The sequence below is a fragment of the Gopherus flavomarginatus genome, chromosome 9, assembly GCF_025201925.1.
Source record: "Gopherus flavomarginatus isolate rGopFla2 chromosome 9, rGopFla2.mat.asm, whole genome shotgun sequence".
In the NCBI taxonomy this organism is placed as follows: Eukaryota; Metazoa; Chordata; order Testudines; family Testudinidae; genus Gopherus; species Gopherus flavomarginatus.
The window spans coordinates 81,178,074-81,466,431 of record NC_066625.1 but is presented as its reverse complement, the minus strand read 5'-3'; the positions used below and the strand labels follow the sequence as shown (position 1 = coordinate 81,466,431).

General features: G+C 41.7%; 1 protein-coding gene and 1 long non-coding RNA gene across 2 annotated transcripts; both read right to left on the bottom strand.

Moving 5' to 3' along the window:
* Positions 1–45,447: 45,447 nt before the first annotated feature.
* LOC127057926 (uncharacterized) lies at positions 45,448–53,240 on the bottom strand. The gene is made up of 4 exons (XR_007776238.1): positions 53,195–53,240; positions 52,317–52,424; positions 50,933–51,066; positions 45,448–45,553 (listed from the first exon to the last, which is right to left on the bottom strand). It is a non-coding gene; the product is annotated as an uncharacterized LOC127057926 (long non-coding RNA).
* A 12,200-nt stretch (positions 53,241–65,440) lies between these two features.
* On the bottom strand, positions 65,441–259,501 carry MCTP2 (multiple C2 and transmembrane domain containing 2). The gene is made up of 23 exons (XM_050967171.1): positions 259,422–259,501; positions 198,865–199,406; positions 186,070–186,132; positions 183,686–183,794; positions 168,664–168,806; positions 167,951–168,027; positions 167,065–167,176; positions 164,228–164,263; positions 157,393–157,557; positions 155,217–155,347; positions 146,188–146,374; positions 144,859–144,952; positions 139,060–139,162; positions 136,249–136,351; positions 123,763–123,864; positions 122,149–122,223; positions 121,188–121,307; positions 95,074–95,196; positions 92,238–92,279; positions 77,249–77,358; positions 75,040–75,149; positions 70,524–70,621; positions 65,441–68,255 (listed from the first exon to the last, which is right to left on the bottom strand). The coding sequence occupies exons 2-23, from the start codon at positions 199,333–199,335 to the stop codon at positions 68,187–68,189; spliced, it is 2,643 nt and encodes an 880-aa protein (XP_050823128.1). The 5' UTR covers positions 199,336–199,406; positions 259,422–259,501; the 3' UTR covers positions 65,441–68,186.
* Between the last annotated feature and the right edge of the window lie 28,857 nt (positions 259,502–288,358).

The following is a 288,358-nucleotide window of genomic DNA, read 5'->3' as shown; positions in this document are numbered from 1 at the left end:
TCAGAAAGAACATAGCTGAGTATAGAGTTGCCAAAGGGAGTTTGAAATTCCCAATCATTAGAGTTAAAAATCATAATCTTTTGACTTAGAAACTGAGCCTGCTTGCCACGGAAGCTGCTGGAAGACAGAATGTGGGGAACCTCACGCTGTCATTTCTTGCAGTCATTTTTCTGGCTATACCTGCTGCAGGCTACTTTTGTAGGAAACCTTGTATAATAGGATTATTATAATTGAGGCAGAAATTGTACATGGGTACAGTATATTTGTTGTATTGAACATAATATGGCTGGTATTACTAACAAAAGGAAAAGCAACAGAATAGAGGAATGTCCTTTATTCAGAAAAATGTGTCTGAACAGAGAGGGAGGCTGCTCAGAGGGACATGTTTGTGGCTTTAAGGGTTGGGAATTTTACAAAAATAAAGGTACCAAGGCCTGGCTGTTTAAGAGGGCTGTACAGATGAATCATTAAAGGTTTATTGGGTGCCTCATGCAATGCCTGAGAAGTCAGGTTAGGCACAGAGGGGCTCTGCAGAGCTGGTGAATGTGGGAGGAATTCCCTCCCCAGGCAACAGAGCTGTTTCGTGACCATACAGCCATTTCGCTGCACAGTCCCTGACAGCTCCTGCTCCTCCACTCCTCAGTGGGCTAAAGCAGACTGTTCCATCCAGCAGCAGATACTCTTATCTGTCTACTTCCCCTGGCCAGTCCTGTCCCGCAAACCTTGCTGTGTGGACACACACAAGGAACCCCACAATGCTCATCTCCATGACATTCTGTTAGGATGGGCCATCGCACAGGTCTTTCACTCTCCACTATACTGGAACTGCCCCAGTTCCATTTTACCTGGGCCCCTCCTAGGCTTAAGAGGGAGCTGCAGCATTTTCAGTTTAGGTCTAGTCTAAAGTAGGAGAAAAGGTGCATTATTTCTAATTCAGTTAGCTTAATCAAACTAGCTTAACTCAACTGAAAACCCCACATGCATAGTTAAACACCTTTAGCTTGATTTTAGCCAGTCAAATTATAGCTTAGTTTAGACAAGGCCACAGATTGCTCCCAGTAACCATTTGCGCTTTGTGCTAATATTGTCCTCTTCATTTAGGGCTCACTAGTCATCCCTTACTTAGGTTCAATGGTCCATTGCTCCCACACTCACACAAATAGTAGGGTACCACTCACTATGAGTGAGCATAGCAGATCTGGACTTAATGACTAGAGAGAATATATACACTGAGAGAGAGAGAGATTATATACACTGAAACTTCAAATCAAGCAGCCAGCAGCATGGTTTGCCTGCTGCTATGGCAGGGTACCACGGGCTCCCTATTTCAAGAGTATTGTTAAGTTATAAGAAAAAGGATTTGCTGCATAAGCAATGTAGTTTGGCACCAGAAAGGGGTCTCCTTACCCTCCCCTTTTCATGTTTTATACAAAATTCACTCTTCTTAACACTTCTGGATGCACCCTCAACCCCCGCCCCCGCTTTCTAATAATAAAAGAAGTGAATCTGATGTATCCCACCAATGGCTTTCTAACCTTCCAAAGCATGTGTTTATCATGAGTTTCGGCTATCCAAAATAGTTTTGACCCAAGGTTACCATGCAGGCTCAGGCTGTTTCAAAGCAGGTTAAATGGATGATAAGCAAACATTTCATTACAGAATCTTGGTTTGGTGGCAGGCTGTTTCAATCCCTGAGAAAGATTTTCAGCATATTCTCCAGAGCAGGGTGGGGCTTCAGACCTAAGGGGTTATAATAATCATATATGGAGATATACCTATCTCATAGAACTGGAAGGGACCTTAAAAGGCCATTGAGTCCAGCCCCCTGCTTTTACTAGCAGGACCAAGTCCTAATTTTGCCCCAGAACCTGAAGTGGCCTCCTCAAGAATTGAACTCACAACTGTGGGTTCAGCAGGCCAATGCTTAAACCACAGAGCTGTCCCTCCCCCATTCAATCAGAGCCTTGCTGTCAATTAATGAATATCTTCGCTGACTGCACCTTGCATCATCAGATTCTCAAGACTTTGGTGAGCTGGAGTCTATAGAACAGTGGGAGATTCCGTGCTAGGTGATGCTTCATCAGCACTGCGATTTTAAGCCTTAACTGAAAATGCTCACTTCTTGTTCAACACGCTGCCCTCCACCTCCTGTGGTAGAGGAGTGGGGACAGAAAAGGGCAGTGGGATTCAGTAATCGAGTTGGAAGTCCTTTGGAAAAAATGCCTCCTCTCTCCCCCACTCCTGTGGGTATTTCTGAGGTCACTGTCCCGCAGTGCTTCGAAGAGCAGCAGCAGTCTGAGTGAGAAACCCCAGTGTTTGTGTTGCTGGCAGGGAGGTAAACAGAGGGCAGGAAAATAATCGGATGGGATTTCTAATCTACTGACAGCTGAAGCCAGAAGCTGTTCAAAGGGCATCATGCCACACTAGTTGCATTGTTGCTGTATTCGGCTACCTGCTCGTCTTGTGGGGTCAGTAACCCATCTCAGCCAGGGAGCCAGACTCCCTCTCTCTCTCTCAAGAGACAGGGAACATTCTAATTGACATGAAAGGCGTTTTCATTTTAGATGTGGAGTACAGTGAAAGCAGGATATAACACAGTCCTAGCTGCGAAACACAGGTCGCATATCACACATGCACATGACTCTCCCTAGACAGCTTGCTTCTCTGCCTCCCAGCTCAGTGTCCCATTGCTAATTTAACCCTATAATACCAGCGTTTTCCACACTGCCAACCATATTAGTGGTTGGGAGGATAGAGGGATGCAGCTCTCTTACATTTGCTACCACTTATGACATGCCTCCACCCTCCCAGCCCCCTTCCACACCTATGCAGTAAGTGCTTTCAATAAAGGTGCTTATATACCACAGTGGCCAGAGATCAACAGATAACAGCAATGAAAGGCCTGGATTGCAACTTACATTATAACAGCAGATTTTTACATGCTCATAACTTTCAAAAAATCTCCGTTTGGGTAAAATTTTGCACACTGGGTCTGACAGGTAGCAAAGTTACGTTATTATCAGCAAAGCCCCTTTCATTACGTACCTTGGTCCGAAGCTACAATAGTATAAGAGCAAATATCCTCACAATTGCAGGCCTATGGTATTGACGTGCTGATGTCTGACAAACTTTTGACCTTCTGCCTCATTTCCATCCATGGTGATTATCCACTTGTAATCAATGCCTCTGATTCTTTGGCCCGAATTATGCATGGCTTCAGGGGTGCATACAGAAAGTGGTATGTATCGTACCTAATCCCGTCTACTATGACTGGTATTAGCCTAGACGTACTCATTCTTTTTTAAAGGATGTACAAAAATAAGTCTAATTATGTTTTGCTAAGTACGAAGTGTCCTTCTATTTAGCAGATGTTTGGGCCCTACTTTGACCTAACACTGAGTGTTTCAAGTAAACTGCCAGCAGCCCCGTCAAATTGTTGTGGGTAATTTGGAGTCTGAAATGTGTTAAATTATTCAAAGGGCTGAATAAGCATAAACAGGCAGTACAATGGGAGAGATATGCATACCAAGCGATGTGAGTGTGACATTTAATACATCATATTAGCACTCCAGTTAGTACAAAGAGCCCAGTGCTCAGCACAGCATCCTGCGTGTGCACAAACGGAACCCGATAAAGCAGCAATTTGCCACTGCCACTCCATGTTAACCATTTCCCTGTGAAAGAGTCAGGTCGGACTTGGTCTGTTTGCGACAGAAGCGTGAGTTCAAGATGAAGGTTGGGACACAAAGCTATGTTCTACAATGAGCCAGTTCCAATCTCACTTCCATTAGTTTTGCAACAGCCTTGCTCCTTTGACTTCAGCGGAGTTATTCCTCATTGTGATCAGCATTGCAAGCAGGATCAGAATTAGGCCCAAAGTGTTCATGTAGCTACACATGTGATTCCTTGATAACAGAAACAATGTTGGGCACAATACATGTCGAATGGTACGTGTCCATTTCAGAGGCACATATGTACAGCTATGTCCAAGTAAAAGCTAACATTAATACAAGGCAAAACCTGCTTTTTACCTATACACTGGAAATGGTCCATTATTTCTTGTCCTTAGGAACAAAGGGTATTTTTTGAAATCTAAAGGGATTACACTTCAGGGGATGAATGAGATGCTTCTTTGGTTAGGGCTTCATGATGGCTCATTGCAAGGAGGGGGAGGGTGACCCTTTCTTGTTTGAAAGCTTTTCCCCAGTCCAGGAAAATCTGCAATTTGGAGAAGTTTGGGCCTGGCAGACCAATCTTTGTTGCTTGGTTTGTCAATGAAAATAAAAATAATACTTAAAAAAATCCATAGCGTGAGCTCATAACGAATAAATGGAAAGATCTCTCCAGGGAGCTGATAGAAGCCCCATCGCTAGAGCTATTCGAAAGTAGACTGGACAAAGCACTCATGGATGTGAATATACTGTCAGAAACATGCCTGCATTGGCAAGGGATGGACTGGTTCACCTAAAAGGCCTTTCCCTTTTTTTTTTTCCCATGATTCTAAATAGCAGAGGTAGAATTATTTTTAACCGGTTCTGAAGTTAGCTTGCTGGCTGCTATATCCCCTTAAAATAGTATCACCATTTTCTTTAATAGTTTTTTTTTTAATCTATTGTTTATACTGCTCTCTTAGATGGCTGGAAGAAACATTGGTATATTTCATCCACTCCTTTGGGACAAATGTTTTTCAATGTATTTTTTGGCTTTCCTTTTCCTCGTCCCTGCACTAGATTTAATAATCTAGCATAGACACCTACAGCTCCATGCAGAGTGCTTGTAAGTTTTGTTGTCACTGATCATTAGTGATAATGTAAGAAGCAAAAAGAACCTAGCTAGGCTTTCAAATGTCTGTCTGTGCTTGCAATGCACGTGGTTAGAAAAATCTCCTGGAGCCAATTTTTGTTGCTTATAGATGTGACTGAAAAGTAAAACTATAGGGCCATTAACATAACTTCTCTGACCAAAAGTGATATGGGCAAATACAATGTTAATGGATATTTGTGCAGGAAGTATATTAGGGAATGGGTTTTCCCATGGAAATAGTTAAGCCTAGTCGATTGTTGGAGAATATTCATGGACAACCAAGTTTGAATTCATAATCAAGAATATTCATTCCAGAAACATCATTCTAAGCAATATATTTATCCAGTCTGGAAACAGAAACAAAACCATGTGACCTCCATGTCTGCTTTGATTGGACACATTTTGGAATATCTAGAAATATTTGCAAAAATAGAATAGTGAATCAATTTCCAGATGTCACAATCTGCTCACAAACATCTCACGAACAGAAAAAGAGGACCTATCCATTCCTCTCAATCTGTTCCTTTGCCCTTTTGTCATTTTTTATTTCCATTTTTCTTCCTGGTCTGGAGAGGATCTTACCTCTTACCTCTCTACACCTCTTAGATGGCAGCTAGGAAGAAAGAGAAGGACTAGCAGGTGTATTATAGATAGCAGGGCCCCATGTTGAGGAAGACCCTATCTCATGTCAACAGATAACAGAAGCTGTAATAGTCTGGGAGACAGAGTGAACAAGGACCATCCATGCCCTTCAGACTCAATTAAAAAAAAATTTATACCCACAGTAACTGAGTCTTTTTCTCTTCTCTGCCAATGCAGTCAAACCCTACCCCATAATGGGACAGTGGAATATACACTGATCCATACTCTAAATCTAACAGGACACTAGCTAATGCGTCTGGACAGCAGCAGAGCCAACACCAATGTTATATTCAAGAATTGCTTCAAAAATGGGAGAACACACTTACGAATCCAGCTCCCCATTCAGGTATAGGTTCTAGAGTCCATTTTACTCACTGACACAATATGTAGCAATTTTTTCCTACTTTTACATTAGATTTATATGTAATTGCAGATTAGATCATTTTAAACATTTTTAGCTATCAACTAAACCCTGTCAACTACTGAATTCTAAAGATGACAACCCTGCAAATGGCTTTAGTGGGGAAAATTAATTTAAAGTGAAGCACTGTTATGATTTTATGAAGTTTAAGAAGAAGTGGAGAGGGGGGGAGAGGAGAAATACTTCAAAGTGGTCTCATCCCCCAAAGGAATACAACTCAGATTTGGAACTGATGGGCTATATTTTCTTACTGCTGATAGTTTCTGGAGTCTTCTCACTAGCCCAAGGAAGTGAGAAGTCAGATGGAACTGGTTTGAGATGTTAAACACTGTACTGAACAAGCCTTGTGTCTCTGCTTGTCCATGTTGTGACTATGATCTTGTTGTGCCTTGTGGGTTTTTTCGCAACTGCCTCTGCAGGAACTTTGGGGCTTTCTTTTAAATAGGCTAAGGAGTTTTGTTACTGCAAAGGAAAAAAATAGAAAAGCAACGAAATACTTTTTGTAGGTCATTATTTGTCATAAAAATGAATCCATTTGTGGCATTTTTAGTCATGCTACATGAAATGGGAGTGAAGGAAAATAAGCCCCAAAGCTAATAAATTGAATAACTTTCCCTTTTCTTTCTTCCTGTTTTTACTGACATGGCAGATTTTGCATGGTTAGTTTTCTCTGCAGTAACGCAGCTGCAGTTATTTTAATTTTATTTTCCTTAAATTGCCATAGTAGCTATCATGGATTCCCATCCATCTGTCACATTGTAGCCTAGAACACTAAAGGAGTGATTTATAGAAATAACCAAAGTTGGGTCAAAAATGGGAGGAGGGGGGATTTATGAAAAGTTTTCAAAATTCTAAGTCATTTTCATCGCAGAGGTTTTGAAAAGGAATGGCTTTTTATTTCTTTGAAATTTTTCAAGTTTGAAAGTTTTCTTTTATGATTTTTTTTCCAGTTTCGCACCCCACCCCACACCCAGTAAGTGAATGAGAGCCAAAAGGCTGGATCATTGTATCTGTGCAGTAAGCAATAATTACCTTTAAAGATATGTACAGAATTAGGCAATGCAGTCTAAATAAACCCTTCCTTGAACACAATGCATTAGGTTTAATGGGTTGTCCCTGGGATTTTTCATAAGTGCGTACAAAATTACTACCGTATATTTTATTTCAGACCCATCGGTAGTTTACCACTATTAACCGCAGAGCCCTCATCTGAAACAAACCACTTTTTTTTTTCTTTGAATGTTGTCTACACGAGTAGAGGGGGTTGGGAAATTTTCAATTAAATATTTCTTGTCTGTTACAACCAAAACTTTTCCTGGGGAAGGGTTGGTTTTGATGAATTTTTCAACTCCAAAAAAAGTTAAAATATTCTGTTGACATTTTCTAATCAAAAAAATCTGGTTTTCTGGCTCAAAATGACATTTAATTTGGAAACTTAAACAAATTCAAGTTTTTTTTTAAATGGCAAATTCTAAATGAAATATTTTGAAATGGAAACATTTTGATTACCCTGAACTGATTTTTTTTCTTTTTTGGGGGGGGGCAGTGGTAGGTTCATGAAAATTTTTGAGATTTTGATTTTTCATCCTAAATTAAGATGTGAATGTTTTTTGTTTTTTTTTAATCTCAGATTTTCACAGGAGGGGAAAGCTGTTTCCCACCAGGTCTATACACAAGGGCTTATGGCTGAGGGTTAGCCTGCATCCACATAGCAAACTCTTAGATAGGCAAAGATCTGTGTGGGCACAAAAAGGGTCATGCCTGCCACTGCAGCACAACCCGCTTAATTTGCAACACTTTGCTAATCTGCTGCGAGTGATTTAAATGTGAAGTTCTCCAGTGCTTGGGGATGTTCATATCTTAGATGTGGTCTTAAACTAAGATCCATCTGTAACCACAACTTTAGGGGAAAAAAGTGTCACAAATGGCTTATTCCTAGGTGGAGCTGGTAAGAGGCAAACCACAGAATATCCAGGGTTTGAGTTAAATAAGCAGCCAAACATTTGGAAGCTCCAGCAAAGCTTATCTGAGTTTTCTTTGGGTATACCTGTATGGCAATCACGGGGTATGATGGCAGCTCATGTTGATATACCTGAGCTAGCTTTAATCTAGCTAGTTCAGGTCCTGGAGCAGTGAAGCTGTAGCAGCATGGACTTCACTGTGGGCTGTGCAAACCAGCCCAGAACCCGGGTAATTACTCACAGGACTACCCTGCACTGAAGCCCATTGTGCTGTTGCTTCACTGCTCCAGTACCTGAGCTAGCAGCTGAAAGCTAGTTGGGTATATCTACCATAGCTGGAAATGCACCCCAGGATTGGAGTATAGACATACGCTTTGTCTAGGGACAGGCATGATTGTCTTATGAGAACCTGTTTTGTTGCAAGATTCCCAGGGCTTGCTAGCACTTTCTGGGTCAGTAAAACCATAAGAATAGCTTTTCTGTAGTATTTTACGTATTTCTATTTTGGGTCTAAAAATAAAGTAAGTTTGAGGGTAAGTGGAAATCATCATTTGCATTTTCTGTTTAATATAGAATTTAACCAGGTTTTTTCTATTATAAAAATCATTTTGGGGCTAGTATAGGTAATTTTGTATTGTATCTAAACCTATCACATCCTCCATTTAATTTAAACCTAAGTCTCTGGGGATGAGAGGCTAATACAGGAATCAGCTCAGCCACTTAACATCTGAAAATATCAGTACCTCTGCCTGTTGTTACAGTTGACAACAAAGGGCAAAATTATTTACCCAGAGTTTGGATGTTCCATAGCGTCCTTCCCTGTGATGTCTAAGTAGTGAAGCCATCGCTCGCACTTCAGCCTACAAAGTGAGATCAGAAGCCCTGCAACACAGTTTGCAAATTTAATCCTTAAGTGTTATCTAAAAAGAGTATAAACAATATTACTACTTTTCATTAACATAGAGAATCTCAAAGTAGTTTACAAACATTAAGCAAGCAACATTCCTGTGAGGCAGGCAAGTGTGTATGTTGTATCATCATCCCCATTTCACAGATGGAGAAAGCGAGGCAGAAGTATATTAAGCAATTTATCAATATCATGCAGAAGGTCCATACCAGAGCAGGAACTAGCACTCAGAATTTCCGTGGTATGTTCTAGCCCCTAAACCACACTCCATCAACCTGAGTGACATCTTGAGGCCCTTACTCAGTAGTTCGTTGGCTTCAGTGAGACTTTTGCTCAAGTGAGAGCTGAATCAAGACTTGGGTCTATTATTTTAGAAGCATGGACTAACACCAGTCTGTGGGTACGTGCCCAATGTGAGTGTGCACATCAGGTTTGCCCCTGTCTGCAGATAGGTGCGTCCATACCCAAATGCCCTATTTGCACAGGTTCATTAAATGATGCACATGAAAAATCTACTGATGCTTTTGCAAATTGGGCCTGATCATGCAGGATTTGGAAATGAATGTCATAGGTTGAGGGATGAGTATGGACTTAGGAGGATTCAGGTGGTCCCAGGTTCTAATCCAGGATGCGTCACTGGCTCATTGTGTGGCCTTGTGCGACTCACTTCACTTCACTTCTCTAGATGTAAACTGCAGGTGCAGTTGGGTCAGAATTTCATTGTGGAAGAAAATCAGAGAAGAGGTCCTATATTGCCATTTTCTGAATGAAATGTTCCAATTTTTTGCTTTGAAATAGTATACATTATAACAAGACAAAAAATCTAAATGAAACATTTCAAATGACCCAAAATAATTTTATTTTCCAGAATTTTTCTTTGCAGAGAATTCAAAAATTCTCAGACTTCAGCCCTATTTGGAATGAAGCCAAAATCAAAATCTTTCATGACACAAAAATTCCATCTTCGGCATTACTGTAGTATTTTTATGTTTAGAAAATGAGTTACTGATCCAAAGCTAGATGGTCCTTATCCTGCACTTTAAATCAGGGTAATGTGTGTGTATGCATGCAAACACCAGGTGAGCAGAGAGGGATCTTGCCTTTGGGGATAGAAAGTGAAAATACTTTCCTGGTAAGGTATTTGGGGGTGGGTTTTTTTGGTTTGTTTTGCTTTGTTTCTTCTGTTCTTAAAATAAAGATAGTGGTCACTTGAAACTGTTCTAGGGCATGGAAAATTAGAATAAATCCCAATCAGGCAGGCAGGTGTTTCTCATAGGTATGGGACAAATTTATCACATGCCTTCCCAATTTATAACACTGAGATCATCGCCATACATAAGAGGGCATTTTGAACTGCACCGCATAACCTTTAGGATTTCAGTCATCTCCAAGGCTGTTCCCTGACTCTCTTTATTTTCTATTACATTTCTTCAGGGGAATGGGATTCATCAGAACACAAATAGCCTTTATTTCTAGCTGTTAAAAAAACTTGATGATGAGCAAGATTTCCAAGGAAGAAATAGAAGTCAATTTCCTAACCATGTGCAGAGTTAATGTCTACGGTAATTGCGACTAAGTATAGTAGAGCAGAGATGCATTGCCAGCTGGGGCCAGGGATTAAAAAGGAAACATCTGTGCTGAGATTATAGGAATAGAGGAAGTTTTAGGGAGGGAGGAAGCTAAAATGCCCATGCAGGTCTGCCTGCCTCATCTGAGATTCTCTTCCTCACAGAGCACTGGTTTCCTCTAGGTAATTCTATATATTAACCGCTCTGTGTATAAAGAAATGCCTTCTAAATTCCCATACTACCTGGCCATTTGCCTTGCTTAACTTTGTGCCCACACTGTTTTCACCAAAGCACCTGCTTAACTTTAAGCACGAGTAAATCCATCCCTATTCAGCAAAGCATTGATTTCAATGGGACTTGGAATCCATGAGATATTGGCACTGTCATCAATGGGACTATTCACATACTTAAAGCTAAGCACATGCTTAAGTACGTTACTGGATCGGGGCCCTAACAAACAGCTGGAAGGCTTTCAGATGATATGGTGATGGGCACAGCCTAAGAAACCCAATAGAATATTATGTAGCTTTATCTCCAAAAATCTATTCTTTATTCTCCACTGTGAGGGACAGACACAGAACATGCTGCAGCCATGAATTGCTTTACGCTCTAATGAAAATTTTATTCATTAAAGAAACAGTAACTGAAAATCTCTCCTCTCTATAGGCATTGATATGCTTTCTTTCTACTCGCACCCACTGAAATACTAGAAGAAAGATACAAAAGAACTTAATAATAAAATCAAATCCTTGATGGTGAACTAATATATTGAGTGGGATGTAGCAGTGTGCGAAATTAAAGGCATCCTTTAAAGAAAAGTCTCCTTCAAAACAGTAAGCCAGCACAAAAATAAAATAAGATAACAAAAATAAAATATATTAGATTTTTTCTTTTTAGCTTAAATTCTCCCAAAACATGTGTTGCTTTTATACTTCTCTTCCAGCTCTGAAGACTTCTACATTTGTGTTAGATTTGCAGAAATCTCCAGTCCTACAGGACAGGTCAGGAAGAGATTAGAGAGCTCTTTGCATTTGCAATATTTCCAATTTTTTTATTCCAGATTCCCTTTGAATGCTTGTTCTCAGGTGACTCCATGAAGTGAGAAAGCAAGGTTGGGTGTGCAGTGGGGGGGAAGAGGTGCACGAGAAGCTGGGAAGGGAATTACTTCCTTAAAAAAAAATAAATCAATAAAAAAGCACAAAGTATTACTTGGGGGCGGGGAGGGACAGAGAGAGCGCACACACTCCATTTCTGCTAATCGGATTGTGATGTGTTTGACTTTAATATGTGCAGCCAGCCCCTATGCCCTGCCTTGTGCACATGTCATGTCCTTTTAACATCAGCAGCCATTGGCCTGATTCTTAGTCTTTGATAACATGTTCCCAAGTAGTATCCTGTAACTGGCAAGGATGGGGGGATGGAATCATAGTCTTCTGCTGGCAAAAGCCAAATGGTGGCTTTGCTGAAACATTACAGACAATTCAGATATTATCTCCAGCCCTTCTCATTTGATTTCAATTCCTTATTTTTTGTTGATACATCAGACAGAGGCTATGTTGATCATAAAACAAAAGGATAATTCAAACCAGGATTTGCCCTTAATCCTCTCTCCTCCACTCCCCCTTTCGACAGATTTTCAATATCATTAGTTTCCCTGAGTAGGTGCAGTTTCTTTCTCGTTTGGAAAGGGAAGAGCTGTCAGGCTCAGGCAGCTGATACTGTGAAAACTTTAATGGGTTTCAGAATGGAGAGAGAATTCTGAAATATTTTAACGGAAAAGATCAAGTTATAATAAGGCACGCAGGAACCGACAAGCCAATAGTCAGCAACGAGAATGCACTGGCTTACTCAGTCCTTACTCAGATAAAGTTTGGCTGCAGGATTGGGCATTGTACTTTCAATTAGAATCAGCCTTTATTTTGGAAATAGGTAATAACAAAACAAAAGAGAGAGAAAATTAATTGTGAGAGAGCAAAGTGTGTTCAATTCTTCTCTAGGAACGGTCTGCATTGAACTGAACACAAAATGGCATGCTATCTCTGCTGACAGCAAAGTGCACTTTATGGATGATCACTGTATAGACCCAGCAAAGAGAGAACTGAAGGCATAACAATTGCATTGCAAAAGAGAGGCACAAGCTTCCTAAAAAGCAGAAAAACTAAATAGTTAAGCAAGTTCAGTGGTATTCCTTCTGCATGGTCTCTGAGGCCTGGCCTGCACTGGGGGGCGGGGTGTCACTCTAAGTTATGCAACTTCAGCTACGTGAATAACATAACTGCAGTTGATGTACTTAGATCTACTCGCCATGGTGTCTTCTGGTGGAGTACCGGAGTTGATGGGAGAGTGCTCGGCAGTTGATTTATCGAGTCGATCCAATGGGTAATATAGACAAGCCCTCAGTTATATAGTACCTTTCATCTAAAGGCAGCCCAAAAGGCTTAACAGTGACTGTACCAACTCTGGCCCCCAAGCTCCCCTACATATGTGGACACAGAGAGAAGCCTATACATACTAAGGACAGCTCAGGGGGCATGGAATTGCCCATTCTGTGACATGCCCCTTCACCTTCCTCAGGAGAACTCCATGGGCTCCAGGTGCATGTGTCATAAACAGATAGCTAAGGGTTAATGTCTCTTTCACCTGGAAAGGGGTAACAAAGAACACCTGACCAGAGGACCAATCAGGAAACAAGACTTTTTCAAATCTGGGTGGAGGGAAGTTTTGGGTGTAAGTTTTTTGTTCTTTGTCTTGGGTCTGTGCCCTCTCCGCTCTGAGAGGGATCTATCTATCTTCAAGCTTATAATCTTCTGTTTTCAAATGTAAGTACAAGGATAGTAAGACAATAGGTTTATATTGGTTTTTTTGTATTTACATGTGTGTAGTTGCTGGAATGTGTTAAATTGTATTCTTTTTGGATAAGGCTGTTTATTCATTTTTTTTTCCTTTAAGCAATTGACCCTGTATATTGTCACCTTGATACAGAGACCATTTTATGTCCTTTTTCTTTCTTTTTATATAAAGCTTTCTTTTTAAGACCTGTTTGAGTGTTTTTCACTGGTTAAGGCTAAGAAACGAAGGGAGGGGGAAAATCTCTTTGTGTTAGATTTACTAAGCCTGACTTTGCATACCCTCTGGGTGAGGGGGGAGAGAGGTTAGATCTTTCGGTACTTGTGTTTCAAGGACTTGAAGCAGGGAGGGTGGAATCCCTTTGTTTAGATTCACGGAGCTTGAATCTATATATCTCTCCAGGAACCCAGGGAGGGAACACCTGGAGGGGAAGAGGGAGAAGGGAAGTGGGTTATTTCCTCTTGTGGTGAGACTCAAGGAATCTGGGTCTTGGGGTCCCCTGGGAAGGTTTTGGGGAGACCACAGTGAGCTAGGCACTGTATAATTCCTGGCTGGCGGCACCAATAGCAGGTCCAAGCTGGTAACTAAGCGTGGAGGTTTTCATGCTAACACCCATATTTTGGACGCTAAGGTCCAGATCTGGGAAGGAATGTTATGACATGGTGGCAGAAGTGGGATAGATAGAATCCAGAAGCCAGTAGGAATATTATTTTCTTTTTCTCTGCTAGGGCTTTTATGCAGAGAGAAAAAGGTGGTTTTAAACAGAGCCAGAGAGAATTTTTTTTTCTGTTCTCTGGTTGCAGTGGCTTGCATATTAAGCAAGGAACATTTAAGGGTCTTTTGTTATACTATAGCACTCCGATTGAGAGTTAAGTACCCAGCACAACACACATGCAAATAAAGTGGTTTTTCTGGTTTACTTTACGTTTAAAAGATTAGCTAGAGAAAAAAAAAAAGGCACTGTTGCTAGGCAAACCCCAGGAGACAACAGAGCCAGCAGTTCCAACAATAAACACCGGAGGGCACCCCAACACAAGAAAACAAGAACCATGACTTCCAAAGCAAAAATGGAGGCGGAGAAGCAAATCAAAGAAGCAGACCACAGGCGACAAATGGAAAAAAGAGAAAAAGAGGTGGAGCTGAAAGAAAGAGAAGAACAGATCAAACAGGCAGCCCATAAAAGAGAACAAGATGCAAAAATGCAGCCCACCACAGAAAACTACAAGAAGAAGAGGTGGCCCACAAAATAAAACAAGCAGAAGAAGAGGCAGCCTACCGCCGAGAAATGGAAAAACAACAAAAAGAAAGTGAAGAGAGGGAAAAGCAGAGAAAACATGAACTGGAGTTAGCGCAGGCTGGGCAGCATGCTCCAGCCAATCCTAACAACCCTTCGCCAATTATGGTTCCACATCCCAAGAAATTTCCCACCTACAAGGCAGGTGATGACACTGAGGCCTTCTTAGAAAATTTTGAAAGAGCCTGTCTTGGGTACAGCACTCCTGAAGACCGGTACATGGTGGAGCTGAGGTCACAGCTCAGTGGACCCTTAGCAGAGGTGGCGGCTGAAATGCCAAAGGACCGAATGAACAATTATAAACTGTTTCAAAACAAGGCCAGATTAAGAATTGGGATAACCCCGGATCATGCCCGTCAGTGTTTCAGAACCCAAAAGTGGAAACCAGATGTGTCATTTCCCAAACACGCCTACTACATTGGAAAGAATTATGAGGCCTGGATATCAGGAACCAAGGTTAAATCCATAGACGAACTGCACCTCCTCATACAAATGGAACAGTTCTTGGATGGTGTTCCTGAGGACATAACACAGTACATACAAGATGGAAAACCCAAAAATCTCACCGAGGCGGGGGAGATTGGAGCCAGATGGATGGAAGTGGCAGAAAGCAAGAAAGCTACTGTCAAGGGGAACGAATACCCCAGAGGGCACACCGACTATAAACCCTACAACCGAGGGCAACCCAAGACCCCTCCTACAACCCAAGGAAAGCCACAGACACCCTATTCTTCCACCTCACCAGTCTCCAGTAACTCACCTCTACCCAGTGACCAGTCAGCTGGAAGATGCTTTAAGTGTAATGAACTGGGACATATAAAGGCCAACTGCCCAAAGAACCCCAACCGAGTGCAGTTCATTACACAACCATCACACCAAAGATCCCCAGGCCCAGATGCCTTTCAAATACCCTTGGAGCGAAGGGAAATTTTGAGAGTGGGCGGAAAGAAGGTTACTGCATGGAGAGACACGGGGGCACAAGTGTCAGCTATCCACCAATCCTTCGTCGACCCCAAATTCATCAACCCAAAGGACCAAGTGACAATTTACCCCTTCATGTCACAAGCTGTAGACTTGCCTACAGCAAAACTGCCTGTCCAGTACAAAGGCTGGTCAGGAATGTGGACTTTTGCAGTCTATGACAATTATTCCATCCCCATGCTACTGGGGGAACACTTGCCCAACCAGGTGAAGCGGGCCAAGAGAGTGGGAATGGTTACACGTTGCCAAACCAGGCAAGCTTCCAGACCCATTCCTGTTCCTGAGCCGTCCACAGACGTCCCGTCTGTTACCAGAGACCCAGACAGAGGTAGTGGACCCGGATTCCATGCCAACCACTGAAACAGCCACAGCACCTCCAGTCCCAGGCCCGGAACTGGAACAGCAACCAGCACCAGCAAGTGCAACCACATCTTCAAACTCAAAGCCAGAGGGCGCCAGCGAGCCAGAATTGGCAGAAGCAACAGACAGCCATACCCAAAAGGCTCAGCCAGAGCCTGAAATAACCTCAGGTGCACCAGCGGAGAGCGGTTCACCAGCAACGGAAACAACCCCATCACTTACATCGCTTCCAGAGGGACAAAGCCCAAGTCCACAGTCTGAGGAAGAACTGGTGTCCCCAGCCTCAAGGGAACAGTTCCAGACTGAGCAGGAAGCAGATGACAGCCTTCAGAAAGCTTGGGCGGCAGCATGGAGCACCCCACTGCCTCTCAGCTCTTCTCACCGATCCCGGTTTGTTATAGACCAAGGACTTTTATACAAGGAGATTCTTTCTGGTGGATACTGGGAAGAATGGCAGCCGCAAAAACAGTGGTGGTTCCAACTAAGTACCGGGGGAAGCTCTTAAGCTTAGCCCATGATCATTCCAGTGGCCATGCTGGGGTGAAGAGAACCAAAGACAGATTGGGGAAGTCCTTCCACTGGGAGGGGATGGGCAAGGACATTGCCAAGTATGTCCGGTCTTGTGAGGTATGCCAAAGAGTGGGAAAACCCCAAGACCAGGTCAAGGCCCCTCTCCAGCCACTCCCCATAATTGAGGACCCATTTCAGCAAGTAGCTGTGGATATTCTGGGTCCTTTCCCAAAAAAGACGCCCAGAGGAAAGCAGTACGTACTGACTTTCGTGGACTTTGCTACCCGATGGCCGGAAGCAGTAACTCTAGGCAACACCAGGGCTAACTCTGTGTGTCAGGCCCTAACAGACATTTTTGCCAGGGTAGGTTGGCCCTGTTATGATAGCATGGGCTTGGAGCATGAAGCACATGGAGTATGAAGAACTAAGGGTGGCAGGTCTCCACCAGACTATCCTCACAAAAACAAGACAAAATCACCACAGCCGGTTCAAATGACTTCAGTCTCCACAATGTGATACCTTGCAGAAGCCATGTTCTCCAGAGGAAGCAAGGAGCTGCGGTGGGGCAAGTTGAGTTAGAGGCAAGGGAATATGCCTCTAGAAGAGAACAAGGGATCCATCCATGGCTAAATCTCTGGGTGTTGGAACCTGCCACCTATTGCCCCAATGGAAGAATTGGAAAGAAATTTTATGAACGGACAGTCACAGCATTTTCACTTCCTGACACGGATTATTCCCATAAAAGAAAGCAGGTGGGCTTATATACTTGACCATCAGTGACATGCAGCCACCGCTTGTATGAAAAGGATTAGCTGCTTTAAAAAGAACATTATACAGCAAGTGATGATGATTATTTTAATAGACTAAAAAAATAGCAAATGTGAAGATTTTGAAAATGACTAATTTATTACATCAGCAGCAATTAAACACACCTGAATATTTACCTAATTTATTTTAGACAGATGTCTCTTAGCATGCTAATTACAAAAGAAAAATGACTTATTGAGCCAATATGGACAACAAGGGCATGAGTGGAGGACATTAGTGAAGATTCTACAAAACCTACTACCTGGGGGACATTTTCTAACTGTGCAGAATTCTGTTTGGATATTTGCATTTGATTTGTATAAAGGGTGTAGCAAAGTGTGATCAGGACTTCAAACTCCATTCAGAATATCCATTAGGTTTGGATATTTAGGTTTGACTTGATTGTTTTGGAATCTCTGATTCTCCAGAGCTGATCTGAACAAAGTGAACCTCTTGAGTTTGCCATACTGGACTAGAACCTTCATGCTAATCTGCTTTCTCACAAGATTCCTGGCCTTTCCCCTTCTCATCGGCGACACTGTAAAAGTGCCCTGTAGTTCTGGATGGAAACCAGAAGCAAAATAACTTTCCGTATCTAAAGATCTTAGAACCTCTGAAAAGGGCTTACTTCAACTTTGATATTAAAAATGAGCAAAGGTTCACACAAAATCTTGTGTATCCTATTCTGGAGTGGCTTTACTCAGATATCAGAGCCTTAGCAGAGGGACAATTTTCTTAGGGACCAATTTGGAACATGCTTATAAGTCCAGGTAAAGGAGCATTGTCCTATAGAGGAGGTCAAAGAGGAGACCCGATTCCTCACCCCTGAACTGGAAAATGGAGCCTGGACACCCCATAAGAGAAGAAGAGAAGAGAAGAAGTTATATATATCTCCCATCCAGAATGTCTGTGGCCATGCTGATCCACTCTGTGAGACAGTCCACACTCCACGGCCCCCCAAACACCCACATTAGCATCTCCCTATAGAGAGCCACCAAAGCTGTTTTCTTCAGTACCCTTGGGGAAGGGTCCCACTGATTGAGGTCATCACTGCTGTCTAGTCTCTTTCTCTAGGCACTCAGACACCAAAGAACCTAGATAGCTAGTCTAGGAAACAGGCAGACATGCAAATCTGTTTCTAGAGTCAGAAATCATGCTATCTATGAGAGTTCTGCCATTGGCTTCAGTGAGGCCAGCAGTTCATCCCATATATCTTTTACCATGCTGTGCTGAGGACCTCGAGGTTTTAAGCTGCTCCAAGGGTAGAGTAAGGTACCTCAAGACTTGAAGCTAGAAAACAGTTAAGACATAAAAGCAGCAAAGAGTCCTGTGGCACCTTATAGACTAACAGAAGTTTTGGAGCATGAGTTTTCACCCACGAAAGCTCATGCTCCAAAACTTCTGTTAGTCTATAAGGTGCCACAGGACTCTCTGCTGCTTTTACAGATCCAGACTAACATGGCTACCCTTCTGATAGTTAAGACATAATATATGTTGTATTCTTACAACCTATCTTTTTTTAGATGCAAGACTATAAGTATCACCTGCAAAAAAGAAAAATCAGAGCTCCTGTATAAGATTTCCAAGCACCATATTTGCTTTCTACGTAGAAGATAATAATAAAAATTTCAAACCAGTAGAGACAGTACAAAAAACTCTTTGAATCTTTAAAAGAGTGGGGATGAAGTCCAAGACTTCAATTAGATCCATCCCCAACCTGGGTTTGACTGGCAGATGTGCACATCCTGAACTCTTAAACTTTGTCTTGTAGTCATCATTGTGTGGCATTCACTGATACGTACAAGTTCTGCTACAGTAGATTTAAGAGGCTTCTTCACAAACCATTTATAATCACTGTACAGGCAAGTTCAGCCTGTGTGGTGCTGAGTACTAGTCAGAAGTGCAAGCTACCAGTGTGTAACTGCTAGCAAAGCCCTGTAGTGTAGCGAACTGGCAAGGGAATAGTTTCCCTTTTATCTCTTATTAAAAGAGATCAGGTGTTTGCCCATCAGAACTGTACTCTGAGCTATATGTATTTTTTTTTCTGGAATATGCCCATAAACTAGAAATGTGTCTGTTTAAATAAGCATAAAATTATTTGTATCCTGCAGCAAAATGAGACAGTGGAGTTCAGGAGTAATGCAGATGGAAAAGCTCGTTCCTTTCCCTTTCGTGACTAAACGGGTGAACTTTGGGCCTATCCATAATTTTCAAGGACACAGAATAGGGGACCCAGCAGTTGCCAGAGCTTTATTGGAGTCATCATGTAGGATTTTCAGGTCGCATTTTGCTAAAAAGGTACATAAAAAAGTGGAATTTATACAGAAACATGTTATATTTATATATACACACACACATATAATATATTAAACACACAAATATAATGAATGATTGCTGCTGGGTTGACATTACAGCAAAGTATCTGTGTCCAGACTTGTTTGTAACAATCTGTTCTGTACTTTTCCATAGGAGAATAGTATTTCTATGTTCTCCAAGCGGATACTGGATGGTATTATTAGTTGCACTGGCCACAGGATTCTTCTGTTCTTGAATTTACTTATTTTAAAGACTTTCATTTCCCTGGCAGCTGCAAGGTGTCCCTTCAAGGATTTTGCTTTTTTGATTTATACTTTTATACACTCGAATCTCAATTGAGATATCCCAGCTTCATTCTGTTTTTGACCTTACACTATCAAACTAGAGTGACCCTCTATCTCTTAGGACTGGGCTAGACTCCAACCCAGGTTATGCAAGTGCAAGGACAGAGTATCAAAGCAACCCATCAATTGAATCCCAAGGAAACACTTTACGTAAAGCCTTGGTGAAGGCCAGCCAATCACCAGACCTCATTTATAAGCTCATCTGAGTGTACTCAACTCCCCGCCCTTCGAACTTCTGACCGTACTTGTGTGTGTGTGCGTGCGCGCACGTGCGTATGCAGGTCCTGTTTACACAAAACACAAAAACCCTACAGATGGCATGGAAGCAGCTTCATGGAATGAGGTCTGCAATTTTTTTTTCCTGATGAGACTGAACTGCAGTGGCAATGAGCCAGAGTTCCTGACATATCTCCCAGAATGCAATGCACCTGTTTCTGGTCATTGTTCTCACCATGACACTCCTGTCATCACAATAAGGATATCCAGGTATCTGATACCCCCAAAACCCAGCCAAATGGTGACAATCACCAGCGAGGCAACACCCAAGCATGGACACCTTGTGCTAACTAATCTGGAAATGAAACATGCACAAATAAAATCATCATTGTTACCATCATCCCGGTTGAGAAAGCCGCTTTACTCGGCATTGCCTTACTGTCTAATCAGACAGAAAAATGCAGCTGTTATATAAACTTCCCAGCAAAAATCCTTTCATGGTCAGAAAACTCTTGTTCATATGCACACATGCTACTATGCAGACCTTTTGAAGAGACCATCTTCGAAGCGATTGGAAATAAGATAAAGGCGACTGCCATGGAGGGGGAGAGACTACAGCAATTTGAGACAATATAGGCTAGATTACCTGCAAGCTTTGAAGCAAGTTAAATAAACCCTAAACGATCCCTAGAAGTTGCTTAAATAAAAAAATCCAGTTTTTTAGACAGGTTCTCTCTAAAACTTCTATTCCTCTGCTATTCAAGTACCATCCTTTACCTGAAGCTGATGAGAGCAAAATTGGGAGCAAATAATGCTACCATCCTCTATCTTCAATAACACCTTTAAAACATATAAGTGCCAGCTGAATTAGCCTATTTATAAGGCCTCTTTTTGCCCCCTTACAGTAAACTCCTAATGACACTCCACTGCACAATGCAATTCAATATGACTCAAGCTTCCAGGGGTCTTGATCCCGTCTCGATAGTCCACCACAAGAGTGATTTATAAACTACAGCTCGAGAGAGTCACAGAGACTGAAGTGAATTGAGAAAATAGTTTGGGCTTCTAAGTGAATTCAACTGCTATGAATTCCAATGACACCAAAAAAAAAAAAAAAAATCCTAGCTTCATTTCCTACCACTGAAAAGAGGGGAAGGAGAAGATAGAACCTTACTATCTACCGTTCAATTCTCCTATCAGTAATAATGCTGGCACCAAATTAGCTTCTTTTCGACATTAAGGACTGTAATAGGAGCCTGTTTGCATTCCTGACTACATTTGCAAAACTGAACAATTTTTATTTTAATAAGCTGTATGATTGGAAGAGGTTGGGGGAAAAGGGTCGAGTTTGAATGATCACCAAAAACGGAATGCAAATCCCGTGGTACGTGTGGAGGAGAAGGATACAATTGTGCAACTTTTTTTTGATTCAATTTACAAGTGGTCGGTAAAGAAGAAATGTTATTAATGTGTCCCCCCTCCCACCCCTTTCAGAAAGGGCTCTACTTCTTGAAAGTTATTTCTGAGCCGAAAATAGACAAGAGCAAAACAGGGACTGGAAATGCATAATTACCCAAATTCCCTTTTTCAAAGATTTTCCCATGCAAATCTGAATATGGGGGTGAAGGGTTTACTTTTCCCTCCACCTCCTGTCTTTCACACTCAACTGTTCAGTCGAAAAGACAGCCAGGGAGCTAAAAATATATTAATTAGAACTCTTGAGGCTGGCATGAATGAGATATAGTTAGCCCAAACTGATGCTATTACAGCTCTGATAGCTTCATTTAAATTCCTGAATAAAACATGAAATATCTTTAATGAGAAATGAATATAGTTGTCAGGAGGGAGTAGTTGTGATATTGTTACTAGTTGAGATATAGAAGATGAAGACATAATATGAATACCTTCGATTTTATATAAAAATGATGGCTGTTAGGAAAGAAAGATCCCTCTTCAGAGACTTCTTTTAGACTGAATATCAAAAATTATATAAAATAACAGCATAATCTCCTGCAAAGAAACGCTTATAATTGAAGGCTGGCTCATGCTACAGGCTACATGCTGACTGTGTCTATTACAAAGTATAACGGTAGCATAAAAAAACACAATGAAGACAAAAGTAAACCAATCATGTTAACTGCCACACAAAATAGTTATTGTTTTGTTACTCAAAGATTGGTCAGGGGTTTCAGCTCTGAAAAGTACCCTGCCAACACCCACACCCATACCCCCTTTAAAGACAAATGTCAACAAGCAAAACAAACTTGGTTCTTTCTTTTTCAAGGCAACAGTGAGACACAAGGCCATACCAGAAATTAAACAGAAAGAACAACAATACTTTAAACATGGCAGCACCCTTTCATCCCTCCATGGAGCATTCATGAGCTGTGCTACCGAAACTAAGAATTTACTCTTGAGCTGGAGTGGAAGTCTCCTCACCTGTTCTTTTACCTGATTTAACCTGCTTGCCCTCTGTTCATATGACTCTTCCTTATTTATTTTTCTCTCCATTTACAATGATCTCTTACATTTATTTAAGCCTTTTTGTCCATTGGGATCCCAAAGCACTACACTCTACTGTCCTTCTACACCTAGAACTCCCATTGGATTCCATCTGTCTTTTGTATACAAGAGGGAAAGACAAGGCTCTGAAAAGACCTTCCCCCACTGAAACACAGCCAACTCGGATGTGGAGCTCAGCAGCTATTTAACAGTGTGCAGCATCACTTATACACCAGTTGAGAATAGGAAACGAAGATAAATATCATACCAATTGAAACTGTAAGAGGAATATTAGAGAAGTAGAATGTAACTATCCAAACCGGAAATTGCCAAATTGGAAATCCCATTTTTGCTTAATCTTTAGTGGCCACAAAGCTCTCAAGACCTTAACTGAACGTCATCAGAAGTTTATATCAAGTATTTTACATTACATCAATTTAAAACTAATATTCAGGACATAATCGTATGACACTCACAACGTAGCCACTTATTTTCTTTTACAATGTAGTGAAGAGCTGGTTTCTCTATACTCTTTATATTTTAAGAGATAGAACATTATCTCAGGGATACAGTTCCATTTCTCTTCATCAACACCTCTTTGCTTCATTGAGTAGCGTATACTTAATCCACTCTGACTGGGCAATCAATATTTTCCCACCACCCCCATTGGCCTGGGAAGGCAAACCACAGCCAGTGGGAGCCCAGTCAGCCAAACCTGCTGACATAGCAGGTAAGCCAACTGGCGCGGCCCACCAGGGTGCCTACTCTGGCGAGCCGTGTGCCAGACGTTGCCAACCTCTGGCTTAGAAGATGTACAATTCAGTTCTAAATAGGCCTCTTCACTTATAATGATTGATTTTAATTTTTGTAGAGCACAAAACTCTTCTATGGTGGGTCTCAGCCCAGGTCCCAACAACAAAAGTCCACAGCACAAAGCCAACCTTCATTTGCTCCTTATCGATAGAGGTGCTCAATTCCTTTTTCATGTTCAGATGCTGCTCCTCCAGAAATGGACTGAGACCCATTGGCAGGCATGTGTAGAAGAAAAACAGCATGGCAACGCCTGCATGGCCTTCGGTCTGCTCTACCTTTTATCTCTGGAGCCAGAAACAGTCTCACTCCAGTGCATTGAATATCATTCATTCACCAGGAAGCCCTCACAAACAAAAAGGAGCTTGAAGTTACTGGAGGATATAGAGTGAGCTGTTGACCCATTATTAAAGGTATTAGCATAGCACCTTGGAGCCTCAGTCATGGACCAAGACCTAATTGTGCTAGGTGCTGTACAAACTCAGAACAAAGAGACTGTCCCAGCCCTAAACAGCTTACAATCTCAGTGTAAGACAAGAGACAACAGATGGATAAGGATACTTGGAATGGAGACAAAATGGTCAGCATGGTAGACTGTGACCTAACAGTCTGGCCTGCTTTCACACTATCTTGAGAGGCCCCTTCATATCAACCTAGGTATTTATACTCTATGAACCTGATTAGTATCTGAATATCTGACAGCTGCTCCTGGCCTCAGCTGAACAGGGCTTGCAGACAACTCTGAAACCATAGCAAAAATGTAAAAAGTGTTGCACTAAAAGGCAACTGTTATAAAACAAATGACAATTTGGGGGTGCCCTGGAGACACCCTAAGCTGCTGATACAAACTGATTCTCCTCTACAGCACTATTCATCCCTATGCAAAAAAACACACCTACAAACCTGATACTGTAGACCTGAAGTGCAATTTACAGCCCTCATATCACTATAGCTGGAACTACATTCAATTATAGTCACTTTATTTCTATAGTTTATTTCCCCCCCTCCTCCTCCAAACAAATGTTATGCTCCTAACAATGTGCCAGATTAATAGCCCTGGAAACTGAAGACATCTATTTATTTCCACAAAAGGTACAGCATGAGCAGAAGCAGTGCACGCTTTTTCATCAACCCTCCTATCATAATGCTGCAAGGTGGAACTTGGAGAGATCTCCTCTGCTGAGACTGCCTATGTCTGGGGTGTCAATTGTCTGGGGACCAACCATCTATGGTGGTGGGGTTTCTGATGTGGACACACGTCCACTAGACAGAAGATGGAGACCACCCATTCATTTCATACAGACCACAGAATAAATAGCCATTGAATGGTGTCTGTTGTTTGTCACAAACAAAATGGGCTCCAATTAGAAAACAAATAATAAACTGGTAACAGAGATGAAAGTCTCCCTGTCCCTTTCCTTGGGTTAAAGTTTAGCACTGGTAAAGGTACCTTTAAATTTCAGGCGATTCCTCTCCCTTCACTAGGTTTGGCCCCATCTCCTTTCCCTCATCCCAGCTCTTACCTATGCCGGCATTTCCTTGTGGCAGCCTGCTTCCATTCCACCCGGAACCCAGCAGGGTTTATGCAGGTGCCAGTCCATCACTGCAGGGACAGCAATGAACTCTGGGACAGAGCTAGACCTGGAAATGACAGGAAAGGGAGGAGCTATGGTGGCCAGAAAGAGAATATAGTTGGAGCAGGGAATTGTGGGTAGGGAAGAAGTCATGGAAATATCGTTAGATAAGGCATAACCTGGGAGTGCCATGCAGACTGTGACAGACCTGAGTGTCTGCCTGAGTGTTTACCCACAGCCCACATCGGGCTTGGTGAAAAAACTGAGGAAATATATTTGCATAATTTGCATAACAACCAAAAGTGGATGCTCCGCTTTACAAATGCTCCAAACCCATCAGTCCACCCCTAGCTTCTCTCTTTTCCACCCATCCCCCAAATCCCTCCCCACCTGGCTCCAGTACCTCCTTTTCTCAGCAAATTGTATCTCTTACAACTCTATCAGTGGGTGAGTCTCAGGCTCAGCTTCCCTCTCCTGCTCCTTTTGTGACTCTCTCTGGAGGAAGGAAGAGGAGCTTAGGGCAAAGGAGACAATCTGGTTGGCTGGCACAGAAGACAGTCTTAGCCATCAACCCCACATACCTTGCAGCCAGCCAAGTGCCAGAGAGGCAGCTGGAGGCGAGAAAGACAGAGCTGGGGCCTGCAAGCTGAAGCCTGGAGCCAAAAGCTGCAGGCAAAGCCAGTCTGTCTAGCCACTATCCATCCCCTGAGCTACTTACACCCCCCTGCCCCAGATGCTATGTAATTAATGTGCTTTAAGTGCACAGATGTTTACCTGTGCTGCATTCAGCTATGAATCTGGGGGACCTTTTATGTCCTGAGTACTAAACATTGGCATTTCGAAGCACTCTCCCTGGCTGCCCAGTTAAGCAACCATTTTGTTCCCACAATTCCCTGCAAACTGTAAGATGTATGCACCTTGCCATCTCTCACAGACACTTTGCTTTTCTTCCTTCTTGTTTCATGGTTAAAATAAAGGCCATTTCTGACTGAAAGTATCTGTTTGCTCTTTGTGTCTGAAAATACCCGACAACAACAAAGATGGAGTCAACTAATTGTCATCTCTTTCGGGGACAGCACCACAGACATTTGCAGCACTATCTAAAAATGATTTCAATAATTAGTATTATTGTTCAAAATGCTTTACAAATATTAACTAATTGAGCCTCACAAGTAATATCCCTGTGAGTCAAGTTAGAACGAATTATGATCCCCATTTTTACATGAGAAAATTGAGGCAGAGAGGCTAAGCGTCTTGCCAGACCGGGGGTGAGGATTAGAACTCAGGCACTCCCGACTTCCAGTTTTATACATGAGCGACAACTCTAATTATCTGGCTGCAGGCCACATCCCCTTCTATTGTCAATTCAACTGCACTGAGACGACAAATTATTATTTTTTTTTAAAGAGCTGACAATCCCTAACACTTCTGGGACACTCTATTCTCCACAGTTTCACAATCTCCTTTGGCGGTTCCCTCTCCCAAACAGTGTCAATTCCTGAATTCCAAGCACTCACTTTTGGAGCATGCATCATATACATCTATATCTTTACAGGTGACAGCTTCTGTCTGTAAGAGCCATCTCCGAGGCCAGGAGAGAGGCATTAAAAATTAAAGAACTGCAGAGTAGATTGGTTCTCAGTCTGGAGTTTATAGACAGGGAAATGTTTGACAGGTGGTCTCTGCAAAAGAAGTGGCCTTGGAGACACATTCCTCTTGATTTTATTTTTAATTAACTTTTATTCTCACTATTTCATTCCCTTTTTTCCTCTTCCTCCTCCCTACCTGCCCCCACCGCCTCCCCCCAATATTTTTAAAACAGCATCCGTCTGTCACCATTCCTCTTGTGCAAGTGAAGGTGGCCTTAGCACTGTCCTCCGACAGAGAGTTTATAAAGAGCCATTGCTCTATCTCTGCACTCCATTGCCACCCAAACTGCATTTTCATAACAGGGCATCCGACTGTATCTGTCATCTCAAAGCTAACAAGAGTGGGTTCCTCATAGCTCAGTGCAGTGACATCTTTACAGTGCAGTCCATAACCCCTCAGAGATTCACCCTTCAAAATCAGTGCCTCTGCTGTTTTCTCCAAGGCATTTCAGTGAATCCAGTATATTTCAGTCGGTCTCTAGCTGACAAGCAGCAGCCTGTGGCTTGGGCTGAGTGTGTGTTTGTTAAGCCTTTCCACATGTGTCATTCAGGCCCTTCCTGTTTGGATTTCTTACACCAGTTTTACACCTCTTGCCTTACATAAAAACAAATGACCTTAGAGAGACCGGCTGGACTGTCTCAATTACAGTCTACAGGGAGAGACTTCATCTCCTGCCATAAAAGTGCTTCCTCACCTTCCCTCCCCTTCTCCCTGTGCATTCCCGCTTTAATGTTAATTGTAATAACACGGCTTCATCCAAACAACAGAAAAAGATACAGCCCATCCCCCGCAATGCCTACCCTGCACAGACCTTGCTTCAATGACTCCTCCAAAACCACCACAGTTAGAAGAGAGCACTTAACCTTCCATGGGATATTTTTATGCTCCATTTTCCATTCCATTTGGAAGGAGATGAAAGAAAGTGATGGGTGCTTTCGTATGGGTGCTGTCATCATCAGTAGATGTGCTCACTGCTCCCCCCTCCCCACTGCCCCCCAAAAGAGAGAGAACACAGAATTGAAGATGTGGGGAGGAGAAGGAGGGGGAACGAATGGTAAAATAAAGGAAGATTGAACAATGGTGGGTGTGGGGTTCACCAACCGAGTGCAATTTGTGTTTGTAGTGTCCACCAACTCACGGCGCTTGTGAAAGTAGAGGACGCCAACCTGCTGCATATGTGTGCCAGTAGAGTCTGCCAACCCATGGCCAATCTATGTAATCTTCCATTTGTTATATGGCATCTTACATGCTAATGCAGATAGCATTCAAACTGAGATTCATACTACCAGCTAAGCCTAAAGGAAGCCTCATAAGTTGGTTAAACTTCTGCGTGGTACTGGTTTTTAATGGAATACGTGGGCCAAATGTGTGTTTGCCAAGCTACTAAGCAGGCTAAAGTCTGTGTATACCAAACCCTAGACCTTGTTTAACAGTCAAACATGATTTCAACATAGAAAAAGACCACACTGATGTACTTCATGGCCTGTTAGGACTAATTTAGTCTCTCTGTCTGGTTCTCTTGCAACTGCTTATAACAGTCATTATTGAAAGCAACTTGACCTATTTTCCATCAATGCTTGTTATAAGTCAGGGAATCAGCAACCTTTGGCACGGAGCCTGTCAGGTTGTCTGGGACAGTTTGTTTACCTGCAGTGTCCGCAGGTTCAGACAATCGTTGTAGTTCACCATCCCAGGCCAATGGGGGCTGCAAGAAGAGGTGGCCCATGGGACACTTCACCTGCCCCCAGAATGCAGACACCTCTGGAGTGAAGCTGGCAGCATTTTGCATCAGCAGCAATATGCAGTAGTGACAGCAGGAGGAAATGAATAATTTCTCCAGCTGAAACTACAGGAGGAACTTTAGGGAGAAAGAATGTAAGTATCCAATTTGAAATATATCCAGTCACCCCCTTATTATTGCTTCTAAACTGTGGAAGGGTGTTAGCTCAGGACCTTAAACCTCTCCTTCTCCCAGATTCAATTTCCTGCTCTGACACAGACTTGCAATTTGACCTTGGGCAAGTCACTTAGGCCCAGATTTTTAAAGGTATTTAGTCATTGCTGTACTCAGCATTACAATGCCTAATGGATTTAGGACCATACATCATTGCCAAAAGGGATTTAGGTACTTAGGAGCCAATTTCCCATTGACAATCAGTGGGATTTAGACTCAAGTGTCTAAATCTCTTCTGAAAAATCAGATTTAGGCTCCTAAATCAGTTTGTCATTGCAGCGCTAAGCACAGCCATGCCTAAATACCTTTACAAATCTCAGCCTTCATCTCCCTGTGCCTCAGTTCCCCATCTATAAAACAGGGATGATAACACACCTGTGAAGTAGGGCAGTGCTGTGTGACTAAATATATTAAAGACTGTGAGGTGCTCAGATGCTAGGATATTAGGGAGCCAGCTACGTACCTGATGTAGATAGAATCAAAGAGTGGCATCTCGAACAGTAGCAGAGTAAACTGTATCAGTTTAATATGGACTCAGAGGAAAGAGTCAACTTATTGCGTTGTAGTGGTTTATGGCATCCACTGAGATAAAATCAAACATGCACTCAGAAATATTTTTAATTGCCACCAAACCAGGATGGGGGAGTTGGTGAAGATGGATTTCACTAATATTAACCAGTAAGCCTTTAAAGTTCATTTTTAAAAAGCTTTAAAAAGTTAAAATGGACCAGGAAATTACTGGAGGGGAGCATTTTTTATTCTTGGTTGTGTTCTGAAATAAAATTGCGCAAGCACAAGTCAGTAAGTGGCACTAAAGCAGCCATAACCTATTCAAGTACATTTAAGGGGGCACATTCCTTTTTAACCCTACAACCAAATGCCTCTCTGCACCATGTTAGCTGGGAATGCCAGGGAGGTCAGAGGGCGGGCATTTTCAGTGACAAACTCAATGTGCAAACAAACTGCTTTGGTCTTTTGCCCAGATATAAACAACAAAAACAACAACAATCAATCACTCTTCTACTTAGTGCCATCAGGATCAAATCAAAACTATATGCATCTGTTTCTTCCTGTCCTTTCCCTTATTATACCAGAGGCTCTAAGAGTCAGGCTTTGGCTTATCAGTCTCATTGTATTAGCTTGATAAACCACCAGCTTACCTATAATACAGCAGACTGAAAAAATCCTTCGGGCTACTGGATAATAAAGAACAAATAAATAATAATGTGCCCTAATATGTATCAGTTGAAAAACCCTGAGTGTGATGGCCCAAAGATAAACAGCATATTTACTTTCTCTGGAATGTAGGTGACTTAATCTCATTTCTTTGGCACATATGAATATACAGTCAATCAGAGACCCACAATAGGTAGTATATGAAATATATTCCCTTCTCCCCCCCCACCTCTTCTAACAAAGAGGGGCATGAAAGGAAAGGACATTAAAACATATTGTTGCTTTGTCTCCCTCTGATAGATTTAATGCCTTGGCATGCTGACAGATAACTGGCAGCTTTCCATTCCTTGGAACTAGGTTACTGGACTGCACAGCCCAGACAGCAGTTTAACCTGAGGGTCAAAGGGCAGTCAGGCGTTATCTACCAACTGGGCACATTTCCTCTGCATCTGTGACTTCAATATCCACATTCAGACACTGACAGGAGGACAAGACCTAATGGGATCTCCTTTGGTATTTAGAAATTTAAAGGGCCACATTCATTTTAAGGGCTTGTGAAATGCATTAACAAAAAAACTCATTTTGAATGAAAGATTAGATAGATAGATAGATAGATAGATAGATAGATAGATAGATACTCTTCTTTAAAATAATCTTTATCTAGCTTTCTGATTTTCCTGGGCTTGCTCATCTATTGACAAAAGGAAAAAATAAAAGCAGCAAAGAATCCTGTGGCACCTTATAGACTAACAGACGTTTTGGAGCATGAGCTTTCGTGGGTGAATACCCACTTCTTCAGATGCATCTGAAGAAGTGGGTATTCACCCACGAAAGCTCATGCTCCAAAACGTCTGTTAGTCTATAAGGTGCCACAGGATTCTTTGCTGCTTTTACAGATCCAGACTAACACGGCTACCCCTCTGACACAAGGAAAAAATAGTTATGCACTTTATTAATGAGAAAATAACTACACCCTCTAATGAGCTCACACGGGGGGGGGGGGGGGAGGAAAAGGACAAAAATGCCATATCACCCATGGCACAAACACTTTTCACAAAATGATCACTCCATATCTGACCTCTTAATCCTCATTCTCGAAGGAAATCTGCACAACACCTTCAAAAGACAAGCCTGGGAACTTAAATTCGTAATTTTGCTACATGCTAAAAAATCATGGATTCCATAAAGACATTGGATGTATGGCTCATTACAATCTGTAACCCAGAGACCCTCCTTTGTCCTCTGGCTGTAGAGGTGTTAACTGCCCACTTCACTTTGAAACATGTATTAACTCCTTATGCTTAACAATCCACCTTGTATTTAGCTGTGACACTCAGAGCACCATTCCCAGACCTGAAGAAGAGCTCTGTGTAAGCTCAAAAGCTTGTCTCTTCTATCAACAGCAGTTGGTCCAATAAAAGACATTACCTCATCCACCTTGTCTCTCTAAAATAAAATTTCCAATTTAATAACTTGATTGCAAAATGGATGTCTAGAATTTTGTGTAATACATTTTAAGGCACAGTTACATGACAGGAACAAATAGAGTTCCTATTTTATCAAGACCACCCTCCCCCATCACCTCATCCCCACACAGCCTGACAAAACATTATTATGGTAAGTGTAAGATGTGGGTCCAGATCCTGGGTGGTGCTTCAGGATGGCTTGGTGCAGTTCAGAAGATGGTGGTGTTGGGGAGCAAGGGTCTGTAACCACATTTGTGCTCCCACAGTCTTGGGACAGTTGAGGGATCACTTCAGTCCCAGGTGTATCTTGGAGCAGCCTGAAGGCTAATCACATTTATGTCAGCTGCCAAAAATTCCAGGGCGCTGTTCCAGGAGCTAGCAATCAACCAAGCATAAGGGATCCCTAGTCATGCCCTCTGTGCCAGCAGCCAGGAAGGAGGTGACAGCTCTACTCTTCCCAGAGATTCCTTCTCACTGCAGGGAATCCTGAGCTGTGAAGATAGCAAAGCAGCCTGAATGTACCAGAGAATCAGGCCTGTGCTCTGTAACAACAGGTAGAATAAAACAATGTAACCTTATGTTATTATATGAGCTCCTTTTATTGGTGACTCTGCTGCTCTAGTTGCTAAGTAACACACATGGCCCAATGAAGGGACTTCCCAACACAGCTGTGTCCCGAACATGGCAACCAAGTGTTTTAAATAGCCTTATAGGCCTAGTTTGTTTTCATTGCACCCTTAGAAGCTGGAAGGCAGAAATCATTAGAGTGCTGATCGACTCAGGATTAAGAGAGCATAGCACTTTTCGCCTTGCATTAACTGGTTCAAAGCCGTCCCAAATCAAAAGTAGTGCCCAAAAGACAGAGCCATCTGCTGCATGATTGCTGGCCTGTGTGAAATAAATTCATGGTCTCTGTCCACTTCCTAATCCACATCACAAAACCATAATCACGGTTAATATGTTTGCTGGCATTCACTGTAGAGGGGGTCTCAGATACTGGCCTCCTCTCTGAGCCATAGGGGTGGCTCCTCCAATTCAGGATAGAAACACATTGTTAAAGAAAGGTGGCCAAGATCAATGTCATATTTTCCATCCCCTATCCCCGTCTCCAAACAGGGTTGGTCCTTAAGAGAATATCCTCCTGGGTTTTTGTCTAGACTACTCCATAATTGACTCTAGCAACAGGACTGCCACTATTTCTCTTGGGAGATCATTCCACTGTCTAACAGACCTCACTATCAGGAAATGTTTCCTGATATTCCCCCTACATCATCCTTGCTCAATTTCACGCCCGGCACTGTGGTCAGACAGACAACTTTTGAGCTTGCAGGGCTGTGTATCTAGCTCCTCTTGCAAACACCACATGCACAGAAGCCAGCCCTCTCCTGGTTTTGCTCATTTCCATTTGGCAAGCGGTGACCTTTTTTTCCCATGAAGCCTGAAGTCAACTGTTATTTTCACTTATTTCCTGTCCATGCACAAGACTCCTCAACTCACTGAGAAGAATTTTACAGCTGCAGGAGAAGGAGCACAAAATGTTAGAAGGTTGTGAAAAAAAATGAGTGGCCTGTTTTCAATTTGGCAAGAGACAGTGGGAGAATTTTGGTTTGCTTTTTTTTCAAATACATCTGGACATTCAGAATCTGGAACAGTCTCTTCATCACATAATTGTTTCAAATGAAATAAATTCAGACACACTCTATATTAAGGGTATGTGTATAAATAGTTAATTTAGAGTTTAATAATGGCAAATCAAACGGTACTGTTAGACAGTCCCACAGGTGGCTTATAGCCATCTAATAATGTGCATCTAATCATCTAAAATCCATGTTCTTCATGTCTGTAACATGCTGGTAACATCTATTTGTAAGTTATTAACCCTTTATAAACTATTTATAAATGGACTCTTTTTATATAATTGTGATCTGTGATTCAAACATGGGGGATAACTTGGGACCAAACTCTCTGCTGGTGAAGCTGATTTACAGCTGGTGAGGATCTGAACTATGTTTTCCACCCAACTCCGCAGTTTTGTCTGAAACTTTGTTCAATCTTGTTTAAACGGTTTTGGGCATCTCAGTGACCTTTTCTGCAAACCTGACTCAATGGATATGTCACAAAAACACCACACAGTTCTGTGGTAGAAAATTCCTAGGACTCTAGCAAGTCCCTTCCCATCTCCAAATATGGTGCCAGATTGTAACCAGTCTGGATACACAAGTGGGCGGATAAGGCACAAGCATCCTTTCCCTCCTCCTCTTCCACATTATGGCCCCAAGTCAGGTCAAGCTGCAGTTAGAGCCCTTGTATTGCCCTAAGCACAAGGGAGGCTAGTGGCTTCTCTAGAAGGGCTGGAGATGCAAAGAAAAGGTGAAGTCATAACCCTGCACCAAACAGCAGAGGAGAGTGCACTCTGGATCCTCCTTCATGGTGGTTCAGCAGCTTTGCAGGAGGCACAATGCATTCTGGAGGTTCCCTTGAGACAGCACAGCCCCACACCAACCCATACACTACACTATGCCGTGTTGGCACAACTTGGTCCTTGGAAATCAGTTCACCCTGTGCATGCGAGCAGGAATCAGTGTAGGGGTTCGCATAACATTCCATTTACATACCACAGCTATTCAAATTAAATTGCAATTTAGCATGATAGATGCCGCTGCTGCTGACATTTCTGGGGCACACAGTGCCAGATCTGGAGGGTGAAGACTCTTGGTGTATTTAACTTAGGGCATGTCTATACTGGAGCCAGAAGGTATAATTTCCAGCTCAAGTAGACATACCCAAGCTAGCTCAGTGGTGCAAGCAGCACAAGGCTCTCGCCCCCAGAGTACAATCCCCTCGGTACCTACTCTGGTAGCTAGTCATTCCCACCATTGCAACTACCTTTTCATTTTTCACATGCTATCTCAATCAGTACGGCTACCTCCCAGCTCCAGTGAAGCCAGACCCTTAGCCATGGGACATAAGGAGGAGTTAGTTTCTAAGTCATGTTTCTGTAATTGTTGCTTGGCTCAGATACATCCTTATCCAGTGAGCAATTCACATTGCAGTGGTGCTTCCCTTCCCCATTAGCTGGGTTACAGGTGGTTATGGTTAGCGAGAGAGGCTGCGGGGAATGAAAATAAACAAAATGCTCTTTTAGGGTCATTACCAACTCCAGGGGAGGCAGGGGCTGCTGTATGGTGGCTGCCTTAAAGTTTGTGGGATATTTCATTCAGTCAATGTGGGCTTGCTTCATTGCTTGAGACACCCTTGATGCTACAGCATGCATTCAAAGTAGGTGATGAGGCAAAGGAGAGTGGAAAGGGGATTTCTTTCTTTGGGGATTTGTACTGGCCTGGTTTAGATTCTGAATCAATAATCTACATGCCTGCTCCAGACTTCGTCCATCTTAGCTTGCCTTGAATCATTGTGAGTACATTGTACTGTACCTGGAGAGATATGAATTAGAGTTGGGGTTGCAATTGCTCCCACTTAGGAAGAAAAATAACTGCAGAAAGGGTTAGCACAGATGAAGGATCTACTACAGTGCTGTAGATTGGGTGATTTATCCAGATCAGAAACAACATGACAAACCACTGTTTCCTATATTCCCAGGGCAAGGTTGAATATTGGGGGAAATTAGCAAAATTGGTTCGATAAAGTTTTTCCATAAATCAGTTTAGCCCCATCATTAAATTATGCTTGGAAAATTTACCTTCTTGACTGAAAAGCACTTTATAACCATACTTAATAATTTAACCAGAGGAGTGGCCCAACTAACCAGCTTGTTCTTCGGTTCGGTCTGCCCACACACCACTCAAATCTTCTTCCCTGTTCACTTAGGAATATCACAGTTCTATTCCTTTCTTCTGGGTTATACGTGGAGAGAGGAATTGACTTAAAGGGACACTGACAACTCGTTTTAAGCCTCAAGTTAATGTATTGCCATAGTTGGTTTTTAATATCAGTTGAGGGTTTCTTTGGAGTGTTGTCAGGATGAGGCATCTGTTAGGCAAAGGAGAATAATAATATTCTCATGCATTATTGAGAATCCAAATATAACAGTGTTGTGCTAGTGCATGAGAATCAGATAATGAAACTGACTAAAACAGTGGTTCTCAAACTAGGGCCACCACTTGTGCAGGGAAAGCCACTGGCGGGCCAGGCTAGTTTGTTTACCTGCCGCGTCCACAGGTTAGGCTGATCACAGCTCCCAGTGGTCGCAGTTCGCCTCTCCAGGCCAATGGGAGCTGCAGGAAGCAGTGTGGGCCAAGGGCCTTACTGGCCCCCACTTCCAGCAGTCCCCATTGGCCTGGAGCAGCAAACCGTGGCCACTGGGAGCTGCAATCTGCCAAACCTGTGGATGCGGCAGGTAAACAAACCGGCCTGCCCCAACAAGGGCTTTTCCTGAACAAGCAGCAGCCCTAGTTTGAGAACCACTGGTACAGAAGACAAAAATGAAACTGACCAATGTTGTTTAATTGCCCAGACTCACAGATATGGAGCCAAAGATTTCTCAAAATCAAACCTGCAGGGTTTGCTTCTTATTGAAATAGGATTAGGTATTAATCTGATCCTTTCTAGAAAGAACTGCAAGACACCCTCTTGGCCCAAACTTTCACAACTGATTAAATTTGGTTTCCTGACTGGGGAAATGGAAGGGGATGATGGTCTTTGGTTTTACTGAGCTGTGAATACCTCAGCTTCAACCTTGTAAAGCATCCATAATGATGGGTGCAAATTATATTAATATACTAAATATCATAAAATAATAAAACCATATACAGAAAATAAATTAAAAATAAATGTAGTTATTAAAATAAATTAATATTATGCTGGAATCTGTAAAATAGCTGTCAGCAACCATGTCTTTACTCTATAGGAAATCACAGACCTCATTAAAGCTGGTAGGCATGCTAGCTACCCTTCATTCAGGCTAAATGGCAGAAGCAGTAAAGCTCCTTTATGGTGTAAGGGTACGTCTAAACTATCTGCTGGATTGACGGGTAGTGTTCGATGTATCGGGGATCGATTTATCATGTCTCATCTGGATGTGATAAATTGATCTGCTAATCGACGTCCATACTCCACCTCGGCAGGAGGAGTAAGCAGAGTCGATGGCGGAGCCATGGAAGTTGACTTGCCACCGTGAGGATGGCCAGATAAGTCGAACTAAGATAATTCGACTTCAGTTACACAAATAGTGTAGCTGAAGTTGCGTATCTTAGTTCGAACCCCCCCGCTAGTGCAGCCCAGGCTTAAGATCACTGAAATAATAGAAGCCACCACCCAAGGCTCTGGGACAGTCACCTAAAAAAGTGGGAAAGGAGGCAGGAGAAATCAGCATTTTCCTCCAAAGAATTCAGCTGACAAATTGTAGGGGGCTGGGAAGGAGGGAAAATCCATACTATCCTCTTGTTTGCTTGCGGGGAGGAAAAAGTGTGTGTGTGTGTGTGTGTGTGTGTGTGTGTGTGTGAGTGAGAGAGAGAGAGAGACTATGAAGTGAAATTTCACTTTAGGGATAAAGGAGAGGTACAGCTGCAGAATTTTTCTATTTTCACTGTTATGAGATGGAGTGGAACCAGCCCAATTTTGCACACTGAACATTTTCACACGCTGCTTCTTTTCTCCCTCCCGCTGCTCATCCAAGATCTAATCCTGGTCCATTTAAGTTAATGGGAGCCTTGCCCTACTATTGCTGCCCTTATCTGCCCATGACACTTGGTGCTGGAACCTTCTTCTCTGCGGCTATTGCCATCAGCAACAGACCTTTCTTCACCTCTCCTACCTTTGTCTTCCCCCTTCTGCTAGTATACAGTTCCCCTTTTCAGGTAAAACATACAAGGAGTCGATTTTTATGAAAGCAGTGGTACTAAATCAATCTGCATAAAAAGAGGAAGCACTAAAAACAAGATAGGATTAGTGACAGAGGGGAGGGTGAGTCATGCTAACTGTAGAAAAGTTCTGAGCGTTAGCTCTGGAATCTAAATAATTAGTAACACATTTCAAACTCTATCTCACACCATCCCTAACATAGAAAGAACCGTACAGTGGAATATAATTAACTCTGCTTCAGCTGTTGGCTGATGATGCTTGTATCGCTGCATTAAGGATCATATGAAATTAATTTTATATTTAATCCATTAAGGTAGAAAAGATGAGAAATTAAAACCACTCCTGGTATCCATTTGCTTTCCCAAACATTTTCATTTAATCCTAGTGCCCTTGACCACTCAGAGGCAAACACTGCTCATTGGGACATCTGGTTGATCATCACTGTGAAGTGCAAACAGACCAGGTGGGGAAGTGGATGGAAGCAGAAACTGACACCCTATATTGGTGCAAAAAGCATCCCGAAAACTGGCTTAACCAGATACCAGAGAAATCTCCCAGCACAGCAGCTTTTATGCCACCCCTTTCAGATGAAAAATGGCTGGAGAAAAGAGGGTGTATTCCAGGACCTTCTATGAGCAATCCCCACCTACCAGAATGGTAGTCAGGGCAACAGAAATCTGGGGCTGCTCTAAACTGAGTCTTGGGACCACACCAGAATCTAGCCAGTCCCACAAGAAGAGGATGTGGAGGCAGCTTAAAACTACCTGTGCACCCAATTTCTGAGCTGCATCAGGCACAGAGGGGGCTAGATGTAAAGCACTTGTATGATATTTAGTAACAAGTAATGAAGGATGAGAAACACAGATAAAATATTGTGCACAAGCCAAAATGGTTCACTGTAGTTGGAATATTTTCAAACCCTTTTCCATGAGTCACCACCCAGCAGCTCTTTAAATATTGAACAGCAAAATCTGCTGGCTGCTGCACCAGTATTACAACTGGGAGGGAGAGTGGCTTTCCGGTCTCTGCCATTCGGGCTATAGTGTCAGTGTCATTTATCAGCAGAAATGTGGCTTCCAGTGAGAGGCTCAACAGATGTGAATTTTAATTAAAAAAAATTAATTTTCAGCTACACATTCCACTCTCTGTACTTGAGCATAATGGCTTCTGGTGCTCAGCATGGGAACCTTCACAATGCTGCTCTGAGGAAAACTGGAACAGCTTCTTCCCAATACAACAGCTCTGTTAAATGCCACTGCAGTTTTTGATTGCTGCTGTTGAACACAAAACAAAAGGAAGAAAAACATGTATTGCAAACCAGAATCTAGGCCAGTGGTTCTCAGCCACTCCCACACTGGGACCCCATTACATTTTCCACACCAAGATCCCTCTTCCCATGGTATGGGGACCTCCAACATTTGGCAATATGGGAAAGGCTGGGCGATTGCTGCCCCTATCCTCCAACACATGCTTGCAATCTCCCCTGGGGACTGCAGGTAGGTTATCACTATTAAAAGTTCTAAGAGCAAATTTAGGCTGCTACGTAAGAGATTAAAATCCCGAACCTCCAGGGTAGCATTCTCTGAAATGCTTCCAGTTATACAGGTGGGGCCAGTTAGACAGACAGAACTGTAGGGTCTCAATGTGTGGATGAGACAATGTATTCAGAGAAGGGATTTAGGTTTATTAGGAACTGGGGAACCCTCTGAGAAAGATGACCCTATACAGGAAGGATGAGCTCCACCTAAACCAAAATGGAACTGGATTGCTGGCATATAAAATTAAAAAGGTCGGAAAGCGGTTTTTAAACTAAAGGCTGGGGGGAAGCGGACAAGTGTGGAGGAGCACACATTTTGGACAGAGACATCCCTTAGGGGAGGATTTATTAAAGGAAATATTCTACAGCCTAGTAAAGAGGAGAGCATAGAAGTTGATAAAGTACAGATAGGAATTGAAGAGAAATCGTCAAATGAAAAACAAGTCCCATTCAATTACATCACATGAAGACAGACAACTAAATATTGACAAATTTTATAAGTGCTTGTATACACATGCAAGTAGTCTAAATACTAACATGGGTGAACCTGAGTGCCTGGTATTAATGAGAATATGGATATAATAGGCATCACAGAAACTTAGTGTAATGATGATAATCAATGAGACACAGTAATACCAGGATACAAAATATGTAGGAATGATAGAGTAAGTGTACTGGTGGGCGAAGGACAATATATGTGCAAGGAAGCAAATATAGCAAAAGTCTTAAATGAATCAAACTTCTCCATAGACTCACTCTGGATAGAAATGTTATTCTTGAATAATAAGAGTATAGCAGTAGGAATAAATTACCAACCACCTGACCAGGATGGCAACTGTGATTGTGAAATGCTTGGGTAGATTAGAAAGACTATAAAAACAGAAAATCCAACAATATAGGGGGATTTCAACTATCCCTATATTCACAGGGTACATGGCCCCTCAGGATGGGATATAGAGAGAGAATTTCTAGACGCCACTGATAACTGGTTCTTGGAGCAGCTAGTCCTGGAACCCACAGAAGGTGAGGCAATTCTTGATTTAGTCCTAAGTGTAGTACAACATCTGGTCCAAGAGGTGAATACAGCAGAACTGCTCAGTAATATCAGTCAATTATAATGTAATTAAATTTAACATCTTGGGCAGGGGGAGAACACTAAAGGAACCTGTCACAACAATATTTAACTTCAAAAAGTGAAAAATGAGAAAACTACCTAAGTGGAAATTAAGAGGAACAGTCACAAGAATGAAATGCCTGCAAGGTGCATGGAAACAATTTTAAAACACCATAATAGAGGCTTAAATTAAATGTGCACCCCAAATTAAAAAAAAAACAGTAAAAGGTCCAAAAGATGACACCATGGCTATGCCACCGAGTAGTAAGAGAGGTGGTTAGAGGGAAAAAAACATCTTTTAAAAACTGGAAATCAAATCATACTAAGGAAAATATAAAAGAGCATAAATGCTGGCAAGTTGAGTGTAAAAATGTAATTAGGCAGACCAAAAAAGAATTTGAAGAGCAACTAGAAAAAGACACACAAATTAACAACATTTTTTGTTAAGTACATCAGAAGCAGGAAGTCTGCCAAACAATCTGTGGGCCACTGGACAATTGGGGAGCTAGAGGAGCGCTCAAGGAAGACAAGGCCATTGATGAGAAGCTAAATGAGTGTTTTACCTCAGTCTTCACTGCAGAGGATATGAGGTAGATTCCCTCACCACAGCCACCTCTTTTAGGGGATGAATCTGAGGAACTGTTCCATACTGAGGTGTCAGTAGAGGAGATTTTGGAACAATCTGATAGAATAAACAGTAATAAATCACCAAGACCAGATAGTATTCACCCAAGCGTAGTGAAATAACTCAAATATGAAACTGCAGAACTATTAACTGTGGTATGTAACCTATTGCTTAAATCAGTCTCTGTACCATAGGACTGGAGGATAGTTAATGTATCACCCATTTTTTAAAAAGGCTCCAGATGTGATCCTAGCAATTGCAGATTGGTAAACCTAACTTCAGTACCGGGCATATTGGCTGAAACTATAGTAAAGAACAGAATTATCAGACACATAAAGGAGCACAATGTGTTAGATCAGGGGTCGGCAACCTCTGGCACGCGGCTCACCAGGGTAAGCACCCTGGTGGGCCAGGCCAGTTTGTTTACCTGCCGCGTCAGCTAGTTCGGCAGACCGCAGTTCCCATTGGCTGCGGTTTGCCATCCCAGGCCAATGGGGGCTATGGGAAGCGGTGTGGGCCGAGGGATGTGCTGGCTGTGGCTTCCCACCACCCACATTGGCTTGGGATGGCGAACCACAGCCAGTGGGAGCCACGGTCGGCCAAACCTGCCAATGCGGCAGGTAAACAAAGTGGCCCGGCCCGCCAGGGTGCTTACCCTGGCGAGCTGCATGCCAGAGGTTGCCGACCCATGTGTTAGATTGATGAGGCATGATTTCCCTTTGCAAAAGCTGCATTGACTCTCCCCTATTAGAATTCTTTGAAGCAGTCATGGTATAAGAGGGAAGGTCCTCTCTTGGATCAGTAACTGATGAAAAGACAGGAAACAAAGGACAGAAATAAATGGTCAGTTTTCACCTTAGAGACAGATAAATAGCAGGGTCCCTCAAGGATCTGTACTGTGACCAGTGCTATTCAATAGATTCATAAACGGTCTGGAAACAGGGGGAAAACAGCGAGATGGAAAAGGTTGCAGATGACACAAAATTACTCAAGATAGTTAAGTCCAAAGCTGAGTGCGAAGAGTTACAAAGGGATCTCACAAAGGATAAACATCATAAGGGCTAACTGTTGTTAATCATTATTGCTAACTTTGATTATTGTTTACGATGGGTTTTTAAATAATTCTTATTTATTATTTGTCTCATTGTAGTGCTTAGGAGCCCAGTCATGAGCCAGTATCCCATGATGCTAAGTGCTCTACAAACACGCAACAAAAAGACAGTCCCTGCCCCCAAAGACCTTACAATCTTGGGGGAAAAAATTAATCATTTGGCTCAGTTTTTAGGTCCAGAAGCCAATGCTTTATAAAGATAGGTAAATATTATTAACCCATTTTACTGACAAAGAAACTGAGGCACAGGGAGGTTCAGTGAATGACTCAGTGTCATACAGTGGAGCCCAGACCTCCTGACTCCCAGCCTACTTCAAGATCAGAACTACTTAATCCACAGTCTTACCTGCCAATCCTTATATTCCTGTTTTCCACTCGTGGATAGTGTTATATTGATGTTCATTGAAATAATACTGGGCAATTGCCTATGCCCTCATGGGAGCAAGCTGTGTAGCTCTACTGGTGAGAAGAGCATCTTAAAAATCAAATCCAATTACATAACTAAATGTTGCATTCTACTGGAATTCCTCTGGAAAGGGTCAGCGGACATTAGTGTGAAAACTAAATTACCATCCACATTGCCTTACAGTATAGGAAATGCTCATCATGAAGTGCACACCCTGCTCAATGCAAAAAGCATGCAGAGCCCATATTAACCACTGCATTGTTTTCTTTGATTCTGCCTTGGCAAGTCAGTTTTAAGTTCCTGAGACACTGAAGTTGGCTGCGTTGGGTTGGCAAAACTGATTAAGACACACTTTGCTGAACACTGGATAGCCTAATCATCTCAGCTTGGAAGAAATTCTAGGCCATGCACACATTCCTAGCAGGGTAAATTGCCTGAGTCGCTTATTTACTGGGCAGGCTTCAGCTAATCTAAACCTTGGTTTGGGGAGAGAGCAGGACAGAATGGTGCCAGATGTCCACAGACATACTGGAACTGGGAAGGTCCCATTCTCCTTCATCTCTTTCGACTCCCACCACATCCGATTGTTTGAACATCTCTCCCTGGACACTGAGCAAATGAGGGATTGGTGGGAAAAATACCCAGAAGGGCTGGAAAAGAGCAGCTGTAAATCACTTTCAGAGTGAGACAGTTTCTCCAGGCCCAGTCAGAACTGACAGGACTTTAATATGATAATAATTCGCATTAGCTAGTTCCCAAAACAAGGCCCAGTTTGTCACCCAACACAGTCATAAAAGACTCAAACTTTTCTATTTGACCCCTCAGATCACAATTCCTCCTTTCAAAAGGCAACAGCTTTGGAGTTGCAGTATGTTTTCCACAAAAATGGGGCCCCAGATTCCAACACTCTTTCGGTCTCTCAGATGAGAACAAGTCCAGCTCTCTGGAGCTCCTGTCCATTCCCCTCCCCATAGCAGCTTCTGCCTTTTGTAACTAAAAACCCGCCATCTTTTGGAAACTTCTCCGAACATTTGATGCCACTGTTTCTTTTTAGTTCATTCACACGAGGGAAACAAGAGGGCCCTCTGATGAATGTTGCGCATCGCCATGGTTACAGCTCAGAAATGCAGCAAAAAGCAGTTATGGTGGGACACAGTGGAAAAAAAGACATGCACCTCTTTGTCAGAATTTCAGAACAGCTGTAATAACACGCCAGCACCCGAACCCATGTAAAATAACTGAAATATTGTGGCATGTTAAATGCCAGCACATTAAAAAAAGGGGGGGGGATTTCAATGTCATATAATTTAAAAGGACAGGAAGCATTAATTTCCAGCTGCACTTCCAGCTTGTTAAGGAATCACGGGGGGAATAAAGGAAGGCAAACAAGCAACAGTTCAGAGACTTAAATATGAGGTGTGAAATAAAGCAGTATTCAGAGGCACCGGCCTGCACTGGTCACAGATTTAAGCTGACAGTTGCAATGGTTTCCCATCTTTATGCCATGCATGGTTTAATTTTTTCCCTTCAGTGATGGAGGTCCAGACAAGTGATGGCACTGACACCCTGACCCTCCCCACTCTGAGGATCTCCAGGTGCTTTACCAAACATCATTTGTTTTCACCTCCCCCAGAGGTAGGTTACATGATATTGTCCACAGTGGACATGAAGGGCCGTAGGGCTCACAAGAACCCAAATGAAGCTGGGAAGAGCAATGTCCAGGTAAATCTCGACAGCCTAGATTGGTGGTGTTAAGAGCATCCTAGACCAGGGGCTCTCAGGGTATGTCTACATAGCAATTCAACACCTGCAGCTGGACTGCATTCAGTCTTGGGCTGGACTCTGAGCTTTGGGACTCCTCGAGGGGGTAGGGTCCCAGCATCCAGGCTCCTGCTTGAGCCTGAATGTATACACAGCAATTTTTAGCCCCATAGCCTGAGCCCTGTGAACTTGAGTCAGCTGACCTAGGCCAGCTGCAACTGTGCCACAGATCTTTTATTCATGTGTAGATGTACCCTCAGACTCTGTGTCTTGGCTCCTCTGATGGGGCCTGGACACCATCTGGGATGGACCTGAAATGGCAGCCTAGGATCAACTCTGAGAGTCCTCTGTGTGCCTGTTCCAGCCCCAAATGCAGCCAGTCTCTCACACCTAGCAGGGATGAGCAAGGTTTCTCCTGAAGTGATCTCTTCTGGCTATCCAGGGCTGCTTGAGCTGACAAAGACAAAGACTGTTTCCTCTTCCTCTGCTTTTAGTGATCTTTCCCCTAAGGTGCCCAGTGGGCCAGCCTGGAACTCCTGGGAAGGGAGGCACGAGGAAAGGAAGAAGCAGTCGACTAGTTGCCTCATTCTCTTTCCAGCAGGTAGGAGAGAGGGTCAGAATGAGGGGACGGGGATGCATGGGGCAACAGGCTAATCAGAACAAGGTCCATGTTCCTCCTTGGACCTCTGGTGGGACTCACATGTCTCTCTCTCTCTCTGGTTTCAGTCTTTCCACATCTGCGTAAGCCCTTGCTATAGAAATAAGCTCCTCCATTTTGCTGAGAGACGTCAGAAAGTATGTGTCGCCTATTTCATTAATCATAGATCTCTATCACTCTCTAGCACATGGAACGCTGTGGACTAACTTTTGCTTTGCTTTGCTTTGATAGAAGTAGGACCTGATTTTGTAAAAAGTTTAAGAACAATTGTCATAATACGTCTGGTGAACAGTCTGGGCTTTTGTGCTCTTGGGCACAATTTTTAATTTTTTTTAAATTATGCCCAGATCAGGCAAAAACACAGGTCATTTACCAGACAAGAATGAAGGCCAGAAGCATATATGCTTGAGTAGGGAAATCAGAGGATGGTTTTGGAGGGACGTGCAATGCAGACAACTCTCATGATTTTATTACGAGTTTCAATATTTTGGGCTTTTCCTAAAGCCCGAGCTGCTGGAAGCAAGAAACTGGCTTAGAATCTCAAATTTCTTTAAAAAAATAAAGTTTGTCCCTCCTTGGTGCTGGGAAAAACTTGAAATGTGAAGAAAAATGCCTCACAGAGGCTCAAAACTAGAAGGCAAATTTTAAAAAAATCAAAACACATTTAAAAAAAAAACCCAACTCATGACTTTGGGAGGCCTGACTGGTGATTTTTGTACATTTGGTGTTGGCAATACTGGATATGCATTGGGGAAGGGACTAACTTTGGATTGGTAGGAGACTCTATAACACAGAGGAGACCTGTCCTCTGTGGGCTGAGATCATGATCTAGCATTCCCAAGCTGTTACCCAACTAGTACAAGACCTGACTCAATATAGGAAAGGAAACACCTATATAAATCCGACAGGTTGGTCACCAAAGCAAGGTCAAGGTGCATTGGCAGAGTGTGGTGTGTTGGAAACCTACACTACCGATGCTACTACTTGGCTTAATCTCTGGGTAAGTGGTATCAGGTCCAGTAGTGTAAAGCTGATCGTAAGTCCAATGAAGTCAAAGCATTTATTCCAGAATTTACACTGGTGTGAGATCAAAACCTGGCCTTCAGTCCTCAGAGATGATTCCATGGCACTTGACAACAGTCTAGATATTTATTTTAAAAATAAAAAGACCCGCAAAATTCTAACTGGAGATTTATTTTCCAATGTAATTTAAATTAATAACAAGAATAACTTCTTTTAACTCAGAAGGCAAGCCAAACAGAGATACCACTTCTCTTCTAAAATTCTCCACACCTCATGGCTTTGGAGCGAAATTGTGGTAATACTGGTTCCCTTTCTTTGTCTCCGCTGCTGACCAGTTCACAAAGCAAAGGGATTCCGCTTACTCAGGCAGGGTTATTTTCTTCTCCAACCTGGGGATTTGCCAAGAGACAGAAACTTGTATCACATCAGCAAGCACTTGAACTGGAAGTTACTAAAAGGTGCCAACTGAAGTAGATGGAGATGAAAGCAGCTTCACATCTACATAAAAAGCAGAGGCTATTTATAGAATGTTCCTAAATAATCAGACATGTTTGAATGGAGCGAACCTTAAAAACTGTAAGAAAGATTTCAACCCCGTTCATCTAAACAAAATAATAATGATTTGGAAATCTCTGCTCTACGTACCTAATATTTTTAACACAATGCAATGTCATGCAGGTTAGTCCAGTCCAGATATACTGTGGATGACTCCAGAATGAAAATACCATTCATCTGAGAGAACATCAAGTTGACAACATATGGCCGAGTCCTGTAAGGAGCTGAGCAGATCCTGCTGGGTGCTGGAATGCTCTCAAATCCTACTGAGGTCAATGGGATTTGCCAACATTCAGCGCCTATCCAGATCAAGCCCACAGTGACTGAATGGGTCATTCCTTAGAGAAGATTCTTCTCTTTCCTCAGCAGGATAGGCTGGAGACGAGAAGCAATGTGAACTGAAACTGCCACAAGCTTCTGCAGCAAAAGGATAGCATTGTCATGGAGTCCTTTGTGCTATAGGCACTTGGAGTTTAAATGAGGGAGAGATAAAAGAAGGGATTTTAAAATGAAGTTTCATTGCAGATTACCAGTTTCTCATTGCTTTATTTTGTGCTGTATGCATATGTCAGATAAGTGGACTTGCAAATAACCTTAATTAGAAATGGGTATTACTCTAGTCCAGAATACACTGGACACAGTTTCTCTCCAACAATCCTCCTGGGAACACACATGGCCAACCTGCGAAGGAACAGACTGACTTTCAAGTTAGCTTCATTCTCAGTCAGGCCATGTATCATACCCAGTTTGTAAAACCCATGTCTATGAATAATTCCTCATTCTTAATCAATTTAGTGGAGAAAATAACTGTATTTCCAGCAAAAAGACCAGCTATTACGGAAACCACACTTTTGAATTTGGTCTTGTTAGATCTCCACCCCACCCAGATAAAGAAGGGTCAGACATGGTCAGGCCGGATGGGACATCTACAGGACAAAGCCAAGATGGTGCCAGTGATTTCATGGGTGGCATTCTTACCTTGGAGTTTGGTATGTAACTCATGGTGAAAGAGGATGCTGTGGTGCATTGGTAGAAGGTGCAGTCTTTTGTAGGAAATGTAAATCTTAAGACTTTACTACGTCTGTTCATTTGAAATTCTATAGTATTCCTTTGCAAGAATGAAGCTAAGTTTATGGAGGGAATGGTATGATGGTATAGTGTAATTTTCGCAAGTAATTGATCTTTGACTATTAGCGGTAAATATGCCCAATGGCCTGTGATGGGATGTTAGATGAGAGGTGGGATCTGAGTTACTATAGAAAATTCTTTCCTGGGTGTCTGGCTGCTGAATCTTGCCCACATGCTCAGGGTTTAGCTGATTGTCATATTTGGGGTAGGGAAGGAATTTTCCTCCAGAGCAGATTGGCAGAGGCTCTGGGGGTTTTCGCTTTCCTCTGCAGCGTGGGGCATGAGTCACTTGCTGGAGGATTCTCTGCAACTTGAAGTCTTTAAACCATGATTTGAGGACTTCAATCGCTCAGATCTGGGTTAGGGCAGCGTTTCCCAAACTTGAGATGCTGCTTGTGTAGGGAAAGCCCCAGGCAGGCAGAGCCTGTTTGTTTACCTGCCCCGTCCGCAGGTCCGGCCAATCGCAGCTCCCACTGGCTGCAGTTCGCTGCTCCAGGCTGTACTGGCTGCTGCTTTCAGTAGCTCCCATTGTCCTGGAGCAGCGAACCGCGGCCAGTGGGAGCCACGATTGGCCAGACCTGCGGCAGGTAAACAAACCGGCTCGGCTCGCCAGGGGCTTTCCCTACACAAGCAGAGTCCCAAGTTTGGGAAACACTGGGTTAGGGGTTTGTTACAGGAGTGGGACGGTGAGGTTCTGTGGCTTGTGTTGTGCAGGAGGTCAGACTAGATGATCATAATGGTCCCTTCTGACATTGAAGTCTATGATTCTATGAAGCTATTGGCCCCAGCATCCTGTCTAAATTCTAGCTGTGTAATTACATTTGGCATGCTTAGACCTTCCTTTGCATTAGATTAGAACTCTTGGCTCCTCGGGCAAGGTTTGGACCACTATGTGGGGCTCCTCCTTTGCAATCACTGTTAAGACTGTGAAGTTAGTTTAAAGGGGGCACAGTGGGAGGGGGAAAAACTGGAAGGAATTATTCCCAGAACAAGATTTCTTGTTAATAAATAATTCCCTTTACTTAAACAAAACAACATAGGATGTTCATTCTCCCCTGAACTTCATAATATAGGATCCTCCCTTGGCTGAAAAGTAAAAATGGCTCATCCAAACTGTAATGGAATACCCACATCAGCCAATTTCAACAATGTTAACTGGCCAGGTTTTATAGTAAAAGAATGGGATCAATGTCACACGATGCTACTTAAAAAACAAAGTAATGCTTGTTTTCTAACCTTTGTTACTCTGACATTTAAAGATGGCTAAAAATGTACTTTGGTATTACAATTTATGCTTTTGTTTACATCATTGCCTTTCAACTCCGCTTATAAAACGGATCTAGACTAGTCAGTTTCACCGTTGATTCTAATTGGCTTCACTCTTGCATTCCCAGGCACTACCATGGCACGGCTGCAATTTGGGTTCACCGCACAACAGGGGAATATTTAGATCCCAGGCAATTCTGGCAGAAGCCTGAACAAAGAGGTTAAACTGGAGTTCTGCGTAAAACATAGGGCGTTTGGGAAGCCTGGCTGGGAATGTGCTTTTTTTTCCAAACTGTTTGCATCTTGTTGTGGCGTTGTGCTGTTGTTGCCACTTGTGGTAGCATGTTAATTCTTCATCTTCATGTTGTTAATGGTGTACGTTTGTTTAAATGCAAAGGTAACTAATGGATGAGAGTTTTAAATGAAAAAATTAAAACAACTTGAAAACAAATCTCAAGGATGGTCTTGCAGGATTAGATTCCTAGCTATCCTACAGACTTCCTGTAGGACTTTGGACAAGTCAATTAGTCTCTCTGTGCTTCATGTCCCCATCTAGAATATGGAAATGAAAACAAACACTTCCTTTGTATGTCTTGTCTATTTAGGTCATAAGCTCTTCATTACAGGGGCCATCTCTTGCTATGCATCTGTACAACAGAGGCCCGGATAGTAATATTGAGCTTCTAGGTGATACTGAAATTCAAATAATAACAAACATCATGGGCCAGATCATGATCTAATTCAGCAGTATTAATATTGGGTAACTTCAAATCATAGTCTAGGCTTTTAGCCAAGTCTAAATATTAGACCAAAACTTTAGTTGACAACTTCCCTTTAACCATCTAGCATAGAACAGCAATTGCTGACTTAGCTGCCAGGTATGCAGTGGTGGAGAAGTATCTCAGCAAATAGTTTGGAAAATGAAAATAAGCAAGAATCTAGTCACGCTAGAAATCAAAGCAGCTTCACTAGCTGTTGCAGTGGTTCCAGAAAGCAAGTCAAGAGTACCCACTTGAGAAGGCTCAATGAGCCAAAACATTCCCTGCACCACAATTTATATTTTCTTAAGTGTTTAAAGGAGATTTCTGACTTTATTTAGTTATTACATTCCCGGTCTAGAAAATACCTTTGAGATGCTACATATGGTTTCAAAGGGGTCTGAAATGAAAACAAAACACTACAGGAGTGGAATGCAGTGAGTGCTTGAAGTTTGTAGAGACATTACTGAAATTCTGACCTTCGACCAAAACAGCTCCTTACTCGTTCTTTGTGTTGTGTAAGGGGCATGGCTGTTACATATTGGTCTGTGCAGCTGTATCCTCCAAACAATTTCACTGCAACATCACAGTCTGTGCCAATTCTACCTGGGCATGAGGTTTTCACCCTGTTTCAAACAGTGGACCAGATCTCCAGCTAGTGTAAATCAGCACAGCTCCTTTGATTTATACCCGCTGCAGACTACTCTCTCAGATGCAGCTCAAAGGATGAAATTGAGGTTAATGGCAAAGTCCATTTGCTTTCAGTGGGATCAGGATTTCACCAAAATATTTTGTACTGAATCTTGTGCTTCGATGGAGGTTTCTTGGGTAAGAGGGTCAACTGGTGCAATGGTCTAGTCTGCAATGCATGATGCTGATTAATAGTATGAACTGTCCCATTGTCACCAACCAGCTTTAAAGGTGTGATAGTAAAACATAGCTGCACGTTTACAGCAGATAGCTTTCAAATTATGTCAGTTCCATTGTTGAAAATGTAAATAATATGTATGGAATGTGATTAGAACAAAGTTTACACTAATGGCTTGTCAATTTTCATTTTGCAAAAAGAAAGTTCTCATTCTTTGACTGTAGACAAACAATTAACACAGGGTCGTACATTGATTTGTTCCACTTCAATAACTTAATAGACGTATCTGAACATTTGAAATTGAAAAATACCAAAATCTTAGTCAACTGAGACGTCATAGAACAAGGATTAAGCTATTTTTCTGATGCAAATGTGGGTCCTATAGCTGCTGTCTATTGGAACCTACACTGATAACTGCTTGTGGCATAAAACTGCAAACCACTGTAACATCCCTGGTTATTGGGAGCTTCTTAAATTAAAGCACTGGGACTCAATGGTGAGATATCAACTTTCTTGATCATGTGTATGCTGCATTAGAATTCAAAGAACACTGATTGTTAGATCTGGGTTGCTATTTTGTTAATATTTGAATACAACCGAATGGCCTCACAAATGATGGTGCTGCTATGGTTCTTGTTTTGTGTGAGAATTTTAGGGAGAGAATATTCTGTAAGGAACCAAATTAAAGTGACTTTTAGAGAATATGTTGAGAAAGCAGGTGTTGAACTCTGGAAGGTGATTATCAGCACCAGAAACCTGACTCCGTAGTTGTACTATTCAAGTCAGGAAACAGAAATGTACCATGTGTCATAGTGGAATGGAAATGAATCGAGACAGCTTGGATATTGGCTATCTACTTCAATGGAGCTATACCCATTAAGAATCTGGTCCCACAAACTTTCAACTAATGGCTTAAGAACAATCTAGAGGTCCATAATTATTCATATAGAAGTTATCCATTGCATAAGGTTGAGAAAATACATTTGATAAATTTGCAAACTGCTATCACCAAATTTGTGAACAGAAAATGAAGGAACATTCAATAAATAAATCACGTGCTATGAATGACTTATCTCCACAGACTATTAAAGACATGTCACTAGAACCATGCTTGCCCTAGATAAGCACCAAAGCATTCACCTCTTTCAGCACCCAACGAGCCTCATGCCCTTCCACTATGCACACCTACTCACAGCATGGCCAATCCTCCTTCCCAGCCTGGAGCTGCTCAGGGCTCTCAGGTCCATCTCTACCAATGGCTTCCACGCCAGCACCTTCTCCATGAATTCCCAGCCTGGGTGAGTAGTCAGGAACCCACAGGAACCCACTGTGAAGTAAAGAGAGCTTCTCAGTATAGGACAATGTTGGAGTTCAATCTCAGCAGATGGTTCAGCCTGGCTCCACCTAAGTGCCAGAAACTATCTTAATTCCCTTGAATAGCAGCACCTATTGGCTCCTGTAACTCTCTAAAAATCAGTAAACCCTCACGTTCCATCCTTCTGGGGATTAACTAGTTTTCACAACATCTCTGCCACCCTACTCTTATTCCTTCCTTAACATTTAAGTTTATTCTGGTCTGTTAGTTGGATCCTTAAGTATTTCTACAGGGAGTCTATAGAAAAGAGGAGTTTTTAATCAAGCAACATGAGTGCATTAACCACCTCAAGAAATGTTACTTTTAAGTGAGATAAAAACAGGGGACAGCTGCAAAACAGAGACATGGACAAGCTTTTGTGGTTGCAAAAAGTGGGCCTTCTGTTTTATTCATAGTTTTCTCTTGCCAAGTCCAATCTCTTTTCCTAGCCTCCTAACCCAAGATATTCTGATGATGGAATTCCAGAGGATATTCAAGTTGTGTTTCTGTATAGTTTGACTGATAAAGAAATACTTTAATATACACTACCCAGCAGATTTAAGTTTTCATTTTAATCTGTGAGTTTGGAGTTTAGCAGGCAAATTTGGCCTAGGTCACATCAAACTGTACTCACGTAGTCTGGGTCATATTTTTATGATTGTATTTTCAGAAAGGCAGCCTCACTTCTGAGTGTGTTAGTTTAACCATATCTCTGTGCTTGCAATGCAAGCTCTCGTGCATTTGCTCTAGTGGTTGTACTAAGAGAAACAGTCCTCTAAACAACAGCAAACCCTCAAAGGCTTCAGTGGTCTGGTCTATTCAGTTGGAATAAGCACCCAAAAGTACAGAGTAGAACCAAAATGCAGGATCCAAATTCCAGACCCAGGTCTCCACTTTATAAAGGGCCAGATCCAAGACCCTGACTATTTAGGAAAGTCTGGATCTGGATCCAGTTTTTGGATCTGGAGTTTTGGGTTAGACCCATTTGAAGTTTCAACATCTTGCATTTGCAAAGTTAAACTGGAAAAACAGACTGAAAAAAAAATCTGATTGCTGCTGAAGTTATTTTATCAGCCCATTGGCTCCTCTAACTCCCAAGGACACTAGATTAACTTTCAGCAATGTCGGTTAAGAAGGAGTTTTGTCTCGGGAAGTCTGCCACTGGATTTCCAGACCACAGGCTCCCATCAGGAGGTCAGTAGCTCATAGAGTTGGTATTTTACCTTGTGAGGGTTGGAAAACACAGTAAGCACAGAGTTTATTTTGGCCCCACAATACAGGACCAGTTCTGTTCCACATTCACCAGAAGACTGTTGTTTCAACAATGGAAACTGAAAAGGGGGAGAAGAGAAGAACTCAGAACACGCAAGGCAGCAAAGCCAAAAAACACATTACAGACATGTCTGGTACAGTGGGACACATGGGTTAAGCCAAGTCAGTGCTCTGCAGGTCAATAATCAATCTGGAAAGCACCAACCCACGATGGACTTGAAAGAACAAATGTATATTACTCTAGCAAAGCCACCAGTACAAGGGGAAGCTTTGGATTTTTTAACAGCTGTTTCCAAGTAAGATATAAAACAATATAGACTCTCATTTTGATATCACCTTCCCTACAAACTGTACATCCCATCATGTTCGCTAGCATTAAATAGGGTGGGAGAAAAATGAAGAGACACGGACAAAGAGGAAGTAGGTGTTTGCAGATGAGATTTGAAATTATATGGAGGGATGTCAGAATGTGTTCCAGACAGCAGGCGATGCAGAGAAGAAGGTTCTGATAACACCAGGGATGACGTTATGTGAAAGGACAGAGAAAAGACTGATGCTAGATAAACAGAGGGAAGTGAGTATAGAGAGATGGGGCAAGATTAACAGCTGGCTTCAGCAGGCATTACTGCTCTGGCTTTGGTGAGGGTTAGGCCTGATTGTGGTGCTGATGACTTTGACCCAAAGAGGTCTGGGGCATGTTCATCCTGAAGAAGGCAATTTTAAACTGTCCCATGAAATGTATGGGGAAGCTCCTGCCTGGTGGAAGAGCCCAGATACAGTTAGAGGTACCTGTGAAAAAAGAGACCCCTCTGTGCCCCATACTCCTCACCGTAGTATGCAAGTGCCAAGAGGCAGGGAATGGCTGAATGTCTTGCAGTATGAGGTGTGTTGAAGCTCCTGCACTAGGCAGGCTGTAACATAAACAAACAACACTTGGCATTTACACGGCACTTTACCTTTTTAGGCGATGGACAAACAGTAACCAGTGGCTGGAGCTTGCAAGCCATTTCCCCGCCCCCGGTAATTGAAACCCAAGTGGTTTAATTAAAAGCAAACAAACCGGGTTCTTACTCAAGGCAGAGGGCAGCCTGTGCTAAGTATTAGGGATAGAAACCACCTACTTCTCAAACAGCTCAGCTGGCATAGTATCTGTGCCATGTGTAAGACAGTTTGGCTTCTGGATGTTAGCATCATTTCCCTCCCCTACTTCTCTCTTTTCCCCTAATGTCACCCTTGAATTGTGTTTCCTTCTGCTTTCTCCCTATAGGGTGACCAGATGTCCCAATTTTATAGGGATGGTCCCTTGGGTCTTTTTCTTCTATAGGCTCCAATTGATCCCCACCCCGTCTCGATTTTTCACACTTGCTGTCTGATCACCCTATCTTCCTGTTCCATTTTGCATCCCAGGTTTTCCTTGGATTTCCTGTCTCCTCACTTTCGTTCATCTGCTTTTTTTCCCATGCTCTCCAAAAGTGAGAGACAAACTCCATTAGCATAAGAATTTGCACCAATGTTTGGAAGCCACCATTTTGGATTGGGTTCTAAATTAGGCAAATGGCATTAGCCCATCGCTAGTGCATACAGCTAGTTCAAACATTCCCCAGGTACTTCATCCCTCTTCACGCAGGACCGTCATCCCCAACTGCTCCAAGCCCCCCGCAAAGCATTTTGAAAAAAAAAAAAAGATCATTTGAAATTATTGTAAAGGCAACACCGCATTATGTCTTTAAAAAATAATAGTCAGACGCTGGCATCTCTCCAGAGAGGAAGGGAAAGTGTCAGATCTCAGCTGGTAAATAAGATGTTACTGTGAAGCTTGTAAAGCAAAGGTTCTTTCTCCTTTGTAAAGGCTCTACCTGCAAAACATGAAGGGGGCTCAGTGACGGACACATTAAAACACCATTAAACTGTGAAATAGAACACAGTGTGAAAATAGATTTAACCTTCACAGCATATCGATCTCTACCCCGCGCCGTGCCTAAGTTCTTGGACAACTGTTTTATAATAGGTTTTACTTATTTTCCTGTTGCTATTCTGACTTCCTCAGAGGAGGGTGTTATTTCTAAAAGCTCCTGACAGCTCAGGGAAAAGCAGGCTTGTTTCTTAGCCAGGGCTCAGCTTCGGAATGCTGTTGCTGCCAGCCGCTCCATAAACAGAAGTCAGTTTTTGGAGAGTGAAGGATGACTTTGGGCAGCAGAGATGACGGGAGGAGGAGGAAGGGGAAGAGAGAAGGTGAAAAGAGAGGAACCCTTTGCAAGGACCCTGCTGAACAGGACACAAGGAAGCAGACCAAGCTGAAATGGCTTTAAAACAGACGTTGCCAAGATTTACTTACACACATACAGAGATATATATGCATTTATAATTACATAATAATGCATAGCCACACACACAGCTGCACATTCAGACATGACATCCATGTGATGCATTCATTTCTTGCATTCCTCTGCAATTCATTATGCCGTTTTCTCTTCTCTTCTGTTTAGGTTCTTAGAGCCTTCACGGTGGGAGCTAAACTCCTTTCAATGATGCAATAAGCAACATGACCTTTGACCCCCTCACCTGCCCTCTGATCATTAATCTATCTCCTCAGGCCTTATTCTAACAATCCAAAACCCTTCAAATAGCCAAGTTGGGTTGGGGGGGGGGTTGTTCACTCTGCCACAGAAATTTTTTCCTCATTCTCCCCAAATTTGAATGTCCCCTCCTATCGCTTCCAAAGTAGCCTGACCCAATACCCAGGACAGGCAAGGGACAGCAATTGCTCATAATGGGGAAAAGAGTTTTTAAAAGATGACTATTTAGGTACAGTCAAGTTATTTTTGAGGTTTTTATAGCTCCCTCTCAGCCGTGGACAAGCAGACTCATGCAGTGACATTTTGACCCCATTGAAATCAATGGGAATTTTCAATCGCCTTCAGTGGATCCAAGATTTTACCCACTGTACTTCAGGCAATTGACCTTAGAGATGGCAGGATACAAAAAGAGCAGCCCAATTAAAACAAAATCTTTACATAATATTTCTATAACTTATGTGCACCACCACTCCTGCATGGCAGAACCATGCCAATAAAATCTTCATAACACACCCACTTTGGTGCATTTTATATTATGCCATGTTCTACAGAAGAACAACAGTGGAGTATTTTAGTCTTTGAACACTGCACTTGAGAGTTTTAAAACATTTATTTCCATTTCTTGTACCCTTGTGGGTGCTCTAATTTGTGCCCCTAGCCAGCGCAAGGACTGAAGGAGACAGAAACACTTTCCCCTTACTCCCCATCAGAAGATCCTGCCCACTGTGTGAGTTATCTGTAGCTCTTTGATTCATGATACATTTAATCAACAGTTTCCTTTTAACTAAAGCCTTCTTCAAGTGGGACAGAACACCCCTGCCATCTGGGTGGCCCAGGGCAAACTATGGACCATCAGGGATATGAGGGCATAAGAGGATGAAACCCCAACTGTCTTTCTCGGGATGAAGGGAGGTGAAATTCAGAGATAAATTAGCTTGATTTTTCTTTCATTTACACTGGGGTAAGTCAGTAGTGACTCTACCGAAATCGGTGAGCTTCTGCTGGCATGGTAGGAGAAGAGAACCGTTTGTTTCCAATAATAATGTGCAATGCTGCAGTGAGAAAGATGCCACACTTTGAGGGATTAAGGGTACATGTATACAGCACCTGGCAGTGTGTCTCAGAGCCTGAGTCAACTGGCTTGGGCTTGTGCTACATGGCTAAAATAGCAATGTAGATGCTCGGGCTGGTCCTAGGGCTTTAAAAAGTCTCCGCCTCACCAAGTTTCAGAGCTCGGGTTCCAGCCCAAGCCTGAATGTCTACATTGTATTTTTTAGCCCCTCAGCACGAGCCCCACGAGCCCGTCAGTTGACCCAGTCTCTGAGACCCACTGCTGCAGGTCTTTTGTTTGCAGGGCAGACAAGCCCTAATATGTGTTGAAGTTCACTCCCAGCTGATCATTTTAAAATCTGTTTGGTGCATTCGTGGGAAAAGGACAGCAAGTGATTGAGCAAGTGGACTGTTTGGCTGCTGCCAGTTCCCTTAGGTTCTCAGGCATTGTGTCACTACATGCAAATATAGGACAGGTAGCTCTTGGCTGGCTGACAGGCGTGTGAATTCCATTGTTCTCTGGAGACAGTTGCCTTTTGCCAGCAACTGCACAGCAAATGCCTTCAGTATATAGCCAGGAGTCCTTTCAGCTCTAAAAACCTACCCCCTCTGCCCCAACACAGAGATGAGCATGTGCTGGGTGTCTTGCTGTGCAAAGCGTATCATCTATAATCAAATTCTGGTCTACACACTTCCGATTAAAGCAAGAGTCAGTCTTTAAAAGCCTGTCGGGTTGACTGAGATTTTCATCACAGAGCTTATTCAAAAGGACACACACATATTGCTTCCCACCCCTTGGTTTGACTTGTTTATTGAGGAGGTGAGCCCTGATGGGCAGGGTCTCTCTTGCACGATGGGTATGTCTTCACTGCGGAGTTAACTTCGGTGATCAGCACCTAGGCTTAGCTTAGTCAGGGTATGAGCAGCCACAACTGCACAGCCCTGCCTGAGTTGCTGTGTCCTCCATTGTGCTGTGCACCCATGTGTGTCTCTGAGGACATACCCCATGGTGCTTTGTGCTGCAATAGTTAAGCCACTCTACCCTTCCTTTCCAGTGAATTGTGGGAGAATTTGACTGTCCCAGACACGGAGGGGTGAGAGGGACCTGTAGGAAGGCACTGGAAGACTGTCAAGCACTCGATTGATTTAGCTTGTGACCTCAATGCAAACCAGCCTGAGTAAAAGTGGCTGCTGACCTCTCACTGTTCTTCAGCTGAGCCCACTAGCCCTGGGATAAAGCACTATCAACCTTAGATGAGGAAGCTGTGTATGTGGATGAGAGGAAGGTTAACGGCATCACCTGAGTAGAGTCCAGGTTAACTCTGCAGTGAAGACCGATCCTGTATGTTTGGACAGTGCCTAGTATAATTCAGCTCCAATTCAGTGAGGCCTCTAGAGGTTACTACAATACAAATAAACAATAGTAAAAACCACACTAGGACAAACCAACGGCCCACACAGTCTGATATTTTGATTGACACTGGCCAATCCCAAGCACTTCAGAAAAAGCTATTGCCACTCACTCCATCTAATACAGTTCATTATGCCACACTATAATATGAAGGAAAATTCCCTTGACAGCAGCTGGAAATTAGTTAATGCCCTGAAATGCAAGTATTCAGGAACCCTTGTAATCCTGTCGTCCCAAATTCAGACTAAAGGCAGATGCTGGGGTTGGCACTTCGTAATACCTCAGGCTGATGCTATTCTCAGCCATATAAAATGTCCCATCACATTTTGTGGCTTACCAGTGTTGTTTTGCTCAGTATTAACCTGGGGTGGTGAATGCCACCAGCTAGCTATATATCGTAGGAAAGCATTTCTCATCTGTTTTAAATTTATTGCCTCATAGTTTCAAGTGCAAGTGCCCCTTTACCCTTGTTTTACCAGAGGAGGCAAACAACATACAGCTGGTTGTCTACGTCATTCACTGACCTACATTCAGGAGTAATACGGTCCCATAGCATGGACATGTAAGTCAACAGTGAATGTGAATGAGTATGTTCTCTGTATTATGCACTGTCCCTTTAATGACCCTATTTCCTCACTCAACTCTTTAGTGCCCTCCAAACACTGGGAATACCTCCCATACAGCTGTCCACAGTCATGTCTAGCTCTCCTTCCTCTCGCAACAGTGAGTGAGAGCAGATTAAAAGCATCCCCAATATAAATTTCCTCCATTTTCAAGTTGCGGAGATCCCCAGTTATGCTTGCCCTTGTGAAGAATCTCACAAGCCTTTTAGTTCAGACTCATCTAAATTATTTCTCAATGACACCTTTGGCCAGTGTTTATCCCCCTGGTAGGGGTTAACAAATATAAGGCATTGTCCACAGCTCCAATGGAATCTTTCTACTTACATCAATGGACTTTAGATTAGATCCATAAAGAACAGAACCTGTTACCCAGCTATTCACTTCTTTTGCATGCTGAGAACTGGCTGTCTATCTCCACAGTAACCCTTAACCTGTTCTAATGCTTCTTCCCCGTGGCTACCAAGGGAGGGACCCCCTCACCCCGAAATATCAATGGGAAAGGAATTTTTTTCATGCTGTTGGATGTTCAAAGGAAATAGCACTCAGCCCTTGGATCAGTGGGCAACCAAGGTGAAGGTCTCTCCCTTATTTCACATATTACGGATACCCGTTCTCTGAGACCTTCACGACAATGTCTTTCTGCTGCCTCTGTTATCGTTGCAATTTGTTGTTGATGGAGGTGTAATGTTCATGGCTGAGATCATTGTGCTTATATTGGTTGTGAATATCAGTACTGTATGGTTATTTCAATAGAATATTTATATATATGTATACACACACACACACACACACACACACACACACTGCAGTTTCAATCTCTACTGCTTATCTGATTTGATCGTCTCTCTCAACTAATTCTAGCAGACTTGTGATGCATAGTTTGCCATTACATATTACACTCCCATTCTGCAGCCTTTACTTACAGTTATTCCCACAGATGTTAGTAGAACTCCAAGGAATGTCCATACAGCACCAACCACAAAGTGGCCCTGATCCTTGATTGATGACCCTACTATAGAAACAAATTCTTGAGGGCAGCTGCTGACTCTGTTTCTCTAGGCTGGTCCCCAGGTTCATCCCCAAAGAGCTCCTTGGAAAATGAGCACAGAATGTCCGCTACCCGCACCCTGCTGAGTGGGCTGATTCAAGGCTTCAAGCTTCACTTTCTACTTCTGGGACTGCAAGCCTTCCATGGTCCCATCTGATCTTGCCACCTGCCTCCTCTTCTTCCAGTCTCACAATAAAACCTGCTGGTGTCAGGAGGACATCATGGGAGATGACGGGCTCTATGCTGGAGTGGTGCCAACCACCCTATCAAATTTTTTATAGCAGGGGCATGTACTGAGCATATGCCACACCTGCTGTTTGTGATGCTGGCCTTGTGGTACAGGCACTTCAGATGTTTTATCCACTCCCTGTGCTACACCATTGTCTGATGGATGTTCTGCTCCACCAGCCTCCAGGGGATCTCATAAAGGTGAATATTCTGTGAGATTCTGCTGCAGTCATGGTTCTGGGTGGACTCACAAGAGAGCCTCTCTGGCCAGCTTGCAGCACACCAGAGGGAGAACATTTTCAAATGGCAGGGCAAGCTGAGCTGGAGCGAGCTGTGGAAGTGAAGCAGTCCATGCAGAAAGAGAAGAGATAAATGCTGAACGAAGGCATACAAAATAGAAGATAACTTGTGGTCTATAGAGACTAAGTGAGAGGGACCTGAGGAGGCCAAAAGACAAGAAGATACAGAACGAGGAATTGTGGGAATGATGATGGACTAGGTAGACTCGAGGGCAGTTCACTGCATCATCGTTATGTCCACACCACAAAATGGGAGGGTAGAGAGGTGGGTCATGTGTCAATACGTGCTCTCACCCTCCTGCCCCCACCGTAGGTATGCTAATGGGATTTCTACACACCACTGCACATATATCTAAGGGCTCTGAGTGTGAATGATAGAGGGGTAAGGGCAAGAACCTGCAGCCCGACATGTGGAAAGCTGGAAGTGTACATAGACCCTATGTGTTTGTACACAGTGGGGCCCGGAACATAGCTGGAGATTCAAGGCAAAACTGTAACACACATACATCATCATCATCACTATCTAAAATCCATCAGCGTAAAGTCCATCAGCCTGCAGCGTAAAGTGTTTCAGTCTTAAGAACATTTACTGCTCTTTTGAACCAATAGCGAGGCATGACTATGGAAGGGATGGCAAGAGTGGTGAGGACTAAGAGGTGTTGCCACAAGTGACATGATGCTCAAAATCCTTGAACAGAAGCATCTGGGCATCAAGGCAGAGTTAAAAACAAGCCCATCGAAAATGAATTAACAATTAAAAATGTATTGAAAGTGGAAAGAAAAAGAGAAATCATTCCTAATTAATTCTGGTGCCCTGCACAACCCCAGACTATTTGTAATCCTACAGGGAACATCTTTATTGATCTGGGGGACGCTGCAGCAGACTTCGGATGCTTATCTCAGCATAAAAATAGGCTCTTGTGTTGAGCAGTGATTTAATTACATGACAATCACTGTTAACAATGCATGGCGAATACCAAAAATATGCAGAGCAAGAGTGGCAGTGATAAATGCAAGTGGATGGCATTGACTTTCAGTAAAGTCGTCTATTGCCAGGGATGGAGGGAGACTACACATATATTTTTTTCCCCTTCTCTTAGGGCAGTGACTTGCTGTGCAGTTTGGGAGACTCTCTCAAGGGGTCTAAAGACACACACGAGATGGGGGAAGAAATAAAGGATCATGATCAAAGCAACATTTGGCACATAAAGTAGTGGAATTTACAACGAAATTGTTTGCATGTGGGAAGATGCACTATTTCCACTGTGCATCTCCACTAAGAAATGAAGTGGAGAAATATTTGCTTTACTTTGGGTGAGAGTGATAGAAAATTGGAGAGTAAGGGGTGGTTGTGACACACACATTTGTGCCCTTAGCATAAGTTGCTTTATGTGCCACAGGGACAAGAATGTTCAGCCCAGTCCCACTGGCAACATACAGAAGGTGGACTTGACAGTGGCAACAATAGATTGCTCATGGGAATGTTTTTAAAGCCTGGGTTTTTGAGTTCTCCTTGGTGTATTTTTAAGCAATCCATTTAAAGGGACAGATCTTGAGCTGGTGCAAGTGGGCTGTGTCATTGTAACTGAAAAGCCCATTTCCATTTATACCAGCAGAGGATCTGGTCCAAAAGATTTAATAGCTACCTTGACCTGAATGGAACAACATCTACTTCCCAATTGTCAGGAGAAGTTTGCAGTTCAGATCCTTTGCTATGACACACCAAGTCGTTTACTCCATGCTGCAGAAGAATCTAGACGGCTGCATAGTTTGGAGCTCAGGGTCCCGAGTCTGGCAACTTGTGTCACTTCTCTGAAACTCCACCACCTGGATGGAGACAGTCATCCATACCTGAATGGGCCTGAATTCTATTTGGTAGGAGGCCATAGTGACACCTGTGCAAGCATGTATGTTACCAGAGGCTTGTCTCTCCTTCTACCCTGGCATTCACACTAATGTGTGGAGGCTGACACTGGGAAATTCCTTCTCTCACCTACTGGAAAAGGAATCTCTATATTAGGGGTCCCCAACACACCACGGGTCACTTTTTATTTCCATAATCTCCATATTATTTGAATGTAGTCATCTATTATCTTTTTTCCCCACCCCTCTGTAGATTTGGGGCTGCTCTAACATATAGGAGCTATTCGAGCAGATGGTGATTACAGGAGTGTAGGGATAACCTGTATGTGCCTCCTGTTCTCCACTCACTGGATTCCCCAGTGCACGGTTAGGGGCCAGTTAGGTGGCTTGAGGGCTACTTTGCACTGGCATAAAGAAGCTGAGGTTCAGAACCTCGGTTCCAATTAAGTCAGCAAATGTTCTACCTCTCTCCTCCCTTCCTCTAATTAAGGCAGGTATCATTTAGTTCAGTCCAACACACTGGGGCCAATTGTCAATATTTGTCTTAGGAAAAAAAGATCTCCAGCCCATTGGCCACTTGCACTGTCAGAATTTCAACTCACTCCTTTAGTTTCCACTTCATAAATTATGCTGTGTTAAGCATCATGACTAGCTACCACAGCTCCTCGTTGCCCTGGAATAGAAGTTTTAGTCTTAAATATATTAAAGTATCACAAATCAATTTTTCAAAGCTTTCTAAATCCTCCTTGAACACTGCATTCTTTTAAATCAAAATGGGGGTTGGGGGGGAAATAGCGGATTAAAAATTGGTGCAAGACCATTGTGGTGCAGCTGAAATGAACCAGTATTCAGTTTGTTTGGGTATGTATATGTTAAATAAAACATGTCTTTTTCTCGCATTAGATTGCCTTGGTACTATAAGATTTTGGTTGTTGCAGGATTCCCTTCCCCACAATGAATCACCTGACAGAACCTCAATCCAGAAATGATGGAGTTTCAACAGGCTTAATTTTTCCCAATTTGAGAGCGATTAAAACACCCCATCTGCAACACGACAGATTAACAATCGTTTGTAGTATCTCAGCCTCCCTCTGAGTTGCTAACTTTATGGATTTTAAAGAGCAGATATTCTTATCATGCTGCTGTGTGATTTGAAGGGGTGGATGCACCAGGGCACTGACACATGCAGCTTTACAGATAAAATGCAAGTACAATATTGAATCAGAAGAGGATTCACTTCTAACACGCACCATAGTCTCTAAAGCCAAAGCTAACATTCCTCAGTCTATCAACTTAGTTTAAAGGACTGAGAATCTAAAGGTTTGAGTTTGGTTAAGAGGCATTTTGTGAATCTTATTTTAAAAAAAAACTTAACAAAAAACCTACCCCTCCATCCCCCCCAGCTCATCCTTGGTGCATTTCTATTGATGTTAGGGGAAGTCAATGTCAGTTCTGCTTGTGAGGGTGCTTGAAGGATCAGGTTCTCAAAAGAAAACAGGGAATGGCATAGAACTCTGGCAATAGTAAACCTTTCTCCTCTAGGCTATTCAGGCTGGTAGCAACAGATTGGCGCAGGTTGGTAGTGGGCTGTTACCATCTGTTGGTTAGTGGCCTATATAAAGTGAGTTAGTGGATTTCAGTCTAGTTCCTAGTGGACAGGTGCCTATACTGTATGAATTCCCATCACAATTGCTACTCAACTCAATCCCAGTTGAAAAGGCCACCGATCAATGATCTAGATCAGGGATTTTCAAACCTCATTACACCACGACCCCTTTCTGATAACAAAAATTACTATATGACCCCAGGAGGGAGGACTGAAGCCTGAGCCTGCCTGACCCCTCCGCCCTGGGAAGGGGGGGTGAAGCCAAAGGGCTTCAGCCCCAAGCAGTGGGGCTTGGGCTTCGGCTATTGGCGGTGGGGCTTGGGCTTTGGCCCTGGGCCCCAGCAAGTCTAACGCCAGCCCTGGTGACCAACCTCCCGTTTGAGAACTGCTGATCTAGGAAGCTGAACTGCCCACTGTTCTGTAAGGGTGGCCAGAGCTGAAGAACAATGATGAAGGAGTGGGGAGGAAACTTTGACAACACTGAAGTTCTGTATCCTAAAAACAGTCCCGTCAAGCACTACTCAAGTCCAGCACTGTCAAGCAAGCATAAAAACTCTTTCAAAGAAAATAAAAAATGGTATTAATGGCAGGGCATGAAGGATCACAGGACAGTTAAGACAAGTAGTTAGTTTCCTCGGAGCTACATTTGAGCTTTCTCTGAGCTATTTTAACAGGAGGTAGAATACACACTGCCCAAGTGTTTTAAAAATGTGTCAAAGGCTAAAGATAAAATATTTCATATGCAGCAAGAAAATGGAAGTTACTAAAAGTCTGCATTACCTGAATTACAAAACAGCAGCCATTTAAGGAGAAACCATTAACTTGAAATCTAGCAATAAAATTTAAACTTATCATTGCTATTGATTAATAAAACTGAAAAGTTCCCATAATTTTACTTTCTATTTCTTTGGTTTGGGAGCGCACCAATCCCCCAATACAGTCATTTAGGCACAGATCAACATGAATCCAGCTGCAGGATCACAGCCTTAGCCGTCTCCCTTGTGGCTGAAATGACTCTTACAAACATCAGCATTCTCTTTTAAAGGACTAAACTCCCCTCTCCCATGAGGACATACTATTTAAAGGATTTTCAATAAGAAAAATGCAATTTTTAAATCAATCAGTTGAAAAAATAATAAATTGGACAGGGTCCCTTTAAAGATGCAAAATATGATGGGTTGATTAAAAAATACAGTTTCCAACAGAGATGACTTTATATGTCCTGAGTTAAAAACAACAGAAAAAACCCTCTCCCCAAAACCAAACCAAAACCCCCAGCCACCCCTTACAATTCCTACTATTTCCACTATACTCACATTTTAATGATATAAATAGATGGTGGCAGTGGTAGGAACTGACATCACTTAAAGTTAAAATAAAATCATGGCAAATACCTGCCCCTCAACCCCTCAGCCCCCCCAAAGAAATCTGTCAATATTTGTTTGACATTTAAAATGGATGTGCTTTATTCAGGCGTAACAACCTTTGTTTGCCTGCTTTCCAGGATATGCATTTTAGTGGCAGAACTTAACCGATATGAATGTTCAAGGAAAAAAAAATTTACTTGAATGCATTCACGAAAACCAACTTTTCAGAAGCAGTTTGTTTGGCCAAATGTACGCAGAAATACTTGATTTGTGGGTACACCTCAGATCCGATATTTGCACAACTGTCCATGCAGTGTATATGTACATGTGCGCACAGCTAACTTATCTCTAGGCAGTATAAGGACCCATGGTCAGGTTTGTGTTTCTGAATGCATGATGATAGTATGAGAGCTTGGGATGTAAACACTGTGATATGTGCATTGACGTTTCCATTATAACAATACCTTACATAACAGAACACCCTTCACCAATTGTGACTTGAGTGTGGTTTTTAAAACAAAAACACACCCCACCATTCTGGACCAAGTAAAGAGTGCTGTGAAGACAGAGACTGGTCATTTGAATGGGGAACATCAATCACCCAAGGCCAGGTCCTGTATGTGAGGACTGGAGAACTCCTTAAGTCAAGGAGGGAGTTGGGAACCCCTCCAAACCTGTGTATGGTCTGAGATCCATAGATAAATCCTGTAGATAACAGGATACTTGTGTTTGGATTTGTGCAGATGGTCACTTCCTCCACGCCAGTCCCAACACCACTCTTTGTTCCCCATAGCAGCATGGCTTCCATTCCAAATCCCAATTCTCTGCTGTTATTGTTATACTGCACTTCCTTCCTGTCAAGACATGTTCTTTAAATACAATGTGCTTACTTTGTATAGTCAGATGTTAAGTACTGTACCACGGTAAATGTTCTGCAATGAATTGGAAATATATATTCTGATTAGATTAATTAATAGCACAAAAGCTTGAAATCAAATGTTTATTGCATTTCAAAATATTTATCATAACAAACAGATCTTTGCAACATATATAGTTACTGGAACATAGCAAAACTCTTATGTTTGTGTCTCTCCAGCGTAATAATCTAATATAAAATATTTAGCATACCCACATTTAAAAAAATAGACATTACCCTGTCTCCTGAATAGAAATCAGTTCATGTGGAAAATTCTATAGAAAAAATACTATTAAAATATTGGTCCCACCTTCTAAACAAATAAGGTTTTTTTGCTTCTTTTGAATGTTTTCATTCAAATGAATGAACAGATCTCACGTGTGTTTAAAAATGTCTCACTTTGGTCCTTACAAAATGACAGACTACAGTATGATAAACTAGATGACAGTCTAGAGTGAGACAATGAAGCATTGTTTACACAGAAGATTGAGTAACTGGTTTAACAAAAGGGGTCGGTGGATATCTACTGTTTGTACAAATAGGAGATTTACTGGAGCTTTTATAATTTCTACAAGGCTCTTTCCAACCAGCTTCATTAACTTGAAGTAAATCAAATCATGCAGAGATCTGACTCTGCCAGAAAGACATGCCGGGAAAGATACAAAATGAAAAAGAACAGACACAAGAAGATAAGCTTTAGAATTGTTGGCAGTTTTTATACACAATTTCTTTGAAGATTTTTAAACTACAATCTAAATGTGTGTGCACGTGTATATAAGGAGATACACACAATAAACACATATGTATATGCATACATATATAGTGTATACGTACGTATTCCAGGGGTCGGCAACCTCTGGCACACGGCTCGCCAGTCCCAGGCCAGTCCCAGGCTAATGTGGCGGGAAGCCGCAGCCAGCACATCCCTCGCCTGCGCCGCTTCCTGCCGCCCCCATTGGCCTGGGAAGGCAAACCGCGGCCAGTGGGAGCCGCGGTTGGCCGAACCTGCTGATGCGGCAGGTAAACAAACTGGCCCAGCCCGCTAGAGTGCTTACCTTGGCAAGCTGCGTGCCAGAGGTTGACGACCCCTGATGTATACTATGTACACAACACACATTTCCTTTTAAAATGACGCCTAATTTATTTTCTACTTTTTCATATATACCTACAACATGAGATCCCAGTGAAACATCTTATTTATAAAATTAAATCTTGTATGAAAAAAATGTCCTGTCCTTCAATGAAGGCATGTAAACATTGTTAAAACTACTTTGAAAAATAAACGATTAGAAAATTACTGAATCTGTGTAATAATCCATTAGCTATCACTATCACAGTCCTATTTCTTTTGCTGGTGGCAGTGCAGGATACCATGATATAACTCTGCTCAAGATAGGTCTGCCAATAAAGGTAGGCCTATATTTACAGCCACTGATTAATCAGATTATTTCTAAATAATGCATTTTCAAGTCAAATCATCTGTATCCTGTGGTTCTCTAGTTTCTTTATTCTGTGAAGCACTTTAGGGGAGGCCAGAGGATGGCAGGCTGAGGGGGTGTCACAAGACTTAGGTTCTAGTCAAGTCAACAATGACTCAAGTGATTTAGCAGCATACGTTTCCTTGAAAGTCAGCGGGATTTGTGCTGTCTTTTGCCTCCCTATGCCTCAGTTTTCCCCATCTGTGAAATGAGTAACAATGGTTACCCAAGTTCGTAATGCACTGAATTCTGTGGACAAGAAATGTTATATAAGGACTTACATTATTGGGAGAATTGAAATTTTCTCAGGGACCCACATCTCCTATCAAAACATCAGTTCTTCATTGTTTGGATCTCATACCATTTCATTCTGCGAGCTACCAGGAAAGACTCCATAGAACATTGGTGGTCAATGAACCAACGTTTGAGAGCTATTATAGCAAAGCAAAATATTTACAACCACCGTTTTGGGCACAGTGCTCTCCTCCTGCTCAAGCTTATGCATCTTTAAGGCTATAAAGTATTTTTCTTCAAGAGCTGTAGTGCTGACATCTCTAGATTTGGACAAAAGCAACAGTTATGCCGAAAAACCTGATGAGATGTAATTATAAATAAGCAAGTCAGAAATATGGTCTTTTCAGGTCGGCAAATTCTCCTAACCTTTCACAGTGGTGGATCCTGGTGTGTCCATTGCCAGCAATGGACCTCATGTCAGGCAATTCTGGCATCAAGGAGTTAACAGCAGTTTTTAAAAGCACAAGCGCTGGATGAAATTGAGATACTGTGGGAGCTTCTAGCTGTTTCTGGTAATTACGATAATAACTTTCTAAAATATACACTGCTTGAACATAAGCAGGGTATCAAAGACTTGTTAATTCAGAGTTTAAACCCTTCTATGTGCTGTGATTTAACTGAGAAAAGAATAGCTCTCATATCTCAATGTAAATCTGTTGGATATGTTAAAAACTAGTTCAGAGCATCTCCTCAAATCAGCTTAGCTGATCTGCTATACTAGGCAGAATTGTATCTTGCTACATACAAACAAGGAGAGCTGAGACATTCGGTCTTACCCTAATAATCCAAGTTAAAAAATGGAACATGTGCTTGTGCTCTTCTCCACCCACTAATTAGTCCTTGCGTTCTGCCCTGCTCTGGTTGGGCTAGGCCTCTGTGCCAAAAAGAAAGGCAGCCCAGGACAGGTGCACATCAGAAAACGTATGTCTTCTAGAGGGACCATCCTGGGCCCATGGCAGTTATTATAGTGTTCATCTGAACCAAAAAAAGGGTGTGGGGAGAAAAAATATGTAAGTGTGTGTATATGGAGGGGGATATTGCATTCCAAAAACTGTCTGCATCCTACAGAGTACTCCATTTCTTCCTGAGGGGACTGGAGCTGCTGTATGGTTTCAATTCAGCACGCTGCACCTGTAAAAACAAATAGACATGACGTCTGCAGTTAGGTAACTCTAGCTCACTACAGTGTGTGTTAATGGCTCCCCAAGGACAAACCAAGGGAAACTAAGGAAGGTTCAAAAGTAATGAATCATTTTCTAAACACAGGAACATGGGGGATTAATTGCAGGAAGGATTTGAGAAGTCATGAATCATTTCTTGAAACCAAAATATTAAAAGCAGATTTTTCTAATGAGATGCACGGGGCACTACTTGATCTAAGCAGTGCCAGATAGACTGCCTTTTTTTTGCTCGCATTAACCTATATGTTTAATAAGACTCTCTTGGGAATGCTAAAGCAAGTGGATCCCAATATTCAGTAAGGTTAGAGTGGTCTCAAAACTGTATACGGACATGCTTTATCACTTTAGAGAGGAAAAATATTTTCTCGAACAGAAACTAAACAAAGATTTTCCCTACTTCCCCACAGCAATTTCAATTGCGATATAATGGTTAAAACATCTGTGATAAATCCAAATGTGGTGTAATTCCCAATTGCAAACTGTCTGCTGCATAACTGAAAAGTGTCCCCATTGAAATCATGAGACTCTTACACAGAGTATGCTGCCTTTTCCGTGCTTCTGTGCCTTTTGTCCAGGTCATGTGCTACTGGCATACAGTAACAGGCTACAATACTGGGGTATTTTCTAACTCATAGTACTAGTAAAATGAAACAAAGGTACTTTAGCAACATATTAAGTGAAGCAGGCAGAGGTGGCTTTGATACTGCCTGGGAATGGTTTTAATTAGATTCTTGTATCAGATGACAAATGTATTCACTTTTTTTTTTTTTTTTTTTTTTTTAGCATTTATGGCAAAACTCCTCTAGGATGGTATATCCCTTCATATATGTTTTACCAATGCTTCCTCAAAGAAAATAGCATCCTCTTCCTTACAGAGCTCAGTCAAGCTACCCAAGGATGACAGAAACCATTCAGGAAAATGTTATAAATGTAAATCTTAAATACAACACAAATAGAAAAGCAGCTTATCTCTAAGTATAAACATTAAAGGACAAGTGCAAACCATCTCTGCAAATCCAGCGCATTCTAGAATAGCATCAACAAAAATACAAATGCACTTAAGCTTAATGTCTCTATGATTATTTCTGTTTAGCTTTTTTCCCTAATCTATAGAGATATTTTTCTCTAGCTATAGCACTGCCATCAACCAATCTGGTGATCTCTCGAAACAAATGTCGCTGGAAACCTTTTCCAACTGTGTTTCTACCAGCTGCATTGACACCGCATGGAGACAATCATTTTCCAATCTCCAACAGAGTAAAATCACTATGGACTAGCTAGATTTTGATCCTCTTATTTGCAGTGAGCAGCACCGTACTCTGCAAGCACTACTGCTTCAGGACTAAAAAGCTATTTCAGTGTGATCTGGGTGGCAGAATCAGGGCCCTCGGTCATAAGATTCTGGATGATTATAAAGGATTGTTTCTTTTGTTTGATTTTGTGCAATTTGCCACCCAGTAAGACTACTTTCCTTCCACCGAGAGAAATAAATAGATCTCGACATTCTAAAAGACCCACTGTTCAGATAATTTGCAGCCAGCTGGACAAGATTATTGAATATAGTGCTTTTAAAAAATAGACATGAATGAAGTGGGGGGAGGGTGATCCTGGCTGGACTGAAAGTTATAATTCCATGCTGGTAGAAGACCAATCTTCTTGAACACAGGTTACTGTATACAGATCTCAAGTCTTTGCGTCATAAAAGGTGAGCGTAGCATTGTCCAAGGAAACCCTGTGTTCAAGGTGGGTGGGGAAGAAGAAATTAGGATGGCAGCTGGCCCAAAGCAGATCACAGCAAGCACAAAGTCATGGAATAATCCCCCCACTCCTGTATGAGGAGATGAGGAATGCAGTAAAACCCTTTGGATGGTTATCTCTGTCACTCAGAGAGATTGTATCCTCCCTCCTCTCCCCCCACCGTCCATACAAATATCAGAGCAAAAAGATGAACAAACCAATAGTTCAGTGACCATGCTGTGCAAGTTCCAGATCATTTTTAAGTAGCTCTCTTCAGGATAAATTTTTCTTCAATCATCTTATGCTTCCGACAAAGGTTTTCAGCTCCCCTCTCCCTCACATTCATTGCCCCTTTTATGGATTTTCCTGATGCCTTATCTCTGTTATTCAAAATGCTTCGGCATTGTATTCCCCAAGCATAGTGCTGGCAGCTCTGAGTGCTGCTTGATGCCCCTGTTGGTGGTGGCCATTCATTACTTACTTTTTGAACATCAGATGGTACCCTGGAGAGGAAATCTAGTAACTCATTACTGTCGATGGCATAGGGATTTCTAAGCTTCTTAGTAAATTTATTTATGCCTAAAAAACAAAACCAAAACAATACAAACCCACTTTATTTATTTATAATTGCTCAGGCAAGTGGGGGAAGGGGCGGGGGGACAGAAATTCACAAGTAAAAATTAGTGTGAAAACAATGACTAGACTTCAAGTCATGCACATGTTGCTGTCATGTGGAATCATTCACAAATGCCTCTTGGAAGGAAGGAAGGAAAAGGAATTATTATATAAAGATTCTGCTTTACTTGGGTGGTGAAAATCCCATTACCACACCAGCAGAGAGGCAGTGGCTGAAAAAGCAGAAATTGTGGAACCCATCAGCTTTTTTTTTTTTTTTTTTTTTTTTTTTTTTTTTTGCGGAGAGGTGGTGGTAGTGAATACATGGATTAACAGCCCATTCTGCTCTGAAATATAGCATCCCAGCTGGGCTTAGGCCTCCACTAGACCAAATGTGGTCCTCTCTTGAAGCTTGAGGAAAAATATAGGAGGTTGGAGGGTGAAAAGAGGAATGGGACAGAGGAAGTTTTCTTTTTCCTGTTTAATTTGAAAAAGAAAACGACTGAGGAAATCAATCCTCCCCCCACCCCGCCCCGACATGTTTCATAGCCTTTTATTCTCACTGCACAGCCAGATTTGACACACTGATTATACTTTGATGCTGTGGGAAACCGAAAACTTATTAGGATTTTATTTTTTGATCTGACTAAGGTTGATAACTGGATTTATTAACCTCTGCAATGCCACTCCTAGTTTGCTCCGCAGAGCAAGCCAAACTGTGCTTAGCTGTAGCTGGTCCCAGCAATGGAATCAGGGCTCACCAGGAGCGCTAGGCAGATCATAGATTTTTATCCCATAAAAAATTTCAGATATCAAAACATTTTCCTGGCCTGAATCAAGCTGAAAGGTTAAAACTCTCAAAAATGCCTGTGAACTGAAAATCTGAAATAAGTGTAATTTGGGTGGGTCAAAGCGTTTACATTTCGAGAATTCCAAAATGCTTTGCTTCAATTTTGACCCTTTTAATTTACATATTTATTTTTCCCTGAATTACCTTAAATTTCAGAACAAAAAGTTGTTTCTATTCAGAAAATCAAAACTTTTTGTTTCAAAAATGTGAAAAAAATGAACAATTATAATAATTTGAGCTTAAAAATGATCAAAAAAGACCCTTTTTCATGAACAGTTTAAGTCTTGCAGAAACGGCATTTGAAGGTGTTTTACAGTCTTAAATCAGAGGGGAAGTGCCATACAACCTTGATCCAGCCCGTTTTCTGAGCAATGACATGAACAAGGTCCGGCATCGGGATTCAGGAGACCTAGGCTCTATTCCCAGCTCTGCCATTGTCAATTTAGGCAACTTCTTTTTGCCTCAGTTTCCCCATTTGGAAACGAGAATTTTAATGTGGCTTTAATGTGTATAGTAGCTTTTTAGATGGGAGGCTGAAATGTGCCATAGGAGAGTTAAGTATTATTACGAAAAGGAGAGCAAATAATAATGCATCTTGAAAATTAGGATATTGGTATCCTATAAGCAAAGAAAGAGGTCAGAAGCACCTACTCTAATCACAACCCAAGCAAAAATTTCACAGCAGTTTTTCTGCATGTGGTTTCAGATCCAGTGACTTCCACTCTCCCTCTCCCTTGGTCTCTCTCTCTCTCTCAGATGTACCTGCTTCACATATGAATGCAGCTTTTAAGCTATATTCTTGTAGCTAAATGCCAACACAATTTTCTGAGTACCTGATTTTTAAAAACAGAAAATACTATAACGTCTTTTGAGGCCTTGCCACAGGGTAGTTGTTTAACATGTATCATATTTGAAGGCCCTGTCAGTCTAGATGATGTTGACTGGATGTATAGCTTTGGTGTACTCTGGATGTCTTCCACATTGAGACAGAAACATATTGTTCCTGAACTTTCAGTTCACAGGAATCTCCTCTCTCTTTTCTTTTTGTTTACTCTTTGTTGAATTCAATCATTTATTTTATGGTTTCTCCCACCTGCAGCTGTTGATAGTATCATTGACTTGTTCTCCTTAGCTCCATCCCCTAATGTTAGAGTGACATTAGCGGATGCTTCATCACTGTAAAACTAATCAGGACTGACCACTGTCCAGACGCATACAGTAACATGATGGTTTGACATTGCAAAGTTGTTCAAGGAGGCTACCCTGCCCTCGGTTTTTGTTCTTTCATCCCCTACCAAGATTTACCATTGTAAACAACCAAGGAAACTGATGAAGGGTGACAAAAACATTCTGAGGGGAAAAAAAAATCGAACTTTCTCTTATTACAGACATACATTAAGGGCCTAATTTTCAGACTCTGAGCTCCATTAGTGCAGGCATAAATTTGCACACAATGGGGTTTTGCATACAAAAATTCTATTCCCTGGTTCCAAAATGCACATAGAAGTTGTAGCCCCGTTGAAAATCAGGTCTGTAAAGCATGTATGCCTGGATTCTCTATAATGGGCAGTGAGAACAAGAAACTACACAAAACCCTGAACAACAGCTCAAATACACCAGGAAAGGCAGGCATCCTCCACGGGAGCAGCAAAACACGATCATAATTTATTATTATTTTAAACACTGCATTGTGATTACACAAAAACCTTCAGAAATGTCCCTGACTTTACTGGATTTGGTCCAACCTCTCTGAAAGGATGCAAAGAGCTACAAGATTTGTTCAGAAGATCCAGCTGATACTTGGATATTTAATGGCTTTGAAAGGTTTGGATACTTCTTTCTCCCAACCTAGTAAGATCCTTCTCCTTTACCTCTTTATTGACCCCCCCTCCCTTCCCATTCCTCCCTCAAAACTAAACCCTCTCTTTCCAACTCACACCCTGCTCCTGACAGCTGATGATATGCTGTGTGAAAAGGACAAGTGATTTCCTAGGTCTTACACATATACTGTGAGGCACTGGCCTGGGTGCTCCATTCCTCAGACTTAAAGCAGCCCCTAATACCTACACCTACACCCCCCCCCCCCACATACCACTTTTTGCCTGACCTTGGAACTCATAACTGAAGGGAAGCAGAGACTGCCCAACTTTCTGAGATACTCAGCTGGATTTCAGCCAGGGCAGGAAGCCACTTATAAGGGCTGGATCCCAAATTTAATGAACCTACCAACAATTTCAGGTGTGGTTCAAAAAGTATACAAAAGTGCGGGCCGGTTCCTAATTTCCTCCAATCCGGTCACCCACTCCTAAATGTGAACCTACTGTTGTGTGTTCTCATTATCACCTCCTACAGACCAACCAGGTACTGAGCCACCTGTTCACAGGCTTGTTTCCTTAGCAGAATTTGGAAGGAAATGATCTTAAATCAAACACTGATTTGAAAACTAAGGAAGTTCTATCAGTTACTTACCAAAATTATTTTCAAACAACTGGATAACAACTCAGTGTCCAGAGGCATGTCAACCATTTGCCTGTACATTTCCCTGCCACCTCTCCCCCACTACCTTTGACATACATTTATCTCTCACCCTCCTTTGGAATGCAACTTACAGGGGCATGTTTTGTTACTTTAATTGGCGAGAAAGAACCACGTCAATGAAGTAATAGAAATAAACAGTATTTCACCCACATCATTTTAGAAACCAGAGCCAGAAAAATACCCTTTGGGTTATACAGTCCACTCTCTCAACTCTGCTATTGCAAGGTTGCTCTCTACAGTACAATACATGCGTTAGTGCTTTGTCTAGCCAAGATTGAAATGTCTCCAGCAACAGGGCTTCTGTCACTTATCATGAGAGACTATACCACAGTCTTGGCACTGTTAGACAATTTTGAAACCTTGTTTTTCCTTTGTCTATTTTCACCCTAGTTAAATTTTGTCATATACATCATACCACCCTGACCAATTCCTCCCCATCTATCTCCCAATCCAGAAAGGTGTTAAATGCCTTTAGCACCCTCAGCCCCCACAGAGTTCAGCATCTTGCAGGATTGGCCCTTAGTGTTTAAATCTTTCAGACACTTCTAGTCAGTTCATAAATTCCGAAGTTTCTGGGATGTGCCTCTCGCTTTTCCTTAATTTCCCAACCAGCTGTGTAGATCCACCAATGGGAGCTCGAGTATTAGTCTTTTAATCATTGTCACCTTATTCTGCTCAGTGAGAGTCTAGACAACCTAATAGTAAAGATGCCAGCAGCATTTTATCTACACTAAGGCTCCCCTTATGGTAACCATGAGAAAATTTTAAGAAAAAGCTCAGAAAAATCCTTAGTCTACCAGCAGAAAGTCTGATCTCTAGTACAAATGTTCATTTCCACCAAATGTTCATTTCCACCAAGGTTTATGTTTATTACTCTCAAGGGCTTACCCCAGATATCTGATGCCTGTAACAGCAAGTTTAAAGATTTATTATTACCACTTATAAATTAATATTGGATTCTTCCCATGCAAATACAATATTATGAAGCACTTACCCCAGATTAAAACAATGTACCTCAATGGTATGAAATACAAAATAACTGTCGCAGCTGTCAGTACCAAGCAGGCCAGGACCGACAGGAAAGGCACTGTCCAGTTGAACGTGCTGTAAATAATAGCAAGAAAACCTCTTCAGTGTTACTGATCTTAAATGCTGTCTATAACTTACAGCCCATTAAGAACTCAATGACTCCTTCTACAATATTCAGTGCATATAAATAAACTGTAAAGTAAAGCACAGAGCCTTTGGAAGAAAGACACGTAGATTTCTGCATCTGGATGCTACAAAGGGAATAGTCTCTAGATTCTACAGATCTTGTTTCATGTCTATTACTATTTTTATTTAGGGAACTGTCACAAGTCAGCAGCAGTCCAAGCCTTTTCACATCACCAATGTGCCTCAGACTTGTTCCAGAGAATCACAAGCAAAGGTAAAGGAGAGATTCAATCACCATACTAATTTAGTCTTTGATATCTTCTGAGAATGGTAACAACATCTTCAGTCATGATACTCTCAAGTGAGGTGGACAATAATCCATTAGGAACAAGTCTGAGAAGCACAGTTCATTTCACTCAGGCCACCATATAGCCTAGTTACTACTGACCAAGCCCTGTATGGCAGAGCTAGAGGTAAAATAACTGAAAGTTGCTATTTATTGCCTCTTCAGAGTTACCCTGTTGCCCTTGCACTCTGCCTCTCTGATCTCCATCTACTTTCTGGCAGCAGCAGCAGCTAAGCACTGGGCAAACTGGAGTACAAGGCATTTGCTAATGCATGAGTGGATTTGCAGATCAGAGTTTTCTTGCATAACGTGGATCACCTGATGGCATCCTCACATCATGATTAAGGTGAAGAGAAGTCAAAGTGGAACACTCAGAACATCAGGCTATACAATAAGATGATCTTCATCTCACATACAAAATTTGTAGGAGAGGGGAAATAATTTTTACGCATTAAAATATTAAGAAAAGAGAGGGTGTAAGAGCTGCCACAATTATTACACAACTGCATAGCTTATTTTAAAAACAAAAACCAAAACACAAAACAGCTCAATACAGTTAAGCTCTTAAAAATCCCTTGGACTACATAATTGGGAGTGACAGAGCTCTGGCACAAACCAGTCTGTCACTTAAAAAAAAACAAAAACAAACAAAAAAAAAAACTTTGGTAGCAATTTTTTTTAATGGTACATCATTTCTGAATTACAATGGAATTCCTTGGAAATTACAAAGGCACCCACATTAATACCAATGGGTTCTTTAAGATCATTGTTACCAAAATAAATACCAGCATTAATAGTGTTTAAGCACTCTGAGCCTTCCTGCCATGCAGCTGGACAGAACAGTACTCTGTTCATAGAGTGGAATACATCTCTTGGCCATTTCCACCACAGCTGGGATGGATGGCGTGGAACCACAACACATGGATTTGATATATTTTTAGCCCTGACCCAACTCCTTATTTAAGTGTAGCTCTGTCACAGACAATCACTTTGTGTTAAAAGGAGAAAAAAACGTGAGGGTCAGTTACACTCCGCTATGGGTGTGATTACAAAATACAAATGTGTGTGTGTGGCGGGGGGTTGGGGAGGTTATTAAGAGACACACACACCCCAGGCTCCCATCTCCATGCTTCCTGGTGTGAGGCATAAGTCATGTGCCTTCTGTTGTGACAAATGATAAAGGACCTTCTCAAGTTTCCTCATGGCAGCAGGAAGCTTCAACTGATACATAGACAAGCACTTCAAGGCACAGGATGGGGTGACAAGCAACAGATAACCCATATGCCCAGCCTTGGGGGGGGGGATGATGGGAAGGAAACTTCAAGCATTAATCCCCACCTAGTTCAAAGACAGAGGATGAGCCAGAGGAATATCCTCAACTGCACCTCTGTGACCACCTGCCTCCAAACAGCAGAGTCCCTTGACCCACAGGTCAGAGTCCCCCATTCCCTACCCTCATCCATAGAGGTAGATAAGAAAGGGGGGAGAGAGCTGGGAACAGGCAGGGCTGCTGATTACTTTTGCCCTCTCTACTTTGAGCTGTCTTCTGTGGTACCACTGCTGGGGAAAAGAAATGGCCAGGCTTGGCGAGGCTGTTACTCTACAATTCCCAGGCACTCTCTGAGGGAGGAATTGATTCCCTTACTTATAGCTTTGCACTTTCCTACACATTTCAGAGCCTAGCAACAAAACATTCACTTACTTTTTAATTCTCTCTCCAAATGATGCTATTTCTTCTAAGATGTTTTGAACTGTTATAACAATATCTTGGACCATGTGGATTCTTTTAATTAATCCCTTTTTCTCAGATTCCTGAAAAGTAAACCAAATCTTTTATTTATTTTGCATTTCCTAAAGTGTTCATAGACAAAATGAGTAAAGAATAGATTTTCATATCCACACGTGCGTATGTTCAGCTGGGAGCAGGAGAGAATACACACACTAGTTTGAAAGGAGGAGAGAGTACACATAGTAGTTTAAAGTATATATACTATATTTATAATATACTACATTACTTTGTGTATCTCCCCCCTCTACTCCTCCACCCCACCCCTTCAGGTGAGCACAGGTCCTTTTCCAATACCCCAGTTTTTAACAATGATTATCTAGATCATCTACCTCACAGAGGCCTGACAGGTAAATGCGTCTCATCCCAGACCTACAATTCTTGCTTGATGTTGACCTGCTCTAGACTTTGCTTTGAGAGACTGATTAGGAGAGGTGCTGAGGATCTGCAGGTGCTCAGAATCTTTCAGGATCATGCCCACTCAGAAGCAATTATTGCTAAGTAATAACACAAATTCTACTAAATTGGGCAATGGTTTTCTGATACAAACACAATGTACCACACAAATGAGTTCCCACATTCCTTGCATTAAACAGTTTTCCATCTAATTCCCTGCTCAAGACAGGATTCATAAGCTTCATAGCCTTATCGACAGCCATTACATTACTCTATACACAAGTAAGTGTCAAGTGATCAAATGTAAAGTTAAATTCTTTCCAATCTCTTGAGTTGGTCTCTCCCAGCATCCAATATGCCTCCACCATTCTCACTCAGTAAGTGTTAATAAACCAGTCTTGCTACAAAACAATATCAGACAATATCAGGCCATCTTTGAGCGTGTCACATGTTAACCTAGTCATTTCTGCTGAACTTTAGAACAAGGTAAGAGCGGTCCTAGATATTTGATCTTCCTCTCTGATATTCTTTCCCCTTTTATCACGTAATGTCCAAATTTCTTTCTGATCATGGTATTGCTGGTCCAATCAACCACTCTAATATGCTCTATTTCCCACCATATCATCTCTACACACCTGTTCAAGACATAGTTGAGTTTTCTTGCCCAATCTGTTTTACATGCCCTGTATATACACCTCTAGCCTGATGTAGCGTGACCTGATATAACATGAATTCGGATATAACGCGGTAAAGCAGTTCTCCGGGGGTGGGCGGCTGCGCACTCCGCGGATCAAAGCAAGTTCGATATAATCTGGTTTCACCTATAATGCGGTAAGATTTTTTGGCTCCCGAGGACAGCGTTATATTGGGTTAGAGGTGTACTCTCATATAATCACTGTCTTTGCTTCACAAGTATTTCCATGCAAATCCAAAAGCATAGAGTATCTCTGACTCAAATCACTAAACATTACAATTCTATCACAAACCCTACAGATTCCAACCTCTGCAGATCTATGAACTTTGCCATTTTCACTGAGAATTTTTCAGGGTTTCAATTTTTGCTTCTGGTTGTGAAATAAGTATTCTGCTGCAGAAACCTTCCTTTTCTTTTGATGAAAAAATTAAAGGAAAAAATAATAAATTCCTTTTACAGAAGCTAACATCACATTTCTTACTGTTTATTTTAGGCCATGGGATTACAGGAAACCAATGTGCAGCAAAAAAACCCCACCAAAGAATGCATTAAAATCAGCATGGTTTAAATCAGCTATGGAAATCAGGACACAATTATCAGTGTTAACATTACATTTCTTTGCATGCAAGTTGGTATAGCTGCAAACATTCTAGTTAGAAGTGTGCAAAACATTCATTCTGTACAAAATTCAAACCCCTGGATATAGAGGTTTTTACATTGCATTTTGATTGTCCAATTTGGTGGAATGTGTTTTAATCAATTAAAGCCCAGACTGTGGGGAGCCTGTTGGAGTGGTACTACAGCCCCCTTGCATGCTCACCTATTTCCCCACTAATTAGGGCCAGATGAGAGTAATCTAGGGCTGCACACATACTCACACGTGGAACTCCCCTGTATTTCTGCCTCTGCACATCACCCTGCCGCCCTCTGCCATGTCCTTACCCCCACTTAGAGTGGATTGGTAGCTCTACAGCCATCAGCTGGAATGGTGGAAGGTTCATAACTATTTCCCTTTCAGCACTAGGTCACTTGGAGAGGAGTTTGTGTATACCTGAGGCAGACGCCATATCTTCAGCTTCTGCTAGGGTGGTGTGATGCCAAGACAACAAGCCCTGAGACAACAGCCACATGTGTCTTCCTCCTCCTTGACCCCCATATATATATTTTAAATAACATATAGTCCTTTTTGTCTCAAAGTAAATTTTAAACAAAAATTCATGATGTGATCAAAATTTAAATATTCAGATATTCCTTTTACTTATAAGTCACTGTGCAATGAAAAGAAGGGGAATTTTAAATATCACATTTGAGTATGAAAAAGAGTACTTTCACAGAATTTTTTAAAATAAAAAGTGAAATCTCTTGAATGTGAAATGACCCAGAACAAAATAACCGTTTAAGGACAAAACAGAAAAAAACCCCAGTCATTTTCACACAGGTCCAGATATAACCTTATTAGGATCAGAATTAAATAATGTCACGGTTATTTTAAACTCTTTGTATGCTGCTGTTATGCACCTTACATACCAGTGGAACACAGAGCAAAAATGCATGGAGAGCCAACCCGGTAACTATCTAGTTCTGTCCAACTTGTAGTTGGAGGGAAGGCAAGAAAATTCCAAAAGTGATCTTCCAGGGCAAGCCTACTCTTGCTGCCCAGAGTTGTAAGAAGATAATCTGGCAGCACTATCTGCATCGTGCTGACTTTATTTACACATCTCTGATTGAGCTACGAAATGCGGTGATAACACAGTTTAACAGATACAACATTACTTCTGCTGCAGCTACCAAGCTGCCTCGGAAAAACAACACAGCAATCCACTCTGAAGGATATAATAGCAATCATATGTGTTTCCTTACCTACCACACATGCACACGTACCAAGTCATTGCTAGATAGTGGCATTTCCAATTTGTTATATAAAACACACACAGGACAGAAAAGTGCCTGCATGTATGTAGTCTACAGAAATAATTAACAAGTGCTGTCACTGAAATTAGATTCTGATTAGCAAGTAATATGGGCAGTTCTTGTGATGTATTTACACAATGTAATGTTTTTGCAAGAATCATTTGGAAATTCCAGGATTTTTTTCTATGCCTCATTCTGTGTCACGTACTTGGAGAGGGAGAGGGGGCGTGGGGATTAGTACCAGGACCCTAACTCCAGACTCACACAGCATAACTCATTAAGTGACACAAAAGGAGATAAAACTATGCACAATAAAGGTCTGATCTTCCACTGTTCTTCAGACCTCTTGTGAGGATCCGAGCAGCCTCAGCGCCTACTGAAGTTTGCAACCCACAGTATATTGGGCCCAAGAAATGATGCAAGAGAGAACTTTCTAAAGTCATGAAGATAGTCAACAAAGAGCAATGACTAATTTATATAGAAATAAATACAGGCAATCATCATGTAAAAAGCTTTGTTTGAGCATCAATAAATGTGCTACATGAGTTCGATGTAGAATGAATTCAAAGGAGGATTTAACTTCCGTACTCTTTCCAAAGTACACAAGGCTGAAGATTCCACAACATTACACTCCTTTTGATATTATTGTACCATGACTTTTTGTGGCCTGAGGTGTCTCAAGTCAATGTGTAATTGGCCCAGTAAAAAAGAAAAAAGGCTGGACACCCACGATTTTAAACCTCAGCTCATAAGGTCTTTGTTTAAGTTTAAATGTAAAATAAAATATCCTGCGTGTTTCCAGCAAATCTTTTTTTTTTTTTTCCAAATGAATAGTGAAATCCTCATTTCTTCAAGGCCTTTTTCTTTCCTATTTCTCAGATGATTACAGCACTGTAGGTGGAAGCAAACTAGTCTTCAGCCCCTGGGAAAGAATTAACACCATCAAAATAAACTTACAACTGCGAATTAATTATATAATCAGTATGTTACTTTAAATCTTCCATGCATATCCTTATTTAAGAAAAACCTTCATTTCTATATTAATTGCATGAACAAAACCACAAAGGAGTCTTACGAAAGATTAACCATGTCAGGAAAAAAAAAAGTTCAACCAATTCAGAAATTAAGTCTTTTGTGTCCAACTAACGCACATCAGCCTGAACTTAGAAAGCAAGATACAAAGCCTTTGCCCATGTAAGGAAAGGTGTTTCCACCTTTTACTCTTCATTAGAGTTATGGCAGCGAATAATTGGCCCATGCAAATTCACTTGAAGAGTTATGTACAATCTCTAAACTTCATCTCACTGAATTTCAATAATTTCCCAGAAAGTTAGGGCCAGTATCAAAAGGAATTTCACTTCAGCTTCAAAACTGATGGCAATGATTTCATTTTGAAATTGTGTGAAATATGAAGGATATTGGGGGGAGGGGTGAAATCTCTCAACAAACAGAAATCCACGACTGGTCAGATATGTTTACTAGACCCAGACTTCCCTGTTGAAATCATTAGGAATTATAGATGCATAGATTTTAAATACAGAAGAGAGACTGTTAGGTCATCTAGTCTGACATCCTGTACAACACAGGCCATAAAATTTCATCCAGTTATTCCTGTATTGAGTCCCGTAGCTTGTGTTTGACTAAGCGCGTCTTCCAGAAAGGCATCCACGCTTAACTTAAGATATGCAGAGATGGAGAATGCACCACTTTCCTTGAAAGTTTGTTCCAAAGTTTTATCACCCTCACAGTTAAAATCATTCACCTTATTATCAGTCCTTTAAATTTCTTCCCATGGAAACATCCAGTATAGTGGGTGTTACATTACAAATCCAAGGACAGTTTCTAATGCTGTTTTTTAAGTGCACTTCTGACTCACATGGTAATGTATTGTATGCACATAACTGAGATTTCAAGCCTGAAATCACAAACAATTCCTCAATGGCTTTATAACACTTGGATTTCGGTTTAGTTACATAAAACACTCACACAAAAAAGAAATGTTGCATGTAAGTTTCATACAACTGGTATTCATCAACCGATTTTTGGCATGCCATAGGAAACTCATATATTAACCCAAGGGTGTTTGGGAGGTGGAGGGGAGGGAAGGAGAAGTGGATACAAAGGAAAACAAATTAATAGAGGCAAATCACAAAAAGAGTAATAAAGGGGTGAGACAGGCACAAAAAAAATCATTAATGAAAAACCTGGACATTTTCAGGAAAAAAAAATCTGTTGTGAAAGTTTGACTAGCCCTTCAGAAGGTCTAACTATCATGATCAGCTTTTATGCAGAAGATAAGCCAACCTGACATTGTCCTTGAAAGCATAACATGGGAATTCTTTAATGGGATTTGTCCAATGTACTAGGTACAATTTCTCCAGTGCATTAAGAATAAACAGGATTGACTTTAAAAGAATCCAAAACACTCACGCATGCATGACTTCTTGCTCTGTTGTTCTTTTGGGTTTTAAAAACATGTTGTGGTTATTTAAAGAAATGCAGACTTTACCAATGCTTAATTTTCCTTGTCACTGTCATGCATTAGGCAGTAGTACGGGGTTTCAAACCCATCTTTGCCAAAGAAAGATTCCCAAAGACCAGCCTCTTCACAGATGTGTATCTTTTGAAATCAGAAGTATTTCATGGACTATAAACTTCAGAAAATTGTCCCCAACTGTTATTGACTGTATAGGAGACAGAATGAATCTTCATATTCTGTCAGCTCAAGGTATTCTCAGTTACAACAGCTGCCCTAATATTTAAGGAAGTTGTTTGTATTAACATGGGTTGATTGTGAATCTATGTAGGTTGATATATTGACATCATCGGTGTAGTTTATAAGCATGTCCCTAGAGTAAGTTCATGTCATTTAATTAGAAGAATGCTTAGGCAAAGAGGTAGGTTTTGCATTTTACTCTGAACATGAGGTTCTTGGTCATTCTAGCAGCAAGTTCCATAGCCTTGGTTCAGTTCCTGTGGAGGTTTTGTTTCCTCTGATTATAAGTCTCCCTCTTCTTGGTGGCTGACAGTTTCATTGTTCCAGTGTAATGAGGTTGTTGTAGGAAGTGATGGTCATGGAGAGAGAGAGTCTCTCTAGTAGATAGGATGAATTTCATGCAGTGCTTTGAAAATCAGCACAGTAACCTTGAACTGGACTCTGATTTGTGCTTCTCCGTTATGGCTGCCCTTTGAACAGACTGAAATGATCCCAGCAACCTGTGTCGCTGAGACACTCTCTTGCCCTTTATTAAATCTATTGTCTGTTGCTGGAGGATTCTCAGTACTTAACAGAAGGAGGGGTAAACGTACACAATGCATGCCTAGATTTGTACATCTACTTCATACAATCCAAAGATGATAGGCGGTTGTACATTTCAGGATTTCTATTTTTGAACACTATGCTGAAAATATACCTGGAAATTTGAATGTATCTGAACTAGTCAATGACCAACAGAGGAAGTATACATCCTAGGAGTGACATATAAGGTTCAAATTATGCTCTTGGTTACAATGATGTGAAATTCATAACAACCCCACTTGAGTTAATGGCATTATTTCAGAGTGACATAAATGAGAGCACTGTTGGTCTGAAAGGGTCATATTTTCAAAGCTAGTGTGCTGTACCACTGCTCATCATGCTGATCAGTACTGTCTTGTTGTGACCTTGCAGTCCCCACCCCTCATCTGTTTGTTGTATACACCTGTTATCTCTTATTTTTTCCACTGAGATCATAAGTGCTTTGGGGCCTAGACTGTCTCTGAATTGTGCGTTTGTACAGTGCCTAGCACAATGGGACTGGGACTTCTAATTGTTACCACAATATAAATAAAATAATAATAATAAGAAGAACCACTTCCCCACTTTATGGTGTAAGAGAGGTTCCCAGGAGGAAGGGGGCATGGCTAGAGACATCCCTGCACTCCCAGTTTGTCAAAATGGCCATTTGAGTCCATAGGTAGCCAGGTGTAACTTAGCCCCGGTCCACACTATGAGTTTAGGTCAAATTTAGCAGCCTTCGATCGATTTAACCCTGCACCCGTCCACACGATCAAGCCATTTTTGTTGACTTTAAAGGCTCTTAAAATCGATTTCTGTACTCCCTGACGAGGGGATTAGAGTGGAAATTGACCCTGCTGGGTCAAATTTGGAGTCATGTGGACACAATTCGATGGTATTGGCCTCCGGGAGCTATCTCAAAGTGCTTCACTGTAACCGCTCTGGACAGCACTCTCAACTCAGATGCACTTGGCCAGGTAGACAGGAAAAGCCCTGTGAACTTTTGAATTTCTTTTCCTGTTTGGCCAGCGTAGCGAGCTGATCAGCACAGATGACCATGCAGAGCTCATCAGCACAGGTGAATTGCAAAAGAGCTCCAGCATGGACTGAACGGGAGGTACTGCATCTGATCACTCTATGGGGAGACGAATCGGTGCTATCTGAACTCCGTTGCAAAAGACAAAATGCCGGAATATTTGAAAAAAATCTCCAAGGGCATGAAAGACAGAGGTTATAACAGGGACCTGCAGCAGTGCCACATGAAGCCTACCAAAGAACCAGACAGGCAAACGGCCACTCCGGGTCAGAGTCACAGATATGCCTCTTCTATGATGAGCTGCATGCCATTCTAGGGGGTGCTCCCTACAACTACCCCACCCATGTACTTCCCTCCTCCCCGACCCCTCCCGGGCTACCTTGACAGTTATCCCCCCATTTAATGAATTAATAAAGAATGCATGAACTTGAAACACCAACGGCTTTATTGCATCTGCAAGCGGAGATCGAAGGGGGGAGGGCAGGGCGATTGGCTTACAGGGAAGTATAGTGAACTAAGAGGGTGGGTTTTCATCAAGGAGAAACAAACAGAACTTTTACACTGTAGCCTGGCCAGTCATGAAACTGGTTTTCAAAGCTTCTCTGATGTACAGCATGCCCTGCTGTGCTCTTCTAACTGCCCTGGTGTCTGGCTGCACATAATCAGCAGCCAGATGATTTGCCTCAACCTCCCACCCCGCCATAAACGTCTCCCCCTTACTCTCACAGATATTGTGGAACACACAGCAAGCAGTAATAAGGATGGGAATATTGGTTTCGCTGAGGTCTAACCATGTCAGTAAATTGCGTCAGCGAGCTTTTAAACATCCAAAGGCAAATTCTACCACCATTATGCACTTGCTCAGCCTATAGTTGAACTGCTCCTTACTACTGTCCAGGCTTCATGAGCCATGGGAGCAAGGGGTAGGCTGGGGTAGGTGCGACCGTGTGGTGCTGCCAACTGTGAGAGCAGTCTGAGGCAGAAGCCTCCAGCTGGCATGATATTCCAGGCAGGACTGAACCTCCATTAGACGAAACTTGAAGAAGAGAATGACCTGGAGTCATTCCCATTTTTGTCCAGGCGCCACCGACCGACCTCACCGAAGCCGGCCAGGAGCACCCATGTCTACCCAAGCACCCCTGACCAACCTAGCCCAGTTGGCCAGGAGCACCCATGGGACGACGACGACAGCCAGCAGTCGTATTCTATGATCTGGAAGGCAAGGCAAGGCAAGGCAAGGGGATGCTGCTGTGTAGCACTGCAGTACCATGTCTGCCAGCGACACCCAGGAGACATACGGTGACAGTGAGCTAAGCGGGCTCCATGCTTACCGTGGTATGTCGTCTGCACGAGTAACCCAGGAAAAAGATGAGAAATGATTTTTTGCCATTGCTTTCACAGAGAGAGGGGGGCCTGCTGACATGTACCCAGAACCACCCGAGACAATGATTTTGCCCCATCAGGCACTGGGAGCTCAACCCAGAATTCCAATGGGCGGCGGAGACTATGGAAACGGTGGGATAGCTATCACAGTGCAACGCTCCGAAAGTCGACGCTAGCCTCGGTACTGTGGATGCACACCGCTGACTTAATGCACTTTGCGGGGTCACACACAATCAACTGTATCAAATCAATTTCCAAAAAAATCGACTTCTATTAAATCTACCTAGTTTCATAGTGCAGACATACCCTTAGAGTAGCTATAAGGCCGTCCTAAGTATTACCTGAAACCAGATTGGTCCTCAAATGGTTACAAAACTGGGACAGCATTTATTTAGAGCTCCTTTATACTCCCCCTCTAAAGTCCTCCCCTGAGCATAGCTCATCCAGACTGGTGGAGCTGGCCCTTAAGTTTCTATCTTGTTCCTAGAAAATATTACTCCTATGTCTATATTCATAGGGTACCAGTGTTCCTATAAATAACTTTACTGAGAAGTAGTGACAGAAGAGCCATAAAAGGCCGAAATCAAGAGACACCAATGATCTAGGAGGGAGTATTCATGCTACTAAAGAAGCTAGCATGCTCTTTCATTACATGGTCTGGTGAAACATCCTTGTCTATCAGACAGCTAGCATTAAAACAGCATTGTTAGCACAAGAACACTCTTTGTAGCTTATTGTACTTTCAAGCCTTTATAATCTTTAGTCTTCAGTGATATTAATGGGAGATGTGGAAATATTATATGTGTTTGTTAAATTGAAGAGGTAAATAAAACCCTAATGCAATTGTTTTTACCTTAAAGAATGAAAACAATGAGATGATATTGTCTTGAGTGACCTTTCCTAAGTATAGGGATATATCGTCTTACACAATAGACTCTTGGTTCATGTTTCAATTACTGACCTTTACTGTGGAGAAAATTAATGCAATTTTCATCATAATCCACCCGTGACAAATAAGATCCGTACGGAAGGTTTCCACATGCTAAATCTAACACAAATGGAAAATGTCAGCTGTTTGCTACTGGATGAATCTGACTTTTATTTCTTTGGCTGGAGCCTTTCTCAACTATGCTTGTAAAACTTGGCGTATTTTTGGTACCAACAAGTATAACAGAAATTTTCTTATATCATAAAAGATGCCTTTTTTCCTTTGGGGATTTCTTTTCCAAGCATAAGATACTTCATATTTCTTGGAAGCTGGCAAATAACTCTGCTTGCAGCCATAGGCTCATTTGGTCTGATCCCACTGCATCTCACTAGCTAAGCAGGGCTATGCTACTCACTATTTGGATGGACGACCCCCAAAGTAACAGGTGATGATGCAGGAAGTGGAGTCAATTCAGTAGTGAGCAGTTTTCCTTATTTATCTATAGTAACTTATATGTCCCCTGCTGTATCTGAGCACCTGCCAATTTTTAATGTATTTAACCTCACCACACACCTGCGAGATAAGGCAGTGCTATTATCCCCATTTTATAGGTGGGAAATGGGGAGACAGAAGCTAAACGACTTGCCATGCAGGAAGTCTGTGGCAGAGCAAGGAACTGACCCTAGGCTAGTGCTCTAATCACTTGATCATCCTTTCTCTAGGTTTCTGCTGAACCAATTTCCAAACCCGGTATTGTCAGCAACTTTGTTTTGCCTCTTTTGGAGGAAAAAAGAAAAACTAAGATCCTGACAACCTGAGATCATGGAAGATTCCATGCCACTTCCAAAGGAGTATTACAAAATCCTTATCAATCGTATGTAACTTTTCTATATCTTTGTATTGGGGGGGGGGGGGGGTGAAAGATGCCTCAGTGATGTAATTTTAAAACAATCCCAGCTCCAGACAGCTATAGCCTGACAGACCCCAGAGTTGACATGATGCAGTCTGAAATCTGCATCCAGGATGGCAAGAATCCGAGAAGGCATTCATCCACTGAGCAGATTGTGCCAAAGGGACGAAGCACTCTTATCTTTCACAGTCTTCTGTGTCGGCATTTGTGGGGAAAGGAGGAGGTAGCAATTAAGCCTTGTCATTTTCAAGACTGATCGTTTAGGTGGAAGGGAGTTAATCTGCTCTTCTGTTTTTGAACTAAGCGTCTGTGTGTTTATAATTTGTAAACAGTTCATCTCTCAGGGGTTGTGTTACAGTTCCCAGAAGCACGGTCTGTTATGTCTAACATGCAACAGAATCCAGAAGAGCTATGTGTGTGAGTATTTTGATACAACATATTAATGACAGGAAACAGAAACAGTGACCTTGTATACTATGACCCTACAAGCAGATTTCAACTTTAGGAGTTCCAGTAATAGGGAAAAAATGTATATTTTTCTTTTAAATGCAGACATTGCATTGAGATAATGTCATCAAAGTCGTTTTTCTTTAACCCACAAGGGTGTTCCGACCACCCCTAGCACCACCACACTTGAAAAAGTATGAAAGATGTTAAAGTATTAAAGATAGCTAAATGTACTGTGACAAAGATCTTCCTCTGCCTTGGTGGGTTCTGCGCTTTCTGGCAGATTTGCTTGCTTCAGAGGGTTTCAGCAGTCCTCAGTTTGGGTCCTTCTGTTAGTGGCACAAACCTGCCGTTCAATAGGCTAACCTCATTACTGGCCGGCATGGGGAAAAGGAGGAGAACAATTCCCCGCAGTCTCTGCTGGCCCACCTAAAGGGTTGGAGGACAGGCCAGAGACCTTCCCCTCTGGGGGGACCCACAGTCCAGATCAATGTCTCTTATATCAAATGGGGAGTTGGGGAGATGGGGGGAACCCAGGCCCACCCTCTACTCTGGGTTCCAGCCCAGGGCCCTGTGGATTGCAGCTGTCTTTAGTGTCTCCTGTAACAGCCGTGTGACAGCTACAACTTCCTGGGCTACTTCCCCACGGCCTCCTCCCAGCACCTTCTTTGTCCTCACCACCGGACCTTCCTCCTGACGTCTTATAATGCTTGTACTTCTCAGTCCTCCAGCAGCACGCCTACTCCCTCTCAGCTTCTTGCGCCCTCTTGCTCCCAGCTCCTTGCATGCCCCTCACTGACTGCAGTGAGGTCCTTTTTAAACCAGGTGCCCTGATTAGCCCACCTGTCTTAATGGATTCTAGCAGCTTAATTGGCTTCAGGTGTCCTAATTGGCCTTCCTGCCTTAATTAGTTCCAGCAAGTTCTTGATTGTTCTGGAACCAGCCCTGTTACCTTACCCAGGGAAAAGGGATCTGCTTAATCTGAGGCTAATATATCTGCCTTCTATCACTCTCCTGTAGCCATCTGGCCTGACCCTTTTACAGTACTTAAGGATCTAGGCTCCCCTCAGTGCACACATGCCATTTCCCTTACTATTAAAAAGGGGGGTACACTTGACAGGATGGTCATACAAGGGTCTAAGTTAATACTCTAACAGAGGTTACATGTTATAGTTAAAGTGAGATTTAGCTATGAAGTATTATGGTGATGGGCACCTGATATTGTAGTAACAGAGCTGGCACAGCAACTGCCTCTGATATGAAAAGCTCCACCCAGTTTCATGAGCTGGACAGTTATCAGGAGTACTTAATGCATATAGCAGTGACGGCTAGAAGTAACACTGACCACAGCATCATGGTCTTCCCAAATAACCAGCATTTTGAACATGGTCTCTCAGGAGCATTCCAAAAAAGAAGTGGTAAAAGAATGGTAAGGTCAAGTTTGGAGAAGTGCAAAATGCAGAGCAACTAGACTCATATCTCAGTTATCCATGGGCAAAAACAGAGTAACCCTAGGAAACTCGGTGTGGTTACATCAGTGTAAAACTGGACCTACATATTTTGGCTTTGCAATAAATAAATATACTGCATTGTCCTCTGCTGATTTGGACAAAAAGCTTATTTAACAAATCTTCAAATGTTCTTTTTTCATAAGGTGAAACAAACTGTGTGCTTCCCCGTAGCAAAACAGAACAACCTCCCTTCATCCCAAACCCCCTTTCCCCTCTCCACACACCAGTGACACTTGTTTTATTGTTCTAAACCATGGTCACAGGCACATATTATGGTCAAATTCATGGTTTAACTGTTTAGAGCTCTAAGACAAGCTAGATAGTTTTCTCTGAATCAGCATGCACAAATGAAGAAAAGTAGTGTGGCAAAACTGAAGTGAATAGGCCTGTCCAAGTGAGTGAACCCTGAAGAATGAGGCAGCACACCAATAAAGATTAAGGCTCACATTTTCAAAGCTGGTGCTTAACGTTAGAAAACTGCTCTGATTTTCAGACACGCTGAACATCCACCACTCCACTGAAAATCATGCAACTCTTAGTTTGAACATTTTAGCCATGCTTTATTGTAAGCATAAAATAAGTGGGAGGAATGATACCATGTGCTAATATGTGAATCAGATTGTATCATGATTACAGTTGGACAAACACTACCAAAAATGTAATGATAAACATAAAAATGGTCAATTTACTTTTTATTAATTTTCCGCAAATTTCAGTGCACAGTGACTTTTGTTTGGAAGACTATTCACACAGGGAACACTTACACAAATATGTCTGAGCACAAATATTAGCACCGGACACGTTCAGTGGCCATCAAGAAAGACTCTTGTTGGCTTTAGGATCATTCATTCAGCAGAAACAACAACATTTGATTTAGCTGACCAATCACACAATGCAAAAAGTGAATTATAAATGAGAAGACTTGAACTGATAGTTGTGGTATATAAATTGTGAGAAATCCACAGTCTGAAACAAATTATTTGTTAAATAATTTTGAATAATAACTGGTAGCTGTGTATAACTCTGAGAGATTTCTGATCAGTATTTTTTACATTTCTATCAGAACAATAAGTTAAATTTAAAGAAGTTGTTCCCAGCACATAGCTTGTTTAGCTCTAATCCTAATGTACACAAGTGGGTAATGTTAAGGTTTTGTATATTAACTATGACTTTGATTTACTACTGAACAGTTAATTTCATTTTAAAATTCTATTAACCTATGGAATATTCAAGAAATGGCACGTCAAGTTATTATGAAATTTTGTAAGTTGCACATAACCTTGTGACTATTTATGCCCTAATATCTAAATTCCTTTTTCTAGCTGTTATTCATTAAATAATTCCTTACCTTTTAGTTCTCAAGAATTTTTAGACTATCAGATTTCCCTTCACTTAGTTATGTTTTTTTTGTAAGATGTACATATTAAGTTCTCGTAATCTTTCTTCATATGTCATGCCTTCTAATCCTTTTTAATCATTTGTCATCTTGGTTTGATAAACTGGAAAGAATCCAATCTATTTTTCAGAGTGAAGAGGGAGGATGAACAAGTATATTCAGATAAACTATGAGGTACCTCTCTTCAACCCCAATCCTTTGTACATTTCAGGAGCCAAACTAAAACGAACATTTTTGGAGGGTCTGAAATATTGAGATAACTCCCTCCAGCCTTCCATAAATCTCAGCATTTCTGGTGTCCAACTTGGACAAAAACTGGAAATACCTCAATACCAAAAGAAATATTATTCATGTAGAATTTCCACCTAAGATCAGAACTGGAATTGTTAAGAAATATTATATCCAAAAGAGTCTGTTTTCCCCATGATTTCTAGCACACTTTTAGGGATTCCAAAGGGACTTCAGTTTTTATAACCTTCAAATAGGCATCCACCCTTGGGAATGCTTATCCCGGTGTTTCAAACTTGGGACGCCACTTGTGTAGGGAAAGCCCCTGGCGGACCGGGCCGGTTTGTTTACCTGCCATGTCTGCAGGTCCACCCGATTGCAGCTCCCACTGGCTGTGGTTCGCTGCTGCAGGCCAATGGGAGCTGCTGGAAGTGGCGTGGGCCAACGGACTTACTGGCCGCCGCTTCCAGCAGCTCCCATTGGCCTGGAGTAGAGAACCGCGGCCACTGGGAGCTGTGATTGGCTGAACCTGTGGACGCGGCAGGTAAACAAACTGGCCTGGCCTGCCAGGGGCTTTCCCTACACAAGAGGCATCCCAAGTTTTGGAAACACTGGCTTATCCAATTGAAACCTCAGATATTCTCAGGTTTGCCCATCATTAACTGAAACAGCCTCTTCCCCTAATACCCCGCAGCCCGTGCAGAGTATAAACTGCAATCTCCTGGAATAAGACTGCATCATTTGTCACATGTAGGTACATCAGATAGAATGAAACAACGCACACTTACCTTGTCATCCTCATCTTCATCCTCATCTAGGTAGGTGGTCTCCTGAAAAACGTATGTCCATATTAAAATTCCTCATTGACAGAAGTTCAAAACATTTACATAACTCTTATCACATTTCATTTGGTACATTTAGCTGTAACCCATTTTTACTGTATTACTCTATGTTCAAGGTCCTTTTTCCTAATATCAGGAACAATAGCACGCAATAGCCTATGCACATTTTAAGTCTACATCGAAGTATTAGTGGCCGGGCCCAGTAGTTTGAAGGCAACAGGCTTTTAAATTCATTGCCAAGTTCTACTGTCTGTAAACAGCTTTGTTCTTAGTCTGATAAATGAACCAGTTGGTATGTCAAGGCTGAAGATTCTATACTCAGTTTGTTCTATCCTCACTGCTACAATGACTGCTCTCTCCCTTTAGGGCCATTACAGAAACATTAGATAGTAGAAAATACATTAGTATGAACATAATCAATCTCAGGAATCACATACAGATTTCTATACAGCATAATTCCTTCCGTTTGACTCCCACTCTGACAGGTAGGGAAGAAAACAAATCTCTTGGCTAGGGTGTGAACTTAGGGACCCCTGGCTTTCAATTCAGGTGTTTTTCTAACTGAGCCTTTAACAGGATCCTTCAAGTTCATTCAGGTCTTGCTTATTCAATAGGAAGATTTGAATTACCATATTAAAATGTTTGAACATAGCTGAAATGTGGGGATGTGAAGGATCATAATTAAAGGTTGCTTTATTTGGGAGGCAGTGGTATCTATTCATCAGAGCAAGGGCCTGAGAGCTAGGACATGTGAGTCCTACCTCCAGATCTGCCAATGTCTTTGCTGAGATGCCTTGGGTAGCTAGATTAATAACAATATTTTCCATATCTATGGCAGCTCCCACCCGAGATTCTCAAATTCTGATCAATTTAGTCTCACAGCAACCTAGTAACGTACACTAGGTTAATATTATCCCCATTTTACAGCTCAGGAAACTGAAACACAGTGTTTGGGTTCCACATTTCCAGAGAACGCTACGTGCATTCAGAATGGACAAAATGAAGTTTGGTTTTGAAAATTTACATGTCTACGTGGGCATGAAGAAAACTAAGCTACTTTGTCTGCAGCCAAGGTCTAGATGAGTAGAGAGAATAGGACTGTACCCAAACCACTGGTATTTTGAAAAAGGGACAGTTATACTGCCCACTCCTATGCAACTCAGAGCAATACTACCTATTCTGAGCGACAGGAGGTACACAGAGTTGGAATTCAGAAAGCTCAGAATCTGGGTATCAGAAAAAGAATCCAGGGGATATTAAAGCTGCTTTGACTAGCTAGATGCTCAGTAAGGCTCCAATCCAGCAAAGCACTTGGACACACATATGTAATTTTGTTCACTGGAGAGTGCCCTGTTGAGTTTAATGGCACTACTTATATGCACCTATCGTGCATTACTCCCAGGTTGCATATATGCAGGGGAAGTGACCAACTTTTGATTAACCAAAGTCTTGTTGAAAACAGCTATTCTGTACTTTTCAGCTGTATACCACTTTGTGGTATCCATCACAAGCACAATACAGATTTCAGTGAGATTCTGTTTGCTGGGGTACACAACACACTCATCACTGAATGAGTGATGGTTAGTGGCAGCCATTAACTCTGCTCTTTCCTGGTTTTATCTAGTTAGTCAGTCTCAACATTATTTTATAGATTATCTTTTATATTCAATAAACTATTTGTCCTGGATTCTCCCCAGTGAGAAATTCCTATTTTGGTGATGGAATAAAGGACTCAGGGAACACACACAATACACTTATAAATACTTTGGACTTTACTGAAATTGAAGATTAGCGGATTCTCACCATTTATCCTCATGTCAAATCTGCATAGAGTAGCCTGCTATTGGAAATATGATTTTCATCATTTTGTGACTACTTTTGACCTGGGAATGATTCAAAACTTCACTAGGAACAACTTGACCAGCTATTTTTTTTTTTGGAACATCTGATCCTAGGATGCCATTTATTGCTTCCTTTAAGATCTCCATGTGGTTGCACTATGTTAAGTTGCTTTATGTGTGCACAGATGACAATGCTTTTCTATGAACACTTCAAAAAGGGAGTTTGCCTGGATGTCATTAGCAGAATTATCATAAAAGTTTAAAACAGAATCTTCTAGGTGTTAATTTACTCTATTTCTTTCTATCTTCAATGTCCTGGGCTATGTATAACATGTCAGAAGAGTGCTAACATTAATATCACAGAAATGACATTTTGTATCATAATAGAGTTCCATGCTGCAATTTACTTTGGCACAGAAAATACTTGATTCAAAAATCAGATCTAAACCTGAAATCTAGCTGATCTGAACAGTTTTGTTTTTCTTTTTAAAGTCACAGTAAAAATAAGATGAGGATGATATCAATCTCACAGAATAGATTTTAAAAAATTGGGGGTTGTGGGGTTGTGTTGGCCTTCCTCGGCCTCATGAAGTCCTGAATCATTCCTGAAATATAAACTGCAGGGCTGGGTATGGATAATGGGGTTCAAATCATGACTCCTTGCAATCCGAAAGATCCAAGGGCCAAGCTCTGTCCCATTCTTTGATTAAAACTATTTGAAACTTTGCAGCTGTTTAAGAGAAGTAAGTTTTGTCCCACGATGGTTTATAACATGAAATGAACCATGAAACTCTAGAGACGATTATTTTGTTTTTAACAGGAACCTAGAAATAGAATCCCATTTAGATACAGAACTAGCTGAAAACCAGTAAACTGTAAGATCATTTTTGCTCAAAAGCAGATTCCAACTGGCCCTGAAACATTAGTGTTACTTTACTTGCCTGGGTGTCCTGGGCACTGCTGACCTTCCCTGTCGTGATCAGAGAGAAGTTGTAAACAAAGAGCAGCAACAAAGCCAGAGGCACCATGTAAAGCTCTATGTGCCAAACGGTGACCACAAATACCTAAGAGAGACAAAGCAATAAGAGGGGATTTATACAAGTGTTTAAAGAGAAACATAATAAACCCTTTCAATCATTATCCCTTCTAACATGCATCCTTGAATCTCTGTTAACCTCATTCCCACCCACCCCTCTTCAATAAAGAAAATCTACCCAGATAGCTTATTCTCTTTCCATTCTGTCTGATCCATTAGGCTGACGTCTGTTAGCTTCTCTGTTCCCATCTCCTCAGAAGAGTACAAGGCCACCAACATAATGCTAGTGCACGGGAATTATTTCCTCTTTGCTGAGACACTGCCAAGTCTGGATAGCCATTGTCCTCAATGCCAGCTCATAACAAATGCACTTGGCTACTTTTTAGGGGGTAAATCAACTCAGTTTCGTCAAGCACTAATAGCCAGCAGGTTCAATGGGAGTGAGATGGAAACCTTCTGCCCCAAGTGCTGCTGTACGTCCACTCCCACAAAATGACTAGACGGTGGATTTTTACAATGCTTTATCTGCTGCTGCTTCTTCCCTGTGCCCAGGCTGATTCCTCATCACTTGGGGTGGCAAAGCAGCTCCCATATTGAATGGTGCGGAGGAAGAGTATAAAGAATGCTTATTTATCCCTTCCCATGATGCAAGAACCAGGGGTCACATGCTGAAATCAACAGGCAAAAGGTTTAAAACAAACAAAAGGAAGTATTTCTTCACATAATGCACACTCAACCTATGGTACTGGTTTCCAGGGCATGCTGTGAAGGCCAAAAGTACAACTAGATTCAAAAAAGAACTAGATAGATTCATGGAGGATAGGTACATCAACGGCTATTAGCCAAGATCATCAGGGATGCAATGCCAGACTCTAGGTGTCCCTAAGTCTCTGACTGCCAGATGCTGGGACTGGATGACAGGGAATGGATCACTCAATTGCCCTGTTCCCTCTGAAGCATTTGGCATTGGCCACTGTCAGGACAGTTTACTGGGCTAGATGGACTATTGTTCTGACCCACTATGACCGTTTTTATAGGACACCACATTCTCTGTGGTGAGCAGGATGCACGGCCTCCCTGAATGGGATAAAAAAATCTTGTTTCCCAGCCACCTCTTCCCACTGCCTAACCACATTATTTCAGTTGTGTCTGGAGCCCTCTGGGCCTACAGTAAGAGTATGATTTTGCTCATGGGGAGCGATACCTGAACTAGTGATGCCAGAAACTAAAAGCGGAAGCCAAATTTCAAAGTACATTGATCTGCAAAATGGTTCAGAGAGGGATGGCGCCTCCCTGATGGAGATTTAGAACAAAAACGGCTGGATTTTTCAAAGGAATCAAAGCAAATCAAACAGTTTTTTTGATCATCAGTTCCTTCCTCTATGCAGATAGCAGTAAATATTTTTGTGTACTGACATCATCTGAACAGGGTTTGAGCTTGGAGTTGATGGTAACACAGAATAAGATTATAAATTAGGTCCGCAACTGCCACAGGATGCAGGTTGAGATCACACCATTCTTTTTTCCAGCCCTACAATGTGTTTCCAGGCCAGTCTAATGCTGCAAGTAGCTTTAAGCCAAAAATAAGACACATATACCCAAGTGCTTTTTGATTTTTCTCTCCAGAAATGCTGTTCTAGAATGAATGTTCAAGATCTAAAATCCCATCATTAGACTAACACCGCCAAGGTGGAAGTTACTTAACCCATCTGTTTATTTAAAGGGGGGGAAAGAGCTGTGACATCGCAGCCAACAATCCTCTACCCTGCCCTTTTTCTTTTACAGCTTCAGGTTGGTGAGAGGTGCTGGACTGACAGCATTGAAACTGAAACTCTACATGTCAGGTCCAGCATGAGCAACAGCAATGAAACCACCATCACATCCTCCTGCCAATATATCCAAATACTGTGAAGGAGAAACTTTAGGGATGAGAGGACGGCTGAGTCTCCACATCTATTAATCCTTGGCGCCTCTGACACTTCTCCCAAGAGTGCCATTTAGTGCCATTTATGGCAGGGATTTTGTGATAGGGACACAAACTGATAGTTCCAACTCCTAAGGTAAAATCCCAGCATCACAGAAATAAATGGGAGTTTTGCCTTTGACTTCAGTGGGGCCAGGATTCCACCCCTGGGAATGGGGACAGATATACTCTGTAAATGAAAAAATCTCTTTTTGTATAGGACAAACTTTCCAGTCGTCATCCACCTGGGGCCAAACTCAGCCCAGAGACTAAGTGGGGAAAGACTCCACATCCTATCACCCATTCTAAGCCAGCCAATTTTTCACAGACAAGCCCTTCTTTGTGTTGCTATGGAAGGAATTAAAGCAGTGGTTCTCAAACCGGGGCTGCCGCTTGTGCAGGGAAAGCCCCTGGCGGGCCGGGCTGGTTTGTTTACCTGCCACGTCCACAGGGTCTGGCCGATCGTGGGTCTCACTGGCTGCGGTTCACCGCTGCAGTCCAATGGGAGCTGCTGGAAGTGGCGGACAGTACGTCCCTCAGCCCACGTCGCTTCCAGCATCTCCACTGGCCTGGAGCAGCGAACTGCGGCCAACGGGAGCTGTGATTGGCCGGACCTACAGACAGGACAGGTAAAGAAACCAGCCCAGCCCGCCAAAGGCTTTCCCTACACAAGCAGCGGCCCCAGTTTGAGAATCACTGAATTAGAGGCTGTTTTATTGGGTTCTGACTGCCAATAACAAAAAGCCTAAGATATATGCTTTTACAAAATGTATTTAATTCCAGATTACACGGTCCCATATTATTGGTTCACAGCATTGGAAGTTAGAACATGACAAGGTAGATCACATTTTTCCACACTGTACATAATTCCACTCCACCAATGTATGCCAACATGACCACATCAGAAAGACAGGAATTTGGACAAAACTGGGATAATATTTTGCTACCTTGAAGGAATGCTGTGAGGCTTTCATCAATATTCGCTGCAAAGAGCACTGAGATCCTACAAAGAAGGTGCTATAGAAGGTGGCAAAATTCTCAAAAAAGAGATTCTTCTGAACCTGTTTCAACCCAATCCCTTTCTCAGACCTCTGCTTATTTAACATCTCTGAGATACAGTAAAGGGTGATTTCAGTTCTGGCCCTAATTCAACCACCACCCTGGACAAGAACGGCCTCCACGTATTTATCAGACCCAAGTTTTGATTGTTTTGTGGAAGCTCTTCAATGATAGCATGCATTGTTATGAATTAAAAATCAGCCTAGCCTGCTGAAGGAGGCTGTATATGCAACACCTATCTGGGATAATACTGAACTTAGTTCCATCATGATACAGAAAGGGATGGCTGGATTTAAGGTCCCAAATCTTCAGTCATCTTTTAGAGTGCCACTGAAGTCAAAAGGTCTCTGCAAGAACTTGCCTGCATGGATCCAATTGCAGAATCAGAGCCTAGTATACATTTTTAGTGCATCTGTCACCATAGCATCTACACTAGATGATCCAACAGAAGTCCCCAATTGTAATTCTAATATGAACTTTCAAACCCTCTGTCTTTTAGCTAGGATATAAAACAAAGATCCTGTTCATCTGCGATCATTAATCCCACAGCACTTTTTGTACAAGAAAGTTTGTTAGGTCTCCTGACCAAATTACAGTAAAATTAAGCTTATTTAGAAAATAGTTTCATAGTTGCAACTGGTAAAGGTTGTTGATCAATTTCTTTCCTAAAGTTACATTGTATTGCTACTGATGCACCAATAGTCAGCTGCCAAGTTACAACGCACAGGTAGCTGCACTTTACTAAGCCTGCTTTGAAAGAGCTGGTTTGCTGCTATAGCTAGAGTACTGAGAGCTTTAATCTCTGTTGCACAGTATGGTGGCAAGGGCAAATTTATTTATATATTCAGAAATTAGAAATTATTCAGCCTCAGAGGTATGTGAGGTGATTACTTAGAAGAACACTGTACAGAGTAGTTTATAAGCTATTTGTAAAGTGTATTAGTATATTTTTCCATGGAATGTGCCTTATACATAGTCCCATAGCATCATTCATCCAAAGACATAAAAGGAGTTCCATACAAAACACACTAAGTCAGATATTATCATCCTCACTTTATACTTCGGGAAACTGAGGCAGAACTAGGTTAAATTACTTATGCAAGATCCCAATGATTCAGTGGCAGAATAGGAAAGAGAACCCAGGAGTCCTTGCCCAAAGTACTCTGTTCTATCTTAACTTTTACATAGTGCTTCAGAAGACTAAACTCCTTCTATTAAATATTAACCATTAACACTATCACCACCTACATTGGTAAACTGCATATTCCAGATAGGAAAAGTTAGCAAGCAAGAGTAGAAGCCAATTTCTGAAATATAAGTAGAAAAAGCCAAATAATTTCTCTGAAAGGACTGAACTGGGCAGTATAAGAACCAATAAGGAATAGAAATCTAAGAATTATAAAACATAACAACCAAAGTTAAAAAAAAAAACAAAACAGAAATGAGACAGACCTTTCTGGAGAAGAAAGAACTCTTGGAGTTAAGATTTAGAGTGGAGTCCTGTCTCGAACAGAACACCAGCATCATAGCTTTGGAGACGAGTCCACTTGATTTCAGCTGATTAATGTGTTGCTGTTTCAAAGGGTCTAATAACTACAAGTTAAAGCTCTGGAGGTTTGGAAACCATTTCATCTGGAAAATCACTGAAGAGGAGTCCAACTGTTCCTGTCAAGAGGCATGGAACCACCATGAGAGTGGCCCTTTTGACAGCAGCGTAAAAGATGAGAGAAGGCAATCTGAGCTGAAACCCTTACAAACATTTTGAATCTGGCTATTCTGTCCCTCTGGTTCCAATTTAGAGAATCTGACTATTAAAAACATATTTTAGATGGGTGTCTCCTGAACTATGCCCATAATACAGTTATCACCAGCAACCCCACAATCATGGGGTAGAATAATGTTTTGGAGATTTAGAATCCTAATTTATTTTGGGAGGGGCGAAGGGGAGGGACGTGTTGCCAGTGTCAGTGTAGTACCTCTGTATGGTAATTATGAATATTTATCTCTAATAAAAAAAAACTTCCCTTTGACCCATTAAGCCTTTTTGGGAAAGTGAAGGTTAACACCACCACCCCTCGCCCCATGAGCTGTGTGATAGAGTAATTCTTGGGAAGAGACAGTGATGGGGAAAGTACAAAGAAATAATTTTCATCAGATGGAAAAAAATAAAAAAGGGAAAGGATATGAAACGTGAGCAAAGAACCTTTACTGAAACTGCAGTTTGTCAGGCTGACCATTCTAAGTCCCAGTACTAAGCAAATGACTCATCAATGGAGCTTTTGAAAAATGTTTGCCAAACACACCTGCAAAAAACAAAACTAAACCCCCAAACCCTTACACACACCTCACAAGATTTCACTGATCACAAATCTAAAACCAGCTTTGTCAAAAGGTTTGCTTAGATTCATGAAATATTGGCCCGGTTGGGGGGAAAACATGAGCTAATCTGCAGTTGTGCCTCCAAGGTATCTGTTTTGGCCCCAAACCAGAACTCTGATTTTGACCTGACACACAAATATGGTCCAATGAATTGAGCATGGTCCTGGGGAAGAAGAGCTCCCCAATTCTAATCTACCTAAAGGCTAGCTAATGTATTCAAATCCTTAAGTACATAATAGTGACTATCAAATGGGAGTCACTGTCACAGCTGAATGCTCAGTGATGGACAAAATTACAAGATACATCTCTTCAGATAATATTTTTAATCCCTCCCTGTCCCAAACAAAGTAAGGGATTTTAGCCATTACAATACGGTATTGCCCTAAAGAAAAAAAAAAGGAAAGATTAATCTCTAGGAAAAAATAAGCCTACTGATAACTTTTATTTCTATCAGAGAGTTATTCCGATGATTAAAAAGGAAAATACACAACGTGGCAACACCAAAGAGCAAGCAGCTTTAGCAGCAAGATCTTGCAAAATGTGAAAATGTCACTTTATCAAGAAATACTCTGCTACTACACACATCTGACTGTGACAGATAATTGATAATTGTGGCCACACCCTTTGCAGTGCACTCCCTTATGGTATAGCAGTGGCATCATCTCTGTTTCGTACGGGGCCTTCAGCTGTTCCACCCAACCTCCAATACCTGGCTAGCTCTCTGGCTAAGTCACCTAAAAGTTCCACCCTTTCTGAGGTACCTCCAAAGTACAAAACAAACAAAGAAATGTGATCTCTTCCCTTCCCTCAGCGAGGCCCTAAAGCATCAGTGTTCCCCGCTTCCTGGCCCCAGCCAGACTTCTCTCCCACAGTGAGAGCACACGGTCTGCTCTCTCCCAGTCAGCCAGCAGCTGAGATGGGCTCTCTTTTTCACTCCTCCCTCAAAAACTGACACCTGTTTCAGATATCACAAGGTGGGGGTTATTGGACCCACAACAGCCCACTGACCCTTTCCTGACTCATGTGAGGTTTATATAATCCATCACAAGAACCAAGTCCAAATCCTGGCCCCCAGCATGAAGTCTGCTAGGTCAGACTATGTACTGGGAAATGCTTCCAGAGCTACAGCAGCCTCTTTGTCCTATGGATGAGAAGCAAAGGCTGATGCACCCACGTAGCATTGTCTCCAGCAGCCCTATGGTGCAGTAGTGCATCAAGAATCCATTGCACTGGTTCTCCAAATCCTCCCCCAACCACCCCAACACACTCAGTGAAAGTGTACCAAACATGGTGCCTGATGGAAATGGAATTAAAATTCAAGAAATGGTTGATCAACAAGACTGTATTAGAATTCCCCTTTCATTGTAATGCAACAACATGAGATATAACACGTGGCAAAAAGAGAAATAATGTTTAAATAAACAGTTGCTGACAGAAGAAATCTATTTGCTTTAGATCTAATTTGCTTTTCCACAGCAAAAGAATGTGGGGAATCTCAATAGTGTTATGAATTGTATGTTCTACATACAGCTTGGATCACTAACATAAAAAATGACCCGAAGGAAAGGAGATCTTTAAATATTTATATCACGTTACCTGCTATCACTACATTGCTCTGTGCATCTCATCAGTGTAACAAGTTCCTGATTTTAAGGGTGTACCTCTGGCAAAGAAATGTTAGCAGCCCTCTGCAAACTCTCTGTCACAAACAGGACTAGCTTCTAAGCAAAAGAAATTATGCCCAGAAAGAACACAGTCTCTGTGTATTAGATGCATGTCACTGCACAGAACTAGGGATTAGAAACCAACATATGTTCAGAAAAAGGGCTCTTAACAACAACAAAAACAACCTCAAAAGGTGTTGGTTACATAAGACTGAGGAGCAAAAAGGAAAAGGCCCGGATAGTCGTTACAAACGGATTAGATTGTTACAGCCCTTACTCCGCCACAAGATGGAGTAAAAGGGTTAAAGCCCTGCCCCTCCCTCTCATGCTTTGCCCTGTGTAGGGTATGTCTACACTGAGAGTGGGAGTTGTAATTTTCAGCTTGAAGACACACACCAACAGCTGAATGATCTAAAAATAAAAGTGAAGCCGCAGCAGCGTGACCAGCAGGAAGGGCTAACAGACAAGGTACATGCCTACCATCTCAGGCAGGTACATACTCAGGCAGCTGTTCACCGCGCCGTGGTGACCCTTCTATTTTTAGTGCACTAGCTCAATCATAGCTAGCACAGGTATGTCTCCTAGAGGTGGAAATCACCATCTTACCTCCAGAGTGCCTATTCCAGAGGCAGTGGAGTGAGGAGAGGCTATTCACCCCACACTCCCTTCCCCTGCTGAGAGAAAGAGATGGGGAACAGGCATAGCCCTGGCTTCACCCACTCTATTCAGCAACCAGAGTAACTAGCCATGTGCACTGAGGCATGGGGAACAGATTGCTCAGTGAAAAGAGGTGAAAGAACCTACCTCCTAGAGCACCAAACGAGCAGGAGAGGAATTGGGCTTCTATGAATTATAATTAAGTATTGCCAACTCCAAGCATTATGAGACATAAGCCATGCCCCCTCCCCCGTCTCCCCCCCAAAATCATAGATTATTTGAAAATTCTCCTGCTGTTTAAACCAATGAATGCTGGGTCCTATTTACATGCCTTCTGGTTTTTGAACCTTTGGCAGGGGAAGACACATTTTCAAGCTTTTTTCTGCTGCTGTGAGCAGCTTAAATGAAAGCTGCGGCTCTCATGTAATCACAGGCCTCCCAGAGCTGGGGCTTTAAGAAAAATAACAGATACTGTGAGGCTCCCAATATAATCACAAGAGTTGGCAGGCTGCAGTTTCTTCTCTATTTTTCTCATGGGACACCACAGTTATTCACCACCCTGTATTCAGGACAGATGGTATAGGTAAATTCAAAACTAGTTGTGATTCCTTGCCGGATGTCCAGATTCTGATCTCAAACTGTTTGTACGGTATTGCTACCAACTAGAACCCTGCGTGGGACTATTTTTTTAATCCTGCTCCCATTTTGCCCTGCAAATACCTATCCCACCCACTTCCGCATTGTTTCTTGCATTTTTAACCCACACCCCCGCCCCCCGCAAAAACCTTCAATCCCACAAGTCCCGCAAGAAAGAGAGATTCCCCCATGCTACTAACCCCCACCCTGCAAACAAAAAAGGCTGGTTTCTATATTATATTTAAAAATAGAATTCAGACACAATTTTTACCACTAAAAGAATCAAACAAATCTTGCTTAAACCATGTAAAAATACTTTATAATAAACATCAAATCTCCTTCTACCCCTGGCTTAAATTGAAGTATTAAAAGTTTTAGAGTGTTTCCCCACAAAGTACCACAGTCTTTTTTTATTTGCTCACCCAATACTGCCCACAACATAGTACATTTTACCTGCTCCTGCTCTAATGGCAGCGGGTCCTGTGGGATCCCAGTCCTGCTGCAGGGCACTGGCATCGATTTCAATGGACTTACACCAGCGTGTCAGATCAGAATTAGATATCAAAGAATAATCAAACAATGAATTGCTGTTTTATTTTGCTGCTTGGTATTTCCAAAATACTCAATTGACCTGGGCTTGCAGTGCTTGAGCTGCGCGACTGAAAAAAAAACAGTCTGGATATTTCTGCTCAGGCAGGAGCCCAGGCTTTGAATGCAGAGGGTTCCAAGTGGAATGTCTACATTTCTATTTTTAGCCCCACAGCTCAATTCAATTGACCCAGGCTCTGAGATTTGGTACCATGTTTTTTTCTGGGCTGTGTAGGCATACCCAGGGCTGAGACACCCAAGGCGGCATGTCAGACGTCACACTACTGAGATAGCAGCCCAGTAGAGAGAAAACAAGATCCCTTAAAGATTCCCATTCTACTAGAGCTTAGAGTAGAGCTCCCACTTGACAATGATTTTTGCCCAATGCTTTGTACTGCATTGCATACATCTGAGGATGACGCAGTTAGGTGTTGGTGCTGATGCTGACGCTATATTTCAACTAGAAAAAAAAAAGCTAGGTTTTATTTTAACATATGTACATTTAATCCCAAAAGCATAATAGCCTACCACAACTCTGGTTTGATGCTTTTATATAATTTTCTTGTGGCTACCACTTCCTCCCTCCTCCAGCCCCAGGGAGGGGTAAAGTAAGAAGGGTCCTTGGGATCTATCTTTATGCATGTACAGTAGTTTTATAGTGAGAAGCCTTCAGATCTTTTTCTGCAGTGAACACTGCAGAAACAGCCATTTGTTAGAATGCTGACGGTTCTAATTTTTCCCTTGTGTTTTTATCTACCATATTTTACATTTCCTGAGCCAAGTAAAATACAGCTAAGATCCTCATGCAGTAAACCTTAATAAAGTGAGGGGGTGGGGGAATTATTTACTACAGTTTGATACTTTGTGGGGGGGGGAATCAAACTGTTGCCTACAATGGGGTTAAAGCAAGCTGTCCCAGGAAAAGGACGGGGGAAGAGGTACCTTAAATCAGATTTTTAAAAAGGCTTCATTACTTTATCTTGGCTAACCTAATGAAAGATGACATTTTTGGATCTCTGATTCATTTTCTGTAGCAGAAGTAGGGTCACAGTTTCATGGCTAGGATCAGACAAAGTTTCTCATTATAGGTTTTCGAAGACGCCAGTAATTGTGCAAGTTGAAAGTCGGATTTTTCAGTAAATACTTCTTTCAAAAAGCATCAGCAAAACCTCTGCGCTGATTAAAAGGAAGCAAAAGAAAAAATACTTAACATTTTATTTGTTCCTGGTAAAGCCAAGCAACTTAAAAAGGTCAAGAAAAAAATCACCATTATCTGCACCGATAAATGTCTGCTCACTTTGGAGACATATTGGATAACATAATAGGAAACATTAGCGGTAAGAGTCAGATGGTGTTTTAATTGTACAGTAAGTGGGAAAAGTATTCAGTGCAAGTGTACTTTGCCTTTGGTAAAATCAACATCAAGTTACAATTGTTACTAAAAAGGAGGCTTAAACTATATACTTAAAAGGCTTTCTGCCTCACGTTCATAGTGCAGATTAGATTGAATGAATAAAGACAAAAGGGCTCTCTGTAATAAACGAAGTGTATTTAATTAGAATTAGTTCAGCGTACAGTGGCAGGAGTATCGCAGTTCAGTGCATAAGGTTACTTCGCTGGCAGCCTTCATCTCTGGCATGAAAAGAATTTGGGTTGCAATAAACCCACATAAGTGTGAAATAGCTGCATGTACATTGTAGTGCTTAAGACTGAACTGGTATCCTTCTTTATGAAATCTCCCATTCTAGAAAATAGTTTGCTAGGCTGAATACTCTCTGGAACCTGGGACCAAGGATGGATCCATGGTCAGTTTGATAGAATTAGTATATGGATTTCTTTGTTTTTAACTTGGAATCAAAAATAAAACAAAACAAATGCACTGATCACAATACAAGCTTGTCCTGTGAAAAAATAGTAAATATAAAGCATACTCTCAGACAAAGAATTTCAGATTATTCTCCTCCCAGCTGTGTGTACATTAATAGTTTCCTAGTAGCAGATTATGGCACTGCTCAGGAATCCAGAAGTCCTCTTTCTCAATCTGACTACAAGATTCTGTAGTCAAGAAAAGAACAAAAACAGTAACTACCCCCCTCCCTCCACCTCCAACAAGTAAGTTAGATCTCCAGAAAAATCTTTGGTGATTAAAACACACACAAAATTATCATGTTCATAAACTATATAGTTCCAAAATTGCTACAGTGCGTAATGAATGCACTAAAACGCCAGGAACAGTCATCGTAATTACAGTCCTAAATATGATAACTTTCTTCATCTCAGTCTTGCATATTTTAGACTAGCAATAGCATCCGAAACAAAAATCTAATATTGACAGCAGGATTATGCAATGAAGATTCTTCAGTGACAGGCCTATAGCATCTTGCTTTACAAAGCACAGAATGGTTTAAAAAAAAATGCAAGACCCTTTTGCAATTTAAGGCAGCTGTTCAGGTAAAACCAAAGCCAGAAGATTGTTTATTTTAATAAAGCTATTATATGCACAGCTCCAAATTAGGAATGGCAGGAGACATGGGGATGCCTAAACCACCACCACCTGTTTGCCCTGAAAATCAATTAAAGTCACACTATCACAGCAATCCTTTCTTAGCTAATAAAAGTTATACAGCTTTAACGTGCAACTTTAGGTGCTTTTTGGGAATGTGCCTGAAACCTAAAGCCTGAGTCTCGCATTACTTTGGTACTCACATGGATATGAGCTAAAGACTGCTAAACCAGCCTTTGGGGATGGGGGGTAGGGGAGCTAGTAAGGAAAAAGTGACATTGTAGCTGCTGTTTTCATGACGTGGATTTGACCAATAATCAATAAATTCTAACAATGCATCCTAGAACTATATATATTTTAAACAGGAGAAAATCAAAGCCCTTTATGACTCACGCCTGTTCGACATATTATGTGCTGCAAAACAGATCCAACTTTGCAAGTTGAAAGCAAGGGCAGTAGAGACATCCCAAGTGTTTTAGTAATTAAACGAATATGCATAATGAACCATATGCCCAAAGGGCCTGTTCTTCATGTGGGCCAGATTTTTGTTTGAATTTTTAATTTTTATATACAGATGAAACATTTCATGTAATACAGCAACAGTGTGAGATAACATGCTATGTGGGAAACTGAGAGGCAACTGCCCATGTGAGAATGATCAGAATATACTTGATGAATTCTCCTCTTAAGATTTCCTAGTCAGATTCAAGAGTTAAGAGACATGCATGTTAACCATTATGGAAAAAAAACACATTACTGCATGAGAACCGCCACAGATTTTGAGTGGACTTTTATATACATTTGGGTCCTGCCAGAAGACTCCAGGAGGATGAAGAAAGGTCAGCTCATGATCAGAGTTTTGTCAAAATAATCAGACTTTTGGATGAACACTTAATACTCTGGGCCCACTGCAGAAGTTCAGGATCTAGATCTATGTAAGTAGGTTAGCTACATAACCAGCATTACAGTGACTTCTAAAGCTACAGAGGTTAAAATAATTAAGCTTTTGTAAATATATTCACTTAGTTACTGTAAATTTATGCTGGGTATAGAACTATCAACTCCAAAAGCCTTATGTCAAGGAACAAAAACAAAATCTGACCTGCTTCAGAAGTAAACAGTGACTTCTAAGGAAAGTCAAGAAGTTAAACTTTTCATAGTGTTCTTTCTGCTATCAACTCAAAATTTAAACAATACAAATGGAATGTAAAACAGACCCCATCCTCCTCTTCAGAGGATTTAAAAGGTGAAATAAATGAGCTGTAAATAATGTCACTCATTGCTTTCACTCCTAATTCAGGGTTTATGCTTTTGACACCGCCTGGTTTACTTGATCTAGTGGTCTCCGTGGAAAGACAGATAAACTTCAACGGCTGTCAGAAGACAAAAATTGACAAGGAGCGTCACCTTTCCTGACTGCTTAAATCCTTTAAGGAAGTGTTGGAGCAATTAGAGAAGGAGTCTAATCTTTGCAGAGTGCATTAACACTCTCCGACCTCCCAGACAATAGATCAGAACTCAGACATATAATGCTTCCCTAAGGCTTTTTAGCCAGAGCATTTGATCTCATAGTCACTCTGTATGTGTTACTATAGGTATCAGTGCATAAGACATTATTCATTGTGCATTACAGGTCCACTATCTCTGTTAGTATCCTTTTAAAACAGAGAGCAGGGAAGCCATTGCAATCTATGGGACTGCAGAGTTATTACTTCTCAAAAAACCAGGCAGCAGCGCTACAGAATATCAACACTAATAATAATTTTAGGTTATTTCACTGTTTATTTCTCTGCTTGAGGACATAAATCTGTTTTTAAAAGGCATAACTTAATATTTTAGTCATAAAAATAATCATTGCAAATAAATGCAATGTTTAACTCCTAGGAAAAGACTTAGAGGAGAGGGAATTACAGACACCAATCTAGTTGATCAAGAAAAGCAAGATGGATAGTTGTAAATAATCCTCCAAAATTTGTATTAGAAAGTAAAACTTCCACAAAGTACTAACTAGTAGATCAAGGCATAATTTAATTCCTGAGGGACACATGCCATTGAAATGCTGATCTCACTGTATAAGTTACGCTTTCCCCATTTAATATTCTACACGTTTTTAGAAAATTTGCTTAGCACATTTTTAAAGTGGGATTAGACCTTCCATATTGTCATCGTCTGACAGAAGCCAGCTTTGAACATTCTTTATATGGACATTGCAAAATGGGTTTTTACAGAGTAGCTAACTAGATTTCTACCCACCTTTGAATAATGGGAGCTGCAATCAGGCTAACAAGTATTTCTTCTATGCTTAAATCCATTTGATGTACACTGCCAGCAGATAATAGGGGTCAGATACCTAGGTACAGTTTGCAAGATTCTGTTTGCTTTTCTACAGATCTACATGCAGCTGCTTTTGTGAAGTACCTATGTTACAAACACAACAAAAAAGGTTGCGCCTACTAGTATGTGTATATATACATGAACTCCTTCCATATCGAAGTATGATACAGCCGTTTTAAAACTGAACAGCAACAGAATACAACTAATGAAAATTAGTGATTGGCTTTGAGACAAAGCTGTATAGCTACTATTTAACATTAAAAGATAAAAGCTGAGGAAAAAGGTAGCACCATACAATGGAAAGCAATTTATGAGAGTTCTGAACCTAAACTAGCAGGGGAGACTAAGTTTGCTTGTTGTTTGGGTTTTTTGTAAAGTGTAGATTCCTGTAAACATACTGTGCTCTTCTCAGAGAATCCTCTAAGAAAGCCTAATGTGAGAGTCTGAAATAAATCAGAAAAATAAAGACGAGGGAAAACAACAGTACTGTAATATCTATAAATTTACATAAAATATATAAAGTCACTGCATTGTGTTTAAAATAAAGAGCACCCTAAATAATTCTAACCTTGGCTAAAATGCACCAGGAAAAAATACAGATTAATCCATTTGCTTTTGGTGAAGTGGAGGAGGTGGAGTCAAAAATCAGGGCTATACTGGGAAGCTAATTTCAACCTTTGCTATCAAGATACTGCATCTTACCATAATCAACTATTTTATTTTTTTCATAGTTTGCTAGGAGTTTGCGGATACCCTCAGATAAAAATACATTTCCCCCGTCCCCCCAAAGGGCTAAAAAGGAAGCGAATGGGCTAAACATCCAATTGGACTTGATGTTATGATTTGATTTTAGGGTATTTATTTATTTATTATTACTATTATTATCCTTAACAATCTTGTATCCAACAAGTCCGGACTTCCTGGTAGCTGAATCTAACCTCTGCCACATGCATTATATTTTAGTTGCAGGTAAAGAAAAGCAAAACTAAAAAGGAAAACAGCAAAGAATCCTGTGGCACCTTATAGACTAACAGACGTTTTGGAGCATGAGCTTTTGTGGGTAAATTGCAGTTGCATCTGACGAAGTGGGTATTCACCCACGAACGCTCATGCTCCAAAACGTCTGTTAGTCTATAAGGTGCCACAGGATTCTTTGCTGCTTTTACAGATCCAGACTAACATGGCTACCCCTCTGATACTAAAAAGGAAAACAGGCTTTTTAAATGCAATAGGAGTTCTATACCAAGTCTCTTACATTTCAGATCTTGTAAAGAATGAAAAAAATAAAGTGGTCTTCCCTTGCAGACCCCTTCCTTCCCACACCCTCTCATCACCATAGCTATCATCATCACCACAAAAGATAAAATGTTGTATTCTGACTTCAAAATACAATATTTCTTCCAGATTTCTGCAAGTAGTGTTAGATTTGTACTGAATGGGTGTCTGAAATTAAAAATAAAATAGTTCACGAAAGAAAAAAAAAAGAAACTGCCAGAAAAATCTGACAAAACCCTCCATTAAAACAGGAGTTTAATCATTCATGAGAGTCTATCGCCACCTACAGGATTTTTCCCCAGTTTTGAAATCCTAGATGAAGAGTTTGCTCTAAAATGGAGGGCCGGATCCTCAGTTGGTGTAATTCAGCATAGGGCCACTGAAGCCAATTATGCTGATTTCCACCACCTAAGAATCTGGCTCTATTTTTTCTATCAGTCCGAAAGAGTGAAAAGCCCAATTTTTAGAGACTTTTTTTTCCTTTTAGATGATACTCATGTTAAAACTAAAGAATGTGTTTGTTTTTTAAATGAAGACACAAAAATAAAACTAACAGTTACATGATGCCTAGACTAATGGAAAATTCAATTAAGGTCAGCGTGAGTCCATACTCTTTGGGTACAACAAAAACACCTACTGGTGCTCCGAGATGTTTTCTGATAGATGACAGGGTTAAAATAACATAGTAAAAATTCCAGCAGAACCTGGAAAAAGAAAAGTACCTCAGGGGTTTGCAAAACATGGTACATTTTTAATTGAATGTTCATTTTTATACTGCATATGTACTTACTGAGGGTGCTAAAAAGGTTTTATCGAAACTTAAAAGATGAAGTTCTATTCATTCAATACTGTTAACTTTCTGTGATGCAGTCCACAAGTAAAAATAAAGAGAGAGTCTGAATGTTATAAGCCTTGAAATTGCAAAAAGAGAAAGAGATTTTCTGGTAGAACCAGATGAGCTGATTTGATTGGTCACGAGTACATTTTTGTTATCGGTCTGCAGATTAGTCAGATGACAAAGATTATAATGATTGCTGTCTCATAAATTCAAAATATACTCTAGAAACACTTTGTTTGAAGCCTCCCTAGCAAATCCAGAACCGCACTTTCATGACAAAAGAACTGCACATTACACTGTATTTTTCCCTATATTTCTGTAGGAAATTCTTGGTGACATCAGTGGAATTCTGTACAAAGAATGCGTACGACCCATTGAATCAAGGATGACCTGTACAATGACAGTAAGAACAATGAGCTAAATCTGTTTCTGGCATGAGTAGATTCTGCATCTCCACTGACAGCAATGGAACTGATCTTGCATACATGGATAGTGAATTTGGACCAGTGTCCTTACAACTAGTTGAATCCCAGGAAAGATGCTTCATTGTGTTGATTTGTGATTAGAACAACAACTAAAAGGACAGAATGTATCTGCTAAAACTCTAGGAAGTAGGGAATCCAGTGGTGTTGAATATACAAGTAAAATCCAGCAACAGACTAGATCACTTTTTTATCTTGTTGAACATAGAGTGTTTGTTAAATAAATAGAAATTGTGTGGGATGGTACAAGACCAACAATAATCTCCTGTAAATTTAGATTCATAACTTCAAAAGACTAACATGTACGATTAAAAAAAAAGGCTTCATAAATCAAACAGCTAAAGTACAATACACTATAGCAAACTCTAACCAGACCACAAAGAGAGTTCTCTCTTCATAAACATCAGATCAGGCAACTAAAATTATTACCAAAGCTCTCTTGTAACTGTCACCTGTGGTGGGTATAATTACAGGCTACTGCTACAAGCACGCCCACGTCATATGGCAATAAAAGGACCTACAGCTTGCCAAGACCAGCCAGACAATGGAGAACACATACCACCTGACGAGAGCCCAAAAAGATCAGCCAGAGAGACTAATAAAAATGACAGCTTAGAAACAAATGACAAAGCTCGAACCACAAAAAAGGCAATATCAAATTAGTTGGAAATGCAAGCGCTGAGCAGAGTGCTCCAACAGGTCACAATTCAAGCAGAAAGCCAGTCAGAACTGTTGTCACACACGTTTGGTTCAGGTTTAAGCTCTAAAGAACCCTCTTCATTAGACAAAATGTTTGCACATTTGGGGCTGACTTTGTGTGTCGTTATTAGACAGCCAAACCAATGAAAAATACAAATTATGAATTCAACTCAGTAAGTGGGGGGAGAATCTGTTTAAAGGGGTTATCTATCCTTGTACCACAACAGTGAATTCATTTCTGTCTTTAGAAGCCGGCATGCGCGGCTCCCAATGACCCACAGTCAATGGGAGCTGTGCCCACATTTATCCTATGTCAGAATTGGGCTTTTTGGCTCTGGCTGCAAGTTTTGGATTACAAATATAAAAAAGCCTAGAGCTTAATTTAAAATCAGTTTAATGTAAGTATAGGAAAAATGGGAGGCAAGGGCTGAGGATTTCCCAAGCCACTAGGGCTGAGGGATTAATTTCTACGTGATGCACACAAGTTTAGAAACCCCTGCACAGAAAGCGCTGCTATTATTCACATAAATGAGTATAGGTTAGAATCATGTTAAGGATTTGAGCCACCAAAGGCACGGAAATTCATAGCTAAGGATGAAATGTCCAATTCACAGTGCAATACAGTTAAGCAGACACAGAAGAGTAGAGAATTAACCCTTAATTGTCCTCCCAAACGATATTTGATAGATCTATTTTGTAAGGGTGCTTTGCTTTATGCTGTCTCTCTTCAAGGCACTTTAAAATGGGTTCCACAATAGGATCAATATAGGACTGGCAGATTCTTAATGATATTTTGATTTCTTAAATCTTTGCTTGTATAAATCTGAAGTTTCCTTTATTGTTAGTTGAAGTAGTAGTGGTGGCAGTAATAGTTGAAAATCCACTGAGGATTGAAATTCGTCCAATTAAAACATCAGAAATAGATCTATAGAAATAGTAAAGAATCACCAAAAGGCTCACTTTCTTCAAACACTGAACAGGGAACTTTACTAGAAAAAGGAAAACAGTGTTTCTACCAAAGATACAGTCTTCCCCTTCCCCTCCATTTCATTTCAGAGTTTCTGCCTAGGGATTCTCTCAGCCCCCTGTGCTGTTTGGGTTTCCTGATAGTTTTAGAGAAACAACAGTTATATTCTCAAAAAAACTGGCTTGAGCTGCAAAGTTCAGATCCAGACTTTCCTGCAATCTGAGGTGAGGTTGGATCAGATGGGCTTAAACAAGCCTTTCTTTATTTAAAATTATTATACTCCCATGAGACTGTTCTCTCCATTATAAGAGCCAGGTTTTCATCCTGCTCCCTCTAGACTATGCTTCCGCTGCTGCACATGAAAATCTACATTTGTGCATGCAGCTCTGTTACATGCATGTGACCGGAGACATGCAGGCAAAAGTTCTGATGACGATCATATACAACAAAAGAAACTCAGTGAGAATACACCTTATTGTAGGGACATCAAGCTATGAATTTTGGGGGGGATGGTGGGGGTGGGATGGAAGGCTACTGTTAAAGCTTGAGAAACCTCTCTGAGTTCTGCTGCTGCGGTTAATATTCACACAGCAGTGACAATCATAGTGATGACGATGAGACACGCACACGAGGAAAGTAAACAAATGTTATTTCCAGCTCTTGCAAAAACACATGGACAAAGTTAATAGGGAAATAGCCACTTGGAAGTGTCACAACATTATAAACAATAGTTAAAAGACAATGTTTAACATTTAAAGTTTGGGTGAGGCTAAATTGAGCAATGATTTACGGAAATTAGCCTTTCAGCTCTAAAGAGGAAGGATAATCATATGGTTCTAGCAGAGGCTTGTGAGTCAGGGGCTCTGGGCTTTATTCCTCACTCTGCCAATGACGCAATGTGTGACCTTGTACAAGTCACAAAAACTCTTTTGCTCGAGGTTTAGGATCTCTCTTTAACTGATGCTCAGGCAGGAAGGTGAAAGCACTCAGACAGACAGCAAGGACACTTTCTGTACTCCAGCTAGCAGCAAGATCTGGACACATACTGTCTCTGCTGGTTTAAGAACTGTGACTCGCTCTTCCCATCTGTATGGTCACAATGCTAGGCAGGCATTCTCCCTTGGCCTGCGCCGCTTCCCGCAGCTCCCAATGGCTTTGAGCAGTGAACCGTTGCCAGTGGGAGCCGTGATCGGCTGGACTTGTGGACGGGGCAGGTAAACAAACTGGCCTGGCCCACCAGGGGCTTCACTACACAAGCAGCGTTCCAAATTTGGGAAACACTGACCTAGAGGAAGTCCCTCCAGATTAGGATTGATACATGCTGGCAGTGCAATGTGTGTGGAAAAAATGTTCCGCTGCTGCCCTGTAGATAGAGGTTATTCATCAGGGCTGCATCAGCACTAAATCCATCATTATTTTAAAGCTGTCATTTACAGCAATATGTAAAAGAGTTGTGAATATGTAAACTAATTTATTAAATAATCTGCATAAAATGTCACACATGGAGCCGTGCAAAATTTAGCAGCTACATATCACCACCACACACACTTCCTATACTGCACTTCAGCCAAAAAATTATGAACAACCAGCCCAGCTCTGCCTATGCCTGCTACCATTTGCTGGCCAACCAGCCTAAACCACCAGCTATACATGGCCTTGGAAAACAGCTTCTACCTGTCCCTATCCCTAACAGCAGCCCTAGATAGTAGAGGTCCAAGACTGAAATAGTAGGGTATGCCTAAAGTAAGTCTGAGGTGTACTGACAGAGCTCAGTAGCGGGGGTGGGGGAAGAGAGGGGAGGAGCTGAAGGAGATTTGCAGTGAGGTCAGAAGTTACCTAAAATACTATGGAGTTTGGTTTTCACCTTTCGCCTGGCTCTAGTCAAATGTCTCTTATGACTTCCATGAACAATTTTAAAAGGAATACAATAGTAAAAGGCAGGCAATAGGTTCTATTAATTTGTACCAGATTATAGTTTTCTTAATGCAATTACTGTAATTTCTTTAGATGACATAATTACTATTAATGCACGGAAAACTGTCAATAGAAGGTGTAATTATGTTGCAAAAAAATCATAATCACAAAGTGCAATGATGCATATTTATTTTAAAAAATAATTTTGTGATTAAAATTAACTTTTAAAATATTTTAAAAATGTGTAATATATAGCAATAGCAATTAACTTCACAATTAATGTATGGGCTTAACTTCCACAACCATATTTGTGGGCTTTTTTAATATGAACTAAACAAGATGAAAAACAGCATCTAAAAAAAATTAAGCCATATATAGGTCTTATGCTGGAAAAACTAGCAAGTTGGGGGCATGTGTGTATATCAGTTTGCTCATAAGCAGAAAATACCTACAGAAAATTTCAGGCTGAAGATAGAAATGAATAAACGATTTCTGAAAAACAGTAGCATACTATGGAAACGATGTTTAAATGGATGATGGCATAACAAGAACCAATTGCTAGAAGCTGAATATTGACACATTCAAATTAGAAATTTTAGGCACAAACTTTTAACAGTGAGAAAGATCAACCATTGGAACTAATTACCAAGGAAAGTTTTGATGTCTTTCATATCAAGATTGGATGCATTTCTGCAAGACAGGTTTTAGCTAAATACAAGTTAATAGGCTCAATACAAAGGTAGCTGAATGAAATGTAATGGCTGAGATGTACAGTAGGTCAGACTAGATCAGGGGTCGGCAACCTCTGGCATGTGGCTCGCCAGCGTAAGCACCCTGGTGGGCCGCACCGGTTTGTCTGCCTGCTGCGTCTGCAGGTTCAGTCGATTGCGGCTCCCACTGGCTGCGGTTCACCGCTCCAGGCCAATGGGGGTAGCGGGAAGCAGCATCGGCCCAGGGATGTGCTGGCCGCCACTTCCCGCCACCCCCATTGGCCTGGGACAGTGAACCATCCAGTATATCTATGCAGTAGGAACTATCCAGTATCTATGCAGAACTTCAAGTCAAATGGCCCCTAACACTCTCCATGAGCAATTTGTCAAAATATATGGATATTCCTAGTTATGTGCCAATATATCAGTGTCATTTCTGAGTCTGCAGTGATTGTGATATTCACTATGTAGACAACCAAAGGTTTATAGACTAGTTATGTTCCACTAACACCCTATTTTGTGCACTTAAGTGGTACACAGACCTTGCACTGGCCTATGCACAAGGGTGAATTTCACCAAGTTAAATTCATTTGGTTATTGAAACTTCACCTTTCCTCTCACCTTTCACACACCAAAATTCAACTGACTAAATTCTGATTTCAGGTACTTACAGTACTTACCCTAGTGTCTGCGCAAATGACTGTAGAGACAGTGTGATGGGGTATATTCCCCACACTGGCCACTAAGAGAGTAAATTGGGCCAGGCAAGCCTAACTGACCAATTAAGCAGCCAGTAGAGGGGATATATAGGCCAGAAGACCACCACTAATTGGAGGCAGGTGCAGCTGGGCTGGAATAGAAGGGGCTTGTATAAAGCCAAGGAGCTGCAAGTAGCGAGAAGGACTGCAGGAAAGGCAGGCTGCAGTTACTCCCTGAGAGGAAGGAGTTGGAAGGCTGGCATACCCAGAGAGAGTGGGAGACAGTGATGTAGGAAGAAGCTTAGGGAAAAGCAGCAAAGGCTAAGACAGTTGGCTGCATGTTATAGGGTCCCTGGGCTGGAACCCAGTGTAGAGGGCAGGTCTGGGTTCCCCTAACAGCCACTGGGTAGTTACAGAGGGTATTGGAGATGTCAGCCAAACAGTTGGTCCAGAAGGACTGTGATTTCCGCGGAAGGGGAGGAACTTAGTGACCTGGTCGGAGGGCCAAGTCACAACAGGAAGCTGCCGCTCCAGGAGAGAGGGAGGGAGAGGCTATAGACAGAGAAAAAGGTGGGTAGAGAGACTGCTGAGGAGAGTGAAGAACCTGGCAGAACTGATACCCAGGATGGCCAAGAGTAGGTATCGCGAGTGGTGAGGGAACTGGATCAGACTAAGTCACAAGTCATCGGTTTAAACTGTTAATGGAATGATGCTGGACTGGAGAGAGTCTCAAGTAGGGTTCCACAGAAATCTGTTCTGGGTTTGCTGATGTTTAACATCTTATTAATGATTTGGATGTACATACAGAGAGCATAATGATCAAGTTTGCAGATGACACAAAGCTAGAGGGGGCTGCCAATACTTTGGAGGATAGAGCTAAAATTCAGAAGGATTTTGATAAATTAGAGAACTGGGCTATAGACAATAAAATGAAATTCAACAAAGAGAAATGTAAGGTGTTACACTTAGGGAAGAAAACCAAATGCACCAATACAGATTGGGGGAAACTGCTGAGAAGGATATGGGAGTTGTGGATCACAACGTCAGCATGAGTCAGCAATGCAATGCTGTTGCCAAAAAAAAAAAAAGAAAAAGCAAATACAATTGTACGTTGCATTAACATGTAAGTCACGAGAGGTGACAGTATTGCTGTACTTGGCACTGGTTAGGCCTCAGCTGGTCTCCAGAGATGAGTGACAAAGATGATCAAAGGGAGGGAATGCAAGCCATATAAACAAAGTCTGAAAGAACTGGGTATGTTTAGTTTGGAAAAGAGGAGTTTAAGGGGGGATATGATAGCGGTCCTCAGATACACGAAAGGCAGCCATAAAAAAAGATGGAGAAAATTTTTTCTCTTTTGCCACAGAGGGCAGGACAAGAGGCAATGGTTTCAAACTACGGCACTGCAGATTTAGATTTCCTAACTGTAAGAACAGTAGGACAATGGAGCAAACTGCCTAGGGAGGTTGTGGAAGCTTCTTCACTGGAGGTTTTCAAAAGGAGGTTGGAGTCATCTGTCTTAGATGGTTTAGACACAACAAATCCTGCATCTTGGCAGGGGGCTAGACTAGATGACCGTTGCAGTCCCTTCTAACTCTATGATTCTATTACTCTAAACAGATTGAGTGTTGATGAGGAATTTGCATTCACTTGTATGCATGTGAAATCTACTCACATGTTATTTATATTCCGCCATGAGGAGAAAAGACAAACACAGATTTAACTTAGGAGAGTTTTACCCTATAGATTGATGCAAAAGTAGATAGCACACGTGACCTCCTCTCTCTCTCTCTTTAGTTCTGTCCATCTCTCTTTCTCTAATGTGCCTCCAGCAGAAGTAGTAAATACTCTTGTCAAACTCACAACCCTGTCAACATTGATGGGAAAACATTCCCGGTACACAGTAATGGAGGTATGAGAGCAGCACACAGCCCAGGGCAGGAAGGCGTGGAGGTATCCTGTGTTTCTGGCCATATTCCAAGCCCTGACAATCATGCATAAACAGTTTTTAAAAAATACATGCCATTCACAATACCGTCCCTCAGCAACTGTAGTTGAATGAAGTTAATTAACTCCTGTACTTCCAATCATGCACAGAACCAAGAAGAAAGGTGCAAAAGATGTCTGGGGAATATCAGACCCCTCTCCTGCTTTTAATGGCAGAGTGGCCACATAGTAAGAAACCTGTGGAACAGGCTGAGCTGAAACTGGGCTGCTTTTGGGAGGACAGTGCTTTTTATTGGTTTAATTCACCTTTTATTTGGTCAATGAGTAGGTAAGAACATTCAATGGGTACTCCTAAACTCTGTTTTCCCTGGCTTTTCTAATGGCTTGAGGAAAGAAAGAGTGGTTGAAAAAGTTGGAGGGAAGAGCAGAAGTTTCTAGGCAGGATGGGAGCGTTGTTTGTAGTCATCTTTGACCAGCTACGTGAGAACTATACATGCAGTTTTCACTTTGCACTGAGACCATGGTAAAGGCACTTTTAAAACTATTAACAGAGACATTGGAAATATTCATAGTGAAGGGGGTAGAATTAACACTAATGCTGAATGAGCTAGGTTTAAAATTTGTTTTCAGAGGAAAGTTACTTGCTATTATCTTAACATTGTACAGTAATTTCCCAACCCTCCCCCCCTCAAAATGATATATCATCACATGACATTAGTTCTACTGGGAAAGCATCTATGACACACAGTAACAAGAGGAATTTGGAACACTGTCCTTTTCACTATCTGACCCCATTTTTCCATCTCTAGATGCATCCTGGATCATCACCTATAGCTCCTTGGTCCTAGACACACTTTCCAATTTTTTCTTTACATTTCAGTTGCCCTCACTTGCTAACATTGTTACATTTCTCCACAGCCTAGAAACAGACACATCTCCAAGTTTGTTTTTGACCAGCTTCACCGAGCTACTTAACCATATGCCTAATTTTAAGCATGTGCTTAAGTAACTTGCTGAATCAGGGCACTTGGCACCCTGCATGTTCACCTTCTTTTCCATTTCCAGTATGTACAAACATGCAATGCCACTAGTGCACTCACACATACTGGCTTCAACTAAGAGTCCCATTTTACCTTCACATTCAGAATACACACAGACATGGGTCTCAGAACCACCGCTATTGCATGTTCACACTCAAGCATAAGAGTGGCAGATAGTCCAAGGAACCCAGAATTTCATGTTCTAGAGGAAAGAACTAAAATTAACTGAGCCTCCTTCCCCTTGTGTTTCAGTATATCTGTTTACATCACAGGGAAAGGTATATCCATTAGTATCTCAATTGGAGAATGGACTAGAAAACACTAATCCTCACTCTTTCAAGCTCCTGATCCATTAGAGTCAACTGTGTACATTATCAACACAAGTGAAAAACAAAAACAAAAAAACCCCCTCTCTTCCTCTTCAATCATGCCTGCCAGATCCCTCTCAACCTGCAGGGTGAAAGACAGCTTCTCTGTCTTTACTCTGTGCATCTTTCAAGTAGCGACAGCTCACTTTACTCATCTGTGCAAATACACTGTGAAGTGTTTTCATCAAAAGAACCCTAAAGCAACTTATAATTCACAAACAAAAAGGGAGGCAAACACTTGAAGATGTGGCTGTTATTTGGTTTAATAAACACTTAACTCAAAAACTTTTTTTTTTCCCTCTGGACCACCACAAAATGATTTTGCAACCTTTAATGGCATGCCAGACATTTCAAGCATGAAGAAAATACCACACTGCTGAATAAAAAAGGAGAAACCTCTTTCGGCTTGAGTGGATGAGAAAGCTGAAAACAGGGTGTTTACTACAAAGAGGGGAAAAAGAATACAGCTGAAAAGTGGGCCAGATAGGTGGAGAACTTGGCTGTTAATTCTCAGACCACACGGGGACTTGCTGACCAAATTTTTTTTTATAGTTATTACAGTCAGGTGGTCAGACTTGCAAGAGACAATGTCAGCACAGAACAGCTGGTGCACAGTCGGACAAGCGGCACACCCTCAACTAACAGGGCATGGCAAGCATCGCTGAACTACAGTAAAATGCAGTCTCATTTAAATTAATATTGGAACGGAAAAGACCTATTAGTTCATCTTGTCCCATCAATAAAGAATTGTTCCCTATAGTCTCATTCTTCCAGTGCTTTATCAGCAGCACAACAAGCCAGAGGTAGGTCACAGGGCTGCAGTTATTCCATTCCATTATTGCAACTCCAGCCGACAAGACCTTCTGTAACCCCTTTGTGGGGATTCTAGATAGCTAGGTCCTGGGTCGTCACACTCTTCTCTGTGTAAACCTATTGAGAGCAAGTGCAGCCCATCTAACCTTTATGTGCAGAGCCTTTGGAGGCCCCCAGTGATGCCTTTGGGCCCACATGGCTCTTCCACACAAGGTCCCAGAAGGGGCTCTGTTGTGCAGAAGGCCTCTGCAACAGGTGAAAACATGGGAGAGATTGCCCTAGAAGGACCACCATTGTGTTCGTCTAGCATTCGGCACAAGGAGACCTTGATCAAGCAATACAGTGATTTAAACAATAAAACTGAAGGACAATAGTAATAACACCAACCAACAACAAGAGAGTTTAAGCTGAGGGAGGGGGAAGGTACTGTAAGACTCAATGCCTCATATCAGTTAGTCTGACGGAATATGAAGAAATCCACTTACTACAAATGCTACCACACTCCTTAGTGTAGATTCCCAGAGAAAGCAGCTCCTTAGGAACTGTATTGTATTCCATATTGCCATGGTGATTTTTTTCACACGATCAACATTTCTCGATAAGATCTGGTAAATGTCGGATGAGAGGGGAAAGAAAAGAATTTAATTAAATGCTCCAATTTCCTACTTCACTTCAAGAATGGTGACAATTTTAAGCTACAATTGCTTTGTGCTTGTATGTATGCTACAACTTCTATTTCAGAGACATACTCTAGCTACCATATGTTTTGTACGACACCCAAATATGTCAGCACTTTCCCTGACCCCCAAAATCTGCAAGTCTGAAGGAAAAAGAATTGAAGCTTTTTTCCCCCTCCACAAAAGAAAAACAAACAAAAAACAAAACAAACAAACAAAAAACCCTTTACTGCAAAATCCTATAGAATTTAACAGAAAATAAGACCCTTTCGTAGGGGTTTGGGCTATACCCATAGAGAATTGAATAAAAAATTATATTCTTGCTATAGATGGTTAAAAATAGCAAGAGTATTAGTCTCAGTTAAATGCTATAGACTTTTATAGTAATTGATTTAGAACCTTATTACATTTCTATAGTAGCTTGTTGTGTTTCTTTATTCTTTGGGGATGAAAACAAAGTACAGGTTTTTGTTTCAAATTCCATAAACTGTGCAACATGCATATATGTTAAAGTTATTTATTAAGCCATTCTTTTCCCTCCGGAAATTGGGGAGATGTAGGACCACAGAGTTAGATCAGGAAGCAACTGTGTGTGAATGCAAATCAGCATTTATACACATGCAAAAATCTACACAGAATTGACATCTGTGTTCAGTGAGTCTACCCATAAATAGAGTTTGCACCATAGGTTCTATCATCAGGTGTACTAGTGAAGCTACTGAAAAGCCATCCCAAACAGAAGTGATAGCTCAGCCCAGAGGCAACCCACCTTCTTTGAAAACTTGCGGTTGTCTCCAATGAAGCGCTTTTCTTGTGGCTTGAAGGTTCTGATACTTGCTTTTACCTGAGGAAGGAATAATTTATTTAGAATGTTACCATTCAAGCTTGGTATCATCATATTGATTTGGAGCTCTGGTGTCCTTTACTTATTTATTTGTTTCAGCCTCTAAATGGTTTATGACAAGGTGTTAAGTGTACATATCAGTCATTCCGCACAATCCTGGTGCTTATCCAGGTTACTCCAATAGATCTAACTGCCTGCAGAGTGGCAGACTGCAGGATGTGAGCAGCTCCATGCTTAAGCTTAGCACACAGCTCAGCATACTCCCTTCTGCTCCTCTGTTGGATCAACCCATAAAGAAAAGTTCTAAAAAAAGAAATGGGAACTGAAGATCACATCCCCAAATGTCCTATTCATGCTGCATATTTACTACTAAGGTATTAGAAGGGACATTCAAGAACAGCCGAAAGTATTCTACACTCCCGTAATGCCCTTAGCCACTTGCCAGATTGTGATTAACTTATTCATGCTGAATACTACTTTACTTTAGTAGTAGGTCCACTGAAGTCAATGGAATGACTAATGGAGTAAAGTGCTACCCAAATATGAGTAATGGTATCATAATTTAGCCCACAAAAAGTAGCATCTTAGCCATAGATAGGAGAATGGTCAAGTGGACATGGCATTGGCTCTGTCACAAACTTTTGTGTGACCTTGGTCTAGCCTACCTTGGCCTTCATATCCCATCTGTAAATTGGAAACAGTACCTTCCTACCTTACTGCGGTGTTGTGTAGACACAATAAACTAAAGATTATAAAGAAGTTCCCAGACACTACAGTGATGGCTAATAGATACTTAAATAGATAGATTCCAGTCTATCTGAAAAAGGGAATGGCCTGGGAACTTCTTTGAAAGCCTCCGGAAAAGGGGAGTCATAATATATTTGAGTTTGTTCTTTGGCAAAGAGTGTTGATCATTGTTCCCTATAGCAACATCCCAAACCTAAACTCCATTCACGGTAAAATAGTACCTATCAGCCATTTAAATAAATAAAACTTTGCTTCCTACATCACTGTAATAAGTGGCTAGTAAGAACTAACACACAGCAACAGCGAATGTAAAACAGAATTTAATCCAGTAAGAGATGTCGGGACAAGCAATCTGAGACCACCACATCCATGTCTGAGTTTTTGTTCCTGTCAACACCCTCTGAATAGGATATTGTGGGTCAACTTTCTGGGAAGAATTAGTAGTTAAAATTCCTGCATAGTAATATAAATATTAACTCCCTTTTTTGTTGCTGCAAATTAAGCCCTTGCGTGCAATAACCCACACCTCTTCCCAAAACATCTGTGGTCATCCCCAGCCCAAAGTTGCCATTTCATTGTCACATCAACTTGAATGGAATGTTGCAGCATTGTGATCTGCCAGTATTTCTTTATAAAAAGAATAAAGCCCAACCTTCCCTCCAGATGCAACCAGGTCAGGACCTTCTCCATTCAGTTCCTGTGTTTAAAAGACCAAACCCCTTGGCACTGGCAAGTTTAGGCGTTCCAGTTTCTTATACAGAGGATGAGGTAAGTGAAAACATTTAAACTTACTGGATTAAATAGGACATCCAACTCCAAGCAAATTACTCCTTTTGAAGCAAGTTCCAGGTCTTTATTCTTCAACGAATAACAACACTGCTGTCCATTTCTAATCTAGAATTATAATAAATAAATAACAAAAAGTGCATCAACAAATATTAACTCCCTGCTGTGTCTAAAACAGTTTTCCAATCACTGCCCTCCTCCAGAAAAGATGACAATACAAGTAAAAGCCTGAAATGCAACATGACCACTGGATTAGAGGACTATAAAAATGCAGATTAAAACTATTACAGTCCAATTTTAATTTACAGACCCTGTACTTTTATAGCAGAGCAGTGCAAACAATAACCAGCTTGAAAATTCTGTCCTGGAAGCCAGTGAGTTGATGGGAAGTAATCAGCCTGTGTTATTACAGATTTAAAATTGAAGTTTTCTTTCAAAGATCAGAAAAGGAAACACAACAACAACAAAATCAAAATACCAAATCTCTAAATTCTCCGTTTATTGAAAGGTTGTCAAATTATTAGCCATAGAACAAAGAGAGTCCAAATCAATCAATCATTACAATTGGAACGAATGTTAATGTAACAAATGTTCAAAGTAAACAAATTCCTGTAAGAGACTTTCCCCTTAGAATTTCAGATGCTGTTTCTATGCTCTAATCTGCCTGTTGGCCCTGTCATGTTAAATAGCTATGAAAAAATCCCATCTCCTTTACCATTTTGCAAACTATTTGGCTCAAATCAATGGCATCCTCTCTTCAAAAGGGATGGCAGAAATGTATTTATTATACACAGTAGGATATGTATTGATTAAACATTTGGCTTTTTAGGAAGCGGACCAGTTAATTCTAAACAGCACCAACATAAAAACTGCAGTTCACCGAAAAATCTCCATTTGGGGACTGTAATGATCAAAGATTAAAGATAACAGGAAATTTGGGGGCATGAAATTGCAACCATATTTAAAATAGCTATTGCTGTCGTGGCATTAATTTAGTACAAGCACTCACACGAGCCACAGTGAAAATGGGTAAGGAATAAAAAGGCACAAATGACAAGGGAATAGTCACTTTCTTTCCCAATGCTGCTCTACCTCTTCTGTACTGAATAGTTTTTCAACAGATTGATCCCTTTCCTGGCTAACAGTTAAAGGAAAGAGGACCCCCATAAAGAACATGTTTGCATCCTCAGCGGGATCCAAACAGGAATTCCAGTTTCCACTAATGCTGTCATCCAAAGCTTCACCTGATAGGATGTTTTGGGGTTGGTATTCTGTGGTAGAGGTGTTTTTTTAGAACAAAAAAAGGCATAGTGTTTGATTGATTGTAGATTGATTCTGCTTTCATTAAATGAATATTTCAAACCACATACAGGTGGAACCTACATGGAATACAACACAAAAGGGGTACCCTCCATGAAAGCTGCCCCTTCTAAGTCGACAAAAAATATGATGCCACTTCACAGCACAACAGTTTCAGACAGTGCTGCCAAATCTGGACCTGTAGGTTATCCCTTATTACAACAGGGCTACTAGTACTAAGGTGATATTTATTCATCATATTCCAAGAATATATGGCTGGAATGTAAGCTGCTTTGTGCAGATTAACAGCTAAAACTGATCAAATAGTGGAATTTCTTATCTATTAAAATTTAGATATTTTGAGGTTTGGTGTTTTGTCCCAATTCAGGACAAAGTAAAAATATCACTTCTTTTTTGCAGAATGAAAAGTTCTCAAAAATTTGATTTGGAAATGTCAAACCAAACATTTCAACATTCTCAAACTAAAATGTTTCATTCTGATTTGTAGATCAGAAATGAAACAATGTGTTTCAATTTTTCCAATTGGAAATTCCACCAAACTCTGTCTTTTTTCTCAGAAAATTTTGATTGCAACCAAATACCTCTTAAAAAACAAAAAAAACAAAACAGGACAGTGTTTTGTTTAACATTTTTCAAACAGACCTACGAAACAGACATATGATAAGACTTAAAGCACTGTGGGAAGTCAGGATATCTTCCCTTTTTATACAGTTTGTGACGATGCATATCACAGTTTTCACTCATCTCTGCTGTTTAACAGGAAACTTTCATGTATTACATCAGTCATTACCTCCATAAACCCACCCACATCAATTCTGGACATGATACCAGTTCTATACTCACTCCTCATACCCAGCTGATACAAGAATCTGGGGCAGATTAATAGCAGAAGGATATTACACATGGAATCTTAGGCATTCTAGCTAGGGAGACAGCACAAATAAATGGCTTCCCAAGCGACACTAAATCTGCTTGAACAAGGCCTGCAACCAATGGTAACATCAAATCTGTAGATATGGTCTTCCAAGCAGCCTATCTGCTCTAGTCCACCAACCAATTATTGTGTTATATCTCCTATTCTGAAAAATAAACACACTTCCATAAAGCTCAGAGAATTGATCATCATATTTTTCTTCCTTGATAATATTATAAATCAATCAAAATCCACAAAGTAGTCCAGATGGATTGGGTTCCTGGCAAATAACTCTTGCAGCCTGCTAGCCTGGAGAGCACTCTGGTTAACATTTCTGCAACAGGTAGAAGGAATGCTGCTGAAAACAACTTCTCAGAGATGCACATGTGAACACACATTCACAACAGGTAACTCAAAGCACAATTCAGACTTTAATGTACATGTCTGTTAATGTTGTGCTTATTTCACATCAAGAGCTAAAATGAATTGGATAACTAAATTATATACGTTTTAATGATTGTCTGCATCTTTCAGATACACATTCCTCATAGCTCTTCCTCTATTCCTAGTGGAGGAAAACATCCTTGACAATAACCCGGTGAGGGTTACTCTTTATCTGTCCTTGGCATATATTAGTTAATTATTCATTTAAAAAATCTAGATGGGGAAAGCATCAAAACACAGTACCACATGTGGCTAAGTAGAAACATGCAGTACTATGACAGTAGCTTTAGCTAGATCTACTGGGTTTGATTCTGGCATCACGCCATTTTACATCAGAGCAAATTCCATTGATTTCACTCCAGATTTGTACAGTGAGAGCAGAATCAAATGTAGTGGGTGTGGCTCCATGTGTGTTAGTACAGCAAGTTTAGAATCAACAATGAATTGATGCCCATTGCAATGAATTATGGTATTTCAGAGAATGTTTCGGCTTGGAAGATCATTTTAAAAGGCACAAATGTGTTTTTAAAGGTGAGCACCATTACTCTTATACTTTACTTAAAATTGTATTGGGAAAAACAACAGTTTTGTTGGAAGTGTTAACAGTCAGTTTTATTTCTTATTCTTAATTCTGTTTGGTTTATGTAGGGGTTGATGTGAAATTATAGTTCAGTCCAACACTAAAAATTCATATTGATTTCCTAGTTCCCTGACCCTCTTAAGAAAAAACAGAGGGGGGCAAATTGGAAATAAAGTGGCGTTTCTCCACCTTACGTCTTTTATTGACTACAGAGTAAGAACCCTGTTTAATGCACCAGTAGCACGCTAACCCAGTTTGCTTCAACAAATGCAGTGGGGCAGTTCAGTACATTTGATCATATAGAAATAAAAACGTAGCATCCCTCAGAAGTACACAGAAAAAACACCCAGGTTAGCTTTCGCTACAGTACATTTCCATTGCATTAATTTCTTGAGTCATACTTTTTCTCTCTACATTTGTTTCTCTTTCAATACAGTATATTCCTGCCAAATAGCTAAAGATGGCCAATTCTTTTGCATTTCATTTGGGGTCCACTTTTTCCTCATACCTCTGCTGTGCATGGCCATTGGCAAACATTCCCTTTAGCTACAGGAAATGTGAATGGATGTTACACCGGAGTCAGACAGAAACTATCTCAAAAGATTGATTAAATCTGATCTACCATTGTGTCATTGCAACTGCAATCACTTTTTTTCCCAGGGATTTCATTCAATAATGAGTTCAACGAATAGTCTCTGTAACATGACTTGTCTCTGGCAAGGCTATCAGTGAATACTGAATACTACAACTAGGTGAAAAGGAAGGGAATACTTTTTACACAGACACACTTCTGATCTAAATTTGAACAGGGCTGAGGGTAGGACCTTGAAGAGAGGTGGTTAAGGCTACTCCTTAGTGACACTATGCTTTACACCTTGATCAGATCCTACGCTGAAATGCCCACATTGTTTGGGAGAGCTGATCGTGTGCAAGATTGCCTGTAACAGATTGATTTAAGACCGAGGGCAGGAAAGTCTGACTTATTGATTTGCTCCTTTTTGTAAGGTCTGAGGCCAGATAGAGTGGTTTTTCCTAGCACTGTTTGGTTTCAGGTAGATGGATGTGCTATAAGAAAAAGAATCCAACATCTTCTCAGCTAGCTCTATGTAAAGACACAAAAGAATGACTAAGAGAAGCTATGAACAGAAAATGTGAAGAATTCTCAGTACCAAAAGATTTCTTCAATATGAGGTACCTCCTCACCCTACTGTTTCTCCTTCATTAGGAGGAATTTTATTTTCTTTATTCCTACAAAATTTATTCAACGGTATAGCTCAGAATACCTGCTGTTTGCTTTGCCCAAAAGTTCCTGTGTGCTTTATTGTAAGCTGTTCCATCAAAAAAACCAAAAAAACCTAGGTGCACACACACAAAAAACAACCCACAAAAAAAAAAAAAAAAAAAACCTTCCTTCATATCCATAAAGCCTCCCCCATATCCTCATCCAAATGCATCTGACGTCCTTGTCAAGATGCATGCAGAAGAGTCATCTGATAATGATAAGGCAGAGGGCAAGTTGTGATTATTACAATTGCTGATACCGATGCTACAACTTCCTACAATACTGTCTTTCTCCTACCCCGACCCTCACCACTTGGTTGCTTCACTTGCAGGTAACATCTTGCCTTTTATTTTGTTAGCCTTCTGAGGCAGGGACTGTCTTACTCTAGATTGGTACAGCACCTAGCACACAGGGACCTAACATGGCTGATGCTGCTTGATACTACCGCAATAATAAATTATAAGAAGTCATATAATCATTACACTTAATAATTCTTCTAAAATTCCATATTCCCCTTCCAGCCTCACAAGCAAAAGATAGCTCTGACTTTCCATTGTTACTTCAAGAGCTGAGGCAAGGCCTGTGACTAGAGCTGATTGCAAATCAACATTTCTATCCTGTAGGAAAATTCCAATTATTTCAAAATATGTTTGTGTTCTAAGTTGGGACAAAAAAGTCAAAATATTGAAGTTTTTCATAGAAAGGAAATGTCTGTAAATATTTTGTTGGACATATTTAAATGTTTCATTTCCGGTTGGTTTGGAATTAACCTGTGTCCTCCTGAGCTGCGTCAGTACTTCATAAGACTTGTATTTTGAGTGCCTCAAGTCCCCATTCTCATGGCAGCCAAGCTCCTCAGCCAGCCTACACCATGTGATTCCCATAAGGCACTGCTACAGTTCAAACAAAGAGGACCATGGTGCATCATGGGAGACGTAGTCCATGCAGGGAGCGAGGCCCCTGAACTACAACTCTCTTCAGGCACTGCAGTAACTCAGGAGGACACAGATTAATGTCAAACTGCCCTCAGACAGAACATTTCAAGTTGGTTCTACAAACTGAAATTTTTGGTTTGGGTTGACCTGACCAGAAACTAAATATTTGTTTAGATTTTCTAATGGAAAATCAGGAAATTTTCCATGGGAAAATGTTGATTTTCCCATCACAGCATTTTCCATCCATAGAAGAATGATCATAACAAGTATGCTAATATGTTTCGATAATTTAATAAAAATATTGAAATGGACACCCATATTTGCCTATACTTGTTGCTTCCTTGTCACACCAATAGAAACTTCTTACTGGTTGAGTTCACTGGCAAAAAAGAACATGATCATCTTTGTCTTCAGCCTTCTTTTTTTGGGAGAAGGCAGCTGTGGTATGAATTTAGTACTTGGACTGATCTTAAGACATCCCTGCTCTAAGATGAGTAAGTACGATTGGGAAGATTCTGGCACCGGTTATGGCCCCTTCTTTGCTGCTCCAACAATATAAAGAGGGTAGAATAACCATCTAAGAAATTTCCCCACCACAAAGGGTTGGCATAGATAATCCTACACTGCTACCTCCGCCCACCTGCCCAACCCGCCAATATAAGGGCCTGTGGAGGAAGTATGTCAGTGGGGGGGGGTGTGAGTGTCTGGCATGCTTTGTAATCCAAATATTTTGGGTTACACAGCAGCCCATTGGTGGTTGAGGGGAAGCTGACACAAATTAAGGCAGCCTCTGGGTTGCTCTAACTCACATTATGGGCCATACCTGAAACAGCCCAGATTTCCAGAAGTGCAAAGGTGCACCTTTGCAGCCCCAACCCATGTTGTGCTGTGCCTCCAAATAATCTGGTCCTATATCTTGGTGTGGGGCAGACATCCACTCTTAATGAGAACTATGGTGTGGATCCACTGTAAAGTCCTCCCCCAGCTTTCTATCCTTCCAGGCCAATATTGTGTTGCATTTTTCTCAAATTCATGAACATATCTGCTGAACTGTTCTTACAAACGCCCCCTTAAAACAAATGTGACTGAATACGGTATTGAAGTAGATAGCCAAGGCTACATCTATTAAGCAAACACTTTACTGACCACTTGTGAATTTTAATGAAATAGTAAAACCTGAGATTAATACAACATAAGACATTGAGAAGACGGGAACCTTACACAGCAAAGGTTTTTTTCATTGCTTTTATCTCAAAGAAATTTGGTTTAGTAAGGTTTTTTGCACTGAAATAGGAAAATCTCACCATGTATCCACCTTTGATGTGAATCCGATGTCATATCTTCATGATATGACTCAACACAGCTGGGTAAAACCCTTGTACATCACCACCTTGATGTACGCAATGGACGATGGCTATTCCCCCCAGGGTAACATGTCCAAAGCATTTGGGACTCTGAAATTCTTTCTGAATCTCATCACTAATGCACAGTGTCATACAGTTGCACTGAGTAACATAAAGAGTGCCTAGAAGAAGAGACACATGGAATTATTCAAAGGCAACTTTCCCTAGGAAAAGGAGGCAGCAAGCCACCTATTCAACCCATTCAGCGCCAGATAATACAACTACAGTGTTACCACACCTGTCACATCTAGGTCCTGATCCTGAATATTACAGCTGTAGCACCAAGCTCTACCGGTCAGATGCTAAATGCCCTCTACTCCCAAGGGAGATGAGGTGCTCAGTATCTTTCAGACTCAGGTCCCTGTGTTCTCAATCTGAGATATCCTTAAAACATGAAACCTCTGGGTCATTTATGTTAGTTATCGTCACTGAATTATTGGATACTGAAACCATTTGGTTATTTGATGAGGATATTTTACAGACCTTTTCCTTTTAATTAAAAATAGTACAGCTGGAGTCAACGTTGGGTTGATAATGCTACAGATAAGAACATTCCATCCTGTGACATAGTACTTCATCTGACCGCCCCTCCAACATAGGGATATTTGATATAAGACCATTATACCTTGCTTTCAACTTCATTGAAGCACATTACATACTTCCATCTTCCAAATAACTTGCATCTTTGTATAATATAGGAGTACCTTGAAGCAAAAATGAAAAGACCATAAGGTCGTTTTAATAAGAAGCAGGGGCAAAAGGCAAGAGAGATGGGAGAAAAATTCATGGGCTGATTAACATGGAAAAAAACTCTCAGCCAAGCTCTCCTGAGAATAGAATATATAAAGTACATGCACTGTATTTGGTACACAGCTTGCTGGAACATACCAAGCTTCAATTCCTCATATTGCTGAGCTGGGTGTTACAAAATTCCTCGTCTTTCATTAGTACCAAATCTATTTTTTAACCTCAGAAATGCTTTAAGCAAAGATGAAGTCTGGTCTTGATTTCAGTGGTTGATGCCAGAACCTTCCAAGTGCTGATCCAGACTCACACTGACACACTGTGTGGCCTTTGGGGAGTCAAAACTTCCCTGCCTCAATTTCCCTACCTGTAAAATGGAGATAAAACCTAGTTCAGTAGGACATTATAAAAATCAGTTAATGTTTCTATGGTTCTTTGAAAATTTAAGTACTAAATGTTATTGTTAGAGCTGTATAAAAATTCACAAATAATTTGGTCAGCAAATTTTGCTTTATTCTGTTCACCAACCAAATATGCATTTCTCAAATTCATTTACTATTTGAAATTATTGGCAAATTCTTTTTTGAACACTTCTCCCACCCCATATGTTATTGTTTCTGTTCCTTAATTGGATGATGTATGGAACAGACTAATTCAGAATGAAGTGCAAATATCAAATATCACAATGGAGTCTGGGAGTCCAACTGGTTTTTCTGGTTAATATTTGTGCCTTTAAGCTTAACAGTCATTGGTGATAAGCATTCATAAGCTTGAACCCTTGATTTTGTGCAAAGCATCAACTTAAGACCTGACCATATCTGAATCAAAATATACTCTCAAATTTGAATATTAGGGGAACACCTTCCATCATATGAACACACACTGAAGTCTATTCTTTATTAAGATGAGAATCTCTGTCACCCATATGTGAATCTACAAGTAAAGGCATCTCATCTGCAAACATATCAAAGCAAAACTCATGCACTTTTAACCAAAGAGAGAGAAAATATTGTGAAACGCTTTTTGGTTTTCAGCAATGAATTTAATGCCAGGCAAAGGTTAAGCCCAATCACCTATTAATTAGACTGTTTGTGTGGTTACTGGCCACCATGCATGAGATTCCAACTACTGCTCGCTTGTAATATATTTCTCAAAAGAATTCAGAGGATACACTCAAATGTATGGACAAAGTGCTAACACTATTAGGTCAAAAAAAAAAAAGACTCCAATTTCAAAGAAGAGAGTTTCAGAACACTGCAATTCTCTGACTGATCAGACTAACTTAGTAGGTGCTAAATGGTTTTTAATCATAGGCAGAGAACAGTATATTTACACTAGATTTGCATGAAATAGGAGGCAGAGAAGTTTGGAAAGGAAGGAAGAAAAATCAGTTGGCTTGAGAAATAATAAACAATTTTTTTTTGCCTCAAATCTTGGATAAAGAACCCAGACTGAATGGAGTTTGGACTCTACCACACACATACAGAATCCCCTCCTCTGCCTTGTTACAGGCTTCCTAAGGGATACTTAACAAATGCCTATAAAATCAACAGAGGATCCAAATCTAACATCTCCTTACTGTGAGCCCACACAGCCTGCTGCCGATCATGCAAACCATTTGGCAAGCACAGGTTCTGCAGGAGAGCAGCTGCTCGAGCCACTCTCTTCCAGTAACATCAGGGATATGAGGACTTGGGGAAAAATTATCCAAGCGATCAAAAATGGAATAAAAGATGTTCAGAGTTGTTCCTCCCTGTAAATATTAAATAGTTCTTCACATGAAGCTGACTTTAATATTGTTCTAAAATTGCAGATGTCAATGACTCATGCCACTAAAATGGACAAACAGAAAATAAATGTTTTAAGGAACTCATGGAGTCACAGTAGCAGAGTAATAAGAGGGTTGCAAAACACCCTGCAATTCTAATCTGAGAAGGAATGTACATGTATTATTTGAAGCACTTTTACATATTATGAGACTATGTACGTATCAAACCCAATCCAAAGCCCACTGAAATCTATGGAAATGCTCCCTTGGGCAACAGCATTTAAACTCCATACCATACCAATTCTTCAGTCCCACAAAGAGAGAAAATAAAGGGAGAGGGAATTAAAGAGGAAAAAAGGCCCATTTTAGTCCATCAATTTTTCTGTTTCCAATTCATTTTCTTAAACCAATTTTTTCAAACTAAAATTATGCACCAAAATTGATATTTAAATGAATAAATAAATGGGGCCTGATTTCCAGAACTATTGAGTCCCTCCTCTGCCTAAAATGATACTATTTAGACTTTATTTCTGGTGATAATCAACAAGAACGAACTCAGTGTGACTTTCAGATCCCTGCTTGAGTTATGCTGACAATTAGAAAAAACATATCTCTTTTAACATGCAAAGCAAGAGACTGTGAACTGAGATCATAGAGGAGGAACACACATGGAATCCATGAGCACTGTTCTTACAGAATCACTTTTCAGAGTGCACTGCACTTTATTTTGTGGTATTGGATTGTCAATATTAGCTTTATGCAGATAATTCATACAAAAGTTAGCCAAGTATCATCACATGGATCCACAGAGCTTGCCTTCTGTATTCAACTCCTTTCATAAATATCTGCACTGAAATCAAAGTTGATATGTTTGCTTAGTAGCCACTTAACTACTGAATGCCTCATATATACAGGTTCTGATAAAGTAGATATGAAATGCAAATACCTATATTAATGCAGTTAAAATTGCACACAAGGCAGATATTGCAAAAGGTAAGGGTCTCACAGCAGCGTTCACTCTGTTGTACATAACATCCTATATGTTGGAATGATAAATATTTTAAAATATAGAACAGTGATATAGTAACCCACGTAATTGACACCTCCACCACCACCACGACCCAAACACACACAGAGAATAGAAAATTCTATCCACAATATATGTACTGTGGCTATGTTAACCTTGCTGCTGGAAACAATGTTAGTCAATTAATGTAGTTTTTTAAAACTTAAATTCCTTCATTAAAATAATTAAATTGTCTGTGCTTCATAATGTTGACATCCAAATTGTCACAAATGGGCTCTGAAGTTATCATCTAGCAAAGCACTTAAGGACATGCTTAATTTTAAGCACATAGGCTGTCCCACTGAAGTCAATGAGATTACTCCCAGACAAAAATTAAGCATGTGCTTTCATGCTTTGCTGGATTGGGGCCTGAGTTTCTGACTTTGCTGGTGCTATTTGGCTGCCGACAATTTTCTGCAGGACTGGTTTAATAGGGAAGTAGATATTTTCAGTTAGAAAAAATAATTCTTTATGCAAAATGAAAAGGTAGAATATATAAAATACTGCAGATTGCAGTAAAAAATTGCAGACACACTAAAATGTTACATCTCCTAACCCTGAGAGTGCCCCTCTGCCCCATTTGGATGTTAAAGCACTCATTTTGGAGGGTGGGGCAAGCAGTGGTGTTGTTCCCCACTCCAAAATCTCCCTCATGTAAACTGTTCAACAGAAAACCTGAAAGCACCAGCTCCTGTCATCCCTTAATTTGTTCAAGCAGAGAGAATGGGAAGTGACATCATAAAGGCGACAGGCATTCATTAAGTTCTGGTAAGATTCTGGTAGCACACTCCAAAGTCATTTTTCTGTTGCTTAATTATTTTAATTGTAATTTCCCCCACCTCACCTCTCCCCCCGACCACACCAAACCAAGCTAAGGCAACTAGTCCTCAGGGAGGACTATGTCCCACCCAGCTTTAAAACTTCAGCCATTTTTGTTGTTGTTGTTCTGTTTTTAAATGAGTGGATACAACTTCTTTACAATGAGAAAGGTGTTTGCTTCTTGCTTTCCTAAACTTCCAAAAAGCAGCTGAAAAGATTTTGATCTACTTTCTCCCCATACCATCACCCTCTGCTCTTTTCTTTATTTAATTATTTATTTTTGAAGAGACCAGCATGGAAAGTTTCAGCCCCAAATGTGAACCTATTTCATACAAGCCAATAGCACATAAAAACAGGGAGTTGTCATGCAAGATAATTTAACAACTTTACTACCGGGGTGTTACCAATACTCATTGTAATACTGTTCACACTGCCTGTCATGCTGTGTGTTGTCTCACTGTTTCCTTGCATTCCCCCTCCTCCCCGTAAAATGTATCTGTATCCATCTGTTGTCCTCTGTCTTTTACTTGTATAATAAAATCTTTGGGGCGGGGACTGACTGTCTTTTTTTTCTGCGTTTGTAGAGCGCTTAGAGCTATGGGGTCCTGGTCCAAGACTGGAGTTCCTAGGAGATACCAGAACGCAATTCTGTTTCTATTCTCCCATGATTGCCCTCTCTTCACATTTGCTTAGAAAACAAAAATTGCAGTCCTATGTAGTAAAACACACCCTTTTATGTAATTTTGCTCAGTTGTGCCAACAACAACGATTTGGTCAATCCTGTTATGATGTGCAATTACTTTCTTGGAGTATCGAGAAGCAACAATGAACAAAGACATATCTGAAATGTTATTACTGAAAGGTGATGTGACAAACATACAGAAAAACAGTGCAATTATGTTTTCAGACCAAAATAGTATATTGAACTGATGAACTACTGATACTTCAGTAGTTTTCTTTCCAAATCAATCATATTTGGACTGAAAGGGAATGGCAACCTTTGTGATTAGTAAGGCAGACTGTAAACACTGACCAACCAAGAAATCAAGATATACGTATATACACATACAACACCCTCCTGCCCCCCCCAAAAAAAAGAGGTTGTTCATATCTAGTTCTGAGTTGCTTCAGAGGGACAGAAAGAAGAGGGAAAGAAATGCAATTTGCTCCCAATGAAACCATCAATGTTCGAATGATACATGAGCCAAGGTAACTTACAGACAGCAAAGGGATAGCAACTTTTCCAAGAAAATCAGGGGGTTTATCTCCATCTTCATCAAACACTGTCACTTCAAGAACATCGTGGATATCTTTAATAGGACTAGAATGAGAAGCACAAAAAATGGTCTGTACACATGCAGTCTGCTCCAGGAAAATCAGAGAATAGTGTTTCACTAATTAAGGCTGCATTACCTTGGAGTATAAAACAAGCATTTAATTACATTCCAAAAATTAAATCAAACCAAGGCTATTCCCCAAGCTTTTCCCTCATGCTGGATTCAAGTATCCATGTGAAAGACAATAATTATTGCTAGACGGTCAGATTTCTTTGTGTGTGGATGTTGACACTGATGGCACATAGGAGGAGGAGGTAGGTGGGCAAGAGAAGAAGACTTTAGGAAGGTGTGTATATGTGGCAAAAAAGTATTTAAAGAGGAAAACTTTTCTCATTTTTTCCCTGACTTAAGCAATTCTCCTCATTTCTAAATTACTAAAAAAGAAGCCAAATTCTTTAAAAACTTCTAAAAACCCACAAACAAAATAGTGAATATTGTTATCTCCATCTAATCCATATGCTTTACTGGGGATGACACCTGCCTGCTAATCTCAGGATCATTAATAAATAAGAGATTCATCCAGGGAAATGTATTGGTGTCTGTGTGAGCTTGGGTAACTAGATGACTGGAGTGAGGGAGGAGGGAAGGAAGAAGAAAGCAAGCAAGCAAGTTATTGTTTATCCAAGTGGAATTGACACAACCAAACACCGAGGCTTCGTCTGGCTTTGGTCTCGTAGAATAAAGGTTCTCTACCAGGGCACATATATCTCTGGGATACGCAGAGGTCTTCCGGGGGTACATCAACTCATCTAGATATTTGCTCAGACTACATAAAAAGTACTAGTGAAGTCAGTACAAACTGAAATGTCATTCAGACAATGACTTGTTTATACTACTCTATATACTAATCACTGAAATATAAGTGCACTCTTTATATTCCAATTGATTTATTTTATAATTATATGGTAAAAATGAGAAAGTCAGCAATGTTTCAGTAATAGTGTGCTGGGACACTTTTGTATTTTTTTGTCTGATTTTGTAAGCAAGTCGTGAGGAGAAACTTGGGGGTACACAAGACAAATCAGACTTGGGAAGAGGTACAGTAGTCTGGAAAGGTTGAGAGTCACTGTGGTAGAAGATAAGCCTCACAGAGCTGCTACTCTAGCTAGAAGACAACTAATTCCACGAACATTCCTGCAATGGGGCCACAACTTAGGATGAATGTCCACCAAGGATGGAGCTTGGGACCTATGGCACTAAAAGCATTAACTAAAATACTAATTCCCCATGCTGGCTGCTGTAGAAAACTCATTAATCTCTTAGGTTGAGAGATTAGAGGGAGACAAATACCTACACTAGTGTAATGTGAGTTACATAAACAGCAATTAAATATATACCCATACAGTTTTGAGAGCCCTGAAAAAGTAAATGGCTACCAGAACCTGCCAGTTTATGAGGCTTTACCTCCACATTTGTTCAAAGATAAACTGAAACAACACCATTAAAATAGTTGTACACAGGCTATTAGTGATATAAAATGTCAAAAGTGTTCAGACTACACTGATGGGCACAGTCCAAGAACCTAAACAGAACAGAAAGTCTTACAGAATGCATATCACAAGAACAGATTTACTAAAATATTCCAATCTGGACTTTGTAAACTCAAGATAAATAGTGATGCATGCAGAACTTCTTGAGAATAGACAAATAGGGTAAGAAGCAGAGTTACAAAAGCGACACACAGTAGGGACCAGAGGACAAAAGAGGTCTAGATGTTCCACAATTTCATTTTCTGGCACCAGTGAATTCAGTGGAAATACATGGTAGAGTTTTTTCCATCGACCCCACAGCAATAAGATATGAAATCTTTAACCTTGTTCAAATCCAGCCCAGCCACTCTGCGTGCTAGCTTGTATGATTTGAATCAATACTACTAAAACTAGTTTCCTAGTGGACTAGCATCCACATCATTAAGATAAAACTGCCACCCTTTATCAGTAGCCTCAACAGCAGTGGACAAGGAATGAATCGTTTAAAGAAAGCAGAGACTCTTCTCTCAGCTCCAATAAGTGGTTATTATTCCACTTTAGTCCTAAAAAAACCCAAAACACTTAGGTGGGTCACTATTGGAGAAATTTTCACTATAAAAGCCCATGTGATGACCTTGCTTTGCATCTATTCTGTGAATACTGAGGCCTTCGGTCTCCAGGGCACTTTTCATAGGCATCAAATTCACACATATTTTTGGTTTGATTAAGGTGTAAATTTCTGGTTTGGGTAGGGCTTCTTATTGTCTAATTTAAATTCAGCTGTTTTATCATGGACAATCAGGACCCTACTTCCTGTTCATTTAAAAATTAAATTATGTGCAGAACCACAGTTCTATCATGTCCAAACAAAACACAAGTTTTATTTTAAATTATGGAAAACCTAAGAGTGACTATATCTAGGTTTCCATTTTCAGGTCTGCTATATAACTCCTTGGAATCTATTATATATAGTCATGACCCTTCCTACAAATATCCCAGTTTCTTCTTGTTATGACTTCTATTAATAAACTCCATGCCAGGACTGAAAAAGGCAAAATGCTTTAATGGAGAAATATCAAATACAACTCAGTCAACCTCTTCTTCCTATAGAGAAAGTGATATTTATTTTAGGAAACATGAGGTAAAGTTTGGGATATATCTTTTATATTGGGGCTGTTCACTGTTTCACATTTACAGCATGTTTTCAAATACAATTCACTTACAAGGTGAAAACTTTGTTCCACTCTGGGTTGAGGTTTTTGTAAATTGTGTGTGTCTGAAGTCTGTCGTTGCCCAACTCTAACACACAGAAAGGGTCACTTTTACCTGTGGAAAGAACAGGTGGAAAAATAAAAATAAAACAAAGAAGGGTTAGATAATGTGATGGTAGTTAGCTCACTCTTTTTGCAGCAGGGTTGGGAGAAGGAGATCAGTAGGTCAAGTAAGAATAAACTGCACTGAGGTGACTGGAAACTGTCTTCCTCTCTCTGAATTACTAAATTAACAACACAACCAATATGTATTCACTGTTTTCCTCTCTGAAACTTTATCAAAGCACTTTCTATTCTAATCCACGTAGGCAACTTTTGCTAGTAACAGAGAACTGAAAGCTTATCAAGAATAATCTTTACATCTTTGGTAATTAGGAAGATCAGCCAATGTTGACTATCAAGAAAAATGACATGCAATAAGAGAGGTAGTGCCATTCTGAACAAGTGTCCGTTTTTATATTCTCCTCCACGGATGACCAAGGGTTAAGAACCATGAAGACTTTTAGCCTGGGTTATAGAAATGTCAGGGCTTCAGTTAGTTCAATTTGCTTTATCATCTGCTGAAAGCTTCTGCTTGTGTCAGTTGATTATATAATCTAAGTCAGTGTTTCCCAAACTTGGGATGCCATTTGTGTAGGGAAAACCCCTGGTGGGCCAGGACAGTTTCTTTACCTGCCCCATCCGCAGGTCCAGCGCAGGGCAAGGAATGTACTGGTCGCAGCTTCCCGCAGCTCCCATTGGCCTGGAGCAGCAAACCACGGCCAGTGGGAGCCGTGATCGGCTGGACCTGCAGATGCGGCAGGTAAACGGACCGGCCTGGCTCCCTACACAAGCGCATCCCAAGTTTGGGAAACATTGATCTAAATACATGCAGCCTCATAAAATAAGCAAAGTATTGTGCCACTTCAGCACCAGTCCTGCAATGAGATTTGCATGAGTAGATCTCTGAATCCATACAGACACCCAGTGACTTCAGTAAGAGTCAGGTCAGACTAATGCACTCAATTGCTGGATCAGAGCATTGAGTGACAAACTTATTCAAGGAAAGAGGGTATAAGAGTGGAAGCGTTTTGTGGGGAAGGTATATTTCCTAGTGACTTTTCTCAATAAGCAGAGGATTGCAATACCTGCATTTGGCACAGTATGGAACTTTAAAACAATCTGGAGCTTTCAGACAAACTTCACAATAAACAGAGTTCCTATGAGCATATTCAGCTGTATATATGATTTAAGTTCATTATCTTAGGTATTCATATTTACATTTAGCTCAACTGCAGGCATTCTAGTCTTACTTTTATTTAGGTTATTATGTATCTCAGCCATGGAGACATTTATATTAAAGAAAACAGACATTTTTGCAGACTTCTGTTGATTTTTTTAATTGCTGTTATTAATATAGTACCCAAACTGTGCCAGGCACTTTACAAACAAATAAGGAGATCCGGTATCTGTCCTGAGGAGTTTACAGCCTAAGTAGAAATGTTTTCCAGTTTCTAAACAGTGAATATTTACCAGTCACTTTTGGAAAGTTTTAATAATCTCCCATTTTAGTGGAGTCTCTTCGTCTCCTACCCAGCTATACACTGGAACCAGGTACAAGTGGAAAATGTACTTAATGATGTAGAGAAACTGTTTGAAACGCAAAATGGTATATGCCAAAGGACAATCCTACTCTATAATTTTGTGTTCTGAATACCATTTTTTGGTCAGTGAGCAAACGCCGTCTTTGAACAGAATGCTCATGTGCACACAAAAACAGCCAATGAAGCAGAAAAAGTCATTTCACGTTGACAAAACTATTATCTAGGAATATATATATATAGAAAAAGGGGAGGCTCAAGTTTGAACTAGTTGGGGTTGATGAGGTTCCTCATATAATCCTAGACATATTTAGCTCTACATTTTCCATACGGGACATGGTAACTGGTCTAAACCTGGCTCAAATAGTACCTGTGAGTTTTCAGAAAGCTCTTTAAAAGCCAGAATTGCATGCAATAATGTAATGTTCTGATTCTCACTATTACTGTAGGTTAAAAACTCAAATTTGGTAAACTGTACAGTACCAACATGCAGCAACCTATAACAGAAATACCAACCATACTGAAATCTGATCTTCATTACTGTAGTAACAAGGTAGAAAATGGCATTACACTTAGAATTGGATAACTGGTCTGCAGAAGTATTCCCGTCATTGAATCATCATTGCGCTACTGAGAAAGTATGACACATGCTCAGACTGCTCTTCTATTAACCCTGTGAAGTCTTTGTATTTTTTATTGTCTCCTTGATTGTCTCTTTATCAGATTTTTAGCTGGACCTTAAGCTACTTTTTATCAAAAATAACAAATCTGAACAGTCTCCCAGGCAGTGGAGGAAATACAGCACTGCTTTGGGAGGGTTCTACTATGGAAGCACATAATTGCTGCACTAATCATTTATGAATGGCTCAGAACAGATAATTAATCTTTATGTCTCTCATTTCACAATCAGAAATTTATGCTATTTTTTTTTTTACCTAAAATGGCTGAATCCTTTGCAATTTGGCGGGTCTATTACCACATAATACTAGGATATTTTCAGCACTGCCATTGCAAAATAATTTGTCATTTGCCTCATGAATCAGGCTCAGGCTCAAAGCCTCGGTTATTTTGAATATAATGACAGACTAAGTAACCTTGCACTTAAACAGGATTTCATTCTGTGCTGTGCGCAAGGAACGTGTGTTTCAGACCCTTTATGAAAAGTCTTTCAATTGCAAAATCAAGATCCCCAGAATCTCTTTCAGTGTTCATTATCCCACAAATGCATACACTCCTGTTTAAGCATTTAGGGAAATGGGACCAAACCCATTGCTTCTATAACTCCATTGGCCCTCACAAAGGATGAGCATGGCCAAGATCCAAATCTGTCCTTGGACAAAACTCCCTGTAACATGCTGTGTGTTTGTAGGTAGAATTAGTCCCATAGGTTATAAAGGCTTTTTTTTTTTTTTTTTTTTTTAACTACAGTACATTTAGCCTTATTAAGTTTACTAATGAAGAGCAGCTAAAGTAACTAATAAACCAATACAGGCTTACATACTGTAGCAGCCCTTTATCAGTCGGGTGAAAGGCCAGCTGAGAAAACTCAAGATCAAAGGCAAAGCTTCTGACCTATATAGTTCTATCCTGGTCATTATTGCACATGGACTTTTTAATATTTTTTAATGAAGATCTGCACATTAATCCTTTCAGTTTTTCAGTGCATTGCTAGTATATAAAAAAGTCCATTACCTGTTCCCGGGGGGAGGGTGGGAAGGGGTAGGGGGGCTACACTTATAAGTAATGCTATTTATTGGCTGAACTTTTGAAAATGTGGGGTAGTATCTTTTATAAGTCCTTACTTTGGAGAAATGCTGCTGATGTTACAATCAGAGATTGGCCTGAATAAGGGCCCCAGGTTGGGTTGACAGTGCTTTCTCTTTAGCGCTCTGCCTTTCTGATGAGTCAAAAAGAACTAGAAAATAAAGTATATTGCCATTACAATCAGACCTGTATCTGAAGTAGGCACCATTAAAGATACTGGCTGTAGTAGATCTCATGTCTACCACGGATATGTTTTTTTTTAAATGTCATCATTTGCCATTATTTCATCAGTCACCCCTCAGTGGTATCAGCTTGTAAGAAGTGCCCTGCAAAAATAACATAATGCCCAACACATCTGATCTCCTCAAAAGAGGGCAGAAGTTATTTTTCCTATTAAGAGAGAAACTACGATATTAAGTATATTCTGGATCAGATTCACTATTTAGCTGCAATAGGAACCACTGTTCACAGTTTTCCAGCACTGATAAACCTCCACTTAAAAGGGAGCATTGGCCCATATGTTCAGGCAGCCTAGACAAGTCCTTAAAAGGGTACTAGGTAAATGTGGAACATTAAAGAATTTAAGGATTTCTATAATTCTATTATTTAGTTCATGAGCTCACAAGAAGTTGCTGAGAAACGGCACCTCCAGCAAACAGCAATTGAATCATGGTCACTTTGTAGATACTTTTCCAAGACCTATTTTCCAGATTCATATTGAAAGAAGCAAGAGCAAAACAGTGCCCCAGCATTCTAAATCCTCCCAATTAAATCCCTGTAATGAGGGGCCAAATTTTCACCCCAGAACAGAGCTATTTTTCATTTTCCCCAATCTAGCCTTCCATTGGTTAGCAAAATGTTGTCCCAACAGTGATGAAGAAGGGTTCCCCTGATAACAACTGTGTCACAACTGTGTCCCGTGTCACAATTCACAAATGAACATGTATCTCACCAAAGGGTACAGCCTGCAGTAAATCTGTTGTTAAAAATAAACAACATGGTCTAAAATATATATTTTAACTGCTGACAGGCCTCTCTCTCCAGTCCAGTATACTGATACTTAAGTGTGGTTTTTTTTGTGATTCCTAGATTACAGTGATCCTCTACTACCATGGAGTCAGCTGGTCAGTCCGCAAAGGGAAATGAATAGGGCTTCACCTTCAGAGAATAATTGCCTGTTAGCACTACCTGACAAGTGTAATTCATATGCAACTAACATATGCAAGTAACATATGCAGTTCCCGCCTCGTAATAGCCAAGAACATATCCAGTGAGTTAATGGTTGTGATTGCGTCTGTTCTACAGCCATCAGGGTCAAGCCTGGCTCTCTCCAGCTGGTGTTGAATACACCTTGGACCTCTGTCCATTGGGGCTGATCACACTTCTTACGCCACATGTGGAACATGGTTACACCCGCCTATCAGCTGAAAATGGAGTGCAGTGTTTAACCCAGAGCATTTAACACAGCTCCTAAAGTGGCTGTGCTTCTGAATTAAAGATCACTGGCACCAATCACAATTTACAGCAATAATAGTGGATGACTTCACTTGTGCTGAAACTAGCCTATATTAGAGCCATGAAAGTAGGGGCTGGAGGGTGAAGTGGTGGGACAGAGAACTGCAAGAGAAAAGTAATGACATCTCACATCATGTTCTGTAGAACTTGGGGACGCGGAATGGTTAGATGTAAACTGCTCACAGGCTACAAAGAGACATACCATGTGACAATGGAAAATTAATTTTCCTAGATATTCAGATGTGACCTAGGAAGACCTTGATGCCACAACAATTTAGCCACTTGAGTACCTCTGCTTCAGACAGGACTCTCAGGAAGCTTTCCATCTATGGTTGACAGTGAGTCTGAACTGCACTTAAATGAGATGGTGTGCTCTGGTGGCCTAGGCACAGCACTAGGAATTCAATCCAGCAAACCTTTATCTTCGTGGGTAAGGTTTTGCAGAATAATAGTTACAGTTCCAGCAATAGAAACAGGTACCAGGGCCAGTACTGCACACAAACATCCCACAGTTCAACTCACAAGAACCCTAATTTATTTAAGTTATTGGGAAAAAGACAAAAATTACTGGACATGCCAGTCATAAATATGAAGGAAAAAGCTGTTCCCAGTGCAGTTAGCCCACAAAATCTGTTTACCACTTAAGTCCCACATAAGCCCTACATTAGGGACTTAAGTGATGCATAGGGCTTGTGGGACTCTAGTTCCCAGGCATGTATTTTACCTTTAAAGCTTTAACAAGTGGGTGATACACAAGTTTTACTTTGCCTTGCTAGACTCGTGGCATTGCCTTCTGAGTGATGGATTTACTAACATGCACTACACCTCAAAAACATGGCATCAAAACACATCAGAAAAGACCCAAAATAAAAAGAAGGAAGACACTTAATACCTGAAAAATCTGCTGCCAACAGGTCGACTGCCTTTAAAACTTTGACCTGTAAGAAGCCTATGTCCTTCATGTCCTGAAGGGAGTTCTTTATACACTGGAAAAAAAATAGTGAAGAGACTTTTTTTAAATTTTTTTTTAAATATAATTCAGTGAGACAGATTTTGAAGGACTACCAGAAAACCTTAAATCTTAGGGCATATCTATACTTATGGCTAAATGAGCACTGCTTCAATCAATGCAACAGTGTCGCTTTAGTGGGTCAAGTGAAGACCTGCTAAGCCAATGGCAGAGTGCTAGCCCATTGACTTCTGTACTCCAGCTCCCCAAGAAGTGTAAGGTAAGCAGATGAGAGAGTGTCTCTCATCGACACAGAGGCAAGAACACTGCTGTAAATCGATCCAAGTTATGTCAGCTTCAATTACATAAGTTACATAACTGAAGTAGTGTAACTTAGGTCGACTTCTAGTTTTAGTGTAGACTAGCCCTTAATTTTGGTCCCTGTCCCCACTGCTCAGTGTTTCACTATCAGATACTCACTCACACAACTGTACCAACCCTCATCCCATTGCAACACACTTACACTGTTCATGCCAGAATGTAAACTGGCTGTTTATCATTTATTTTTATTCATATTTAATCTTCAGTGTACAGGAGTTAAATGATTAATTTAGGCAAGGAGATTAAAGGGAAACAACCACATATCTGAATACTAAAATAGCACTATTCCAAAACTAAGTATAAGATATATTTAGAGAGGCACCATGAGCCTATGGCTAGAGTACTGAAGTCAGAGTCAAGGATCTGGACACCATTCACAGCTCTACCACTGACTCAATCACTTAAACCCTCTGTGCCTCAGTTTCGCTGTCTATAAAATGGGAGTGATAATGTTTATTTATTCTGTGTAGCACTTTAATATCTCTGGTTTAGTACAGAAAGTACTAAATATTATCATCAGGCTTTCTCTTTCCAAAGTGAAGAGATCCGAGCACATTCCCACAATGAGAAAAGAATTCTAAATAATACTCTCTCTCCCCCCTTCTCTCTCTCTATGATTTTTTAACATTCATGGTCTCTCATTTCCTAAGATAATGTCTTAATGTAATTCAAGTTTTCAAAGGGAACTGCTAGTTTAAAAACTGCCACATGCAAACAGCCAAATTGCTAGAGGCTAACTGCTCTGTCTATTCACTTGTCACACTAAACATAATTATGGTGTGTGATACCTTTTTCCATTAGAAGCTGTGTTATTACGACTGGGACAGATCTTCCTTTGATGCAATTTTCAGTATTTTTTTTTAATAAAGTAGAAACAAAACAAAAACTCACATAGCGCTGGGAAATCTGTTTCCTTTCACTGGGGTCTCCCAAGGGGCACACACACAGATCAGAAATAGAAACTCCTGAACAGGGGGTAACAGCAATTAGCATTAGCAGATACCCCAGATGCTTCTCCACTGGCACTTCTAAAACATTGGTCTGCTTGCTAGGTAGCGCAGTAATATCCACTTTACACCTAGAATAACATTGTCATGGATTAATAATAAAGAGGATTACTTTAATGGGACAAATAAACCTTAACGCGTACACTTTTAAAAATAAGACTTTTTTTTTTAAACCATCATTAAGGATGCAAATGAACGAAGTTTAGAAAACTAATTTACTTCTCACCATTTGTGCTGTTTGGTCAACCTGGGAGAAATGCGGGGGAGGGGATGTGTGGAGTGGAAAAGGAATGAGAAAAGCTAGTTAGTTTCATTTTGTTTCTTGTCAGTTTCATTTCTGGTTTCCATGCACTAGCACAGGGATTGAATGTTAGGACTGCAGCCTCTGTAGTGGTGAGGTTTTAAATCCAACTCTGCTCTCCTCCCCCACAAAACCCTAATGTCTTCTGATTTCTAAAATGGTAAAGTTATTATAATTTGAGTGAAAATACAAAGTTGAAATGTTGTGTCTAAAATACCAGCTGCATTTAAGGCCCAGACTTCATTTTATGCTACATTGTACTGTATGCCCTGATCTCCTTTACAAACCTTACAAGCTCTAGGCTTTCAGTGTATTGTTATATTTCCCAGAGGGGCAGTGTGGCTTGCAGGTAACCTGCCAGCTCATAATGCACATGGTTATAGTCTTTGACACTTTTGGAAAAAAAACAAAAAAGAAAAAAGAAAGCACACGTTAATGAGAGACAACAAAACAAGAGACCAGTTTGGGGTAAGAAGAGAGAGTTTGCCGGAGAGCCTGAAAGCAAATGGTCAAATGTGACAAAGTCTATACACCTAGCGCAACTAACTGCCTTCTATGTGGAAGTCCAGTAAATGGAGTGGAACTTTCAGGAAGCTCTATTGGTTTTGGCATTTAAAAATAAGCTGAACAAAAGTTTCCAGTTTTTTTTTAAAAAAGCAAGGAAGGAGAAACTTTATTTCCATGGTATATGGGGAGTCACATTTCTCCAGCGGATGTGGGATGGATGATAGAGAGAGTTCTCACTCCACTTAATGCCTGCCGACAAGTTTTTATTTAAACAAAACTTGTTAAGGTGTTGTCTTAATAGGCAAAAATTCCACAGGGGTCCCCGAGGTGGGTTTCTTCTGGGTAAATGGTGCATGCACTGCTCCTGATTGATCCCATTCCAGTTGTAGAGCTGGAGCGGTTTGTACCCATCTGCTATAAATTGCATGCTTTCTGCTTTTTAAGAGCCTATTTTCTGTAAATGTTTGGAAAAACCTCTCAAAAAACGTTTAAATTAACACACACAAAAAATCTAACCTAAGAAGTAAAAGTTACTGGTGTGATGAAAGTGTAAGCCGCTCACTTGCTCTGCATTAGGAAGCGTTTATTTGTATAAGATTCTAACTACCGGAATCAATGGACATGCCTCTCACTCTCTGTGAACTCGATGTACACAGTGTTAAAACACACAACTAGTTGTAAGTTTATTCTTATTGATTACATCTAAGTGCTAAGGAAGAGGAAACAAGGTAACCAAGAAAAGAGCACCAAAGTTCCAAGTACTACACAAAGGCCAATTTCAACCCATTTTCCCAGTGCGAGAGCTTGCATTTAATGATCCTTGCTACACCTTCAGTCCTGCAAGGCGAGGAGGTGGGGGAAGAAAAATACAAAGACATTTTCCTCAAACTCTTATCACTTTAATCCAAGAGATCGATATCACCTTTGCCATGTTTTCTGGTTGCTTCTCACAGTCTATCAACCTAACTATCCTAAATAAGTTCAGCTTCAGCTGTCATTCAATACTGGTAATTGTATGCAGAATGTTGCCAAAACACAAAGCAAAACTGAGAAAAACTCAGAAAATATTGCTTTTTCTCTGATCTCTTTTAGTGATCATAACTAGGTGTTATGTACAATAAGAGTAGGTGCGGGGGAGAGGGAAGAAGACAATTATTTGAGAGAAAGGAGTACATCTTACAAAGATACAACTTCATCAGAAATCTGTGTCATAAAAGTAGTTATATTTAACTACAGTTTGTTTTGGTTAAGGCTGACCGTTTTCACCCATTCAAAAAATTAATATCAACAAAAGGTCAAAGAGAAGATTGAGTGTAAGGGTGTGGGGAGGGACGCAGATCTGGAGAGGAAACCAGCAGGAGAAGGAGTGTAAGCATTGTTTCCTCAACTCATTTTTGATTTCCATAGAAAGTAACTGACTCAAAACATCTGTGTTCACTCAAGTTGCTGGTATGCCTTATCTATATGTGGTACAGTTTTTCCTTAGAAAATTGCAAACAGGCTCCACATCTACACTGGAAAAAGGCAAAACTCTTAGAGAATTAGTACACTTAATCTGATTCATTTGAGTCATTTAATTTAATTGATAAGACGGCAAAAAATTGTCGTGAAAAATTAATCAAGAATTGAGTTTAACAGATGAATGTAGTAATTTCTACACCAGCAATCAGCTCTCGACTACTGCTACTATGGTCCAATTACTTTCACAGCACTTCCATTACACTCTGGAAACCATTTTTTCTCTCTTATTGTTACACAAGTGAGTGGAACTTTGCTATTACTATTGATTTTACGTGGAAGGAGTTCAGATACTACCGTGATGGGCAGTAGTATACAAGCCTAGGACGAAGCACCACATGAAGTAATACTAGGTAATTTAATCACTTGTTCAAAGTCAGCTCAAATGGAGAGTAAATGACTAAACTCACACATTTATTTATGCTTTTAGGAGACCAAAACACCCCCTTGAGCTAAATTCCTAATATAACATTCCAGTGTAGTGGCAATCTCAGTTTTCTACTCGCCTCCTTCCTCCAAATTTACATTTCCCCAGTTCTTAGTTCAGTACTTGCCTCTAATCACCTCTCTGAAACCTACTGTCTAATTTCCCCCCCCACACACATATTAGTACACCTGTACATGTTAGGTAGAGATACAGATGTAACCTACTGGTCAGCATGTGTTATGCATCCCCCCTCTGTTCCCTACCCACACAGAATCAGAGTTTGTTAGGACTCCAGCTTCAATTCCAGCTGTAGAAATTCACGTGTTTAGCTCTGCAGATCACTGGTTCAACCCCTGGTATGTTGGCCAAGGTGGCCACACAAACATACATCCAGCACTGCACATTATATACACATTTTCTGGCTGTAATATATTTTAACGTGTATTAAAAGATTGCCCTGTTGGCCCGTTTGCAGTCTGCATACTTTGGCATCGTTCAGTTCCTTGCCCTTTTTTTGTTTCCAATAATTTTGCAGTTTTATCATTTGAGTTCAGTGCTAATTTGGAGGAGAAGGGTTGTTTGTTGGCGTTTACTTTTACTCTAATGTTAGATTTTTACTCACTGCAATTGATCTTAACCTCTTACTCACGACCACAATTTATATTAATATTTATACTGCAGGCAACTCAGCACTTGACTACATCATAGTCAATAGAAGAAAATAGGATTAAAAAGATGAGTCTTAATATTTGGATAGGGATTTCAAACTCCACAAAGGCCAGGAGTGTTTGGATATAGGGTTTTGGTGTCACCCTTCTATAGTTAGGTATTTTGACTCCGAACTCTTCTTATAGCGTGGTAGAGCTCAAATCCAGAGTTTTGGTCCGGCTCTCACAGCCTTACTACTCAGTACCTACTGCATTGCTGTATAATTGGATCGTTTCTTGGTGCAGAGATATTACTGATACTTGCCAGAGGCATCCCTCATAAAGATGTCACACTCACTCTCTTATTTAATGGCTTATAATGATCTTTCCTTAAGTCTAGCAATTTTCCTAAAACCTATTTCTAGAACTAAATTTGTGTAAAATCAACATTTTACAGTCTCTCTCTCTCAAAGCGTATTCCTTAATGCGGAAACATTCTCTTCGAATTTTGCATAAACAATTTCATTCAGCCTAGGCAGATTCTGCAAACTTTAACATCTTCATTTATTAACCCATCAACATCGTCTTCTGCTTAAAGTTTGCCTTTTATCCTGATGGATACAAAAACAGTGAACAAATGTTACTAACAGTTCTATGCAGACTAAATAGAAGGATCATTTCACCTGAACTGAAATCAGCCACTTTGGTGTTTTGTTGTGGCAACTGAACTATACAACACTTTAGATACAGTTTTCCTCCTCATTTTATATACTGATTGGAAATGAAAGGGGAATTAGGCAGGCACAATCTAATAACCCAACATGTAATTTGACCAAGACCCTGAGATTATTTTACTACATATAGCACACTCCCCTGTCCCCCGCCTTCCCCCCGCAAAAAAAAATTACCAAAGGGCTATTTTCTTGACAGAGTGACTAGTATGAGATTGCTCTGATAGCTCGTTGATCAGCTCAGAAGTGGACAAAAGGTCCTAAGCCCTAGCAATAACAAGACCTTTACACAGAAGGCATGGTATACTACTTAATGCACACATTCCAATATCTACAGTTCAGGACACAGAACAGCTCTGTACTGGCTCCATACTCAATGTTTGTATCTTATGAAAGGAAGATAAGAACTCCTCAGAAAAGACAGGAGAAGAAAATTAGAAGCACAGCTATACCCTACCCCTTTGATGTTACGGTAAGGCTACCATCTTACTGACTCCAGTGGAGCCACAGCGCCTTCAGTCAAGAGCAGCAGTTTGCCTGAAAATCCAGTTATGTCTAGAAGAGGAGCCATGTAAAAATGACACTTTTTTAGTGAAGGGAACCGTCCCCTGAGTTAAATCTTGGCTCTGTGGAAATCAATGGAAGTTTTAGCACTAAATTCAGTGAGTTCAGGATTTCAACACATGTGTCTAGTCAGATCTGGCTGCTTCCATGTTAAAAAATTAAAGTAAAATGTGCTTTAACTCCTACAAGCATAGCACAGCCAATATGGCTCTGGGAGAGCAAAGGGGACAACCCAGGGTACAACTGTCTCCATAGAATCTTTTCTTTATTATAGGTGATGATACAAGTGCCAGGAAGAACACAGAATGGCATGTGAATCATTGAGACAGAACAACAGTGCTGTTTTGCAGAATTGCTTTTCAGATTACAGATACACATGAACTGTTCACAAAAAAAAAAAAAAAAAAAAAAAATCCTGAGTGTCAGGTGTTTCTACACTATGAGAACAAGGCTTGTGTTATACATCCAGAAACAGTGCTCCCCTATATTTGGAACACCCTTTCTAGACTCTCAACTGTAAATGCTGTCTCTACATTTCCTGTACATTGTGTTGTGTACAGTATTTCCCTGTACTAGGGAAGACAGAAGATTTTTTTTTCTGTAAATAATTAAAAAAAAAACCTAAAAAAACCTTCTAGACCACACAGACCCTTTTTTTTAAATGCCAAAATCTTTTATAATGCCATTGTTTTGGAAAAATAACCAATTCACTGATGAATTCTTGCCACGAATGGTGAACTCCAGCTGCTGAAAAATTACTTAAGTCTTTTTTCCCTCTATGCTAAAAGAAAACCAAGAGGAATCCTTTCAACATTAAGTGAAACGAGGCCAGATAGGAAATGTACTAGCATTTGTGGCCTAACTAGGAACAGAAAATATCAAAAGTAATGAGCACATATTCCTTGAAAGAAAGAGAGAAACAGATTCTGCAATCATTTGTCCATGTGATAAGCAAAAGTATTCAGCAAAAAGCATTTCCTGTTCTGGGAAACCACAACTATTTGTATGGCCAGAGGGCATCATTGCATTTGGTGAAGAGTTGCAAATTATTTGAATGCATGAAGCAGTAAACTATTCCTACTAGTTCTTATCCAATGAATGCTCTCAAAGCATGCTAAATTTAACACAATTAAAGCTAGGGTCCCTGCCCCAAATAATGAAGTGTGCAGCAACTCTCCAAAAAGGGCCACATTTTTTGAGTTTAATGTACCCACTCTACACACACTCACATCAGATATAATTTAAAAGCTTATTTTATGTGTGTATGATGCAGAGCTGTCAGGTAGTGCCATAAGCCCGTAGGTGAGGTGACACAATGGTATGAGAAATGAGAGTCTTTTGCACAGTTCCAGAAACACTGCAACAGGACTATGACTACAGTTTTTACCATTTAAGGTAACTTCAATGCCTTAATGTGCTGTTTACAGGTCAATGCTACCAAAGGACAATGTATTACAATCTTTTTATTGGTTTCACATGGGCAAGTTTTTTTCCCCCCAGAAATGATGAAGCCATTTAGCATGTGGCAAAAATGGCAAATATCAACATTTTGCAATATAGTGACTTGTGAGAGATGCACTTGATTCTGATGGGACACATAGCTTCCTCAACCCAGTCAAGAAATCTGACATCAAAACATCTGCTGACATGCCCAAGAAGACAAAATTTAAGTCTGGAAAGGGAGGGACAATCACAGCAACTATCAGTCCAGAAACTGTTTTCCACGGAGCCCTGTCTTTAGCAAGATGCAGAGATGATGTTTCAAAGGCAACTGTTCTTAGTAATCCAATAGGACCTGTACCTATGTCCATCTTTCATGCCGATGGAACAATGAGAAGAACAGAGAGGGCATCAGCTGGAAGTTCAATGTGAAAGAATCCATGAGCTAATAGCATTCAACAAAGAAACCACAATGTACATCAGAGATGCCATGGCTGTCATACAAATGATGGCTTGCGATAAATTCCACACATACTATGAATTAGTTGCTGAGTATTTGAGGCAGGTCCTTAATGGATTTAATAAAGCTATTTCTGTAACTGAAGTCTTTGACAGTAACTCTGTGAAACTGTAGAAAGACAGTGCCAGTCAGGATCTAAGGTTGGATGCAAACAATACCAGGTGATTGCTGGATGCTCTGTGCCTCCATGGAAAAAGTTTCTGAACATGGCATCCAGCAAGCAGCCACTTGTCAAATTTCACTCTGAGGAGATGGTTCAAAATGCACCTGAGAGTATAAGAGCACATTCTACACAAACGTGCTTCTTGCTAGAGGCTTTTTCAATGAAGTAGCAGCAAAGACCATCAACAACAGAGGTGTTATAGAAGCCCAAGACTCATACAGTACTCAAGAGGAAGCGGACACAAGGATGCTTCTGCATGCTGTATGCACCAATATGGCATTTAGGGTTCATGGGGGAGGGGTGTCAAAGGAATCTTAGTAATTAGATCAACTTATATAGTTATTTTGGTCCCTGCTGTTCACTATTTTCGAGAAATGGAACACACAGATAAGGGTGTCCTTTTCACTCCACATGTTATCAGCACAATTGATAAGTGTCACTTCATGCCTGTACATACAATTTTTGATAGACTCATTACTGACTCTGCAACATATTTCCTGCTAGCCACAAATTAAAAGGTTGTGACTCTGTGTCATTCTTATTTGGTATTGGGGAAAAATCTGTTAAATGTCGTAACAAATACAGCTTATTGTTTCAGAGATCTTGCCAAATGGGAGATCATGATAGGCAAGCTACAACTTCTACAGCAATTAAGTTGGTAGCAGTGCTGAATGACCAGTGCAAGAAAAAAAACAGAAACCTAAACTGCTTGTGCCTCAATCTAACCATCAAAAAACGACAAGTCACTGGCCAAACTCTCACCATGCAAGGATAGTTTTGACGAGGATGTCAAAAAAGCATCTTGACAAACAAAGATTTGGATGTCTTTGCACAAGGGTAAACCAGATATTGGTTCACCATTGCAGCATGGATAGAAAAATGTGGAAGACCAAGTATTTTCCGAATTCTTCAAGGTCCCAGTGGCATCCGAGCTTCTACAAAGACCTTATTTGCAACTGTACCAGAAGAAGACACTGCACAATGAACTGTGTCTGTTTTTAGAACAATCTTCCCTGCACAGAATTCAATGAAGATTGTGGTAACCCACACACTGTTGACAGAGATCATAGTGATGAAGCATATGAGGATGATGATGTTGACTAGACATGTCACCAGCGCTATTACATTTCAGTGATACCTGTACATATTTATTATTAGATTTTGTTTTAACCTTGAGATGGTTGTTATGATGCTTTGGGCCATTAAACTAACAAATGAATACAAATATTTCAGAGTGGTAATTTTAACATGTTGATGGTGTCATTATTTATCCCTGTTTCTATGGTAATGGCACCACTTGATACCTCCACATCTTAAAGTAGACATAATATGTTTTCAAATGATGTATGACGTGTGTGTTTAGAGAGGGTACATTAAGTCAACCAAATCAGCAATGTCTGTGCTCACCTAAATTTATACGCTAAGACACTGATCCTGAAATTGGATGTGCACAGGCAGACCCATGTGGGGCTTCACACAGCTACAAGTGTCTGTCTGTGTAGATCCAATTTCAGGATGAGGGACTGAGTAGTGACATAGCAAGGTCAAACAAAGGAGAAGGCAATGAGGAGGAATGTATGACAAGGGTTAAAAAAGATAATGAGACCTCTAGTCTAATACAAACAGGATGGAACTTGATGGGAGGGGGAGGAGAGGACAAAGACAGGACACACACTTCCCTATTATGAAAATTTAAAAAGTTCAAATACTAATTCTCATCAGCAAAGGTGATGCAAGCCCCATCACTTGTGAAATTTAAAGTATAACTTAAGAGAATATTCAATAGGGAAAAAATCCTGCATTGATCACAGGACAGACTCGATTACTCAACAGGTCAGACTACAATGAATTTGTGAAACAGAATGAAATTGTGTAGTTATGTCAGTTACAAGCTCTGCTCAAGTAACCAGCATGTTCTGTTAGAACACAACACATATAGGTATTTATATTCCTCCCCTCACAGCAGCATCTGGGTGCTGTCAGAATACTGTAAAGCAAAGTATAATGCTATTCTGGACAGTACAGAGCAGGTTACATTGTTAACGTTTAATTTAAAAAATACCATCACATCATCATCCACACTTTAAAAACTTACATTCCCAAAAGCTCCTCATGCTTTTTGTTATCCTCTCCCCAGACCTCAATGTCCAACATATCCTTCCTGTCAGAGAAGTAGTGAAAATCAAACTGTTCCCTCCACTGAGGATTTGCACTCTTACACAGTGTCTAGAAAACATGCAGTTATAATATTTACTTTTCTTAAATGGCACTTATTTCCACAGTTATGTATACATCAATTTCATCTACAAGAGCAAGGCCAGATGTTTGAGCATCAAGTACCAAGAGGAGCATCCCCAGCAAGGCTCTGCAGCCTATCATGCAGATCCACATTTCTCTTAAAAGTGTTTTCTTCCCCATAACGATAAATAGAAAAGCACAATGTGAATGTGTGGCAGGAGAAATGCTCATATAGGGAAGTGGAACCACCCTCTACAGTTTAAATAGACCACAGGCCTGAATCAATGTCACTTATATTAGCATACATCAGGGGCAAGCCCTTGGAAATCAGTGAGGTTGAACAGGTTTGAACGAGATCAGAATCAGGTCCTAGGTTTTCGTTCTTTATGTTAAAATAGAGGGACCTTAGCAGAGGTGGGAATGAGCAGTTAGGACCTCAACTTGCAAATATTTATACACACTAGTAACTTTATGCATGCAAATAGTTCTACTGAGATTATTCATGTGCATAAATTTACTCAGGAACATGAATGTATGCAGGATGAGGACCTTAATTATTGCAATACCCAATATATTAGATCAGGGATCGGCAACCTTTGGCACACGGCCCGCCAGGGTAAACCCCCTGGTGGGCTGGGCCGTTTGTTTACCTGCTGCGTCCACAGGTTCAGCCGATCGCACCTCCCAGTGGCCGCAGTTCACCGCTCCAGGCCAATGGGGGCTGCGGGAAGCGGCACGGGCCAAAGAATGTGCTGGCCGGCACTTCCCACAGCGCCCGTTAGCTTCGGATGGCGAACCGCGGCCAGTGGGAGCTGCAACCAACCGAACCTGCGGATGCAGCAGATAAACAAACTGGCCCAGCCCGCCAGGGGGCTTACCCTGGTGGGCTGCGTGCCAAAGGTTGCCGATTCCTGTATTAGATTATATTGGAAGTACACCAGCGGTTCTTCTACATGTACATTGACCATTACAAGAGATTGGATTACCTGCATCACTACTATGGTCTTCCTCCTCTTGTCTGCTTTTGTGTGATGTGTGATTGACTAAGGGTAAGTTAAATAATTCCCATAAAGGGATGTGAAACATTTTCAATTTTAATATTGATTATTGCATTAAAGGTAAACATAAAAGTGCATCTTAGAGGGAGATAAGGCATCTTAATCATAAAGATTAACTAATCTGTTTATTACTTTTTTAAAACTACTTTTCTAATGAAATAGTGTCATGTTCTGTTCCTCTTTGGTTAGAATTATTTATATATTTTTGAAAAACAGCCACAGGATAATCACATTTTGTGGAATATCTATAGTCAGATCATCAGGGCTTGTTTCTAGAGTTGTCAGGTCCTGAAACCCAGTCTAGAATATCTAGCTCATTTGTTTGCATTACGAGGGTTTTGTTGTTAGCTGCATTTCCCCGTCTTTAGAGTGAAAGGATGAAATGCCCACCCACTGGAACTCCATTCAACCTATGGACTCCAGGGAAGCTGCACGGGGTGCAAGTAAACATGAACTCTGGCCCAGCTCTATGAAGAACAGAATGAAGAACTAGCACTGGGCAGCAACACTGGAAATTTCAAAGGTTCTCTTTTTTAATATTAAATATGTATATTCTTTAAAAGTCAATGAATGTTTTCAAAATGTCAATGCACAGTTTTTGGGTCTGCCCTATACAGCACACTTAACTTTACAAAATGACCTCTGTATTGGGAGAGGACAAAACCATATGTTATGCATGAATCCTGTTTCATTTTATATTAGTGTTGCGCATCCATCACTGTGAAGTGTATATTTTTTATATAAACACACACACACCCCATATCCTCTATTTCCTATTCTGCAATTAAATGTCCACATGAGGAAAAGGGACATAAAAAAAATCTCAACTCCTAGAACCTGATTTTGATCTCACTAACACTGCTATAAATCAGAAACAACTCCACTGAAGAAAGAGTTCCAATGGTGTAAAGAAAAAAAACAACAGACCGCTTATTTGCCCTACCTTGCACACTTATAGAAGCTGTTAATACTTACCTTGCTCTTATATTTTTGATCTCCCAGTTTTAACAAGACAAAAATCTGTGTCATGCCCCCTCCTGGGATATTCTTCCCTTCCAATAAAGTGATCGTCACAATTCCATTCCATATTTCGTTCTTTCGCATGGATTCAGACAGTCGCACATTTCGTATGAAACTTGACTGAAAAACAAGTTGACTTCATGAAGACACTATTGGATACATCGCTTAGGTTCTTATATGGACTTCCTTATTCCAAGTGCCACAATCTCTACTGCATGTTCACATGACCTCTGGAGATGCAGAAGTACTATTATCCCTCTTTTTATAGATGGTGAGCTGAGACACAGACACACTAAGTGATTTGCCCAAGGTCACTCAGGAAGTCTGGAAGGGATGGGAATTGACAATGAATTTCCCAATTTCCAGGCTGGTGCTCAAACCACCAGATCACCTTTCTTTCCCATTATGCACCTATAGCTCTTTGCTGGTAGTCTTTGGTGTATATGTTACCAGAATTTGAGCTTGTGTATCAAAAATACTGATGCCCACTTTAACATGACGACTTTTAGCTGGTGGTTATATGGCAGTTCCAACATATTTATTAACTTCATGATTTCATCATGTAGCGGCACATAACACCATAGCACCGGCAATATTTTATGGGAAGTGGAAATGATTAAATGGACCTTTTTGTTGGAGGAGTAGCAGAGAGATCTGGAAATTTAAGGCTACACCTTTCTTCTCACTTTAAGTCATCCCATATTTAAACATGCCGTGCTTCTGTGCTTCAGTCATGACAGACTGGTGGGTCCAAAAGGGAGGAGGAGATTTCACTAGTCACATGAAAACAGGACACGTTAGTTTTAAGATATGGTGTTACTAAATAAAAAAGATTTCAAGAGCACTTCAGGCCCAGGAATAACATTTTAAGGAAGAATTATCCAGTAACAAAATTCTTAAATCATAGGAGGTACATACACAAATGTAACTTGCTTTTCACTGGTTAAAATACCCAAATGTTTGACTCCCACATGCATATTAATATACTTCTATTTAAACAAACTGTTTGGCTTTCCTGGCACACTGGATAAAAATTTCTGCCTTTAAAAAGAAAATGAGATTTTGATTCATAAATCCAGCTGCAGTGCAAATTTTTTTTAAGTTCATCTTGTAGGCCAAAAAGCTAAAGCATGACTGTTCCCATGGACATACTTCAAAGTCCCGGCAGATATATTCCTCCCTAAACACTGCAACTATTTCAAAATCCTTTTTATAAAAAAGGGAGTAATGTCCACAAGGGATCAAAGGGCATCCTACAGTCTGGCAATTGCCTAAGAAAAATGGCAGTGCTTCCATGAAATATGCCCTAAAATAATTTTGTGGCTTGGTATGTCCTAATTTTGAATTGGATGTTTATCTTGGAAAGGCTTCTATCTAACTTGTCCATAAAACAGCTCCACTTAGCTCTACGAGCCCTGTGAAAATGGAATCCAAAGCTGGCTATTAAAGGGGCCTAGAGATTGCTTCCATATGGCAGAACAGCATGGGAGTGGAGGGCTAAGGCCTACAGCAGGCGCTGCTTGGCTTGAGCTCCTGATCTATCCATGGACACTCGTTGCATTACACCATAACATCTGGATTATTGCTTGTAATGTCCCTGGGAAATATCCACTTCCCATCAAAGCCTTTATCTATCTCAGTCGCACTTTGAACATTTTAGTATTTAACAGAGTCATGTTTGATGTGATGTACTTGCTGCTTTAGGTCCAAGGATTTTCCCTCCCTTCCTTGGAGGAGGAATAGGTTTTTGAAGCTAGTTCACAAAAAAACAGACAGAGTAACTTTATTATCCACAGTACATTTTTTAAAAAGTGAAGTCTCCACTTAGCTAGAGTCTACAGGCTCAGCAACAAAGAAAGTTATCATCACATAATTTTAACATCAAATTGGTGAGCCCTCTCATAGGGATCCTCTCTGGTTTTGATCAGTCCAATGTTTTATGGTAGCAATCCAGGCCCATGGTCCTTCTAACCAGTACATAAGTCCTCAGGGCAACATTCAATGCAGGGCAAAGGGGCCACATAAAGCCCTCTGCATGACTTCGTAAGGACTAACTTTTCGCTTTGCCAACGGCCCTGAGTAAGAGTAGGAGGCCTGAACAGTCAAAATCTGCTTCTTGGCCTGGTCCAGCTCTGCTCAAACCCTGTCCATCTCCAGGGGAAGGGAGGGGAGAGAAGGAGCAACAGCTCTCAGGAGGCTGCTCTATCCACCACAATGCAGGTGGCTGGCACATGGGGCTACTCCTCTGTGGGAGTGTTTGGACCAGACTTAACCATGGGCTTAAAGTGTTGGAGAGGACAGTTTGCACTGAGGTGAATGTCATTGTCACCCAAGGTAAGAAGGGGCAGATATTTTATTATTCATTTTTAAATAAAAATTATTTCATTATAATTCTTCTCTCATGCTTGTCACCTAAGCGATTTGCACAGTGTTAATTAAGCCTTGTATCACCCCCATGAGGTCAGCAAGTATTATCTCCACTTTATAGATGGGCAGAGAGAAATTAAGTGACGTGCTCACAATCTCAAAGCCAGTCAGTGGCAGAGCTGGTAAGGAACACAACTCAGGCACCCATACTTCTAGATGCTCCTCCAATCACTACTAGGTTACACTGCCTCCCCAGAGAGGGCACAATGCTTGTGGGAAAGGGTCAAAGCCTTTCTGTATGCTGGTGAGCAATAAAAAAGAAATCATCATACATTTATTTAAATTATACAGTGAGGTGGAAAAGCGTAAAATGAACCCGTCTTTCGCCTCCTGTACTTAAAAGGATGAGACAGGACAACAGAAAGTGTTCAAATTCCTGTGAATAGGTCAAAGTAGAAATTGGAACCACTGTAATTTGCAAAATAAAAAAAAAATAAACAAGTTTCTGGACTTCTACTCATTAGGTAGGGAAACCCGTTATGCAGAGGCAGTTTCCCTCTGGGAAAGAGGAGAGGAGGATGAGAAAGGCAATTGAACTGACAGGAGATTGCTGTGATGGCACATGACCCTTTGGCAACTGAGTTCTATGGCTCTGTGGAATGTTCAAAGATCACAGAGGCACCACTGCCCAAAGGGTATTGCTATAGAGAGCCAAATACAATGAGGCAGGCAAACACACACATGAAAAGGAGGGTGAAGGATTATCCCCTGTGATAAGAGGAGTGAGAGTACTTCAGTCCAGAGTCATCCTTTCAGCCAATTTATTCAATCAGCTTTAGATATCAAGGTGGCAACTGAATCACTTCTTTTAGGAATAAACTGCTGCGGGTCAATCCCCTCCACCCCCCCCCAAGCAAACCCATTTGTTTGCTTCCTAGATGTTCAACACTTAAAGGTTATTCATGCGTACAAAGGATGGAAATAACATGCAGGGCACCCTCGGTGCAAGAGTCTAGCCACCTGGGAGAAACAAGGCTACTAAGCATCAAACAGTGTTCCCCTATGCCCCAAAATATCTGTATAGGCTAAGCAGCCTGGAAAAAGAGGAAGAGAAGAGGGCACTTCATCTTGTTTTCCTTACAGATAAATAGAGTATGGTGAATACTTCCTAAAAACAAAGGGGCCATGCTTCCTTCCACAGCGCCATGTATGTTTGATGAGCAAAGAAGCAAATTACACTCTAGAGTTAGCTATATCAAAAAACAACGTTATCCCACACTCCCATCCTAAGCAAGGGGCGCCGAATGCGGTGCACATATCTTGCTACCTTTGGGTATGTAATCATGCCCAAATCACTTGCTTTATGTGACACCCTTCTCTAAGAGCAGTGATAAATATATGCTGACAAATATACAAGCCACCCAGTTCGATACCTCTTGCACCATACTGATTTCGTATGTCATACTCAGTATCTGAAATCTCTGCATCCTACCCATATTCAATGCTTATATGATTTTTATTGTCTTCTAATTTCTGTATTAAAAAAAGTTATATTTGCTTTTTCTTAAAGAAGATAGGGAGTTGGAAGGACAGTAAATAAAAAGTATTCAGCAACAGGTTTAACTTATATTTTTTCCACTCTGCACATGGGACTGCAACAGTCATTGGTACCAGTGTGGAGTCATTGCTCCATTGGGGATATTACTGAATCCCTGCAAGATGGACTGGTGACTAAAGTAATAAGAAGATTCATTTGTGACATTGGTATCTGCTACCCTGTCTAAGATAAAACTTAGTGGATCAGATCCAGTTATAAGCCATAATTATCTCAGAAATATAGAGTTGAGAAATCAAAGACTGAAAAATGTAACTTCTTTTTTTTTCCTTTAAGTCCTTCTACTCATATATGAAAATACTACATAACAACAGGATCTGAAAATTACAATAAAATCCCACTTTAATTCATCTTGAGAAGAAGTTAAGCTACTCCTAATATAAAACATTTGCTTTCCTGATCATATTAGAGATGTAGATTTCTGAGACACATTTAATGTAATCAATGTGATGCAGATTTATCAGGAACCAAGTTGCACAAATGGATCGTATATGGAATTTTTCCTCCTTGAACAGCAACCAGGGTCGACGAGCGGGGGCGGGAGGAGAATCCAGTACAAATTACCAGGGCCCGGCGGTCCGAAGGGGTCCCGGAGCCTGGCTTCGTTGGTCCTGTTTAGCAGATCCGCCCTTGCTGGGGGGCCCGAAAAAATTTTTTCACCAGGACCCAAACCTGTTCTCAGAGGCCCTGACAGCAACCAAAGTGTAACAGCCAAAACAACAGTGCTGAGTTTGGGTATCCATTATATAATGTTCCCCCCATATTTCTGGTATCTTTATCCAGTCTGTCTGCATTTCTTCTACACCATCACACTCCTCTGGCCATTTTTCCATAACCTCTCATGCCTTCCCTAGACATCTATATTCCCCATGCTCACAATTTTTCTTTCTAACCTTTATGTTCTGCCACAAACTGCCAGTACTGTTTCCACAGACCAGAGTTTCCTAACTAAAGATGGTTATTGATGGACAGTACTAGTGTTTTAATGCAGTAGCAGAATCAATAAACTAGGAAATATTGCTTTGTCAGATTTTTTCCAGCACATTCTGGGAAATTCTTTACTGTCTTGGATGGCCACAGAAGCTTTTCTTAAGACATCACACTAGAGCTTGAACTATGTCTTCTCTGTGAAGAACTGAAGCTCTCTTACCCTCTAGTGGCTATAACTGAATAGAGCAAAGGGTTGCAGCTATTTTTTCATTCAACAATAATCTTGCATCCACTAATCCAATATCATGCTTTGGCATCTCTTAATTTTATTTAAAACGATGTTAAGATGTTAGCTGGAGCCTGGGGAACGGAATGACCTGCCAACATGAATTAAAGCTTTATCTCTGTTATTTCAAATCAAGTGTTTAAAATACAGAGAGAGAATGTACAACAAAGAAAAAAAAAGCAAGACAGAACTTTGGCTCTTTTGGACTGAAAGGAATAGAGTTGGAATATCTGGCTCCCTGTCCTGGGACTCCAAGCCAGTGAGATTTGAGAGACAGCTGTGTGCGCGCACACATGGCAGAAAGAGAGATCAAGCCACATTTGATCAAATGTGGGCACTAGTAATTTCAAGGGCTTTAGTTAAAAACTAAACTGCTGAGCTCTTCAATTATTCCATCACTTTCTGTCATATTCCATTTAGCAATTTCTTGCTGTATCTCTGCAATATGAATATAGCTGTAGAGAGCCAGCATTATCCCTGGAACTGTTTGGTTAAGCCAAAATAGCTGCAGATCTGTGCCCAGAATGTACATTACATGTGCTCTTTACAAAAGTATTTTTGGTGGCATTTTACCTTGGTGGGGGTCCCTATCTACCATGTGCTGAAAGGGATAGTAATTACCAATTTCATATAGGTGCAAACAGCTTTACGAGGAAATTCTCCAGATATTAGGTGTTCTTAGAAGAGCCAAATTAGGTTTTTCTAAAGTTACATTGTAAGCTCTCAAAATACAGGAACTGATGATGATATCTCAAGTTTCTATCATCATCATCATCTACCCAGAAGCATTTTAGGTGCTTTACAGAACAAATATACAGCCAGTCCCTTTCCTGAATAGCTTAAAAATCCAACATAAGCGTGATGAAATAAGTGGGTGCAAAAGAAAAATGGCCCAAAGGGAAGACGTTCATGTGGATACCCAGTAATGGTACATGCAAATCTTGATGGCACCATTCTATTTCTAGCAGCCAAAATACCTGTTCATTCCACCAAGGAAACCCTCAACAGAAGGATCTGGGGAAATCTCTGCTCAGGAACAGAGACAGCATGGTACAATGCATAGGACACTGGACTGAGAGTCAGAAGACTGGGTTATATTCCCAGCTATGCCACCATTATTCTGTGTGACCTTGGGCAAGTTCTTTCATCTCTCTCTGTTTCCTCCTTCTTGTCAATTTACCCTGTAAGCTCTTCTGGTTAGGTACTGTTCCTTACAATGGGTGTGCACAGTGAGCACCCAAGCACGCTGGGAGTCTCCAGTTGCCACTATAATACAAACAACAATAAGAGGCCCAACATTTCTCACTCAACCCTCAGACTGAGAAAGGAATGGCAATCATGGCCCAGAGGGCCTGGTAGTCTGCACCTGTACTAAATTTTCAAACTAGTTACAGAAAACCATCTCGGATGGATGGTGTGGAATCCTGGGTTGTTCATAAGGGCTATTCATCCACAAAGAGAATACCGGAAGAACGTACAAAATGCGCTAGCATGGTTGCAACCTCCAGTAATGGAGATGCTACATAAGAAGTAGAAATTTCTTGTGGAAGAAAAGGAACAAGAGATTTACAGGGAAAAGGGATATGGGTTACCTTGGATGAAGTTTGTTTCTTCCGATTTGACCATCTCTATTCATGCGTTTCCACCATTGCAACAGATAGAATCCAAAAGCAAAGGGCGAAAAACCGGTAAAGTGGTTAGTCAAATAATCTGAACACTGGTTTATAAACTGTGTTAAAGAACACATATTACTAGCACAGAGTTGGCTCTACCACTGAATTCAACTAAACTACCTCCCTCGCAGATTGTAACATACAACAAAACAGAACATTTGCACTGCACCAGAAATAAAAGGAAACAAAGCATCAAGTATAAAAAGTGGAAGAGACCCTGAGCCATTAGTAGATGCACGGCTCGAACTTTTGGTGCCATCTGGTCCTACTAAGTTAATTTAAAATGAGGTGTATGTGTGTGGAATAAGCTTGCTGTTAAGTGCATAGCATGGACAAGACTATTTTGCTCTTCTGTTTCTATTGAAAATGGCTGAGCTATTTTCATTTGAAACACAAGGGCCTAAAACATGGTCAGTGAAATTTTCACAGCATGCACCTACACTTTAGGCATCTGCACTCTGAATATTAGCCAGAGATCCAGGCTTTCCCAAGGCTGCTGCCCAGGACTAATGCTGCCCCCTCTCTTATCCCAGAATCCCCAGGGCCACTCTGACCCACATTTCCTTAATGCTGCCAGAGGAACTGTTCCCCAAGTCAGAAAAAATGCCTTCAGCAGCTCTCATGTAGACTGTGCACCTGTCTCGACCCTTACTGCACACCGTGACCTGGATGCCCTCCCATGCCTTGCACACTAAGTTAATGGGGGAGCTGACATCCCAGCCAAATGGGCTTAAACTAGTAAGAATAGCCAAAATGTCAAGGGAAGTGGTCAGGGTTTATTAGAGGACTGTGACATAGAGAGGGTGTCTCATTAATGACTATGGAAAGGTCAGAACATTAACAGCCATGTTCGCAACATTTCTTGCTTTCTTACCTTTCAGATCAGGCAATTCTAAGGTGACCATATAGCAAGTGTGAAAAATCGGGATGGGGGTAGGGGGTAATAGGAGCCTATATAAGAAAAAGCCCCAAATATCAGTACTGTGCCTATAAGATCGGGACATCTGGTCACCCTAGGCAATTCATTCCCTCCCCATTTGTATAGGAAAAGCTACCTTCTTACAGCATATATAAATGCTTGGTATGATCAGCACAACACAAATAAGTGTTCTGGAATTTTTATTATTATTATTTGGTTGTTGTTGAAATTTTTAAATAATCATATGCAGAGGGAGAAATATCAAAAACTTTCCAACAACACATTATTAAATTACCTACTAAATTAACAACTCTTAAAAACAGGCAGCTACTAGGAAGAAACAATAATGAAAGGCACACCTTTCTTGTGAAGTCTATTTCCTATATTCTCCACCCCAACCTGTCTTTTGGTAACATTCTCACTTTCATAAATATCCCATACCTGCTATGAATTCCCACATGTCTAGTTTAAGAATCTACAGTAGACTGCATATTGGATTCTGAAAAATTAAAACTGTTATATTTAATATTCACAGAAACACTTCCCATTTTTTTTACCTGCAAAACTTATTAGTTATGTATTTAAAACTGGACTTGCTTGAAAATTGGATCTATTCAAATGATATACTTTGGGGCTTTTCTTGCTGTCAACCTGTTCTCTAAATCAGTGGTTCTCAAACTAGGGCCGCCACTTGTTCAGGGAAAGCCCCTGGCAGATCTGGCTGGTTTCTTTACCTGCATGTTCAGGCAATCGCCAGCTCCCAGTGGCTGCGGTTCACTGCTCCAGGCCAATGGGAGCTGTGGGAAGCGGTGCGGGCAGAGAGACTTACTGGCCACAGCTTCCCACAGCCCCCATCGGCCTGGAGCGGCGAACCACGGCCACTGGGAGCTGAAATTGGCCGAACCTGCAGATGTGGCAGGTAAACAAACTGGCCCGGCCCACCAGGGGCTTTCCCTGAACAAGTGGCAGCCCTAATTTGAGAACCACTGCTCTAAACGACTGCAAGATGAACTTACAGATTTCGGTATGGTCCACGTTTTGTGTGAAGCACAAATGGTGATATTTAAAAAAAAAACACTCACACAAACCCTGATCCTGAAAGCCCTTATTCCCTTTAATCACACTCTCTGCAGCCTCTGACCAACTCGTTCTGGGTTTCTATCTCCTCTTTCAACACTGGCGTCCCACAGCACTTCTGCAACAGGAACCTGATAGAAAGCTCACTGAAGAATCTGGCAAGGTTTAAGACTGTGCCTGGCCTGTTCTCAGTTTTGCAAGAACATAGCTCCTTGTGTCCATTTCCCTCCTCTCAGCAATGTGGACCAACGCAGGGCAGGCATAACCTAGTCTTAATAGTAAATCCTTGCTTTTACCATTTCACACTGATATATATATTTTTCACTGGTATGAAAAAAAAAACACATCTAATTGGAGGTTTAACACCTTTTTAAAAATCCATAAAATCTAAACTCCTTGCTTCTAGTGAGAAAACGGCATGCCCTGAAAGATCAGGCCTGCAAGCTGTAGGGCATACACTTTTAGAGAGAGATCACACACACACGCACAGACCTACCACTCGTCGAAATATATGGAGACTTGTTATTCGTGGGCTCACCCTTTAAAGCCACAGAACGGAAGCACTTGGCAATAGAAGCATAAGCAACTTTTATCCAGTCCAGTGTGGTTGATTTTTAAATCATGAACTATCAAGTTTTCAATGCTGAGTCTCACAGGATGAAAATAAAGGTGGCATTTCCCAGTATAGAGTAAATCAGATTAGGGAAGCTTTCTTTTTTTGTGCATTCCAGCTATAAATTTGATTTCCTAAGCCACTTACAGTTCTCTTGAAGTCTCCTTGTTTGACTGTTAGACTCAAGTTTAACACAATCTCTCCCATGTCATCTTCTAAACTGTTTGGATCTTCCAATTTTAAAATCTGTTCAGTAGTTCTGCAAGCAGAAAAGAAATGCATCGGTAGGCTCCATTTTAGCTTTTGGTTCATTATTAAATTCACAGTGAATTGTGCAAATTCTGTTTTTTATGGCTGATATTTAGCACATTTTAAAGGTTTCAAAATTGAGTCTAAATATTAAAATGTGCAATCTGGCGTATTTCTTTGTGGCATATATTCCCCCTCACAGCTCCCACAAATCATACAAAGTTCAGCACAGCAACTTTAAATAATACTTTGTATTTCCATAGCAATTAGTTAATACTGATAACCCACCACCTGTAAACAGGCAGAAAACTGATCAATGTTATCCCCATTTTACAGGAAAGGAAACTGACAATGACATCTCCAGCTGAATTGTCTGGCAGTTAAAGACTGGACATTGACTTGTGAGATCTGTGTTCAATTCCTAGATCTGATGCAGACTTCCTGCATCACCCTGGACAAATCATTTCATCTCTCTGCCTTAGTTCCCCCTCTGAAAATGGAGATGATAATATTTCCCTGCCTCACAGAGGTGTTGTGGAAATAAATTCATTAATGTTTGTGAGGCACTCAGATAGTACAGCCATGGGGCCCATAATGCAAGAAAATGCACTTGCCCGAGATATCAGTAAGTAAGTATAAGAGCCAGGAATAAGACATGAATTCCTGTCTCCCGGCTCCACATTCAGACCGACAACTCACAGATAAAGTTTAAGCTGCTACAAAAGTGTTGTGATCATTTCTAAACTAAACTGCAGTAACACATTTTAATAAATTCATGTAGTACCTGTTGAGCTCAAGGTTGCTCAGCATCACAAATGCGGATCCCATGAAGTCAGAGGAGGCTAAGTCTCGATCATATACCTGGTAGCAAAATAAATGCATATTATTTTCACATCCTAAGCCAGTTTTGCCATATCAGAAAAAAGAACTGACATTTTGAGTTTCATCCCATATTTTGGGATGAAAACAGTACAATCGAATACTGTACACAACCAGGCAGTTTTTTAGCTACAGATGTTTTAGCAATTAGTGCTTACAACTGGTAGCTTGCAGCTCTGTTAACTATAAAGTTACCTCATAACGAGAAAGAGCTTTGCTGCTTGTCACCACTACCTCACGGGTAATAATTCTACTCAACTCAGTTCACCAAATTACACTCTTAAATTATTTCAGGTAAACCCCACTGATTTCACTGAGGTTGCACGGATGTAATTGAGGGCAGAGTGTGGCACAGTAGGTTTAAATGCCTCCAGCCAAACAGATTATTTTGATTTGGGGCATTCACACACTGAAAACACAACATCCAAGTAAAATCTGGGAAAGATGCATGTGCATTTGAATATAAAGCTTAGAAAACTTTGGATCCTAATTGTGTTTTGAAGACACGTTCTCTGTGTTAAACTATCAAATTGAATTAATACAAACACACACACACACAAAACAATTGGTTCAGAGGAGCTTTTTCCATTGTTATAGAACCTCATATCAAAAATTTACCTTGACCCGGAGCTTCTGATTAAGAGTCTGTATTGGCAACACAACAGTTTCATCCCAAACTGGATTTAGGTTTTTGTAGATGACCTTACTTTTGTATAGAGTTTTTCCATTCAATTTAAATTTCACATATGGATCACTTGTACCTATTATAAACAATAACAATACAAATGGGATTAGTCTGGAAAACACTACCAGCCACGAAAAATAAACAAATAATTGAGAGTAAAAAGCTCAGGGATTCTGCTGAATATGACTAGAAAGTGATTTGATGGGGAGAAGGGAAAAAAAAGAATTCTACATTGTGCTTGAGCTCTCTGCCACATCATCTTGGAAGAGCCTTGGTTATTCTTATCTCTTCCTTTTTTCCTTTTTATTTTTTTTCCAGGAAGTAAAAAACAAAAACAAGGCTGAATCTATATAACATACAGACAAACAATAAAAACACAGAATTACAAATAAAATGGGAAACACAAAAAGGCCTGAGTTTTGATCAATATCACTTATAGAAAATCTTACGGGATCCAATATGAATATAATTACGTTTGGCAAGTTTTTGAAACTAACCAACACAATGTAATAGAGAATTGTATCGCTGCTAAAAAATTCTATAAACTCATTCAAAAAACCTACAGGGGGGCTCTCATTCATTACTAATTTCTATAGGATTTTAGAGTAATTTTTACAGAACCCTATTCAGTTCTATAGGTTTTCTTCCTAAGGGGTGGCTTGATAAGTAGTATGAAAACATTTTGATGAAAGATTAAATATCCCCCAATTAATCTATTTTCAAATACAACCTACAGAAAACTCTTTTCTTACACGATAGCAGATTTTTTTTTCTTTTTTTGGCAGGGAGAGGGAGGGACAGACAGACAATGTTGCACAGGGGCTACATGCATATTTGTTTTCCTGGTCTTCCAAGAGACCCACAGTTAGGTCGGCCTCAAAACCCTCTGAAGTCAATGGGAGTTTTTCCATTGCCTTCAGCGGGTTTAGATCATGCCTTTAGTTATAATTGGAAATATTATTTATATTTACTTCCTAATTACACAGGTAGAAAAGAAATATTGAACAACAGCATGCACTTTGCACAGACAGGACTACACAGATAATACCAACATAAAATATGTCCAACAACCTTCAGAGGATGCATTAGTTAGGAAATTAGATAAATTAACAAAAGGCTACACCAAATAGTCCTATCTATCTTGACTATTCCAATTCCCCTCTCCTGGAAGGGAAAAAAAAAAAGAGAGAGAGAGAGAGAGAGAGACTGCCTTTATCTACTGGATAAGCAGAAGCACTCTGCATTATTAAAAATAAATAAATAAATTAAAATCCCCAATTATTCACTACTACACCAACGAGGTAGTATCCAGACTAGACAAGGGAAGGAACTGATGGAATGAAAACATGAATAGAGCAATGGAAGCAGGTGGTCTACAGCTACAACTCATCTGTTTCTTAAATAGAAAAGAAACTTTGAGTGAAGGGAACCTTTCAAAAATAAAATTAAATAAGTAAACAACCAAAAATCTAGTTTCTGCAAGAATAAAAAACAAAACATAACCAGCCTCTTTTTCTGGGAAACACAAGCTCCATAGCTAAGCAAGTGTTCTGTTTGCATTATTACACAGAAATGTTTCCAGGCTATTGAATGACCAGTCCTTCCTCACACACCCCTTTTTACTGTACAACAGCACTGTTTAAGTTAGTCAGGCTTTAACAATCATTCTGATACACACACACACATATATATATATATATAAATAAATAAGCAAACAGTGGGTAAAAACTGATACACACACACACACACACACACACACACACACATAAATAAACAGTGGGTAAAAACTATAATAAAAAGAGGCCTTTAATTAAATAAGATTGCCGCTCTGGGATCAAGCCTTCATGCTTGTCAGCTTACTCTCAAAATAAACATCTCAAAAGCAGGCCCAGTGGTGTCACTTACTAAGGCAAGGCATACTGGGTAATCCCTAGGTATCTTGACAGCTACATAATGTTCAAACTCTTTCATGGGTGAATGGCAGCACTTGCGTGAAAGAAAATATTAATGTCTGGAATTAATAAAAGAAAAAGATGATGGTTTACAAAGGCAAACAAGAAAAGGATGCCAAGTTAGTAGAGTGTTAATTGTTACGGAAAATAATTGAGGGAGAGCATGCAAGAGAAACACGCTGCGATTTGCTAGCTGAGCACAACTGTCTTACTGTCAGGAACAAAACATCTCAACTAGGTAAGCAGGAAAAAAAGGGGCCGGCTGCTCAAGAATGCAACTCAGAGTGACAAATGACGTCTCACTGTCAGCCAACAGATGGACTTTAACCTTTGCATCGGGAGCTTCACAAATGATGCAGCTCTATGGTATTTATTCTGATGGAACCAAACAGCAGGAACATAAAACCTTTTCTGGCAATGGCACCAGATTAGAAATGGCGCAGAACAAAACAGTAAACCACAACTCTTTTTCAGTAAGAGGCGGTGGGGAGGAATACACAACTAATTTGTTTAGCTCTAATGAAGCTTCGGGGTCTCCTTTTTTCAGTGTCTCATTCTCTTTTTCTTAGGACTTGTCTCCGTGAGGACACAGGAAAATTAATCTGAATTAACTAAAGGTGAGCATTTAAATTAGATTAGTTAAACCGCATTAAATCCCTGTGTAGACACACTCGTTCAGAATTCAAGTGGATTTAATTTAGTTTAGCTTAATTCTCTTCCAAACTGGGTAAGAGAATGGCTCCATATTTTGACTTTTATTTTCAATAAGTTGGAAAATGACAGAAAAATGCTCAATGACCTAGAACAGGAGTCGGCAACCTTTGGCACGCGGCTCGCCAGGGTAAGCACACTGGCGGGCTGGGCCAGTTTGTTTACCTGCCATGTCCGCAGCTTTGGCTTATTGCGGCTCCCACTGGCCACAGTTCACCATCCCAGGCCAATGGGGGTGGCAGGAAGCGGCACGGACCGAGGGAGCTGCGATCGGCCGAACCTGCAGATGCAGCAGGTAAACAAACCGACCCGGCCCACTTGGTTGCTTACCCTGGTGAGCCGCATGCCAAAGGTTGCCGACCCAGACATAAACCAAGCATGAACATGCGCAGATTCACTTCTTGAAGTCTTAAGCAAAAGCCCAATAAAAATAGAGAAAAAAGTGTGACCTCTGAAAAACTATTCTGTTGTTTTGGGGTGCTTTTTTATTAAATAAAGGAAGGATATTTATTTTAATGTTATTTGTTATTTAAAATAATTTTCACCATACCCATTTTATTTTTAGTTAAAATCTGTTTCTCAATTTTTCCTTTTTCAAACTGTGATCCTTTCATGGATTTTACAACCCGTTAAGCAGCTGGCTTGCATTTAAAGTAATTAGTCAGACTGTGCGTGCTAGTCAGCATTGGCCAGGATGAAAGCACACGATATAACCCTTTCTTCCTTCTCCTTGGGGTTTATAATGCCCCATGGATTGCTAAATATACTTAACTTTCATATTAAAGAGTCATTCATTATCTTCTGTTGTTGTGAGTGAGCGTGTGAATGCGGGCATGTCTATATATTGGAAGACAAACTCCGCCTGCACTTGGAAGTAATCTTCTAAACTGAACAGACAACAGAGTTCAGGCACATAGCACTATGGACCTGCACCATTAAAGTCAAAAAGGAGCTTTGCCTTTGACTTCAGCAGGAGTAAGGTTTGGGGCTATATGAAAGACCTCCTTTTTACCCTTTACCATGCTTTTAGTGGATTATTTTTTAGTAGTATTTTTTCCTAGAAAAGCAGCTTATCCTGTAACACCGAAGGCCATTCACTCAGTATAGGTGGACTAAGTACACTGTAACCTGAAGTTGCCTAAACAAACAAAAGTATTCTGTACACAGAAACTAGATAGGGTTTAGTTTCCTCAGAAAGAGTTCATAGTGTTTTTAAATGGTTACTGCTGCCCTCTAGCAGCTATGATGAGATTTGCCACATCAACAATATTTACTAACCTTACACACTTGTTTCACACTTTGAAAAAGGAATAGCAGACCTGGTGTTATTTCAAATGACATATTCATCCTCTAGTGATCAGTTTGCTGGGTATGCAACCATATTAACAATATCTGTACTTAGAAATACAAGTATCTATCGGTGCCACAGTCCTAAGAACTCAAACAAAGAAAACCATACAGCATATATCCTAGATCATTTTAATTGTTGTTTTAGGATATTAAATTCCAAATATTAATATGGAAAAGAAAACGAATGTATTTCTAATAATATTTTGCAGACTTATTTTATAGTCATATAAAACTAAGTGTAATTTTTCAGCAAATCCACAGAAATAATATTACTACAGTTGTTTAAAATAATGACCAAAAGCCATTATAAGATGGATCACTGGTATTTTCGTTTTAAATGAAAAAAATCAACACTCTTATACAGAAATAACAAAAATGGAATAAAATATCTACTGGGGGAAGCAGGAAAAAAATGAAAAAGGCTATGTATTTGAAAAGCCGTGTGTGTGACTGGTTTAGAAGCAAATGCCTCCAGTAAACTATGAAGGAAAATAAACCAGAACACTTTACCAGTGAAGAGGTGTGTGGAACATATATAAGCCGAGAAATGAGCCACTGCTTTTAGAAGGAAAATGTGAGTTAACGCCTGATAAAAACAAGGAAGCAGACAAGGGATGTTTTGTAAAATGCACCTTGTAAGCAGCATGGTAGGCATCCTGCAGAAGGTCAGAGCAACCCATGCTGCAATAATTAATGAATATCTGTCTTTTTCTGGAGCAAAAAAGTATCAAGTGGCATTAAAAAGAACATGGAAGCCAAGGCACACGTTCATAAGTGAGGTAGGAAGGGAAAACCATATGAAGCCCAAGAGAATAGACGGTAGGAGTGCACCCAGGAAGTGATGAAGAGCATGGTGCAATATTTACCATAAGGGTAAAGCTTGTGTGTGCAGGAAACTGAGCTTTTTCTTGGGCCAATCCAAGACTGTGGAATTAACACCCACAGGAACTAAGGAACCATCACAATCCTAACCACCTTCCTTCCACGTCAAGTGGAAACCATACTTCTTCAAACTTGCGTTTTGCAACACATTCAGACCGTACATCATACACACACACACATGCTCGCTGCCGCGTGCGGTGTGCACACACAAACCCCACAAATTTACCAAAACAAAACACTACACAATTCTCCCCTTGGGGAAAAGATGAGAGAAAGAACAAACCACATATGACAAGTTACTTATGTTGCTTGATGTGCTACTAGAAGCTGCTCAAACACTATAGTGATAAGGCTGGTATAAGAAGCTATATGGAAGAGAATCTATCTTAGGGTTTTACACTCTGCCCATTACCACAATCTCTGAGCACCTTCTCTATAGCAGCAACTAAGTTCCTTGTGGAATTAATAGAGTCTTTGGTGATCCTTTTGGGGGTAAAAGCCCTGTGTCGGGTAGGAATTTTGATTAATTAAACTTTATTAATGTACTTTTTGTTTTTTAAGTTGATTTGTTTCAAAGTTTTTGGGTAGACTCAGTTGTCAATGCTGTGAGTGTCATTTTAACAGTGAACACACAACATGCTAGTGTGAGCACAGTTAAAGGCTTGGCTACATAGCAAGTTACTGTACGGCAAGCTGGGATGTGTAGCCGCACCCTGGGACCTTCGCACTGATGTAGCTCTGTCCTCATGGAACATTACTGCACCACAAGCTGTAGATTCACACCCTGATGCACAGTAACTTGCCATGTACTTAAGCCCTAAGTCTTCCTGCCCACACAATCCTTTGCCTTGCTGTAAAGATTATTAACAAAGGTCCTAGACGGAGCTATTTACAGTGTCAAATTTTGTGATATGGACATCTGTCCACTGGGAACAACCAATCACAAAGTTATAGCAACTCACCAACTATGACTGCTCTGATAAATGCAAAGGGCATCTGGGAGAAAATAAATATATGTTCCCAAAAGGAATCACTCAGCTTCTGAGGTGCATACACCTACACATGCTTGTGCAGACACCCTGTGATATATTCTAGTGCAGGCTGGTTTCTTTTCAGAAACATCTGTAACTGCAGCATAAAATGTATTGCACTGAGCAGATCTCTGAGAAAGTCTGTGGAATGTGAGGGCCTCAAAATCAACTTATGTGACAAGCTTTTTCTTTTTTTAAAGTAAACACCCTATAACAACTTTTAAATGGCCTTCCCAGAAGGATTCCACAACCGTATTTTCATTTGTTTTGTGTATGCCAGTTTTCCATGGAGTATGTATTAAATATGTGGAGGATGTCAGGTGAAAAAACTTTAAAAAGTGGAAGTAATGTTCAGCTGGTGAAAGATGATGAATTGAGGGCCCTGGAGACCGAAGTCCACTAAGTATACACAAAATAGGCACAATGGAAGCACAAGATTCCCCACTCCACTTGGGTAATGGGACTCTCATCTTTCATTGAAGGGACCATCGCTAGAGGTGTGAGGGGAATTCAGTCACCAGGTCCATTCAGTACTTGGCCTCTCTGGAGGGACTGCCAAAAAGCCAGCTAATTAGTGTCAACTGTGATGGTATCTAATGTGGTTTGGACTCTTGCCCACCTGGAACTCGACTGACACCAACTCAATCCACACAGGGCAGCACAGTCACCTGATCTCATTAGGGTAATGCCTCCCTAACCACATCAATATCACACAAGGAAGGGAGGATGGATGCCAGTGATGATAAACTCATTCCATAACATCCAGATTGTGTTATTTTACACATTTTTGACAGCACCTTCCATTTAGAGTATTAATCATTTGGGGTACCTAGCAAACCAAATAGGAAGCTATATTTTCTACAGTATCGTGAAACCTCTCTTATGCAGTCACTCCAAGGCCCAGGAAATATCAGTTACTTAACACAGGGGTGGGTTGTTTTTTGTTGTTTTTTTTTTTTTTTTTAGAGGGATAAAAAAGTTGTATTGAAAAAAATCAAGTCTGACCTCCTGCATAATGCAGGAATTACCTAAGAATGCTTTTCAGGTGGTTGTCTAAGATGAAGGATTGATTAATAGAGGTGGTACTCAGCATAGGTTTGAGATTTTACGTTTTTCTTCCCAGAGCTGGGTGGACACCGCTTAACATTTTCTATTAACAGTTCTCGTTTTTAGATGAAACCATTCTAGTCATGTTCTTTCCCCGTGCATGTCCCTTTCTCAAGATCATGCAAGTGATTGTGTTTACTGGAATGAGTGAATGCGGGAGGCAAAGTTTCAGAGTTACATGCACAAGCACTTACAGAAACCGAATTTGCAGCTGGCACATCCAGTACTCATAGCAGAAGTGTTGCATGTTCCGGCACTCAGAGAAGACAAACAACACAAGGTGATTTACTTGGCAACTTGTAACTACCCAACATGGCTCAAATTCCAGCTATTTGCAGACTGTTCACAATTAAGCCTTAAAGCAAAATCACTGGGGTAGAAAGTTGCCTAGTAAATTTGAATCATAGATATGAGGAACTAATGATCTGATTGCATATACCCTGAAAGCAGAGAAAGTCTAAATTTATCAGATACCTTATTTGCTATGAACTATTCAGTCTAACATTCTAAACTTGCATTCTAAACAATAGTCTTATTTACACGTATGCTGACAAAGTGCTCAATGATATATGAAATACAGCCCCTTCCACTATAGTCTGGCAATCTGTAATCACATTAATAGCTTAGCACTGGATATCCCAACATTGTGAAGATATCATAGTATTTTTTAGTTATGGCCCAGTTTAAATAGAAATGCTTTATATATTCATTTTTTAAATTTACTTTCTATTGAATGGTGCACCTCAATGGATCTAGTCAAGTGAATCCCAATAAATCCACAAAGTCATGGAGATGGGCATGCAAGACTATAGAAATAAACACCTCATGCAGGAGTGAATACTCTCCTGCTCTGCCTGGATTTGGGAAAAAGAGGGGAAGCATGTGAGGAAATCAAAGAAATAGATCTGAACACACAATATCTATCTCTAAAGAGGTGGAAGAAGATTGATCAAACCACAAAATGACAACAGGAAGTTATTAGGGAAACCACAGAGAGAAAGGAAGAGACCCAAAGCAATGTACAGAATGTTAAAACTGTCACAGAAGTGTAGAAAAACCACGACTATGTTCACAGGAGACTGGTGTGGAAGAGAGATAGAAAAATGGATTTTGTTAGAGCATGTGGCCAGAAAAAAAACTAAGCCACTCAGTGTACATCATTTCACAGAAATAAGTTCAATGTTACACAGGATAATCGCACAGAGTTTCAGGGCAAAAGATACCTTATGTCTCAAAGCCAGCTACTGGCCTCATCCTAACCACAAATACAGAAACTGAACCTCAGCAAGAAGACCTGAGTTTCTGTTTCTTGTTATAGTAGCATATTTGAATGTTTAATGCTTTACCAATTGTCAGTTGAATCCTCAAATAACAGGAGAGAAAGAGACCACTTCATTACAAAAAAAGGCACATGTGTGACATCACAGTACTGCTAAGTGACACAATTGCACAGTTGCCCAAAATGACTCAGAAGGCCAGTAGTATGCACAGTCACAACATATCAGCACTGTGAAGGAGCAGAGCATTTCAGGTCCATTAGAATGGCTCAGTTTAACAACACACAGCGCTTCAAAAAAGGACTTTAAGGGATTAACTCACTTCTGCTTCCAAGAATATCAGAGCTGGAAGTCTGAGGCTTCATATGAAAGGATTAGAGAGACCACCAAAAAAGTAGTCCACTGTAGAAATCTGAGGGTCAGGCAGCAGTTACAAGGCCAGAGAGAAAAGACATTAAGCTTTTCTGAAACCCAGGAAATTGTAACAGAATGATCTTAACACCCTGGAATCCTGAACAGTTTTCAGCAGCACCCACATTATTTGTAAGTTTGAATGTTTCATTAACAAAATGCACTTATGATGATTTCTTACAATTTATCGTACCAAAGTTAAACATTCACAAACATCCATCTACCCCACAATTTAACACATCAACTACTGATAATAAAAACTCCCCAAGACACAAAATTAACCAAACCCTTTGCCACAAAAGCACTTCTACTGGTTAAACAGATAAGACTTGTAACACACCCAGAAAATCAAAGGGAATCATCACTGCATGAAGGAATAAACCTATGTTTAACAAATGCTTTCAGCAGTAAAAATGTACAGTTTGGCTCAATCCAGTACAGAGACTTGTGCAGATGCACACATTCCAATGTGCAGTTCTTTCATTATGAGAACTAAAAACTTATGGATATAAAGCTATCGTAGGAAGGAGAGACTCAACCTGCATGTGTCACAGTAAGGTGAAGTAAATGATTTGGCCTGCCGCCAAACTGCTTTGTGGTGAGAGTCGATGTAGTACCCATAGCCTGATAAGATGTGGTAAGGTCAGTACTTGGTGGATAGACTTCTAGGCCTCAACACAGGCCAGGTTACAGATCTGGCCAAAAGCACTCCAAAAAAATTAATCTTTGTGTCTGTGAATAGCAAGGGAGTTTGTGCAGAATCCAGCTCCATTCTTAAATTGGCTACTACTAAACTACCACCTGTTCCCAACAGGAACAGGTGCATATTAATCAATTAAACAACAGATTGGGCCCTTCCCGTCCTCGCTGTTAGGAGGGAGTGACACTGAGCAGAACTCCGCAGGCAGAGTAACTGGTGGATGGAAATTTCCCTCCTTCTCCAGGGAATCATCCCTCCCCGCCACCCCCCACCCCCCAGCAGCTGAGCAAAGAGAGGAAGTACACATACACCCCATCCCAGTTTTCTTCCCCCACTGCTTAACCATTTTGTAGAAAGTAGCAGAATACTGCAGAGCTAGGTCAGATTTCAGCTAATTGGAGAAACTGTTCTCCCTGCACCCAAACACAGCAAGTATAGGAAGAGGGGAGGAGAAGGCAAAAAAAAAAAAAGGCAAAATTGCCAGGAATGGAAGAGTGAGAGAAAAGGTGGGAAAGAAAGCTAAAGGGAGAATGAAGAAGTAAAGAAAATAAGTGGGGAGGAGCAGAGGATTAAAGGGATGGGGAATAAGAATGAAGAGGGGGAGCAAAAGAGAACCCGAGCGACTGAGGAAGAAACACAAATCAGAGCGAAAAGGAGAAGAGACCCTGAAATTAGTGCTATGAAGAGAAGGGCGAGAAGGAAATGGAGAACAATTAAAAATAGACTGAGGGAGTAGTATACAGTAGAAGGAAAGAAGAGGAGAAATTGAAGGAAACAGATGAAAGATAATGAAGAAAATCAAATTTGCCCCGATGTAACTGTGGATTTCACAGGTTGTGGATGGCAGTGAAGTTACACTGGAGATGAATTTAGCTAAGTTTCATTAATTAGTACTTAATAGATGTTAAGAATATAGTTGGTGAGTTCTGAGGAAGTGCGATGGCTGGCGAGGAGCAGTGAATCTGTTAAATGCATCTGAAGCTCCCAGCACAGCCATTTCCACTGCCAGCAGGAGGGACGAAGATCAGCCAGTCTGGGAAGAGCCATGTGAAGAAAAATGTCTATACTCAATAGGCAGTAGTGGCAATTCTGTGATTGCGGGTTGGGCAATGATAGACTTACACTATCATTTTAATCTCTATTAGAACAGCTAGTTCAGAAGTGTTGGCAAATGAGTAGGCAGCATGCTTTCCTCTGTCACTTTTGGACAAAAAACACAGCATAGTGTTAGGAAGGCCTGGGATGCTGGAGGTGATGTCCTTCTGAGGAGATGGGGGGAAAAAAACAGCAGATTTATCAACTCTGGTATCTTGGCTACACACCAACACCAGTAATCTTAAATACCACATGCAGATGGGGTCGCCTCATCTCAAAAAATATATATTGGAATTGGAAAAAGTTCAGAAACATGCAACAAAAATGATAAGAGGTATGGAACAGCTTCCGTATGAGGAGCAATTAATACGACTGGGACTTTTCAGCTTGGAAAAGAAACAACTAAGGGGGAATATGATTGAGGTCTATAACATCATGACTGGTGCGGAGAAAGTAAATAAGGAAGCGTTATTTACTCCTTCTTATAACACAAGAACTAGGGGTCACCTAATAAAATTAATAGGCAGCAGGTTTAAAACAAACAAAAGGAAGTATTTTTTTCCACACAATGAACAAAGTCAACCTGTGGAACACCTTGCCGGAGAATGTTGTGAAAGCCAAGACTATCACAGGGTTCAAAAAAAGAATTAGATAAGTTCATGGAGGATGGGTCCATCAATAGCTATTAGCCAGGATGGGCAGGGATGGTGTCACTAGCCTCTGTTTGCCAGAAGCTGGGAATGAGCAACAGGGAATAGATCACTTGATGATTACCTGTTCTGTTCATTCCCTCTGGGGCACATGGCATTAGCCACTGTCAGAAGACAGGATACTGGGCTCAATGGACCTCTGGTCTGAGCCAGTATGACCATTCTTATGTCTTTAACTTCATCTGTCCCCTGGAGTATCAATCAATTAACATGTTCTTCATTTCTTGCCCCAACCTTTTTCTGTAGCACTCGTGTACACTGTTAACTGCACCACTTCTGGAGTGGAATGCAACTGGAGGGACTGAGCAGGTTAATCAGTTAATATTTCTGAAGCGTTTGGTGTTCCACCATGAAAGAGATCTAGGGAAGTGCCCAGCTCTGTAGTATAATTTCATTCTTCCTGCAATGTATTGCAGCATTTAAAATGACCACAAGAGGGCACCACTAACACAGTTTTTCATGTCTAGATATAACATATTCTATCACAGCCCATGACATATTTATCCATTTAAAGAGCTTGTGGATGATCAGTCTGTAAATAAAGATCATAGGGTTTCTTCCCCATATAGTTGTACTGTGCATCTTGAATCATGTTTCCCCAATATGAACAAAAATTAACAAATTAAAGTGGTGATCAGTCAAAGAATACTGTTACCAAAATAGACCTAGGTTGACAAATCACTGTTTATTCAAAATTTATTAGTGTTTGTAAGCTCCAGGCCAATGGGAGCTGCAGGACGCGGTATGGGACAAGTGATTTGCTGGCCGCAGCTTCCCGCAACCCCCATTGGCCTGGAGCAGCGAACAGCGGCCAGTGGGAGCTGCGATCGGCCGAACCTGCAGACCCGGCAGGTAGACAAACCAGCCTGGCCTGCCAAGGGCTTTCCCTGAACAAGCGGCGGCCCCAGTTTGAGAACCACTGCCTTAGTGGTACAGTGATACTGGGTATTCTTAACATATGAATGCCACTGACATACTCCCCACCATGACTGCTATACAGCACAGCATTGCTGCAGTTTGCCAGATGATGCTGATCTGCACTTTTTTAGTAAGTTAAGAGCATTTTCAGGCCAACAAACAATGTAAAATCCCAATGAAATGCATCAACTCTGCTTATGAGAGTCCCAGAAGACCTAGAGAACTAAAATACTTATTTGCTTATAGCATATATGCCACCACATGAGTAAAGCAGCTAGGGTTGTGGGTTTTAAACCCATCTGATGGCTGTGTTCAACAGCACTGCTTGGTTAGCTAGATAGGTTTCTTGTTTGCAAACTTTTCAGGAGCATCACTTGGCACTTTGAAAGCTTCACATTTTCAGGAGGTCTCTTAGAAGGGAAACCCCCAGTGATCCATGTGCAGAAACGAACCAGGTAACTCTATCCAGAACTACCTATCTATGCACAGGCAAATAAGCTTTTCCACGTGCACAGGGAGATAACTTGAAATCTTTCCCAGAGCAATCAGAAAAGCCTGGGGAGTAATAAATACACTGAAATCTTTTTGAAGCTCCATCATCCATCCCAATATAACCAAACTGGCTGACGTTTATTACATTGGTTTTTTTAGACATTGTTTTCACATTCAGACTGATCCATTTCCTAAGTGGACATTTTCAGGTGCCCTGTAACTTACACTGTATTCTTTGCCAATAAAAGCGGAATGACCCTGAATATTTACTCTGTCTAATTTAATAGGTTGCCTTCTTTTACCAAGACAGAAGCATGTACATACAGCATGGAGCAGCGCAACCCATCTTCTAGGTAAAAAAGGCCAGTGGGAGCACATCATAAAATACACCATGCCATACACTGGCTCCTTATCAATTACTAGAGCTCCTCCAGGATCTTAGAGTAGGTCATAGCTATTTCAGGGGCTGCCTCTTTGCAACTCCAATGACACAGTGTCCTACCAAGACTTTATGGGCTGACAGAGCCACAGGCAGACTTTCAGTGGCAGGGCACTCTTGGCGTCAGGCCTTTATCTGTTAAATTCCTCTAATGCTGGAGGGTAGGATGAGCCCAGGACTTTCCACCTTTAACAATACGTTGCAAAACCTCTCTCTTACCCCAGCACTGATTGCTGCAGATTAGTCCAACTAAGTTTCTCACGAAGAAAAATCCATGAGTCAAAAAGCATCATAATGGCAAAAGTCTAAGCATAACTGTGCTTTTAAAGTCGAGGGTTTGTGTATATAAATTAAAGCAATGCCAGACTGGCAGACACCCAAGTTTTGTACTTCTTTGTATGCAGGAGGAATTTTAGTGGATTGCACATCTCCTCAGGCATGTCCTCTCTAAACAAGTTGAGGATTTGGTATACAACATGACAGCAAACCAACAAAATCCATCTTGCCCTGGATTGCCTTTGTGTTGTCAGGTTACACTGAGCTGAGTTGTGCAATGCCTCACTGAGCCACAGCAAACGCAATGTGAGATAGCGTGTGCCTTCTTTCTTCTCCGGAAACACTCATCTGCCCAAGTTGCTCACTTGTAGCAAGTAGAATCCTTTCCACAGAACCATCCAGCAGCAAGACTTGTTCTGACACATATGGTTTCTAGTGAACCTGGTGACATGCTGCACTGTCAGTTAACCCTTCAACAAAAAACAGTTCTGTTTAAAAAGGTAAAGGATTTAGACTACATAACATCAATTTATTAATGTCTTCAGAATGTTAGGAGCTGGCCAGAGAAAGATAACAGTCCCTGGCAAGGAGCTTGCCCTCTGCCTAGGACTGTAAAATATGGTGTAGAAAAAATAATGTATCTAGTAATCAGAAAGGAGCCCAAGAACAATCCAGGGCCCGTTATAAGTGAATAAATCTGTAAAACAGGTCCATGCTGATCCTGTTACTCATGCATACTTTGTGTCTTATTGCTCAGTTTCAAGAGAGAAAGTGCTTATATGTTTGCAGTGTAAACATATTCAGAGTTTTCTCCATGGATAGAGTGTTATAATTAACACTAAATGATTATATTTCTGGAGAGGCACGTCTAACTTCTTAAAGGAAATGCTCCTGCATACAGTCAATGACTATGTGCTACTCTTTCAAGCCAGCAGAGACCCAAATGCCAAACACCTTCCATAATATTTGAATAATGTCCCACTGATTAACTCATTTCCTCAATGCCTTTCTGACCTTCCTTTCACTAAGCCATAAAACATACACCCCAGGCCTTATTACGTGAAACTACATAATCCCTACCCTCAGAAGTGAACCCTCAAGTTCTGAGATCTTTACTAACTTCCTCCCTATAAAACACACATTTCAGACACTGTCCTTGAAGTCACAAAGCTGTTCGTCTTCCCCTTCACTACCACCCACTGGATTTCAAAACATCCTTTGGTTTCCTTTAAGTAAACTAGAACTGAGCTGGGTCTTTTGCCAGGCGTAGGAGGAAAGCATGTACTTTACAAAGTCACATTGCAAAGTGTGTAATTCTCAAACCTGGGAAAAGCAGCAATATATATCTGCCCATCCCCTCCCTTGTGTACCTAGGGTGATTATATGACAGGAAATTTAGCATTCTGACTGGCAGGCTGGCAGACAGAAGTAGTGCCTGATTCTCCTCTGATTGACACCAGAGTAAGTGAGAAGTCAATTGAGTTAGACTGGTGTGAAAAGAAGTGAAGGGAGAATCAGGCCCATAGCTTGTTCTTGGTGTTTTTTTTTTTTTTTTTTTTTTTTTTTTAAAGAGTTATCTGCTCTACATCAAAAGGCAGACTCACCGCAGCGATCCCGAATGACCAGGTTCCGGCCTTCTTTCAGGTGTATTGTCAGTAGGTAAGCAAAGGAGCTGGGCAAGCTGCTCAAACAGTCATTTCCTTCCTCAAGAGCCTGTGGCAAGGCAAAGAAGTCAGTCATCAGTTTCACCATCTATACATCTAAGCTCACACACAAAAACATGCTTTCTGTTTCTGGAGTGACTTGAAATTCACAGGCCTCATTTCCTCTCCGTATGCAAGGGGGAATCCGGGTTACGCAGGTCTTGGCACATGCACACACACACACACACACATACGCACACATACAAGCTGACTTTTAAAGGCTTTGTTTTAAAATGTGTGTCAGAATTACCTATTTTCTTCATTTAAATCATAAATAGAGCTGGTCAGGAATTATCAAGAAAACAAAGCTTTGTCGGAAAACACTGATTCGGATAACCCAAAATTATTTTCTGGAAACATCTTGAGTTTGATGAACTTGTGTCAAATCAGAGGCAGAGTTCCAAAATAAACCTGTCTGGTTTCCCGGCAGCCATCTGAGGACCTTGAGGCTTCTAGTGTCCACAGCTCCAAAGCAGCCCTGGCCATGCAGACTGCCTCAGCAGCAGAGCAATTCTTTCTTGTCAATTTCAGACAGTAGCTGCCTTGGTCTGGGAACATAATTCACTTTGAAACATGTTTCTGAGCTTCCAAACCCAAATTCTTTTGGAATTTCTGGTCTGCAGGAAATTTCGAAATACTGAAAATGCCTATGAACTAGAAATCCTGAAATTCAGCCAGCTTTAGCAGTAGTCATAACAAACACATAATACAAATAATGATAGTCAGAACATCACCACACACATTCACAAGAAATAGAAAAGGGATAATATAAGGGATGGGCCATAAGTGAGAATGACAAATAATACTGCAGATATGCATTGTACGCTGGTTATTTCTATTAAGATTTCCAAGTTGGAGTAACATAAAATTTTGTTCTTTTCCTGCTACTTTCTTGTACTTTTTACATTCATCTCCACTCAGATATGTTCATTTCCAATATATAACATTTCTCTGGACAACTTTCATAAAGATATCTAATATTTTACAGTCCTTCCCTATGTGTTTGTGCAGCATTTATCACAATAGGGCCCTGATCTTGGTTGGGAACTCCAGTTGTTGCTAATAATAAAAACCAGTGTTTCCCAAACTTAGGACGCCGCCGCTTGTGTAGGGAAAGCCCCCGGCAGGCTGGGCCAGTTTGTTTACCTGTCCCGTCCGTGGGTCTGGCCAATCACGGCTCCCACTGGCCGTGGTTCACTGCTCCAGGCCAATGGGAGCTGCTGGAAGTGGCACGGGTCGGGGGACGCACTGGGCACTGCTTCCAGCAGCTCCCATTGGCCCGGAGCGGTGAACCGCGGCCAGTGGGAGCTGCTATTGGCCAGACCTGCAAACGCGGCAGGTAAACAAACCGGCCCGGTTGGCTGGGGGCTTTCCCTATACAAGCGGTGTCCTAAGTTTGGGAAACACTGATATAAACCATTATCATCATCATCCCGGCTGCAACTTCAGTTAAAACATCTGATTTATATCACTATTATGGAGGAAGACAATGGAGTTCAGGATGTTAATGATAAAAGTCTCAAAGTTGGATCCAAATTTTGCAAATACACGTTAACAATGTACGTTAACAATGTCTTTTTATCATGGCCAGCACGTGTCATAACCCAGTCTGATTTAGACAAGTGGTTCTCAAAGCCGGTCCGCTGCTTGTTCAGGGAAAGCCCCTGGCGGGACAGACTGGTTTGTTTACGTGTTGTGTCCGCAGGTTCAGCCGATCGCAGCTCTCAGTGGCTGAGGTTCACTGCTCCATGCTAATGGGGGCTGCGGGAAGCAGCGCAGGCCAAGGGATGTACTGGCCACCGTTTCCTGGAGCCCCCATTGGCCTGGAGCGGTGAACCGCAGTCAGTGGGAGCTGCGATCAGCCGGACCTGCGGAAGCAGCAGGTAAACAAACTGGCCTGGCCCACCAGGGGTTTTCCCTACACAAGTGGCATCCCAAATTTGGGGAAAACACTGCTCTAAGCAATACAGTTGGAAGGCTCTTTTGTATCCAACCCGTTCTTTTGAAAGGTATTTGAAAAATGTGGCAGCTTGTATGTGAAATCTCATTTGAAAATGGTGTTTTCTAGAGTACCTTAGTTCTTTTGACATGTGATTGTCTCACACCACTTCCCCTCACCCACACACCAAAAAAGACAAACAAAACAAAATATTTTAAGAAAGTTGAAGATTCAGGTGTACAGTATCCCCAGTATCTGTAAGGAGCTGAACGCAAATCTAAATTTAACCCCCATTTTCCCAGATAGTCTACTCAGGAGTCAAAACATTTCAATCACATAAACTTACAATTTGTTCATCAAAAAGTTGAGAGGACATTGAAGATTCTAGATCTATCCCTTCACATGGACGCTGTTAAAAAGAAAATTTAAAAAGATCATTAAATAAGCAAAAGAAATATTGGGATTCCCCTCACCTAACACAACAAATATTCTCAGGTCTTAATACTCGATGCAATATGTATCAAACATATAGATGCCCTTAAAACTAAGCTCTCTGCCTTTTCAGGAGTCGGATGGGGCAGGCAGTAAACCAAAAATTGAAACAATTATGCATGCTTAAATGTAGCATTAAAAACAGGCTGACAAATTAGTGCTTCTGCGAAAGGGTCTGTAAGATAAATCTTCATTGGCATGGAGGCAGGGTTTGGAAAGGTGAGCCAATTTCAAGTGTGAGGTTCATAGTACAGATATCCTTTCCACAAAGCATTCATTTGGGCCCTGAACATGGGAAGGGCTGAATTACCCCAAACTTCCTATCGGTGCCAGTAGGAGATGAAGGCACTCAGACACTTGAAAGACCCTCACTGTGTACTGCTCTCCCATTTTACCACAAACTCTGCTTATAAGGCCTCATCCACACATAAAAGTTGTACCATTTTAGCTACACCGGTATAGTTAAAGTGGTACAACCCTTCTAATATGAACCCAGTTATACGGGTATAAATGTTTTTATACCAGCATAGCTTATTCCCAAGTAGGAAGAGGTATAATACAAGACATCTTTACACTGATATAACTGCATCCACACTAGTGGCTGTATCAGAATAACTATAATTGACAGACTTGCATTGGCACTAGCTGTGTGTGGATCAGGCCTAACACAACCACAATGCAAACATGTTACATGGTATACTGCTATCTTCACTCTCTGGTGGCTGGTCCACACAGAAAAGAAGAGCCTTCTAGTTCTTCCAGCGATTGGAATTATCCCTTTTGCTCAAATGGTAGAAGACCATGCTTTCAGTGATGAATATTCCTGGTTAAAACCCTGCTGATGGCCGGGGGCGGGGGGGGAAGTGGAGGGTTGGATACAGACTGAGGAATTGTTACACTTCCACAAATTTAGTAAAATTACCACTCTGCATTCCAACACTGTGCTAGCGATGCTATACTTATGGATGATAAGACTTTTTTTTGTCACAGTCCCAATTCCAGGTGCTTAAAAAAAGAGCAGGAGCAACAGCATACTAGAGATAAGGGGTAGGGAAATGATACTTCGGGCTGAAATTTCGAATTCACCTTCTCAATCCAAAGGCACAGTTTTTTTAATGGGGAAATCTTTGTAATATCTCATTGTGTATTTTAGTTTGAAGATCTCTAAGCTTGGAGAGAGGAACAGAAGAAATCAAATTAAAATCTTAGAAATTCAAATAACTCCACCATTTAAATTTTAAAACTTCAAATTTGGCATGTGATGTACATCAGTGGTTCTCAAACTAGGGCCACCGCTCATTCAGGGAAAGCCCTTGGTGGGCCGGGACTGTCTGCTTACCTGCTGCGTCCGCAGGTTTGGCTGATCGCAGCTCTCAGTGGCTGCAGTTCACCACTCCAGGCCACTGGGGGCTGTGGGAATCAGCAGCCAGTACATCCTTCCATCCACGCCGCTTCCCACAGCTCCCATTGGTCTGGAGCAGCGAACCACAGCCACAGGGAGCTGCGATCAGCCGAACAAGCGGTAGCCCTAGTTTGAGAATCACTGATGTACATAACTCTTCATGAGGGAAACATGTTTTACCAAGTTAAAAAAGACTGTCTGAGACAAAGTTTGTCAAGGAGATGGGACACGGGAAAGGAAACACGTTCTGTGCCATTTTCTATAATAATTGAAAAAAATACTGCCTGGCCCTTCTGTGCATATGGGAAAAGAGGTGGCACGGGAGGGAGGCCACGGTGCAACTTCTGCAGCCAAAGCTTGACTCCTCCAGCCCTAGAGTTTGCATCTGCAGGTGTTTAATGGGCAAGTCGACACCGCACAAATCTTACAACTGCCTGTAGAGCACTTACCTGTGCTTGGGGGTATGCAATATATAAATAGCACCCTAGAGTATGTACCTTACACAGCTCTCTATGTACCCAAGCAGTACCTCCCCCGTCTACACTGCTGTTTTGGAGTGCTATTTGAGCTTGCTGATGGAGCCTGCCCCTGCTGCCTCCTCCCTACCAGAGACTTTCCAGCAGCCACATGTAACTACACATTGCAATGCGGACGCAGTCTGCTTTCACTGAGGCAGGTAGCTACATGTACCTTACATGCCACTGCCAGTGGTGTGCAAGGTAGACATACCTTATGTGTACTCCATGCAGGGGCACTGGAATCGGGGGGCCATGGACCCCTGGCCCCATCACTTTTTACCAGCCATAAGGCGAGTGCTGGGGGGAGTGGGGCCTTGGGGAAAAAGGCAATCAGGGGCAAGGACTTGGGAAGAAGGGCCTCAGGGGAAGGGGCAGTGTAGGGTCAGGGCCTTTGGGGGGGAAGGGGAAGTATGGGGGAGGGGCCATAGTTCAGGTACCAGAGGGGGCCCCCCACACACTTTTAGGGGGCTTCCACTGTTTCTGACTCCATGATTGAGCCAAGGATGGGCTATCTGGGTCAGGACACCCCTGATAACACTATGGCCACTGGTACAGGTCCCTGCTCAGATTTCTTCTGCTCTCAGGAGGTATAACACGAGAGGGCAGCTGTACTGGTTTCACACAGGAGGATCACATTGGTCAGAATTTCAGCATAGAATAATGCCAAGAAGGATGATATCCCTCTCCCAAACACACACTGACACACACGGCCCAGAATTCTCTCTCTCACACACAGAGCCCAGAAATCAATCCTCAAGTGCTGTCATCATTATTTATTATTTGCATGATGGAGCATAGAGGCACGATCAGGGCCCTGTTGTGTTAAGCACTGTACAAACATAACAAAAAGGCTAGCTCCTGCCCCAGGTACCTTTCAGTCAGACAGACATTGATACACTGAATAAATGCAAATGTATTTATACTTCAAAACTTAATCACTCCGTTTTTCTTTTTTTAATTTTCAAAAAATAAATTGCATTTAAAAAAACTGCATTAATGCCACATTACAATTGACATTTTATCCGTATAATAGGCAGGAAATGTAAAGTTATGGTTCCCCCAGTAACCATAACTTGGCCATATTGCAAACACATATTAAACTCAGCAAAATTATCATCAGATAATGGAACAGAAGAGGCTCCCTGCACGAAAGGGCTGAGTTACAGTTGCTTGGGGACCTTTAACTTTGCGTTTCCTGACTAGCGTGCATAAAATCTCAATTGTGTTGCCTTAAACCAGTGGTTCTCAGACTGGGGGCCCGGGTGGGCCAAGTCGGTTTGTTTACCTGCCGGGTCCACAGGTTCGGCCGATCACGGCTCCCATTGGCTGCGGTTCGTCGCTCCAGGCCAATGGAAGCTGTGGGAAGTGGCGGCAGACAAGGCATTTGGCTGGCTGCTGCTTCCCACAGCCCCCATTGGCCTAGAGCAGCGAACCGCAGCCAGTGGTAGTCGCAAATCGGCTGAACCTGCGGACCTGGCAGGTAAACAAACCACCCTGGCCAGCCAGGGGCTTTCCCTACACAATCAGCGGCCCTAGTTTGAGAACCACTGCCTTAAACAGATTTCTAGCAGTCTGAGGCTTTAAAGGAATTTCCGTCAGGTATCATCAGCTGTATTGATAATAGTCTGGCTCTGCATCTTTGTTTTAAACTGCATAAATGGAGGATCAAAGAACATCGCAGAAAAGTGAAATGAAAAATATTTGTCTCTGATACCTGCATACCATTTATGATAAACCGCTTACCCCAAAATTTTAATTCAACCTTTCTTTTTTCCTCATACATTTTGCATCCTATCTTTGGAACAAAGTTATAGTTTTCAGATAATGAAACTAGTTATAATTTGATTTCTGTACATTTCTATTATTCCAGTAAATCTAAATTCACTGAGATTCTTGAATATACATGCCTAAAACATGGCATTGACTCCTTGGTGTTATGCAACAACAATGCAGCTAAATTCGTTTTTGCGATTAAATTTGAGCAATATTAAATATTTAATCTTTTTTTCAAAATGGAGATTTTTCTATTATATATAAAGAGGTTAACTGAAAGGGGGGAAAATCATGAACATTTTCATATTTTGTTTACATTTTTGGTCCAAATTTCATTCAGTCACACTGTCCTACGATAGTAGATATGCAAAGACTGATTCTGATCTGATCAATAGTGAAGCCAGGAGAAACTTCTTTGAAGTCAGTCCAGTTACACCAGGGTAAGAGAGACTCAGGTTCACAGTATTAAGAATCCAGGTTTTTTATTTGTTTATTTTTAAAGATTTAGACTGAAAGTGCAAAATGAGAAGAAATACACAGGGAGCCAAATCTAGATCAGGGAAAACTTTTGTTAAATATCAGGTGCTCAGGGTCACAAGGAATCAAGGGGAATTTTGCCCAAATAAGGTTTGCAGAATTTGACCTCCCAGGCCTGCCAACGGGGGCAAAAGGGGCAATTGCCCAGGGGCCTGGGTAATTTAAAAGGGCCCAGGGGGTTCCGGCCATTTTAAACCGCCCGGGTGGGCTGCAGGGCTCCTAGGTGCGCGCAGGGTGGTACTGGCAGCAGCGAAGGCAGCCCGGAGGGCATGTGGAAGCCCTGTCCATGCCAGAAGAGCATACCCAGCAGCGCAACCGGCCGCAGCTCAAGCCCATTGACTCTTCTGCCCCGGAACCCGGAATTGCTGTCGGTGGGCTTGTGACCTCCTATACCTGGACTGTAAAATTAGCATCATTCACATAGCTAATATTTCCTGGTTAGTCACCTTGTAACCAGAACATAAAGCACTGTCCAATTCCTGCTCAAAGGTAAGAAGAGATTTTCCCTCTCTCATTGTTATTTGTATTCTGGTAGTATCCAGAGCCCTAGTCAGGACTGAAGTCCTATTCTGCTTGTTGCTGTACAGACATACAGCAAGACAGTCCCTATCCCCAAAAAGCTTACAGTCTCCATCTCTCTAACCTTATCTGGAGGGATGGTTGAGATACAAGAAGGCAATGGGATAGGACCCAGGTCGTTAGTGACCTACTGTAAAGTTGTTACTAGTTATGACTTGGTGGTCTTAGTCCATTTTACCATGGACAAGTATTTATGTCCCAAAAGAAACCCCAACAACTGGCATTAATTGGCACCCTTGGGGGTGTCTCAGCAGAGAGGCCAGGAACTAAATGGGTTATTAAACTCAAGCTACTCTTTCATCCTCAGAGTCGAGGCATACTGGTGTGTGCAGGAAGGTTATATGGCTGCTGCCTATGGTGTACCTGTTCTGTGGATAAACCAGACTTCCATCGTTAGGGTTGTCAAACTGCCACCTTTCTCAAGTATATAATGGGGATAACCCCATTTCAGCAGGCACCCAATAAATGTGATCACTCATCAAAGCCTATCTTTCTTGCAGTAGGCCAAATTCTGCTGTCATTTAAACTGGTGTAAATCCAGAGTCACTTCACTGCAGTCCCTGAAATTACTACAATTTGCGATGGAATGAATGACAGCAGGATGGAGCCCAGTATTTTGTTTCATTTACCATTTTAAGTAAGCTAGAAAAATAAGATATACATAGGAAAGAAACACTTCTGTGATCCATTCACTGGTAAATATTGGGTGCCCAAAATACAAGGATAAAAATATTCATTATATATTATGGAAAACTTAAAAAGGCACTTTAGCCTGGCTGTAGGCTCTACTGACATCTATTTAAAAGGGTAAGACATAACACAGAGAACCACCACCAGATAGTGACAATAAATGGCTAGCCCCCAAGCAAAAGAAAATTCACACTGAGGAATCATCCATTCTCCCCCAAATATCATCTCTCTGGCAACATTTCCATTTTCAAAAGCTGCAGAGAAAAGAGGAGCCTTGTAAGGTCTTCTGAAGGTCACTAAGACGGGGAAGCAAATTCCAAAGCAGAGGGGTACTCAGAGAGTGCTTTTCTAGCAGCTTCCTTTCTCTTTGACCACAGTAAAAGATACATAATTTTATAGACTGGGTGCCCCCTTTTTTTTTTTTTTTTTTTTTGCAGCTACTCTGAAACGCCTGAATGATTAAAGAGTGATACCAAAGAAAGGTTAACAAGGAGTCTGGTTGCATCTTAAAGACTAAGATTACTTAAGGTTAAGTTTTTTCTGCAGCTGATCCTAATATAAATAGTATTGGAGACTGTGTGTTCTGAATACTTAGCACAGTAGTTTAGAGCAGTGGCTAATCTTTAACATGGTGTAAAACCACAATCACACATTCAAATTCTATACCACACAGAACTCAGGTTGTAGCAGGACATTTGCTGACTGAAGCAAAATAAGGAAATGGGTAGATGATACACAACACAACCAGGCACTTTAGAAAAATATTGCTGGCTGGTTTAGAAGGTCTGACTTCCTTCCGAATCCTCTGGTTCTGTGATCAGTGAGATGAAGCTCTGTGGTTACAAAAGAATGTTGAAAACTTTTAGAGCAGGGGTGGGGAACATATGGTCCATGTGCTGGATCCAGCTCTTTGCTTAATTTCATCTTGCCCATGGAGTGGGGTTGGGGGTTTGCCCTACTCTGCCTTTCCGGCACCAGCCAGGGAGCAGGGTCAGGCTCACCCTGCTCTGCCCGGCACTCCAGTCAGGGAGCAGGGTCGAGGCCCTGACCCCTTTCCCCAGCAGACAGAGATGGGGGGGTTGGCGCAGTTGGGGGCATCATTTTTCCTGGGTCCCCCAATTGGCTGGGGCTCGTGAGCATTCTCCCTTGACCCAGTGGCTATTCTGACAATGGGAGGCAGATGGGCGAGCGAGCGGGCGGCCCAGCAGTGACAGAGAATGCTCAAAAAAGGTAGGCCTGCCGCTTGGGGAGCCAGGCCCGGTGTGGGGCGGTGGGATAGGAGCTATTGCCGCTGGAGAGTGGCGTGTCCTCTCGGAGCTGGTGAGCACCTGGGGTCCGAGGAGCCACTGCCCAGAGTGTCCATCGCCCCCCACAAGGTCAGCTGGAGGGGATGGGTGGGAGGCAGCCCCAAACCCTCCTCCCCACCCCCACCATGCCCCCTGTCATTTCCCACCCATCTGAAGTCGGGGCCCACCCAAGTGTCCTGTCCAGGGAGAGGATGTCCCCTCTCGGTCCAGTTCTGGGGAGGAACCCTCCCCCATGCTCCCAGGAATCTTGCACTTGGTTCTGCCCCCCCACGCCCCCCAGAAATATACTGACAAACTGGGGTGGCGGGTGGGGATTCAGAGAAGACCACACGACAGCACAAGAGGATGGTAGGGCTGATTTATGGTGAGAACCACATCACAGCATCTGATCCAAAGACTGGGGCAGTCCTCTGGCCACATCTGACTCATCTGGGGCATCATTTCAGATTTTGGGGGGCTCGGAGGAATCCAATCCCCTGCTCAAAGCAGTACCAACACCAACAAAATAAATCATCCCAGCCAAGGCTTTGTCAAGCCAGGCCTTAAAAACCTCTAAGGAAGGAGATTCCAACACCTCCCTAGGTAACCCATTCCAGTGATTCACCACCCTCCTAGTGAAAGTGTTTCCTAATATCTAACCCAGACCTCCCCCACTGCAACTTGAGACCATTACTCCTTGTTCTGTCATCTGCCACCAGTGAGAACAGCCAAGCTCCATCCTCTCTGAAACCCTCCTTCAGGTAGTTGAAGGCTGCTATCAAATCCTCCCTCACTCTTCTCTTCTGCAGACTAAATAACCCCAGTTCCCTCAGCCTCTCCTCGTAAGTCATGTGCCCCAGCCCCCTAATCATTTTTGCTGCCCTCCGCTGGACTCTCTCCAATTTGTCCACATCCCATCTGTAGTGGGGGGACCAAAACTGGACGCAATACTCCAGGTCTGGCCTCACCAGTGCCGAATAGAGGGGAATATTCACTTCCCTCAATCTGTTGGCAATGCTAATACAGACCAATATAGCCTTCTTGGCAACGAAGGCATACTGCTGACTCATATCCAGCTTCTCATCCACTGTAATCCCCAGATCCTTTTCTGCAGAACTTCTGACTAGCCAGTCAGTCCCCACCCTGCAGCGGTGCCTGGGATTCTTCCTTCCTAAGTGCAGGACTCTGCATTTGTCCTTGTTGAAACTCATCAGATTTCTTTTGGCCCAATCCTCCAATTTGTCTAGGTCACTCTGGACCCTATCCCTATCCTCCAGTGTATCTTTCTCTTTTATTAAGAAGGGGAAAGTATTTTTCTAATCATTTTGGCATTTATGTTTACTGATCACAATCATGTATGTGACTCACTAATATTTGACTCCATAATTGCTGTTGGTATCATAGTTGGAACTACATTTATTTTCATGCCAATTTTAAGTTACTTTATAGATATAACTAAAAATACATTTGAAAATAAGCAAATTTCATCTCTCCAGTGTCTAAAGTTATGTGTTTAGCTAATGGTTTTTTAAACTGGCACTGCTAAAGTTAGTACAAGCAAAAGTTACATTCTAGGAGGATACTATTATTTGACTGTACTACTTTAAATAATGAATGACAAGGCACAATATGATAATAATATTTACTCCAGCCAGGACAGATTAGGCATTTTAGAACTCACTATTCAGTTATAACAGTAACTATATCCCTCATGTATATCAGCTTAAGTCATTACAACTTTATAGTGCAATTATAAAGTGTCTCAGTTATACCATTTCCCCAACTTTTCTAATGTAAACCAACCCTAAACTGTGATATCTACATTAGAGAAAATCAGAGACTTTGTCACTCTTCAGTATTGTGAGACTGGATGTTTCTGCTAGAATGAACAGCAGTGAAACAGTTAACAATACAGTTATTTATAATAAATGGGGTAGTTCTCACCTCTGCAAGCTATTAAACAGACAGATTTCAGGAATACAACACTGCATTGGGTTTAGTACTTGTCTTACACTTGGAAACTTATCTCTGCAATCATAAGGAATAGATTTGTTTTTTTGTTTGTTTTCAACTGAAAGCTTTCAACTGAAAGCTTAAGTTCTGGAGAACATTTCCGTGGCCTGGGTTGGATTCTGTGGCTGCAGAACATTTAGCGCCCTGGCAATGGATTGGGAACAGCTCTAAGGAACTGCCACAATGTCAGCTCCAATGATTTTTAACTGCAAGCTTAGCAACCATTTGGATGGGGGCTAAACCACATTCTAGACTAAACTCCTAACTAGATTAGGTCACTATCAAGGCTAGAGCAGTAGACCAGATTCACTCCAGGGTACAATGAGATGGCAACAAAGCCTCAGGAGTGGGATACACCAAAAAGGGGCAAATGGGATGGCAGGAGGAACAGCTTTTTTTGTAGATGAATACAGAAGACTTGAGGGTGGGGGTTCATGGAGGTATGTTTTACACTTTCTGCATCAGCTTGTGTCAATATGGCCCTCAGTTTAGAAACATGAGCCACTATACTAGCTTGCTCAAATGAGATTGGAGGCACCCATTTAGCAAGACACAGGTATGCCCCTGGTTTCTTCGCTCTATTTGAAGCTCACTGTGGACAGCAAATATCACTTTGGCTCAAAAGAAACAGAGTGTAAATGGTGCAGGAGGACAGCAATGGAATAGGCCAGTAAGTCATACTAATGACACATTCTGTAAAGAGACACACATGGCTATAAAACACTTCCCTGGTGTCTATACAGTAACTAACCAAATTAATGCATTTGGACGTGTACAAGGAAACGGGACTATTCAGTACTTCATCCATAAAGAGGTGGTCAAGAGCAGCAAGATCTTGTGGGGAGGGGAGGAATTCCAGCCCTGCTACCAAAAAGGGCAGGCTGTACAGCAATGACAGCGTGGACAGGTACTGCATCAAAGCACTAGGGTGCGATGGAGAGCATCAGAACCGTCTGAGGTCATCCTTAGCGGAAACAGCAGTTTAGGCATCACAGTTAAGTGATGGTGCAGATGATGAAACCAGGTCAGAGACTTCTAGGCCCCAGTTCTTGGGTCCAGGGAAATGGTGTCTGGAGCAGGACTGGGAGGTGGGAGGAAGGTGGCTGTATGTTATCTTCGGACCCCATTGAGACTTAGGGCTGCTGCAGAGGAGTGAGTTTGGTCCCCAGCATAAGAATGGGCTGCGCTAAGTTAGACTGGCAGGTATTGTCCAAGGCAGGGATCAGCAACCTTTGGCACACAGCCTGTCAGGGTAAGCCCCCTGGCAGCTGGGCCGGTTTGTTTACCTTCAGGTTCAGCCGATCACGGCTTCCACTGGCCATGGTCTCAGGCCAATGGGGGCTGAGGGATGGGCTGGCCGCCACTTCCTTCAGCCCCAATTGGCCTGGAGTGGTGAACCAGGGACAGTGGGAGCCATGATCGGTCAAACCTGCGGACACAGCAGGTAAACAAACTGGCCCGGCCCGCCAGGATCAGTCAAAAGGCAGCTATTCTCCTCAGACATGCCCTTGATGCTGGATGCTGAGAGGTGATGTTGCGCAGACCAGAGCTGTAAGAGTCCTCAGCAGCCCAATTAGGTCAGTTTTATGACCACTTTGTACTGCCAGGGCGGTACAAGGGAACCCCAGTGGGGGCCAAGCTCTGGACCAACATGTACAACGCCTGAAATGAAGATGTAACAATGACACTTTGGAGTTAGAAAAGGGGCGCCGAGAATTGTTTCATGCAATGGCAAGTAGGGAGTCAGAAAAGGTATCCTGGAGTCAGTGTGATGCAGTCCAAGGAACAGTACTTCCTGATCAAGATGGATGGATGGATAGACAGACAGACTGTACAAATAAAATGAGTTGCTGTAAGAAACCAGAACAGGTGAGGATTCAAAGAGGAGAAAGGGAAAAGGCATGTTTGATTTTGTGACTACTCCCCATTGCAACAATTCCCCTTTTATAACATAACCCAGTGGTTCTCAAACTGGGGCTGCCGCTTGTGTAGGGAAAGCCCCTGGCGGGCCAGGCTGGTTTGTTTACCTGCAGGGTCTACAGGTTCGGCTGATCGCAGCTCCCACGGGCCACAGTTTGCCACTTCAGGCCAATGGGGGCTGCAGAAAGCTGCAGCCAGCAAATCCCTTGTCCCATGCCAGCAACAGGCAAAGCAAGGACTTGAACCTGCATCTCCCCCATACCAGTCTGGTATCCTAAATGCCGTGCTACAGAGAGAGTTAGTTGGTTGGTTGGTCACAACACACACACAAAATCCTTACTGACAAAAACTTTGTTGAAACTATTAAGTCTCTGTGCAACTGGAGAGGCTTCAGAGAAGAGCCCATGCAAATGATGACAGAATTAGAAACATGACTCAAGAAGGTCAATTTATTTAGCCTAACAAGGAGACGGTTAAGGGCTGACTTGGGCTATGTCTACACCACAGACCTTACAGCAGTACAGCTGCACCGCGGTAAGATCTCCCATGTAACCGCTCTATGCCGATGGGAGAGAGCTCTCCCACTGGCATAATTAAACCACCCCCAATGAGTGGCAGTAGCTATGTCAGCGGGAAAGCTGTCTGTCCACACCTGTGCTTTTGTCAGTGAAACTTAATGTCGGTCAGGGGGTGTTTCACATCCCTGACCAAAAAAAGATTTGCCAACAAAAGTGGTAGTGCAGACAAAGCCTTGATGACTGTCTACATAGGGAACAAATATTTAATAATAGGTTCTTCAATCTAGCAGAGAAAGGTATAACATGATCCAATGGTTGGAAATTGAAGCTGGACAAATTCAGGCTGGAAATAAGGCGTAAATTTTTAACAGTGAGAGTAATGAACCACTAGAACAACTTACCAAGGATCGTGGTGGGTTCTCCATCACTTATATCTTTTAAATCAAGATTGGATGTTTTACTAAAAGATCTACTCTAGGAATTTATTTGGGGAAGTTCTATGGCCTGTGCTATATAGGAGATCAAACTAAATGATCACAATTGTCCCTTCTGGCCTTTCAGTCTGTGAATCTGTCAATATTCGAGCTTAAACTAAATGAAATTTTAGACTATTTATGACAACCAGCTCTATTCACAGATTGCTGTCCATATTACAAATCTGCCATGCAATTCTACTGTCTTGCCCCTCTCAGGACAGGCAGGTGGTAATGCAAGTCAGGACTGAATAACCCAGGCAGAGCTACATTGACAAAGTTCACATACCTCATGCCAGTACAGTGCCTGACTGCAGTCAGTGGTAGTCTCTCATTTCCATGAGTATTAAATGGGAGTGTTAGAAAACCCTTTTGTCTGTGCTTTTACCCAGACTGATCATCCTGTAATGAAAACCTGAATGAAATTCCTGAGCAGGATCAAACAAGTTCACTGTACTTCATCAAATTATTTCAATTAACTCATATTTCAGGCAGAGCTTACTCTGCTCTCCCTTCGACTCTACTATTCAATCTGGTTTGGGTGGGTCTTTGCTATCTGATGAAACCAGTATATTATAATAACAAAGAAAGTATTACACCAAATGTTTCAGAGAGCAGCATATTTTGAAGGTCAGAAGCCTTCAAATGCTTTTGAATCAAGGGATCATTCTTCTGAGAACCTTCAAAAATTTGCCTTTAAAAGTATCGTGCGCTTGTCAAATCCAGATAATAGAACAATGTTCCAATGTGGTATTCAGAGCTTTCCAGTATATGAAAGGGAAAATTTGTAATAGGATTTATTCACAAGTTATATACGATAATTTTTTACTGACCTAAATTTTTTTTAACCTTTCTCCATCCTTCATAACCAAGCCAGATAAAGGACAGAATGCAAACTCTGACATGATTACTTACTCTTGCTAACCCAAAAGCCCCTTACCTCAGTCATTTCTTCTGTCAGATCACCACTCAGGCGTGCTCTCTGCAGCAATGCAAAGAGGTCAAGGCTGGATTTCCATCTGGGTTCTGATCCACACATGACTTCCGTTTCTGTTTCAATAATGTTGATTTCCGTGTGCACAGACTCCTGCTGTCTCCATTGCAGGTCCTCTCCTGCCCTTTTCAAAGAAGTGCTGCTGCTCTTGAGTGACATGACCGAGTTGGAAAGAGTGCTGGGGATATAGGTGGACAAGGCCTGGGAACCTGAATAAGTAGTTTCTTCGTCTGTGAAAGATTCACTCTCCAGTATGTCAGGCACAGATACACTGAGGCGTCGGTCCAAGGAATGCCTTTGCCTTCTATCCACCATTTTTCTAGAGCTTTTCTTTGTCCTCTTTACGTTGAAGTTTTGTAACAAAGGCCTGGTCTTCTGTTTCAGGGATCCCCAGACAGAGGATCTATCCAAATCCATAGCTGCAACGAGGATGTCACCAGCTCCTTGGCATTGTTGGTTTTAAATGACTTCAGTAATTCATAAGGCGACTAAAAAGAATGTGAGAAGAATGAAAGCTAAATCATTAAAGTGAGCAGCAGTTGCGGATTATGACACGTGATGTCTCAACCACACACCTTCAGTCCATTTTGAAAAAGAAAGAGGAAAGCATGCTGTGTTATTCAAGAGGGAATTAGCAGTAGAAGGTGTGCCCTACACTAAGGAATGATAATAAAGATTATGTGAGGCCCATTTCCTTTAGGATCACCAGAAGTGGGCGATTTCCACTCTTTCCCCTATCTGAAACCAGATATTGTGGGTTATCAAACTTTATGAATTAAAATATTCAACTTGACAACTACTAGAGTTACTGTAATCTGGAAGAGTGATTGGCTTAGTATATATTGTAAACAAAGATTTGACTCATGGTAACGTTTTCATGAGAAAAAAATTACAATGCTAGTATACCTTCTGTGCACACTTTCCTGCCTGAAAGAACATAAGCAATGCCATACTAGGTCAAACCAATGGTCTGTCTAGCCCAGTATCCTGTCTCTGACAGTGGCCAATACCAAAGCTTCAGGGGTAGTGTACAGAACAGAACAGTTAGAATGATCCATCCCTGTCTTCTCCTCCTGGCTTCACCATTTGTTTCCTATCTTTTAACCAGTTAATTATCCATAAGAGGATCTTCCCTCTTATCCCATGACTACTTAGTTTCTTTAAGAGCCTTTGGTGAAGGACCTTGTCAAAGCCAAGTACTCTATCTTGACTGGATCACTCTTATCCACATGCTTGTTGACACCCTGAAAGAATTCTCATAGATTGGTAAAGCATGATTTTCCTTTACAAAAGCCATGTTGACTCTTCCCCAACAAATCATGGATATCTATGTTTTTGGTAATTCTGTTCTTTACCATTGTTTCTACCAATTTTCCCAGTACTGACATTAGATTTACCAGCCTGTAATTGCCAGTATCACCTCTGGAGCCCTTTTTAAAATTGGCGTTATATTAGCTAGCTTCGAGTCATCTGGTACAGAGGTTTGTTTGTACAACAGTTAACATACTACAGGTAGTAGTTCTGCAATTTCATATTTGAGTTCCTTCAGAACTTTTAGGCAAATACCATCTGGTCCTTATGACTTATTCCTGTTTAATGTATCAATTTGTTCTAAAATCTCTTCTACTGACACTTTAGCATGGGACAGTACTTCAGATATGTTGACCACAAAGGATAGCTCTGGAGAGGGTATCTCCTACACATCCTATCTAAAACTTTCAGCAAATTCTTGGGCATCCCAGTATACCAACTCATAAACAGAACACTGAGAACTGCCACTCATGAGTCAAGGTGGAGTGAACAGTGATGGGTCAAGGTAACAGCTAAGAATCTAGTAATCCAGGCTTCAATTGATGCACAGCTAATAACATTCTTTGCACACATTATTGTCCCTGAATTCTCTGCACTCATTATTGTCCCTGGAAGTCCCTCCTTCCCCACAGAAACACATCACTACAAAACAGAATTATTCTTTGGAGAAGACCACTTTGAAGGTTTAGCCCAGCAAGAGCTATAAATGCAAGGTGCCTGTAGGCAAGAAAGCATGATTTTGTAAAATACCATCTGAATTAAAGAGACATACTTTAATACACACACACACACACACACACACACACACACACACACACACACACACACAGAGTAAAACTTGTTCAAACACGTATCCCCCAGCCACAGATCCTGTAGACCCTTCTTCATGCAAGTAGTACATATTCCTCCATCACAATGGAAAGGTGGTGAGGCCAAATCTGAGTGATTGGCATTTGTGACCCTGTACACCAGATCACTAGGCCCAAAGTGAGGAGTCAGGCCCAGTCCTGTAGGACAGGAGCCACTGTTGCAGGGTGAGCGTGAGGTGGGCTCGCTCTCCATCACCACTTTCTGGTATAGTGCATCCGCTGAATCAGGAGGCCCTCGGAATAGCCCCACTGATATCAGAGACACTAGTGACATCAGAAATACTTTTTAATTTCACTTAGAATGTCCAAAACCAGGCTCTCTGAGAGGACCAAGGGAGGAAGATGTTTTAATGGACTTCAGGATAATTGTGAATTAGTTTGGCCACAGAGCGTTTAATAACTGAGGCCAACATACTTAGGAAACCCACCTCTGCGTACATTACTTTACAAACTAAACTATGGCTTTCAACTGTAGAAATGAGATGAATATACTTAATTTAACCAACCAGCTGCTGATTAACAAACCACCAATCCACATTTTAAACTCTGCCCCTCCCTACATATCCACTCCTTGTCTCCCACAAGCTGGTGCAAAGTTGCCTGAAGGACTCTTTCTGTGGACTTCATGGGCTTTGAATATGGCCCTCATTGCATCGCCTTGCCCCTCACCCTGTTTCCTCTTCTCTGCCAATGATGCCAGCCTCAGTCGCTTACTTGTCAGCTCCTCCTACAAACACCTTTGAACATCCTTCCATCCCACCCCTCATGCATGCAGTGCTCGCTGAAGCATAAGGCTACTATTCTCTCCTCCAGACCCATTTCTGCTGTGCTGCCAACACACAGTTGATGCAGTAAGGCCAAGGGACAGCTGAGGTATGCTGATATTTTTGATGAAATAATAAAACTTTAAAAAGTTAGAAAGTGTATATAAAAATCCAGGCTAGATGTCTTTCTAGAATCTATCGCTCAATTAGAAGTTATGGACTTGATGCAGAAATTATTGGGTGAGGTTCTTTAGCCTGTGTTATAGAGGAGGTCAGACTAGATGACCATATGGGTCCCTGCTGACCTCATAATATACTTATACAATCTTTCTCATCGACAGATTTTAAGGGTGTCACTCTTCCTCCATGTCGTCGTTCTTTTTAGATTGTAAGCTCTTCAGGCAGGGACTGTGTTTTCCTTGCTGTAGTGATTAGCACAACTGGACTATGATCCCAAATTGGCCCCCTGGGTATTAATGTAATATAAACAATTAATAAAAATGAGCTAACTCAATACAAATCTTACTGACTACGGCATTAACAGCACGCAATCTCAGAAATAGGCTATTATCCAAACAACCTGACAAAAAGAAAAAAGAATCCCCAAACACACTTTCCTGGGCAGACTTTAAAAATTGCACTGAATGCTCCATCAGTTCCAAAGCTGATTTACACACAAAGGGAACAAAGAAGCTACCTTCAAGTACATGTAATTCTCTTTTAAGGTCTCATCTGTCGCTTGCTGAAGTCTTTGGAAAGATTTCCACTGATTCCAATGAGCTTTGGATTAGGCACTTAATGGCTGAGACACTTACTGGTATCAAATGCTTCATAATTATTCTTGTAGTGCAACTCCTCTGGGAGGATTTGCTTTCGCTATATAAGTGATATTCCAAGTAATCAAGCAAGAAAGTGGTTTCCTTTTGGAGCAGGTCATTGTGGAAACAAACAACCTACGTGTGTGCAAGCATTGTTTGTCCATGAGTCGGGACAGGGGTAGGGGGAGGGAGGGAAAAAGGCGTTTACCACATCCTGAGAAAACAGCGACCAAATATACTAAACATTTGTAAGGCCTCCCCTTACAAAGGAGCTTAATAAATTGCACAGAGGGGATTAGATTTTTGTAAAAATGTGAGGCAGGACAAATATCAGACCTGGTTGGAACACAGGAAAACACTTAAAAAAAAATTTGTATAATTTTACAGTACATTTTGAAAACTCTACAACCAGCTAAAATAAAACAAATCATCAGTCAGAAGGACTATAAAAAGAATCCTGTTTTGTTCTGGTTTTTTAAATCTCATGATTTTTAACCTAATCTTTTGATTTTGGGGGGGACCCTAATTTGTGGTTTGTGAGCATTTTGGGGGTGGCAATACTGCTTTTGTGTTAAATCAGTGTAAAGGTACTTATACCAGTATAGCTATTCCCATACAGGAAAGAGAATAAACTATACTGGTGTATGGCACTTCTGTACTGGTATAAAACTGCTCCACTAGGGGCTGTGACATTATTTCAGTTAAAAAAAAAAAGTCACGCCCTTAACCCAGATAGCTATACAGGTACAAAAACAGTGTTTAGATCAAGCCTAAATGAATGTATCTTCATCATGGCACCTCTGAGAGGTAGGAAGAATTATCCACATCTCAACAGTGGGGAACTGAGGCACAGAGAGGTCAGGGGGCCTATTTTTCAGCAAGGTAAGTCCCCACAGCTCTAGCTAAAGTCAAGGGGAGAATCAAGCACACTGCACTTGTGGGGAGGAACAATATAAATAAATCTGGCCCTAAATTACTTGCCAAAGGACACAGAGAAGTCCATGGCAGAGCCAGCAACTGAGACCAGATTCAAATCCCAGTGCAATGCTTTAACCATAGGAGGCCATATTGAGCTTGCTTTTGTGTTGGCAGTTCTCATTTAGAAACCCTTTCCCCTTCAAACACGGTTGGCCATTCACGGTCATAGTGCCTCCACTTCCAATATTACATCATTTAGAATTACCAGGCCAAACATGTTTGTAGAAAATGCCAAAAAAATAACACTATTGAAATTCAAATTCATCTTTATCTGGCATCTTCTGCTTTGCTGGCTCTCGCTCGCTTTCTCGCACACAAACCTGTCACATTCAAAATGTTGTTGATAAAGACAGGACCAGTTCATAACATCTGCTTCCCTAGATTAACAAGGCTCTTCAAAGAGCTGTGTTTCCTACTCCCTTTTTATTATTCTCCCCCCTACTTTCCTGACTATTCACCACGGCTTATTGTCTTCGTTTTATTATCTAACATACAGCCTAATCCTGCAAACATTACCAGGCATAGTTCTCCATGAAAGGATTCATGATAGTAAACAGTAGTTGTAGAACAGGCCCCTCTGAATGATAGCTGCTATGGTGCAGACCCTTATAAATGTATATGGCACTCTACAAATAACACTATGAATAAAGTGTTTCACCAATAATTTATATGTCATCATCATCATAAAAACAAAATACTTCAAGACAAAAGGACCTGTGTGTCTCAAAAGCTGTTCCACCAATCTAAGGAATATCACTTTTTTCCTAATGATAATATAATCTAAGGAATGTTTAAAAAAAAACTTGGCACAACCCACACCCTATTAAGGAACACAATACAGTATTCTGACATTACAAGCACTCATCAGACTGACCCAAGTACCGCAATGTTGGACATCAAAAGTATTAGCCACTGATAGCATTAAACCCTCGTAGTTTTACAATTTCCTATTTCCCCAAGGTAAAAAACTGTTTAAAGACTACCAAATGTCAAGACAGATGACGAGACAGGGCAGGAAGAGGTTAGGTGGGGAGTGAGTAAGTGAGTGATACAGAGGCCCATTGGTAGTTCACTGCTGCATGCCAGCAACTCTTAGTAAGCCTGCCAAACTCACTACACCTCATACACTGCTGTCATATTTACCCGCATCTGAAGGTATTACTGCGGAATGTGTTGCTGTATTCATTCTGAATACTCACCCCTCTACTGCCACCAACCCCCATGGAACAACATGATAAATTGAACATGTAGGCTCACACTGAAACATTACAAAAGCAGTAAAAATCAAGTATATGCACCTGAGCACATGAACACTGCTGTTATGCCTTTCATAAATATTCTAATTGTTGTATTCAATTTGCTTATACGATGAAAATGAAAATAAAAATAAAGGGTCGGTTTGCATACCAACAAGCTTTTGTGAATGTATGCTTAAATTAGGATGCTTTCAGCTATGACTAACCACTACTCAACATTTAGAACAATTCTTAGCTGAAAAGACCAACAAATGACAGATAGAGGCTATTAGGAAGATGGTCTTTATTCATATATGTCTTAACACTGGTTTCAATTCAAAGGAATTGATGAAGATATTGAACAGAGCCGGTCCCAAAACAGACCCCTGCTGGAAAGGTATAACAAGTGGGGTTTCGCAGGGGTCTGTTTTGGGACCGGCTCTGTTCAATATCTTCATCAACGACTTAGATGTTGGCATAGAAAGTACGCTTATTAAGTTTGCGGACGATACCAAACTGGGAGGGATTGCAACTGCTTTGGAAGACAGGGTCAAATTTCAAAATGATCTGGACAAATTGGAGAAATGGTCTGAGGTAAACCAGATGAAGTTCAATAAAGACAAATGCAAAGTGCTCCACTTAGGAAGGAACAATCAGTTTCACACATACAGAATGGGAAGAGACTGTCTAGGAAGGAGTATGGCAGAAAGAGATCTAGGGGTCATAGTGGACCACAAGCTAAATATGAGTCACCAGTGTGATACTGTTGCAAAAAAAGGAAACATGATTCTGGGATGCATTAACAAGTGTGTTGTAAACAAGACACAAGAAGTCATTCTTCTGCTCTACTCTGCGCTGGTTAGGCCTCAACTGGAGTATTGTGTCCAGTTCTGGGCACCGCATTTCAAGAAGGATGTGGAGAAATTGGAGAGGGTCCAGAGAAGAGCAACAAGAACGATTAAAGGTCTTGAGAAAATGACCTATGAAGGAAGGCTGAAAGAACTGGGTTTATTTAGTTTGGAAAAGAGAAGACTGAGAGGGGACATGATAGCAGTTTTCAGGTATCTAAAAGGGTGTCATCAGGAGGAGGGAGAAAACTTGTTCACCTTAGCCTCCAATGATAGAACAAGAAGCAATGGGCTTGAACTGCAGCAAGGGAGATTTAAGTTGGACATTAGGAAAAAGTTCCTAACTGTCAGGGTGGTTAAACACTGGAATAAATTGTCTAGGGAGGCTGTGGAATCTCCATCTCTGGAGATATTTAAGAGTAGGTTAGATAAATGTCTATCAGGGATGGTCTAGACAGTATTTGGTCCTGCCATGAGGGCAGGGGACTGGACTCGATGACCTCTCGAGGTCCCTTCCAGCCCTAGAGTCTATGAATCTATGAATATATGAACTCTACTGAAGCTAACCTCATGCAACTTTACACATTCCAGCTCCCTCAACGTGAAGGCTGAAATAATTTAGCCCTTTTCTACACAAGGAATTTTCCCCCGATTTCTGCCACTGATGGCAGGCATTGGCATAGCTGCACCAGTGTAAAGCCCTAGGAGACACAGGGGACAGTGCATTAGGTCCACCTAAACTGGTTCAGGTAAGGATAAATTACACTTGAACAAACAGCGGCTTTGCCTGACAACAATAGTTATTTGTATTGATGTAGATACTTTGGTGTCTGGCCACCAAACGGCTATAATCCCCTTTAGGTTTAAATAGAATCTCTGAATTTTATCCAATAAATGGTTATGACACAAACAACATGGTGCCAGCAGAGAGAAGTGTAGCAGAAAAAGCAACCAACAGGAGGCTGTGGGTGTATCCTTCTTACGCCCTCCTGTTAGTTCCTTTCTCTGCTATTCGTTTCTCTTCTGGTCCTTTGCATACAAGTTATACCAACTGGAGTATAAACTCCTCTCTGGAAGGGAAAGGGAAAAAGAAGGGCAAATAAGTCATGTTTGTCTATCGGTTGGCTGCAATAATTAAAGAGAACAATGGGTATGTTGAAGTGCGTTAGATATGAAACAGCTCAAGTTAGATATACCAGACTTTTCCTATAACTGCTTACAGAACCTCACCCAAGTATAAATCATTACCATTATATGCAAGTAATTTTAGAGACAGAAAGCTTTGCATACTTACATTTTAATGGCTTGCTTTTAGTTACTTATCTGGAAACATAACCTCCTTCTGATAAGCAATCCTAATCAAAAAGGATTATGAAAATACATTTGCAAAGTAGTCCTTTGTTTGCATTCAAGTTTATCAGTTTATCCTTGAGCTTTCAAATTCAATTCCTCTTACATGTGCTGACTTTATTTTAAACGTTTAGAGGGAAATCTGAGCCCCATTCACTTCAACAGAGTCTCGATTTTATCCTTAGAATGTTGGCTGCTTAAATCATTTAATTTTTCTTGCAGAACAGGTTGATGCCAAAATGAAGCATTGATTTGGATGGATGTATAGCCATTCCTCCTGGCCCTGTGACCTCTTATCTCATAAGCTAAACAGGACCAAAATGTGGATAGGAAACCTACAAGGAATACCTCAATGATGCAGTTATGATGCAGACTATTCTTCCCCCTATGTCAGTACTAATAAGTGTCCCAGACTGGTGTTACTGTGCTACTGCAGGTGCAAATGTGTAGATAAAGTCCTAATCACATATGGTCATTAAAGACTTCATGGGACTTTTTGCCACCGCAGGAGTTTAAGTGTTTTAGCCAAATTCCAACTGTAGCAATTACATTTTGTCTTCCTAAATTTTTCCTGCAGTTTCAATTGGAAGTGATCTCTCTCTGTTATTATATAACTCTTTGAAAAGCACTTTGGAATCCTTCAGTTAGAAAAGGTGTAAAACGGTGAGATATTGAAATCACGTACATTACAGTCTTTTTGTTTGGTCCATTTCTCTCTTACCATCACTTTACACCAAATTAGGCAGTACATTAAATGCTAACTGTTTCACAAAAGACAACTCTTGCATGCTGAAATGCTTGAATAAAAACAGATGAACAGAAACAGACTTCCTTTTATTTATGTTATCTGAAGGTAATCTAGGTCTCTGCAGATGAATGTCATAATATAAAAACTCTAGGGGCAAACACTGAACTTAACAACAACATATTTATTTTACAAAGCTTGTTGTAAGATTTGTTTTTATTTTATTTTTTTCTTCTACACAGAGATCGTTGGGTATTTTAAGCCGTGGGCTCTTGCCTTTTTTTTTTTTTTTTAGTTAAGATAACCAGTCGCATATACAATGAGTTTCAAAAATGAGTATGCATATCATGTACTCATTAGTCTGCAGTCCTGACTGAAGAGAGGAAGGAAGAAGCCCTAGATACTTGGAGACTCCTGACACAATCTGAAGAAGTTGTTTTTCTTTTCACATAGAAGCAAACTAACTCTGGGCAGTAACTGAACCGTCAAATGTTACAGACATCTTAAAATAGTACCTGGTAGTGAAAGTTAGTGGAAAAAAAAAATATGCACCTGCCTTCAACTTGTGGAGCTATTACTTTCACTTCTTACATTATCTTTTAAAACAGAAGAAATGCTATATGTAAAATTTCTCACCAATACTTTTCACCCTTTCTACCATGCAAAGCAAGGCACAGGACAATATGCCTCGTAGCTGTACTAGTGGGAGGCAGAACGTCTTATTTATTTCGTGTTGTTTTTCTAACATCAGGGCTCACAGCAAGCTGCACATTCAGACAGTACCCTCACTACACAAATACCATACAGAGAGAGCTACCAAAGTCGCTGGGGCACCTGCCGAGTAAGAGTAGGCAGCCACGGTGCCTCCTCCTTTGCCTGCTCTCTACTCTTGCCTCCCAGTTCCTATTTGCATGGAGCTCAGCAGAGGACGTGTCTGGTAAGACTGCACCATGGAGGGGAGAGAGCAGACTAACGGGAGGTACCAAGGGGAAGGAGGAGCTGCTCGGAGGACTCGGGGGCTATTGGCCAAGCTAAGAGCGAGTGGGACAGGAGCTACTGGAGGGAGCTATGGAGAGGTTAGGAGTTAATAGGGAAACAAAATGTGAGTGGGGATGATGGGGAATTTTAATAGGTTGAATGAGGCTGAGGAACCAATGAAAAGACAGGGTGGGAACTGGAACGGATACATGGAAAGGGCTAATGGAGCTAACTCCTCCAGTTTCACTCCAATAACTCCCTCCAGCTCCTTCCTGCACAGCAACTGCACCTCCTTTAGACCTATATTTACCTGCCACTAAGCCAACTCCTCCCTTTAATTCTGAGGGGTGCCAGGAATAACGACTTGCTTTCTCACAATTGCTCAAGGGAACCAACCCTGTGAGGGAAATCAGTGATTTGTTTCCAATGGAAGTCAAATAAATTGTTACCTTTCATCAGCCCTAAGTGCACAAAGCTTAAAAAAGAACTTTGTGCCTAAATGCAAATTGTTTTGGACTATACAAAATAACTTACATAAGATGTCACATGGAATTCCTTGAAACTTGGCAGTTGTGCACTCTAGCAAGAGAAATCTGTAACACCATCTCTAAAAATTATTATGAGACGATGCACAAATGGTACAAGGAAGATGGAAATACGTTCAAAATATAAAGTAGGGAGATGAAACAGGGATATAAAAGTCTAAAAAGGAAAAAAAAAGTCAAAGAAGCTTATGTAGGCATCAGATGTTTTAGCCATACAATAGCCTCGGCATCAGTAGTGTGACCTTGTAATGTGTTTTTGTTAAGAAAGATTCTCAACAGTAAATATTAATAGGACCTCTATGATCAGTATCATACAGCAGGAATGGCATTATACAACTACCAGTTACAATTTAGCCTTGCCTTGAACAGGTCAAAAAAACTCACTAAGCAAACTGTTCTGCTGCCCAGTTTTCCTTATCCCAAAGTGCTCCATTTCCTAGCATCCAGGCAGCAAGGTTTAGGGAATAGAGTACATTATAAAGAGCAAGGAACTAAGTATTGAATCCAATACTTCCATTCAGACTTGTAAGATTAAAGATCTCTTCACATCTAAGACCTGAACTTCTGTTTCTTAATATAATTTTCTGTTACTGAGAGTGAGGCTGTAATTTTAAATCACACAGAAAGTAAAATGCACTTTCCCTTTGCTCACATGAGGATGACAAAGGAAGGCTGGAGGAAGAAAAACAAAAAGGTAAATTTTGCAGGACATCAGACCCAAACTGTTCATGAAATCTAATCTTTTAACGGTTTTTATTTTCTTTAGGAGAGCCTTGGCTTTTCTAAACAGCAAACAATTTATTTGTGCTGCATATTGTAATTTGTAAAACAGGGGCGTTAATTCCAAATGGATATAAAATTCACACCGAATTAAAAGATTGCATTGAAAAATAAGACAGTTTAGAGAATTCGGAATCCCTCGCAACACTATGGCTTGGAAATCTGTCGGTACACCTGAATGTTTTGGGGCCCGAGTGCCATTTGTTGCACTGTAACTTTAAAGGAGGCTCAGAGAGCATGAGAATTAGTTAACACATCATTCAATGTACAACTAGTTCATAGATGAATAACCTAGTAGTAGAAAACAAGCAGAAGTTCACATGGTGAGTTTGAGACTCTTTGGAAAAATCGCTGGGGCAAAGGAAGGGGTGGCCTCTTCCAAGGGAGTTAAAATGAGACAATGCCTGGATTCTGAATCCAGAGAAGGACTATTCCAGGGGTTATCAACCTTTGGCACACGGCTCGCCAGGGTAAGCATCCTGGCAGGGCAGGCCAGTTTGTTTACCTGCCACGTCTGCAGGTTCGGCCGATCGCAGCTCCCACTGGCCACAGTTCGCCGTCCCAGGCCAATAGGGGTGGTAGGAAGCGGTGACCAGCACATCCCTTGGCCTGTGGCACTTCCCACCGCCCTCATTAGCCTGGACCAGCGAACCACGGCCAGTGCAAGCTGTGATCAGCCAAACCTGCAGATGTGGCAAGTAAACAAACCAGCCCGGCCCGCCAGGGTGCTTACCCTGGTGAGCCGTGTGCCAAAGGCTGACAACCCCTGGTCTATTCACAGCAACAATAAACATTTCTGGCCTCAAGTTCATAACATATATAAGCAAGTATTGTATTTGAGAAAATACTTCCTGGCCACTGACATGTGTTCTTCAATTTCAATATTACTTAAAGACATATGCAACATTTCTTAAATCCCCAGGAGATCAATAGTGATTTTGCATGCCATACTATACACAGGTGCAGTAGCAAAGCACTGATCTTACTCTGAATTCCGTCTTAAGGACTATAGGTCTTCAGTAACTTCAAAAATAAGGAACTATGGTTTATCAAGCTGGGTAACCAAACGGAGGCACACAGAATTAGGAAACACTTCTGGAAATATTAATCTTATCTAACAAAAGCAAAAATGACTCAAGATGTCAAGGAGGATGTGGTACATCCAACATAACTTCCCCTAAGAGTGCCCTATTTTGCTTTGTAATAGGTAGCAATGAGCTACTGAAGAAAACAGTAGTTTGGATAATAAGGAATAGAGACACCATAAAGTTTAGCAAGACACTGAGTAAAACGCATGAAGAAGAGAGATACATACAAGATCTTGGGCCTGACTACTGATATTAAGAGGCTTCAACTCCACTAACTTGGCCCAGTTGCTTATGCTAGCTAGACATCGGAATATGAAGGCGTATCAATCGGTGGGATTCTGTTGTATTTTCATTAGGGATCACGCACACTGATGATACCCTACCCCATGTTCAGAAATCATCTAAACTAAGGGCTTTATAATCACGCTTGTCCATAGTGGATTTACTCAGTGCTTAATTTGTGCCAGGGCTGAACCCCAACACCACTAGGTTTGGAAGTTCACAGCCCTGGCATGTCGGTGCATGCTGCATCAGTTAAGAACGTAAAAGAATTGCTTGAGCCTGGCACTTAATTGCTTGAGCCAGGGCACTTCTTATTACAAATTAAGCATTGGAGTTACTGCATTCATAGTAACCATTTTGATGCATACGAGCTACTGCTTCAAGCAGAACAAAGCAGATTCATGCAGATAAAGGACTGCACATTTGTTAGGAAAGCTGCATTGTTCCCGTGGAAGTGGGACCATAAAACGTTTGATACACAAAGGGCAGGATAAATCCATGTGTCCCTACAAAAATACTTTTCAAGAAGAGACCATTTTTCTTTGCATGGGTCTCTCTTTTTTGATGCTGCTTCTGTCCCAGAGATCAGAACAAGCTTTTAGCAATCTACAATGAGTTGATTCTCCTAAAGCTGTTTATGTTTTAGTCCCTGGCACGTCACCAGAAATGTTCTTATATTGGCCTTATTTAAAAAAGCAAATATGTACAAGAGAATGCAGCAGATTCTGTTTCACAATTTCCCATTGAAATGGATTGGAAAAGGTTGGTTTAATTAAATCACTATGTACTTGCAACTTGTGCACTCTCGTTCTGAGTCCCAACACTTAGAGATAAACCAGGAGCTGGGCTTCAAAGAAGTCCCTGACTTCCAACTCCACCTCAAGCTACATTCTATTATGCCTAATGCAGCAGGATTTTTTTAATATGTCAAAATGCACAATATTGGAGCTCACTTTATCCACATTGGAAATTAATTTTAAGCTATCTGCTTAGCATTTTTTTGAAATTTCTCCGAAAGTCCAATTCAACAGTACGGATCTATGTCACCAAGACATCGTAGCTACTAATAATCTAGTCACACAGCTCCCAAAGGCAGAGACACTTGGTTTTTTAAATTTGGAAATTTTATTTCCATTAGTGTTTGGAATAAAGTCTTTGATGATTCAGAATCCGAATTTCACTTGCAGTTCTTTTAAGGTATCTGGTTCTCATCTCAGTCTGAGGAATAACAGTGTATTTCCTACTAACAAGCATTTACTAACAAGAGTATTAACTGGGAGTTTGTGTGCAGTTTTTTGTTGCTGTTGTTGTTGTTGTTGTTGTTTTGGGGGGGTGGGGAATATGGGAAGGATAGTGTAAGCCACAGCATTATTCCGTCTAAATCCCAAGGAAACGGAACAATCTCCTCTCCCATTAAGGATGGTCTCTCCAGACAAGTTCTGAGGGACATTTGTAGAACATTGTGTAGTGAACTCAGAACTACCTCTGTTCATACTGTACTTATTGTGTGTGGACTTATTCATGGGTTTTTAGGTTAGAAGGGACCATTCCAATCATCTGGCCTGACCTCCTACTTAACAGAAGACAAACACAGAATTTTACCCAGTGATTCATGCTTCTAGCCCAATAACATATGCTTGAAATATATTTGTAATTTAAAAACTCCAAGTGATAGATAATTCACCACATCACTGGACTGGAAATCAGGAGATATGGCTTGTGGAACAAATACAGCAGATAAATCCATGCTTAAGTCAATTCTCACTTCAACTGTATAGCCCAACTTTAAGGCTGGGACATCAATCAAAAAGAAGCAGCAATCCTACTCAGCAACAAGTTACCCTGCTGTCTCGAACCAATCAGAAGTGACCCCTTCCAGCTCCATACCAGTATAACGCAACAAGGAAGTGATTTCAAGTGAACTTTATGCAAATCAAGCATCATAAGGGTGAAATGAGCAGCCAATTGAGAAGCGCTGTAAGTGACATAAGTTGGGCATCATAAGTCTGAGGACTCCCTGTATATAACTAACATTCCACATGAGAAGGGGAGTCTTTCCAAGAGTCATAGAAGGCCAGGGCAAATGTCCAGGGTGCAGCAAGAGGGCCACAGTAGCTTGGAAGTGGGGTAGCCTAATGACTCAAGAGGGATCCTGGAGCCATGTCAGAGCTCTTGACAGGGGAGGTGCAGAGAGGCAAAAATGAAGGTGAAAATCGAGGACATGGAGCAAATATTCTACTGCCGGCATGTATTGCAGAGTGCAGGGATGGAGAGAGGGCAATATGGGAGATGAAGAGAGCTCCAAAACTGCCTACTAAGTATTTCATAGCCTCATTCAAAGGTATAATCAGGGTGATCAAAGTGCATGCAAGAGGCCAAATAAGTCTTATGACTATCCTCTCCCAGTAATTATAAAGTAAAAACAGAGCTTAACTGGGGGGGAAAAAGTATATTAATCTACCATTCAATCGCACTACTTCTTTGTGCTTGTATTTATTTATTATTTAGTTCTCAATGTCAAAGCTTGGGCACTGGAAGTTTAAACATAAACCTTTAATGGATTTGGTTACCATTCTGACCGCTCATGTTTTGCTTATGCATATAAGAACTATCCCCACTTCAGCTGTCCATATCTACACTGCTAGATACAAACAAGAGCCAACAAGTTTTTATATGTATTTTTCTTAATTTATTGAAATGTTTTGGACACAGATTAACTTTCCTTGCTCAATGTTTATTCAAATATGACCAGTCTTGAAATAGGAATTGCATGAACTTTAATAAACAGATTAGAAAGTAGTTTGGTTTCACTGCAGATTCTGTACCTATCAGAAAATGTTTATTCCTTCCCAAATTTGGTCTGATTAATGTCACAGGATGGATTAACTTTCAAATAACGTTTTTGCGAGATGTGCAGGGTTGCATGGATCATATCAGGCACTAGGAACATTTAAATGCTAGACCAGGGGTCGGCAACCTTTGACACGTGGCTCGCCAGGGAAAGTAGCCTCGTGGGCCGGGCCAGTTTGTTTACCTGCAGCATCCACAGGTTTGGCTGATCGTGGCTCACACTGGCTGCGGTTCGCCGCTCCAGGCCAATGGGAGCTGCGTGAAGCCATGGCCAGCACATCCCTCGACCTGCACCACTTCCCGCCGACCCCTGCGCTAGAAAATGGCTGCCCCTTTCTGAATCATCAAGAATAGGCTTTGTTCCAAAGTCCAATAAAGTCACAGGAAGTCTTTGAATCAAGGCTTTAGAGGACAATTAAAAAAAAAAAGACATGACATACATTGCAATAGTTAGTTAATACAAGACAATTAGTGCTTCCTGTATCATCACAGTTATCAACCAATACCCTCATCTCCCAAGAAAATGCTGAGGGAACTAGTATGCCCTGAATGTTTGCAAATCTAGACCAGGAGAGCCAATTCCAAAGGCTGTAACAAAAACAACAACATTGTTGCCCTCACCTCCTCCTATTTGAGGTAGTGGCCTTTTGCTCTTGCTACTCAAAGGACCGTAAATATAACATAGTATGATATAAGAAGAGAGTAACCATGACCAAGTAGCCATGACCAAATCATTTTCATCAAACCCAACATCTTAACCATTACCCAGAAATCAACTGGTAGAAAATGCAGATCATATTACATATTATAATATGCTTTCTGCCAGCACATTCCTTGGCCCATGCTGCTTCCAGCAGCCCCCACTGGCCTGCGACGGCGAACCACAGACACGGAAGGTAAACAAACCAGCCTGGCCTGGCCCGCCAGGGGGCTTACCCTGGCAGGCCGCAGGCCAAAGGTTGCCGATCCCTGCCACAGTGGCAGGCTCAGAAGGGTTGGCTATATGGAGCAGAAAGTTATTAGCTGAACGAAGACACCACAACCAGTATTTCCTCACTCATCTTCCTAACAGTCCCATAAACATGTTGAACTAGAGGGATGGCAAGATAGTACTATGTGGAACGCCAGCAGTGAGACATTGGAACAAATGAGCAATTGCAAAATATTAGCTTCTGAGATCATCAGAGAAAAAAGGACAGAGTCATCTAAGAGCGGCTCTGTGTACCGCTGCTGGTGACCACAGATATGTATCTACACCAGTGTTTCCCAAACTTGGGACGCCGCTTGTGTAGGGAAAGCCGATGGCAGGCCAGGCCAGTTTGTTTACTTGCTGTGTCCACAGGTCCAGCCGATTGCGGCTCCCACTGGCTGCGGTTCTCTGCTCCAGGCCAATGGGAGCTGCTGGAAGTGGTGCAAGCCGAGGAACATACTGGCCACCACTTCCCACAGCTCCCATTGGCCTGGAGCCGCGAACCGCAGCCAGTGGGAGCCGCGATCAGCCGGACCTGTGGACACTGCAAGTAAACAAACCGGCCCAACCCGCCAGAGGCTTTCCCTACACAAGCAGCGTCCCAAGTTTGGGAAACACTGATCTACACTATCGGGTGATCAGTACTGGAGGCAGCTGACTGATCTAATAAATCAGCACGAACACCTGATTTTCATCTATCACCAACAGGAGATCAAACAACAGAGTCTGCATTATTATATCCAGGCCTAAAACTGAACTGACTGGTGAGAATTTCCACACTAGGTATTGTGACACTACACCCCATATTCTTCATAGAAATATTGTTATAACATGATTATAGCATAACTATGATTTCTTTTGTGCAAGATAAAGCATGAGAGATATCATTGGAAAGGTTATGATTTGCTGAATATGATTATCCTATTTGTATGCATGTATCATTTTTGTATCTCAAGTTAGGAATATTGATTATACATCTGTACTTCAAAAGTGCTTGCACCTTGGGAACACCCACCAGACAGAATGCAATCAGTCTGGCCGGCTAGCTGGGGACAAGTCAATAGACCACTAGAGAGAACAATAGGTCTTTGAAGATGCTAATATCCCACCTTCCTGGGATGCTACAAACAACCTTTGACTCATGGCTGCTTTGACACCAGGTACTGGCCTCCATGATCGAATACCAGTATTTTTCTGGGGGGGGGGGAGGAGAGTAAGGATTCCCTGGAAAACACTGGAAAACAAAGGATTCCCACCACACATAAAACCTATTTAAGGCAGAGGAGGGACATAATCAGGGATTTGTTCTTCACTGACCCCACCCCCAAGATGACTGCTGTGAACATCTAAGAAACAAAGACAAGATGGGGGCAGGGGGGGGGAGGACTGAGCCCAGGCTGGAAAAGGTGTCTGGTCTGTGAAAAAAACACCTGAAGTTTAAAGCTGCAAGCAAGAGCAGTTTGCCTTCAAGAACATCTGCAATCTGCCTAAAACAACATTGAGGGTGAGAAATTAATACTTGTAACCAGTTTCTTTAGTATCTTAAGCTTAATTTATGTATTTGTTTCATTTGATAGGTAATCTGCTTTGATCTGTTTGCTAATCCTTATAATCACTTTAAATCTATTTTTTGTAGTTAATAAACTTGATTTTGTTTTCTCTGAAACCAGTTGTGGAATTCATAACAGGGGAGGAGGGGGCAAAAAGCTGTGCATATCTTCCTCCACACTGAGGGAGGGAGCAAATTTTATGAGCTTATGCTGTACAGTTCTCTGTGCAGCGCCAGATGATACAATTTTGGCTTTACACTCCAGAGGGGATGTGCACTTGAGTGCTGGGCATTCCTTAGCTGAGCTTTCCCATGCAAAGCTCATCTCAGCATCTGTGTGAAATTGCAGCTGGGTGTGTCCCTACCTGTGTGTGGGCTGGAACGTGGCTTGAGAGCTGTCACAGCAACACAGCGTAAAGAGAACCCAGGCTGGCGAGTCAGGTAAACTCAGCGGTACCCCAGTTCCAAGTGACACCCCGCAGGGAATCTGTCACAGGTATCATCTCAGTTAATATGAAGTGGCGGAATAAATAAGAGCAGCTGCTTCTAAGCCCAAGAAAGGGCACAGTGCTGCGGCTGGATCCTATTTCACAACGTAATAAGAGCAGGAAATTATTTTTTCTCTGGCTGAGAGCTTAGAGTAGAAGAGGGTTCTTATTTCCAAAAATTACCACCAAGTTAACCAAGCATGTGTAGAATTAAATCATCCAGTAAATGAAGTATTTACCTTCCAAATTACATTTTCCCCATTCATTTAATTGTAAGGGGTAACATGGAACTAAGTGTCAGCATTTCAAAACTCAGACAGATTGTTGGGGGTGGGAAATATTATTTCCCAGCAAGAAGAAGATATTCCTTCTTCCCGCTGGCCAAAATATGAGTCCACACACAACACACATAAACAGAACCCAAGCCCTATATGCTAATATATTTAGAAAAAAAAAGAAAACATTTTTTGTAATGTATATGGATCCCAAATCCAAACTGAACGCAACAATTCATTCTTTATGTACCTGTAGAAGGGAATTTGGCCAGGGAGCCCACATAACAGAAGATGAAGAAGGAGCTCATCACTGAACACAACAGAAATCAAACTGTACATTATTTAGATCAAATCATCAATGCACCCTCGCCTAGATACAAGAAGAAAGCAATATAAATAGATACTTTTAAAATAAGGGACTATAGCAAAACTCCAAGGCTAGAGAGAATGTTACCATCAGCCTATGTTGCGGCTCAAAAGTGAGCACACAGCACATCCTACCTACTTACATAGGGTGTCCGCTTGCTTCTTCTCCGTTGGAAGGGATATCTGGATATTTAAAAGTCCAAACTGACAATGTAACAGTATAGATTAAATGCGGTAGAGAGGATCTTATATCTTGAAAAGTCCATGCTTAAGGGCCTGTTTTTCAGAGGAACAGAGCAAATGAAGTCAATGAGAGATGCTTATGCTCAACATCTCTGAAAAATCAGCCTTAATGAAGCATGTAAGGAGAGCAAGTATAAACTAGAAGGACAAGAGGCACCCTTTATTTAGAGCAGGGATTGGCAACTTTTGGCATGTGGCCCATCAGGGTAAGCTCCTGGCAGGCCAGGACGGTTTGTTTACTTGCAGCGTCAGCAGGTTCAGCCGATCGCAGCTCCCACTGGCCACAGTTCACTGTCCCAGGCCAATGGGGGCTGCAGGAAGCGGTCCGGGCCGAGGGATGTGCTGGCCACCCTTCCCGCAGCCCCCATTGGCCTCGGACAGTGAACCACGGCCAGTGGGAGCTGAGATTGGCCGAACCTGCAGACGCTGCAGGTAAACAAATTGTCCCGGCCCGCCAGGGACTTTCCCTGGCGGGCCACAGGCCAAAGGGTGCCAATCCCTGATTTAGAGAATGACAATATTGCTGATGTGAAGATAACCCTAAAACAATCCTTCTTCTCCTATAATATCTATAGATCTTTTTAAAAAATTAAAATAAAAAGCAAAATCACAAGATGTATTTTTGCACCCTGATCACTTAATAATTGCTATTTAATTATAGTGACAAAACAATGGATTATTTCACAATATAAGGACACACATACACTTAATTGTTTTAAGTTTTGCTATTCCTCAGAAGCTTTAAAAAAATTAAATCTGTGGATATTTAACACTGTAAACCAGGGGTCAGCACCCTTTCACAAGTGGTGTGCCGAGTCTTCATTTATTCACTCTAATTTAAGGTTTTGCGTGCCAGTAATACATTTTATCATTTTTTAGAAGGTCTCTTTCTATAAGTCTGTAATATATAACTAAACTATTGTTGTATGTAAAGTAAATAAGGTTTTTAAAATGTTTAAGAAGCTTCATTTAAAATTAAATTAAAATGCAGAGCCCCCCGGACCGGTGGCCAGGACCTGGGCACTGTGAGTGCCACTGAAAATCAGCTCACGTGCCACCTTTGGCACACGTGCCATAGGTTGCCTACCCCTAAATTCAACTGCCTAGATTTGTTATGGACAAAGATGCACTTTAACCTCAACTGTCTAGATTTGTTATCGACAAATCAAAACCTGTTAACTTCACATCAAGATACGCAATTATCCTCAAGTGATCAGTCTACTGTAGCTGGCATTAACAGACATACAAAGCAATACTCTTCTCTAAGACATGTCTGTGATACACCACAGCACATTGCATAAATCTCCTCAAACATTTCAAGAATGTTTCAAATATGTTCACTGTCATTTCCATTTTACATGATGTATTAATCCTCAATTGTGCCACTTTCACAGTTCAAAAAAAAAGTAAAAATTCCCAGAATTTGATACATGGGTTTTAAAAATTGACTTAAACTGGTAATTTTTTAAAGATAGCTTTGTTTGATGGTTATAAACTTTTTTGAGAGAGAGAATTAATAATTCCAGGAAATAAGCAAAGTAATAGTAAAGACTTGCTTTATATCAGTGCAGTGTGTATACGTGAAGGGTTATCCCCAGTGTAACTCCATCTACGTAGTAACACTTGTGCTCAAGACCGTTCACCATATCAGTGGTAGACAAGGCCTCAGTTTTTGTTGTTTTTTAACTGAGGATTTTTCTCATTAAGATTTAGTTAACAGCAAAAATGCAGTAGTTAGCATTAAAAGCAAAACAATAATTGACCACCCTAATAAATTTTGATGAGTGTCTATCGTACACGTCCAGGGTACTTTTCATATCTTTCAGCATGATGGTGACAGTCCTAGCAAGGCAGCTGTCATGTTGAAGGCAATGAAAATTTAGTTTGTACAGGGAATGCAAGATCAAAATGTCTTATTTTATCTCTGTTTGTTATTTTATTTTGAATTGCATTCAATTTAGATAATAAAACAAAACTGGGTGACTGGGCAACAAAATGGCAGAAGAAATTTAATGTTGATAAATGCAAAGTAATGCACATTGGAAAACATAATCCCAACTATACATACAAAATGTCTAAATTAGCTGTTACCACTCAAGAAGGAGATCTTGAATCATTGTGGATAGTTCTCTGAAAACATCCACTCAATGTGCAGCGGCAGTCAAAAAAGCAAACAGAATGTTGGGAATCATTAAGAAAGGGATAGACAATAAGACAGAAAATATAATATTACCTCTATATAAATCCATGGTATGTCCACATCTTGAATACTGTGTGTAGATGTGGTCACCCCATCTCAAAAAAGATATACTAAAATTGGAAAAGTTTCAGAAAAGGACAACAAAAATGATCAGGGGTATGGAAGACTTGCTGTATGAGGAGAGATTAATAAAACTGGGACTTTTCAGTTTGGAAAAGGACGACTATGGCAGAGGTTGACAACCTTTGGCACCCTGGCGAGCTGGGACGGTTTGTTCACCTGCCGCATCCGCAGGTTCAGCCGATCACGGCTCCCACTGGCCGCGGTTCACCGCTCCAGGCCAATGGGGGTGACGGGAAATGGCGCAGGCTGAAGGATGTCCTGGCTGCTGCTTCCCGCCACCCTCATTAGCCTGGGACAGCGAACTGCAGTCAGTGGGATCCGCGATCAGTCAAACCTGCGGACAAGGCAGGTAAACAAACCGGCCCAGCACGCCAGGGGCTTTCCCTGGCGAGCCGCATGCCGAAGGTTGCCAACCCCTGGACTATGGGGAGATATGATAAAGATCTATAAAATCATGACTGGTACAGAGAAAATAAACAAGGAAGTTATATTTACTCCTTCTCATAAAACAAGGGTTAGGGGTCACCAAATGAAATTAATAAGCAGCAAGTTTAAAACAAACATAAGGAAGTATTTCTTAACACAATGCACAGTCAATCTGCGGAACTCTTTGCCAAGTCTATGGTATGGTTCAAAAAAACTAGACAAATTCAGGAGGATACATCCATCAATGGCTATCTGCCAGGATGGGCAGAGAAGGTGCCCCTAGCTTCTCTTTGCCAGAAGCTGTGAATGGGTGACAGGGGAGGGATCACTTGATGATTACCTGTTCTGTTCATTCCCTCTTGGGCAGCTGGCATTGGTCACTGCGGGAAGACAGGATACTGGGCTAAATGGACCTTTTTGGTCTGACCCAGTAAAGCCATTCTTATGTAAAACACTCCTCTAGTCTTTTGTTTATAGACAATTTTTAATCAGTTTCTCTTTCTGTTCACGTACTAAGGCCCGATCCTGCAGAGACTGATGCCTAGTCTGTACTTATAAGTTTTGCTGCCATAGCTATGTCGGTTACAGATGTGAATATTTTCCAGCACAGCGATACCAGCAAAGCCTTAGCTGTCATATCAGCAAAAAAGTGCTTCTGCTGATATAGCTTATTTTGCTTTGGCAACTTTTGACAGTAGAAGCTGCATCTAACTAGGATGATTTGCCAGTACAGCTATAGACATGGCCTTATGCACATGCCTAGCTTCACCCAGGTGAGAAGTTCTACAGATCTGGGTTCTCAACAATGCAGGGGGTTATTTAAATCCCCAGCTCATGAAGAAGAAAATCAGAGGGGTTTTATTTTGTAGTGAAATTTTAATTTCACAGAAAAATAGTTTCTCTTTGACTATTATACAGCAGTGAAGAATAGAAGAGCATGGAGAGGTGGCAGCATACTTCCTGTAGGTCTGAGGAAAACAAGAGCAACTTTCCACTCAAAGGCAAAAAAAGGAATAGAGGAAATTAAGAGCATTTTAGCATGTTTCATCCTCCTTCAGTAAATCATGCCTCCCTCTGATCTACAAAAGCAGATGATGAGACAAAGCTGCTACCAAGAAAGAGGCTGTGTGACTGCACGTGATGCTGAGGAACAAGAATCTGGAGTCTGCTCCTAAACTTAGCTTGCCACACAAGAGTGAGAAGCTGAGACTGATAAAGCCTGACATCCTACTAACAGACCAATAATTCAACAGATTGCACTGAAATTGTTATGACATACATAAGGCCTGAAGGGATGGCACCACCCTGCCAACACTTACTACATAGTCATTGCTGCAAAACTTCAGATGCTTCTAAGAAGCTACTTTTAAGGGGAAGAGGAAAATAAATCAGCTAGGGATAGACTAAAACTACAGCATTATACAAAAGTAGCACGGTTGGAAAAACTCTGGAAAAATGTAATACTTACCAACAACAAGCTTTCCTCCATCACCACCCTTTACACCTAGTCTACATTAAAAGCCTGATCTTAATTACACATTCTCATTTACTTCAGTGTTCAAACCCTAAAGCAGTAATCACATGAGGAGCATTACTTGCCTGAGCAAGTTGACTGGGAAATTATTTTATCTAGGCAGCATTCAAGTAAGGGAAATTTCATTAGTTAGTTGGAAACTGGTTACTTACATAGCTAAATGCAAAAGATGTTGGGGAAAAAACTAGCACTGAATCTGATCCAGGTATAGTAATAATTAACTTGACTGACATGAGAGGTAATGCAACTAATCCTTTAATAGTTCACTGTTCACTGGACAAAGAGGGGACAACTTTCGAATGCATAAATGCTAGTGCCTAACCCCTACTGATTTCAGTGGAAGGAGTTAAAAACTTTGTTATCTGTGCCTGTAAAAATCTCCTCAGACCGTGTAATCAACAGTGTCTTAATTTTAAAATAACAAAACCCTACAGCTTCTCTCACACCATAAACAATTTTAAGAGTGGTTTAAAACTCCAAGAAATTTAAATTTCCACCAAAGCAATATGGCCACTGAAAAATTGTCCTATAGTCCAATCGTTTTTTCTTTCCACAGTCCTTGCAAATCAACATTATGGCTATTGAATTTGTTTTCAGGTGACAATTTACAAGTGATTATTACAAAATAGCATATCATACAAATGAGAAGATATTTTTCCTATAACTACAAACGATAATGGCAATGAAATCCTAAGATTTTCCCATCTATTCATTCTGACATTTGAGCTACCCCATCATAGCCATACTGGATGCTGAGTGAGAAAATAATAAATCATTAAGAAGCATCTGAGGTAGGAGTCCCACAATTTAACACACTGCAATATGCCAGTCATAAAGGTGATCATTTCTAGTTCTGGGTGCATTGGAAGTTCCTTCACTATGCAATGTGATACAAGTGACTGACGTGCGTTAAAATAAGGGAACTTGTAGATGCCCTTGACTCCAGTGGACATTGTAGGTAGTAGCAATTTTGAAAAATTAGGCCCTTTCTATTTAGGAGACTAAAGGGGCTTGGGAAGGCTAAGGCCTTTTCTTCATAAAAAAACTACACAGGCTTTAACCAAAGCCAGTTTTGTTACACTATTTTACACCTGTGCGAGTGCTCTTTTTCTAGTTTAAACTAGGTTTAGTTTGGTTTATCTAAAGTTGATTAGGAATAGGTTTAAGTTAAACCAAAATAAAGCCACTTCTAACTTCAATAAGAGTCCACATAGGGGTTTGCACTTGTTTAGCTAGATCCATTTAAAAACTGATTTCTGTTAAATTATTTCGAACTTTCTCACGTAGATAAGGTTTAACTTTAGTCACCCAAGCCTGAAAAATTTTAGCCTAAGTGACTTGACCAAAGTCCCACAGGAGGACCCAATTCCATGCCTTCAGCCACAAGATCATGCTTCATCTCTAAGATCTATTGATGAACCTGCTATGAAGGAGTCAAATATTATTATTACCTGGCCAAAAGTCAAGATATATGATTGGCAAAGTTCAGCAAGTACCAGAAAACTGTACTGTACCACAGCTAAATACAAATGCTCTTTAAAACCCATCCTACAATTATTTTACAGAGCATTCATTTTGTAGTTAACCTAAAACAAGGTAGCATTCACAGTAACAAAACAGATGCTGATCAACAATATAAAATGCATTAATAACCCATCAGGAAGAGGGCTGGATGTGGGGAAGAGAAATGCTTATGGTGGAGTGTCAGAGAAATGAAGTAAACTTTGTTTGCTCTGTGGTATATTACAACAGGAGATTTGATTGCACCAGATTATGATTTCGTTTGCGGGTGGGAAGGGAGATGCTGTGTTTGCTAATCGCTTGTGTCCAAAGCTCACAACTGCATAATCTGCTTAAGCAAATATAATCTAACTATTACATTTGTCACTTTATTTACACTTCAACCCAGTCATCCTCACTTGGCTTTCAAATGTTGCTCCAGCCACACAGACTTCACAACAGTCACAGTGAAGCCTGTAATCCGAGTATTAGCCATTGGTTTTCCGCTTACGTGTTCCTAAGCAAATCTATCACCAAACCTGTAGTTTGAAAAAGATCTGACAGGGTTTGATACTGGAGGGACAAGAGGAAGCCAGTCTCCTGGTTTAATAACCAAGTACTAGGTAAGCAGCTTTGCTGGTGTGCTGCACATGTGAGAGTCCCAAGGGAAATCAAGCAGAGGGAAATCCCATCCCTTACAGAAGAGGACCTGAGGTTTCCCTCCTTCTCTACAACTCTCACTGTGTCTGGAGACTAGAGCCACCCAGGGCAAACTTTACAGTTAGAAGCACTATGCAGGACAGCACCTTGCTTCTGCCATCTCCTACTCCCACAACACCCACCCCTACGCATGCACATCCCTCCACCTTCCCCCAGTGCACCCCATGCCACTACTCCCCATCTTCCTCTCAAGTATACCCAGTACCTACTCCTCCTCATTCATCTCCCTCAGTGCCCTCTCCCCCACCTTCCCCAGTGCACATACCTCCCCCCCAAGTACATCAGTGCCCACCCCCACCTTGCCCACCCTCCCCCCACAGCCCCTCAAAGTACCCAGTGCCCACCCACCCCCCCACCATGTACCATCCCCACCCACCCCCCACACCACCCCTCAAAGCACCCAGTGCCCATCCTCCCCAGCCCCCCGAAGCACCCAGTGCCCACCCTCTCCCCACCGCCCCTCAAAGCACTCAGTGCCCACCCACCCCCCCACCATGTACCATCCCCACCCACCCCTCAAAGCACCCAGTGCCCATCCTCCCCAGCCCCCCGAAGCACCCAGTGCCCACCCTCTCCCCACCGCCCCTCAAAGCACCCAGTGCCCATCCTCCCCAGCCCCCCGAAGCACCCAGTGCCCACCCTCCCCCCACCGCCCCTCAAAGCACCCAGTGCCCACCCTCTCCCACGCCCACCACCCCTTGAAGCACCCAGTGCCCAGCCCCTCAAAGCACCCAGTGCCCACCCACCGCCGCCCACTCCTCGCCCCCACGTTTACCCCGTAGGCCAGTGCACCCCAGAGTCCCTCCCCCCCCCCGGGTCTGGCCTTCAGCTTCACTGGGCAGGGCCCCCTCCTCCGGCCCCACGCGTGTCCGTACCCGCGCTCGCTGCCTGCCCCTGCTGCCCGCGCCAGCTGCTCTCTTACCTGCTGGGGTGTCCCGGGCTCCGCTCCGCAGAGGCTCCGGCAGCAGCTTCCTCGCAGACACACTCGCAGGGGAGGAGCCCAGCCAGCGCCGTGAGTTAGGGGGAAGTGGAGCCGCCGGAGTGTCCCGAAGAGCAGAGAAATCCCACTGCACCGGGGAGCCCGGCCGTCACCGGCAGGGAAATCCCACTCTGAGCTACACGCTTCCCAGTTTACCTCTGGGGCGGGGAGAGTCTGGCGTGTCGGGAAAGTTTGATACAGATCGGAGGAGATCAATCCGGTTCCGAAACCGTCCGTGCGTCAGTTAACAATGGACAGTCCGTGAACGCAGCGTGGGAACGTTGGTGCCAAGCAGCCTGATGGTTATAATTAGGCCTGGCAGCGTTCAAGCTTTGTTTTTATATCATTTCAAAGGCTAATATCGATGTTTATGTTTAAGCTTTGTTTACTGCTTTGGAGCCATTTAAAATGTTGCACTTGCAGGAAATGGGCGGGCGGGGGGAGGTGAGACAATAATTATTTAATGACAGGCGTTGAGATTCGTGAAGATGAAGCTTTAGAACAGTTAATACATCAAGTGTCAAAATATATAGTGAAGATCCTTAAATCAAACTCTTTGATCTTCTCAAGCAGCATTTTTCCTCCTTTGCCAGCCTATCTGTACATTTCTGTTATCATCAATGGACATTTTTTTTGTTGGTTTGCCTGCAAATGGCAAGATCTACTTTTATGGACATTTACCTATAAAAATCTAATCCTTCCAAGTAGTGCTGGTAAAAGAAAATAATGTAGTAATATCATTATAAAGATCACTAACGAAAAACATTAACAAACACTAATGTGACTAATGGAACACATATCAAAGTTAATAATATTTTTGTAAAAAAAACCCACCTTTGTTTCTAATAGTTGTAGTAAAAATAGACAAGTGTACCATGCATAGCATTTCTGTAGTATTCTGGAGGGTATGTCTACACTATGGCCCCGACAGCCGTGGTTCTCAAACTAGGGCTGCTGCTTGTTCAGGGGAAGCCCCTGGCGAGCTGGGCTGGTTTGTTTACCTGCTGGGTTCACCAGTTCGGCCGATCGCAGTTCCCACTGGCCGCGGTTTGCCACTCCAGGCCAATGGGAGCTGCTGGAAGTGGTGTGGGCTGAGGGACATACTGGCTGCTGCTTCCCCCTGCCCCCATTGGCCTGGAGCAGCGAACTGAGGCCATTGGGAGCTGCAGTCGGCTGAACCTGGAGACATGGCAGGTAAAGAAACCGGCCTAGCTCAACAGGGGCTTTCCCTGAACAAGCGGCGGGCCTAGTTTGAGAACCACTGCCCAAAGGCACTACAGGTCTCGCTGCAGTACCATTGTGTAGACACTTCCTAAATCGATGGAAGGGTTTTTTCCATCAAGGTAATGAATCCATTTCTCTGAGAGGCAGTACCTAGGTGGACTAAAGAATTCTTCAGTATACCTAGCCACGCCTACAGCAATGGTTAGGTCAACCTTACTACTACGAACTTTTTCAGTCCTGAGCAATATAGCTAAGTCGATCCAATTTTTGAGGGTAGACTACGCCTCTTTCTCGCTTTCCCTACCCCTTGGGTAGATTTTCATCATTCTAATCTGATAACACTTAACAGTTGCTTTGCTCTAGTGTGTCACTATGCAAGGTGCAGGGCAAGGGGGAATCAGGCACTGTATCCTTGGTGGAAATACAGATGCTAACTAAGGGCTTGTCGAAAGTAGGGAAATTTGCGCTGGTGTAACTTGGTGCAAATGACTAATGTAAGCACACTACTCCAGTGCTAAGCAGGGCTTGTGTAGTGAATCTACTGTGGAGGTTTTGCAACATAGCTACATCAGTGCAAAAAATCCTCTTGTAACAACAGTGCCCAAAGCCCCAGTCCTGGAAACAGAGATGGGAGTAGTGCCACTAAACTCTATGGGCCACTCAGCTCTGGATAGGCAGACCCTTGGTGCATGTGCTGGGTTCCTTGTGAATCCAACTGCAGGATCAGGGGCAATGAGATTACTCCCATGAGTACCGTTACTCATCACAGGTCTAAGCATGTTTGATCAAGGCCAAACTTAACGTGGGCCTTGATCGTGCAAGATACAGTTGCATAGGCAGACCTACCCACCATGCATAGCCCCACTGAAGTATCAGGGCCTCAATGCAAGTTTGGGGGGCATGGATCAGTGTTCATGTCGCACTCCTTGTCAGTACCCAGCCTAGGCCAAGGAAGTTAATAATCCAACCAGCAGACCAAATTCGGTGACGAATCCTGGTCACATGCCACCTGAGGCACATTGTGCATATGCAAAGAAGAATGCAAGTTCAAGGTGTATATCGCTGAGCTGTGGTATTCATTTAAGTCATGAATGGCTGAAAGAGAAGAGTGTCATGCCACAGCAGTAGGTGTCTCCCAATCAAATGCTAACCAGGCCAGCCTTGCTAAGCTTATGCAAGCAGAAGGGAATGGCTCCCGAGGAAGTTACCTCAGAACCAAAAATTAACTGTGTATCCCTGCCAAAAATGAAGAAACAATTTTTGCCATTTTCCCTGTAGGTGTGATGTTTTTCATCACTCTCTTTCTAACTTATCAAAATTTAAAAACCAAGAAAAAAAACAAACCATATTTGTTTCAGGTATCCACATAGCTTCTGGAACAAAAGCATGTGCCCTTGATAAACCTGTTCTATTGGTTCTGAACATGCCCCAAATATATTATATCTAGGCTTCATTAGATTTTTACCAGTAAACGTGGGAAACATCAATTTCACTGTACACACACACAAAGCTGATGAAAAAGTATTTTCATTGATAATCAAAATGTACAGCTAGACAAAGAGAAAAATGCTGCTTCAGAACTTACTACAATCAAAATCACAGTGATGTAGACTTTCGGATTAGACTTGTTACAAATGGACTAGTGAAAGAACAGTAAAAATGGGTATGATTTGTTGATTTTATATTTATTTTATACATTTTAACATAAGGTGTTAACAATTTGAGTTTTTAATAGTTTATAAAGCTTTAACTTTGACTCTCAACATCTACTGTCGTTGAATAATTGTCTGACACCCCTCCATAATTTCCCACAGCCGTGAAAATTTAAATTTGATAAAAATAAAAAAATGCTTAAAAATGAACGTCGACATTATCCACCAGAATGGTAAAAAAAAAAAATTGAGTTCTGCCAAGTCTAATTCTAATTGTTGTGTATACATTTGTATTGTGTTATATTACAGCCAAGACAGCCAAACTGCAAATATGTTGCAAGGCCTCTAATGTAGTATGGAGAGGTGATCTTTCTGTTAACCAACAAACTAGTTGAACTATCAAGTTACCATGACAGGATTTCAGAGATGTGGCAAGAGAAAGTTATAAAACAAGAAACAAAGCACTTATGCAAACTGGCCATTAAAGCAAGGAGGGTTTTGCCTTTTGGTGAAAAATGGGAACAAAAAGAAACTGGTACTGGAAATTATTATAGACCCAAGTAGAGCAAGCAGGTAAACCAGGAGCTGTATATGTAAGGAGGCCTAGACTGAGGCTAAAACACTAATTGTAGGATATTTTCAATAGAGATAAACAATGACCAGAATAAGAAATGTGGAATTTGTAAGAAGGTGAATATTACTGGAGATTGCATGGCATTATTTTGTGCTGGTGTCTGCACCTGCTTCTGTGTGACTAATTCTCAAATTTATATCCATTGTATATTATACCATCAGCACAGTTCATAGGCATATGCCATTTTATAATTAATTATTTGTCCTCTACAAATGTGCAGCGTGTATGTTTGCTATAAGAACAGTAGTAAAGGTGCCTTATGTGCCTCAGTGGAAATATGATAAAATGATAACAGAATACCCGAATGACAAATAAAGGATTATCACACACCAGCTGACATGGAGCTGGAACGAAAGCCTCTCTTCCACAGCAATGTTTTTTGTTCCCGCCTGCATCATTTGCTGAAGCTTTGCCAATGCAAAGAGGCATTTGGGGAGGAAAGTGATGGCTGTTCTTCAGTTCCAGATGAGTTCTGTGGCTCTAGTGACTCATCTATCACCAGAATCTACTTTCCAAAGAACCTTTCCTGCTCTATTTGTGGTTGTCTGAACCCTAGTTTCTAGGCCATTTATTTATAAGAATAAGCAAGAAACAGGAAATATTGAGAACTTGTCCTGATCTTATCCTGTGCTGAAAATAGATATTTACTGAGATTCAAATGAATCACCCAGGTTCTTTTACAGTTACTGAAGCTTTTATTGTAAATTGCTGGAAATAATATTTATCATCTATTTTAACACACTTTCTGGGCATAGTTAGCTCAATGTATGGTAGATAAGACAGGTATGTAGTATGCCCAGATTTGGGAGCTTTATAGGGGTATTTATTTGATGTGCCGACATGTCTCCCAAGATGCCGTCTTGTGCTCTCAAATTTATGCTTTCATTTTGGGCACATCTTCACTGGCAATGTTAAAGCCCTGCCGCTCTCCCAGCACTTTTAAAAAATCTCCACGAGTGATACCTTCACCTCCACAAGGGGCATAGCTACCTGCGCTGGGAGCGCGCAGCACAGGTGCACTGTCTATACTGGCATGTTACAGTGCTGAAACTTGCAGCACTCGGGGGTTTTTTTTCACACCCCTGAGCGGGAAAGTTGCAGCGCTGTCAAGTGAAAAAGTAAGGGCCTGAATCTTCTCTTACTTACAGTGGTTATACACTTGCTTAACTCCATTGACCTCAAGGCTTTTTATTGGGGCTAAGAAAACTTTCAGAATGTGAGCCAAGTGTAACTGATGCGGAGATGTCTGCCTGAGTTTGGAGAAAACTCAAAATAGCTGTGGTGGGTGGTGTGAACTGCCCCTTGTCCATGTCAGCAAGGTGTTAACCCAGATGCCTAAGCAAGATACTCTAAATGTCAAGGCTCTTAACTGTTTCATAACTGATCAAACATATGAGAAAGGAGAGGGAGGGCATTATTGTGCAGGTCTGCTTGGCCTGCTGTGAGTGACATTACCTTTCAGTGATGTGAGTTACAGGCCTTGGGAGATATTACCATTCCCCCTCCATCCAAATCAAAAAGGAGGCAAGACCAAGGGGGTATCTGAATCCCAGCAGAGGGGAAGCTGCCAACATGAAGCTCAGGAGACCCCATGAGTGTATTCAGACCTGGTGAGGAAGAGTGGAACCCAGAAGAGCCTGTATTATGAATACCTACACTATACACTTTGAGTGACATCTGTTGTGTTCATTAGGTGGTGTCCTGATCTAACAAGCGATAAGATGTTTATGAAACCCATGTTCATTGTTACAACATTAAACAGTTAAGTGTGGTCCGGGGTTTTCTGTCAAATCATCGCTGGCAATTCCCACTGTAACAGCCACCATTAATGATCTTTAAAACTTTTATTAAAGATACAGAAAAAGGAAAAACCATTATAGCATTTAAAATGTAAAGTATTAAAGAGGGCTTCCATTTTAACAATAGCCCTTCTTCCCTTTTGCTTTTCCTATAGAGAGCTCTCATACAGAAACCCCTAGAGCTTGGCAGTGTTTTAGATGGAATTAAAGATCGCATTAACTGTCCTTTTGTGGGAAAAAGAGAAAAAGTTAACTGAGATGGCCAGGAGCTGTTGATGAAGTCTGATCTAGTTTTCTTTAAGACAAACAAAGAAATTTATGCAAAAGGGAGAGGAGAGACTGGCAAAGAGAGAAAAATGTAACTTCTGTCTCTGACACTGGCTTTCACTTACAGCCTGGTTGGTGGAGAAACACAAACACAGCAAGTGCCACTCAAGATCTGGCAACATTTATTAACATCAGGCAGTTTAAGACATTGCTCTTAGCAGCTTTTCTGATCACAGGCTAACCACAGTGTTGAAAAAGATAAGAGTTATCTTCTCTGACTAAGCCAGACTCTGCTTGGACAGAAGGACAAAGGAGAGCAATAGGAAAAAGGAGAAATAAGGAAGGGAGGGAAAATGACATATGAGAGTGAAGGTCAGAGTAGGAACCTAAGTCTCACACCTCAGCTGCCATGCAGGGTTTACCCAATGCTGGTGGAAGTGACAATGTCAAATTGTCCCCTCTTTCTGTGGCCTGGCCTGGACGGGATGCCATTCAGGATCAGGATGACAGAGGCCCAGTAGGCTACTGGTGGATACCAGAGTCCCAGAAGATGATGAAGGTGGGAGCCATAATGGTGAAGCTCAGTCTTTCCAGTCCACACGTCCCACTTATTTAGTGGCCTGCAAATAAATAGTGTCCAATAAGGGGTGGCAACCTCATCCCATTAAGAGTTACTGATCCAAACGCATTTTGGTGATTTCAGCTATAAACCTTTCCTCCCATTTCTAGAAACCTGTCACCTAATTGTCATGCCAACCTGTGACTCTATCAGGCACCTTGGAGACTCCTGATCCCAGTTCTTTAAACATACACAAGTCAGTTTCTACCACTCTATTTGTCTCCATTTTTTGTTGATTTTTATAAACAATTTTATGTAACAAGCAGTATTGGACATTTGTTACCTTGGCCAAGTTAAGAGCATAGGACTCTGAACAACACATCTCATTTAGGGCAGAGCTTGGCTTAGAAACAGAATTTGGAATAGTACCACTATTTCCCCCCTCCCCCAGTCTAAGCTATGCAGGTCTGCATGCATTAAGTGATTGCCAGAAATCACTTTGTTTACAGACATGCAATATCAGATTCTCTTTGTTTGATGCAAAATTTCATATACGAAACAACTACTAAATCTACGTTACTTCATGCAGATATATGAGTAAAAGCATCTATGATCGTAGCCCCTCCTCCCACCCCAAGAAAATGTCACAAAGAACTATCTCTTTATTACGGGAATGATGAACATTAGTAATGATAATTTGTCTGTTCACAGAGTGACCACTGACTGCATACAAATTACCCTACAAAATTTGCATTTCTTCACACTAAATATCTGCATTATTTGGAAACTTTGCCTATTAATTAAGAAGAAACCTACATGTTTTAGATCCAGATCTCACCCTTCTATCAGTGTCCATTTCTGTGAATTAAATGCTGGAAATGCTGCATCTTCAACCCAGAGTTTAGATCTCACAAAGAAATGAAAGCTACACATCCTTAGGCTTCCTTCCCATCTGTGGTTTGTTGTGTGCCTCCTCACCGTAGGACTCAAAAGCCCGGGTTGCACATTCAGAGCGCAGGAGGTTGAGATGACAGTCACGAGATCGACGTTCCCACTAAGTTTCTTTATACTTAGCGGGCTACAAACTCCACTAAGCACTACAAGGACCCGATGGAATCTGCCTCTTTAATCTCACGGATTTTTTTTAAAACATATGACAATAGGAAATGACTAATGAAGAGCTAGAAACTATTAATGATTGTTAATGAGCCTTTAAATAGGACTCTCAAAGGAGACTTATTTGTATTTCTGTGTTTCTGTAATATGCTCTCTTTCCTCCATGCAGTGTTCTTGTGACTGGCCTTCTACAGAAGGGTTGTTTGAGAGGTGAGGAAGAAAAGGATTATAAAAATGAAGAATGCCAAATAATAAATGAGGCACTGATAATTCTTTGTACACTTCCCCAGGAGCGTCAGCCTTACTTGGGAACAGAGCCAGGGGAAAGGCAGTTGGCCCAGACACGCCAAAGTATTTAGGCACCTAACTTCTAGGGAACTAGGTGCCTAAATGCCTTCCCTGTTCAGAGCCAGGCCAGTCCCTGGTGCCTCTTATGGCCTACAGGTCTTTGCAGATCACTAAATAGCCAGTATATAGATCTGCATTGGCTCCTCCCTTCTCCATCTTGCCAACACCCTCTATCCCCATGGCTCCTGCAGAGGTGGTACAGAAGCCCCAACTCATGGCATTGCTGGGGTCAGCACTGATTGGTTCATAGACTCAGGGAGCCATAACCAACTCATAGACTTTAAGATCACTAGGGACAGTCGTGATCATCTAATCCTAGGGTGACCAGATAGCAACTGTGAAAAGTCAGGACAGAAGGTGGGAGGTAGTAGGCGCCTATATAAGACAAAGACACGAATATTGGGACCATGCCTATAAAATCGGGACATCTGGTTATCCTATCTAGTGTTGACCTCCTGCACATTGCAGGCCACTCCCCCACCCACTCCTGAAATAGGCTCTTAACCTCTGGCTAAGTTACTGAAGTCCTCAAATCATGGTTTAAAGACCTCAAGTTACAGAGAATCCACCATTTACACTAGTTTAAACTTGCAAGTGACCCATGCCCCATGCTGCAGAGGAAGGTGAAAACCCCCCAGGGTCTCTGACAGTCTAACTTGGGGGAAAATTCCTTTTTGACCCCAAATATGGCGATTAGTTAGATCCTGAGCACGTGGGCAAGACCCACCAGGCAGATACCTGGGAAAGAATTCTCTGTAGTAACTCAGAGGCCTCCCCATCTAGTGTCCCATCTCCAGCAGTTGGGGATTTTTGCTACTGGCAGTTGCCAGTGGGCCACATACCATTGCAGGCCATCCCTTCATACCATCCCCATCAGTCCCTCATACCTACTCTACTGAGCTGAGCATCTGTTGGCAAAGGAGGGAATCTGGTCCTGTATATCTAATTCTATACGAGTAGCAATAAAATGGAGACCGTCGGACATAGAAATAAAATAAAGCTAATTAACACAGTGCATTTGCTAAATGTTTATATGACACAAACAGGAAAACCAAGATAAAAAGCAAGCATCACTTGGTAATTTATGTCCAAACCATCTGCCTTGGCTGTGATCACAGGCTTTCAATGCTGAGCCCAGACTTCCAACTCAGTCCCCACTAATTGCTCTTTAAAGCAGTGGGGTGCTTTACTCCAGAGTTCAACATTCTTCAAAAACAGGTCTGTCACCTACAGAAGCCTCAGAAAAATCTGAGTGGGGAGATGGCAGGGGGCAGGAAATTCTGTTTTGATATAAGGAAATGGTAAGAATAACCAGTTATTTTTACAGAGAGAGATTTGCCATACCGGATCAGTCCACTGAGCCATCATGGCTCCCGTCCTGCCTCTAGCAGTGACCGATACTTGCTGCTGCAGAGGAAAGTGGAACCCCCTCTAATGTACCTAGCTGATGGGGTAATGTTGTACATTCAGGAAAATTACTCCTTAGTTACTACTGCAGCTTACATCTCAAAGCATAAGATTTAGGCACAATTATTTGAACTTGTGTTTTGCAGCATTCCCCGCCCGCGCTCTGTGTGCTTAACTGAAACTCTGTATAACTGTTTATATTCCTAACTGGTTTATGCCTCTGTTTTCCTGATAAAAACACTGGACGTCATCCTCTGCCCTTTTCCTGAGGATTCCTCCAGCAAACAGGAATCCTCAGACGGTGCAATGCTGGCACAGCCAGCTCTACAACACCCATTCTCTGTTCTCCATCTCCTCAGAAGAACGAGGTGGAGTACACAGCACTGTGCCAGATCCTCAGTCAGTGTGATTTAGAGCAGACTCTGAGGCTGCTCTAAGTTACTTGGGAAGCTGTTTGCCAGCCAGCTGCTGGCCACCCCAAGAATGGAGACGGAGATGGGTGGATTAGATCTACATCTCCACCCCTCCCACCTATTCAGCTGCAAGGAGTTGGAGCCCCTTCCATTGAAAAGAAAAATCAAAGGAGGTACTTAAAGCTCTGTTAAAAAAAAAGTCATTATAGACCTTAGCTGAATGAAATGCTCGGCATCCTCTGTGTTCAATATTTTGCCAGTATTGCATCTGAAATATTCTAGATGCTATTGCACAGACAATTAAGATTAGAGATGAGGCAGAACCAGATAATCAGTTCCAGTTGACGTAAGTTTCTGTACTAGTTCCATGGGGACATCAAATCTGAACGTATTCATGCCCATCCCTACTTTCCCTAAACTTTGGGAATATTCAAATATGATCCGATTCTGGGTCCAAACTTTATTCCTCAGGCCTGTCTCCTTGTAATGATACAACATTGGCTGAATTTTTCACATGCAAGGATGAGAGGTAACATTTAGCCTTATGAAACATAATGTAAAATACATCCTCTGTGTGTCTAAATTGTCTTTCTAGGATCCCCACAGCCACCCTGCTACCAAAACTCCAGACAGCAGATTTCTTTAAACACAACCTTCAAAAATGCCTAGCCTTTGCCTCGAGGGCTTAAGAATGATATAGAAGATGCTTTGCATTTCTTCTGATAAGCCAGACAGATTGGCATTAAAGTCTTTGACTCAAATGGATTATACCAAGGACCAGGAAAATAAACATCAATAAAGTTGAGAATTACGTTTCCAGGTAACAACCGGGTGTGGCTGCTGAGGTTTTTCATATCTGGCCTCAGCAATTGTCTAATAATAGAGCCATGTGCACGCAGTTGTCATCTCAGACGATCTGTATGAAACCTGGAAGTGAAATGGTATGTTCCTTTGTAGAGGGGTAGCTGTGAAAGGACAGTAAGGAAGAGGCCACAAGCAAGGTTTTCATGAGTATGAACATATTATATCAGATAGGTAAAGTGATTTTTTAAAAGAGACAAAAGGGAAGAAAAAGTCAGGGGGTGGAGAAGAAAAAGGTTGAACACAGGTGTTTTAAAAGGCTTTCTACCATTTCATACATAGCATCACTATAAACGGCATAACAAAATGCTCCATGGAATTAGGTACAAGAGAGTATAATATGTAAGTGTTTTTGCTGTTCATATTCCTAAGTAATAATTAATTCGTTTACTTAATGTAGTTAGTGCCTTTGAGATGGAGCAACAAAGGGCTAGATTTAAATAGGCACCTAAATATGCAGATAGATGCATAGTGGTATTTTCAAAAGTGCCAAGGCACTTAACTCCCCAATGAATCTTTAGGTACCCAAATACCTTTTTAAATCTGGCTCAAAGTGCTTTACCAACTAGTTATATGCAGGAATATTTCTTTCATGCAGTCTCCTCCAGGGTGGATCACAGCAGCTATTATCTCCCAACTCACTGTACAGCCATTTAGGACATGAAGAGAAAAAGTTACAGTACACTGTCAGGTAGAGTCTGATATCTTTTTGTTTGTTCACTTGATGACCTAAAATGGGGGAAAGCTCCGATGCACTTGGTCAGATTCCTGCAGCAATCACATCTAACCTCTCTAAGACTTTGTCCCTGATACCATCCTATGATCATTTCATCTGGACCCCTGAGCATCTGCAGGTGGATTCTGAGAGCACCGTTTAGCCTAACCACCAGAAACACACCATTCTGATTGGAAAATGAGTTGAAGATAGAGCTATCAGCATTGTTACCCTGTCTTCCAGATAGTGCTGCCTCTTTCTGCCATTACACCATCCTGATATACAATATTCTCTCATGGGTTAGCTAACAAGTATGGTATTTAGACAAATTTACTTCTGATGCTCTTGGAATAAGTTTCTGCTGCATGTTATTGCATCATTTTACTCCTGCACATGCGACCAGCTGGTTAAAAGTGAAGTCTCTTACTTGCCAGCTTCTTTGAGCCCTAGGGAAAACAGGAGTCATTGCTTTCAAGAATTCTCTGCTGATCCCATGGATAATCCAGTTCAGCCCCTTCTAGCTTGAGCACTGCAGATGGCTTCTGAAGGCACTAATTCTCATAAATCTCCAGGCATGAGTGAAGGAGAGAGTGGGAGATTCACTGGTTTGTCATATTTGGTGATAAGCCACAACTTCCTTTCCCCAGCACTTCTTTGAAACATGCCCGCCTCACTTTGGAGCGTAAAGGTTCATGTTCTCAGCACAGCCAATATTTAAATGTGGCAGAGCACCTAATCTGATGGAGCAACTCAAGAAGGAAATTGTGAAATGGGGCTCACAGTTTAGAAAAACACTTACTTTCCTTTTAACCCTTAGATTGCTAATCCCTCTTGGTAGGGGAGGGATCAGTGATATGAGAAGGGTTTCTAGCAGGCAGAGACAAAAGAGGTTGGGTTTTATCTGGAGCAAGTCCTGGAAACACACCACAGTCATTGGCATATGCTCCCATTTTGTGGCCTGCTCTCCCATTCCAGGTTTCCTAACCCAGCCATCTCCTGAATACATCAGAATAGGGATAGATCAGCCAAGAGGGCACTTCTGTAGGGTTTAGGGGCAGAGCCAGCAAGAAGATAGAGTGACCCAGATTGGCACCTCTGGGTGGGGAGTTGGAAAGGGGTCAGGAGTATTGTGGGGATTAAGGTTGGATCAAATAGCTGAGATGTGGGAGGTCAGACACCTTTTGCCATGGATGTGCAGCTGTTTTGCATAAATACATGCATCTGAGTGTAGTGCTCTGAAGGGTTAAGTAATGCCTTTCAGAGAGTCCGTAACTGCCTATCAATCCAGTACTGTCACAACACCCTGATCTTTAACAAACAGCTGATAACCCATTGGACACCAACTGTTAGGTGCTTTATTTACTCTCTTATGCACATTGGAACGTTTTCCAAGGGATGTGGCACCCAATTCAGCTGAAGGCTGAGTGTGAAATTATAACTCTTATTGTGTCTAAAGGAGATATTCTGGGAATCTTTCCAGCTCTGAGCCTCATCTCAAGAAAACATTGAGCTAACCCAGAACTGTGCTTGTGAAAATCAGGTAATGGGCATATATGGGTGTGGACTAGGGATAGAGGGTTGGAATTTCAGGTTTTGGGGGGCACTTTTGGATTTTGAGGTAATTGAGGAAAGGTGGTGTATTTCTGAGCAAACCAAGTGTAAAGCATAAGTTTCTGGACCCTTGTCAGCAGTTTGGTTTTTCTCAGGATTCTCAACTTGTGCACACCTACCATTAGCCTAGCAGGGGCTAAGGAACATGATGACTGATGATGTGACTGCTTCTTCTGACAAGAACGCAAAGGTACTGTGAATACTGGGATGGTCATTCCCGTCTGTGCCACTGCCCTTCATTCCCAAGGCCCTTCACAACCGATTCCCACTCACCTTATCTCTCATTCAGTATCAAAATTCCTGCCACTGGTCAGCCCAGGATGCCAGTCTCCATTGCCCACTTGCCAAATTTTCAAACAAGCACCTTTGTGCTTTCTCTCATACTGCCCCTCATGCCTAGGAAGAAACTCCCTAAAAAATCTGCAAAACTAACTCATCCACCTTCAAAACCCTCCTTCAAAATGAGACCTACACAAAAATGGACAACAGTTAGGCTGCCAGCATATTGAGACCACTGCCTATCATCCTGACCAACATTGTCTCATTGTTTCCCTGTACTCCCCCATCTGTGCATCTGTATCCAGATGTCTCTTGTCTTAAACTTCAGTTGTAAGCTTTTTGGGGCAGGGACTGTTTTTTTGTTTGGCGTTTGTACAGCACCTAACACAATGGGGGCCTGGTAGATGGCGGGGCACCTAGGTGCTAGGGTAATGCAAATGGATATGAATAAATAATAGTGCAGGGACTGTGAAAGCCTATTATCTGGCTGGGAAGATGTCTCCCAGCACAGATACCATGCTGGCCCTCCACAGGGAGCCCAGTGCTGGCCCCCTTATGAGGCCTGGTGTTGAGGGTATTCCAGGGTGAGGCAGTAGAGAATGAGGACATAGCACGTACTGCTGTGGCCACTCAGGGCAACTCTTGAGGAGCTGTCTCTAACTTAGAGCTCTTTGGGGTCTTGTTTGGCCTCTGGTCAGCCCAGAAAGCAGATGGATGAAAGCCACCTTTCCCTAACATCACACCTCCCTGTATCTGTGTGTGTAACACACAGAATTTCACTCAGTGAGGTAAACAAGAACTATGCAAAACATGGCACTTCGGTTGCCCAGGAAATCATGCAGAATGTTTCACCTGAAGCCCAAAAATTCTTCGCAACCAATGAGTTGCTCTTGGAGTTTTCAGAGTTGAGTAACCCACAAAACCAGAGTGAAGCCAATGAAACTGTCCCATTTTGTATCACTTGAACTCTGGAGTAGTTTTATCAACATGAATGAATATTTTGGCAAACCTGGCCTGGGGTTTGGGTAACAGGTTTGCAAAGAAACTGAATGTGTGTTGTATGTAGTTATGAAACAGAAGGAATGTTGTCATTCTGTTACTGGAGTATGACACTTTCAGATGAGGAGGTGTCTCAGTGCCTGCTGCAGGGACACAGCTGCCATTTCATATTCCAGTTCAGATGTACAAAATTACAGGGCAAGTTACTTTTCCAGAGACTGTCTATTTGTATTGTACTTGCTTAGTTGTTTTTTCTCAGTCTGGGAATACAAGTGGTCTGAGGTAACAATATATGTTTTAATTCATGTGCATGAGAAAACAGAACAGAAACCTGTACCGTTGTTTCACACTGTTTATGAACATTTCACACTGTTCTATTTTAAACCCCATGCTGAAAGCTGTGCAGATGCCTGGGGCGGGGGAGAGGGGGTATTGAGATGTGACAAGCTACATGCAGTATAGTACTTCTCCTAATACATACTGGTTGTGAATCCAATTGAGACCCCTATGCAAATAAATAGCAAATGTGATTTGTGGCAGAGTGTCTTCCTGGGAAAGTTGGCTTAGATGGATTCTGACAAATTTGGAACATGTACATTTTATAAAGGAAGCAACCTAAGACCAACAGGAAAGTTTCCACATTTTTAAAGATCCTAATAAAAGACAATTGTTTTAAACAAATACCCATACCCTCCCAAAGTCTGAAACTCAAACATCCAGCAAAAAGAACCCAAATGAGATATGGACAGCAAGCAAAAATGAAATTGACTTCATTGATTTTTGTTGTCCAATCTGAGAGCAAAGAGAGAATGAAGAGGGTCAAGTAAGATGGATTTTCAAATTTCTTTCATTTTTAATAAGGATATTAGTGATGTAGGTGAGATCATTTTTTGTTTACGACATCATCTGTTGTTAAGTAGACAATGTCCTTTAAAATGTGCCAGAATTTTATTCTGTGACTAAAATTATCACAGTTAGGAAGAGCCCTTGTAACTTAATTGTGACTGGAAAAGTTATTTTTAAACTATTGAGAGAATGATAAACATCCTGGACTTCCAATAATGTTTGTTTCCTACAACAAGAGTCATACGTTTTATTTGGGGGGAGACATCAAGGGTAAACCTTAAGAGAAGGGAAAATAGCTTTAGAAAGAATATTGTGGCCACACAGATACAAGGACCCTCCGTGCTTGGAGTAAGACAGATCACTATCTGGGTAATTTTTCCCCTTTGCTACTATTCTTTACTCAGAGTTTGATGCTTCCATATGATTTATTAAAGTACATAAAGAGGAAAGTGTATGAAATATTGCCCCCAAAGCTTCCAAAGAATGGCAGGATTTGATAGAGGGCCCCTTTCACCTTCAACCCTCTAGTTCTCCATCTGAAATGAGCATTAAACCCCCCATCTCTCACTGCCAGAGAAGTGCCATATCATATTCTTGTTATGAAGAATATTAATTCCTTCTGGTGATGAAACGCCATAGATTATATGGCATGCACTAGAAATGGCAGATGGATGTGTCATGTAATTTCATTGCTTCTAATTTGGCTTTCGATTGATGCGGATATAGCACTGCATAGAAACATTTGAGGCTACCAAGATGAGTTGGGGGGCAAGTTGTCAGCTCAGTTACACGAGATTAGAGTTGCTCTGTTTTTACACCTGTGAATGTGAGCAGAATCTGTCCCTTCTCCCCTCCCCCAATCATTGTGAACAGGTTGGTCAGATCATGTTAGTTAACTCTGTACAAGGATTGCTTTAATTAAGAGCAGTATTCATTATTTCACTAAGAGGTGAACAGTCCCACTCACTTCTGCCATGTGAGTATAGATTGCCTAGGGAAGTTGTGGAATCTCCATCTCTGGAGATATTTAAGAGTAGGTTAGATAAATGTCTATCAGGGATGGTCTAGACAGTATTTGGTCCTGCCATGAGGGCAGGGGACTGGACTCGATGACCTCTCGAGGTCCCTTCCAGTCCTAGAGTCTATGAGTCTATGAGTCTATAAGGCATGCAGGATTTGGCTGAAGGCTTGGACTTTGAACCAGCATAAGGAACTACACATTGATATGATTATTAGAAGTATGCAAAATATTTGTAACACAATGCAGAGCTACTCAGAAACTGTCCATATTTTGCTATGGCCTCTGGAACACACCTGTTTCTTCTGGAAACCTTGCAGGGAAAATTACTTTGCATCAAGAACAGCTGGAAATTCACATGGATTCTGAGAACATCTGCAGTTATATTATATCATATGTGGTGGCGTTTCTAGGATAACTCCACCTCGGACTCCTCCTGGTCTTTTTGAGTGCATCCCTTTTCATATCTCAGGTCTAAAACAGTCATCCCTCTTGAGATGCAATCACAAGATTTTCCCAGTCTCAGACCAGGCCTGGAGGCCCAAGCCAAGTGCATTCAAAGAGAGGAGGGAGGATCCGTGGTGTAGTTAGCCCAGTAACTATGACATATATGATGGTAGCATGATGGGGTAGTGACAATGGGGAATTTCCAGTAAGTGCCAATGGTGCTAAAAGCAAGCATGGTAGTAGGAAAAAGCAAAAAGAGAGAGAAAAAAAGTAACCTGTAGTCTTTTGGGGGAAAGATATAGGTAAGATGAATTATAAGCAACTCTAGAAAAGTCAGCTCATGCAGAGATAGACAGATAAACTCTCAAGAGCTGATAAAGGCCCAGCTGGTGAACTGCTACTCTCTGAAGATCAGAAAAGAAGTGTGTTCCAGAACTGGGAGGGGGCTCAAGAGAAGCACCTAGATCAACAGCAGCGATACCAGATCTTGAACACAGAGCCCAGAATGGACCAGCAAAAGTGAGATCTCAGGGACGACTTACTAGAGGAGAGTGGGGAAAAGAATGACAGAAGCAGCAACAATGTTCCGCCCAGACAGAGTTCACCATTTCAGTAGCAGGTGGTATTGAAGAAGCTGAAGATTAATGAGTGAAATGAAAAACTGCACTTGGAAGCCAACCAACTTGCAGACTAGAAGCAAGAAAGACCAGGCAGAGAGAAACAGTGACAGCACAAGCAAAAGGAAAGAGAGGAGTGGCAACAACAGGGACCTGAAAAGGAGTAAGTTAGTAGGAAGCACTCTGATCCTGGTGTTTCTCCCGTACAACTCAGAAAGAGAGAGAAAATTCTTCTGATGCAACCAGATGGCTTTCAAAAGAGACAGATTTCGAAAGGAACACATATGCCCTAAATTTTGCATGCACATGCCATATTACTCTTCATGTAGTTGTGTCTAATTGGCTACACATGCCTATAAATATCCAATTTTCATGCATAACTGTGTACACACAAACCAGGTGAGTGTAACTGTCCTTACCAGTCTTTGAAAATCTGATCTTTAAACCCTTCATGAAGGGTTTATCAAAACATCTAAACCTCAGGTATTCTCTTCATGTTACTGATAATTGGCCCATCTTTGACTCTTTAAAAAGGTTGTATGAACACACAGATGCACAGCTCATGTTATAACATGTTATTTGCAAGGTCTGGCTGGAAATTCATCTGCTGGCAGAACGGGAAAGTTATTTGTGAGACTTTGCAGAGAGTTCTGTCAGCATTTGAGTCTTGTGCTCAGCCTCAGATGGAGAAAAGTATTAATCTTGATAGAAGACTCCTTGCAATGGGGCCTATTCTTCTAGAGAATAAGAAAAACACAACTAAGATTTATAGAGCATGAGGTAAAAAAATCCATTTTGGCTTGCACTATTTTTTTTATAATAAATGACTGGGGGTTGAGTGCTTAATATTGGTGTCAGCCACTTTATTCCATCTAGTTGTTGATAAGATAAATAAGTCCGATCTATAATACATCATTTCTAACTAACTTGAAAAGACAAAGAGAACAAAGGTACTAAAGAGTCATGTGGCTGTATAGGGGAACTGCTGCCAACCAACACCAAACGACAGGCTTCATCAAACAGCCATAACGCGACTTTATGGCTTTATTCTCTTAGTTTCAGATAAACACCCTTTTATCATATTTAAGGGGAAACAATGGGCTGAATGGCAGATATTTTTCATTTGTTGAGATGTTAAACAAGCAAAAAGTGCCATTTCCTATTTAAGGTAAGTAAATAACAAACCAATGACTAAATTCTTGAATTATGCCATTGATTGAAAATGGCCACAATCTGAATATACCTCAGTGTTTTTATCAGTGTCTCCTTAGTCCACGTACAAGTCACGCTTCTGCTCCAACTTAACCTTCATGCCGCTACTGAATTCTGCTCCTGCCTACCTGCATGACCACATTCCTTCTTAGACTTTGTCTGGCTTTTTTGTTTAAGCCTCTGTCTTTGCTGCTTCCTTTGGCTGTGTGCCATATTTGATGATTATCTAACAAGCACAGCTCCTCCCCTACATACACTCACTCAAGCCCATTGTGGTTGAACATAGGCTGGCACTGGAAAAAATACCTTTCCCTACTACCTGGGTCAAGCACAGTTCAGGGACCACATATGAAATTTAGGATTTTAGGGACCACACGTGAAATCTGCAGCAGAGTCAGAAATTAGATCCACACCCCCAGGGCCATCATCTCTACTCAACTGCCCTTCAGTTTTAGTTCTTTGAAGGTGTCAGGGAACAAGTGGGCCTTGGAAAGGAAGGACAGTCTTGTGATTTAGGTTCTGGGGGTGGGGTTCAATTTCTGACTGTGCTGCAGATTTCATGTGTGGTCCCTAAAATCCCTAAAAGGGTTTTTGAAAATTGTACCCTAAGTGACTTAGGAGCATAAAGCCGTATTGAAAGTCAATCAGATTTAGGCTCCATTGTTGCCTCCACTTAGGTGCTCTTGCAAGTTTCACCCTTAGTCTCTCTGTGCCTCAATTTCCCCAGCTGTGAAATAGGACTAAAAGTTTCCTTTCTTCCACCCAGTGTCCATCTTCTCTAATTAAACTGTAATCTCTTCTGGACAGGGACTGTCTCTTACTATGTGTTGTATAGTGCCTGGCACATAGGGCCCTGGTCTCTGGGCTTCTAAGCATTATTGGAATACAAATAATGAAGTATAATAATAATTGAGGGTGATTTGATGGAGACTAGTGTAAAAGGCCTTATGGATCAGCTTGACTTTTGGTCATGCTTTTAACTTTAATTCTTATTTCTTATTTCCTTTAAACACTTTCCCCAGCATCTCTTTATGATCAGGTTGTCACATAAATAAAAGAACCAATGTAAATCTCTCTCAGGACTCGGACTCAAACCAAAAATGTTTTGAGGGTCAAAAATAAAATTTGTATGCACTTAGAAAAGATCATTTGAATTTTAGCATGCCAGATTGGGGCAGGAAATACTACCACCACCCCCCACCACCCCCCAAAATACATTCTGGTAACATTTCCAGCCTAATTTGAAATCCAAAAAAAGTTGAGAAGCTTCTGAATCTCTGGGTGAGGCTCTGGACTTGGTGTGGTTTGAGGGGGCTGTGCTTTCTCTTGATTTAAAATGACTATTTTTACTGCATTCCTGCTATGCCTCTAATTTTCAGTCTTTTCTACTTCAGCAGTTGAGTCTGCCTTTCCTTGGATTCTATGTCCTTCCCCCTCCAGAAGTTCCCCCAGCTAAACCCTCATTACAAGATCTCACTAGATTTGTAAGTATCAGAGGGGTAGCCATCTTAGTCTGAATCTGTAAAAGCAGCAGAGTCCTATGGCACCTTATAGACTAACAGATGTATTGGAGCACGAGCTTTCATGGGTGAATACCAACTTCGTTGGATGCACTAGATTATAGTGAAACCTAGAAACTCGAACACTATGATGTTTTCAGTTCATGTTGTGGCCCTCTGGTTATCTTGTGACTTCATCAACAGGAGTGCATAGAATTAATCTGGATGTTCTCGACTGGAGCTGAGGCTTTAACAAAGGACAATAATACAGCTAATTATTCCAGACACATCAGCATTTCCCTACCACAGCAGCCATGTCAAATAGGTGCTACACCCAGACACTGGAGACTAATATTTGCCTGGGACAATCTTTATGCTCCTATGACCATAATTTGTTTTTTAAGTGTACAATTCAACAGCCCACAGTTTGGACTCTGTGCATCTAGGACTGTATTAATCCCTATCACTCAGCTGTGGTGCTAATAGGAAAAAACATAAACTGTTTGCTGCCACACAGTGGCCATAGTTAGCACAGGAGACAGTTCATTCTGTTTGCTGCTTCAGAATCTTTCTATACAAAAGATACAGTATATTGGAAGATGTTTTCATAGTATTTCCTCCATGGCTGGGAACAGGAAAACTCACAAAAGTATCTCTCCGGCAAGAGTACCAAGACAATCTGGCAGATCCAAGAGCTCACGTTCATCCATTCAGGAAAAAGAAGGTGGCATCCACAGTGCCCACTTCTGGCTTGCCTCAGCATTATTCACCCTGCCTCGGTCTCCTGAGGAAAATTTGCCCAAGTGCAAGAAACCCAAAGGGTCTTCTGCTCCCCCTGGGCTCAGCTCTCAGCTCTTTCCCACTCTCCTGCAGAGCGCCAGTTCTCAGGGCTTTCCGCCCAAGAGTCTTCTTTCATCCAGGGCCAATCAGAGGAAACAGCCTCCTTCCTGCAACTCTCCTCAAGGCCATCCGCTTGTAAGTTACCTGTCTGCAGGGTTACCAGAGGAGCCAACTGCCCTTTTGCAGCCCTTCAACCCAATGCACTAATCAAACTCTCTCACCCTTTGAAGGCATCCCATGACCCCTTCCCAACTGGGTCTAGCAACTGAATTGGGCCATTTGAAACCAAACTGATCAGGAGCGGCTGGGAGAGTAGTCCATCCATCACAGGGGAGGCCTGACTCCCCTTAAAGGGCCAGCCAGTCTATGACAATGAGGAATACTATGTGACCTATCTAACCACTCAAGTCAGCTCAAATGTCAAATAGTGTATGTTGCAGACCAAGAAGGAATCTGGTAACAAACTGTAAAGAACGACCCCTTTCTGTAAATTGTATAAGTATAGTTCCAAGCAAGCAATGTGTATGTGCAGTGTGCATACTGGTATGTTATGATAATGGTATCTTCCCTTATTCCACTGTAGTATCACTAGGTAAGGGTGAACATTCCTATGCAGCACACTGCAAAGACTTTGCATTTCCCATACCTATGCACATGAAATATTTGCCATGAGGGCAAGTTAAGAGTAAAGGGTTGGAATCTGACTGTAAATGGAAAACAGACTAGGAGGAAAGTTAATTATTTTCCCATTGCATTGCCTCAATCAAAATTTTATTTAGAAACACTCTAGTGAACAGTACTTCCCGACAGTTTGCTGACTGGTGATTTCCAGTCTCTACTCATTCTTAATAGCGCTTGCAATTGGAAGCCCCTGGTCCACATCTGCAAAGGTGCTCATTTGAATTCAGCTCCGTACCAGCATTTGCCCCCTTTTTCACACCAGACCTTAGTCCAGGGATCGGCAACCTTTGCATGCGGCCTGCCAGGGTAAGCATCCTGGTGGGCCAGACCAGTTTGTTTACCTGCCGCATCAACAGGTTTGGCCGATCGTGGCTCCCACTGGCTGCGGTTCACCGTCCCAGGCCAATGGGGGCTGCAAGAAGCAGCGCAGGCTGAGGGATGTGCTGACCACCGTTTCCTGCAGCCCCCATTGGCCTGGAGCGGGGAACCGCAGCCAGCGGGATCCACAATCCGCTGAACCTGCAGAAGCGGCAGGTAAACAAACTGGCCTGGCCCACCAAGGTGCTTACCCTGGTGGACCGCGTGCCAAAGGTTGCTGATCCCTGGGTTAAGCCATGAAGGAGCCTAGATGGAGTTCATCAAATCTGCATCACAACATATTACAAAAGCTGGTCTCTGAGGACATCACTGGAGCAGGAGGCCCCGAACTGTAGGTGCACTCTTAATTCTCAACTGCTAAGGCGCACCAAGAAGATGGAACTGAGCTACCATTGCCTTCATTTATTTTTGCCCTTGTTGTTACAAAACGTGCCTCATTTCTAATTGAGCTACATGAAGTGACCATGGGTATTCTCTGTTGGAAGACAAGAATTCTCAGGCTTGATCCAGAATGAAACTTCAGACAAATGCATCTTCTTGATGCAATTTTTCCCTGGGGTGAAATATCCCCTTCTCACAATATGTTCACTGAGCAAAAATATGGCTTATGCTGCTGTTTTCACACAATTCCTCTCCTTGGACCCATTCAGGAAACATTGGCACATACAGCTCTGTGCTCCATGGAGACAAGAAGAATTTGCACATAAGGAGTCTTACTTAATAGGAATTGACCAGAAAAACATTTATATTTGCAGATAATTTCTCCTACAGCATTCTCCAGATGCTGGCTAAAACCTCTGTTGGAGACAAGGGAGAGGAGATAAATGTTGGATACAGAAACAGTATGAGTAGAGGCTTACCCCCCAAAAGCTAAGGAATATGTCCAGCTATTGCCAGGTCTCATGTGCAATTTCATACAGCAATTATACTGCAGTACCACTGCACAGTGTGGATTGCACAATAAGGTCCTAGTCTATGACTAAACTCTCCACTTCCTTTTGTGTACATGACATTATCTTAACATTGTTTTGAGTCATTTCATCTACTTACATACAGGAAAATCAAATTCTCCTACTCTCTGGCCTTGCAATAGTATCCTTCCAGACCCAACAGTCTTGATACATTGTTTTTGGAATCATTACAGCTCCAGAGATAGGCCTGCAAAAGTGAGAGTCAGGTGAAGAACTTAGAGAATTCAAGAATGTTTGGAGCTGGGATTTCTGTTCTGCCTGCTATAAAGAGTGAGACCAGTTTGGATTCAGGAGTGTTCAGATCCAGTATTTTGGGTGGGGCCCCATCTCCTTAGAAGTCTCCAACTACATACATACAATAAAGGAAAGTGTGCATCATCCTGCAACTGGAAAAGGGTGGATACTGAAATGCTTGAGCTGCCCAGGTGCCAAAACCCAGTAGGCAATCAGTAAGGATGGACAAGGCCAAAGTCATGACTCCATGCATGTTTCCTTGACTCATGCACTTGTTTTTCTCCAGGATGAGAGGTGCTTAGATACTATGGTAATGGGAGCCATATAAAATATAGCCAGGTACAGAAGAACAAAAAGAGGGATAATTGTGACAGTTGTTTTTGTGGTGTGGACACCTATCTGTTAGGAACAGGACAGAGACGCCATCTTATTTTACAGAGACCATAAAGCAGAAGTCAGATGGTAAGAGATTTCAATCAGTGCCAGCTTGGTCTGCATTCAAACCAGTGTCTAAGTGGTTAAAGGTTACAAAGCATAGGTCAATTCCCCCGAGTTATACAGCCTTCTAAGTGAGGGCTATGGGAGACCTGGACATTAAAGTTGGTTTTCATTTAATTTTAAAACTTTTGTGTACTCTGTCCAGCAGATGGCACCATTACTCCATATGTTTATCCTTCAGACCAGTCTTGGATACATCCAGAAGAGGACAGATTTGCTTCCAGTCTCCTCAGTGATGCCTGCATAGTTTTCAAACAAAGGTAAAGATACAGGCCCCAGAAGCATGAATAGATTCTTAAACGTGGTTCAACAAATGCCACCACTCATGTTATAAAGCTTGATATTCCCATTAGTTTCCTTAAATTGAAAACACCAGAGTTGTAGCTATAACTGTCTTCTTTTATCTAGTGCCATAAAACACACAACAGAGGCTTAGGAAACAAGAGCAATCATAAAGATGATTCCAAAAGCGAGGTACATAGTTATTACATGCTTATTAATATGCACTTGATGCCTTTCATCCAAGGATTTAAAGGATTCATAATATCAGTTAATTACAGTTCACTCACCCATGTGAGCTTGGTAAATATTGACAGAACCACTGCATAGAAGGGGAAACCAAGGCACAAAGTGGCTGAGTGACTTACTCAAGGACATAGAAAGAAAGAGCGTGCAGGACAAAATATAGAAACCAGGAATCCTGATATGTATTCCTCTATCCTGGGGAAAGGGAAGCCAAGAAAGGATCTCTCAGTCTCAAGCTATATTCATCCCGATAGGAGGGTAAATTTGAGAATTTATTGATCAGTTATTTGTTTTGATTTTAACTCAAACCTTTTCATATTCTGGGCTACAACTTGGAGAGATTGTTTTGAGGGCAGAGCAGGGTGAAATCCTCGACCAAAGCTTTCTGGCGAACGATGCCAATTCAGCGACATCAAAATGTTTCAAAAATTCATGTTCATTTGGTCAAATTGTTCCAGTTAAATCAAAAATTTCACTTTACCATTTTCAAAATGAAAAATGTTGATTTTCAATGCAAACAATGTTTCATTTTGACATTTCCTTTAAAAAAAATTAAAAACGATGAAGAAAAAGAATATTCAACATCGAAAGGAAGTGCTTTGTTTGACACCCTCCATTTTAAACACTTTTCAATTCACCACATGTTTTAAAAAATGTTTTGGGGTTGACCTGAACCCATTTTTTAAATATTTTCCATAATTGGCAACTAACTTAAAGCTTATTTTCACAGCAGCTCTACTTGAGATCTCCTCTCCCATTCCTGACTGCATGGAGCGCCTCTGGTCTGAGTAACCACCCTGCAGCCTGCCTCCCTTCACGTCCCTGAGCATATCACACTCCTGGGGCAACTTCAGCAGTCACTTACTAGTCACATTAGGAAAGCTGGTGGTATAGTTTTTGCTGCACAGTAACAGCTGGAAACAAGAAGGAAAAGCCAGCACAATTTGTCTGGCTAGCTCCCCACAAACCACCAGCAATTGCTCCACACACCACAGCTTGGAAACCACTGCTCCAGACCCAGCAAGTGAAAAGGCAGCCAGGAGGTTTGTAGCACATGCTTGGGAACAGAACATGGAAATTGAGGGGAGGGGGCACAACCTGCTGGGCTTTGGTGAAAACCATGAGATAAGGAAAATACATATATTTAAAATCTTTGGTCCTTCACTAAATTATACATTTCAGGCAGTGTTCTTAGTTTTATCTCTCTCTCTTCTTATAACCTCTTTTTCCCTGCACTTCTACCACCAGCTCTTTCTATAGGTTCATTGGAAGGTTTCCAGTTTTAAGGACAGCAGAGCCAGCAATATTTACATTCTCTACTGCATACCTCTTTACAGAGCCACGTCTTGGAGCTCTTACGAGTATGCCTGAGCAAACATGACCCTTTATATAGACTTCAAGAAGAGGTAACTAGAGTAAACACTGTGTGACTTAAAGCCTTGAAAGCTAATATTTAGCAAGCTCTTGTGTTCACTACTTTGGAAATGTTTGCCCCTGGAAATCAAATGAGAATGACTTTGTCAAGGAGAAGCTAAAGTGGAAGAGCCCACACCCAGCACTGACACTTACATTCCTGACTTCTCACGCTATCCTGCATTGGGAATAGACAAGCCAAAATGCTCGCTTTATAGAGCCACGCTTTATGGATTTGGCCCCTAGGGACAAGATTTGCCAGGGCAGCTTTTGTAACTGCCAGAACTGCCTGGGCAACATTCCCCATCGCTTGAGTAAATATGGAGTCTGGGAACCGGGAAGGGTGTAGTGGAACTTTGTGGAGATTGTGTGTGGAAAGGTGGCTCTGAATATTTCCACAGACTGGCAGGTTTCATGCTGATTTCACAGCTCTTCTTTTGACAAACCATTGTTGTTGTCACAAAGTTACAGAAGCCACAGGATTCTGAATGGGAGGTGCCAATATAACAGGGTCTGCGTAAATATGAATCACCTCCACCAACAACTAAAATTAAGCTCAAATGCTTCCTAATTCATCGGTAGAGCTCAAAATGCTTTCCAAAGAAGTATTATCCCGGAAAGAGGCAAAGTGACTTGCGCAAGGTCACCCAGCAAGCCAGTTGTGGAGCCAGGAATAAAAACCAACTCTCCTATTCCCGTGTGCTACCCACTAGGCCACATTTAACCTTTCTGGAGGATTAATCAAAGTGCCTTTATCTTTTCTTCCCCATTTTCATGCTGCCTCTTCACTTCTGAGTTTATGCTGGGACTGAGTGCAGAAATGAAATACAGAAAGGCTGATTTCCAAGTACTTTGAGCCCAATTGGAAGGACATACTAGAAATTGCACAGTAAGCCCTATTCTTCTGAAGTTTCTGGCTCAGTTTTATAGACCTAAGGGGCCATAATTTCCAGTGTAGCTCCATTGACTTCAGAGGAGTTGTCGCAGGAATCAATCGGGTTCAAGAAGTTGGAAACAAATTCAGAGACATATCTAAACCAAACTGCGTTTTTGTGTTCATCCTTGACTATTTTCCAATGTTAATCTCTGAAGACAGTAGGTAACGCTACCTAATAATTATTACCATTTATAAATCACTTTAAAGTCTTCATCAACTTGGTATAGTATCTTTAACACCTATTACAATGCTTTAATTTTTTCAAACGACTGTACAAATGTTAACTAAGTAATCCTCACACATATCCAGAATTATAGATAAGGAAAAATGACTAGACATTATTTTAAAAACAGATGGAGAAACTGAGGCAAAATGTGTAAGTGATTTGCTCAAAGTCATCAAGTCAGTGCCAGAGCTGAATTTAGAACTCAGAAGTAAAATCCAGACTGTGGCGAAGTCTATGCCTATCCAATATGGTCTCCTGACAGTTGCCTGATGGTGGTGAATTTCAGATAATATTAGAACATAAGAATGGCCATGCTAGGTCAGACCAATGGTCCTTCTAGTCCAGTATTCTGTCTTCAGACAGTGGACAGTGCCAGGTGCTTCAGAAGGAATGAACAGAACAGGGCAATCGACAAGTGATCCACCCCATTGTCCAGTCCTAGCAGAAGCTCAGGGACACCCAGATCATGGGGTTCAGAACACAATAATACAATATCACTTGGGGAATTCAAAGATGCAGAAGGAACCTAGATGGTTCTGCTCTGTTATGGTTTGAGCTGACCTGCCTGAATCTTGATATTTTAAATTTTAGAAATACCCTAGGCATTAACAAAAAAGAAATAGAAATAGAAATAGATAGAAATTTGACAATCTAAAAAGGACCCAGTTGAGATACTTGGTATGATCTGAAAAGTAAGATTGTGACATGATTTTATTTCTAATGCCTCTTTGGAGGTTTGAAATTCAAATCACTTCCCTTTGGTTTATCAGACACTCAGTTAACTTCCTGATGGGCACATATACAAGCTCTGTTATTGAGGAGTAACTCATGTTGGGCAGAGATTTGTTATTATAAGGTCTTGTGAGAGCTGAGACTACTGGTGTGAACACAACTCTCCACTGACTTCAAATGGACATTGGATCAGACCCATACATCGCTCCAGCGTCCACTTAAAGCTGATTGTCTTTGAATTACCAGCGATAGCAATGCCATTACACAACAACATCTGGAGTGAATGTGGTCACTCTCCCATAGGAACGTTGGTTATGGGTTACCACAGCCACAAGAGTCAAGCATGCTGTTGAAGTGGATGATAATATGGCCACACAGTAACTACTGTGGCTTCATATCTGTATTTGGCAGGTTCTCAAGAGAATTCAGCGCAGATGCTTTGGAAAGCTATTTTACAAACAAAAGCTTCATTAAGAGGAGTCAGCAGGGATTCTCTCCTCATGCTCTCATCGTGTCCCTCACAAAACAAAGCCCTCTAGCATTACAGAAATGACAGTTGTTCGTGTCATTTGACTGCCTCCTCCCTCCCCCGATGGATGGAATGGGGGAGAAATTCACTGTTGATCATTCTGAGATGGTGGCAAAAGAAATTAGATCTGTGCATTGCTTCACAATCAGCTCATTTGCATTCTAATATTAGCTGCCACTGTTGCTGCTGTATGTTTCTCCCAGATGTATGTAGAATAAAGGAGAGCAAAACAGGCACTCACTCAGAGATGGTTTAAGAAGAAACCCAGGAAAACACCATAGCAAACTGACTCCAAAATGCTCTCATCTTTCATACCGGGGAAAGCTGAATTTTGTCAATGACACTCGAAAACTAGTTTTATTGTTTAGAGGAAATGGCTATATGTATCCTTCCTCACACTTTTAAAAGTTTGTGAATGCAGGGGAATCCATCTGAAATGACCATCAGCAGAAATCTGGCCCCTAGCAGAGGTGGGCTCTTGTTTGGCCTTGAGTTGAATTACAGTGGAAACCTTTGGTCTCCTTTAATTGTTTGGTTTAAGATGACTTTTGGATATTGGTAGTGCAGTCCTCAGGACATGTCTTGCTATAATAGTGAATATCATCTTTCACATGTGAATACATAACATGTAAACTTTGGTAGCAAGGATGAAAAGAAAATCTCAGAGTGTTCACAAGTTTGGTTTGGATAAACATATTAAAAGCCAGGTATTTATCCAATCAAGATTATTCCCTGCTTTGATCCTGGATTCTGTCTACCTTGTGAAGTGGCCCACTGATTGGACTGTCAGCAGAAACTTAATCTGAGGCCCCTATGTCTAAAGCAGTGGTCTCTACCTCCTGAACTAAAGGACTAAACCAGTTAGATAGTAGTAGTAGGCTGATATCCCCCCTATGTGGTCCAGCCACTAGAGTGAAACAAAGACAAGCTTAGCCAGTATGTTACATTTGCAAATGGATGTTGGAAAGACTCCTGATTCTGGTCCCATATGGAATCTGAAAGCATAGACAACTCTGAAAGTGATTTAGTAATACCTAAGTCTTATATAGCACTTTTCGTTGGTAGATCTCCAAGTGGTTTACAAAGGAGTTCTGAGTATCATTATCCCCATTTTACAGATGGGGAAACCAAGTCATAGAAATGCAAAGTGACTTGTCCAAGATCACTCATCAGGTCAGCAGCTGAGCTGGGAATAGAACCCAGGTCTCCGGAGTCCCCATTCAGTTTTCTGTCTACTGGGCAACTTTTTTCAAATCTTAAGGAATTCAAGTTCTGATCCAGATTTGGGTGAAGATTTAGGTGGGATCCTATTTCATGTGAATGGGTTTGTCTGTCCTAAAAAAACCCCAAAACTGGCAGTAGAAATTTGCTGAGGACATGTCTGGCTCATTCCATCCTGATTGCCCACACCTGTATCAACTGAAGATAATTTTTTTGACATCTATTCCTTCACAAACGCCCTCAGAGGCTATGCTGCTTATTCCCCCCCATGGTGGTTCTTTGATGGCCCAGCAGATTTTCCTGAGTGAACTCCGGCGTTGAGCATGAGCAGTTCATTTGTTTCTGTATTCTCTATATTCTCTCTTGTGCTATAAATCCCTGTGAACTTCACTTGCCTTTTATCCTCCTAGAGTCTGTGACTGCTATTCATAGCAGCAATACAGTATCTTCCCTTGATGTCCTTCTCATTAAGGCAATACCACTTGTTGTTGCTACCCAGAGATACCTCATCCACACAGTTTCATCCAAGACACAAAAGAAAACTTTCCACCCTACTCTGCCCCCACCCCAACTCCCATCCATCAGAGATGCACTGACTCCAAGACATTGGCTGCTTGACAGTAACCACATGTAAGGATGAACAGAATGAAGAGAGAAGAGTCCTTGAGTTAGTTACAAGGTCTCTTCTAGGAATAATGCTGGATGACTGGGCTGAGCAACCTCGATCTTGTCTTTGATATTTAAGTATTATTGTACCCAAGGGACATTCAGCAACCCAATCTAATAAACACTTAAGCTCTAGGTGCAGTAGCTGTTGTCAAAACAGGTGATTTTTTAGATTCCGAAAACACAGACAAGGGTGAAAAATGAATGCAAATCAGGACTTAACTTCTTGATATCTTATTGCCATTAAGTTACAATGTTCCTCATGCCATTCATTCTCTCCCTGCCTTTGCCATGTGGAGACTTGGGCCTGATTCTCCTCTTGCCCTGGTAGAAATAAAGAGCAACTCCACTGATTGCAGTGGGAGGAGAATCAGGTCATGAATCTTGGTGATCAGAGTGCGGGCAATTGCCTCCTTCAGTGTTGCACATGGGTGAGAAAGAGATAGTTAGAGGCAGTTGGCCTTGTTGCCATTAATAAAGTTCAACAGCCGCATACATTTGAGAAAGCTTCTTCCCAAGTTCTAGAGAAATCTGCGTCTTATTGCTTTAAAACCTGAGCCCTCCCCAGGGTGTGGTGATCATGCTACCCAGTTCCACTTTCTTCAGTGGGGAGATCATCTCTTACTGAAATCTCAACATGCAGCTACTTCATTCTAACACTGTCTGGTCACCTTCGGTGTTTCTATAACCCTGCGCCACCACAGTATCTAACAGCTTATCACATTGTTTCAATGGCCTCATCATTACCCCAAGCTCCCCACACCTGTTTGTTGTATCCAACTGTTGTCTCTAGAGCATAAGCTCATCAGACAAGGCACCATCTCTTTGTTATTAGTTCGTACAGTGCCTAGCACAGGAAGGTTGGGGTCTGTAGTTGTTACAACAATGCAAATTAACAGATTATTAAGTAGAGGTGTTGGGTCTTTGAATGCTGGGATAGGTTTGCTCCAGCAGGGGGCTCTCTCTTTTTAGAGCCTAAGGCAGGATGTTGTCAGGGAGAAGATATTCTCTCGCAACTTTATATTGGATATAACAACATGCAGCCGCAGCAGGAAGTGAGTGATGTGGCTCCAGATGGTGCCTCTTTCGGTAAACTGTTCACAAGTAGCCCTCTGCAACTTACACATATCAACGGTGCATTCTTACATTACCATATCATTTGATTTTATTCCGCACGTACTTCTTAGTCTATGCCAGAGGAACCCATAACCACTGCAAATATTATTCTTTGTCTTAGCATCCATTGGGTCAGATTATTAAACAGTGGCCACAATTATTTTTGCTAACAAATTCACGTCATGTAGACAGCTAAGTGCCTGGTTGCACCTGCAAATCAGCCACTTAATTATCCAGATGACCTACATTTTATGAGACATCCCTCAAAGGGCTCGGCAGATACCGCCAAAGCCTGTCTGCAAACATTCATTAGACTTGCTAAATGAATTGGCTTAGCTATGCCCATGCCCCTTTTTTGTTCATGCCCTGCAAACTCACTTGCAGTAGAGCTGCCCACACGGAAGTCAAATGGTAAGCTCACAAACGAGTTCTTTCCTCCTGGCTGATAAAAATAAAAATCAAGACCCCAACACTTAATTTGGCCTCCTCCTGCCAGTCTTCCTGCAGCACAGGCTTGGGACTGGCTTCCTTCTGGAGCTGCAGTAGCCTGCACAGCCTGTGGCGTTTCCAACCCACTAGCCTCTGCTTTCCTTTCCACGTGAAACTCTTCCAGACACTCCCATTTCCCATAATCCCCCAGCCTAAAGTTACTTCCCTCACCCCAGATTCTTCTCACCCCAAATCCTAGTCCCTAATCCCCACCCCCTCAGTCGCTCCTCTTCCAAACTTGCCTCATTCTCTCCTGCTCACTCCAAGCCCCTCACCCCTTCTCCAAACAGCCCCTCGCCCAGTCTTGTTCCTCTCTCCAAACTCCTGCCATCTCCTTTTCCCTCTCCCCAAATCCCCCTCATAGCTGTCCCCATGCCTAGGTCATTCTTAACATCTGTACCCCTATAGCTGCACCCTTGCTCCCATGTCTCCCACTTTCTGCCTGCCCCCCACACCACTGCTGCTTCTTTATGCCTATCCCCCTTACCCTGTGCCCTTCAATCTCACCCCCATTCCTACTGCTCCTTTGTACCATCCACCTCCATCCTCATAGACTCATAGACTCATAGACTCTAGGACTGGAAGGGACCTCGAGAGGTCATCGAGTCCAGTCCCCTGCCCTCATGGCAGGACCAAATACTGTCTAGACCATCCCTAATAGACATTTATCTAACCTACTCTTAAATATCTCCAGAGATGGAGATTCCACAACTTCCCTAGGCAATCTATTCCAGTGTTTAACTACCCTGACAGTTAGGAACTTTTTCCTAATGTCCAACCTAAATCTCCCTTGCTGCAGTTTAAGCCCATTGCTTCTTGTTCTATCATTGGAGGCTAAGGTGAACAAGTTTTCTCCCTCCTCCTGATGACACCCTTTTAGATACCTGAAAACTGCTATCATGTCCCCTCTCAGTCTTCTCTTTCCAAACTAAACAAACCCAATTCCTTCAGCCTTCCTTCATAGGTCATGTTCTCAAGACCTTTAATCATTCTCGTTGCTCTTCTCTGGACCCTCTCCAATTTCTCCACATCTTTCTTGAAATGCGGTGCCCAGAACTGGACACAATACTCCAGCTGAGGCCTAACCAGCGCAGAGTAAAGCGGAAGAATGACTTCTCATGTCTTGTTTACAACACACCTGTTAATGCATCCCAGAATCACGTTTTCTTTTTTTGCAACAGTATCACACTGTTGACTCATATTAAGTTTGTGGTCTACTATGACCCCTAGATCTCTTTCTGCCATACTCCTTCCTAGACAGTCTCTTCCCATTCTGTATGTGTGAAACTGATTGTTCCTGCCTAAGTGGAGCACTTTGCATTTGTCTTTATTGAACTTCATCCTGTTTACCTCAGACCATTTCTCCAATTTGTCCAGATCATTTTGAATTTTGACCCTGTCCTCCAAAGCAGTTGCAATCCCTCCCAGTTTGGTATCGTCCGCAAATTTAATAAGCGTACTTTCTATGCCAACATCTAAATCGTTGATGAAGATATTGAACAGAGCCGGTCCCAAAACAGACCCCTGCGGAATCCCACTTGTTATACCTTTCCAGCAGGATTGGGAGCCATTAATAACTACTCTCTGAGTACGGTTATCCAGCCAGTTATGCACCCACCTTATAGTAGCCCCATCTAAATTGTACTTTCCTAGTTTATCTATAAGAATATCATGCGAGACCGTATCAAATGCCTTACTAAAGTCTAGGTATATCACATCCACCGCTTCTCCCTTATCCACAAGGCTCGTTATCCTATCAAAGAACACTATCAGATTAGTTTGACACGATTTGTTCTTTACAAATCCATGCTGGCTATTCTCTATCACCTTACTACCTTCCAAGTGTTTGCGGATGATTTCTTTAGTTACCTGCTCCATTATCTTCCCTGGCACAGAAGTTAAACTAACTGGTTTGTAGTTTCCTGGGTTGTTTTTATTTCCCTTTTTATAGATGGGCACTATATTTGCCCCCTTCCAGTCTTCTGGAATCTCCCCCGTCTCCCATGATTTCCCAAAGATAATAGCTAGAGGCTCAGATACCTCCTCTATTAACTCCTTGAGTATTCTAGGATGCATTTCATCAGACCCTGGTTACTTGCAGGCATCTAACTTTTCTAAGTGATACATCCCCACCCACACTTGTGTTACAACCCAATGGCCCCTGATCCTGCAGCCTCAATCTGATCACCTGATGCCTCAGGCAGATTGGTAACATAAATCTGTTACACTTGCGTCTATCCCCTAAGGTGAGATAGGGATGGAGGGGAGGAGAAGCTGCTCTCCCAGCCAGGCCCCCTACTCCAGCCTAAGACACTCAGAGCCAGCAGAGGAGGGAATCATGCAAGCCAGATCTGAGCAGGCTACTGATAGCCACATCTGCAGCCTCCTGTCTGCCCAGCACAGGGGGCATAGAGGCCCTGGCTGCCCCAAGGTTGCACTCACAACCTTGCAATCACAATCTTGGGCCAGCCTCAGCCTATTAACTTTGCAGGTGGAGCAGGGAGGTGGTGGGGAGGAATCCAGTAAGTGCTGCTGCACAAAGCAGGCTCAGATTCTCCTCTCTGTGCCCTCCCTCCCATTCACAGCCACCCTCGGGTTGGGGGCTAAAGGCATCACTGTCCCCCAGGATGAAAGTTGGTGGTGAGATGCTCCTCTTTCACCCCCTGGCTCTCCTCCAATCAGGGAACAGAAAAAATTCGATATGATTTACCTTTCACATCATACCCCTGGCCAGGTTTTAAGGCAGCAGGCGTTGAGCCAAGAACCTTGGGATCTACAGCTATTAGGTCTGTTGCGTGAGTGTTCATTCTACCCAGTAACAGACTCATAAATCTACAGGTGTGGCACAGGCACTAGAAGACAAGTGGTTATGCTGAGTAACATGGGTTATGTAACCAACGGCAGCTAAGCAACCCAGCTCTAATAGCAGGTTTCTAGTTGTGAGAAGCATCCCACCGAGCCATCAAAATTCATGAAAAATTCAATCCAGTGATTTCCATGTACAAATACAAGAAAACTGCCCAGGGCTCAGAGAAGGAAAAGGAAGGGAAATTTGTCAGATTAGATATTCATTACAAATGCGCTCCTTTTGCACCCACACGTTCCACACAAATCTGCTATTATTTCACTTTTATTGTCACCAGTTGTTTACATCAGCAATGCCCGGATGTGAAACAGAGGCTGCAGGCAATGTAAATTACAGGGGAGATGGAAATGGGCCACAAAAATGGCACTGGACTTGAAACAGATTCTGAACTTCACCCATATGTGGTGGATTTTAAATTCCAGGTTCTGAGCGAGGCCCATGTAAATTCAGGCCTACGTAGTGAAGTGCATATCAGGATCTGAATTCACATTTTCCTCTAAATTTGCTAACATTAGGGTCCAGTTTGAGCCCAACTTCAATTTATACAAAATGAATCCCACTTCCTTTTAAGATGTTTGCAACATTCTGACCTGGATGTCCCTAATTGAGTCCTACATTTTGGACATTGTCAGGAACGTATTGGTGTACAATGTGCTCCCTTAGAATAGGAGAGGAAATACATGGCAAACCAACACCCTTTCCTATTTTTAAGGCCCTTATCTATAGCCAAATATGTAAATTGGCTTCAGTGCAGCCCCAAAATCTCAGGATTGGCAACACTTTATTTTTAGGATTGAGCGCTTGGAGAGTACCACAGGATTTCAGTTTTCAGGAAACCATGACAGACTTGCTACATACCCTTTGGAGAATGCAGCACAAAACAGAAACAGACAGCCGCCGAAGTGACAAGGGCAAATAGAAAGTCTTCCGAGAGAATCGATGGTAGCAGATTAATGTGACTGTTTCTGTACAGTAAGAGCAATAGCATACAACACTGCACATTGCTCTCTTTCTCACACACCGCTCTGCTGACATACCTCAGCCCAGTCCAATTCCCAGCAGACAAGTGTCCATAACAGAGAAATCAACACCACCGCTGGCATTTAACTGGCAGCCTTCTTGGCACACTCAGCCTGGAGAGGGGATAGCAAGCCATGCAGACTAAACTGTTCTCTTGCCCTGAGAGATGATCTCTCCATATAAGGGGAGAAGAACTTGGACTCCAATCCCACTGGCAGAAAACCCTGAACTGCCGTTGCCCATGGTTTGTCTTTTCTGTGAATAAGCAGAAGACTTCACTCTCCAGCGCTGTCAATCTAACGCTTTTCAGCCGCCCTAAATCCCCATATAAAAGCATAACTCAGGCCTCACTTTACCCCAGCTTCTTTCCTACATCTTGTGCCTCTCACCCACCAGTTACATCGAGTTGCTCCAAATGGTATAGCCATGATTGTCCTTTTTTTCTCTTCTTTAAATCTTGGTGGTTTCAGGTTATTTGCTTGTTTGTTTCTTCCCTAAAATGATACAAGAAAATACAAAGGCAGAGAAAAAGCAGCCTGGATAGCATCAGTCACTCTTGACAGTTCTTGCCATTTTATCATCGATCTCATGATAGTTGATGTTCTCTTCAAAGCCCCATCTCCTGGAGTCATGTGATTATGGGGGAACCCCAGTTTTCATTTACAAAACAAAGGTTAGCTTTGAAATTGCTTAAAACACAAGAAGGCAAAAATTTTCTCTCCCCCACTGTCCAAAAATTTTTTTTTTGCTTAAATTTGTGATTTAAAATAAAATCTCATGATTTGTACGGCGGGGCTGAGTCATGATTTGAATATCTGGGTTGGTGATACTGGAATCTATGCAGGCAATTCGCCAGACAACAGATGGGAAACTTTGATTATTTCCCTTTTGAAGTTTCAGTCTGATCAAAAGTGTTTGTCACTGCTTGGGGCAAGGGAGCTAAAGAAAGTAAGGTCTGATTGTAGGAGAGAAACTGAAAAGGGAGGAAGATAAGAAATAAGGATGAGGAAGACGTTAATTGAGACATGGAAGAGGAAGCAAATGAGATGAGAGACAGGCTTGGATACAAAGTGTGTATCTCAAGCCTGTGATATGAGGATCTACAATAAAGTGTGATTATAAAGGGCCTTTTATAGTATGACAATATCTTGCAACATCTCCTGTAAGAACAAGTCCAAGCTATCTCTTCTACAGGGGCAATTTCTTTCCACTATGACAGCAGCCACTAAATCTAATTTCCAGTCTGCGCTAGGGGGAAATATGGATCTTTTCAATGTCTACATACAAATCTGTAGTGTAAGGTAGGAGCTGATGCTGCATTCTTAAAGTAAAGGTGGTTTTGAACTAGCCGTACCAAGACCAAGGAGTAAGTGTATAACAGACGGGCAAGTAGGGGAATTTAGGGCTTCTGAGATGTGAGTGCACACATTGTCCAGAGCAGGGCATTCATGTGGCAGGACACCAAAGGATCCACGATAGTGTGGTGTTTGAGTGGCTACATCTCCAGCAGGTGGCAGCCTGTAGAAAGTTCCCAGTAGGGTGACCAGATAGCAAGCATGAATAATCGGGATGGGGTGGAGGGTAATAGGCGCCTATATAAGACAACGCCCCAAATATCAGGACTGTCCCTATAAAATTGGGACATCTGGTCACCCTAGTTCCCATTTTGCAATCTGATTGGCAACCAGCAGCATGTGCTTACTATTTTGGGTTTGGTGAATGTGAAGTGCATTTTGCATAGTGTCAGATCAGTTTATCCAAGAAAGGATGGTCTTATGCTTTAAGGCATTAGACTGGGGTGTAAGAGATCCGGTCTCAGCTCTTGAATCTGCCACAAACTTCCTGTGTGATCTTGGGCAAGTCATGTAGCCTTTCTGTGCCTCAGCTCCCCAGCCATAAAATGGAGATAATATTTGCTTCTTCTACCCTTTGCCTATCCTTTCTATTTAGACTAAGCTCTTCAGGGCAGGGACTGTCTTGCAATGTGTACATACAGCGCCTTGCACAGTGGGGCCATGACTTGAGTTGAGGTCTTGGTAATTAATGCAATACAAATAATAATTCTGCTTTGCACATTCTAGGCTCTACATTCCAAGTTGTTACCAGTGGCTAAACGCTACCTACTACTTACTCATCCTCACCCTCATTCGTGGCACACTGAGGGTGTCCATTTGCTTTGGAGATATATTTCTCCAGTGGAGAAGCAAGGGGTTTAGGGATGTGTGGTTTTAACAGAAGTGATGGATTCCCGTTTTCAAGTTAGGGTTGAAGTATGCCCAATGCTCAGTAATACCCCGAGGATGCTAACATCTCTTCTTCTTCCACTCTCAGGTGTTGCTTGTTCCACAAAGGGAATGTGGGGTTAAATATTTCCCCTGGGGATCAGGATGAGAGGGAATATGACTATTTAAGTCCTGTAGATGTGTGGAATTATTTAGCATTTCTGAGTGCATCATTTAATTTAGGCCTATGCATTTTGTGATGACAAATTAAAAGTTCTAGTTTTCGTATTTCTAACGCTCCCAGAACCCAGGAAGTATTACAGATTTTGCCAGCTGATCTTGTAACCTGACATTGCACTGAACTGGTGTAGACATGCACTTCATCGCTCACAGTACAAATCAGCTGGAGACCTCTTATTTTGCAAAACCCAGTGTCCTTTTATTTCCCTGTGTACGTTCCCACCACCATCCATATACAGCTCTGTACAATTCAATAGGAGTTAGGTAGCCGCGCACTGGACAGCCAGTTCCTGTGGCTGGCTAGGAGCAGCAGTTCCTCACTCCTTACTCCTCCTGTTCCTCCCCCCCGCAACACCCCCTTTCCACTTCCTTCCTGCCTGCCTGCCAGCTTTATAGGGCTTCTTCCCAGCAGGCTCACAGGTGATTACTCTTAGACTCCTTTAATGAGCCGCACCCTGCCAGCTCCAATCAGTTCCCCTGGATGGGAGCTGCGCTAGCAGGTTCTAAGCTGACAGGGGCTGGTTCAGTGCCTCTTAGGCCAGCACCCTGTTACAACTGGTCACTGAAGTCAAGTATTGCTGGATTTGTGGAATCAAGGTTATAAACAGGCAGAAATGTGCTGTCCATAAACATTATTTTCTTAGACTCCTGTTTTGTTGTTATTTATTTGTTGGTTCTGAGCAAGTGTCTTTCCCACTCGTCTCTAAAAGAAAGTTCACGCACTTTGCAGAGTCAAAAACTCAACTCCTTTCATGGGGTTTGGCTTTATTAATAAAATAATAGGTCTATTCGAGCAGGAGCAACTGCTAGTTGTGTCTTATTTTGGCCACTGATAGTCAAACCAAAGAAAGATGCCCTGTTTCATCGTATGTTTTCGTTCTGATGTTTACCAAGGAATAAAGAGCTTTACTATATCTTCTGTGCTGATCCATTTGTCAAAATATGTATTCTGTCCATATTGAGTGGAGAACGTGACAAACTGGGTCTAACTGCTCATGCAAAATGTGCTTCAGAATTTTTCATGAGATGACACGGTTTTAAGTTTTATTGCAAAATTATTATAGATTGATCAGAAAATGTGTCTGGCTAGGAAGGGTGCTGGATATGGCAAGCATCTACCTTTTGATTTAGAGGAGTGGAGATGCTATTTGGCCCGTTTTTATCATATTAAAATATTTATATCATACCAGTAGGAATGCACGTTATCTATATTAAGAGTTTCATTCTTCTATAGCTTATAACAAACAGTAGGTTGAAATGTTTGGAGAATAGCTTAATTTAATTTTAAAAAATGGACATTTTCATTTTGTCCCAAAAATTTGTTTTCCAACATTTTTCAACTGAACCTTTTTTTGTTTATTGGCATCTGTGATCTGTAGCCAGGGCCGGCGCTACCATTTAGGCAGCCTAGGCGATCGCCTAGGGCGCCAGAATAAATGGTGGGTGCCGTTTTGCCGGAGGGGGCGGCTGGCGGCTCCGGTGGAGCTGCCGCAGTGGTGCCTGCGGAGGATCCGGTGCTCCATGGCTCCGGTGGAGCTGCTGCAGTCGTGCCTGCGGATGGTCGCCTGCTCGCGCGGCTCCGATGGAGCTCCCACAGGCACCACTGCTGCAGCTCCACCGGAGCCGCAGACCACCGGACCCTCCGCAGGCACCACTGCGGCAGCTCCACTGGAACCGCGGGACCAGCGCGCGGGGCGGCAAAATTGCCGTCCACCTAAGGCGCTCAAACCCCTAGTGCCAGTCCTGTCTGTAGCACAACTATTGGTGAAGATGTGGTTCAAACTGTCAAAAGGTTTAGAAGCCCTGCTCTACGGGAACAATCTCACAGTGGCAAAGAACTAGTCTGGGTGATCTACTTGATATTGTCCATCTCTTTATCTAAAAATAAAATAGAATGTCAAGTTGCACTGCTACAGACTAGGGACCAAATGGCTAGGCAGCAGTTCTGCAGAAAGTGACCTGGGGTTACAGTGGATGCGAAGCTGGATATGAGTCAACAGTGTGCCCTTGTTGCCAAGAAGGCTAACAGCATTTTGGGCTGTATAAGTAGGGACATTGTCAGCAGATCAAGGGATGTGATCATTCCCCTCTATTCGACATTGGTGAGGCCTCATCTGGAGTACTTTGCCGTTTTGGGCCCCACACTACAAGAAGGATGTGGAAAAATTGGAAAGAGTCCAGTGAAGGGCAACAAAAATGATTAGGGAGCTGGAGCACATGACTTATGAGGAGAGGTTCAGGGAACTGGGATTGTTTAGTGTACAAAAGAGAAGAATCAGGAGAGATTTGTTAGCCGCTTTCAACTACCTGAAAGAGGGTTCCAAAGAGGATGGATCTAGACTGTTCTCAGTGGTAGCAGATGACAGAACAAGGAGTAATGGTCTCAAGTTGCAGTAGGGGAGGTTTAGGTTGGATATTAGGAAAAACTATTTCACTAGGAGGGTGGAGAAGCACTGGAATGGGTTACCTAGGGAGGTGGTGAATCTCCTTCCTTAGAGGTTTTTAAGGTCAGGCTTGACGAAGCCCTGGCTGGGATGATTTAGTTGGGAATTGGTCCTGCTTCGAGCAGGGGGTTGGACTAGATGACTTCCTGAGGTCTCTTCCAACCCTGATATTCTATAATTAACTCAAGGGGAGGAGAGGAGAGAGGCCACATTGTACCCCACAGATTCTCCAGGGCATATTTTCATTCAAGAGCTGTTGATGTATCTCAGAACCTTGCCAGATTACCTTGCCAGATGGGCCATAACCTATCTCAGAACCTTGCCAGATGGGCCATATTCCTTCACATTAGCTGACTTTTAAAATATTATTTAAGTGAAATCTCTACAAAATAATGAAGGTGATTTTTTTCCTGAACTCAGAACCCCAATAACCATGCCCTGGCTATGTAATTTATTTGTTATATCTTCTCTACATAACCCTATGGTAACCACAGTAAGGTAAATGACCTTGTTATTTCTGTCTTCTAAACTGCAACTTATCATACTATCTAACCACAGAAAGTTACTGTGCTTGTTCATTTTTGCCAGAAATACTCAAGTAGTGCAGAAATTAGACACCTGTTACACTGAAATGGATTTTTCCAAGCAAAGGGATGCTGTACTTATCAGGGCTGTGACCGGGTTTGCTTCTGCAAAACCCCTTCATGGCTCACCAGGGAACAGCTCACTCAGTCATGGAGTCTCCAGTCATTGACTGCTCTTTCTCCCAGGGTCCAATATAGCAGCATTTTAACCTTCCAGCCAAGGAATAGTTGAGTCCCACCCCTTCTGTGGCATTAAAGTCTCAAGAAACAGAACAAACAATACCACAACTCAAAACAAGATCATCTGACAAGCTTCAGCAGGACCCCTTTGTAGCAGTGTGAAGATTCACCAGTGCTGCGCCTCCCGCTGGTCATCTGGGAATTAGCTCTTTTCCAGCATACAGAGCATCCTCTCTAGGATGGTGTCTCGCCTGCCACTGGCCCCATGTCTCTCCCGGACCCCGATGCCTCTTTACCTCAGGGTTCTGCCCCCAGCAGTATCCCCTTACTCTGAGTTTCCTCTCCCAGGGGAACCCCCAACCCTCTAAACCCACCTTGCCTCAGTGGCTACCTCCAGTCATCATCTAGCCCCAGCTCCCAGGGGCAGACTGAAGTCTGTAAACCACTCATCATGGGCAAGTGGGTTAGGACCTGCTGCCTTTGCCTATTCCCGGGCTGCCCCTCTGCAGCCGCAGTACCTTTTGGCCTTCAACAGGGCCTGCAGCCTGGGGGTTTACCAGGCTGGAGCTCCCAAGCTCCCTTTGCCCTTCCCCAGCAGTGTTCCACTTCAGGTACCTTGCTCCCAGGAAGCCAGGCCCTTCCCATTCCAGGGCTAGAGTGAGACTCCTTCACTCCTGGCCCTCCAGCCCTCTTATCAGGGCCAGTTGGGCCTTGAATGGGATGGCCACAGCTGTGGCTACCTCCCCAATCAGCCTAATTTGGCTGCTTTTAACACCTGTTCTCCAGGAGTCAGGCAGGCACCCCACTTCACCCCCTTATATTCAAGGCCTATTTTCAAATAACCAGGACTTTGGTTGGTGTCCCAGGGTCTGGTCAGCCCTTCCCCCAGAAGGGTCACCTGACCAATTAGCTAACTCCATCTCTCAGCTGCTCTCCTTCCTGGTCAGCCCTGAACTGGGCTAGGTCATCTCCTTTTAACTCTTCTCTCCATCTGCTGCAGGGGTCAACTGGATCCACAGGTTCTCATTAACCCTCTTCTTGCCATACCATGAGGACACTTAGGAGCCTAAATGCCTTTGTGGATCTAAGCCTAACTTCCACTGAATGGAAGCCTAAAGATGTAGGCCTTAATTCTTATGTATGCAATGTCATGCAGTTCGATTGGCTGAGCGGTTCTGATTTGTGATTCCGCAGTTATGCAAGAGAACAACCGCCCAAGGAGAAGGTGTCTAAAGATGAGGTCATTTGAAACAAGGGTCTAATCCCACAACCCTTACTTACATGAGTAATCTTTATTGTGAGTAGCCTTGTTGACGTCAGAGATCCCATTTATTTTAATGAACCTACTTAGTTGAGTTAGGAGAACTAAGTGTCAGTAAAAGTTGCAGAATAAGATCCCAAAAGAGAGCATAAGAATGGCCATACTGGGTCAGACCAAAGGTCCATCTGGCCAAGTATTCTGTCCTCCGACAGCGGCCAATGCCAGGTGCCCCAGAGGGAATGAACAGATCAGGTAATCATCAAGTGATCCACCCCTGTCGCCCATTCCCAGTTTCTGGCAAACAGAGGAATGAATAGTACGGGAAGATCATCATTGTACCTCTTCTGCCTGGATTTCTTGTGGCATTTATTTGCGATTAATGTGGTATACTGTGATTTCCAGAAATGCACACTGGCTAGATTGACAGCTGATAAAAATGCCTTTTCTCCAAGCATATATTAATAGTGGTAGCTTTGCATGAAAGCCAGTTGGCTAGACATTTAGGGTCCAATCCTGTTCCTGCCAAACTGAGCAAAAAGTTGGGGTTTGTCACTGAATTAAATGGATCTGCATATCCTCAGGCGTAACTTCATTGGAACTGATTCTGCAGCCATGTTTGTCTCCAAAAAGCAATGAGTGCACATTCGCCCAAGCAAAAGAGAGACATTTGAAAATGCAGATGACTAAATGCAGTGTGTGATTCAATTTACCTCTGTAGTCTCTGCTAAGTACCATAAATCTTGGTTTTACTCTAAGACAAATTGTCACATTATAGCCTTGCTACACAGGCATACACAAATTTCTTGTTCCAAAAAGAAAGAGAGAGAGAGAGAGAGAGAGAGAACTGCCTGCTAGAACAAGACATATGGAATCTCTGGTTATGGCTAAATAATTTTTAAAACCTCTCTCTCCGTCAGCTCTCCGTGAGTCACATGTGAATTGCCTAAAGAGTTCTGTCAACAATAGTTTATTTTACATACAGAAATAATTAGCATTATTATAGCAGACTAAAGTGGGAGGATTACGTCTAGCAGAGTCTCATAAAACTCACCATGTAATGTTAGGGCGGTTAGGAACCAGTAGTTTGTAGATTTGTGTACCAGAACAGAAACTAGCAGTGCTCCAAAGGAATAATGTGAAGATGAAAATCATAGGTTTCACCTTCTTTGTTTGTGTTACCTGTAAAGTTTCAGATTATTAAAATTGAAAGAAATGGACTGAATCTAATTTATGTTGCATTTTTAGGATTTTTTGTTTGTTTTTCTGCTTCATCCAGAGTGGACAGTGAAACTACACTGGTCAATTTCCCTTTTGTTTATAGTCAGTTTCTCTTTCTGATACTCATAATAACATGCTGCTGAGTTTGGATTCTCAAACCAAAAAAAAAAAATCACTGAATATATGTTTTTAATTTCGGAGAACATTTCTATTCATAGGAGATTTTTGTAAATCTTGTTTTATTATTAATTATTATTATTATTACTATTTAAACATCATCTACATTTGGGACTAGATCTAATTTACATTGTCACTTTAAATTACCCATCACGTCTCATGAAAGTACTCTGGGAACTACATCATTAATAAATGGAACTAAGGAATTACATGCTTCGGTGGTTTCTAGGGTCCAGAAGTTATCAGCAAGTTACCTGCTTTCTGGTTTAAGAAGAAATAATCATCTCCACAATTGGAGTTGAAAGCATATTGCAAAGAAATTCTCAAGAAAACTCATTCACATTTTGCAATCCCTTTGTTTGATGGGACTCAGGGCACTTTGTTTTTGCTGTCTTAAAATGTTCTTGCAAATGAGTTTATTGGCAGGAATGTTCATCTAGGGTTGCCAACTGTTATTACAAGGGACGTCCCTTATTTTTTCACCTCCGTACAACAAGATCAGCAGTTGCTGAATGCTACAAGAAGCAGCAAGAAATACCCTTGGCGAATGTAGGTGAATACTGTTTATTATTATTAATAAGAATGCTAATAACAATATTGGAAGAAAACAATGCCTTCTTTTTGAAATACAATGTTGGCGACCGTATAATCGTGTCAGGCTTATTTTGCTTGTATCTCAGGCATGTGCAAAGTCAAGAGTGCGCATCTTTAAAAGAGTGGGCCAAGAAAGAGTGCACGGACTAGTAATTAATGGACTGTTCTATGGGCCTTTCCAGAGAGACCTTAAAACCAAGATCTCATCATGTAGCACAGACATAAAGAGCCGATGGCCTTTTTTATGTGTGTGTGGGAATAAATTTTCATCAGGTGCCATTGGACAAACTCTCCTCTGTTATTACTGATCATTTGTATTGCAGTCCTGTCTTGGAACTGCAGTCATGGAGCAGGACACATCGCACTTGATGCTGAACTAAAATATCCACACACGCTGTTGTGAAGCATGTTCAAAGTTGGGGCTGGCCCCATAGGAAGCTGCATTTCTGGAGAGACGTCTATAAAACACTGATGGTTTTGGATCTTGCCAGAAGTTACATGAATTTGCATCATCGGGTAGCCCTGAATATTTTTTATTTATGCCAGCAGATAACTGGCAGAATAGTCCGCGGCCTGGAACTAGCAGTGGATGCCAGCTGAAGAAGAGACAGTGACCCATATTAGGAAGTTTTGCTATTAGTGTTTGAATAACCAGTTTGAAACCAGAAATTTTTGAGTTTCAATTTTCTCCTTTCTGCAGAACTCCCTCTCTTGATGTCTTGAACAGATATTACAGGAGTAGCTTCTAATGTATTTATTAACCAGGGCTGGTGATCAATGCTGCCACAAGGAGCCCCAGAGTCAGCACCCCACCAGAGACAGGTTGAAATGCTAGCGTGATGTTTACTACTCCTGATACCATGATACCAGATTTTTGTGCGCAAGCTACTTCATGGTGACTGGGACCCCAGCAGTGAACATCTGACCCCCTTAGGAATTAGAATGTCTTAATTGTTATTATGTATTTGTGTTGTGGTAGCACCTCAGACCACTAGTTGTGGACCAGAACCCCACTGTGCTAGGTGCTGTACAAACACAGAACATACACATGATCCGTGCCCCAAAAAGCTCACAATCTAAGTATAAGACAAGAGACGACAGATGGCTACAGGCAGATGGGTGGAGCACAAGGAAATGATACTGGTCAGCATGCAAGGCAGCGGTTTCAGCACACCTTACTCCCCCTTTACTCCAGCCCTGGCTGTGTACAATGGAGGTTTCCCCTTATATTCTCCTACTGAACTGTCTTCCTCCACAAACATCTCCCCTGCATTTTTGGACACATTACCTATTGGACATAGCCAGGGCACTCAATCCCTCAGCTGGTATGACTGAGCAGTTCAGGGGCATGGAGGACTTAGACAGTCTCACACAGACAAGTGGGTCTTACAGTGAATGAATGGTTTCTGAGGGTGTCCCAGATTTGGCTGAACTAACTTTCTGTTATTTGCTTCCGATAACCTCATAAGCTACAGAGGACAAATGTTGTTTGCAGAATTTGGCTGTTGACCCTTCTCAGCTTATGTTCAATTCAAAGCATCTCCTTTAGAGGGCACTGTGACACCTTTCATCAGATACCTGATCAATACAACAGAGACCAAAAATAATTCATACCTTGCATGATTCATACATATAGGTAGAAAGAAGCCGTCTGAACATGTGCTGAGGCCGAACAGGGTTTGCTATTCACTTGAAATGGAAACAAATATTTGGTCCATATGGTCTACAGGGCCCCTCTGCATGGTACCAAATCTAGCGTTAGAAATATCCTACCTACTAGGCTGAGCATATTGCAGGAGAGTACAGAGATACTGTAGTTGGAATGTTTAGCAGACCTTCCAAACACATGCACTACAACAGGATAACGTGCTCGTTATGCTCTTATCCATTCATCAATATAGTTTGAATTTTAAATGCCTCTGATGTTACATGTCACTTTTGCATGTATGACTAAATGTACCTGCAGACAGGCCACAAGCATGCATCATGCATTCACAACCTGCGTGGGCAAATCAGTACCGTCTAATTGGTGTACAAACACAGTTGTTTACATGCACAAAACATGGGTGCAGGTATTTTTGTAAGTGGAAAATGAAAATCTGAGCTCAAACTGTTGCCCTGTCTACCCAGAAATGGCCTAGAGAGGGCACTATACAAGTGCAATGTATTCTTGCGGTCTGACAATCTCTCTTTTCCTGATCCAACCTGCTGGCATTCACACAGACCTTGCTCTTTCTCTGGCAGTCCCCCTCCAATATTAAAAGAGAAAGAAACACACAAAAGATTGATCACAATCTTTAAATGCACACTTTGCGTCATGGCCATATGTGTGGGGTTGCAACACGGGCTAAAGTATCAGATTAAAGGACTTTCCACTTTCTAAGACAAAAACATGGCACCTTTTATATCAGACAATAATGATAAATCTGGTAGGCATGCAGAAACAATCCCCTTTATTAAACATATGCTGTACTAACTCACTAAGGCAGTGTCTCCCAAACTTGGGACACCGCTAGTGTAGGGAAAGCCCCTGGAGGGCCAGGTGGTTTGTTTACCTGCCGCATCTGCAGGTCCGGCCGATTGCGGCTCCCACTGGCTGCAGCTCACTGCTCCAGGCCAATGGGAGCTGCTGGAGGCAGCTCGGGCCAAGGGACATACTGGCTGCCGATTCCAGCAGCTCCCATTGGCTTGGAGCAGTGAACCACGGCCACTGGGAGTCGCGATTGGTCAGACCTGTGGACGTGGCAGGTAAACAAACTGGCCCGGCCTGCCCCCCCCGGGACTTTCCCTACACAAGCGGCGTCCCAAGTTTAAGAAACACTGCACTAAGGGACACAGTCATTAGCTGTTCTAGAGATAGTTCTGAACAAGTTTCTCAGATCGGAAAGCTGTTGGCTCAAGACCCCACATTTGCATGTACCACTATCTTCACAATAGGCTGAACTAGCCCCCCTAATTCAAACACCCTTGAACACCAGGGTGTTTACAGTTTTCCCTTTTACCTTGAATTTTGCATCTTGAGCCCAGTTGTAACAGCCAGCTGTGGCTGAACAATAAAGAGCTAAGGACTGGCAAGCTAGGCATGTGAATGATTTAAAAGAACTAAGGACAAGATTCTTCCCTCACTGCTAGGAGTTGAACTTGGCAGGAAAGGGGACAGAGAGCAGTGAAGACCCTGCTTTACCATCACAAGAACCATCCTACTAGCACAGTAGGACACGCTCTGCTCCTTCCTTTGGAATGGAGCAGCAAGGCATCACCCCCAATTAGTGTGGGCTGCAGATGGCAGCATGCGAGCTAGCTGGCTGGGGCTCTGGCTGTGCTGGCAGACCATAGACCTTCGGAGCCATGGTTCACCAGCTATTGCATCCAATCCCTCTCCCTGCTCTTTCTTGAGTGCTAGGAAGGGACTCTGCCATGCAGAGGGCGCAGGTGGGGAGAGAAACTCCTTATGCTTTCTTGACCCACTAGTGCACCCAAGCAACAAAGCACAGGGCTTGGCTTCAAAGCTACATGATGAATGAAGTGGGGAATAGGAAATCATGACATTTCAAAAGGAGGCAAGACATACCGTCATGAGAAAGCTTCCTCTTGAGATTTCCCGCTCCAGGTTTGGCAGCCTCAGGAGGTTCAGATAAGCATCCTCACTCATCCAAACTGAAACCAAACCCAGAACATCTGGAGATTCACCCGTCCCTGCTCCATTCACATGGAATCATTTGGACTGGTGAGGTCCTACCATGGGTCTTCCAGATTCACCCTTCTGAACCTCGGCAAAATTAGTTGAAACAGGCCCAGTTCTGACGTCACACCAGTTTTATGTTGGTCTAACTCCACTGACGGCACTGAAGTAACTCCTGATTCACCTTGCAGTGAGAGGAGAACCAGGCCTATTATTGCTATTAACAGTCTGCTGTTTGTTAGTTGCAGCCTTGACTGAGCGTGTGTTTGACTTCTCTCCAGAATGCTGCTTTAGGTGATGTTTGGGACTCTGACATACCTCTTTCATTCATTATGTACATTTCTCTGTACAGAGATATCATAGTGCTCATTTCCTTTTGGTGTTTCAATCTTTAAAGATGGGACCAAGTAGCAATTTTATTTTTTACTGAGGTGGGGGAGGGATTAAGATGCATGCACTGACAAGAGTATCAAACTGAGCCATATTTCACTCCCTCCATCAGTTCGCAGATAAGAGTGGGAGGGAGAAACGTTATTTTTTGCTGAGCTGGCATTTCTTAGTTCACTTTTTCAGCCATTTGAAATTTGAGGCTAATATAAACTTGAAGTCATCGTTTTTTACCCAGAAGGCTGAGCTTTCTGCTGTTTGCCTGTGGTCACACAAATGCCACACTGAATGGCTGAGACTTTGTTTATTGTTCAGGCTGCATGCTTGGCCAGTTTGGTGCAGGTTGCCATATCCTTGAGGTTAAATCAAAGCCATTCATTCATTGCCTGCTTCTCTCTCTCTTGTGCACAGGGATTTATAGGTATGAATCATTATAAAAATTCCAAGTAACAAGTGCAAAACTAAATATTAAACATTTTTAAAATGAACCATAGCCCATGCCTACCCCATGCTCAGCTGCCTGCAAGCCAGACTCTGAGAAACCAAAGGAGGAATGGAAGGGAGCTATTAAATCAATTCCCTGGAGCTTTAACACTTTCTGCAATTTGTAGTGGAATTACTAGTTGAGCTCAGTTTGCAGCCTGCCTCTAGTCCTCCGTGTAGGGTGTGGTGCTGGAGTCGAGCAATTTGCCGTCTGCAGATGCCTTGACTTTGATTAGTGTTTGCAATAGCCAGTCCATGTGAAGCTTAAACAGACAAGAGTGTGTTCCTTGGATAACATTCCAGTTTTAAGGAGCTATGGGGAAGGCCAAGTTCAGTCTATTCTCCCTTTGTGAAGTGCATTGTTGTTAATGTTAGCTAATCTACAAGATATGCCAACTGTCGGGCAAGCAAGATTCCAGGCAGCCCTGTTTGTTTAGGATACGATTGGGCTTTGCAAATCCAATTTAGACATTTTTTTTATTTTTTTAAATCTACCTCAGCCATGAATGTTTAAAGGTGCACTGTGCTTTGTAAGGCAAAGAAAAAGCAACATTTGCAGCAGGCGGTCTCGAGGGTTTTCATCTTAGAGAGATGCTGTCTGGGTATTTTTTTAAAAAATTAACAATAATACTAATAGCAATAGTTTCCTCGCCTGTTAGAAGCCTGAAACTAAAATCTTTTTCCCCACTAAACTTTCCTTTCTCCATGGCACAAATGCACTGATAGGTTATTGTAGGGCTGTTCGTGAACAGTAGATGATGCATACTGGTTTGTTATTCTCGGGCTTTTGGTTTGCAGAGAATTTTACATGCCAGTTTGTTACTATAGGTTGCTCATGAGCAGTGGACATCATGTCTATTTTTGTAGGGTTGCTTATGAGCACAGGGATGCTTGGAAGTTAAAAAGAAAAAAGAGACTTTTCCAATAATAAAACAATACTCTCCACACCCCGCAAAGGGCAACTGGGTCCTCAAGCCACAGCAACAAATCTTTGAGGAAAGATGGGCCACGCCCTGACTTTCAACAGACTTTGTCTCTATCTAACTCTGTGGGAGTACCAACAAGGTAAATTTATTCCACAGCCAAAGGCCCTTCCACTGAGAACACTCCACATCCAGTTCCTCCAGACGTTCATGTTCAGTAGCTGTTATCTTGACCATCCCAGCAGTTCAATGTCTACTAATAGAAGCCAGTGCATATGTCAAAGAGCTGGTGTAATAGCTGCCTGCTCCCAGTACTGCCAAGAAGTGGGCAGATACATTGGGAACAGCTGAAGCTTTGGTAGCTCTATGCAGCATGCATCCAGTCTGGAGGAAACAAAGGCTCACATGACTGTGACAAGGCCCATATCTGAGAGAAACAGCAGCAGTCACCTTACTAGAGATGTTAAAAAAGGTACTTTTGGTCATTAGCTCTACCTGGAAATTCAGTCGCAGTCAGAGGTATGTCTACACTGCAGTGTAAACACGGAGTGTGTAGAACTCAAGTTAGCAGACTTCTTATCCTAGGGCTTGAGCATTTACACTCATTTTTAACCACGCTAGGAACTGGTGAACTCTACATCCCAACCTGAGGCTCTGGCATCTGTACTGCATTATGCAGGCCCAAGTCCAACCACTCATATCCCAGGGTTCCTAATGCCATCCCAAAATGTGGCCGCTCTAGGCCTTTGTTCATGGTGCTGTGTGGGAAAAACTAGACTGTCCACCAAACTTGACTATCCAGAGCACAAAGAAAGTTGGTCTGTGGGAAACTTTTAGTGGACTCCCAGAGCACAAGGGCTCGGACCCTGGGTGCCAACTTGACTTAGACTTGGATCCTCCACCCCCCTAAAGTCTTGGATTCTGGTCTAAGCTCTGGGTTAGCACGATTTGTGTGTAGATGGAAGGGGTTGGGCTTGAGGCTGAGTTTGAATGCTGTGCTTACATTGCAGTGTAGACACACACAGAGGTCCCAAAGGACCCAGAGCTGTAAACCAGTTTAGTAAAGGGTGGACAAATCCCACCCATCAATAGCGTGGACAGAAATTATTCCCAACATACCATCAGGACACTTCCTTCAGTCTACCTATGTCACTTCTGTCTTGTCTGGTTTGAACCCCAGACAACGTGCTCTCATCCAATTCCTTGTCTTGGTCAGACACTGAGGCAGCACAGACGCAGCATTCTGAGCTGAAGTCCATTGAAGTCAAAGAGAGTCTTTCCACTGACTTCAAGGAAGTTTAGATTAGGCCCAATGAAAATGTGACACAGATGTGTGTGAGCCACATGCTGATGAAACCACAGTGCAAACCATCTTACAATCACCCCTATCAGCCTCACCTATGAATCGTGAACAGGCGGAACAGAACCCTACATGACCTTCACATGAAGGAGCATTTGCAGCAGATGAAAAGTTACCTGGAAATTACCTTCTGGGATCTTCACAAGAAGACAGAGTGGAGCCCTTGAGCAGCATAAGCCATCCATTTGTTTGTAAATCTAAAAAGAAAAAAATTGATCAATTTATTTTTTATTCTCCTTTTATTGTTCAGATCCTGGAGACTGCTATTCATCTACTGCCTAAAGTATATGGATGAAGAGGGAAGCACTGGAAAGGATTCCCTTTGCAAACAGGTGATTTGGTTTTTGATAGACCTTCCAGTTCTATTGGCCACAACTTTTGATTTCATGTTTAGTATTGAAAAACTAGTTTCCAATATCTGGCATTTTATCTCTAGAAATGTGATTTTGCTTAAAGGACTCCATTACATACCTCCTGCACAGACGACAACAACATGAAGATACGTCTGGCCAATAGCTAGTGAAAAATACCATCTAATATACAGAGACAAGGTGGGTGAGGTAATATATTTCATTGGACCAACTTGATCCGATATTACCTCACCCACCTTGTCTCTAATATCCTGGGACCGACACTTCTACAACACTGCATACATCGAACAAACAGTCACCCACTTCACAAATGCAATCTTTGTACACATGCTGGGGGAGGGAACAGAGCAATGGTCCTGGCTATAGTCAGCCCTTAACTGTCATTGAGTGCATCATGTGTCCAGCCATTCCTCAGAGCTCTGATAGTGCCACTCATCAGAGTAGCACCTGAACACCTCACAAAGAGTAAATAACAGAACTGGACAAAAAACACGATTTTATTCTGTGGAAAATCAACTTTTTTTTTCAATTTTATCAACATTTCCTGTGGAACATGTTGACTTTTCAGCAAAATATCAAAAATAAAAATAATTTGGCCAACAGCTTTTTGGGTTTGAGGTATTTGGGCTTTTTTTTATTGTTTTGTTTTTAAATGAAATCTCAAACTTTTGCATGGAAAGCAGACGTGTTTTGCTAAATATGTTTTGTCAATAATCCAATTTTTCTGTTGAAAACCAGTTTTGATGGAACACTTTCAGCTATCTCCAGTAAATAACCCAAAATAATAGGCTAATGATCTAATTTTCTCCTTACTACTACTGAAACAAACAGGGTATATATCTATATATCTTCCAGTTCACTTTCTCCTCTCTTTCTCTTTCCTCCTCCTCCTGCTGTTCCTTTTCACTCTCCCTTGTTGCCTATTATGTGTGCCTATAATTAATTGTTCCTATAATAGACATGGGGAGGGGGGAATAGAGCCTGAGGCAACATCCTTAATGTTACCCCACTAACAGCTCCCTCTTACGAGATACTGGATTTTCAAAGCACTGAGTCCACGTTAGAACCCTTTATTTAAATGTACTGTGACTTATTTATCCCTATTCTATGTGTAGGTTTCCTGTTGAGCTCTGTGAGAGTTCTGCAAGGAGAGAACAGGGCTTATTGCCTGGATGGAATCCTACTTTGGGATAACGTTAGCTAAAGATACCTTCCCCTGTTCATTATTACTCTGGCCTCAAACAACATCTTTGTTTTTCAAGGGTTCTTCTGCACATGCTACTTATTGACAATCCTCAGTTCTCACAGTTGGTTGCTGGAGAGATGTATAGTTATGTCACAACCAGAAAACGATGAGTCTGACTCTTATCTCACACCAGTTTTACACCAATGGAACACTGCTGACTTCAATATTTTAAAAAATTTGTCTCAATTTTTCATGTTTTTCCTCAGTTATTTAACCCTTCCCTTCTCCCAATGTTGATGAAAAGAGAAATTTCTGTTGTGTCAAAAAGGCATTTTTTATCAAAAATTATTATTGGTGATAGCTTTTTGACTAGCCCTGAAGACTATTATAACTGATGCCAAACAAATGCTGCATTGGCAGGTGTGTTAATGTGGCTAGGGAGGGGGGACTCTAAAAGGAAAGAACTGAACCAAGATAAATGGATTCCTTTGTGAACAAAAGCACCTCCTAATTGCTTTCTGTGATACCAGGGTGATAGATACATTAGCAAAGTCTAGACCGGATAAAGTTGGAACCTTCAGAAAGGAGACTGGAAACTGAGATATTACTAGGACCACAGGGAACACACTGTTAGAGAAGGAAATTCAGCAATCAGAACTCTGCCAAGATCAAAGTTCTTGGGTGTCTTATATTACCTGAATCTGTTTTCCAGCTTTACTTGACTTCACCTTTCCTTCAGCTGAGTTAAAATTTTGCATCTGAACTTGCTGATTTCTCCTCCCACTTTGTCCTGAAATTTTAATCTAGAAGCATTGAATTATAGACCTTGTGACAAAGTTCCTCCTCTACCCTGGTGGGTCCTGCGCTTATTGGCAGATTTGCTCACCTCAGTGATGTTCCCCACAGTTTGGGTCAACTTCTCCTGTGTCTGATCAGGAGTTGGGAGGTTTGGGGGGAACCCAGGCCCCCCTCTACTCTGGGTTCCAGCCCAGGGCCCTGTGGATCACAGCTGTTTTTAGTGCCTCCTGTAACAGCTGCATGACAGCTACAACTCCCTGGGCTACTTCCCCTTGGCCTCCTCCAAACACCTTCTTTATCCTCACCACAGGACCTTCCTCCTGGTGTCTGATAACACTTGTATTCCTTAGTCCTCCAGCAGCACACCCTCTCACGCTCAGCTGCTTGTGCCTTTTGCTCCCAGCAACTCTCACACACTTCCTCTCCTCTGGCTCCCCCCTCCCTCACTGGAGTGAGCTCCTTTTTAAACCCAGGTGCCCTGATTAGCCTGCCTTGATTGGCTGCAGGTGTTCTAATCAGCCTGTCTGCCTTAATTGGTTCTAGCAGGTTCCTGATTACTCTAGTGCAGCCCCTGCTCTTGTCACTCAGGGAACAGAAAACTACTCAGCCAGTGACCAGTATATTTGCCCTCTACCAGACTCCTGTACCCCACTGGCCTGGGTCTGTCACAGCCTCCTCATTCAACAGGAGGTTTGTAATAGTTGAATTCTTTTAACCGCAGTCGGTTTTGAATCTGGGTTGGTAATTTCCAGGGAACATAAGAACGGCCATAGTGGGTCAGACCAATGGTCCATCTAGCCAAGTATCCCTGTCTTCTGACAGTGGCCCATGCCAGGTGCCCCAGAGGGAATGAACAGAACAGGCAATCATAGTTCCTAACATTGTGTTTGCTTTTTTGACTGTGGCTGCACATTGAGCAGATGTTTTCAGAGAACTAGCCACAATGACTACAAGATTTGTTTCTTGAGTGGTAACAAATAATTTAGACCCGGCCATTTTATATGTATTTTTGGGAGTGTGTTTTCCAATATGCATTGCTTTGCATTTAACAACATTGAATTTCATCTGTCATTTTGTTGCCCAGTCACCCAGTTTCATGAGATCCCTTCACAGTCAGCTTTGGACTTAACTATCTAGAGTAATTTTGTATTGTCTGCCAACTTTGCCACCTCACAGTTTACCTCTTTTTCCAGATACTTTATTAATATGTTGAACAACACTGATCCCAGTACAGATTCTTGGGGGACTCCACTATTTACCTCTCTCTACTGTGAAAACTGACCATTTATTCTTACCTTTTGTGTTCTATCTTTTAATCAGTTATAATATAGGAAAAAACTAGAAAATCTAGTTTAGGACAGGGGTCTAATAAATACGGTCTTAAACCCGTTTAAACCAGGAAACTGGGAAAAATAATTGCATCAATGTCCAGTAAGTTCAGCAAGCGTAGAACAAATTTTTTCAAACTTTGGATGCATCTAGACCAAAATGTATACAGACATTCTGATGTGCTGTATTATAATGACATATATTAGTATTATACTGCTAGCAAAAGTCAGGCTAGCTGTAACCCTAATAATGCAAAATTTATAAAAGCAAAAATTGGGTAAAGCAAATAAAAAAAACCATGTAAAAAGTTGTTATAACCTTATCTAAATAAAATAAAATATAAACTAAAATCAAAATAAGTAAAAAAAATAAATTATCAAAATAATCTATGTATAAACAAAATGCAGCTATTGCTTATTATTGTATATAACAAAAGGTATAAATGCTTGCTATAATTATTTATCTTAAAAAAGACTTGCCATAAAAAATACAACCCTGTGTCCTAGTGCACTCCTTCCCTCTATACAATTATATATATAAAAAATAAAGTATCTAACTCTGCTGCACCCAACCAAAAAATAAAAACTAAGTTTTTCTCCAACAATACCGACTGCTTTTGCTTTTCATTTGTACAACCTTAAATTGATCTACCAGTCTACTCATAGGTGCCGAATCTGTGAGTGCTCTGGGGCTGGAGCATCCACAGGGAAAAAATGGTGGGTGCTGAGTACCCACCAGCAGAGCCCCCTTATTAGTCCCCCTTTCCACCACCAGAGCCTCCCGCCCACCAGTGGGCCCCACCGATCAGTGCCTCCTCCTCCCTCCCCATGCTTCCTGCCCACCATGATCAGCTGTTTCATGGCAGGACGCTCTGGGAAGGAGGACATGACATGCTTGGAGGAGGGGGGGAAATGGGGCAGGGATGGGGTGGAGGCGGGAAGAGGCGGGGTGGGAATGGGGACTTTGGGGAAGGGTTGGAGTGGACATTGGAAAGTCGGCACCTATATATCCACTGTTATATGTAACCACAATTTGAATATGTAACTAACATGAAGTGTAATGTGTTGTGCATTAATGAAACAGAAAAGGTCTTAAACTTGGACTAACTAATTTTGCCTGTGGTGGTAAGAACCATGATTTTGCCTGATTAAAACCCACCTCTGGTAAATACCATGCCATCCCTGATTTGATTTCATGTCAGCAAAAAGGCTCACCAGGTCTCTCTGAATCAGGTTTCTTCCCCCTCCTCTCCTTCTCTTCCTTCAAAGGCCCCTCTGATAATACCAAGAGCCCCTGGGCAATATTACCCATTTATTTCACTGTCTGAAGCTAATTTAAGCAGATGCACTGAGAATGACAAAGCTAAACAGCTTGAAAAATAGGTTTCCAGCCCTTGAGGCAAAAATTGAAATATTTTTTTCCCAAACATCCTGAATAAAACTGCTGCTGAGCTGACAGCTAATTTTGAAATGACTGCATCCCCTTGTTTTAATGTCTAACCAGGTTTAAAGTGAAGGCCTCATGTTTCAGATGCAAAAAAACAACTTGGACAAGAGGTAATTGTACAGGAATTTCTCATTCATGTCAAGTTCCACCAGCCCAGGAAGATGAAACCACCTAGTAAAATTCTCCCATTGTTTACAGCAAATTCATTTTTAAGGGTCATTTTATTCTTGCATTCGGACTGTACTGCAAAATGCTTTAGCCAGTTCAGGGAATTAGAATGCAGTGGAAGTCCTGACCCGTGGTGGTCTCATGGTATTATCACTGACTCCAGCATCTTGGCAAAATTCTAGTTTTCCATCTAGCCCTCCTTCCCCTTTGGTTTGAGTTCTTAACTTCCTTCTCTAAACTGTGACATCATTTTACTCTCTGTACTGGGACTAAAGATCTGTGTTTCAGTCAGGAATGAAGTTATTCCTGCATACAGTTTCCATGGCAGTTTTACACAGCTCTGTCACTTCTCAGAATGGGAGGCATTGTTGAGTGTTAGATTTTTCATAACAGTGGGTCACACAAAACAAGAAATGACCTGAATTTTTACCCAAAATTTGACTTAAACTTTTCTTGAGGGGTTGAAAAAGCATGTTGGTTTGTTTTATTAAATTAGCATTGAGCTATTCTGTCTCCACATTTCTTGGTTCCTGTGACTACTCAGGGAAATTTGCACTGGAATGGATACGGGGTTCTTGTGGAAATCTGATTTCGTCCTCCAACTAACAAAAATTTCAGTCATCCAAACAGGAGAATAAGGAATACCATGTGACTTAGGTGGAGACCAATTACACCTCACACATCACAAAAGGGCAAATAGCCTAAGGAACAGTTAAAGAAATATTTCACAAACAACCCACGTGCTGAAACATGCTTGTGCAAAATGTCTGAAATAATTTCAAAGAACAAACACACTTGTAAAAAAAATCAAAGTCTGTTTGTAGAATATTAACAAGGGTTTACTTCATCAAATATTTAGGATGAATAATTCACCCAGTTTTACTTCTCATTGCCATTCTCTGAATATCTGATGACGCCAGCTGCCTCTCTGGCTGTTTATTGTTATTTGTTTTTAATTAAAAGAGGCTTTAAAATGTTCAGGTGTTTACTGTTCTTCATCATGCAATCAGAGAGCAAATCTCAGCGAGAAAGCAATCTCAATCTATGGAGATAAAGGAAACTATTTAAAAACTACTCTGAAAAAACATTTATTAACATATTTGTGTAATATGGATTAGTATAAAACACGTGTATGTATAGAGATATACACACACATATGAGTGGACACTATATGTAATTTTCTGGCATACCTATCTAAAGTAATCATTAAATCATCACAGATGTATGTGAAATTAATCTAGAGCAGAGAAGTGGCAGGTGAAATTGGCTGGCTTTCATTTCTGCTAATACCAGGGCAATGTCTTTCCCCTCCCCTCGGGGGGCCCTCTGTCTAGAGGAAATCAGGATTATATGCTTCATGTTAATTTATGTCACTCTTTCTGAATATTAGGCCAATAAAGTCTGTAACATGTGGATGGTTTCAGGTGTGAGTGACTGGCAGCTCACCCAGAACTCAGCTGGAACCATGGCAGTCATTTCTCTATAGGCCTTTTCCGGCCTGTCATTCTAATAGAGTTTGTTCAGTTTAGTTGCATTTTAAAATTGCCCAGATGCAAAGTGAGAGGAGGCCCCTCACTGAGTGGACTGTGTGAGAATGTTGCAGCAACAGGGTTGATTAAAACTAACAGGCGATTCGGTACAGGCAGATGGTAATTGTTAGAGATGGGCCGAGCCTTCAAACTGTGGAACTGCTTGAATCAGAACCAGGACCCAAATCTTGCAAATGTTCCCTTGTGTTATATTGGTCAGAAGCATAAAAAAAAAAGAAAAAGAAAACCCCCACTCTGAGTGGGATCTGGATTCAGATTCAAATTTAGTGGCTTGGCACCTTCTCTTGTTAGCAATGAGATTTGAAGGGTTGTTGTTTTGTTTTCATTCCACTGCGGAAAATGCAGGTCATGCCCAACTTCACACCTGATCCCTTTGGCCTCCATTTATATTACCATTTACTGAAGGTCACCACATAAAGATCATGTTATATCACTCCTGCAGGGCCAAGTTTCTTAAAGTGAAGGAGTGAGAGGGAAAAACACTGCAATCTTCATATATCCAGATGGCTGACAAGGACAGCATCAGATGAGAAAGATGCCCAGGGATCTGAGCTGCAGGTAATTTATGTTGCTTCCCCAAGAAGCCACTTGCTGCAGGCTGCTAGAAACAAACTCTGGGAATTTAAACAAACAAAAATATCCCAAAGCACTATTTCATCTGCAAACATGTCACTCATCCCAGATCTGAACACCTTTCAGTATCACAAGGCCCAGCAAACTGGAATACCTCACACTACAATAGGAAATCAATGTCTGGTTTTATTATTCAGCTTCCAAATGAAACCCCCATCCCTTGTCCTTCAGGCAGCTGCCTTTTGCTTCATCAGAGGAGTTCAAGAGAGGGCTGGAGTGAAGGGAAAAAAATAATAATCGATGCTCATTTCACAGTGGGCAAATGTAGGTTAATGAGAGATTTATGACAGCACTCATGTCGGTTCCCTCCTGCACTTTAACTTACAGCACATGAAGGAGATGCTGTTTATGGCCCTCACAGGTCAGATCTGCAATGTAATATTCGTTATGATGCTCTTTTCAAAAACTTCAGTTCAGTCTCTGTGCCAGATTAGAAGAAAGCAGGAAATCAAATGTTAAAAGGCTGTAAGGCTCATGACAGCAATGTCTTGGCCCAAAGAAATCTGGCATGTCTGGACTCCCCATCTTGAGAAGGTTCCCCCCTCCCCCTTTTTTCTTTTCTTTTCCTCGACATCTCACCACTTCCTGGATGGTTGAGTCATTGTGGGCTGTACTTTTATCAGCAATGAAACACAGAGGCACCTTTGACAGCTGCAGAACTGAATACTTGCTTGGAATTTGTTTCTGTAGGGGCTGGTTGTTTTCTTTCAAACAGCTCTTGCATGTACACACACAAAGGAACCTTGGCTCACTGCAGTAAGGAAGTGACACAGGTACGTGCTTGTTGGGGATGTCATCATGGAAGACTGTTGCTTTGTCACACATTAGACCAAGGAGATGATACTGTATGGGATGGCTGAATGCCTACTGCTTTATGTTCCTTTCTGTAGTCCTGATGGGCCACTCCTGAGTGCCAAAGAGTCTGCAGAACAAGAGCAGCATTAAGAATAGCAATTGTGCTTTGGGATCCTTGGATGGAAGTCCACAGGTGGGACAACTGAGGCACAGCAGGGTGGAATGATCTAGGCCAAAGTCACACAGCCAAGGCCAAGCACAGAATCCAGCTCCCACTGACTGATACGCCAATGCTATAGCAACGACCCGTCCTTTGGGAAGCTGCTTGATTGATAGGGTGAAATGTGAAGCCCCAGTTCTGACCAAGTAGATTCAGGAGCTGGCAGCATTACATCGTTCTGTCAAATGATGCATAAACCAGTCTGCATAAAATGAGGATTGAACTGAGATTTCGTCTGCCATGATATATGTTTAACCTGGACAGAACCATTTGGATGGTTTGAGGGTCTGGTTAACTTTCCTTATCACCCCTCACCTCCACTGTTTTTCATTTTCATGCTGCCTCTGCACTTCCTCGTTCTAGCTAATCCTGAAAATGATGAACTAGAGCAAGAAAGCCTTTCCTTCTGGTATTTCCTGCCTGTCAAGAAGCAGGAAGCACCAGAAATCTTGTGAGAAAACCATTTCTCATGAGACTTCTAGGTTCATTTTCTAGGCTCTAGCCCAGATAGTTTGGATCATTTGGACAGAGTTCAGGTTAATATCTGAATTCAGGGAATTTAGCTGGACTTACAAATCTTTTGAGGTTTGGACATCACTCCTGGGCTTTCCCCACAGTTTATTAAATTTTCTTTCATTGTATCTCTCATGCATTCTTCAGCTCAATCAGTTTCAGGACTATGAACCAGTTTGTGTCATCTGATAGATGCAATCTACCCCCAGTGAGGGTGGTGCATGGTATCTAGAAGTGGTTAGGTAGCAAAGGAAAGATATTTGTAAATGAAATAACTTAGTTTGGGTTGCTATGGTTAATGGGGGTTATGCTATTTGAGAGTAGAGCTGGTTGGAACATTTTATTGAAACAGTTTCGTATTGAAAAATGTTGTTTATACGGAACTGAATATTTTTGCAAAATCATATAAATGTCGATGAAACTTCATTTAGAAAAAACTGGAAAAAAGTTTTGAAAATGTCAAAACATCTTGTTTCAACATTTTTGGCACAAGATTGGTGAGACCCACTTATCCAAACCCCCTAGTCAGCTTTGAAAAATCTCAGTCATTACCTTTTGCACTGAGTTGGTTGAAATGTATTTCACTTCTCTCTCTCTCAGGCCTGGTCTTCATTGCGGGGGGTGGGAAGGGAGAAGAGAAGGATCGATCTAAGTTACGCAACTTCAGCTACATGAATAACGTAGCTGAAGTCGATGTACTTATATCTACCCACCGTGGTGTCTTCACTGCAATAAGTCAATGGCTGACGCTCTCCCGTCAGCTCCACCTGTGCCTCTCACCCTGATGGAGTCCTGGAGTCGACGGGAGAGTGCTTGGTGGTCAATTTATCGCGACTAGACTAGATGAAATAAATCGACCCCCGCTGGATCGATCGCTGCCTGTCAATCCAGCGGTTAATTTAGACAAGCGCTCAAACAGTGTGCATTTCAAAAGCAAAGAAAGACTGAGGCCCTGATCTACACTACTGTGTTAGGTCAACGCAAGGCAGTCTACACTTAAATTTTGCTCCAGCCAATGTGACTGTCCTGCTATGCTCACTTAATAACTCCACCTCCACGAGCAGCATAGAGTCCGGGTCGATGTAGTTTGGGTGATGCAGAGTCAGTGGAGACACTGAGTTGCTTATGTTAACTGTTACTGGCTTTCAGAAGTCATCTCTCAACGCCTCACATTGACAGCATAATCGACACATATGCCACTGGTGAGGACGCGCATCACCAACATAAGGAGCAAGGCGAAAACACGCACAAGTGATGTAATTACTGTGGCCGCTGTATGCCAGTGTAAATTAGGTTAACTCATGGCCTCAAATTTTGTTGCAGGGGTCAATAACAATAAAACAGAAGTGAACTGCCAGTATACTTCTTGAAATAAAAACAAAGCTCTAGAAAACAAACTCCCTCAGACATCGCTCAACGTTCCAACTCCTTGATTAAGTAGAATTTCTTAGAACACACTTTTAAGACCCTTTTCATTTTACTCATCTCATGTGTCCATATGTAGGCCAGCCTTTCCTTGCTGCCACATATCATTAACGAAGGAGACATAAGTCAGGTGTATCCTGCAATATCCTCTCAGCTGCTCTCATTAAAAGTCGCTCTCCTTCCTTATCTGTTTGACTTGAAACAAAGCATACACTAGTCAGGTGTTCATTATCCTGATGATGTTCAAATGACAACTAGTTTATTCTCTTGCCTGCATCTCCAGGAATTGCATTAATAATGATACTTGTCTGCAGCAGAGATGCTTTGTAGAAACTGAGCGTCTGTCATGTGGGCACTTAATTACATCTTCTTAAAAGGAGATAATTAGGATTGCATGTAAAAGATTGCTCCAGGGTTAAAAATGTATTTCAGAATTAGTTTTCCAGTTGGGTAAGACTTTTAATTTTAGTTTCAGTAACCAAATTGGAGGAAACTGTATTGATCTGACAGACCTGATAAGACAGATGTTTAAAAGGAGAGATGCTGTCTATTGAACGGTCTCTCAAGCACTAGCCAACATGATATTCAGTGGTAAAAAAGAAAAACATAACATGGATGATGATGATATGCACAGCAATGACGGAACCTATTGCTCTGTGTGTCTGTGTGTATATATATATATACATATGTATATGTGCGCATATCAGGATCATCAGTTTATGCTGCATGGAAAATAAAATTCTTGACCTTTGGCTCCAGAAACACAAGTCTCTAACTCAGGATGCTAAGGAGAAGTTCTGATCATTTACCCACTAGATACTAATATAGGACTACATTGTAAAGCAGGATTGTGAAGTAATGCACGCACCAACACACACAACTACATGTGCATACAATCCTCAGCTTGCATATGCATGTAGTGAGATATCTGTATCTGATAAAAGGGTGGGCATACTGTTGCATGCACACATTTTTGGCGATTCGACCTGTAGACAGGTGGCTGCTCCCTCATGACCAGGAGTGGCTCTGTGATGCCCTGCCTTACTTTCCCCTCCTGCTCAGGGCCCACTAAGAACTCAACACAGTCCAAAAGGTAACTAAAAACACTCCTTCTGGGGTCCAATATATGTATTCCTTCCATACATTGGCCTTCCAGGCCCCAACCCCAGTTCAGTGTCACTCTTCCTGAATCAGGAGCACCCAGCCTGCCTTCCCAGAACTGGGAGCAGCTCCCTGAAGTCTTGCTCTTTGGGAATCAGGAGTCCTCAGCCCTCTTTCCTGGAGCAGGTCACCACTCATTAAACTACATCTGCGTCTTCAAGTCTGCTATAGCTGCCCAGACTTCTGTCCTGTCTGGAACTCGCAGTCCTTGTAGATGGGATAGTAAGCTCCCATTTGAGCTCTTTTCCCCAGGGACTCCCTCAAGAGTCTGTTCTTTCCTCTTCTATCATCCCCAGGCCTGAATTAATCACATAATCAAAATGCTGCTCCCAACTGGAGAGGTGAATTGATCTTCTCACAGATGGAGCTCATGTCCCTTTTCCTTTTAAAGGGTCCAGCCACCCAGCCTTT

What these genes read in the sequence shown, in the direction of transcription:
- MCTP2 (XM_050967171.1), bottom strand. Translation starts at nt 199,335, where the DNA reads ATGGATTTGGATAGATCCTCTGTCTGGGGATCCCTGAAACAGAAGACC. An exon ending in ACCGCAAGTTTTCAAAGAAG is followed by an intron (nt 121,308 to 122,148) that starts GTGGGTTGCCTC and finishes GACATTTACCAG; the next exon opens with ATCTTATCGAGAAATGTTGA. An exon ending in ATGAAGATGAGGATGACAAG is followed by an intron (nt 77,359 to 92,237) that starts GTAAGTGTGCGT and finishes TTTACTTTTCAG; the next exon opens with GAATCTGAGAAAAAGGGATT.